Genomic DNA, 225,264 nt, shown 5'->3' with positions numbered 1-225,264 from the left:
AGCTACACTTTTACAAGCATGGTCATCCCCCTTCTCTATCCACCTTATTTTTATTTATTTTACTTTATTTTATTTTTTTCTGCTTTTCTGTGATCTTACAAGGTGTACTTGAATGTTTTCATTTTCCGCATAACATGTTTGATATAATTGAGACTGAACTGCTGTTAATGTAGTTGGAATATAAAGGACTAACTGTATGCAATGTTGAGGTTCAAAATAAAAATAACAAAAAAAAACATTCCCACGTTTTCTATGAGCAGTAAGGCAAAGATTCTCTCATTTAATCTTAATATTCTGATGTCATGAAAGTTTATTTAAAGAGTTGGGTCTCTAATCAGTGTGAGCCATTTAAATCCGAGCCTTTTTATGCCCACTGTTCGAACCTTCCATAACTCTGCTCAAATGAGGAGGCAAGCAGGGGCGTCACGTTGTAAAAACCAAGCGCTGTGTTTTATTAGAAACCGCAAGTTCTAGTCTGTGCCCTGTCTATCAAAGGGAACAGGCCGTCCAGGGCAGTGTATCCGGGTGTAAATCCAGGATCCCGGGCACAGCGGGCCACAGGACCTTAAAATACTCTTCAGTTTGTGGAGAGGGGAGGGAGGAGGCGTAAGTAAACCACAGCCTGCGTTCTGTTTTGGTACCGCAGCTCATCGCCGGCCGTTTTTACCATCCCGGCTGCAAAAACAACACTCGTGAGAAGTCTTCTGCAGATCGTGTTTCATGCCTCCCGTGCAAAGACCCACTCAATGCTTTCCTTGCACCAGTGCTTCTTCAGCTCTCCTGACCCTTCACACAGAACAGTGTTGGCCGGGGTAGGAGGGTTTGGGATGATTGGAGGCGTGAGTACCAGAGGTGATGACAGCCAAGAGTGTGCCGAACTTTAAACTTCTCCATCGACACTCAGCACACCTCAAAGTCTTCATTAGTACTCCATTTAATCTCACTGATGTCTTGGAGAAACAACTGAGAGTGAAAATATGTCATTGGGAGCTCTTCTTTTATTCTAATTCCTTCCTAATTTTCTTTCTCTGTTTATGTTGTAAAATGAACCATAATCAGTAAAAGTTGACCGTAAAGGATTATAATGTTACAAAAGATTTTTTTTTCCACATACACTCTTAAAAATAAAGGTGTTTCACGATGCCATAGAAGAACCTTTTTGTCTAAATGGTTCCATATAGAACCTTTAACATCTGAAGAACCTCTCTGTTTCACAAAAGGTTCTTTGTGGCGACAGAAGGTTCTTCAGATTATAAAAAGGTAAGGAAGAGATTGTCCTTTAAAGAACATTTGACTGAATGGTTCTTATATGGCATCGCTGTGAAGAACCTTTCAAGCACCTTTATCTTTAAGGAACACTCCACTTTTTTTGAAAATAGGCTAATTTTACAACTCCCCTAGAGTTAAACAGTTGAGTTTTACCGTTTTTGAATCCATTCAGCCGATCTCCAGGTCTGGCGGTAGCACTTTTAGCTTAGCACAGATCATTGAATCGGATTAGACCGTTAGCATCTCGCTCAAAAATGACCAAAGAGTTTAGATAAGTTTACTATTTAAAGCTTGACTCTTCTGTAGTTACATCGTGTACTCAGACCGACGGAAAATGAAAAGTTGCGATTTTCTAGGCCGATATGGCTAGGAACTATACTCTCATGCCGGCGTAAAAAAAAAAAGTGCAGTGTTCCTTTAAGAAAAAAAAAAAATGCATCATGGTTTCCACAAAAATATGAAGCAGCACAAATGCTTTCACCATTGATAATAATCAGAAATGTTTCTTGAGCAGTAAATCAGTATATTAGAATGATTTCTGAAGATCATGTGACACTGAAGACTGGAGTAATGATACTGAAAAATCAGCTTTGATCACAGAAATAAATTACATCTTACGATATATTCAGATAGAAATCAGGTATTTTAAATTGAAATAATATTCACAATTTTTACTGTATTTATGATTAAATAAATGCAGCCTTTGTTAGCATAAGAGACGGACCTTAAATTTTTGGTAGTTTACACACTGTGTTAACAGGAAAAATATATACAGTACAAAGTTAACCTAGTGCGATACAGACTGCCAAGACCAAGTAATATGAGACTGGTTTGAGATCAGTGGGTTTATGTGCTCTGTGATTCATCGTCTTGCTACACGACTGCTGTTGCACAAGTTTTGGGGGTAAATCTTGTTGATTTAGGGTCTTTTGGCAAACTCTTCTCCCTGTTCTCCATGACCTTACAACACCTCGCAGTGAGTTTGTGTATGTGAGGGGATTGCCTGGTACCGATGATGACCAGCTCAAAGTAGGGCATGTCTTCCTCCTCAGCAGCCCAGAAATAGCCTGTAACTTCCCTCTGCTAAATTTGAAGGTTGTGCGTCAAAACTGATACACGCAATCGAAAGTGAGTGGACTTTTTTGACACCAGTACAGTCCTGAGTAAACCTCTTTAACCATCGCTACATAATGGTTTAAACACATACACAGGATAATGTGACTTAACTAAATAGTTCAGGTGGAAGAAAAAAAGAGTTTATTTGACTTTAAGGATTGATTGAATGCAGTACATTTGTTTTGTTTCCATACCTGTTGATTGTGTGTTTATTGCAAAAACATCATGTTGTCTGATTTGCTAAGATGCTAAGAGAAATTGGAAGAAGGAAGAAGGCTTAAAAAAATCCACGACTGTAATATTTAACTAAAAAAATCATAGTTTGTCAAGATTTGTTTGTGGTTTGACAAATGTTTGTTTAAAAAAAAAAACACCATTAAAAGCCTGATTAGATAGATAGACAGATAGATAGATAGATAGATAGATAGATAGATAGATAGATAGATAGATAGATAGATAGATAGATAGATAGATAGATAGATAGATAGATAGATAGATAGATAGATAGATAGATAGATAGATAGATAGATAGATAGATAGATAGATAGATAGATAGATAGATAGATAGATATCATTCCACTTCAACTTTCTGTGGCTAATTCAGTCTTATTTTAATATTATTTATGTACAATTATAAATATTTATTCATGAATATTTATAAATATTTATATATGAATTTAGATAGTTTTTTTAATAATTATTTTATATTATTTATTTAATTATTTTTATTATTTCTACTCATTTTCTTAACATTTTTATTCATTTTTGTTTTTTATTTCTATTTTGCTTAAATTTTTTATTTCAGTTATTTTTAGTACTTCAACTTCGAGTAAAAGTTTTTCATATATTATTTGTATTACATTACATCAACTTTAAATTAGTTAAAGAAAAGCATTTTAATAATTAAAAATGACAATACTGGACAAATTCGATTCAAATTCACACTCATTAAACTTCCACTTATTTCAGTTGGTTGACAAGACAACATTTCTAATTTTCATTCTTTCTTTTTTTGTTTCATCTTCATCTAATTTTTATATTTTATTTTATCTAAACTTTATTTAAATGAATTAAAATGATTTTTAATAGTTTCAGTTTTAGTTAACAATAACAACACTGGACCAATTGAATTCAAATTAAATTTTTCAATTCTGAATTTTGCAAAACCCGGTCAGCTCCACACACCTAGGGCCCAAGTTCCAAGAAACTCCTTATTAGGAAAAGGGATAATACACGTAAAGAAACCCCTTAACTTAAGGGCTTTCCAGCTAATAAAGTCTTCTTTCCCTAAGGCCGTGGCACTTTTCTCCTCAAAGAAACCTGCTGGAGGCCACTGGCGGCCCCATCCTTCTCAAGCCGTGGTGCTTTAGCTGCTCGTCACCTCGCCCTGCTGGCAGAGGTCACCCGAGCTCTCCGCCGGCCGCGGGCCCTGCTTGGGTTTGTCTCTACTCGGTAGTGGGTCCAGGCTGGAGGTCTGCAAGAAGAAAGTGATGCAGACTCCCTCCCCAGGCCGCAGCCCGTAACCCGAGCCCTGTTCTAGCCTTCTGCTCCCAGCAGGGCTTCAGCATGGTGCTTTGACGGAGGTGGATGGAGGCGCTTTGGGGGAGATGTGCGGAGACCTGCCACTGTGCGTGGCGCCTGTGTGATGCTCGGGGCTGATCTCGGGTCTGTGCGGCACATGGTTTGGGTCAGCTCCTTCCCACTATCTTAAGCAGCAGCATCCACATCAAAGCATCTTGAGTTGGGTCATCACATGCAGCTTACGGTATGAAGACAGCCATGTCATAGTGTGATCTCTTAGCTGTTTTAAAGCAGGACACTACAAGCAAAAACATGTTTTTTCATGCACTGGTCATTTTTGAGATTTTTGGCTATTTTGTTGTTCCAGACTAGTGGAAAGAAAACATCCAAAACAGAAATTTCATCTTTTTGCATCTCTAGATTAAGGTTTTTCCTCCGCTTCAGCCGCACTTACATACACCGTACGTTATTCCTATCTACCTATCCTACCTATCAGTTTTATTCCTATCTATATTCTGAAGGTATTTACTTGTTTGTTCATTCACACCGATTTTCACATTTTTATTTGTAAAAACATTGTTAAAATGTTAGCATGAATTTCAGCACAGCTCTTCAGTTTTAATGGTTGAAAAGAGAGATGTAAGATTTGAGTAAATAGCTAAACATTTATTATTTGACGAGTGTCATAAGAATAAGATTAAGAATTAATGTGCGCATTGTGATTTTTTTTTTTTACTTTGTTATGCTCTCAACTTTTAAGTAAATTCACTGAACATAGTAAAAATTGTGGCTTTGACAAGTGTGTTTTTGTGGTTAGGACAGTCATTTAGCTGTTAAAAATATTATTTGCAAATAGATTATATGCATTGCGTTAAAGCAAATTATAGTTATTTAACTATTTTTTATTCCTGAAGTTTTTGCTTTTTGAGAAGAAACCAAGAAAAATATAAAATTATTTTATCATTCTGTTATTACATATTCAAATTTTGTCATTCCAAACTCAAATGCTATATTTAATTAAATTTTTCATCACCATATGTTTACTTTTATCCAATTTCCCCTGTTGTTATCCCATTTTTTCCCTCCAGACTTCTCAAATTTCTGTTACTCATGCTGATATGCACTCAAAAGTCCCTCTAAACAAGACTGTCCTCATTATTACAAACCAGCTAAGACCAGCAAACCACGTAAGGCTGGTTTTCTTAAGCATACTCTCAGGCTTCAGTAACTACATCTACACATCAGCGATCATCCCGTTGAATCACTGTACAACATCCATCCATTTTTTCGACTAAATAAACACCACAGCTTTGACAGTGCGGTTGAACTTTGCTCCCCAAGATGGATAATTCAATTTCCTTTTGTTATTGTTTTTATGCTGATACAGTATCCAGTTGCTTCCTTGCCTTGTGTCTCCCAAAAATATTTTCCTTTGACCTCGCTGTAGTTTATAGCCTCCGCCCCTCGTGGTCTATGTCCCAGATTTATGCTGTTGTTCTTACGTGCTTTCTTGTCATTATAAATCGATAATGTTCCACTCTCAAGCTCTCTGCTAGTACTAGTATTACTAGTATTCCTCACTTAGAGCGGTACTTTTGATTTGGTTTTGGAAGGTGTTGTTAGTTTTAATTAAGTTTATTTATACTCAGTCCAGTTTCATTTTAGTTTGATTCAGCGACACTCATGTGTCGGATTTAGCCTCAGATTTATCTGGAATCTCTTGAAACTCTTAAGATTTTGTTCTGGTCATATTTATAATAAAAAACAAAACAAAACAAACAAAAAAAACCCTTAACAAATGAAGCAGGTGATTGTTATTTGTTTGTTTTAATTGTGACATTATTTTTATGACAATTCAACATTTTCAATGCCTTAAGTTGTTTTGTTTTGAACTATTTTATTTATTTATTTTATTTATGTTGTATTTAGTTTTTTTATTGATTTTCATAATTACTGTAATACCAGTTTTACTGCATTACAGTAAGAATAATGACTTGATCAAAGTAAGCATAAATTATTGAAAGTATAGCATATACTATGTATAAATACTTTACAATTTAAAATATTTTTTTATTATTGTTAGAATTGTTTAAGTATTTAAGTATTAATGTATTTTAAGTATATTTAAGTATCATTTTAAGTAATATATTTTTCATTATTATTTATTATTTTTATTATATTACTTTGTATACATTATTCTTGGATTACATTAAGGAGAATTAAAAGGAAATGTATTTAATTGTGTTGAAAATAATGTCACAATGCAAAGAAATTATTTAAATTGAAACATTAAATCTTTCTTTCTTTCTATTTTGCATGTGAAATAAATCCTGAACATGTCCTTGACTGTCACTGTGTGTGTGTGTGTGTGTGTGTGTGTGTGTGTGTGTGTGTGTGTGTGTGTGTGTGTTTTGCTGGCAGCGCTAGGGTGAGAAGGGTGACTGCCGCATTGAGAAAGGTTATAGAGTTGGAGTGTGACCGCATGATGTTTTCTTGCCATGCCACATACCAACCACAGTGTGTGAGACAGTGAGTGTGTGTCTGCTGACTCACAATTTCAGTCATGCTCACTCTCACTAAATTAATAATAATAATAATAATAATTTATTTTATTAAAGGAAAAAAAAATATTATTATTATTTTTTTATTATTTTGCCAACAGCCATATCACCCTGTAGACCAAGACCGGTTGCTCACTGAAGCTAAGCAGGGTTGAGCCTGGTCAGTACCTGGATAGGAGACCTCCTGGGAAAACTAGGTTGCTGCTGGAAGAGGTGTAAGTGAGACCAGCAGGGGGTGCTCACCCTGTGGTCTGCGTGGGTCCTAACGCCCCGGTATAGTGATGGGGACACTATACTGTAAAAAGCACCATCCTTCGGATGAGACGTTAAATCGAGGTCCTGATTCTCTGTGGTCATTAAAAATCCCAGGATGTCCTTCGAAAAAGAGTAGGAGTGTTACCCCAGCATCCTGGCCAAATTTCCCCATTGGTCTCTGACCATCATGGCCTCCTAATCATCCCCTTACACTGATTGGCTTCATCACTCTGTCTCCTCTCCACCAGTAAGCTGGTGTGTGGTGGGCGTTCTGGCGCACTATGGCTGCCGTCGCATCATCCAGGTGGATGCTGCACACTGGTGGTGGTTGAGGAGATTCCCCCCTTGTATGTAAAGCGCTTTGAGTGCCTAGAAAAGCACTATATAAATGTAATGAATTATTATTAAATTCACCACAACAGCACTGAGAACATATTCCCTTGAATCTGGTTGTAGGAATGTTTTGGAAAATGTGTGTTTGGGGGCATCTTTAGAGAGTTTCTCATGTCTTGCATTGTTTTATGCAATGAAATATTGCCAGTAATACTAATCAGAGCGTTCTGTTTGTCATAGTGGCAATGCCTTGATCCACAGTTGTTTATATCATTTGCATATTTGTTGGCAGATGCTTTTACTTCTTTACTTTATATATATGTGAATATGTATATAACAATGTATTATGACCATTATGATTTCTTTTTTATTTTTATTTATTTATATATTTTTATTATTATTATTGTATTTTTGCATTGTGACTTTTTTTTCTTTTTTTCGTTTCTTTTTTTTTTAAGTACATTTCCCCCAAATGCAATTGAAAAAAATATTTTCAGTACTGCAGTGCTTCAGTTGTTGTACATTTGAGTTTGGTTTTTGTTGAGTTTTTCTTAATTTGTAATATATCGTATTTTACTGTCATTATGTGTAAACATTTTACCATTTAAAGAGTTTATTATTATTTTATTATTCGTCTGCATGGAATATGAATATGATATATATGAAAATATAACTATTAATTATTTAGCATTATTTTAATGTGCTAATAATACGCACATTTCCCCAAATGCAGTGAAACTAAATCTTGATATCAACACTGCAATGCATTTGTTTGTTTTCCTTTTGCGTTAAGGTTAAAAAGCATTCTTAATGTTGATTCACATTACTGCTATACTGTACATTACTGTAATTAAAATGACTTTAGAATGACATTAGAATGATTAACACAGTATAACACATACTATCATTACGTATAAATATTTTTACAATTTAAATATTATTATTTTTATTTTTATTATTATTAATGACTATTTGCATGTTTTTTGGCCTATACTTTTAATTTGGCTTTAGATAGCTATTTTTAAAAAGGCTTTTTTTTATGGTTGATTATATAACGTTTTTTGTCTTCTGAAATTCATAAAGGCTATTTATATATAAAACCAAAGAAATCCGTATAGTTTAGGACTGAGTGCATCTGATAGTTTCAGCATGAGTGAAATGCAAGCACCCGTAAACATCCTTTGTCACGGGCCGTTCATCGACAGACAGCTAAGCCTCCGCAGACTCTCCCCCCCGATGGGACTTCCGTCCCGACGTCTAGAGCGGGGCAGAGCGGCACTTAAAGTGTCCAGGAGAAACAGCCGTTTATGTGCTAGATTCATAACGGCTTTAAGCATCAAAGTCTCATCAGAGCGAGTGTGTGAAAGACACACAAACAGCAGCCCGGCTGACATGACTGCACAGATTTATTGGGTATCTCTGGGTGGAAGAGCATGTCGTGGAGAAAAATAGCGTTTATTGAATTAATTATTTTTATCACCAAAGAACCAAATGAGATCCAGACTCGAAACTGGGACAGAGAAAGAGAAATGTCAAGCAAAAAGACTTCGCTAAGACTAAGACCTAAACATCTACCATGTGTTTTTTAGACATTAAACATATATTTATTGAAATACCTGTAAATAAGCTGATAATCATTCACATATTCATATATATTTGACTATATCAGTGTGCCATTATACTATTGGTGCAAAAATGAATTTTATCACATATTATTTTATTGTATTCTTTGATGCCTGAAGAGAAAGTAAACATATGACGGAAGTCTGACGATAGTCGGTCTGATGGTTTGAAAGTGTGTGTGTGTGTGTGTGTGTGTGTGTGGGCTGGTGTGTTGTTGTAGTGTCAGATGAACACTTTGCTCCAGAGTGCTGAGATTTGACAAGGAAAATTTGTCACCTAGGGCTCATGGGAGACAAGACGCTTTATTTCCAAAAGCTAATATTGTGGAAACGCTGTGTGTGTGTGTGTGTGTGTGTGTGTGTGTACTCTATGACACTGCAGTGGGGGTAATATCAGCTGGTGGGTTTGCAGCCAGTGCCCGGGGGACTCAGACTCTGAGTTACATCTTCAGGGAGGGTTGAACATACACACAGACACACAGACACAAACACAGACACAGACACACACACACACACACACACACAGACAGCCTGGTCAGCTATCCTTGTAGGGACTCCCCATAGGCGTAATACTTTTTCTACTGTACAGACCGTATTTTCTATTGCCCTACACCAACCCTACACCTAAACTTAGCCCTCACAGGAAACTTTCTGCATTTTTAGATTTTCAAAAAACAACATGCTGTGTGATTTATTAGCTTGTTTATCCGTGGGGACCGCAGATTAGGTCCCCACCATGACACGAGTCCCCATGAGTCTGTGTGTATTCAGGTTTAAGTCCCCACCTGAATACAAAAACAGATACACCGTCACACACACACACTCCCACACACACTGTCTGTCTGTCATTCTATAGTTCTAGTTATCATTTGATCATTTTATCTCATTCTATCGATTATTATATTGTTCTCTCTTTTTAATTTCTCTTTAATCTCCCTTTTAATTCCATTTCATTCTTTCCTTTTTATTTTTATTAATTTTTTTCCTTTTCTTTCTCTTTTTTTTTATACATTTGCTTCACTTGTTCTTGTAAGGCCCAAGCATTAATGGTGTGAGGACCCTCTTCCACCCTCTTTGACATTTATTCTTTTCTTTTCTTTTCTATTCTTTTCTTTTCTTTTCTTTTCTTTTCTTTTCTTTTCTTTTCTTTTCTTTTCTTTTCTTTTCTTTTCTTTTCTTTTCTTTTCTTTTCTTTTCTTTTTCTTTTCTTGCTGTGCTGTTCAATCATTTTATCTGTGCTGTGGGCTCCTGTAGGAACCCAAGCAGCCATTTAGCAGTGTTCAGATGTCTGCGGCCCTCAGGGAAGCTCTTCCTCCCAGGCATTCTCTTTATTAACTCTCTGCCTCTGTGTGTGTGAGAGACAGTGATCTGGGGGAAAGACATCGGCCCGTCGTGTAACAGTAATTACTCCATTGATATTCCTCTTGCAATAACCCAGCGGTGACTCATTTGCATAAACTCTGCTCACTAGCAGAGAGACGAATGCCCGTAATTTCATTCAGACCCCACTGCACGTCTCTGTCTCTCTGTTCCTCGTCATGTCTCCTAGGAGCAATGTGACAAAACTACAGACACTGACCTGACTGACGCCTGTGCATCACATCTGGCAGGTTACAGCACAGGTACAAAAACAATAACTCTGATGCTCACAAAGCAATGCATCCTGGGAGATGTGAAATCTCCTGGCTTCTGTGTCATATCACTCACACCTGAGGAGCTTAGAAGCAAGCAGGTTTTTTCACTCCTTCAAAGCACTGCGAGCACAAAGGGGCCGTTCTCGCTCGCGTTAGCACGATTGAACCTGTCTGCACCTGATGCAACAGGGAATCGCATGCATAGCTCTGAGGATTAGATGCTCTCGGCTCACATTCGGCCCGCGTGCGCTGGAGGAGAGGTTAGTCTCCCGGGATCATTACAGCCGTGACACAGGCATTTTCTAATCTGGACCCAACGTGAGGCCGGGGTCCCTGAGGCAGCGGAGTGATCGATACACAGACAGAATAATGACAGCTCTGAGAACACTTCAACATGACTAAACGATAGAAAAAGAAAGAACAAAGTGTTTTTGGTTAACAAAGTGTGAGAATATTGGATTTTTATCTACAGTTTTGGTATAGGTGTGAGGAAAATGGGACAAAATTATCAAACAAGTACATCAAGTTTAACTAAATTAGAATGATAAATGTTGACTTAGCAACTATCTGTAATAACTAAATAAACCTTTTCATATTTTATTTTTATTTCAGTTATTTTTTCAGGTATTTTTATGTTTTATTTTTTTATTTGGGATTTTAGCAAGTAGCTATATATAAATATAAATAATGTTTTAAGTTCGTTATATTTATATGCTAATTTGTTTTTAGGTTAAAAAAAAGTGTGTGCATTTATATAATTTTTTTTTCTTGTCTGCAATATTTATATTATGTGTATATATATATATATATATATATATATATATATATATATATATATAGAATTTATAATTTTATAGTTATTTTATTAATTAGTTATTTTAGTACACAAAATTTAAATTAAAATAAAGGTAGAAAAAAAATATTTTTTTTCTTCAGAATGTTTGAAAAAATATGAGTGGTGCTTCCCGCTGAAGTAGCTTTCACAGTATTGGGACGTTGAAGGTTTGCTATGTGGTTGCTAGGAGGTTTGTGTTTGTGAAACACCTATGAGGACTTCACCAAAAATCACCAAATCACAGTTAATTAAAAGACATTGAGCAATAATGATGAAGTTAGTCAAGAGAAAAGATCCTGCAGTATTTCAGTGTCTAATCCATTGACATTCAGACAGTTTTCCTCTTTGGGGTCACTGTATGGAGTGTGTTTTTGTGGGTAATTTCTCTACCGCATTATTTGATTAGGTAAGTGTGCATGAAACTCTTATCAGATTTGAGTGAGCGAGTGCTATCATCCGCATCTGCCGTGGTTAGCGCTTTTCGGCTTTATGATGTCTTTCAACACAGACAATTTACTTCTTCTATGCCAATAATGCCATTACGGTCAGTGGTGCCGTTAGATGCGTGAGATAGAGCCGTGTCATTTCAGCGAGCCCTGGGTAAGAGATCCATCCTTTCATGACAGCACTGCACTTAAACCTTTCATTCATGGAAATGTTTTCCTATGAACGGGAGAGAGCAGAACTGCTTCGAGCTGTTTCCCTCGTTGGCCTGTTTTCGAGCCACAGGCGGTTGGGGATTTGCTTGTGTTGGACTTGCATGAGTTTCCACTTCTTGACGTTACTGTCATACTGTACATGCTGTACATGCTGTATAAGAGTCTGTAAGACTGTAAAGTGTCATTGTGTCTATATGAGGGGTTTTTAGCTTTATTAAAAGCTGTTTTAAAATGTCATATAATGGAAAAGGATTCTTCTTGCTTTACTAAAATAAGAATATGATGTCATATGTACACATAAAGAGAAAATATATCGTATATATATATATATATATATATATATATATATGAACACCAAGGCTGTATTTATTTGATCAAAAATACAGTAAAAACTCAAATATTCTGCAGTTTTATTAAAATTAACATAACAGTTTTCTACGTAACTGTATAGTAAAAGGTAATTTATTTCTGTGATCAAAGCTAATTTTGTTAGCATCATTATTCACGTGTCACATGATCCTTCAGAAATCATATCATTTCATATAATATAAAAAATAATTCAGTAACATTTCTTATTGTTTTTAAATGTTGAAAACAGTTGTGCTGCTTAATATTTTTGATTTTTGTTTAGGATTCTTTGATGATTAGAACCTTCAAAACAACATTTATTTGAAATAGAAATCTTTTGCAACATTATAAATGTTTTTAATGTCACTTTTGATCAATTTAATGCATCCTTGCTTAATAAAATATTAATTTCTTTAAAAAAAATATATAAAAAAATCTGCAACAGTGGTGTGTATATATTTATAGATACACACACACACACACACACACACACAACCGTTTATGTTTTATAGATAGATAGATAGATAGATAGATAGATAGATAGATAGATAGATAGATAGATAGATAGATAGATAGATAGATAGATAGATAGATAGATAGATAGATAGATAGATAGATAGATAGATAGATAGATAGATAGATAGATAGTTATGCTATGATATTAGACATATTTATGTATAGTCCTCTTATGAATATCTAAGTAAGAAGAATAAGCCCTAATTTTGAATGTCATTCTATTTGAGCTCTTCTTATAGTCCTCTTATGAATATCAGTCTAATTTTTCCTTTTCCTTTTTGCTGGTGGTACTTGCGTGAATTTGAGTGGTTATGACAACTGGAGTGAGTCGAGTGAAAAACAGACTCAAAGAGACTGAGTCTTCTCAGGACCGGGCAGCGTTCACATCCACAAATCCTTAACAGATGTGTGTGTGTGTGTGTGTGCCAGGTGAATTTCACCCCTAGATTCACTGAAATAAAGCCTCGCTCTCTCATTACACCTCAACACTTGCATTCGATACAAAGATTTTTACAATTTCTGAAGAAACGTGTTTAAGTGCGAGACTTCCATCCAGTCTTAATCAGATCTGCTACTCATCCTGGTCTAGAAACCTGTTAGAGACATTGGTTCAGGATCCAGAGCTGTAATATAAAGCACGATGGCAGCTGAATTATCGCTCCGTTCTGTTTTGAGAGCATAGAAACAAGAACCTCAGCGCAGTGTGTTCAAAATCACACGCATTTGCCAGAACAGTATATATGGAGAAAATAAGAGTACGAGGCAGACGAGGGGAGTGAGGGAGGCACAGACAGTCATCTTTTATTAGGTCTGTGGGTGTTTAGAGCACAGTGAATAACGCAGTGTGGTTTATGGCCCCGGCCCCGCTGTATGAGAGCCCATATTGTGCACAGAGGCGGCCGGACTGAGATTCCTTTTGGCCCCTGTCGCGTGTTTTCTTTCCCGGCTTTTCATCGCACGGATTATGACCCCACCACAATTATACTCACTTCCAATCTCTGTTCAAAAGAGCCACGGATGGAAACAGTGCTGTGAGTGTGCTCTGCTTTCTGGCTCTCTGTATATATACACACTGAAGAGAAAATAAAAACTGCTGTAGGATTTACTTTGAAGCAATCTTCACTCAGAAATTGCTAGAAAATTTCACAAATAATTAAATAGAAAGCAAGTACACTTTCAGTCACTGGGCTGGTACCTTTTTAAAAATATCTACAAATATGTACATTTTACTGATATGTACCTTTATAAGGTAAATTTTTTCTTTTTTATTTGCAACTTCGAAAAATCTTTTTTTATGGTGTGTTTGACTAAACGTAGTCTTTTTAGTGCACTTTGCTCTTTATACTGAAAAGTGCTTTTTAAAGATCCATATGCAGTGATTTTTGTTTTTATGCTTGTTTTAGCATCCTACAATTTGTAAATGATTCTGATTCACTGTTTGCATGTTGCAATATCCTCATAAGCATAAAAACACACAGTACACACAGCATTGGGCAAAACAGTCGATTAGATTAAACTACCTTTGTCTATAATTTTCTGGCTTTATTTATTTAGTTAGTTAGTTCATTTTTCATTGAGTTCATTGCAATTAGTTGCGTGATTGTGTTCTCCATAAAGGATAAGTGTGATTTTCCCTAGAATTTGGTAAGGATTTGGAATATTTAATTTAATTTAATTTAATTTAATTTAATTTAATTTAATTTAATTTAATTTAATTTAATTTAATTTAATTTAATTTAATTTAATTTAATTTAATTTAATTTAATTTAATTTAATTATTTTATTTTAATGTACTATTTTTTGTAAAAACAAAAATTCCTTTTTCGTCTTTTTCTATGTTTTATTTAAATTACATTCTATTTTTTTTTTTTTTTTTTTTTTTTTTATTGTCATGTATTTTATTTAAATTTTTTAAATTATTTTCCAGTGTTTTTCTTTTTCTTTTTGCCCCCCAGCATTAAGTATCTATATTATAGCAGCATTATTTTCTAGCGTGGCACATCCTCAGGGCGAGGTCCGGTCCAGGGCCACAGGTTCACCGAGGTCTAATAAAACCCATAACCTGCCGGTCATCTCTGATTATCTGCTGGAGATCACTGTCAATAATTAGATAACTAAGACATACCGAGCAAGAGAGTTATTCTCATCATTTCGCTCCCCGTGGGAAATAATGTTTATTACTTCTGCCTGTCTTCCATCTGATTGTTTTGAATGAGAACATGTTCACAAAGAATATTACTACAGTAGAAAATTACAGTTAAAATAATGAAGTTAAAGCTCTTAATTGTTTAAAGGAAAGTTCTGGGTTTTAATCTTTATTGACAGATGCTGTTCATAGAGCTGATCTTGTATTGAACCTTATACTTTTCCTGAATTTGATCAGCCATAATTCACAACAAAATCAAGTTGATGATGTTGGCATGTTTTCTGGGAGTTGTGTCTTGTCTGGTTTTATAACATGTTATTTGAATCCTCTGTCTGAGCTTTCCGCATGATTGGTCAATATGTGAGAAATCTGTCAGATGACTCACGACTATCACTTTTAGCAGTTGACATGATCAAATATGCCAGTGGTCGGCCGTAATATAACTGCATATTTAGCAAGAATTCACAAGTTTAAAATATTTAGCTAGCTTGATAGAGAAGGATCACTCAAATCAGAAAGAATGTGAATGGCGGCAATGGACATGAGCGGGAAGTTATAATAGTTCTCAAGGAATTAGTTTGTTCCTTATAGATACTGAATATTTTGAGCTGAAAGCAGGATTTAAACAACTACTATAACACTTATTCACACGCAATCGCTCTCTCAATAATGCATTCAAACAAATGTAATCTTTCATCTGTATCCGATTTCAATTGAGCAGAAATCTGTAAGAAATGCATCGCTCCGTAGGTAAAATAACTGACGAAAACGAACTGATATTTTCATCACACACACAAAAAAAATGCACTGCAAAAAGCAGCAATTATGCCTTTTAATGCTGACTGTTTAACTATTTAATTAGCTTGTCATATGGTAGGAAGAAAGTTTGCACACTAGTGTTCCAATAGGGAACGTTGAAACAATCTTTAATTTATTTAATTTTTTAATATAGGCCTATGAACAGAGCGGTGTTTCTGATTTCAGTGAGCGAGGAGAGGAGCAGGAGTGGAGTTATGCCCGGAGCGCGGAGGGGAAATTGTTGATGCTCCACTCCGCTCACATAACCTACTCTGCCTGTCACCGCCACACGAATGTGGCATTTTGTTAATGACTGTCCTACCACAGGATTTAACACCGAGTAACAGCTCACAGTTACAAAATACACTGTAACAGTATGTCACGGGCAATTCTAGTTGCATTTTTCATTGAATCATTTCATTTTTCATTATCCTTTGACTATGTTCAGTAGACATTTAGTTTAGTTGGACTGCAGGTTTTTTCCCTTGAATTAAATGCATCTGCTTATATTCTCATTTTTACGTCACTTTGGAGAAAAGTGCTAAATAAATGCAAGATGCTTATAATTTTTTTTAATTTTTTTAAAGTAAGAGGGATCATAAAAATTACACTTTTAGTATTACCTACTTAAGGTATTTCACATAAAAGGGACTTATATATATATATTACACAAGACAAAATAATAAATGAATTTACACAAATGTCATGCTCATGTTTCTGAAGTAGCTTCTAAAGGGCAGTACTAAAAAGGATATTTTTATATTTCAGTTGTTTAAATTCTGCCAGCAGTTTATAATCATAAAAGTATGCAAGTTTGATTTATATTTATATTATTTAATTTATATTATTTATATTTTTATATGCAATTTATAATATTTTAGTTTTGATCACCCCAAATCTTGATTACTTACATTCTTTTTTGTGTAGAAAATCATTTATTGTATCAAACAAATATATATAATATATATATTCATCATAATGCGCGATGTCTCACACCAACGTAATTTTACTGTTTATTTTGTTTTAGTAATTTTTTACATTTTCATTTAATTTTCTTTTTTTTTTTTGAATATATCATATAGTTTTATAAATTTTTCAGCTTTAGCGTTATTTTAGTACAACTGGTAACACTTTGCTATAAGATACCATAAGTTAAAATTAACGTTAGTTAATTGAAATACAACTGTTCATTGTTAGTTCATATTAGCTCAGGTCCATTAACTAATAGTAACAGATGCAATTTTTGAATTTAATAATGCAATGGTAAATGTTGCATTAGTTAACATTAACTAAGATTAATAAATGCTTTAGAATTGTTTTTCAATTTTAGTTCATATTGTGTGTGTGTGTGTGTGTGTGTGAACTTGTTTATGCTAAATTGTAGGGACCAAATGTCCCCACAAGGATAGTAAAACCTGACATTTTTGACATTGTGGGGACCGGCCTGTGAATTTTTTTAAAATTAAAAATAGTAAATGATGTTTATCTGAAAGCGTAACAATGCAAACAGGTTTTCTGTTATGGTAGGTTTAGGTTTAGGGTTACATATATGCATATATATATCAAATCTGCTTGCAAAATGTGAACTATATATTTGCTCAGCTCTGAACAGATCAACATAGATGATATTCTAAACATTAACATCATGATTTTTTTGTAAAGCTGCTTTGAAACAATGTAAATTGTGAAAAGTGCTATGCAAATAAATTTGACAAAAGAAAAGTTCTGCTGTCAGATCCCGTCCGTGCGTGTATGCGGTGTGTAGTTTAAGAGCGAGGTGGTGAGCGTCACCCATGGGCCATGGAAGTCATTCAGACTTGAATCTCTGTGTGTGAAGTGAACTGTGAATGTTGTGGGTGGGGAGCAGGTGAAGGACTGCTGGAGGGAGAGACAGTGGGTGTCAAACACCTGCACCGGCTCAGCCTGAGGCCTGATACTCACACTGCCTGCAGGAGCTGAGCGCTCAGAGCTTTGACGAGTCTTTACCGCTGAGCTGAGGAGAAGAACGACGTCAGGAGCGATCCATGGGTCTGTGCTGTTAGCCATTGTGCTGGAGATTTGCATATGGCTGCTGTTTATGTTTGTGCAGCCGACGCAGTTATGTCTCTGTTATGTTTGCTGTAAATACCAGCTTCATCTCTCTTGAGTTCCTCAGGTATGGAAGCCGTTCCTGCCTCAGAGAAAAAAAATAAAAATAAGATCATTGTTAGTTCATATCTCACAATGTTACTTTATATTTTAATTTATTTATTTACATTTATTTTATATATTTACATAATAGATTATTTCTTTTTTAAACTCTCAAAATGTTACTTTATATCTAATTTAATTTATTTACATTTATTTAAACTTCATCCCCCAATTTTTTTTTTTCAGGTTTTTGAATGCATATCCACCAAATGGATTTTATTTCCCAGTTTAAAACTCATTAAAACCTATATTATTATTATTAATAATATATTTATTATTATTTAATTTATTATTTTTTATTTTATATTTATTTATTTACATGTATTATGTTATTTATTATTTTAAACAATCCCAGAATGTTATTTTATATTTTAATTATTTAATTTTGAACTTTATCTTTTATTTCTTTTTGCTTTTTGCTTTGAAATGGAAACAAGCTTCAATAAAAATACAAAAACTTAAATTGACATAAAAAAATAAACTATAAACATTTTTGTAAATCTTTTTTTTTCATGTTGAGTAAGAAACAGTCTTCTATATTTAAAAGGGAAGAAACTTTCTTTCTTCCTTTTACATTTTTTTTTATTATTATTTTTTCACCATTTTTTAAATTTTTTAAATTTTACATTTTCTGTTTAAATTTAGTTCTGGGTCTTTGCCAGGGTGTTGCTATGCAGTTGTGTTATGGGTGGTTTATCATTGCACTCTTTAAAGTCTTCTTGTTGTTGTGACGTAAACAGTGTCGGTTGGACACACACACACACACACACACACACTGATGTTGTGCTGTGTGAGTAATGAGATCAGCACGAGGAATTCAGCTCAACCTGTTTGCTGATGAACGCTGGCCACATCATAGATCCACTCAAATATGAAGGAAGTCTTGAGAAATTTCTATCAGCAGATAAAATTAGATATTTGCATGTTTCAGCACGCAGCGCATATTTCAAAAACTGTTTTGTTCTTCCTATACTGCTGTTGTTCAGGGTTTGTTCTTTATAGCGTCTGAGTCTTGCCAGGTTACAGTACTTGTGTGGGAGAGAGAGAGTGTTTTATTCGTTTGTCTACCATACGTCATTCAGGCCCACGAGTCTGAGCCTCGTCTATTGTTTCAGAGCCTCCATGTGTTGTTTGCTTTAGTTAAAGGCTGTTGTTATAGAAACTATATTTGTATTTTTTCTGTTTGTGAGCTTTTTTTCTTTTTTTTTCAGAGGAAGTTCTGAAGGCTTCGTAATGTGAAAAAAAAGACGATGTTAAAAAAATTATATATATATATATATATATATATATATATTGAATATCACATTTCTTAGTGTTGTATCACAGTTCAGGTGTTGTAATGTAAAATGCAATTTTTTTTTTTTTTTTTTTTAACAGCTCTTATATCTTCTGTTTTAATTTTAATTTTAGTTAAAGTATTAGTAGTTTTGATGTTTATTTGTTAAAAATATGTTTTTTATTTTTTTATTTAATAAAGCAGGGTAAAGCACCTGCTTACCCTTTAGTTATTTTAGTTATTTTTTTGTACATCAAGTGAATATGTTCATATTTATATTTTATATATTTTTTATATATTTTACATTTCATATTTTATGTTTTATTTATTTATTTTTTTACTTACAGCATTCTCTTTTTTTAATTTTTTTTTAAACAGTTTTATTAATTTTGTGTGTTTTTGTCATTTTCATTACTTTAATTTTTTAATAGGTCTATAGTTTTTATTAAATTTATTTTAGTTTTAAGTATTTTAGTATATCAAGTTTAACTAAATGAAAATGAATAATGTTGCTTTGGCAATTAGATGAAATAAAATATTTTTCATATTTAACACTTATTTGTACACTACTGTGTTTTATGGTTTAGTTTTAGTTTCTGTGAATTATAATAACCCTGTTTTGCGGTTGCTAGGTGTTCTGGGTGGTTGCTAGGTGAACTGCAAAGGTTTGTGTGTGTCGTTCTTCTAGTTCTGTTGGACTGTAGGTGATCTTTTCTCATGGTTTCTATGGTAATCTTCACTTTTACTGTCTGAGCGCCTGCTCTCCAGATCTCTGTTTGTTTAGGAAGTTGAATCACCTCATTCTAAAGGGGCTGGTTTTTAGTAAAGCACCTGCTTACCCTTTACTGCAGGTCACAGCATTCCCTTATGTTTGCTCATGATTATATTTATATTTTTATATTTATATATTTTTTTTGCAGCAGCTGCATTCCCTTATGGAAATTTACCATGGCTTTACTATTTATTTATATTTTTATATTTATACTGTTAATTTATATTTATATTTTTATATTGTTATAATTGTATATATTTTAAATTTCATATTTTATTTTGTTATTTTAAAATAAGCATTCTCTTATGAAAATTCACAATGGCTTTACTATTTATTTATTTACTTGGCTTTACTATGTGTTTATATATAGTTTAGAATTTTATATTCATTGTAGTTCTATATGTAGTTTTTAAATGTTTAGGCTACTATTTTAAATCAATTGTAGTCTGAACTCGAGCTATACATTTTATAAACCACAGTTAAGCATTGTTTTTGTTGGTTTGTTTGTTTTTTCCTTTAATAAGAGCTTTTTTCTGTATCTAATGCAGTCTAATGTTACTGTAGTTCTAGACTAAATGTGAATGTGCATTAATTCGCAAAAAACTGATTTAGTATTCATCAAAATGAATTAAAACAGTGAAATGCAAACTCAGAATATGACGCAAACCTGCAGTAATTAAATATGTTAAATAACACAAATGTATCTAATCCCAGTTTATTAACAATGTCTCTGCTGACCTTTGACGATCCAGTTCAATCATACTAATAAGCAAAAATGACTTTAGAGAAACTAACAATTGTGCTTCATTGTTTTTTATTGCTGAAGAGTGTTGAACCCTCTTCTCCTGCGTTCTACTTTACAGACATGAATTTACTCTTCCTTCAGCCTGAGGTTAATTCATTACACTTTTTGGTGTGAAAGGGCTTTTGCATTTGCTATGATTAGAACTTCTTGTATTAAAAACAATGAAGCCCTGCTCATATTTAAAAGGTAACGCAAAAGTAACGCAAAATTAACGTAACGCATTACATAAAAAGTAGCTAAGTAACGTAATTAGTTACTTTTTTAGGGAGTAATGCAATATTGTAATGCTTTACTTTTAAAAGTAACTTTTCCCAACACTGCATTTTACATAAAAGCATAAATTGACTCTAAAAAACTTGAACTGACACTAAAGGTCTCATAATTTTTCTGTCTGGTTGAAGCCTCTACTGTAATATTCGCAACAAACCACAGAAGTTCTCGGAGCTGGACTTTCCCCCGTTTCTTTCAGTCTGCAGGATTCAGCCTTCATCAGGATCCAGCATCCCACAATGTGCCAGCGCTGCTATGGAAACGTGCCGCTCTGACAATGGCCTGCGCTCCGCTTGGCTCTTTTGTTGTGGAGTCAGAGCCGAGTGTCTGAGTGTCAGCGCACATCCAATATTTACTCTTAAAGCTGAGACAGAGTTGGCTCTCGGCTCTCTGAGCTCCAGTGTTGCAGCCTGAGGACCAAATCAGACAAAACTTCATCAGTGTTCGAAAATATTAGTGCGTTAGTGGGATATATGTCAGTTCATGTGTTTCTTAAAGATGAAGGCGATGATGTTACGTACTTTTAAAATCTTTTAAATAATTTAAACATTAATGTTAAATAATGGTGTAAAGTACATTTTGGCAAATATAATAGACATGAAAAGTTGACTTGAGCTTAAAATGATTTAATAAAAAAAAAAAACAATAGTAAATGATATAGTACAATGACACAAAATACAGTAAAAATAAGAATTTTGTTTTCATAATTTTATATCACAACAAAATTAAATGTATACGCATATAAAATATTTATAATATTTAATATTAGAATTAATATTATTATCATTAAAATTAATATCAATATTTGATTTATATAATTAATATTATTTATTCTATAATAATAGGAATTTTCCATATATATATATATATTCAATTTAATAATATGAATAATTTTGATAATTTTGATAATTATATATAGCCATAATTTTGTCTTGTCTTGTTTTTCCAGTAGAAATATGTAAACATCTTTAAAATAAGAATAAAATAAATAAATAAAAATAATAAAATAAAACTTTCTTTAATAAATATTCATATTTTTTCAAAATTTTGAAAATGTGTATATAGTGTTAATTCATTTTTTATAAGAATAAACATCTAATGTTAATGCATGAATTTCATTGCCTGGGTCAACGGTCAATTATCCAGTCTAGCTATTAGAGATTGTTATTGATTTATGATGTAGATGTTTGTTGACATATATATAAATTGAGATTTTTTTTAAAAAGAGAGAATCAAATGAATGATGAGTTTTAAGGCATCAATAATTAATTAGGCAGATATTTCGCAGGCTTTGGTCGAGTAAACATTCCAGACCTCAGGTCTAATAATCGAAGGATTACCAGTGCTAATTAAAACTCAAACAAACATCCCTTTGCACAGCCAAAGGTCTGTAAAACGGTGGGAAAACACACACTCTGATCCAGCATCACTCTCAGATGTGGCTAAAGCTCCTCTAAGAGGGACTGATGGGGGTCGAAGTGAGGCACTCGAGACTGGCCGTAATCTCTCAGCCGGGTCACCCACAGATTAAGGGCCCTTGTTAAATAGTCTCCAGCGCAGTCCTCCTTTCACATGCTCGAGGACCTCCTCTTCAAATCACCCCATATTACTGTTTGTTTAGTCTCTGTGGGCTGAGCACGAGGGTCAGCTGCAATTTAAAACCGGACTGTGAGCTGATCCAGCCTCAGGCGAAAAGACTCACCCTTCTTTAACGTTTGTGTTTCAGTGCCGTAACCTCATGCTTGCTAAACTGGGGTCTGTTCCAACAGCTAGTGAGCTGCCTACCTAGACAGCATTTTAAAGCATTATAAGTGCCAGGACAGTTCCCCATGGGAGGCACAATTATCCTTCTAAGATATCTTCTTCTTTTTTTTTTCAAAATTCAAAGGCATAATCATATCTATACTTTATGGAGAAGGCCATTGCAGAATGCATGAGCTCAGTGTTATTATAAACATACTTGTAATTCTAATTTATAAAATAGAATTGTATTCTTATAATAATTATAATATATAATTAATATAAACATAGAATATAATTCTCAAAATTATTATACATATGAATATGCATATTAATACACACGTATTAATATTATATATATAAATTATGTAGAATTTTGTGATATTCTCAAAATTGTTTATATATTTTCTATTTATATATACTTCTAATTTCTACTTTTTTTATATTCATATTCATACATCTATTGAAGGGGCCAGATCTATTTCTTTCATATATATATATATATATATATATATATATATATGTACATACAATTTTATTTGTATACTTATCATTCTATTTTTAGATTACATTATATTTATTACATATTCATATAACATTATATTTCTGTTATATACATTATATTTTATATATCTTATACTTAAAATGATCAAGTATCATTATATTATATAATCAATATTAATGCACAATAAAATTATGAATAATGCATTATAGATATGAATATACATATTAATACACACACACACACACACACAAGTATAATATATACATATGTAAAAAATATATATATATTTGTGTACATGTGTGTGTAATAAATTATTTGTAATTTTTATTATATTCTTAAAATTCTATTTGTATAATATTTATTTTATATATAATTCCAATTTATATATATATATATATAATTATATTCTATAATAAAAAAATTGTTAACTTAATTCAAATTTATTCTTGTATCATTAAATATTAGTGCTGTGTTTTTTTCTTTTCCTTTAAGATTTTTTTTCCTTGTAAATGTGTATTTGAGCAACACGTGTTGAAAGAAATATATATTTGTATGCGTAGTGAGACATTTTGATGGTTAACAATACTTTAACTCTGCTGGAGCACTCTGCTTTTGTATAATTCACTAAGTATGTAGTATGTAGAGCTATCACGTAGTTCTGTTTGGGTTGTTATGCTCCCTATGTAGGAGATAAACAGCTAGGCAGCTCACTAGTTCTTGGAACAGAGCCTAAAAGCAAGAGCTCTTTACTTCAAGTAGCTTCCACTTAATTAACTCTCCATCATGATCTCTTCACTTTGATTCTCTCCAGAAGTAGTTCATATGGTGTATACTGGACAACAATGGCCGCACATCTGCTCCGGAGGCCGCGCTGGCCTTTTGACATCTGCGTTAAGCCAGAGATTAAGCAACGCTATAGATCTTGAGGAAAATCTGGCTCGCCACTCATGTGCTTCTACTAGGCTTTATTGGTTTGCACAGATGCCCCTCATGTAAAATAAACTCAGTGTTCTCTGTATCAGCCAATGGGATGCTCCGGGAGGTGGGGGTAGTGGCAATATCCTCCTGTCAATCATGAGCTGGCCTCTTTCTGATTGGTCTGTGTTCAAGCCAAACAGCTGCAGGCCCTAGACAGCAATTAGCAGCTGCGTTACTGCAGCTCTGGGTATATTGTCAGATCGCTCACTTTAGCAGCGAATAGAGTCCCGCTGCGCTGCTAAACAGCGACGTCTGCTTTACATCAGCCAAACCAACATGGAAACAGGCCAGATGAGGAGAGACACTCATTAAACTGCTCCAGAGCTAGGGGAAAGGAGGGTTAGGTCAACGTTACTAAGTTAGTAAGGGAGGAAAAGTATGGAACTTTGTATGTAATTTTTAAAAGTATGTAATAATAATTTTATGTTATTTATTTATTTTTCTGAAAATTTGAGTATGTGTTTGCCCATTCAAACCTGCTGTAGGGTGTTGCTATGCAGTTGCTAAGGTTTTCAGAGTAGGTTTTAGCACATTGATATGGTATTATTTTATTATTTAATTTTTTTTTTTTTTTGCTAGCTTGTCTACCTACAGTAGACAGCATTTTTGGGCATAAATATGCCTGTGATGGCAAATAATACTATCTAGACTATATAAGACCATTATTATTATTATTATTATTATATATTTATTTGATTAATATAACATATACATTTTTACATATATTTTTAATGTTCTTTATTATTATTATTATTAATAATAATATTATTTTGATAAATTCAGAACATTTACCCCAAATTTTATAATTTCTTTGATGCAAAATCATCACTCTATTTGTTTGTTTGTTTGTTTTATGTTGTTATGTTATGTTATGAATATGCCTATGACACCCAATAATGATGTCTAGCTAGGCTACATAAGACGATTCATATTTTTTTAATTAATTTTCCATATTCATTTCATTATTTTAACTCATTAATTTTTTACATTAATGTTTTAACATTCCTTTTCATTATTATTTTGATGCAAATTTAGCACATTTTCCTCATAGTTTATCATTGCTTTGGGACAAAATTATCTTTCTCATTATTTCAACGCTACTTTTTAAGTTCAGTAAGTAACACTTACTACCATGATGTATATTTACAACTGTAGTTTGCAAATGTTTTTTTTTTTTCTTGTATTTTGTACTATATAATTTTTTATTTTTTATTGTATTCTGCTTAATTTTCTACATTATTTTCTTTTATTTTTGTTAGTTTGTTTTGGGGCATGAATATGCCTGTGATACCCAATAATGTTGTCCAGCAGGGTTGCTCAGCACTCAGTAAGAAGCTGAGAGAGAATGGACTCATTCAGGCCTGTAGTCAGATCTGGCTTTGATAATGCGGCCCGATACTGCACAGATGCTGCGGCCAGGGTTTCTTCTACTACCTACACAAAACCTGGACTTCTGAGAGACCATATTTAGACCATGAGCTAAGATCTGTTCTGGTCTGTAAGAAATTATCCTCTAATCAGCTTCTAGGCGCTTCTATTTCCTAATAGACTCTGAAAATGAGCCTTCCAGTAAGGGTTTTAGGAGAACTTATGTCATTGTAGAACTTTTTAAGCATGTGATCTGTAGAAAACCATCTGTTTCAGTGCTTAAAGATCTGAAGAACTTACAAAGTCTCTAAAAGACTGTATAGCTCAACTCAAGAAACTTTTACAGCCACAGATAGCTCTTGGTAAGTTCTTTGCTGAAGCTAAGGTTTTATTTTGAAGTGTAAAGCAAGTGTAGCACAGTGTTTTGTGTGTATGTGTGTGTGTGTGTTGTCTTTTGTATTCATGCTCCATTATTCGCTCATACTCTGTTTGCTGTTGTGGTCGAGCTGAGTAAACTCCAGTCTGAATAGAGCTGCCAAACTCAGGAAAAGCAGCTGTCCAAACACACACACACACTGTGTACCTGCTGTATTCGATTGCTGCCTTTCACACACCTCTCTCTCCTCTTTCTCATCTGATTACATCTCTTCCTATCCTTCATTGCTGTTGCTACTTACAGGGACTTTTGTAGCATTTAATATTGTAATTTCAGACATGATTTCTCCTCATAACAGTTCATAATTTAGCTTTATATGAGCATTACAACTGAACAGGTGATACTTGAAAAAAAAAAATGAAACAAAAATATATATATATAGCCTAACTACTTTTATTATTGGGTATTATTATTGTATTATTGGGTATGCATATTCATGCCCAAAAATGCTGTCCAGATAGGCAAACAAACAAGCAATCGATCAATCAATAAATGAAGATGTTTTCCCTTTAAAGCAATGATAAACGTTGAGTAAAATGTGCCAAATTTGCATCAAATTTATAAAAAATGAATGTTAAAAATGTATGTTAAAATTAATTACTTGTATTCATTTATATTAACTAATTACTTATATTAATAAAATAAAAATAATAATACAAAAAATAATGGTCTTATATAGCCTAGCTAGAGAGTATTATTGGGAATCATAGGCATATTCTTGCCAAAAAATAAACGTTGTCTAGGTAGCCAAATAAAAAATAAAATAAAATAAAATAAAAAATAAATAAAATAAAAATAAAAATAAAATAAAATATTGGCAGTTCATCAGTGCACACTGAGTGTGTGTATACAGTATATTATAAAATAATTTGTGGTCTAAAAAATATGATGCATAATATAAAGTAAGTGATCAAATATGTAATAAATATTCTATATTAATTATTTATATAAAATATATTTTATCATTCATTTTATATTAACATTAATAGTTTTATTAACATTTCTTTCATTATTTTTTTTATAAAAATTCATCATATTTCCCCAAAAATGTATCATTGATTTAATGCATAAACATCTTTCACATTATTTTAACATTATTTTTTAAGTTCAATAAGTAACACATACTACCATGATGTGTATTTATTTATTGCAATTTTTTTTTTTTTTTTGCACTATGAAAAGTTTTTTTTCTTAGCATTAGGCTTAATATTCCCCATCCGAATTAAAATAATGTTTTTATTTTGCATGGACATGGAGATTTTATAATATTCATCCATATTTAATTTTTCATGATTTTTTGAAAGATAATCCTGTCCGCTTCTGTGTTTACGTTTTGATCTTGATCAGGAATTGAGCATGTCTGTGAGCGATTATCATGCTAATATGTTTGGAGCGGTGAGGGATGAGCTTCAGGAGATGTTGTATCGGGGCCGGAGTTTACTCTGGGGCCCTGGACAAACACTCACTCCATTTACTACAGCTGTCTCTCTGCATTTAACTTCAGTCTCATTAGACACAGCTAGTGCCAATTCACACAGCCGAAAGCAGAATAATTAGTCTACATGATTAACAGTGTTATGTTTGGAGCGGTTGTTGTGATATTAAATAAATCTGCCTATTAAAGCTAGTTGTAATTGAATAAAAGAGACAAGAAGCATCATATTCAGAGAGCTTGATCACTTATTATTTATTATGTAACAATATTTGAATACCTCTCTAATGATCTTCCTAGATTGGGATTTAAAAGGAAATTAATATTCAGTAATATTATGGATTTTAACTGCACTGACAGTATCAAATGAGAACAAACTGTGAACTGAATTCTTTGCAACATTGACACTTATTGAACTGAATTTGAATCACCATTAAACTGAATTGAGCTGAATAATAACACTATTGTATTCTGAGCTGTTTTACCACTGAAATTGAATTTGTTTCATAATTAATTTTTTATAGCATTATATTCCTTTTTTATTCATGTCAAGCTGCTTTGAAACAGTCTGTATTATATAAAGTGCTATAGAAATAAATGTACAGTGATTTTCTTGCTCATTATTTTTGTCTTGTTTTTCAGTACAAATATCTACACATTCAAAATTACTTTTCTGAAAAATACATAAAAATTAAGTAACTTTGTTTACAACAAGACAAATAGCCTGGTAGTGGGGTCAGAAAAAGAAACTTGTTTTAAATGTATTTTTCTGACCCCACTTGCAGATATTTGTTTCTTGTTTTAAACATAAACTCGGTTAATTCTGATCATTTTTTCCAGACAACAAGACTTAATGTCTCAAGTCATATTGCTTATAAAGTAAATGTGTCTTGATTTAAAAAGAAAATTTATATTTGTACTGGAAATCAAGACAAAAATACTGAGGAAGAAAAATATTATTTTATTTTATTTTTGATTTATTTGATTATTATTTTTATTTTTTTCAAGTAAACTATTACTGAAGCAAGAGTCCTACTTCCGACACTTGATACGTCTGAGTCCTTTTGCATTTTATAGAGCAGAGTGGATGTGGTTAATACGCTTTGATAGGACCAGAATGCAGTAAAACGTGGTAAATGTGCTGGGTTTGTGTGGACTGCAGGGTATTTTCCATACAGTAACTTCAGAGGAAGGCTCCAGTGTGTAATGACATCTTTAGCTCTTTTGTAGTGCACATGCATCTGTGCTGTATGGATGTGGAAGAGGCGGTTGGAAAAATCAAACACTCACACACACACACACACATACATTGAAGGCCTGCAAGTCCATAATGGCATCAAAGGGCAATGTAACAAGACTGGTTAAAAAGGATATAATTACTTTCAAATGACATACCACTTACAATTGAATACATGTGTCTGCAGAGACTGGCGGATTTTAGGGGATTGCTCAGGTGAATTTATTTATGTATTTATATATTCATAAGTAAGAAACATAACAAATTAGATATTTTTTTCTCCTAGACAGCGGTGAGTATCCTTCACTTATTTGATAAAAAACAAATAAATAAAATTTTATATTATTTTAAAAAATATTATTATTTAAAAAAAAAGAAAATTTAACTATTGTTTCCTTCATTATTTGTATAAACTGTATTTATTAATTTATGTGCTCAGATTTGCCATTCAAAAATATTATTGCATTTTAAATTGCAAAAATTATTAAAACTGTTGCAGTATTATTAAAATATTATTAAATGCATATTTAAATAATAAATTATTACATTTAGATTAAAAAAATATTTTGGAAATTTTGTTTTACATTTTTAAACATATTATTACATTAATTAAAATATTATTATTAAATGTCATTAAGATAATTTCTTTTTTATTATTTATATGAAATTAATTTAATGTGCTTTGCCAAGATACCAAAGTCTGGCAATCAAAAGTCAGAGATGAAATCAATCATTTCTCATCAAATTCTCCAAGGAGCCAATGATCAGAGCTGCTCCACATTAATTTTATGCATTTGTGGAACTGAGACAAAGTTGATGCACAAATTAAAAACATAAACCTCTGAGCAGCGCATCTTTCCTGAATATCATATTTTCCTGTTTATTTTGGCACCTGTATTGAATTGTACGTGATGTCTTCGTATTTCTAAAGCACTTAAAGCAGATCTTAGAGATGATGTTGGGAGTAATCTCTGGTCTTAAGCTCTGTGTCTCAGTCGGCTGGTGTTTGGAGATGTTTGCTGGTTCTCCATAAGCCTGTTCAGACACGGCTGTGCTCCACAACTTTGGTGGCTGCAAACGAGGGATAAATTATTGTTTGTGTTTGTTACATTTCTAGTCTATAGCAAACAAATACACAGAGAAGGATAAATAAACTCCCCCACACACATACAAACACGAGTATCACATTCACACACTGAAGATCACAGATTTGAAAGCTTTTCTAAGCATGATTGACTGAGCATGAAGACTTTCCCTTCTTTAGGCTGTTTTAATGCTATTAAAGAGGGATTAGTTTCAACCACTGCACTGCGTCAATCAAAACCACTGCATTCTCACACACATTTAGACATAAAAGAGACTAAAAAAACATGCATCTTCTTTGTTAACTTCCTATATTATTAGTATATATTAGTATACACACTGCTGTGTGTGTGCACGTTGGATGGGTTAAATGCAGAGCACGAATTCCGAGTATGGGTCACCATACTTGGCTGAATGTCACGTCACTATTAGTCAAGCAAGCCCTTGTAAAAAAAAGAAGTGTGCATAATTGTATTTAATGTGAACTTAGTGTACTTAAAAATCTTAAAAGTTTATTTAAAAAAATTATAACATAGATATACAACATATATATATATATATATAAAACAGACTTTTTTTAAAAAATTTGAATAAAATTAAAACTAAAAGACTATCAAATCACATGAGCCAATATTTTGTTCACAAGAGAACATAGATAGCATAACAAATGTTTAAACTTAGACATTTTACAATTTTATGCATTTCAAATTTGATGCCTGCTACAGGTCTCAAAATAGTTGGTACGGGGGCATGTTTACCATGGTGTAGCATCTCCTCATCTTTTCAAACAGTTTGAAGATGTCTGGGCATTAAGTTTATGAGTTTCTGGAGTTTTGGTTTTGGAATTTCTTGGAATTTGGTTTTTGGAAACATTCTTGCCTGATATAGGTTTCCAGCTGTTGAAGAGTTTGTGGTCGTCTTTGACATATTTTTTGTTTAATGATGCACCAAATGTTCTCTATAGGTGAAAGATCTGGACTTCAGGCAGGCCAATTCAGCACCCGGACTCTTCTACTACGAACCCATGCTGTTGTAATAGCTGCAGTGTGTGTTTTTGCATTGTCCTGCTGAAATATACGTCATCTGGGGGGGAGCATATGTTGCTCTAAAACTTTTATACCTTTCAGCATTCATAGTGCCTTCCAAAACATGCATCGCTCGGGGAGCGAGGAGTCGAGGAATACTTCTTTTAATGATCGTCACAGTGGTACATGGAGCAGGGGTAAAGACAAACAATACCGGACATGGGAGGCAGGGAGAAACAGGCCTTAAGAACACTAGTTAATCAAACGAGGAAGAACAGAAACAGGGGAGGAGTAATGAAACACAGACGGAGACTAATGAACTAATAATGACACCAAATGAGGACAGGAACAGGAAGGCCAAATAAGGGCATGAGGAAACAATAGGGAGGAAAAACACAGGACACATACAATTAACTGACTGAAATAATTTCATTCAGTTTGCACTTAAGTATATTCTTAATTATGTTATTTCCATAATAAATACTCTCGTTCAAAGTATAATTATAAATAAAAATGTAATATATTATATTAAAAACGATCAAATAATATTATAATATAATATTACTATAATAATTATGATATATTATTGTAATAATAGAAGCATTAAAAGTGTACTTGTTCACAAGGATCACTACTATTGCTCATAAACCAGTTGAAACAGTTCATACTCAGAAATTGCTATAGTAAATTTCACACAAAGAAAATTGCAAACATTCAATTAAACGTGACATTTTAAAGTAGAAAAACTGAAATAGTATTTTCTTGTCGAATCTACTTAAGTAATCTTTGTTTTATTTACAACTTTAAAAATCATTTATACAGTGTAATGTATTAAACTACTACTTTTTAAACTTGTGCTTGGGCTTTCTTGACTTTTGACCCCCCTTCGACGCACCTGCACATGTGGGTGACTTTTTAGTTCATAAGATGATTTTCTTCATAAACGTTCCCCTTGATACGAGATGGTCGGCCCGATGCGAGTGTCACGCGTGGCTGTTCTGACAAAGACTCGGGACAAAGCCACCACCGCTGCTGTGGTCCTGTCAACAAAGACAAAGAGAAAGAGACAGGATTAGCTCACAAGCACAATAGAAAAAAGAAGATTGAACTCTTTGGACGTGGTGTTGCTCAAAGGTTGCTCGTTTTGGCTCAGTGAAGTCCTCTCTTTCATTTATTCTCAACATTATATCAGTTTCTTCTTGTAAAATACCTACTGTTTAAAGGTTTGGGGTCTGTACTATTTTTATAATGTTGAAAGAAGTTTCTTCTGCTCACAAAGGCAGCATTTATTTGATCAAAAGTACAGTAAAAACAGTAAAATATCATTACAATTTAAAATATCTATTTACTATTGTAATATATTTTAAAGTTTAATTTTCATCTGCTTCAGTGTCACATGATCCTTCAGAAATCATGCTGATTTTGGACTTTTTTTATTTTTTTAAATGTTGAAAGCAGTTGTGCTGCTTCGTATTTTTGTCGAAACCATGATGCACTTTTATTTTCAGGAATCTTTAATGAATAGAAAGTTCAAAAGAAAAGCATTTAACTCTGCTTGGGAAAGACAATTTAAGATTTTGCATTGATTGTATATCTCACCGGAGGTCAGACAAAAAATGAACCCAAGGCTTTCTGATTAGGTTGGGACATTGTACCATTGCCTATGGAGCTGCCCACATATACAGCGTTTTGGGGATCTTATAGTTACACAGATACACTCAATTTTCAAACGGCTGTTACAGTTGGGAGCAAAGATGTGTATCCTTGGCCTCAGCGATGAGATCCCCTTAGATCCACAGAATAGAGACCTCCTCCACATTTTACTATATTCGGCTCGGAAATGCATTCTGTGCAGGTGAATTGAGGAGGACACTCCCACGTGTACAGGATAGTATTCCTCTTGAGGCCTTCTCGACAGCCATGAAGGACAAACGTTTTCTTTTCTACAGGATATGGAACCCTTTCTTTGATTATCTGGGGACTCCCAAATCCGATAGACTGAGAGTGGGCCTGCTGGACCTTGCATGGGCTAAGGAATTGTCCTAATTTTATACTTTGTAATTGTTCTTGCCAATATTTGCTATTTGTAATATATTTCTCTCTTTTTAGTTATTTATTTTACAAATTTTTACAGATTTTTTAATTATTTAATTATTATTATAAATTATTATTATTTTTTTTCATTTTGGAGGGGATAATTTGTTTGTAATACATACTGGTTTAAGCTTTGTAACAGAAAAAGTTCATAAAAATATTTAAAGAAAAAAAACAAAAGCATTTATTTGAAATAGAAATCTTTTGTAACATTATAAATGTCTTTACTGTCACTTTTGATCAATTTGATGCTTCTTTGCAGAATAAAAGTAGTAATTTCTTTAAAGACAAATATGTCACACATTGATAGAAGAGCTAAAAGAAACGAGTGGAAATGTGCGAGCTCATATTGAGACTTTTCATTGCGAACTTTGGGATTCTGGCAAATTTCAGCATAGTTTGAGATCTAAAAACTGAGGTCTACTCGGATCTTTTTTCAGGAGAAACATCTGAGAAGCAGGAGGTTTCAGCAGAAGTCTTCTTCAATGCTGTCTGGGAGAAACTATAGAGATATTAAAGAGATCTCACCTGTGATTTTCCCTTCCTGTGGGTCCGTCGCTGAATATTGACTCCTCTGTGAAACTCTTTTGTGCGTCTCACCTCATGATACCATCATATCTCGAGGCTTAGTAAAAATCTCTTTCAAAGTCATAATCTGCTGAGGCGTCTGGTATCAGTCACGCATTGATCTGTGCGCCTGTGATATTTATGGATGAACTTTATTGGTGTGGGAGAAGACTGAGCTCTGAGGGAAGATCTGCTTAATGCTTCAGAATTATTGAGATTTGCAGCGAGTCTCACGTCAGGGGGTTTGAGTATTACACCAAGAAATGACTCACTCTTGTGCTTTGCTGTTTCACATTGTACTTCATATGATTTGGACAAGAGGTCCTGTTGTGTGTCATATTCAAATCTGCTTTTTATTTATTTGGTTTAGCACCTATTTGTGATTGATTAGCTTAAATTGATGATCTACCCTACTTAACGCTACTAAAGTTTGGTGTCTGTAAAAACATTTTATGTTTTTGAAAGCAATCGCTTCTGCTCAACAAGGCTGCATTTATTTGATTAAACACAGTAAAAGTGTTACAGTAAAAACAGGAAATATTATTACAATTTAAAAGAACTGTTTTCTATGTGAATATATTTTATTTAAAGTGTAATTTATTCCTTTGATCAAAGCTGTATTTTCATCATCATTACTCCAGTCTTCAGTGTCACATGATCCTTCAGAAATCATAATAATATACTGATTTGCTGCATAAGAAATATTTCTTACAATTATCAATGTTATCAAAAAATATTTTAAAAAAACTGTTGTGCTGCTTCATTACTTTTCTCAGGTTTCTTTGTCAAAAATAAAGTTCAAAAGAACAGCATTTATTAGAAACTGAAATCATTAGTATTGTCATGTTCACATTCTGGTTTGTATATTCTTAATAAAAAATAATAAAAATTGAAATCATTTGTGACATCTATAAATGTCTTAATTGTAACTTTTCATCAATTTAATGCATCCTTGCTGAATAAAATAAATAAATAAATAAATAAATCGGAAAAATCTGTTTTGCATCTAAATTTTAATGTGAATTTATTCAGACATATTTATATTGACATGAAACCACTTTTGCAAATCCTTTCCTTGATTTATATTAAGTTAGCTATTATATTATTGGCAAGGACTGTATTATTGGCTAATATCTTCATCTATGAATCCTTGGTTACATCAGAAAAAAAGCTATTATATATTGAAGAAAATGTGAAAGATTTTTAACATTTTAATTATTTGGCCTAACATGCACAAGGGAATTGTGCACAATAAGACCAGAAACACGTTTTAAGGAAAGCAATAAATGTATGTTTTGTTTCTCCTCATTAGGTTGTTTGCAGCCAAATGCAGCGGCTGTCTGGAGAAGATCGCTCCCACTGAGTTTGTGATGCGCGCACTAGAAAGTGTGTATCATCTAGGCTGCTTCTGCTGCTGCATGTGCGAGCGACAGCTGTGTAAAGGAGACGAGTTCGTCCTGAAGGAGGGACAGCTGCTGTGCAAGAACGACTATGAGAGAGAGAAGGACCTACTACGTTCGGTCAGCCCGGATATGTCTGCCTCCGGTGAGAACAGCGCTGTCCTTTCCTCTTGGCTCAGCTGCTCTCCACAAAATGGTGTTTTTAAAATGCTTGTTTCTGCAGACAAAAGTGAGGATGAAGATCTGGATGTGAAGCCAGAGAAAGGAGCAGGAGGTCAGGGCAAAGGTGGCGATGATGGCAAAGACCCACGGAGACCCAAGAGACCTCGCACCATCCTCACCACCCAGCAGCGGCGTGCCTTCAAGGCCTCCTTTGAGGTGTCGTCCAAACCCTGCAGAAAGGTGAGACCATCTTCAGAAGATTTCTAGAGGGAATACAACCAAATTAAGCCATTTCAACTTATTCAGTGTGCAACCTTGCTTATCTACCTGTAGAGGAACATTAGATACTTCTAATCCAGTATTATACAGCACTCTATGGACTATCTGATACATATTGCATGCATGCAATAGTAGCAAAACTATCAACCATCTGATGCATATTGCATGTAAATATGGCAACAAAAAAACAACAACTAGGGATCATCTGATGTGTATTGCATGTAAAAATGGCAAACGCTTCATTCCGTTGTTCCAATGTCTGGGTATGTGAGGCGATTTTAAACGAAATAATATATTGATGCTCGTGTTATTTCAGGTCAGAGAGACGCTGGCAGCTGAGACCGGTCTGAGTGTTAGAGTCGTCCAGGTGTGGTTCCAGAACCAAAGAGCAAAGGTGAGCTTGTCTTGAGACCTTACCTAAGTCAGGGGATTTATTTCCTGTAGATGCCACGTATGCCCAAATATCATTGTCCTTGCAAAGAACACACACCCTATAACAGAGGTGTAAAGTATTGGAGTAAATATAACTAATTACTGTACTTGAGGATGCCGAGTTCACACTGCACGGTTTTCAAAGTCGCCTGATCGTTGTTGTTTTCACACTGCACGACTATCTGGGGTAGCATTCAGTTGCTGGTGTGTTCACATTGCACGATTCTCTCAGAACTCGTCTTTGATAATTCACACTGCGTGATTGTCACTCGTGTGAACAAGCACCGATTTGCCTCGATTTGTCAGCGATTTCGCAAAACCTGTCAGCGAGTGAAAATCGGAGCTAAAATCATGCAGTGTGAACTCGGCATAACTCCCCCAAACTTGTCAACAAGGCTACTTTACATGAATGCGAGTTCCTTAGCAAGTAGTTGTGAATCACAGGTGTTTTCGATGACTGCAGCTGGTAATGAGGCCAAAACCAGCACATCCAGTGCAAGAAGATTTTTTAATTTCATTTTTTAAATTTTCATTTATTTATTGCTTGCAATTTTGAGGTGTTCACTTTTATTTTGGTTTTAGAAAATAAGCGTGATTGCTCTTCTCACAAATCAGCTCTTTCTTGTTTTTGTTACATGTTCTCTGTGCCTTGTCTTCGGCGTTTATGTCACTTCCTGTCTCCCGTGGTGCTTGTAGTCAGTTTGTATCTTATCTTGTTCAGCTTGTTAGCCTCCTGTAAATATATAGCCCTAGTGTTTCTTTAGTTCTTTGTGAGTTGTTGAATGTAATGGTAATGGTCATTCTGTTCTTTGTTCCTTTTGGTTTTTGACTTATTGTTTGTTCTAGTTTTTCCATGAAATATCTGCACATAGATCCTTGCCTCTGCCTGTTTTCCCCAGCTTCTCCACAACTTTACAGTTTTTGACTGGCATGTCTCTTTGTCTAGTGCATCTCTGAGCCTATATTTAGTATAAGTAAAATACTTAAGTACTGTTAAAATCAGATACTCTAAGACATTTTCTCAAGTTGATTTGGAATTGGTGACTTGTATCTTGTAGTGGAGTCATTTTCACTGTAAGGTATCCGTACTTTTACTCAAGTATGGTTTTCTGTCCTAAAATTAATAAAAAAATAAAATAAATAAATAAATAAAAGGCAGCTATTTATTTTCAAAGACCCAATTTGTACTGTGAAAAATAATATTATAAACATGTGTTTGTTTGTTTAAATGTTTTTATTTATTTATATTATTCAAATTATATATTTATTTTAATAAAATTTACTTATTCGAATCAATCAATTTATTAATTTATTTATTTAAATCTTTTTTTTTTTTTTTTACATTTGCTAATTTTTTTTTTATTGAGTGCAAAGTTATTATTAACTAAAACTGAAGTTATTAAAACATTTAAATTGAAATAAAGCTGAAATAAAATAAAATATAAATATTAGATGAAAAACTAAAACTTATTTCAGGTAGTTGCCAAGGAAACATTTCTGATATTGTTTAGTTTAATTTGAAGATCTAAGGGTGTATTCACACCTGTCTTGTTTGGTTCGACTGAATCGAACTCAAGTTTGTTTCCCCCTTTGGTGCGGATCTTTTGGCAGGTGTGAATACACTTGGGTGCGCACCAAACAACCACACCGAGACCCAGATGAAGAGGTGGTCTCGGTCCGCTTCCAAACAAACTCTGGTACGGTTGAATGGATGAACCAATCTATGGATGACCTTAAGCACACGTGTGGTTTTGTTTACGTTTCTGGTTCACTTGCAAAAAGGGCGGTGTGAAAGCGAACCGCACCAAACAAAAAAAAAAACATTGTATTTGGTTCGGACCAAAGCAAGTGAACTAGCGGACTTTCCTGGTGTGAATACACCCTAAAACTAAAACTGAACTGAAACGAAAATGAAAAAATAAACCTAAATAGTCAAATAAAAAAACTAAAACGACTAAAGCTTATCACAAAATTGCAAAAAATTAAAAATAAAATAATAATAATAATAAAATAAAAATAAAATAATAATAAAATAACAAATTACTCAAATTAAAATGAAAATTTAAAACATACAAATAATAACTAATTCAAAATATAAAAAATTAATAGTAAATTTAAAAAAAATAATAAAATAAAATAACAGTGCCTGAGTGTCCCTGAACCCGGGTTGGTAAACCCCTGGCCTAAACAACTCTTTAATATAGTTATTGCCCATAAAATAATTTATGGTTTAAAAATTGTTTTAATACTTGTCTGTTCCTCTTTTTTCCGGTCAGATGAAGAAATTAGCACGCCGACAACAGCAGCAACAAGAGCAGCAAAACTCTCAGAGACTCGGACAAGGTACTAAACACACACACAGTCTCTCAACATATGCCACTCTTTAGCCGTTTTAACCCTGTTTTCTGTTTCTAATAACTCATCTGACGGTGTGTTTTCTGCAGATGTGATCTCAAGCCGAATGGAGAATCTGATGAACTCTTACACGCCGCTGGCTCCGCCTCCACAGCATCAGTTAGTGTCCATGGAGGCCAGCAGATACAGTACAGACCCGTTCCAGCAGGGCCTGACCCCTCCGCAGATGCCCGGAGATCACATGAATCCATACGGTGAGCTTTCTCTGGAGCAAAACTCACGTCCCGATGCATTTCTCTGCTGTGATATTGACCAGAAGCGGCTGCTAATGCCACGTATGGGCCCAATAAAAATAAATGTGCCATTAAACTGTCTTCACCCTTATGTAACAGTGTCAATTAGTTTTTGAGAAGCCTATAAAATTACACTATAAAATAACCCGCAGCACTCCCGAGAAAGCGAGCGTGGATCTGTGGCCTGCAGACGCACACGATTACATATTGATGAGTGCGCTTTGTCCTGCTGCGAGTTGACGCAAATGAGTAGTTTATATGCTCTTTTATGTAACGCTTTATGGGCAATTACAGCTTTGAAAAGCGGCTGAGAGTCTGCTGGGTACTCATATTTCTATGGGTACGGTAAACTGCGTCCTTGAGGACTGAACAAACTCGTTGTACTAAAAGCTTCAGTTCAGCGAGGACCATATTTGTTTATTAGCTGTGCTTGCTAAAACTTTTTCTGTCACTATTAGAGATCGATTGGTACTGCATTTGCATGGCGAATTCCAATTATATTGTGGCTAAATAGTTGAAAACCAATATCCAGAATCCATTTTTATTATATTTTATTATATTTTTCTCACATGAGAATGAATGTCTGTAAAAAGTTTTTTTAAAACAGGATATTAAATAACTTAATTTGCCTGTAAATTTTCCAAATAGTAGCATTTATTGGTTGACCTGATATTAAGAAACTGAAAAAAGTGAATGTTGGTGAAACATTTTGCTCAAATTAATTATGTCTGTCTCTAATCACTTTCATTATTACACTTTTTATATTATCATAATGCACACTTCCATTCAAAAGTTTGGGGCCATGGTGATTTTATTTGTATTTTTTAAAGAAAGAAAGAAATTAACATGTTCAGTATTAATGATGGTCTTTGGAAGTTACACATTGAGTGTAATTTAATTTTGTAAAGTAAATTTTCTTCAACTTAGTAGTTGATGTACATTTATTATGACGAGTGAACCATTCTTAGTGGTTTTAAATAACTATTGTGTAAAATTTTATATTTTTATTAAGGAATTTATTTAATTGAATTGAATTTTATCACATAAAGATCAAGTTTGGGGTCTGTATGATTTGCTTTTAAAGAAGAGTAAAGACATTTTTAATTTTACAAAAGATTTCTTGTTTTTTTTTTTACTTTATATTTATCAAAAAATCCTTAGAAAAAAAGTTTCATGGAAGCAGCACACATTTCGACATTGAAAAGAAATATCTCCAAAATCAGCATAAAATGAATGCTGCAAAGCTGCTGAAAATTCAGAAATTATATTTTAAAATATATTCAAATAAAAACAACTATTTTAAATGGTAATAATATTTCACAATATTACTGTTTTTACTGTATTTTTGATCAAATAAATGCAGCCTTGCTGAGCAGAAGAGACTTTTTAAAAAATCAAACGTTTGAACAACAATATTTTCTTCAAAAATGCTGTTTCGTGTGACTTTTTCTGTACCTAGACCTCATTTTTATTGTTCTTCTTCAGGAAACGACTCAATTTTCCATGACATTGACAGCGACACGTCTTTGACCAGTCTGAGCGACTGCTTCATGGCCGCGTCAGAAGCCGGATCCCTCCAGACCTGCGTGGGAAACCCCATCGACCGCCTCTACTCCATGCAGAGCTCCTACTTCGCCTCCTGAAACCAAACCCTGAGACTGAACACCCACAAAAACTACCTAGCAGCCAGTCAAACCTCCAGTAAAAGGCCAACTAGAATCCTGAGGCTGTAAGGACAAGAAAACCAAACCAAACGACTCGAGCTACAGATGAAACCAGACCTTGGCTTTGCTGAGGAGGTCTTGAGTCTAACCAGGTTCAGAGATGTGCTGGCCAGGCGTATGTGAAGATGGGATGAGATGGTTTTCATCTAGACTGTGTAGAAAAAAAATCCTAACCAAATATTTCTAGAGGAGCTACAGGACATTTACTGCAGTATATTAAACCAACAAAACAAGTTTAGACCGTAAATAGACAAATGCAATACATGCAAAAAGTTGGAAACACTGCATACGTTACAACAAATGTTGTTGTTGAATATGGATTTCAAAAGAAACTCCTGCCGAAACAGCTGTGTGTTGATAAAGACGACTCACTATTTATTACGTACATGTGCCAGGTAAACCTGCAAAGCTTTATTTAAGACAAATTGTGTTAGAGTAAGGACCATAAACATCTTCATGTAAGTCCCTGGATGAGAGTGTAGTATTACTGTTGATGCTTAAAGATGTATATGTTTATTTCGCTGTGCTATTTATTTGTCGTTTGCATTCTTGGACATTGTAGAGGATGCATTTTTGCTCAAACTTGCTAAATTTACCAAAGTTTGTTGGTACTAAAAATAAAGACATTTTAAAAAATCTTTAACTTTTTAATTTTTCTTTTAAAATATTGTCCATTTTACACACGTATGGTTCATTTTCGCCTGTAGATATGCTTTAATTTTACATTTGAGATATTTGAAATAAACAATGAACAAAGAATAATGACAATTGAAAAAAAAAAGTTGTAGTAAGAGATGTTTGTGTTAAAAAAAAATTCTTTTTATTTTTAAATATTGTTCTTTTTGATTCACTTTGGCCTCTGAGATATTTGAACTAAATTAAAACTGAACAAAAACTAATGTAAATTGAAAATAGTTCCAATAAGAAAGATGTTTGTATAAAAAATATTTTAAGGTTTAATCTTTTCTTTTAAAATATTGTCCATTTCACAAGTATATGGTTCATTTTGGCCTCAAAATATGTTTTAATTTTATATTTCATATATCTGAAATTAAAAATAAACAATTATGTAAATACTAGCTTCAGTAAGATGTGTCTGTATTAAAAAAAAACAACTCTTTTAAATATTGTCCATTTCACACATATAGTTAATTTTGGCCTCAAAACATGCTTTTATTTTACATTTGAGATAATTTGAGAATAATGTCAATTGGAAATTGTTTTATTAAGAGATGTTTGTATATTTTCATAAACCAGTGCATAAACCAGTCTCTGTTATTCCGAACTTCAGCAGGTTTCCATGTCTCATGAGATCCACATTACAAAGAAACTTTAATGAACAACACTGCTGAACTTTGACCCCTGAAAGCCCCCATGAGGACCTTCAGTGCTGTGTTTTTGAACCTTTAAGAGGCTCTCATGCAGAGTGTTTTCAACTCAAGTGCGCATTCCTTTTCCAGTGTTTACAATAACATCAACAAATTTATTATGCACATTATTTCATAATTTCATTATTTATTTTACACGTTCAGAGATATTTGTGTTTTTATTTTTTTCTTAATTTTTTTTAATAATGCCAGATGGAAAAAAACAAAACAAAACAAAAAACCTGTACTGTACTGCAAAGTCAACTATTTATTATCAATATTGATAAATTGACTATTCAACTTTGATTAAGAATGATTTTACACTGTAAAAAAAAAAAGTTAAGCCAACTTAAAATTTTAAGGCAGCCAGCTTCAGCAGATTTTTGAGTTTTCTCAACTTTTTGTTTTAAAGGATTAGTTCACTTTTAAAAAAAACTTTTGCTGATAATTTACTCACCCCCATGTCATCCAAGATGTCCATGTCTTTCTTTCTTCAGTCGAAAAGAAATTAAGGTTTTTGATGAAAACATTTCTCCATATAATGGACTTCAATGGGACCCAAACGGTTCAAGGTCCAAATGACAGTTTCAGTGCAGCTTCAAAGGGCTTTAAACGATACCAGACGATGAATAAGGGTCTTATCTAGCGAAACGATCGGTCATTTCAAAAATAAATAAAAAGGTTTAAGTTTTATAAGCACAAATGCTCTGTGATGCGCGTTCGTGACGTCACGTAATACGCAATTACGTTGAAAAGGTCACGCTTGATGTAGGCGGAAGTACCGAGTCAGTGTTTACAAATGTGCGGAAGGAGGACCATATACACATATTCAAATGTCTTTGTGTCAGTTTATCGTTTAAAATGCCCATTTCGTGTGCGTATCCTGGGTGTTTTAATATTAAAAAGCCTACTGTCTCGGTACTTCCACCTACCTCAACCGTGACCTTTTCAACGTGACGTCACGAACGCGCATCACAGAACAGAGCAAGGCGAGCATTTGTACTTATAAAACTTAAACTTTATTTTTGAAATGACCGATCGTTTCGCTAGATAAGACCCTTATTCATCGTCTGGTATCGTTTAAAGCCCTTTGAAGCTGCACTGAAACTGTCATTTGGACCTTGAACCGTTTGGGTCCCATTGAAGTCCATTATATGGAGAAATGTTTTCATCAAAAACCTTAATTTCTTTTCGACTGCAGAAAGAAAGACATGGACATCTTGGATGACATGGGGGTGAGTAAATTATCAGCAAAAGTTTTTTTAAAAGTGAACTAATCCTTTAAGTTTATACAACAAAAAGTTAAGAATCTCCTACAAATCTATTACAGTTTGGAAGTTGACATATAGTTTTAAAACAGAAAATATCAGTGCTGTTTTCTTAAAACATTACAAACCAAGCAATGTTAGGACAAAAGACTATTAATTTCATTTAAAATACACAAAGTGTAACAATGATTCAATCATTATTCTAGTTTGTAAATCTATCAAAAGCATCTGATCTTGACCTAAAACACAAAAGTTTGCCTTTATTTTATAGCATGAGCCAAATGCTCATAACTCACAAGCTGTTTCCATGGAGTATAATTTTAATATGACAGTGACACACAACTTTGATCTTTTTGCAATATAATTATTGAAAATTATATAAGGTCATATTTACCCTTCACCAAGCCAATATCTTTCTGAGTTTATGTGTCTCAGTGTGATAGGAATAACCCAATTTGTCACGCTTGGTTTAAGGCAAACATGCATGTCATTGACTAACGAACTATCATTTGCAGACTGCTTTAAACAAAGAGTGTACACATTCACGCCGAGCTTTACATGCATTCAGCTGGAAATTACAGTACAAGACAGATGTCAATGTGTTTTCCGCTTCACAGAACACAGCAACACATCTACACAGGTCATACGCAGGCCAGACTGAGATTCATTCATCTCTTGATTTTGACAGTGTTCCAGCATCATATCATACCGTTTTTATCATTGCGTTCTGTTTTTGCACACTAAGTCCAAAATTTTTATATGCGTTTTTTCGTATTCATCATCACCACGCACCGAAACCTGGCCCACTGTGTCAAAATGCTTGCTACGGATGCGAACAATGCTGAAAATCTATCACGATCTGAATTTTTTTATGATGGACAAAAGTTTCAGACGCAGTGTGTAAACGTAATTGACACAAAGTGAGGTCGTATTTATTTTTTAGCGTGCAAACATTTTGGACGAAAATTTCATGCTCAGTGTGCAAAGACCTTTACTCTTTAAATTTAACAGGCTGTTTTTATGTCACAGTTAGATGTCTGTGGTATAAAGAGGAAGATAATTTTCTTTATAGAGAGCATTTGATTGGACTAAACACTTGTGAGTTCTAGATGATGTCATCTATAAAGCAGTCCATTTTTCTGGAAGGTTAAAAGTGTGAAATTTAAATGCGTAAGCCTATGTGTTAAAAGATAACTTTAGAAGGAGCATATAGATGACCTCAAAGCTACAGATATGGACTAAAATATGTTCAATTCTTAAAGATCAGTCTAAAATGATCAAGAACTTTGTTTACGATAACAAAATAAAGGAGTGTCTATTGACACAAAGTGCAAATAGCCCACCTTGTTGGCAGAGGCTATTTGCACAAACTCCGGCCACCAGAAGGTCAACGCCCATTAAACACCAGCTTCAGTGGCATAGGTAGTGAAGCGTGTAGCAATAATTGTTTTAATGCAATTGAACCGAGTTCAAATCCGCCTTTTGCCGAACTCGTTCTTCTCTCTTTTCACATCACATATCACATTGGAAAGGCATTTATTTTCATTAAAAAAAGGAAATGATCGAAAAGTGGAAAATAACGTGCCTCGTGGTTGTTTATCGGTTAGGGTTAGGGTTAGGGTTAGGTGTAAGGAGGGCTATACCAAAGCAGCATCCATTAAATAATTTTCATAAAAATAATCATTTACACTCTATTATTCCATACTGTTTTATAATGTACTACAATACTGAGGTGCAGATCTACCTCTATTTGCACTAAGTAGTATAAACAGCATGTAATTACTATTATTGCAAAGAAAATACTATTTTAAAATAGTAAACAGCATATCGCTACAAATACTGCTTTTATTTTCATTTAGTGTAAATAAGCGCTGCCTTACAATAAACCTAAGCCAGTGGTTTCTAATATCCATATGGCAAGACACTACAGGGAAAGCCATTGTTTTTTCATGTAAACTTTTTGAGATTTATTGAGGGCTATTTTGCTTAGAAAACACATACACATGAATACACTTAGAAAACAAAATACACATTTACGTGTTTATTTTATTATAATTTACTTGCATCTGTAGTTATAAACTATTATAAATATCTTTAAAGACCATTTTCTCGAAATGAGTTTTTTTCCTCCACTTCAGCAGCACATACACCAAAGCTTACAGTTTTATTCCTATCTATATTCTGAAGATTTTTTACTGAGGGGTTTATTCATATATCATTCACACTGATTTGCATAGCATTTTATTCCTATAAACGTGGTAAAATGATTGTTTTTCTTTTTTTTCTGCCTGTTGACAGTTTTCAGATTTATTGAATGATAAAAAGAGATATCAAAACTCCCCTTCTGTAAAAAAAACTGTAATATTTCAACAAAATAAAACAAGAATTTTGAATCTGACTTAATCCGATGTTCAGATGCAAACAGTACAAGACTCACAGAAAACAGCAACAAAATCTGATGTTCAGTGTTCTGTTCTGGAAATGTATGCAAATTAGGGGTTTGCCTCATTTGCATATTGAAACATACCATTTAAGAAAACCTGCAATACAAAAATTGAATGTCTTAAAGTTAGTATGGTGATATACTTTAACACACATCTCTCTTTTTACATTTCCTTGCATTTGTAAATAACACACCTTTACACACAAATACCATCTATTATTTCCTTTCTATATTGTGTATTGTGTTTTTTTTACTTTTCTATGATGTGTCTAGCCTTGTCTTGTCACTGTCAGTCTGTGTTGTAGAAGCTTCTGTCACCAAAACATATTCCTCGTATGTGTAACTATACCTGGCAATAAAGCTCTTTCTGATTCTGATTAGTAAAAATTTGGCCCTCGTCACCTGTGGTGTAAAAGTAAGACACACATGTCAGCATTCAGGCCGTGTGGCGGCATTTGCAAGTGTGGGAAAAACATATTTAGTGTTTCTTTCAGAGTCAGATCAGAGCTCCGGGCTGCAGATGGATGCAAAGACATGCAGCCGTCCATCATGGAGCCGTCGCTGTGGCATGAAACCCCTGAGGGCGACTCTGCTGACGTCACTCCGACACGGCAGCATCTGATTGGCTGAGCAACGCTTGTCAATCCTAAAGCAGCTTACTCAACGAACCCTCTTAGCTGGAATAACTGCCACACCTGCTGAACTATGGGAGGCGTCCGGGTGAGAACATAAATGGCAGCTAAAGGAGAATGAACAAACACAAACTTGATCTTTTGACCTCTGAGTTTTGAAACCGATGCTGAAGGCCCAAAAACACTAGCAAACTCTAACTTTAAACTCACTTACAGAAAAGTCTGTAAAAATAGAGTGTTAATATGAAAGCATTTTCCATATTGATTTTATTTTTTTACTGCAGTTGTTGTGCCAAGACATTTTCCATTTCTTTACAGATTTTGTCTTACAGTGTATTTCGCAATGCACTGCAAAACAAAACAATTTTGTGTTGTTAAACATAGTTAAGATTTACAAAAGCAGTTTTCTATTTGCATACATTTGAAAAAGTTTATTCCTGTATAATGGAAAAGCTGAATATTAGATTACAGTGATGTTTGATGGCATATTTCATGTCCCACGTTGTATTTGCAAATTCAGTGTAGCTCATCACAATTTAGGACAGTGGTCTACTATCCCTCCATCCATCATAACTCTCCATGAGGACGATTATGAGCACGGGTTGAGGAACAGGATGCTGTGCTGTTTCAGAATAAACGGTGGAATAATCTTCCCACCCCTATCCGGAACGCTGGATCCCTGTCAATCTTCAAGCAACAACTGAAAACTCATCTCTTTCGGCAGTACTTGACTTCATCCTAAACTCAAAAAAAAAAAAACTCACTCTTTCCCTCTATCTTTCTCTCCCTCCCTTACTAGCTTGTACTTATTTGAACAATGACTGAGACTTGGTGTTACGAGCACTTCCTCTGTGTGATTGCCTCTTCAAGATGAATCGCTTTTTGTATTCCCCAATTGTAAGTCGCTTTGGATAAAAGCGTCTGCTAAATGACTAAATGTAAATGTAACTGTAGCAACTACCGTTTACAGGCCTCAGGGCTAGTAGCATGCTAATGGTGAGAGTCTCGACCTTTGACCTCCAATAGCCTTTCATCAGGTTAGACCAACGACACCCGCTGCTTTAATCAAAGATGCTCAGGGCTGCCCTTCCCAAGAGACCAGAACACAAAGAGCTGATATTAGTCATACGACTTGACTGTAATACAATGCTTTTTAATTCAAATTAAAACCAGCAATCAAATGTAGTTAATGCTGTAACTTTCTTTCTTTATATATTGCATTACAGTAATGAGAACAATAAATACTAGAAGTTATCAATACAGATGCTATATTGGCATATTATTTTTGGACGATTAACAGTCTCACTCTGTAATTTCAGCACTCTGCTCAATGGACTAGCTTCATGAAGTGTTTGTTTCATTTTATAAAAACATTTCTGATTTTTTGGCCACACGGTACTCGACACGTTTTCCCCCGAAGTTCATCTTTTAATTAAGTTTGGAATGAGAAAGAGAACCAAAGTGTGAAAAGTTAAACCTGGCTGCCCGGGAAATGCTAACAGAGCGACAGCAGAGTCTTTGTATGAGAGAGATTACTGGTTATCTGGAGAGGACAGACAGTATGTTATAGTATCCTCCCTGCACTTTCACCCTCAGCCGCCAGACATGATGTTTCTGCTCATGCAGGCGTATGGTATCTTGTGAACTGATCACCTTTCCTGTGTTTAAAGAGCTTTATTAGGTGCCTTGGGTATTTTTAGGTAATTTTATTAGGTACCTATAGAAGGCCTGAAACATGCTCTACATGAATTATCTTCTTTTATGGTCTGTTTTCTCTTTCAGGTCAACTATTGTCAAGAGAAGAAGAGAATCTTGCAGAACAAGTCAGTAAAAGTGAGTTAAACAGTCAATATGTTCATAGCTAAATTCATAATCTGGTTTAACAGCTCAGATATTTGTCCTGTTACACAGTTTAGTATATAAGTAAATACTTGCATTGAAGCCTTACCCTGACAATATAGAATTCATCAAATTAACACTTGTTTAAAAACTTGCATGTGCATTTACAGAGTCACAATGATGCTAAATAGACACTGATATACTACTGATCAAATGATTGAGGTTGGGCAAAATGCTCATTTGTATCATGCATTTAATTGATGAAAAATACAGTAAAACATGGGAATATATTGTGAAATATTATTACAATTTAAAATAACTGTTTCCAATGTGAATATATATTAAAATGTAATTTATTCCTGTGATCAAACCTGAATTTTCAGCATCATTACTCCAGTCTTCAGTCACATGATCCTTCAGAAATCATTCTATTTGCTGCTCAAGAAACATTTCTAATTATTATCAATGTTGAAAACATTTGTGTTGAAACCATGATACATTTTTTTTCTTTGAATAGAAATGTATATTTCAAATTGATTTGAAATAGAAATATTTTGCAACATTTAAAATATTTTACTGCTACTTTTAATCAATTTAATGCATCCTTGCTGAATACAATTATTATTTGTTTAATTATTAATTGAAATAAATAAATAATGTTGGAATTGAAATATTCTTCTTATTTCTTTCTATCCATATTGATCCTTAATAGTATAATATAATATAAATATTTATATTTTTTTCCGACAACGTAAATCTTTTCACTGTTATTTTTGATCAATTTAATGCAATGTTGGAGAATAAAATAATAATAATAATAATAATTTCTTCCCAAAAAAACTTTGAATGGTACTTCATGTGATAAAAGATGATTGAATTTAATAAATGAAATGAGAAATGCTAATAAAAACATGAACATTTTATACAGTATTCATTCAAAATACACTAACAATATTTGAATATTGGTGATTCAGATTCAGATTTGTTTTATTGACATTGTACTTACATACAATGAAATTATAGACTTGCCAGCGTATCCAGCTGAAGAATAGTTATAAATAAAGAATAATTAAATAAATGCCATATTGCACGTATAGAGAAGTAAAAGTTATCGACTATTCCCATGAATAAAAAATGTGCATCCACTGCTAAAAAGTTGTTGTCCCTCCTTCTAATGAACGAGCCCCCTCATTATCTGAGACGAGATATCAAATGGGCTAATTGATCTGTATTAATCATCATTTGCTGATGTGTTTGGATGTTTGGTATCATCAGTCTGTGGAATGCTGGGAAGGGTTAAAGTGTTAGATGTCGGGACCCGAGGCGCCTCACGCCTTGCCGATGACCCCTGTGCTTTCACCCGGGCCTCAAGCGAGTCGTGCCCTGACGTGGCTCCTAGCGACAGCCACCTTTCCCATGAGCAGAAGAAGCGGCCCGTCAGTGACCTGAGAAACTACTGAGAGTCTGATGTCTTGCTGTGAGTCTGCCATCTCAATATTACTTCTTGAAGCTCACTTTAGGCAGTTATATTCTTTTTGCTTGAGGGTTAGATTCAAAGATAGCTGTTTCCTCGTGGACTTTTAAAAAAAGTTTGATTTGGGAAGTTGCGATTTATGAGCATTTTACCACCCCTGACATAAATACTAGTATCTTAAGACAGTTAGTCTTTTGGAGCGTTTGGTGTATTTCACTACAAATTGCTCTGCCAAGTCCAGTTCCACCCGCTGAGGGTTATTCTTTGAAGAATACATGACGGCTCTTAAATAATAGACTGCTCTTTCATTTTTGTTTGTTTAACATTTGCTGATTTGCTGCTTAGGAAAAAGGACATAATCGTATTATCATCAATGTTGAAAACAGTTGTGCTGCTTCATATTTTTGTGGAAACCAAGATACCATTTATTTTCAGGATTCTTTGATGAATATAAAGATAAAAAAGCAGCAATTATTTGAAATCCTTTATAAATGTCTTTACAGTCAGTTTTGATCAATTAAATACACCCTTGCTAAAAAAAATTGCAATAAATAAAAATAATCATAATTATCATCATCAATAGTGTGTGTGTGTGTGTGTGTGTGTTTCATACAAGCCTCAAACATTTGAATGATATAATTTGTGAAAAAATGCAATTTAATTCCATGTTCACAAACAAAAATGTGAGTATAGAAATAATATAAATAAATATACATATGTGTATCAATAACTAAAAATGTAGTATAATTTATTATATTTACTCAGAATTCACAAAAACATGGAAATACATATATGTATATGTATAAAGAAAATGTGCATATTTATATATGTAAATATATATATATGTTACTGTTATTTAGATGAAACAGGGCATGGCTCTAGCAAGTCCAAGGTCATGTGTTTGATTTCCAGCTGCATGTATGCAATGTAAGTCGCATTAGCTAAGAGCGTCTCCCAAATGCATAAATGTAAATGTACATCTTTATTTGTCCTCATTTCTTTATTTTTGCAGTTAGTTTTTCTCAGTAAGTTACATCTCATCTCCATCAGATGCAGCCACGTGTGAAGTAATCATGTTTCAGCTCAATATCCCACTGAGCAAAGTGTGTAGGCCTACTCTCTGCACACATCGCTGTAGTTTACATAGCTTTAGCGCAGATCTGTAAACTGTGTTGTGAGAGATCTGTCCGATTATTTGCTCACTTGTTATGAAACTGCAGTTGGAAGGACCGACCCTCCGTCCATAAAGCTATAACGGGAGATTACACGCAGAGAGCTTGTTGGGTTTTCCCCCACGAGCTGTTTGCTTTAGCACAATATGGAGCTATCATAACTTTAACAACCTGCTTTATATGTGATTTTTAATTTCTCATATCAGCCAGATCTACAGAACATACAGAGAATAAGAGCGCTGTATATTCCGAGAATAGTTTACACAATGCCCTTAGCCTTAATAGCATGTGAGAGAGTGTTTTAGTATATGTAGGTGAATTAAATAGCACATTACAAATTTAATTAAATGCATACATTATACATAATCTCGATTTTTAGAATAAAGCAAAAACTACGGTGTATTTACTGACATTATGGTCATCTGCTCTCTGCCAAGCAATAATATTAGCAATGCTCGCCACTAATAAGACTTTTATTTAATAGAAATTATGTGAAATCATATTTGATATTATTAAATTACAGAATTCCCATTGCTTGAACTTTGATTCTTAGAAAATTGCACAAAATGTACTACTGAATTTTAATTGAGATTTCTTAACATTTTTAATAGTCTTTAATGAACTTAATAGTCTCTCATGCTCACCAAGGCTGCATTTATGTGATAGAAATACGGTAAAAAATATGAAATATTATTGCAATTAAAAATAACTGTTTTCTATTTTAATATATGTTAAAATATCATTAATTCCTGTGATGCGAAGCTGAATTTTCAGCATCATTACTCCAGTCTTCAGTGTCACATGATCCTTCAGAAATCATTCTAATATGCAAATAAGGGACTTCTTTCAAAAGCTTTAAAAAATCTGAATTATTCCAAACTTTTTACCAGTAGTGCAAATGCAATGCGAGTCACTTAAGCATTTATCAAATGCATAAATATAAAATAGATATTTTTAAATAATATGGTTACTTTAAAATGTGTTTTAGATGAGAATAAATTATTTTTATTTTATTTTATTTTTAATTAGTAATTAAAAATGAAATGAAAATATTATTATTATTATATTTTTTTACATCTCTGGTTGACACAAAAACTGTTTTCAAATCCTAGCCTGAACAATAAATCACTGAATCTCTGTTGGCTTCAGAAAGTCACTCTCTTTCACTGAGATCAAGCCATTAGGATATCATTTTCTCACCCTAATGGCATTTTTTACATTTCATGTGAAAGCTGTGGTGAGCGCAGAGTTTCCCTGAGGGTGTTGAGAGCGATGTTTGCCTAAAACATCAAGTGGAGGTTAAGGTTAGGCTGTGGGCTTAAGGGCAAACTTTGATCAGTTTGACAAAGGCAAGCATCACTATTGCTGTTGCTCATGCATTAAACCTAAATCTTATGCTGCACTGTTTTTCTAAACTATTTTGAATACCAGAACCACATTTAAAGACCAGAAATTACTTGAGGATCTTGAGAATGGACCACCTTAAAACCACCCAGAGCATAGCAACTACAGCATTTTATTGCTGCATTGCGTTTTGCACAAATGACTCACCATTGTGCTTGAAATGACAATAACAGAAAAAACAACTGGCATATTAATGTTTTTCAGCTCAGTTCGTCTGAACAGCTGCATGTCATTAGCACTGAAACCTTCACCTCCGTATTTTGTCATGTAGCATGACTGAGCTAAAATAGAAATTTCTTTGTCAGTTTTCATATGTGGTAATTGCATGTGAGGGCATTTCTACCCATCGTAGAGCTGCAGCATGTGATTTGGACGTAATGTTTGTGGTTACTGGGGATTTTCTTTTCAAGGCTATCATAAAACAAATCATTTCTTCTCCAGGCCAGTGAAAACGGTCAAACGCTCAGTGCTTCTAAAGCATTGAATACACTACATGACTTTTGCCAAGATTTTTGGCCTGATTTACAGTCTGAAGTTGATGCTGATTGCTTAAAGGGTTAGTTCATCCAAAAATGAAAATTCTGTCATTAATTACTTACCCTCATGTCATTCTAAACCAGTAAGACCTTTGTTCAACACAAATTAAGATCTTTTTGATGAAATCCGAGAGCTCTCTGCCCCTCCATAGACAGCGAGGGTACTACGATCAAGGCACAGAAACGTAGTAAGGATGTCGTTAAAATGGTCCATGTGACAACAGTGCAGTGTTGCCAAGTCCTCAGTTTTCCGGCAGAATTGGGCTACTTTAACACTGTTGCTGCTGTTTGTTTTTCATGTCCGCGGTTCAAGCGACCCCAATAGCGTGACCTTCATCCCCTAAAATGCGACTTTTACCAAGGGAACCTCACCAAAAAATGTGTATTTTACGCGATTTTTACCGGGAGACCCCCCTCGAAATGCATGGGCTAGTTTTAGATTGGGCAGGTTTTGTTGTGAAAACCTGGCAACCCTGCATCAGTTGTTCGACCGTAATTTTACAAAGCTGCGAGAATACTTTTTGTGCGCAAAGAAAACAAAACTAACGACTTTATTCAACGATTTCTTCTCTTTGGGGGCAGTCTATTAAATCTGTTCAGCTTGTAAATGTAACCTATTCCAGTCTTTTATTAATCTGAAGTAGCCTGGAATTGTTGGACGTCTTTTGTCTTTCTTACAGTACCTCAGACCTCACAAATTTGATAATTCAATAATATTATATAACCTGTTTGGGAGGTTTTACACTGAATATGTTGCTAAAGCTTGGCCTCTCCATTGTGATTCAAAGGTGCAAGAGTTTGACCGTATGAGGCAATATCAGCGTATATGTGGGTGCTGCACTTGTAGGACTGTAGCTTTATGCAGTAGACTCAGACTTTATTGTTGAGAAACCCCAGATCTGTCTTACATCCGTCCTTTCCTCCTCTTAAACACTTGTGTAAAAGCGGTTTAATGTGTCCGCTGGCAGAGGCCTGGTGTGACCAGCGTACCGCCCGTCTGGATACCCGTCTGATATTCTCACATGTGGTCAGCGTGATTAATGAAAGTGGCTCTATTTTGCTCGCAACATGACCGTTTCCCCCAGTAAAAAGGAAATGTCACCATAACCTTTGATTTGGTGACGTTCCCACAATAACTCACTTTGCATGCAATATCTTTTAAATTTCCTCGAGACATTAACACTGGGCATTTTTACAATGTGTTGTTATGTTGAGATATCACATCTCAGCGCTGCATCTCTGGTTTTTCTCTTTTGAAAGCAAACGAAATCTTAGTTTGCACCATGATAGTCAGTTTTACTCATTGTCAAGGTTCAATTATTACTGTAGGATCCTATCTAGACCACTGAGAATTAACCTTATAAGGGATATTATTGTTAACTACTGTAAAACTGAAACTATAAAGAGACATTTTCATTTCTTGAAATAAAGTTTGGGGTTCTGCAGGCCTGTTTATGTTGGAATGTGATTATTATTTTGCGTTAACCTAGTTTTTATTTTACTTTCCCATAGTGCTGTTTTTACATCTACTTATTATGAGTTGTAAACTTTATTTTTTCAAATAAATACTTGTTGATTCATTTTGCGTTCTCGTTGCCTCCTTCATTTTTCGCGGCTTTGAGACGGCCGTGATAGTTCAAAGAACATTCAAAAGTAACATTCCCATGTTTACAAAATTATAAAATGGAAAGTTTCCTTGATGTTTGTGTAACCAAGCATTAAAAAAAAAATTCAAATTAAAAACTGGACGTTTAGTATTTTTAGAAAACATTCAGAAATAACGTTAAATGCTCACCAAAGCTTTTATTTGATTAAAAATAAAAATCTGAAAAAGACAGTAATATTGTGAAATATTATTACAATTCAAAATAACTGGTTTCTCTTTGGACATATTTTGAAATGTAATTTATTTCTGTGATGAAAAGCTCAATTTTCTGCATTATGACGCCAGTCTTCAGCGTCACATGATCCTTCAGAAATCATTAGTATGCTGATTTACTGCTCAAGAAACATTTCCTATTATTATCAGTGTTGAAAACAGTTGTGCTGCATCATATTTGTGTGGAAACTGTTAATATGTGGATTCTACTTATTTGAAATAGAAATCTTTTGTAACATTATAAATTAAGCGGTTAGCCTTAGTTGTGGCAGGTCACATGAGTGTCAGCTGATCACTTCTACCTGTAGGAATATGATACCTATAACGGCATTCCTATATAAGCACTATTCAGTATTATTCAGCAGCTTTTTCGCTTGCTCAGGAGCAAATTACCCTCCTCCATCCCCAACTCCTCCTTTCGCCACAGTCAGGGCTTGGCTTTCAGATATTACTCGTTGAATCAGACTCATTTTATCTTAAATAATGTGTTACACTTAAATATTATTAAGTACATTAATAATACCTACTTTGTTCAGTTCTATTTAACCTGGGAGGTTATTATTGCTCATTCATGACAGGCTGCATTGATGGACAGGGAGTTTTTCCCAGAACAGAACCATACCACAAAACCAAACTGTATGCTAAGTGTCAATCATTTTGACGATAGTGGTCCTGACAGATCTGTCTTTACTGTCACATTTGATCAGTTTAATGCATCCTTGCTGAATTATTAATTTCTTTCAAATAAAAAAAAAAATCTGCCTTACCAAACTTTCAAATGGTAGCATAGCAGACATAGTATTATGCATTTCCTTATGTTTAATATACAAGTTTTCTTGACCAACTTTTCAGTAAATTCACACTTCCCAGTTCAACTTCCTGTCTGTTTTGGCCAACTCAATTTAAATTAACACTCATGAATTGAAAGGGAGCCTGTTTCTGCTCCTCTGATAGACATGATCCTATTTGTAAAACTAGCTTGGATCACGGCACTGTCTGCATATGTCCGTTTGATTTAACCAGTCTTACTTAGGAACGCCGAGGTCAGGGTGAGAAGCACATCTATCCCAGAATGCTTGGGAACCCCTGTGCGTTTAATTCAGATGTGTGGCTCTGATTTCAGGCGGAGGATTATGTTTGTCTACCCGGATGAACCACACCTCGCTCTCTCATAACATTTAAACACTTTCCTGGCTGGACCCACAGCATCCGACAATCCCATTGTCTGTTCCTGCTCTGTCAGGAGCACAATTATATTTAACGTCATAACCCAAAGACTTGTGGGATAGACGGTTGCTCATGTTTGCCAGTATTGGAAGTATTCCCTGTAGGTTTTGCGTGTTTGTGTAAATCCAATTAAAAACATCTCGACTGTCAGCTTCCCTCACAGCTGCTTATTATTTGTCGTGGAAAAAATGTCCAAGTCTGAATTTTGCAGGCCTGGATTTTATTTTAAGCAGTCATGGTGTCAGAGAGCAAGTCACTTAATTGTTTTGAATGTGCATTTGTAGTAATACTAATGCTTGTAGGAATAGTTCACCCAAAAATGTTCTCATCCTCAGGCTATCCAAGATGAGTTTGTTTCTTCATCAGAACAGTTTTGGTGTAATTTATCATTCCATCAGTTGCTCAGCAGTGGATGCTCTGCAGTGAATGGGTGCCGTCAGAATGAGAGTCCAAACAGCTGATAAAAACATCACAATAATCCACACCACTCCAGTCCATCAGTTAATGTCTTCAGAAGCCAAAACCTGTGTTTGTAAGAAACAAATCCACCATTAAAGTGTTTTCACTTTTGGCCAAAATATGAGCATAATCCAGAATAAAACTTCTTCCAGTGAAAAAGTTAATCTCCTGTTGTCTCTCACATCATAATCCACCCACATATTCATTTAGAGCTGTTTTGGCTTGCAAAATGTGCTTGATCTATGCAGATTTCTCTCCTGATTCAGACCAGACAAATTTTTTACTGGAAGAAGCAATATTATAGATAGAGGACTCATATTTTAGCATCGTTTGAAGTTAAAAATGTTGATTACTTGTGGATTATTGTAATGTTTTAATCAGCTGTTTGGACTCTCATTCTGATGGCACCCATTCACTGCAGAGCATCCATTGGATGTGAAAGTGATGTAATGCTGCATTTCTCCAAATCTATTCCAATGAAGAAACAAACTCATCTACATCTTGAATGGCCTGATGGTGAGAACATTTGCAGCAAATTTTCAATTTTGGGTGAACTATTCCTTTAAGTATATTTTTTCAAAGTAGGAGGTGAACTTCTTTTTCATTGGTGTTTGAGCAGACATTGATGAAAAGCACGAGGGTGGGCCACATCAGAGGCACCAGCAGCTGTGGGGCGACACCAGAGGGTCTCCATGTCCCACCCCCTAAAAGAAGAAAAGCGAGGGGCTGGATGAACCGATTCATGGTTAATCAGAGAGGCATTCAGCGCCTGGATCAAGCAGACGTCTGCCAGAGTCTCGTTCTGAATGAGGGCTGATGTTCCTGCACACGCCCAGATATATAAATATGGACAGTCTCACACAAATGAGTTTTCTCTTTCACAGCTCAGGAGATTAAATTAATATTCATTTAAGTTTCTGCTAATACCTAAAGGTAAATATAAATAGAAATTAGTAGTTATCATATAGTAAGAGTATATAAAATGAAGCTCAAATCACTTGAATGCGTAGAATCAGTAGAATATGATGAGAAATATTAAATAAATTTTGTGATCTCTGACTTTTGACGTTTCTGAGAACATGTAAGATGACTGGGGTCTTATTCCCAGGAGAAAAATCAGAGCAGTGTTATTTTAGTAATACTTACATACTCTTTTATTGTTATTAATATTTTGAGCTTTTATTTGTATATTTTCAGTTCATTTAATGTTAGATTAAGTTTCGGTAATCAGGGGCTTTCGACATTTTTATCATTATTTTTTAACTATTTATATTTAGCTTCAGTTTATTTTAATTTAACTTTTTGCTTTATTTTAATGTTAGTTTAATATTAGTAATTCTCATGTGCTTTTGTCATTATATATATATATATATATATATATATATATATATATATATATATATATATATATATATATATTTAGCTTTAATTTGGTTTTATTTTAGTTTTAGTCATTTTGATTTAGAGATAATACTGGGGTCTTAGGAGAAACATCTGAGAAGTGTTATATTAGAATTAGTATTATTAGTTATTATTTTGAACTATAGTTTTTATTTTATATTTTCAGTTTTTATTTTAATGTTATAGTTTTAGTAATTTTGCGCTTCTGTCATCTTTATTATTTTTTTTTATATTTATTTTATTTATAATTTATTTTTAATTTTAATTTAATACAATTCTAATTTTAATTTATTGAGATTACTGGGGGCTTATTCTCAAGAAACGTCGAAACAATGTTTTAGTATTAGTATAGTATTAGCATTTAGTATAGTTTTAGTATATTTTAGTATTATTTATGTTATTTTTGTGTTCATTAATGTGTTGAATGAGCTTTTTTATATTTGTATATTTTCTGTATAGCTTTCATTTATTTCAGTTTTAGTTTTAGTAATTTTAGGACTTTCACTTAAACTTGTTTTTATTTAAGTTTTTGCAACATTTAAATTCACCTTTTTTAAAATAAATATTTTAAATATATAAATATTTCATCTAATATTTAGATTTTATTTTACTTCAGCTTTATTTCAATTAACAAAGCAACAATCTGAGTCTCAGGCAATTTGCTCTTAGATTACTTTAAATGCTATCCAAGAGAAACAACTGAGATATTTTTGAGATTTACCCTAAATAATGTACATATAATGGGACATTGAGCTCAAAGAACAATATACCAAGTCTTGAACCCGATGCAACTGGTTTTTGAGAAGAGAACTTTTTTTTGTTGTTTAATAATGAATAAGTCATTGGCAGATAATCTGTCTAATCATATGCGGAGGATGTCATTTTCCTCCCTAAATATTTAAGTCCAGCCTCCTCTAATGATTTTTCACAGAAGGGCCGCTGGTGTGTTGGACGTTGATGAATGTGCAGCTTTTGATGTTTGCTGTGCGCTGCCGCTCGTACATCATTGTGCATCAGTCTACAGCTTTACAGTGAAAATCTTTGGCCGTCCAGTGGGACTCGGTGAGGACAGAAACGCATACACACATGTTCAGCTAAAAACACACAAGCCTTTGACTAAACACAGTGCTGAAAAGCATCAGACACCTGACGCTGCTGCGCTCTCGCTGCCATTGAGAGTGCTGCTGTTTTAGGCAGATAGAGACGGTTGCAAAGGGTCAAGAGCAACATTAGACCCACAGTTTACACGTTTATAGCCATAGATGATTCATAGAGTTCATGTGCTTGATTAGTGCTTTCGGCAGCATGATTTGACAGCATGATGTGGGCCGCCTAAACTGTGAAAGAGGAGATGCTCTGAGATGTTTATGTTCTCATGATGCAATATAATGGAGCGACTGGATACTTTCAGGTTTAAGATTTTAGCTTTAAATTTATGTGAGTGTTCAAGGAAAAGTATGTTTTAGATGCTTTTTTCACCTTTTATTTTTTATTTATCTTGTCTCTTGTATCTTGTGCAATTCTCAGGAGAAATACAAATAGAATTGATAAATGTTTGAATTCATAATGAGACCTCTTTGTAAATCTGAACAGTCTTTCCCATGATGCAATCTAATGGAGGGATTGTATGCTTTTAGGTTCAAGATTTTATTAAATTTTTTATTTGTTTATTTTAAACAGTTTTAGTCATTTTTGTGTGCTTTTGACATTTTTATTATTTGTTAAACATATTTCTATTAAGCTTTAATTTTTTATGTCTGGTTAAGTTTTAGTCATTTTAATTACAATTATTTGTGAATATTTTTATATTTATTGTGAATATTTTTATAATTTTCAGTTTTAATTTTAATGTTAGTTTACATTTTAATAATTCTGTTATGTGCTTTTGTCATTTTTATTATTTTTCAAAAATATTTATTTAGCTTCAGTTTATTTTAATTTTTAAAAAATTTTAGTACTTAAAATTCACCATGAAAAAACTTTTGTCACTTAAAATAATATTAACTTTAACTGAAATAAAGTAAACTTATTTTATATTTTAAACTTATTTTATAAAGACACAACTAAAATTATAAAGAAAATAGAAAAATAATAACAATAAAAATGTATAAAAGCTATAATATATCTTCCCTATGTGAAAATAACACTGATGGATAGTAGCTCATATCATTTACTGGAAGAATTTGATGATAAATGTTTGAGTTCACACTGAGACATTATTATTGAGATCTTTTCTGAGACTCACACACAATGGACAAGGTAAGACAAGGTAAACGGAGTAAAATCTGTATTATTAGCTGAGAGGAAACTAGAGGCTTCGGCAGCTGCTGTGAGTCATTAGACATCAGATGAAGCTCATCTGTTCAGATGTGATGATGGCAGATCTTTGTCCTCTTCTCTCTTTCTCGACTGAATCACAATAAGTGGGTCACTGTGTGAATAAACTGCAGCCTGAGGCACGACATCACGCCATAATAACACACCTGCCAACGACACACGCAATCAATGTGCAAAATATCTGCAAACACAAGAAACATGCAACAACAGCCTGCCTCTATCTACACACATATTATACACACACACACACACATGCACGTGTCTAATTGTCTCATCTAGATAGAGAAGTGTGTTCACAAAAAACACACACACACATACACCAACACAAATGGTTCATTTAGTTCAGTCATGGCTCCTCTCGCTGTTCAATAGCGCCATCTTTACTGCAGTCTTGTGTTCCCATTTACCTCTTCATGCACATTATAGAGAAGTGTGTCTTAAATGTTCTTTATGCAAAATATTAATGTATTTTAATTGAATATAAATTCTTAATCTTAATCATACTGAATATTCAAAAACTGCTTTATAATAAACCGTTAGATGGCCTGTAGATATTCACGGCACCATGCAATCTGTTTTTTTAGTCTCCTGTCCTCAGATCCATGAAGAATCATCACGCCTGCAGGAAACGATCAATCTGTAGTCAACTTTAACAGTGACACTCGTCAACAGCACTTGTGTCTTATCATCACATAACATCAGTTTAAAGGACATTTGTTAATGGAGCTTGTCATCAGATGGTCTTTTGCTGAGAGATATGTCTGCTCGTTTGACTGTACTTTATTTAGCACACAGGCAGCAGGCTGATTTTACTCTACAAGTACTCAGAAACAAACTTGCTTTGGGGCGGATCCCATTTAATAAGTTATGGAAGTTATAAAGATTATTGAAATGTTTCACTTAGCCTTCATCATAATAAAAGAAAAAAAGAAATATATAATGTGACTTTTTTGAGTTTAGAGTTTAAAAACACTCTGAAATGCAAAGAGGAAGCTCAAATTTAAGACTTTTATTTGTGTGTGTGTGTGTGTGTGTGTGTGTGTGTGTGTGTTGCATGTTTTGATTCCCAGATTTCCTTATGTGTTATTTCAAAGGTTTAGTGATTTTGCTATTATTATAAAATATTGGGAAATAATTACTATATAGGAATTCCTTAATTTAATTTATTTTATTTTCAATTGTTTTTTTGTTTTTGTTTGTTTGTTTCTTTAAAAACATCCCAAAGGGACAGGAATGTTTCTTTTAAAAAAGCACCTAATTGATTTAATCGCCTTTCTATTGAATTTGTTTTGAGTCAGAGGGTCAAAGGAAGACGGAAGAGATGTGTTTTTAGCCGATTCTTGAAGATGCTGGGATTGAGTTGGGCAGGTCATTCCACCAGGAGGGAACAGTTCATGTAAAAGTCAGTGAAAGTGATGTTGTGCGTCTTTGGGATGAACAAAGCGATGTTCACTTGCAGAACGCAAGCTATAGAGGGCACATAAGTCTGAAGTAATGAATTTAGGTAAAGGGGTGCAGAGCCAGAGGTGGATTTGAAGGCAAACATCAATGTTTGGAATTTATGCGAGCATTTTATTTAATCACCTTTTTATTAACTTTTTTCTTTTCTTTTTCTTTTCATTTTTTTTTTCTGTAAAAACATCCAAAGGCAAATGAAAGGTCCCTTAAAAACTCACTTTACTTTGGTATTGCATATGAACACATAAATATTTACTTTTCACATATATTCATATTCATAGTTCTGGCAGATGCTTTCACATCAGATATTATTGTGTGTTAACTCTGCAACTTTGTAAAGTTAAAATGTGTTTTAACCACTGCAGATATGCTTGAGCGCTGCCAGCGGACTCAGACAGGCTCGGCTAGTTCCTCATAAGCAGGACTTCCTTTCTAGCTGTGAGCTTGATCAGATTCCCCTCAGGAATTCCAGGCATTTTTCTGCGGCGTTCCTGGAGTTCCTCGCGACAGAAGCATGTGGATAGTCCGTGGGCGGCGTGTAAGCGGCTCCACACCACAGACCCCCTCCGCTCCTCCTCAGCCTCACTGTCTCGCTCTCATGCTCATTCCCATCCCGGGTTGCCAGGGCAGCGGCCAGAAATCCCTGCTCTCCTGTAATGAGTCTGTGAGAGCCGGGATCAGCTGGGAACTCGAAGGGCCTTCTTGGGTTCATTTAGGGGGCAAAGGTGAGGCGTAAAACTCGTTTTGGGCTTTAAAGTATTTGATTGTCCTCAAAGTGTCCCATTATTCCGGATTATTTATATTTTTATTTATATTATTTACATAAAATTCTATTTTGGCTTTAAAGTGTTTGATTGTCCTCAACTGTCCCATTAGTATCAGGATTCAGGAGAGAGCATTTTGGCACAGTGATTGAAAAAAACACTCTGTTTGTATTCAATACAATTCAATTCAGTTCAGTTCAGTTCAATAAAATAAAGTTTTTGTAATAATCATTTTGTGCATCAAAAGGATGTTTTAGTTTGTTTACATTGCTCTTTATAAATATATTTTTATTTATTATATATTTCTAGAATTTTAAATATTTATTATTTATATGTATTTTATTTTGATTCATACATGTATATATTTAATATTATTATATTCAAGCTGCATTATTTATTTATTTTATTTTTTGTGTAAGAGCTTAATTGATGTACTCTGATGAACATATTTTAATAATTTAATATTCACACATTAACCATCTCTAACAATTCTGTGGCACCAGAAGGCATGTTATTTTAGTTGACAGAGTTTTTATTAATATTTTGAATTAGTTTTTGTTTTTGTTTTTTCATTTTAATTTTACTTATTAAAAATTAAGAGTGTTTCTTCTATTTCTTTTATATATATATTTATACATACATGCATACATACACTCATACATATTGTTTTTTTGTTGTTGTTCATCATCATCCAGCAGGTGAAAATAAGAAAATCAAAAGGTGAAAATCGCTTAAGGTAAAGTTATGCAAAATGTTACTCACCAAAGTTTATTGCTGAAGCTTATAACTTACAACAGTAGTGATAATAGTCAAATGCATGAAAAATACTAAAATGTGTGACTATTGGCCTCTTTAGGAAGAGCTGATGTGGTGGCTTTCATTTTTTCCACTTCTACACGGACTTTAGTAACTTTCATGAGTTACTTTGTTTGGTTGCTGTTTGACTGACGGTACAATTGAACAGTGAAATCAATATGGGTTCACAGGCCATAGGATGACATTATGGAAAAGCAAGCGTTCTGCCAATGATAACGGGCAGAGCGTCTAACCTGCGTGAGCTTCATTAATTCCCTCAGTTCAGCAGCAGAATATCAATAGCCATCTGAGAGGTGCGGACGCTCTTCAGGGGAAAGATCAGCCAAAAACTTATTAACAACGATTTGTGGAGGAAAAACTGTTGTGAATTCTTATGAAATCGGCCAACCTTTCCCAAATCCGCTCAAAGGCCACGCTGCAATACCGAACTGATTTTTCACTTAAGGCACTTGTGAGTCAAGCCAGCAAAGGTCGGCTCCCAAGGCAGCGCAGAAGAATGAAGACATTAAATGTGCTCTATGTATTGATTGGTTTGTTATTAGTTGGGGAGAGAGCAGAAGAATCAAGGCAGAAAAGTTGTGTGATGAACACCTGAGGTCTAAAGAGCATTCGGCAATAAAAGGAGGATATGGATCCGCGGCAGAAAAACAACTGTTGACTGTTGATACTGAGCTCAACACGGAGGGTTCCAGCTTGAAGTCCTTTAGTAAGACATCCACAGACAAACACTGATACAAGTGCTTTCTGAACAGCTGTGAGGTACTGTACTGTAGATTTACGTTCATTTCTATTGTTGTGGTATCATCTATTTCAAACAGTCTCTGAAAAGAATGGAAAAGCAAAGGGAAAGGTTCTCCGTCTAAGTGGCTGATTTGGCCAGAATAAGCTGCAAGGTGGAAAAGATCATGTTTTGAGGCAGATATGGGACATTTTTTACTGCTAGACCTAAGACTTTTCATTTAAGCAAATTAAATTAGATTAAACTGAGCTTAGGAAAGTACCACTCATATACCTCTATATACCATTTGTTTGCATGCATAATAATTGTACAAGAACTGGATTTATTTATTTATTGTATACTTTAAATTATTAGTATTTTTTTATGATTTTTATTAAGCTTTTTTATTTAGCCTGTTATTGTAGTACATCAAGTTAAACTAATCAAAAATGAGAAATTTGTCTTTGGTGAATAGCTGAAATATAAAGTTTATTTTAAAAAATATTTTTATATTTATCTGTTCGTTTGATGAAGTGACATGTGGCCAAGTATGATGACCCATACACGGAATTTGTTATCATTATATTATAATATAATAAATATTAATTATACATTTATTTTACAATAATATAATAATTATATTACATTAAAATATTATTTATTCCTGTGATGGAAAATACACACACACACACACATCTGTAATTTTTTGGTAAATTTTGTTTGTTAACTTAAACGAAAGATAAGGAGAAGGAATTCAGAAAATCAAATGAAAGATTCCTATGATTCCAGGTGAGCTGGGACTGCTGCTTATGAGAGAATGAGAGACAGAAAGCCTGTGGTTTTGTGGTATCAGCATCCACATGGTTTGCATTTCTCTAAATCCCACCAAGAATCTCCTCAGACAGAACAGGTCGACACGGAAATCCAGATGAAGATACTGCAGGGGACAGAGTCGAATCCAAACTCTTATTAAAACATGCATTATATGCTGCTGGGATAAAGGAAACATTCTTTTGTTTGAGGAAAAGCAATGCAGATTAAAGATAATGATGGAGACAGATTTATGACTGATAACTCAGTCAAGCATGGTTGCTGCGTATGTAAACAAATGAATGTGAGTTGGTCCAAGAGAAAAATGTGTCATTTAAAGTTTTATTTAAAAAAAGTCATTACAGAAAAGACTGAAACATATCCAAACATTCTGCTTGAATCATGATAAGCTAAAGTCTCTTCTCTCTATGTTAGGCTGATGTGACAGCACTGGCCTCCCGACCTCCTCATCCTCCACTAAAGCTTCTGCTTAATTCAATTACACTCCTAACTGCATGGAGAGTCTGGGTAAATATTATCGTAAACTTCTCCACCTTCCTACAGCGACAGACATCGCCATGTTCACATGAAATGCTCCTGTGGTGTTCACCAAATAATGTTCAGTGTTCAGTTCAGATCTCACAAAATTAACCATGCTGAACAACGAACACCTGTCATATACAGTAGGTGGTGGAAATAGAAAAATGCAATTTACAATAAAGTCGTATTTTGTATTAGTTCATGCATTATCTAACATGAACTAAAAATGGACTATATATTTTACAGCATTTATTTGTCAATTATAGTTAATAGAAACGTGTTAGTTCACAGTGATTGAGCTCATGTTAAATGATTTTAATAATGTTTTAGTAAATGTTGAACTTTGCATTAACTTATATGTATATTATATTAATTAATTTTATATATATATATATATAAATAGATTAAATAAATAAATTTAGTATTTTTTATTATATTGCTGCCTATTGCATTAGAAATACACTGAAAAATATTGATACACTGAATTTACTAAAACAATTTAAGGGGTTGCAATCAATTTATTTTAGCTACATTTAAATAAACAAATTTGGTTGATTAACTTTCAACTAAAGTAGTTTATTTAAATGTAGCTAAAATAAATTGTTACCTTTAAAAAATGTGGAATCATTTTTTAATGAATAAATATAAAATATAAATATAAAATAAATATTTAAAAACATTTGGGGGCCTGCTCCTCCAATAGAACTATTCAAATGTCATCATTTATAACTAAATATATATATATTTTTTTTCATTATATTGCTGCCTGTGTTTGTGAGTTTGTAGATTTTTTTTATTATTTTCATTTTTTTATAAAAAAGTATAAATAGGCCTATGTTCGCTTGTAAACACTAGATTTTTTTTATTATTAAATACTTTATTAAATAATGAACCTCTTGACAATTTCTAGCCTTCCAGCAATATATGTATATTTTTTTAGGTTTATGGAACTTTTAATATATTATACAAATTTGTGCATTTTAATAAGGCGATGTTTGTGTGAAGTCATGGTACAGAAATGTTTTGTATGCATATTCAGCAAAGTTTTGATTCAATATTTTTTTTTTTCACCCTGTTCACCTGTGTTTGCTCCCCTTGAATGTTCTTCTGTTCTCAGGAAGATGCAATATGATGTATGTCCTGTTGCTCTGCTGGTCTAATGAAAGGTGAGTTCTTCAGGCCCGAGTCACATTTGCCTCCTCGCGCCGCTGCGCTGGGGGCACAGACAACAATCCCAGGATTCTGTGTGCTTTTGTCCGGATATAAAAGACACAAAGCGGGGGTCAGACGCTGAGCTCTGGAATTTAGATGAAAGACGTGGTCTGCTGCGGCAGGTGGGGATGCTTAGCTTTAATCAAAAGATGATTGCTTTTGTTTGGCTGCTGTTTGACTTTGTGTTTTTCAGTCTTGTGCTTCAGGTCAGACATGGCATGTCTTTTTAGGTGCTCCGTTCTGAGATGTGACTCCAGTTCGACAGGTGAACCCGGGATCAATGTTGCAATTTCAAATTTCATTTCTTTTTCCCATGCACACTGTACAAAATGCTTGTGATTTTTTATTTTAGAAAAAATGCTACAGTAAAAACCTGATCATTTGTTTAATTAATTGTACATTACCCGACCATACTCAGAGAGAGTAGTTAAAAAGAAGCATGTCATTTTAAAGTAAAATATTGTTCAGTAAAACAGAAAAAGAAAAGAGTAAACACATGGAAAATATGAAGTTTTGCAGTGAAAATTATTGTTACTCCAGTCTTCAGTGTCACACGATCCTTCAGAAATCATTCTAATATACTGATTTCACGAGTTCACACTTACATATATTTAGCACGAGTTACGTAATGCGTATTTGGCGAGTATGGTAATACGTAGTTGGCGTGCTGTCCTGGGGAAGGGCTCTGAGCTCGGGAATGGCCCGAACCCAGAGTATCCCCCCGTGGTATGGTGAGAACTTAGTGATATTGGTGGAGAAGGGGTGGTGGAGGGATGCTGATAGACCGTCAAATGAGTGGAGGCATGTCAGCTGTATTTATGTCCGTGAGTTGATTGACTTGATTGCGTACCACTTGTGTTTAATTAGGCTAAGTATCTGACGTGCTCCTCCCGAACTTTGTTAATAAAACATCATTTGCTGCTAAAGAAACATTTCTGATTATCAATGTTAAAAAACAGCTCTGCTGCTTCATATGTTTTTTGTGGAAACTGTTTTATTTTTCAGGATTCTTTGATGAATAGAAAGTTCAAAAGAACAGCATTCATTTGAAACGAAATTTTGTTGTAACATAAATGTCTTTCACTTGAATTTAATGCATCATTGCTGAATAAAAGTATAAAGTCCTTTAAAAAAAATTGCACGAGTGCAGCTTTTGTGCACGCATTATCATACTCGAAATTGAAAGAGAAAATCCAGGCAAGACATATGGTTTTTATCACACCCATGAGATTTTCTGCTTGTAATTGCTAGTGATCATCAAGTGCTTTTAAGGGAAGTGACATTTTCATAATGGACAAAAAGCATATATTGTTTTGTTTTGATCTGTTATATATGCATGCACATATAGTACTTGTATGCCTTGATTTGATTTGGAGTTCACAGGTGAATGCGTGTTTCTTTTCCCATGACCCCCAGATCTTCATCTAAGGGCTCCATATCCCTGACTGAATATCCAGTGAGGCCTCTCTAGATCCCAGCAGATGCTCATGTCTCTAGTCCTCTCGATCCAGGGCTCTCAGGTCCAACAGGCTTAGCTATAGATCTGCTCCAGGTGAACAATACATTCTTTATTGTTACAAAATTTTAAAAAAGCATCTATACAGACAATTCACTGCAGTTTCCAGCTGAAATAAACACTAGTAGCAGTAAAATGGCAACAACTTTTATTCTTTTTCGCACAAATTATTATTATGGGGGCAGATACATACTTATTTCCTTTGCACAATACTATGTTATGACCTCAAAATGCATTTTTCCCATGATTTGTAAACTAATACATTTTGGAGTTTGCATCACAGCTCCATTTCTTTTGGCACTTTTATTTTTAATAGTGCAATATCATTTTGCAGAAAATGTGACCATAGGCACATTTTTCCAATGAGTCTGGGTTGGGATTCCTCTAACTGCCCTTACCGAAGCTTCTGCAGAATGGAGAAAGAAGAAAAGACTTGCCCACAGGTCAGTCTCCTCTTACAATAGCATTTGTGAAGCTCCAACCTGAACTCTGTAAAGCTTTCGCAAAAGTAGTAGATTTCAATCCAAATTCTCTCTGTGCCAAAAGCCTCTGAGTTCCTTCATTTCGGAGCTTCCCGAGTTCCCGACCCCAAGCCCATCTCCACCTTGAGCTCACGTGAGACAAGGGCCCCCGTCTTATCAAACGGGCTTTTGTTTTCCGTGACTTGGCCCGGGTCTCTGTGGATGAGAGATGCAGTTAATACCCAGGGAACTGGCCCTAATCGGCCAGCGCTATTACTGTGGCCAATATCAGAAGGGATGACAGACTTATTGATTCCAGAGCCGCAGGTGGACACAGGTGACTTCCCCCCTCCACGGCCTCGGGTTTGATCTCCGCTCGGCTGGGCAGGAACAGCTCCGTCTCACCTGCGCCGTGGCATGCAGGGTCCATCTCAGACCATTAGCTCCAGAACTGAGCTTAAGCCCTCAATTGGGCCTGATGACTCCTGAGTGTACAGCTGATTGAGACGCTACCACAGTCTGAGGATTGTCTGCTCGACGTGTCTCTACAAAAGATCAAATTCTTCTGTATGTGAGGATTTAAAGGTGCACTCTGCAATTTTGTGCTATTTTTTTTTTTTTTAAGTTACAAAAAAAGCAAAAGAACCGTGTATGTGATTCACTAAACAACATAAAACTTAATCAGTAAAAGTAAAAAACAAATCGGAACCATGCTCAAAAACCATGGCCATCAACAATAATCATCACTTTTGTAATTATGGTATTAAAAAAGGTATAAAAAGATTTTAGTTAAAAAAAAAAAAAGATCTGCTAACTGTAAATTAATTTACAGTGAAAATGTCTTTTAAAGAAAAAAAATTAAAATTGTGAAATTTAGTATTTAGTATGAGAAACATGTAATAGTGAAAATTTAAATTTGATATGTCAAGGGAATACATTATTTTTACAGTACGTTTAATGTTTTATGCTGAAAAAGATACAGTGGAAGCAATGGATTCCATGTTTGCATGAGATTATGGGATAGATGTGATGTCTGGCAACTTATGTTCTTGCTTTTCTCAAAAAATCAATACAAATACGAAAAATCAATTAAAAATCTATCTTCAGTGTGAAGCAGCAGTTAGTAAACAAACATCATGCATCCAGACTGACATCTTTAACAAACCTGACTGACTTTATTTGAGGGAGAGAAGTAAATAATGTGCATTTATAAGTTGTATAATGACTTTTACCCAGTATAATTGACTATTGTCCCATTTCCAACATACAATAGGCCATACTAGTCAAATGTTGGGTCACACATACTCTTTTTTTGGCTTAAACATTAAAATAAAGTCATCCAAATAATATCAAAGCAAAAAGAGTGACCATGAAAATGTAGAACATGTGGAACAAATGCAATCTATCTGAGCTTTTTCTTTGTCTAGATTCCAGGTCTGCTCACTGCAGACATTCATCAACCAACTTTATGAACTTGTACAATATTACTCTCTTCAAAAAGTGTTTTATTTATTTGTTTGTTTGGAAATTCATACATAGGCACAATAATGTCTACAAAACTCATTTCAGACATTTAAGTGAAAGCCTTTAGATCAAAACATCACGAGAAACATGCATTCAGTCAAGTTTCTCCATATAGCTGCGATAGTTTAATGCATCTTGCATCACTTCGCGTTAACCTTTAGTTACAATGTTTTAAGAAATAAAACAAAGAAAATTTATTCAGCAGTTTTCTTTTCAAATATGAAACACGTAGAGCATGCACTAGAAAGTAGATGACAGCTTCGTGAGGCACAGGTGTTTCTGATCAAATCACTGTGCAACAGTGCCATATTAGCACATGAACGCTCCATAAGAGGTGTTAGTGACTGAGTTCTGGTAAGCGAAGCAAACATAAGGATCAGTAGGATCTAGCGTGAGCAGTTTGGGCGAGTGTGCACGCTAAGTGTTGGCAAGGTCTCTCTTGAGCTATGCCATGTTTTGTGCTTCACTCGCTGTCTGTCATAACGGGTGAGATTGCTGGTAGGAATATAATCATACACCATTGTGCTTCCCCGAGATCTATAATGGAAGCCCATTGAGCATTCTGTCAACGCTGGCCCTGATAGTGTGTCCATCAAAACATTGATTCAGTAGGATATGTAATGGCACATTGATTTTCTGCTGAAGGTGAGGAGTGATGGACAGAAGCCCGTTCATTTTTCCCGCATGACTCAATCAAACCTCTGGACAATCATTCTTAGAGTTGAGGGAAGAGATTTTATTGTTTAATGGCTATTGAGCTTCAGAGAAGGTTAAAGTTGGTATAATATTAATCTTTAAAGCAACTTTGACAGTCGAGAGACAGCATCTTTCCCAGAGAAGTTCTTTATTGCTCATCAGGAGGATTAATTGAAACATCAACTTTGTCCTATAGATGTTTCTCCTAAATTTCCGTAGCAGAAATAAAAACACAAGTAAATGGTTAATATACAGTAAAAGTAGTTATAAATTAGTTATATATGTATACAGTATATATATAATTTTAAGTTAACATTTATTTCAATTATCATTATTATATCATATATCATATATATATATATATATATACACACTCACTGGCCACTTTATTAGGTACACCTTGCTAGTACCGGGTTGGACCCCCTTTTGCCTTCAAAACTGCCATTTGAGTAAAGTGAACTCATTGTCATGTTCAAGAAACCAGTCTGAGTATGGCAAGCCGTTTTGACTTTTATTCATTCTCAGGATATGAATTCTTGATATCAACAATTCAGTTTTTACTAGTTAAGATGTTAATTCTTGATATCAGAAATTAGATTTCTACTAGTAACAATGTTAATTCTTGATATCAACAATTCAGTTTTCGCCAGTTAAAATGCTAATTCTTGATATCAAGAATTAAATTGTTGATATCTGTAATTGTATTTTCACTAGTTAAATGTCACCATAGGCTGCCATTCAAAATCAGTTGTTGATATCAAGATTTAATATCTTACTAGTTGAAATTCCAATTTCACATATCAGAAATACAATTCTTACTAGTAAAAATGTCTATTCTTGATATCAACAATTTAATTCTTGAGTGACAATTCAATTGTTGATATCAAGAATTAACATCTTAACTAATAAAAACTGAATTGTTGATATCAAGAACTCATATCCTGAGAATGAATAAAAGTCTAAACGGCTTGCCATAGTCTGAGATGATTTGAGCTTTGTGACATGGTGCATTATTTATTTAAAATGTAAATAATTAAAGCTAAAATAACTATTAAAATAATAAATAAAAACTAATAAATAAAAATAAAAATAATTAAAAATTGCAACAACAACAAAAAAAACCACAAAAAATTTAAGAAATTTGTATATATGGGGTAAAAAGGGTAAAAAAAATAAAATTGACAAGCACGAGGTCTTCATTTGTTCATCTCACTGTTGTCTAAGAGAAAACTTTGCCTTATCATGCAAATGATAGAAGCCATTTCACAAAGCTTATGGCAGTAGTTATATGAACATAGGCTATCTGTTGACATATGTCAAATTAATAAATAGTCACCTTTGTCCTCATTTCAGAAAGATTCAGTATAGTGGAATCAGTAATATTCAGCGCTTCTGATAGCATTATCAGGTGACTCAATCGTTCTATATCTGAAAACTAAATGAGTTCAGATACACTCTGACAGCTGGGAGATTTTATTAGACACGTAGGCTATATTTCACAAGAACTGCAGTGATGTTGAAAGTTAGAATGGACAGAGTTGTTTATATTAGTCTCGCCATATTATATAAAAAACAGTTTAATGGAGCATTAACAAAGCCTTTTTATGTGTAGCAAACTTCATCTGCTGACATATCCAAATATATTTTTAGTTTCAATCACTCCTCAAACTCCTATACTTAGATAGACAGATGAAATGATAGCCAGAAACCCCAGTCTGGCCCAGCTGGAGAATGTGGGTCCTCTGATGTTTGCAGAAGAAGAACGACTGATCAAGCGTTCAGAGACGCGACAAAGACTCTCTTCATCACACAGAACTACTACAACAACAGTCTCTTTGATAGCAGGGATATTTCAAACTGCTATTTCAATTCAAATTAAACAGATTCAATTCAATTGAACTCATCACACATTCAAGGATCTGCTTTCCTTTTACATTTAAAATACAGCTCTATGAAGGTAATTTGATTGATGCCATAAAGATTTGCATGCACAAGTAAGCGTAAATGTGTAAATGTAAGCGTAAATTAAAGTTGCATGCGCAAGAGAAGCTTTGTAAAGGTGTAAAGGTTTTATCAGCAAGAGCTGATAAAATGTAAAAACTGTAAGTCGCTTTGGTAAAAGCGTTTGCTAAATGCATGAATGTAAATGTAATATTATATTGTAATTTTGATGAGAATTAAAGAAGGCTCTAGCCTAATACATGCATAATTGATGGTTCAATTTTTTTTTTTTACAAAAATTTGGTTCAATAATATTTTTTTCTTTAACGTTGTAATTTAAGGAGACTTTACAAAATATTACTAAAATATTTATCTCTAACTTATTCATCATTTATCATGTGTAATACCATCGTGTAACCACTAGATGACTGTTTAGCTCTCTCACATAAACATGGCTGTGTGGCTGGGAACTGTGGATTCCCACATAATTAATTACTTGAATTTGGATATATGTTTAGACATGATTAAATACATATTTATCAAAGTTTTTGCATTAGTCAAATCTGGACACAAAGAAAGCATTTTGCTTCTTCATATAATAGCTTGATCGGTCACATGAAAGTAATCAGAATCAATACTGAAATTTCAATACAATTGAGTGTTAAAAACCATAAACTGAGACATGGTTTGATAAATTCAGATTTAAGTAGCTTTATTGGCATAGCAACAAAAAAAGGTTTTTACAAAGTGTAGCACTCTGATACCATAGTGTAACATAATTGTAATGATAAAGTTCAACATCAGTGCTGTAATCAGATTATTAAATTTCAATGTAAAGCAAAACCAAACCAAATAATTTTAACACCAGCTCGTAATTCAGTATGAACCCATGGTAGTCTAACGACTTATAAAATATCATGTTTTAATTCAGTTGGTATTTATTTATTTTTACTGTATGCTCATTTTTTTGAGCCAGACTGCCTGTTGCTGTAGTTCTGCGTTTATCCTATAGCGCCACCTGCTGGGCTTCTTTTTTAAATACATCAAATTATTAAAACCACAGCAATCTACAAAACCTGAAGAAAATGTCTGAACATGTTAAAAATGATTTAAATAACACCATAAGGCTTGTTGTGGTTGATATCTCAAATATATTTTATTTGATTTTATTATTTAATTTAATTTCTCGCTCCTCATTTGTGTTTATATATTTATTTTAATGCAATTTATTTTAAGTTTTGCCTATTGCAGTTTATTTCTCGCTCCTATTTTGTGTTATTTTCTTTTTTTAGTATTAATTTTGTTATTTTATTTTATCACACTTCTGTGTCACTGTTTTTGTTGTCAATCTGGCACCCAGCGGAAAGTAGGCGTGTTTGTTTACATTTCTTCCTGCGCCACGCGACTGTGCGTGATGACGTTAGCTGTACGTAGCGCTCTGGCTCTCGGAAGAGAGGAGGCAAGTTAGCTTTCAGAAAACCGGACTGAAATGATGCAAAAAACGGTAAGACGGTATTTGTTATTATATCGCGAGTGAGGCAGAAAACTGTACTTATATTTACGCGTCTGCTTCATGAACAACAATGTCTCTGTCGTCTGTTAACATCCATAAAGTCTCTTGATATGCTAGCTAGCAGTATAGCAGGTTAGCCTGGTCTCTGATATACTGAGCTGTGAATTTTGACAGTTAACTAGTTTACAAGATATAAGTTGTTTCCACCGAATATCAATATAGATCTGTTTTTAAGATTTTATTTCCATGTGGAAGATTTTACCGCCGGAAATGATGTTATTGTGGTTTTTGCAGTCTTAGTGCTCATTTGCATCTCACCATATGTCGCCATAGAAACCACAGTTAATAATTATCATAATACATCTAATACAGTTAATACTAATCTCCATAAAGTACAGTTGACCTCCTGCAGTCAGTAAAAAGCTTTCACAATATTTCTGATATTTACTATATAGGGACTGTGTTAGTATTTGTAATAATATGGTACATTTTTGCGGTCGAGCTTATGCAAATTATTATTATTATAATGATTTAATTAATTACCTGATAAGATTCCTTAAAGGCTGATGACCTATTAAATGGAATGAATGATGTGTAGTATGTAATTAAGGTTATTGTTGTTATTTAGCTTCGCAGTTCTGTTTGGATTTGATTATTTTAGGACTTTATAGGATTTTATACTGAACCAGCTTAATAGCAAAACTGTTTTTATTATTATTATTAATTTTTTTTTTGTACAAAAGTAACAAAATGTGCTTAAAATCAAACTTTGAGAACCGCGAACTAAATAAGCTTAATAATTCAATGGAGTATATTTACATAACTTTATTGCATAAACAACAGCAGACGTGTGATTTTCCTACTTAACACGTAGATAACACCGGGATAAATATTTTATAGTAATATTTTCTATTACAAATATTTGACCAGACACTTATTTATTTTGCTATCCTGATGGCACTGTCATTTGCAAACTTTTTAAACTCAGACATTGAAATTTCTTGACATTAATGTGAATCGGATGAGCTAAGCAATGCCATGAACGGAGTATCTATTTACACTAACTCCCCCCACCATCGTGTGATTGGGACTGTCAACATTATAAAAAACGGCTATAAATCATCGCAGGGCTCGCAAAATGTCAAAATCCCTGGTAGCCCTTCGGGCAGGTACTCTTCAGATTTTGGTAGCCCGAAAATTAATTTAACTATATAGTAAATCAGATAGGAGTCTAATCGTCAATCAAAAATATTTTCAGTACACAAATATCAAAAATATGAAGGAATGAATTTGATTTCACTATTTTCAAGGTATCTGCAGATTTATAGAGCTGCACAAGTAAAATGAACACAGTATGAGCGGGGTTGGACAATGTCTATGGTAACATACATGATTTACAGTTCAGATAAAGGTTTTCACAAAAACAAAAATCTTATACAACAGCATTTCAGCCGTAGACCATTTTTACGAAAAGGGATAAATCAAGCATATAAATTATATTGAATTAAAATGAGATTTTTAGAAGGCACATTAACTTCAACTGTATATATTGTTAAGAAACAATATATACAAAAAAAAGAATAGGTTTAAAATACTGGCATGTGGTTCTTAATTTCTTTATTAATTCACTATTTGTAAACTGATGTGTACTGTTCATTTCTTAGAAATACCAATAGCTTTTGTATTAAAGTCGTGACGTATTGTCAAGTATGGTGACCCATACTCGAAATTGGTGCTCTGCGTTTAACCCATCCAAGTGCACACACACAGCAGTGAGTAGTGAACAAATGCACACACACACACACACACACACACACACACCGTGAACACACACCCGGAGCAGTGGGCAGCCATGCTGCGGCGCCCGGGGAGCAATTGGGGGTTCGGTGCCTTGCTCAAGGGCACCTCAGTCGTGGTATTGAGGGTGGAGAGAGCGCTGGACATTCACTCCCCCCACCTACAATTCCTGCCGGCCCGAGACTCGAACCCACAACCTTTAGATTACGAGTCCGACTCTCTAACCATTAGGCCACGACTTCCCTTCCCTTTATTACATTAAAACTAATGTAATAAAAAAAAATGTAATAAAAAAAATCGAGAATCGAATCGAATCAGGACATCTGAATCGATACTAGGGCTGGGTATTGTGACCAATTCTGCGATTCGATTCGATTCTTATTTTTATGGTTTCGATTCGATTCGATTTCGATTCGATATCGATTAGCTATCAATATTTCATTTAAAATGTTAGTTTTGCAGACATGGGATCCATATTTTGATATAAATGCTGGTAACTGAAACTCTCCTACTTAAGTTTATTACTGAAATACACATCTACATTAATAATAGGGTGCACACAGTTGTTTTTTTTAGTGGAGCAATTCGAAAGATGGTGACACCTTCAGGACGAGAGGTGAATATTCATATCCTCTTACGTGAAGCATTTCCCGAATCAATATCGTTGCGTTAAACTGAAGATCGATTAAAATCGGAGAATCGATATTTTTTACCCAGCCCTAATCGATACCCAGCCCTATTTGTAGCAATAGCCAACAATACATTGTATGGGTCAAAATTATACATTTTTCTTTTATGCCAAAAATCATTAGGGTATTAAGTAAAGATCATGTTCCATGAAGATATTTTGTAAATTTCCTACCGTAACTATATCCAAACTTATTTTCTGATTAGTAATATGAATAGCTAAAGACTTAATTTGGACAATTTTAAAGGCGATTTTCCAGATTCCAGATTTTCAAATAGGCCTAGTTGTATTTCAGCCAAATAGTGTCCAAACCTAACAAACCACACATCAATGGAAAGCTTATTTATTCAGCTTTCATATGGTGTATACATTTCAAAATCTGACCCTTATGACTGGTTTTGTGGTTCAGGGTCACATATTAATGTTTGTTATATTACACAGTGATATATTAGAGTTTGAACAGACAGTGAAGCTTATTTATTTTGCTTTCCAATTATGTAATCATTTGCATTTTGTAATTTGCATGTGTAGCATTGGTTTTTGATCTTTTGTACTGTTTAGTATAGATGATTTTGACTAGCACGCTAATCTACCCTGCCTTTTTTTCAGAGTGTTTAGATACTACATAACCATGGAGACTGATGCAAAATCCTTCCACGTGGACTTCCCGGATTTTTCCTGCTCGCTCCTGAAGAAGCTGAACCAGCAGCGGCAGAGAGGGCAGCTGTGTGATCTCATCGTGTCCATCGGCGGCCATCAGTTTCGCGCCCACCGCGCGGTGCTGGCCGCCAGCTCTCCGTACTTTTGCGATCAGGTGCTGCTGAAGAACAGCGCCCGCGTGGTGTTGCCGGACGTCATGCATCCGTGCGTTTTCGAGCAGCTCCTGTTGTCGTGCTACACCGGAGGGCTTTCGGTGCCAAGCGGAGAGGTGGTTTCCTTCTTAACAGCCGCGAGCTTCCTGCAGATGTGGCACGTGGTGGACAAATGCACTGAGCTTCTGGAAGTAGGGAAGAAAAACCGGATCGACCATGGATCGTCTCCAAAATGTGATGGTTATGCCACTGATAATGAGGACTCTGGTCAGACTGCAGGTCAAGGAGAAGATCTAGCCGATCTAGATCCTGCTTTAGGTCCAGGGACGTTAGAAAGCGCCGGTTGTTCGTCTCCAGATGATCCAAGCAGCGAGAATGGCTCGGATGCAACTGAAAACCAGTGCTCTAGACGGGCCTATGTGCCGCCGAGCATAATGGGACACAGAAAGAAGGTGCAGATAAAATCAGAAAGGCAGAGTCGAGATGCTTGCGGCGGCTTGTTTGGCGCCGAACACGCCGTAAACGATTCAGACGAAAACTCTCACAATCCAAACATAGCAGAGGATTGTTTCAGTGAGAAACTGGTGGAGTGCTTGGATCGGGATTGCTCTTATGAAGAGCCGTTAGACTTCTACGGGACCTCCATGGGGGGCTTTTCGCAAGCCTCGGACGAGCTTTCCAACCCACCGTCCAGGGATAAACTTCAGCTCGAAGGAGGTGCTGTTGTTTCTAAAGATGAGACGTCGGTCGACGGTGGCTTAAAGGAGCAGACCTCTCACTCAGGCTTCGCTTCAGTGGTTTACAAGCTCTATCCGTGCCAGTGTGGCAAAAGTTTCACGCACAAAAGCCAGAGGGACCGGCACATGAGCATGCATCTGGGTCTGAGGCCGTTCAGTTGTGCCGTTTGCGGCAAAAGCTTCAAAATGAAGCATCACCTGGTGGGCCACATGAAGATCCACACGGGCATTAAACCCTACGAGTGCAGCCTGTGCTCCAAACGCTTCATGTGGAGAGACAGCTTCAACCGACATACCTCCACGTGCGCAAAGGCCCATCAGACCCGACGGGCCTCCCAGATCTGCTAGTGCTCCCGCAGGAACCTTGTAGGAACGTTTGAGAAACCTCAGCATAGAAGCATCCTTTACCTGAATGCCAAACTTGCCACTGTATACAGCAGGATTATTTTAAACAAGCACCTCAATTTTGAACAGAGGCCTTCTGTTCAGTTCATTTGTTCAGGTGTAAAGTACCGGTCAAAAGTTTGGAATAATTAAATGTTTTTAGAAGAAGTTTCTTATGCTGCTCACCAAGGATGTTTATTTCTCAAAAATACAGTAAAAGCAGTAATATTGTGGAAGATTATTTCATTTAAAAAACTGTTTGAATATGTTTTAAAATGTAATTTATTTCTGTGATTAAATCTGTATTTTCAGCATCATTTCTCCAGTCTTCAGTGTCACATGATCTTCAGAAATCATTCTAATATACTGATTTACTGCTCAAGAAACATTTATTACTATTATCAATGTTGAAAACAGATGTGCTGCTCCATATTTTAGTAAAAACTGTAATATATTACATTAAGAAAGATTTTTTTAAATTGAAATGAATACTTTTATTCAACAAGGATGCATTAAATTGATCAAAAGAGACAGTAAAGATGTTTATAATGTTACAGAAGATTTCTGTTTCAAATAAATGCTTTGAACTTTCCGTTCATTAAAGAATCCGGAAAAAAATGCAATATGGTTTCCACAAAAATTAAAAACAACATTGATAACAACACTTTAATAATTGACAATAATTGGTCAGCCAATCAGTATATTAGAATGATTTCTGAAGATCATGTGACACTGAAGACTGCAGTAATGATGCTGAAAATACAGCTTTGTATCATAAGAACACATTTCTGTTTTTTAAAAATACATTACAATAGAAAACGGTTGTTAAAAATTGTAATGCTATTTCATAATATTACTGTTTTACTGTATTTTTAATTAAATAATGCAGCCTTGGTGAGCAGAAGAGACTTCTTTAAGACAACATTTAAAATCATGAGTTATTTCAAACTTTCGATCTAGTCAACATGAAGTCAAAATAGACTTTTCTTAATAGATGTTGTTGTAGTAAAATGCCGTTTCATGTTGACTTCAATGTTGACTTCATTCTAATGTCTCAGAATGATATCTGAAGGAAAAAATATGACCACATTTGACACAAGAGCCTTGAATGCTGTCATAATATTCAGGTTTAAAAGCTCACTAAGCGCTTTGGAGTTTTAACAAGGTTTATCTTATGTAAATAGAAATATTCCCCGATGCAGCATTATGCTGGATTTCATTTGCTTTAGTTGAGCTGGATTCAGTGTTTGGCATCAACTCTATTGCCGATCTCTGTAGCCAGAGCGTTTCCAATAGGATTTCACAGAGAACGGCGCTTGTTTCAGCTGCTAATCTGTTCTAATCCGTTTTATGCTCTAAAAGTCAACAGATTTATTAGGAGGATTTTGAAAGTGAAATAAAATCTTACATACTGCTGCATTAAAGCATTGCCATTTTCATCTCCTTCTGCAAACAGTGTTCTTGTAGGTGTCAAATGTTTTATAATGTGCCATAATTGTAAAATATTATAAATGTCATCTCTATATGGGCGAATCTTATGAAAAACATGTCCAAGTCATATCACACGCGCGCACAAAATATTTTGCATAAAGATATTGAACCTTATTCAGCACATATATTGTTGTAATTTGTTTGTAATTCTCAGTATTCTAAACGGGGATTCTCATTGTCGTTTTATTACTGTAATACAGTAATAGAGATGAATCCTTTTTATTGTCACATTTGTTTGATATCTTATGATCGTAAAAAGGCTTTATTTTCTTTATGCAAAATATAACTTTATATTGCCATCAATTCGTGTTTTTTTTTTTTTGGGGCTGAAATATGTGACCCTGGACCACAAAACCAGTCATAAGGGTCAAAATTGAGATTTATACATGCATTGATGTATGGTTTGTTAGGATAGAACAATATTTGGCCTGGAATCTGAGGGTGCAAAAAAAAAAACACCTTTAAAGTTGTCCAAATGTAGTTCTTAACAATGCATATTACTAATCAAAAATTTAGTTTTGATATATATACAGTAGGGAATTTACAAAATATCTTCATGGAACATGATCTTCACTTAATATCCTAATGATTTTTGGCATAAAAGAAAAATTGATAATTTTGACCCATGCTATGTATTTTTGGCTATTGCTACAAATATACCCCAGCGACTTAAGACTGGTTTTGTGCTCCAGGGTCACATATGACTATGACATGTTCTTGATATGTTTTTAAAATTCATCTGTATAGTATTGAAGTGGATTTAAGAGAGAAATATCAAAGCACAGCCACCTGTAAATATCAAATACCAGTGAAATGAAACAGAGAACACATCTTTATTGTTTTACTTCACAAAGCCATTTCATGCAAATGTCAAAAGAGCACAAAAAGCAAACTATAAAAAAGTGAAAGGGCTGTAAAACTCTTGTAGAAAAGCAGCTTGGTGTTTACTTGTATTATTTTCTGAATCTAATGTACAGAATGTGCCATGAAAGTAGTCTGTTATTACGGCCTGTTTGTGAATGAACTGATTCAAACCTCGGTTACAACTATACCTCAGATGCTGTGGTATTCAGTAGTTTGAGATGGTGCATGGAATTTAATTAGTGCTTAATTAGAACAAAATGTTAGCTAATTTTATTATAGTTTTAGATCAAATAAATAGGGCTTTTCTTAGAATATTGAATTATTCCTGAAAGTGTTGTAAGCTAGTATAACACTCTAAAGAGCATTTCAAACATGTTGTTTTGGCAGTTGCCAAGTATTGGTAAATTTTAGTATGTAAATATTGTTTGAATTATGTTTTTTATTATGAATGTGCAAATTTCTATATGCCTCAAACAGAACAAACTAGTGACAATCATGTAAGCGGAAACAGAATATGTGTTATCAGTACGGTTAAAAATCATTCTCAAAGTCAATCAGACAGAGAATATTTATGGAAAATTAATTCAGCCATGTATTAAATTATACATCCATTCTTTGTACGTTTTTTTTATTTTATTTTTTCAATAAAAGTTTAAACAATTTAATACATGGTATATGTGTATGTATCTTATAATATAATGGGGTAAAATATATAGAAACTTTTTTTTTTTAATTGTAAACGGTTATATAAAATATAAATATTCTCAAGTGACCAAATTTTCTTAATTGACAGGCACAGCTTTAGGATGTTGGACGGATCACTACCTCAACAGGACTGTCTTGATATCTGGTTATCAGAAACTTTTCTTTCCGGACGGCACCATTTCCCACTTACACTTCTGTTGTGGTTTCTTCTTATAGAAGAACTTTGTGAAACTTTGTGAGATTTGTACAAAAATGTGTTTAGCAATAAATGTTCTATTTGTACTGGAGATCCTGTTTTGTTGCATGAAGAACAATTTATTTTGTGTTTGAGTTGCAATGCAGGGTTTCAGACACTAGGAGGCAGTCTCAACTGACAATTGGTTCAATGCTCACATATTGTAAATTTAAAAACATATTTAATTTAATTTACTTTGATGTTTTATATATACATTATACATATATATACACACACGCGCACACACATATATGTGTGTGTAAGCAAACAACTGAAAGACATAAATATAAATAAATCACATAAATAAAAAAATAGGGGAAAACTTTTGCTTTTATTTTAAAGAGTATCTGGCCTTTTTTTAGATTTGTTAGTATAGTTAAAACTATAATAAGATTTGGTTAAATGTCAGAGTGTTAAGTTACAGAGGAAGACATCCCTGTTGCTCAGATGCACCTGCGCGTCCACTTCAAATTCACATAGACGCGGTGCTTCAGCGCGATTGGCTAGCGCTCCGTGGTGGGCGGGGTTGAGTGGCGGTTTAACGCGTGTGATTGGGCAGTTGACCTGTCCGTTAGATCAAAGGAACCTACCTGACACTTCCTGCCCATGAATGTTTCGCTTGTTTTGGCAGTGAGTGTGATATCTGTACATCTCTCGCAAATGTCTTTACATTTATAAACATATAATATAGCTCTGACGCTCTGGAATAATAACCTGACGTGCTGTATTGGATTAGATGCGCAGTTGAGCTCGTTTATTGGATGACTGGAGGCAAAACATGATTGTTTCTTCTCATTGATCAGTGCGCAGATATAAGGTAGGCGAACCAGATTTTGATTTGATTGATTTTATGGATGGGTCGATGGAGTATTGATTAGGAACAGTCTGTGCACGTCATTCATTAAGAAGGGTTAGTAAAGGTGAAAGGTTAATTTACAGCCCTGCGCGCGCGTGACCGTGTTCCATGTTGCGAGTTGCGCGTATGATCAGGCGTGCGCGCGCACGAGACTCAAAATCCTGAGAGACAGCAGCTCGTTTGGTGTGGCAATTATAATGAAATATTTAGTTTTTTAATATGACATTTTTGATTATTTATAACGTCAGTTAAATAGTAAGTATTTGTATATGGTGTGGTATTATTGGCTTTTATTGTAATATATCTGAAAGTACAATGCCACTGTTTTAACTTTTGATATTTCTTAAGGAGGGTATTTATTTTATGGATTTTTATTGTAAATATTTGTTGCTGTGCTTAATAATAATTATATATATATATATATGTGTGTGTGTGTGTGTGTGTGTGTGTAATGGAAATAAAAAGTAAATAAATATTTTACATGTTTTTATAAGAATGTAGTTAATACATTCTCCAATAATAATAGTAATAATAATAATTATATATACAGTGCCCTCCATAAGTACTGGAACAGTAAAGACAAAATTGCTCTGTTGGCTGTGGAGTCAAGACATTTGCAAATATGATTAAAAGATGAATATGAGACAAAACTACAGAATGTCACATTTTATTATTAGCCGTTTCAACACATACATGCTTTACCAAATAACCAAAGAACAGCACTTTTAGAGTTCATCCCACTCATTGATGTGAGCATAAGTATTGGGACAGTTGAACATAAGGCAGATATAAAAGATTAAAAGCTATTATTTAGTTGCAGATCCCTTGCACACAATCACAGCAGTGAGTCTGTGACCCATAGACATCACCAGACTCTTGGTCTCCTTTGAAATACTTTTCCCAGCCTTTAATGCAGCCAATTCCAATTGTTGCTTGTTTTGGGGAGTTTCTGCCTTTCCTCTCCTCTTCAGCTGGTGAAATTCATGTTCAATCAGATTTAAATCTGGAGATTGACTTGGGCAATCTAAGACTTTCCATTTCTTTGCTCTTATAAATTCCTTGACTGAACTGGCAGGGTGTTTTGGGTCATTGTCCTGATGCAATATGAAGCACTTCCCAATGAATCTGGTGGCATTTTCTTGAATATTGGTAGGCAAGATGGTTTTGTACCCTTCCAAATTCATTCTGCTACTGTCATCATGCATTAAGTCATCAGTAAAGTTGAGAGGGCCTGTTCCAGAGACAGCCATGCATGCCCATGCCATGACACCACCTCCACCATGCTTTACAGATGAGGCTGTATGCTTGGGATCATTGCAGTTCCCTTTTTTTCTCCACACTTTTGCTTTCCCATCACTTAGATAAAGGTTCATCTTTGTCTCATCGGTCCATAAACACAGCTCCAAAACTCTTCTGGCTCACCTTTGTGCTTTTTTGCAAACTCTAATCTTGTCTTTCTATGTTTGGTGCTGGTCAGAGGTTTGCATCTTGCTGTGTAGCATCTGTAATTCTGTGTCAAAGTCTCCTGAGGACAGTAGATTGTCAGAGCATCACCCCAGCTTTCTGGAAGTTGTTGGTGATTTTACAGACACGTCTTTTAGGATTCATTTTCACAGCTTTTATGATTTGTCTGTCATCAACTACTGTTGTTTTCTCAGCTGATCAGGTCGTTGTTGGTGGTTTCCAAACTCTTGATTTCTCCATGCCCTTTGTTTTTGCTAGAGCTCTAATTGACTTCCTCTTTTCTTTTAGCATCCAAATTGCTTGCTTTTCTCTCAAAGTCAGCTCCCTCATCTTCATCCTGGTTTGTGTGTGTCATCATCGAATGCAGGATTCAGAAAACAGAAGTAATGGATATAACTGATACGACATTCCCTGCTTTTAATATCTGAAGAATTAATGCAACAGAACACAGCTGATCACTTAGAAAGACCTGTGAGGCAACTGCTCCAATACTTATGCTCACATCAGATAGAGGGATGAAACTATAAAAGTGCTGAACGTCTTAGCTGGTAAAACATCTATGTGTTGAATCACCCAATGCCAACAGAGCAATTATGTCTTTACTGTTCCTACACTTATGGAGGGCACTGTGTATATATATATATATATAATTAAAATTGATAAAGTACTAACATAATTATTAATTTAAAATAAATAAAAATATTTGTTGTATATTTTATAAGAAATGTAGTTAATATATGATACAATTTCTAAAATAACAATGTCATTTAAAATACAATTATGTAATTTTTACTCTAATCTATCTATTTAGATATTTTGAATTATGAAATTACTATCGTTATAACATATTTCATAATTTACATATTTCTTTTTCTTATTACATTTCTTTTATTATATTAAACACTTCTGATATTGTTGTATGTTCTCAGATATATTATAATGCCTTTGTTTATATGTGACCCTGGAGCACAAAACCAGTCATAAGTATCACAGGTATATTTGTAGCAATATCCAAAAATACATTGCATGGGTCAAAATTATCTTTTTTTTATACCAAAAATCATTTGGATATTAAGTAAAGATCATGTTCCATGAAGATATTTTGTAAATTTCCTACATTTATATGTCAAAACTTATTTTTTGATTAGTAATATGCATTGCTAAGAACTTAATTTGGTCAATTTTAAAGGTGATTTTTCTCAATATTTAGATTTTTTTTGCACCCTCAGATTCCAGATTTTCAAATAGTTGCATCTCAGCCAAATATTGTCCTATCATAACAAATAGCTTTCAATGGAAAGCTTATTTATTCAGCTTTCAGATGATGTATAAATATCAATAATAATAAAAAGAAATTGACCCTTATGACTGGTTTTGTGGTCCAGGGTCACATATGTTAATAGTTGATGCAAATGCCACATGCCTCTTTGAATTAATATATTTTCAAAACGTATTACAAACAGCGTATGTCTGGTTGGTCTGTTCAAGTGTTCCATTGTACAGATTTAGGCCATTTCAGTATCAAAGCATCTTTTTGTTGTTGAAAAAGGCATTGTTTCCTCAGAAGCTGAGATGCAGTGTCTGTTATACTGTTTGCTATGCAGTTCATGCGCTTGCGGTGCAGGCCATGTGAGATGTGTGTAATTGGTCAGGACGAAACTTGGAGTAACTGAGAAGGAATTCAGAAGCCCAGCTCAATCGAGGTGCTCATTCCTGATGGCAGAGAGCCAGAGCATTCCTCAGTTCAGGAACCGGTGTAGTATTCGTGTGTTGTGGTGTCGGCTACTACGCCACATGAATGCAGGTTTAGTTGACCGGGACAAACATGAATAGCCTTGTCATGAGCAGATGTCATGAATCTTAGTGTTTTATCTAGAAAGGTTCATAATAGTAGCTACACCTACAAAGGCAGATTCTGTCAGTATTTACAGACTCTCATGTTGGTCCAAACCTGTTCTTACATTGAACACAAACATATTTTTCAGAAGTATTTTCATAACTGAAACTAGCGGTTAAGATTGAAAAATTAAAAAAAAAAATAACACCATAAAAGTCATCCACATGCCATGTGCACTTCTAAGTGTTATCAAAATCATTGTACAGTATATATTTTGTAAGCTCCTCTGTTTTGTTTGTGTACAAATGCTTGTGAAAGTGAGTCTCATCTGAGTCAGAAGAATCAGTTTTAAACTAATATGTCAAAGGATTTTAATGTGAGAGGACAACAAGAGATGCTTTTTCACTGGAGGAAGTGTTATGGATTATGGACTCATATTTTCACAAGAAGCATCAGTTTGAAGTTAAAAACATCTTAAAGATGGATTTATTTTTGTCTTAAGATGTTAATTGATGGACTGGAGTGGTGTGTATTACTCAAGGATTATTGTGATGTTTTTATCAGCTGTTTGGACTCTCATTCTGACGGCACCCATTCACTGCAGAGGATTTGTTGTGTAATGTAATGTTAAATTTCTCCAAATCTGATGAAGAAACAAACTGATCTACATCTTGTATGGCCTGAGGCGGAGTACAATTTCAGCAAATGTTCATTTTTGGGTGAACTTTTCCTTGAACTGTGGAATGAAAAACAGGTTGACCGTAAAGTTATTAGCAGTTCCAGCATAAAAAACAGGTGGGAAAAGTAGGATGGAAAAGTATGTGTGCAGTTATGTTAGAGCACATATTTGAGCTCTGTGTCAGTCTGTAGAGTTGCAGTCATGCAGTGGGGGGTAAATGAGGGCGTCCCGGACCCCTGCAGCTGTCTGTACTTCTGACATTACACCAGCATTGATCAGGAAACTTCTACCAGCAGGTCATGTTCACAAGACCGTATTTATATCTCTCACACACGCTCATCACGTAGCACCCGCTGTCATTTCTGAACTTTAACATCTGCATTCACTCCAGTGAGCGTCATTGACAGATATACTTTAAAGCCTGTTTGTTTGCGCTGAACTTCCATGGTGCATAATATCCCAAAAATTATGGTAATGTGTTTTTTCCATTTTGTTTACACATTTGAAGATAGCAAGATATTAAAGGCCTCAGTAAGATATTTCTACAGTGGGAGAAAATGATTTGATCCCCTGCTGATTTTGAACGTTTGCCCACTGACAAAGAAATGATCAGTCTATAATTTTAATGGTAGGTTTATTTGAACAGTGAGAGACAGAATCTCCAGACCTTCATCCCATAGAAATTCTGTGGAGGGAGCTGAAGGCTCGAGTTGCCAAACGTCAGCCTCGAAACCTTAATGACTCGGAGATATTTTATTATAAATTGCAATACTATTTCATAACATTACAGATTTTACTGTACTTTTGATTGAATAAATGCAGTCTCTTTGACCATAAGATACTTAAAAACAAATCTTACAGACCTCATAACGTTTGACCCCAAGCATACTTTAAAAGATTTTTGGTCACACTTTGTTTTAAAGTCCAATTCTCGCTATTTACAAACTATTAAGTACGTCTTTTGCTTCAATAAACTCCTAATTTGCTGCTTATTAATAGTTAGTAAGGTAGTAGTTAAGTTTAGGTGTTCAGCAGGATTAGGGATGCTTTATAAGTTCTAATAAATAGCAAATATGTTAACAAAAGGCATGCTAATAAGCACTTAAGTCCATATAATAAAGTGTTACCGATTTCTTTCTCAAAAACATGCATTTTAAAGAATAAGGTAAACTTAAAACTGCACTTGAGTAAACATACATCAGTAAAACAGCTTGGAACTTAAACAGGAAGTGTAAGTGTTTTGTTGATCTTTCCAGTTTGTGCAGTAAGTCCCTAAAAGCCAGTCTGACCATCTTCTGCTTACAGTACAAACCACAAACTGTCTATATAAACAGTGTTATGGCCTCCTTTGATGAGGATATATGACAGTATAACTGTGTTGAAGACTCATGACCGTGTTTGTTATTTTAAACGAACAAACTCAGGCTGTTTCAGTGCTCATAATTATATAGTGCCATAATAATAGGCCTAATGTTATATAATACACCTCCAGTCTGGATGAGCCCAGAAACTACCAGCAACACCTTTAACAGATGCTGTCTAATTAATGCTTTAAAAAAACATAACTTTGACATGCTAATATGAACAATAATTCAGAGATCAGTGATCAAGAACTGCGTTATCTTACAGCTTTCTGTTGAAAGCGTCAAGTTATTGTATTAATGTAGATTAATATCAGTCAGGCAGATCCTAAATGAATGGTGCAAACTGTCTTCTATCTGTTTTCAAATGTATTTCCAGTTAAATTTGTTAATGTATTAATTTATCAATATTTTTATATTATTATATGAATAATCAATTTAACTAAATTATTTTAAAATATTTTTTATATATAATGTAAATGTAATATAATACTTTTTTTTTTTTTTTTTATTAATTTGTGTGTATAATATTGATTGATCAGCCAGGCAGATCTGTTTGTAGTTCAGGTTGTTAATTTAATAAATTAATTATTAACATTTTAATATTGTTATATTAATAGTATACTAGCATGTTAATATGAAATATTTAATAATTTAATTTAATAAATTATTTTTAAATAATATAAATATTCATTTTATATAAATAGTTAAATATAAATGTATAAATAAAAATGAATGTTTAATTCCTTCCTTCCTCCTCCAGTTCTCTGTTCCCTCTAAATATACTGGCTTTGACCGTTTAAAAATGCATATCAGTGGAGCAGTAGGTTTAGCTATTTGCAGCTTGAATTGATATTTGTCTGTTTTATTTTTGCTCTATGACCCGCTGCGCTCCTATTTTTAGGCATTGAGCCATCAGTTCAAAGGGGAGCCCGTATAGATGAAATTCTCACCTCAGAGCCACATAGCATTAAATATACACAGCATCTGTTATTAAAGTGCAGCTCGAAGTGGGTGAAATATTAGAATCTGACCCAATTATTTCTTTCCATGGCTGTATTTGTGTAGCGGCGAGCATGTGTGCGACATTTGAGACGCGACCACCTGCTCAATTCTGGTTATAATAGCAGCCCTGTTGCTGCCTGTCATAAATGTGACTGTTTTATCATGCTATGAGTTATTTTAAATCTGCAATACTGTTATTTATTCTTTGTTTTTGTAAATTGAAAAAAGTGAAAATATTTATGTGGAATTTGACAGAAACCAAATGATCCGATTATAGCAAATGAATCACTGTAACATCAGAACAAAAACTCTCAGCGTTTGTTTTATCTACACTTGAGACATAAAAAGAAATAAAAGACCCAAAACAGTAAAACTAATTTCCGAGGGGTGAGAACCAGAAAGGTGTAAGTGATATTACACCAACTTTACAGGAGATCCAAAACAAATATTTTACCATAGTTTGGTCTGACTTTGTGTACTGATTTCAATTGTTTATAATACAAAATTGTACACTCATGGATGACAGGACTTATGCCAGTAGAAAGAGCTCATTAAGAGCTTTCATTTGATATATTTGATATTATATGTTCTCATCTGGTGGAATGACCTGCCCAACTCAATCCGAGCAGCCAAAAAATGTCACTTACGCCCTTCTGGTTCTCACCCCTCGTTTTATATTTATGTATATACACTAACATTCAAAGTTTTTGAAAGTGTCTTATGCTCACAAAGGCTGCATATTTCTTTTTGTTGTTGTTGTTGTCAAAAATAGAAACAGTACATATAGTAAATATGGTAAAAACTGAAATTTTGTGAAATATTATTACAATTTAAAACTCTCAAATATTGAAAATGTAATTTATTCCAGTGATCAAAGCTGTATTTTCAGCATCATTACTCCAGTCTTCAGTGTCACATGATCCTTCAGAAATCATTCTAATATACTGATTTGCTGCTCAAGAAACATATCTGATTATTATCAATGTTGAAAACGGTTGTGCTGCTTCATATGTTTGTAGAAATCATCAGATTTTTACAATTCTTTGAATAGCATTTATTTGAAATGGAAATATTCTAAAGATTCTTAAGTGTCTTTTCTGTCACTTTTGATTAATTTAATCCGTCCTTGCTAAATTTAAGTAGAAATTTCTTTAAAAAAAACCCAAACAAATCTTATTGACCCCTATACCTTAAATTCATAAATGTATGTATGTGTATAGTTCAGACTGTCTGATTGTATGAATCTATTTTAAAGCTTTTGAAAACTAGATGACATGAGATGTTGATTGAATTCTTTATTATTGTGCAATTAAACCATTAGCCTAAACTTGTCGTTGTTCTTCCTCACCTTCCTCACAGCTTGTTTGGAACATGTCCTGCTCTGTATTTTCATATTACCCCATCAGTCTCTGAAAATAAGGTACAAAAGCTGTTACTCGGATGATCATTTTTCAAAAGCAACACCTTTGCCCCTTATTTAACCCTAAAGGATGCATTTGAGTACCTTAAAGGCACTAAATGGTGCATAGTAGTATCTCTTGACAGCATGCTGCCCCAGTGACAGCTTTTGTACCTTTTTTCTGAGAGAGATGTCTTTCATCCCTCTGTCCTGCCCACTGGGTGTCCGAATCAGCTTGTTCTCATTTTCACCTCACTGCTCTGATGTTTGATCTGGCGTGTTCTGTGACACTGGATCCATTAGAAACGCTGAGTGTGCTCGCGGCTGCAATGATGTCATGCACTGAATCTCAGATCAGCTCTGCGGTGCATCTGAGGACGAGTCCATCGTTACTCCAGACATTTGAGAAGCTCCACTGCTTTAATCTTCACCGCTTCACACCTGGGCCTTAGTTTTGTAACCGGTTATGAGGAACACAGTGCTTATCCTTACCATCTGATGCATGTTACATGTATGGCAGACATAAAGTATGTGCATTCTTAGTATAATGTGTATTAATATTTTGAACTAGTTTATTTACAGATTTGGACATTTTCCATTTTTTGTTTAATTATGTGCTTTTGTAATTTTTAATTTTTTTTTTAAATGCATTTCTATTTAGTTTAATTTTTATATTTCGCTCTTAGTTGTTTTAGCACTTAAACTCATGTATTTCAATTAGTCGCCAAGGCAACATATCTAATTTTTATTATTTATTTCTTTTATTTCTGTTGTAGTAATCTTAACACAAACATTTCAGTTCGCGTTTCTAAAGTTTAATTTTTTTAATTAGTTTTATTTTGTCGCTTAAATTTATTTCAGTTATTTGCTAAGGCTTTTTTATGTCTGTTTTATTAATTTTGGAACTTATAAACCTATTTATTTCACTTAGTTGCCAAGGCAACATTTCTATTATTATTTTTTTAATTATTTTTATTATTTCTGCTTTAGTATCTGTATCATTTAAACATTTATTTATTTAGTTGCTTTCCATAGAAACATTTCTAATTTTCATTTTCTGTTTAAGATTTCTGTCTAATATTTGTATTTTACTTTATTTCAGTTAACAAAACATTTTAATAGCTTTTGTAAGTTTACTAGGTTTTAACTTAACAGTTAACCAGTTAAACTACCATTAATTTACAGTCTGCTTATGCAGTGTTTCATTCTTCTTATTATTCTGCGCTTACATATTTAATACAATGACTTATATACATTTTTCTATTTAAGTAACTGAGAAGTTGGATAATGTACAGTCAGGCAGCCATTGTCACAAAATAAAGCACTTGAGGATGATACGGAACAGCTCTGCTCCATGTCTCGAAGTCTTGATGACTCTGTCAGATTTGATAATGACCTCCTGAGTCCTGACTGCACATTTTCCCCCACATATTCTTTCAGGGAGTCTCCGATAAAACTTTCTCCAAGCATGACAACCAGGGTGAAGTATGCCTGCTGCGCTCAGGGTTCGGTTTCCCCCGGCAGCCGTCAAAGCTCATTCAGAATCTCACAATGCCGGCCCACATTCCAAGTGGTTTGCTGTTGCCATGGCGATGGTCCCTTGGAGCCGAGGATTGTGGGTGGGATGAGGAAAAAAATGCTCTGTTGCCAAGTATGATCCCTGGGATAAAAATTCAAACATCGGTTCTGCTGTAAATATCTCCATTGAGGGTGGACGCCTTATAATAATGTCAAATCCAGTTTTCATATTATCATGTGTCATGCCATCATCCTTCTGGTTTTTAGTGCTCAATATGCCGGTTTGTACTTGGTTATAGTAAATGTTTAGGGATTTTCGAATTAGGTTTTAAGTTTTATATTTATAATTCATTTTACAATATTAAATAGTTCTATTATATACCGTTTAGGTCGAAAGTTTACATACACCTTGCAGAATCTGCTAAATGTTAAGAGGGATCATACAAAATAGTAGGCTACTGTCTTGAATATGATATTTAAAGATGTATAGTCCGCAAGACAAAGTAATAGCTTAATTTATTAAGATTACCACATTCAAAAGTTTATGCTTGATTCTTAATACTGTGTGTTATTACCTGGGTGATCCATGACTGAGATTTGTATATATATTTATATATTAGTTGTTCGATAGCCTTTTGTTTGTCCTGTTGAGCTGGCCACCTATTCTTCAGAAAACTCCCCAGTTCCTGCATATTCTTTGGTTTTTCTGCATCTTTTGCATATATGAACCCTTTTGAAGCACTGACTGTATGATTTTGAGACCCATGTTTTCACACTGCGTGACAGCTCCTATGCAACTACAGTATTACAAAACCTTCAGTAATGCTCAAGAAGGAAACACAATGCATTGGGAAACGGAATGTGTAAATTATCCTTATTTTTGTTTATTTTTTTCATCATTTATTTAGTATTGCCCTTCAGAAGCTACTTTCCCATAAGACAAAATAAGTCAATTTCAAAAAAGTTTTCACCCCCTGGCTCTTAATTTTAATTTTTTAAATAATTTTCTTAGACTGTAATAGATGTAAATTTCTTAAACTGTAATAATTTTCTTAGGCTGTCCATAGAGTTCGACCAAAAATGGTTCTTAAAAGACGGATAAATATTTGGGTTGTCCTGTTTCCAGTTCTCATTAACAAGCTACCTGATGAACTGGTTCTTGTAGAATTACTGTTAGAGTTACTTAAGCCTGTTTTGGGTGATACTAGTTTTTTTTTATTTCCCAAAGTCATTTCTGAGTCATTTAAATGTGCAGTTCCATCAAGTATGTTATCTAAACACTGACCTTGCATCCTTAGCGTGCAGTCTGGATTGAGTCTGTATTGGTATCGGTCATGTTCAGAATCATTTCAATATCGTATGAGTCATAAGAGGCTTTTTATGCATGCTGTTCCAACTTTCAGTAATGGCCAAAATGTCTATACTGCTGAATGTGTGCTTTAGTGTGTGTGAGGACAGATCCTGGAGTGAGCCGTATAATTACAGCACCTCACAGCTGCTTTAATGGACACGAGAGAGGGATGAGGGATAATTAAAGAGATCGAAGGTGACGAAAAAGGGGTGTGATTGAAGACAAAGGGGATAACCAATACACAGCAGAGGGGACGCGTGTCACAGAGTCTGTTATATTGAAATAGAGCTGTTATCAGAACTGCTCTGTAACACCTGACCATGATTCTGATTAAGTGTCCCGTGTGTGTGTGTGTGTGTGTGTGTGTGTGTTTTAACCTTACTTACCTCACTGTGACTGGTCTGATCAAGTCTGAACACTGAATATGTGTCACTGATGAGCATGTGTCTGCATGTATCTGCTTGACACAATAGAGCTGTGAAAGTTCATTTGTTCTTTGCAGTTTAGTTTGAAATAAATCTTTGGACTGGACCGGAAGTTTTTGCTCTGCAGAAAAGCAAATGTTTTTGAATGACCAAAACATACATTCGCTATACTATGCATACTATACTATACCATGCTTTATGGCACTGTACAATAGTATAGTATACTATACTCTATCATAGTATACTATGCTGTACTATACTAAAGTGTATCACCGTATATTATACTATGCTATCACTATTCTATATTATTCAGCGCTAACTATATTAAGATACTATATTATACTATTGTATAGTATATCACTATATACTATAATACACAATACTATAACAAATACTATACTATACTACAGTAGGTGTACTGTATTTGGCTTAAGGATTGAGCAGGTGTTCATGCTCGATTTAAACCCTTCAAGTGAAGTTCATTCTTCAAGCCTGTATTGTGAAAAACAATCGAGGCTCCCACTCATTTGGAGTGGACTAAGTGAAAGCGGGAGATAAACTAATGTGCATCTCCTTGGAAACACTTAATAGCTTTCACACCCGCTCTCAGTCCAGATGGCGTCTCAAATGAGTGATGTCAGACAGACTGTGATCCACTGTAATACTGATGTGTGAGATGGTATTATCACTGACTCATGGGGGATTACAGTGGCTGATATTATAGGAAATGCTTTCAGATTCTAATCAGACAGCTCTGGTGCGAGAGAGGTGGAGGGGGGGGGGGGGGGGTGTTGAATGGGTTACAAATAGGAGCTGAGAGAAATGTGAACCATCTCAAATTCAGCTGAATCGAGAAGACTTTGTGATTCACCCTGATTGTGTGCCGTCCAGGGTCACACTGGAAAAACTGAGATTATTTAAACCTATACCGTTTTCACTCTATAATTTGTAATGAATGTGGTTATTTTAAATGAGAAAAGCATGTAAAGGACCTCTCAAATTCACACATGTATGTAATATTTAAATGTATATAGTAGACAAATATCCTTTTCCATCTTACATGGAAATGAGTTGAATATTGATGTGAATTAAGTGATATAACATTTAATGGATGTTTGAAACAAAGCTCTTCTGATAAGTAGTAGAGTCATTTGTAGTTGTGCGCCGCCATCTTGTGGTATAGCTAAGTGTTGTTTTCAAATTCATATAGTTATAACAGTTCAAGTATATTTTTGTATTTTTATGTATTTTTATGTGTTTTGTAATGGTATTTTTAGTATATTATTTAGTATGCAGCATGAAAGGCACATTACAGCAATCACTGGTATCAAGACAAATTATGATTTTGTTGAAATTAAACTGTGGTGTTTAAATCATTAAATGTTTTAGTTTTTATAATGCTGATCAGTGAACAGATTTGATTATGCATTAAATAGACTACCATTCAAAAACCTGGTTAGTGAGAGTTTTTTTTTTATATAAATACTTTTATTCATAAGATGATTAAATTGATCAAAAGTAAAGACATCAAATAATCCTGAAAAGAAAATGCATCACGGTTTCCCCAAAAATATGAAGCAGCACAACTGTTTTCAATATTGATAATAATGTTTCTTGAGCAGCAAATCAGCATATTAGAATGATTTCTGTAGGATCATGTGACTGAAGACTGGAGTAATGATGCTGAAAATACAGCTTTGCATCACAGGAAAATAATTACAATTTACAATATGTTCTAATAGAAAACTGTTATTTTAAATTGTAATAATATTTTACAATTTTACTGTTATTATAAGTAGGCTACAGTCTTGGTCAGACTTAAAAAAACATTAATAATCGTACCATCCCCTAACTTTTCACTGTTTTTGGCCTCTCCATAAAGGATTTTAAAAGTTATGTTGGGCAGTCAGATCAGTATATTGCTAATGAGCCAAAATGTGTGGATTTCACATTGAAAAACTTCCATAAGCTATTATAAGAAACTCATATGGCCACGAGAGGTCATCACAGCCCCTCTGAGTGCTTTGGCTTCAGTAACGGGTCAAATTAGGCTTTAGTCTTTTTATGCAAGAGGCCATAATATGCACGTTCATAGTGGTTTATATTTAAAATATTAGTCAAGGATTCTTGCATCAAAAACATAATTTGATAGCATAACAAACACAGTGAACTAGATTTTCTTTGAGCGCTTAAACATGTTAATCAGACTGAAGATGTTGATATGTAAATGTGGGTGGTCATATGTTAATGAGCACATAAGCATGATTTCTTTCAAAAGTTTTTAGAGTGTATTTTGCTATAAATTCTCTGGTTGGCCGGACTTTAAACAAACTTGTTTTTGCCTCAGAAAGGAGGCAGTTGATGCTGCATGTGATCCTTCACACTCGCAGCTGTTTTGTTGATGCACGTCGTGTTGTGAAATGTTTGTATGCAAAAAGCATAACAACAGCTCTGTAGCTCAAATAGAGTTATATGAGATCTACTTGATGATAACTCTCACAGTCGGAGCTGAGATTAAAAAGCTTTCATTTACAGCAACATGTCTTGTCATTGTAAATGCAATTTCCCGATTCTCAGACCAAAGCGGGGTCGTATTGTTAATGGATTGTGGCTGTTTCAGATCTCCAGTGTGGAGAACTTTCCCAAAACCCATTAAGTGTTTTGATCACTGTGTGAGTGATCCGAGAGGATTTCCATTGTAATAGTCACATTCTTTCCTATTTGCTGCGCTCTTTCCCGGCCTGCCGGTTCATCGGTCAGTCAGGTATGCTGGGGCTTCCTCTGGCCATCTGGGAAAGAGAGCAAACCGAGTCCCTGTGGAGCTCCTCAGATGTTTAGCATCAGTTTTTCTTGCACACACACACACACACAGACCACCAGGCAAACGATTGAACCCACTTCATCTGTAACTCCCATGAAGCACTGCATTTGACATTGAGTCAGATATTTTATACAATGTATGTATCTTAATATTTTGATGTCTCTCTGTGTCTTCAGGTATGGATGATTTGTCATATGTGAAGTCTGGCTGAGGGCCGCTGTTGCCCAGGCGTCTGCACCCCATTGGCTGATTCTCCAGCATGTACCGTAGAAACGGCCTATCGGATGGCACCAGCATTAGCTCCGCCTCCTCTGAGGTAACTGCTCCTCCTTTCTTAAAAATTCTAATATAATAATATTTAAAAATGAACTGATGAATAATGATTTACTCCTCATTGGGAATGAAATGTACTTATTTCAGCAGTAGGATGGGATTTATTTTCAGTGTTGGAACTGTGATTGATTATAACCGTATGGTTCTTTAGTGAAGGTTATTACAGCTAACTAAAACCATAAACATTTTCATTACTTGAAATATCATAAACACTAACTGAAATAAAATATTTTAAACATTTATTTTATTTCAGGTAGTTGGCAAAGCAGCATTTCTCATTTTCATTTATATGTACTAAAATATCCAAAACTGAAATAAAAACGAAAAGTCATGCATTAGACATTTTCATTATAAAAATCAATAACTAATAAAAATGACAGAAACATTAAAAAATACTAAAACATTAAATACACTAGTAGCTCACTGCTTGAGTACGTGGGGATTTATATATAAATATTTATGTTAACACAATGTGTTAAAATAATTTAACTCAAATAAGTACTGAAGCACGCAAAATTGCATCATTAATGTAATGTACGTCACACAGTAGATGATCTTGGGAGTCAGGAGAAGGAGTTTATCACTCTGAGCATCAACAATGGCTCAAGCACCTGAAACCCTGGTAGGCAGAAATTTCTATATTTTATACATCTATTAATTTAATCTAATATATAATCTATAATCTATTATTATCTATCTCTAACACTAGCGTTCTCTATTCTTTTTTCTATTCTGTCTACTTGTTTTCTTTTTTATTTATTATAAAAAACAGCTTGATAGGAATACTGTGTTAGGCTAACTGGGACTTGTCACAGCACTTACATATTATTGCTCTTTTGTTGGTTTGATTGCGTCTCTTGGTCGTATTTGTAAGTCACTTTAGATAAAAGCATCTACTAAATATAAAAAAAATGTAAAGATAAATAATATACGATACTTAATTTTTAAAAATGTAATGAGACCAGCCTTTCGATAGCTCGTGCCTTCAAACGTGTGAGCGCTGCTTGAAGAGCGTAAGGCGTTTTTATTTACATGTTTTTTCAGCGTTGAGCATTGCAGCCCATCACAGACATGTTTGTTGAGCACGTCAATGCAATGGCCAATCAGAGTCTTTTAAGTCATAATAACGCTAAATAAATTTGTTCAGGAAGAGCTCGTGGGCTGTTTGTTAGTTCCTTTTTCATTGTAGCTATCAAAGTGCAAAGATGATGTAAATAAGAGATTAATTGTGACGTATAGACAGGTTTTTATTTATTTCATTATTATTATTATAACTTTTTTTCATTGTCAGTGAGCTTGCGCTGCGGATGAACTGAACTGATCAGATTAATTGATTATAAAGGAAGAGGTCTTTACTCTGTTTCTCAGTAACCTATTCATAATTTGAATAAAAGCTAAATTTTGCCTCTGGCATCTGCAGACCCTCTCAGCCCTCTCCTCATTTCCACTGCCAGCCCTTTCCTCACCTCTGTTCACCCCTCATTACCCAACTCACCACCAACCCATGACCTGCCACCCTCTCTTATCTACAAACCGACACTCTCCTCCACTTCCAAAAGTACTATGATATCAGATGATAATGCTGTTATTGACATACATGCACTTAGGGGTGTGCGATATGTAGCGTCTGCGATAATATCGTAATTGTTGTTTTAACGATGTGCGATTTGACATTGTCGAGTATTTTGCAAAAACCAAACAAAACACCCCTACAGAGTGCACGCATTCATTACGTGAAGTCTAGACTAGAGCGCGTGTGCATTTAGAGTGTTCTTTCACTGCATGCATGATTCAGTCTATTAAAATGCATTAAAAATTATCACAAAATTCAAGATACGGGGAAAGAAAATGTATGTGTGTGTGTATATATATATATATATATATATATATATATATATATATATATATATATATGTTACAATCACACGAGGAGTGCCGTCTTTTGTTCAAAAGTAAGCATGATTGCCTCAAAAGGTTCTTCAAGCGAAACAATATAAGAACCATTCAGTCAAAGGTTCTTTAAAGAACCATCTCTTGCTTACCTTTTTATAATCTGAAGAACCTTCTTTCACCACAAATAACCTTTTGTGAAACAGAAAATTTCTTCAGATGTTAAAGGTTCTTTATGGAACCATTTAGACAAAAGGGTTCTTCTATGGCATCGTGAAGCACCTTTATTTTTAAGAGTGTAATACCGTGCATCCCTAGTTCAGACGTTTGAGGTTGGTAAGATTTTGTAATATTTTTGAAACAAGTCTCTTAAGCTCACCAAGGCTGCATTTATTTGGTCAAAAATACAGTAAAAATAGTAATGCTGTGAAATATTATTGCGATTTCAAGTAACTGATTTCTATTTTAATATATTTAAAAATGTAATTTATTCCTGTGATCAAAGCTGAATTTTCAGCATCATTACTCCAGTCGTCAGTCACATGATCCTTCAGAAATCATTCTAATATACTGATTTGCTGCTCAATAAACATTTCTGATTATTATCAATGTTGAAAACAGTTGTGTTGCATCATATTTTTGTGGAATTTTTAGTTTTTTTCAGAATTCTTTGGTGAATAGAAAGTTAAATTAAAAGCGTTTATTTGAAACAGGAATGTTTTTCAACCTTTCTAAATGTCTTTGCTGTCACTTTTGATCCATTTAATGCAAAAAATTAATTCCTTTCAAAAAAATCTCATTGACCCCAAATGTTTGAACTGTAGTGTACCATAATGATGAATAATTTACTTAAAATGAGCTTGAAAGGTTCTGTAACTTCGAAGTCTGATAAAATCACTTTTTTTGTAAGGCTCCATGTTTTTGTCATTCGTTGATTGACTGAAAAGATTCTGTAACTTTAAAGTCCGATAAAATCCATGATAGTGTCCAAACCTTGGTTTTCCATTCTGCATTTTTATGGTAATACCACTTTGTAAGGCTCAGCTCTTTTTTTTATTTAATTTTTGGACATTTACACATCCAATGCATAAAAACATAAGACATACGCCCATACGCTCACAGACGTGTCCTCATGCAGATACTGTTATCATCAGATCAAAGATTGTTTCAATCGAGATCCAAGAACGTTTTCATGGTTTTTCCAGCGCTGGCAGTCATCCCGTGAGAAGTATATACCACGACTGCTATCAAAACCTCACTCTAACCCGACAACTTCACTTTTCCATGGAAAGAACTGTGCTGATTTTTTTTTTAATGATCGGTTCAGCTGTGGCTGATGGTCAATACATGAGGGCCACATCAGAATAAATGAGGGATAATATATAGTCATTATCACAAATGAAACCACAATAAGACCAGGAACATTTAGAAGGACAGTAAATGTGGTCAATTTTGATTCTTTATAGTTTATGAATAGTCATTGTTTGTGTCTCTCCCTCTCTTCTCTCGAGTTGTTTTTGCATTTATGGGAATCTGTAATATTTCATGCTTGACATGTTGGTATCTTCATATTGTTTCTTTCTCATATTCAGGGAAGTAACAGCCCCGTGTCTGTGGACGGCCCGAGCGCTGACTACGCGAAGAGCTACGATGCCGTTGTGTTTGATGTGCTCAAAGTCACGCCAGAGGAGTTTGCAGTGAGTAAAACTGTCAGCGGTGAAATTGATGCGTTCTCTGGTGGAAAACTGAGACGTCGTTTGTCTTGTTCTGTAATGATGCAGTCTTATTCGTAGCAGTCCTGGTCATTCGGGACCTTTCCGTTCGGAAACAATAGCTGCGGTCCAAACCGAGCGAGCAGCATCCTGACTGACACGGAGACTCAGAAGCTCTCGATAGTGAGCGGCTCCTCTCACCACATCCCTGTGGAGACAATGAAAGGGAAAATACTTGTGGAACAAAGGCTGTTGAAATGTCTTTAACCACTGTTGTGCTCTATGGAGTTTGTTGCCAAGGGAACATGTTTTAACCAGTCTTAGCTGATCTCCCGGCCTGGGGTGCGTTTCCCAAAAGCAACTATGGTCGCAAGTTCCGTCGTTACAAATTGAGTTCAATGGGACTTACCACCATAGTTAGTTTTGTTTTTTCAGCAGAAGCAGCAGAAATATTATAAAATTATTTTATTATTATTTTATACGCACACACACACACACACACACACACACACAGTACACACACACATGATGTATCCAAAAACTTTTATTTTGGATGTGATTAATTATGATTAATCGTTGCACAGCACTTTATATATATATATATATATATATATATATATATATATATATATATATATATATATATATATATATATATATAATAATTTTTTTTTTTTGTATTTTGTTTTTACTATATATATTATTTTCTTGTATTTCTTTTCCTTATATAACACTTTAAAGTGTGCTCTTTAAAAAAAATCTTGCCTAGTATAATATTTAAATCAACAAAAGATACGCATGATGCTGCCTTAAATAGAAATGGCCATCCCATAATGTTCCTACTTTTCAAAACAATCTTTACATCTGAATTTCCCTAATGACACCTTAAAATGTTGTCTAGGTAGGCAGCTCACTTTGATTTGGAACAGAGCTGATGATATAAGTGAAGTGACATACTGTCAAGTATGGTGACCCATACTCAGAATTCGTGCTCTGCATTTAACCCATCCATCGTGCACACACACACACAGCAGTGAACACACACACACACCGTGAACACACACCCGGAGCAGTGGACAGCCATTTATGCTGCGGCGCCCGGGGAGCAGTTGGGGGTTCGGTGCCTTGCTCAAGGGCACCTCAGTCGTGGTATTGAGGGTGGAGAGAGCGCTGGACATTCACTCCCCCCACCTACAATCCCTGCCGGCCGGGGACTCGAACCTGCAACCTTTGGATTACAGTCCGAATCTCTAACCATTAGGCCATGACTATATGATGCTAAATAACTTCTCAGAATAATTTACCGAATGCTATGGTGATTTAAAATAGGACTGTTTCCTGTGAGTTGGCCTGATTGTGGGATTTGAGAGAGTATATTACCAATAATTCACTTGCATCAAGGGCTTATTTAGACTTCTAAGAAACTTTGAAGAACCCCGTTGAACCGAGTTCCCTCATTGTGGGGATTTTTATGATGAATTGTTTTCATTCATTTTGTCCTTTCCCATAATGTACGTCATAACTCAATGCTGGAAAATGAGCTCATGGCTGTGATTGCTCACGAAAATGTGATTTTATTTTTGTCTGTGTTTCTCAGAGCCAAATTACCCTGATGGACGCCCCTGTGTTTAAGGCCATACAGCCAGAGGTAAGACAGAGGTCACATTTTTTGAGCCAGATACCTTGTAGACAAGTGAAAACACTTCATATCATTACACCATTGCATTATAGCAATTCATTCATTCATTCATTCTGTATGATGATTGGTCACATTTTCAGTCATGCCAGATTTTATTTTATTTTTTCAGTCATGGATCATGATTTGTCACATTTTATAAATTTTAAAATGTAAACTAATTTAAAAAAAATTGTATGTTTATTTATTTATCTTGGTCTCTAAGAATATTATTTATTTGTTTATTTATACAAAACTTTATTTTAGAAGTTGGTATTTATTTATTTATTTTACTTTGTTTATTAGTTTTGGTTTTCTGTCCTGGATGATGATTGGTCACATTTCCAGAAACTCGAAAATACACTGTATTATTGTAATATGTATAACTCCTTTATACTTCATGATCCCACTATTATCCATTTAACATGGAAATTGTAATGCAGACAACGTAAACATTTTATCTGCATGGACACTTGTACTCTTTGAGCAGGATTACCTCTCTGTCCTAAATGAGAGGAGCGTGCCTTTGTTGAAAGGCATTTAATAATATAATTTATGCTACTATCTTGATCCCGGTCGCTAATATCTAACAGCCATTGTTTTGATGGAGGAACAGCGGCCGGTGAAATACACACCCGAGCGCGTGTTTAGACAGGTGGTTGTACCGCAGTGGAAGTGCAGACTTTGCGAATTAAACCCCTTGGCAGAATATTCTAACAGTATGGCAGTTTTTCATTAGAGATGTTTATAAGCTGTTTTGGGAGGAGAATAACATTTCGGTATCAGTTGATTATCTTTGCTGTCGTAAGTGACAGCGAGAAGGAGGTCCAATATTTCCTCAGAGCATGATGTAAAACTGTTGGAAAATATGCCGCTGGCTTAACAAGGGATGAGACCACCTGTGACCCGCTTTCATTAGTTTTACCAGCTCCCCTTTCACTTATGCTCACTTCAGGCTGGTTATGAAGCACTGCTGTACATGCAATGTTTTTGACTGGTTAGTGGTGTCTGAAAAATCCCTATAAAGTCTGCTGTATCATTTGATATGCAAATTTCTAATGCTTCTAAATTATTAACATGATCAAAATTTTGCAAAAAAAATCCTGCTTTTCACAATCTATTACATGCCGTATGTCATCTGATTGATAGTTTATACTTTTAGTATAATTCTACAAACCCCCACCTTGAGCTCAATCTTCATGTGTATTTTTACAGTGAGATCTTTACTGATTTTATAAAGTAGATAAACATAAGAATAGCTTTAATATTGTTAGTAATATTTTCAAGATGATATTTTAGTGCTTACTGGACTGAAGCAACTTAGGTTTACTTGGGTTTACAACTGGTTTAGGTTTAGGTTTAGAAACTAAAGAGCTTTGATCATAAACTACACATTTAAATATCATCTTACTAAGACATTATTGGGAGATAGTGAGTGAAAACTGATATTTCTATGCATTTTATAAAAGTAGTCTGCTATACTGTTATAAAGATTTAATTGATTTACATTACAAGAATCAGAATTTTACCTTATTTTTTTGCAATATGAATATCAGAATTTGCACTAAATTACATATTTTTGCTAATTTTCAGTGCAATGCAATTCAAAACGATGATGATTGAGGGATGAACAAATAAACGCCCCTCAAAAGCCTGATGGATCATTTTTTAACATGATTTTTGTAAAAATAGATCAAATGGTACTTAAAAAATGCATATGCTACCTTTTTTTTTTTTGATTTTTTCTTTTTACTCCTCTTTTTTTTTTTTCAAACCTGATGTGCGTTTGCCAAAAGCATCGTTAGCTAACTACGGTTGCAAGTTCAATGATTCGGTGTTTCCCGAAACCATAGTTGGAATGAACATTCGCAAACAGTGTTGCAAACTTACATGCTCTTACATGCTACAGCTCTCGACCTGCGGTTAGAAGTGTATTTTCTTATATGGGCTTAAATTAATTATGCTGTTGGGCACAATAAGCAAGCTAGCATTCAGCACAATCTATATATTCCATTCTATCTAAATATAAATGCCTTTTAATATATCTGTATTTTTGCATGTCCTCAGTAAGTGTCGTTTATGAAGAGTGCATGCGCACAAATGCCGAAGGGAACCCCAGAGTATGACGTAAGAGGGAACCCATGATGAATTAAACATCAAATAAAGCAAAATGACAGGGAACAAAAATTAGTCATCGGGTGCCATGTTCAATACAGCAGCATCTTCGACATCTCTAATCAGTTAAATAGCAGAAGTTATTACTCCACCACATGCTTGTGAGCTCATTAACAACGGCCCTATATTGTTGAACTAGTGTGGTTCAAACGATGGAGATGCGACCGTCTTCAGGAAGCATTCGTGACTAGCTAGTTACGATGTTGTACAGGAAACGCACCCCTGGATGATGATTGGTCACATTTCCAGTCACACTAAAGTGCACTCTGTTGTCCTACTATTTCTTTTACTCGTGTCCTCCATTTAACATTTAACAATTGCAATGCAGACCATGTAAGCATTTTGTGTGCATGAACATATATATAATTTTTGTACTACTTTTTGATATGTCAAGCTTTACAGGGTTAATTATTGCTTTATTGCATAAATACTGCGTTGCTTTAAGCACTGAGGGAACACACAGAATGATGTGATGCATGAGAAGAACTCGCACATGTGAAGCCGATCACCCTGACCATGCATGTTTAGCACATCCTGTTACACACTCAAACATTTAAGTTAGACAAATAAACATAAGGCCTTCGTTTCAGCCTGTAAAGTTTCAGACGGAAACGAGTATGATGTTTTGTGCTCCTCATCCACAAAAACGCATGCAATCTGAGACAAGGTCTGTGTGTAATTTAGGTATTAACAAATTGTGCAAGTTCTGACGGCTGTTTATCATTCTTTTTTTTGGAACGAGCCTATAAGATGCTGTAATGTCTGCTTCTCTGTATGTGTTTGTGTTTGTACTCACATTTTGAGACTTTCAGTCTTTTGGCTGTTTGAAAGTGTGCAAGTGAAATGTCTTTCCTTACAGCATCGTACAGGCAATATGTGACATTTTCATGTGTATGTATACATCAGATATACAGTATAATAGATGCGAGTCAGCTATAGTTGTGTGGATTTGACTGGACGTGTTTGCTGAGGTCAATCAGCTACATCCGGAGTCCAAACTAAAGAATTGAGGCTGATTACCTCAGCGCTGTGTTTATAGCTAAACATAAACACGCTTCGTCATTTCTCTTTTGAATATTGCCGAGAATTATGATACCTAACAGAGAATTTGTAAACCGAGTCACTCCAGCTTTAATCTGTCTGTCAGCGGGCCACAGATTCAAGCTTTCATTAGTGTCGCTCAGCATCTGTGTGCTTAATGCATTCAGGCTTCAAAGTGAATAGAATGTTCCGGATTATGATGTGTAACTCAGTTTATCAAATTAATAAAATGTGTTGACTGAAATGCAAGTCTATGGGGGAATAATGGCCCAACAATGATTAATTTTTAGTTCCTAACAACCCTGTTGAAAAATCTTAAACCAGTCTAAGTCTGTTTGCTGGTTTTATGCAATATTGGGCATTTTCCAGCTGAGTAGGCCAGTTTTTTTTTTTTTTTTTTTTTTTTTTTTTAGATGAAATTAAATAAAATATAAATATTAGATGAAAACGTTCAATGTTGCCATGGAAACTGACTGAAATAATAGTTGAAGTCCAAGTACTAAAATCTGAAATGGGAAAAAAACACAAAAAGCACATAAAAATTACTAAACCCAAAGTAAAAATAATTTCCATATATGTGTGTGTGTGTGTGTGTGTGTATATTTTATATATACAGTGGTGTGAAAAAGTGCTGGCCCCTTTCCTGATTTTTTTTTTTTTTGCATGTTTGTCACACTTTAATGTTTCAGATCATCAAACAAATTTAAATATTAATCAATGATAACACAAGTAAACACAACATGCAGTTTTTTATTATGAAGGGAAAACAAAATCCAAACCCACATGGCCCTGTGTGAAAAAGTGCTTGCCCCCTAAACCTAATAACTGGTTGGACCACCCTTAGCAGCAACAACTGCAATCAAGCGTTTGTGATAACTTGCAATGAGTCTGTTACAGCGCTGTGGAGGAGGTTTGGCCACTCATCTTGGCAGAATTGTTGTAATTCAGCCACATTGGAGGGTTTTCGAGCATGAACCACCTTTTTAAGGTCATGCCACAGCATCTCAATAGGATTCAGATCAGGACTTTGACTAGGCCACTCCAAAGTCTTCCTTTTGTTTTTCTTCAGCCATTCAGAGGTGGATTTGCTGGTGTGTTTTGGATCATTGTCCTGCTGCAGAACACAAGTTCGCTTCAGCTTGAGGTCACGAACAGATGGCCGGACATTGTCCTTCAGGATTTTTTGGTAGACAGCTGAATTCATGGTTCATTTATCACAGCAAGTCTTCCAGGTCCTGAAGCAGCAAAACAGCCCCAGACCATCACACTACCACCACCATATTTTACTGTTGCTATGATGTTCTTTTTCTGAAATGCTGTGTTACTTTTACGCCAGATGTAATGGGACACACACCTTCCAAAAAGTTCAACTTTTGTCTGGGGGTGGGGGGGGGGTGCAAACACTTTTATTTTCTTGATTTAGTTTTCCCTTCATAAAAAAACCCTTCATTTATAAAGACTACATGTTGTTTACTTGTGTTATCTTTGATTAATATTTAAATTAGTTTGATCTGAAACATTAAAGTGTGACAAACATGCTATAAAATAAAAATTCAAAGGGGCAACACTTTTTCACACCACTGTATATACACACAGTCATGGCCAAAAATATCAGCACCCTTGGTAAATATGATCAAAGAAGGCTGTGAAAATTAATATGCATTGTTAATCCTTTTGATCTTTTATTTTTTTTTAAATCACAAAAATCTAACCTTTCATTGGATAATAAGATTTTAAAGTGGGGGGAAATATCATTATGAAATAAATGTTTTTCTCTAATAAACATTGGCCACAATTAACGGCACTCTTTTATTCAATACTTTTTGAAACCTCCATTTGCCAGTTTAACAGCTCTAAATGTTCTCCTATAATGCCTGATGAGGTTAGAGAACACCTGACAAGAGATCAGAGACCAATCCTTCATCCAGAATCACTTTTGTGGCCAGTGGTTTAGACATTAATGGCTGTGTGTTGAGTTATTTTGAGGGGACAGCAAATTTACACTGTTATACAAGCTGTACACTCACTACTTTACATTGTAGCAAAGTGTCATTTCTTCAGTGTTGTCACATGAAAAGATATAATAAAATATTTACAAAAATGTGAGGGGTGTACTCACTTCTGTGAGATACTGTATATATGTGTGTATATGTATTTCAGTTTTTATAAGCATTTCTTACTCTGTGTAAGTTGTAGTTTTTAGCATGTGTGTTTGGCTCAGTGTCATTTCTTAGGATTACTGATAAACTATACTGTTGTGATTTGTATTTATCTATTTTAATTTTAGTTAAATAATAGTTTTATGTCTGTATAGCTTTTATTAATTTTATTTTATTTAGTTTTATTTAATTTGAGTTATTTTAATACTTCAACAAACTAGATGGAAATTTTATATATATATAAATATAATTTATTAATGTGTGTGTAATTTTTTTTTTTACTAAATTTTTAAACCTGTCAGTATCATTGAGATTCATTGTGTTTTGAAATATTTTTAATAACGTTTTATTTTTATATTTCAGATCTTTAATAATTTGCTATCTTAAAAATAATTATTTAAATCTTTTTTTAAAAAGGTTAAAGTTAAACTAAATGAAACTGAGAAATGTTGCGTTGGCAACTAGCTATATATTAAATTTGCCATTTCAGTTAACTTTTATTATTATTATTTCAAGTAACGGAATTTTTTTTACGGTTTTAGTTAACTTTAATAGCCCAGGAACCTATTTAACTAATATTTTACTATAAAAGTGTGAACACATAAATGTGAAAACTCTCTTTATACAAAAAAAATCACTAGATTTGTCCTTTTTTCCATTCTTAATTCTACGAGAACCCCTCTTGATTACTGTATTTTTGTGAGTTTTTAGCTGTGATTAGAGTTCATTAATCTGTTTAATGGAAACTAGATTAAGAAAGCACTGGGAAAACACCCGAACAGCAGTTTTGGCAGGAAGGAGGAGTTACGTAAAGCGAAGGCCCTTTCTGTCATGTCTGAAACCACTGGATGCATGTGATCCACCGTTGCTGTGAATCATAACCACTTTTCCATGTTTTTCTAGAGTCTGTTGTGGTGGGTTAGTTAGTATCACATTATTAATTTTCGTTATGATACTTGATGTTATCGTGATAGTTTTGACTATGGTCCTGAATTCAGTAAAAACCGCGGGGTTCGCCACTTGAAATGGCCCATAATTCCTTTCCTGACACTTTTACGCTGTCCCTCGGAGCAGCATGACCTCTGGCCCTCCCCAAAGCAGATTCCCGCTGATCTAAAGGAAAAGAGGTAACCACCTCCAGCTTGGTCTGCTTTTGCCATCTTTGCCTCCTCGTTTACTCGTGTAAAGTCTTGGCTGAAGCGTATAATCTGTAGGTGTTTGTGGCCTGACTCTAAATGAACTTTCACTGATAATTCTCCTGCTATACAGGAAGTTGACGTAAGGTCTGACCGTCTCGCAGCCTCTGACTGTCGCCTATTTCCATGCGAGATAATGAATTTGCCTTAGTAAATTAGCCATTAGTGATAGAAATTGTAGTCTGTTCTGCTGAAAATCACGACCTGCCAGTATAGTGATGGCAACAGCCTTAAACAAAATTTAGTTTTTTTTTTTTATTTGACTTCTGAACTTTTATTATAAAATTTGATGAAATTAATTAGCATTTTATTAATTTTTTTGTAATAAATAATAAAATTACACGTTCTCCTATAAGTAAATAAAAATCTATATTTTCCAAAAAGAGAAACATTTTACTTATTTTACATATATTCTTTTTTTTCAAAATATATTTATATATTTTATATATATATATATATATATATATATATATATATATATATATATATATATATATATATATATATATATATATAATATTATTATTATTATTATTATTATTATTAATTTTTTTTTTTTTTTTTTGAAAAAAAGTTAGGCGTATTTTAAAACCATTTGAAGATATATTTTTTGCATTTGATATTTTTTTGTGACCAGAATTGTATTTAATTTAATAATTGTAATTAATTTAACAAAATTTAATTTGCGCTAATTAATTCATTATCTTTATTAATTATATTAATTAGAAATTTTTCCAGACAGAATGACTGTCATTATTACAGCAATGAGAACAAAATTTTATTAAAATATAAAATATAAGTAATTACAGTGATGAATATTTATAATTATGTTTTAATGATGAAATAAAATATATACAATAATACAATATAGAATTATAATACTGTAATTAATGTGAATATATGATCATGAAAATTGGGTGTATTATGTGTTATATAATTAAATTAAATAAATTATATACATTTTCATCACTTTAAAAATTCTATAATTTTTTATTTTCTTTTAAATGATATAGCATATTTTATTTGATAAGTTTTATGCAAATGATCTAATTATTATATAAACAAATGCATTTATATTATTTTTATATCTGGAATTTTATTGCATTCATGTGTTTGATAAATCTGATTAAGTAATAAACTATGTATAGGACAATAAATGAGATGTTTAAGTCCGGTTAATAGCAGGGTTTGACTTTGTTTGTTGGATCACAAAAATGATTTCATTGTAGAACTGGATTATGGCTGCTTGGGCCTCGTCTTGTGAGCCATAAATGCCACTGAAATGTTAAAAAACCACAGCTTCTCGACCGCGGTGATGTGAGGAGCAGGTGTTGGGACAGGAGAGACTGTAGTGTGGCCTTTCAGAATACCCACAGTGCCGTGCGTCCACTTTAGTGCCCGGCATTCTGGGAATGATAGTTAAAAACGTGACCTTTGACCTCTCACATATTTTCTTTTTAATTGGTTGGGTGTTTTTCAAGTGTTCGCCTCGAGCTCTTATGCCCACCTGCAGAGCCCAGGACTCCTTCACTTCATCAAACTCTTGTGTTTGGTTTCTTTCTCTTCATCACAGACTTACATGTCTTTTATCTGGATAAACCCCCCAAGCAGTTATGAAAAGTTTTATTGGAGTTTTAGGAAATTGCATGAAGATTTTATTAATGTAACATTTTCAGCATAACCTCAGTATGAGAGGTTCTGGTTTAATTGTGCATATTTCATATTACACACGTGTTTCTCGTTAGACAGCTTATGTTCGGCTCGAAATGTTTATTTCTTTCATTCAGCGCAGACTAAAATCTTTTCATCGCATCTTGTATGGAGCATCTTTTGTTTGTATCTTATTGTAAAATCTGATTGGAAGTCATTGGAATACAGTCATGAAAAGCAGACCTGTGGCTCCACATGAAATTATTAATCCAAATCTACACTTTAGCTAATTAACTATACCATCTTACTTAAATAATTGCTTTTTGATTATTAATGTGATGATAATAAGGACAAAAATGACATGCTATGTGTGGGTGTATAATTCTCTAATTTACATATTTTGTTTTTATTTTTCTATTTTCTAATTTGTTGACTTATTTTCTTTACTTTTTTAATTCTTCTTTAATCATTTTCTTATTTTGTAATTTATTTACTTTTTTTCTCATCTTTTTAAATGCATTTACTTAATTTATGTTCTTATTTTTGTATTTATTTTCTTAACTTATTTCCTCAATATTTGTTTGTTTGTTCATTCATTTTCTTGTCAGGGAACACACCACATTAAATTTTAGGGCTGTGAGGGATGGAAATACTTTGCTTAACAAGTATTGTTGTGTACGTAATGTCGAATGAATTACTTCTTCCCAAAAATGCAATTTCTTTAAATGGATTTACAAAAATAAGTGGCCATTATCATGAGCTTCGACCCTGACTAAAGACTATGAGGACCTGTGAGAGACATCTGGAAAACGGCAGATCATCGTTCTGTCTAATTGTCTCTTTTGCAGTGTCAGTAATCATTTGTGACGGTGTATAAATAGAGGATAATTGCGAACACATTAGTTTAGCTGAACTAAGGGGTAAGCTGCAAATGAAGTAAACTCATAAAACATCTGTCACATCCAGTTCACTCGGGGGGGTTTGAGTGTTGAAAAAATAATCCAGACAATCTGCATAATTATAGATTGACTGAGGAAACTCGGGATCTTACACAAAGCTGGAAGAACATGAAATCATCACTTAAACAGGGTTCGATTTACACTTAAATAACGGGGCTCCACAGTGAGATAATTCTGCTTCCACTCAAAGGCACCGTATATGCTAGAGCTTCCTATTGCTAACAGTCATTTTAAAAAGAACAAAAACAGGAGGTTTAAAAAAATAAGTGTAATTTTTACTGTAAAATTTTGCAAAAACGCTACTGAAAAAAAAAAAGTGAATAGGTTAACAGTAAGTTCCCGTACTATATACTGGGAAAAACTGTAAAAGATCTTACAGTAAAAGATTTGACAGTAAAATGCTGTTAATTGTACAGTTTTTAGAAGTAAAAAATAATTTACAGTCAAAAACTGTAAACTGATATTCCCAGAATTTCCTGCATGAAACTCCACATTTGAAAGTATTTTGTTTAAATAATCATGTTTTTTAATAGTTTTATGCACATTTGGGCTTTGTTGCATCTTCTGTTGTTTAATGAAAGTCTATTGCATTAAGTATCAGGTGTGTTACCATGATGGTGTTTTGTGTTTGCGTGAATGATTCTGTGCATCTTCTATATATTAGTATATACTTCTGCTTGTGGCGAAGCTTTGATTCTTCACGTGGCTTTCTCTTTTACCACCTGCATTATTATGGTGGTCGTCAGAATGTTAAAGGTACAAAACAAATTTAAATAGTTGTTGAATTTACTGGTTTACATTAAAGTTTGAAAATGACAGATTTATACTTTTCTGTAAATGTGTTTAGTTTTTCTGTATTTATTTACAAAATTAGGTAACACTTTAGAATAAGGTTCCATTTATTAACATTCGTTAATGTATTAACTAACATGAACAAACAACGAACAATGCATTTATTACACTATTTATTCATCTTTGTTAATGTTAGTTAATGAAAATACAGTTGTTCATTGTTTACTCATGTTAGTTCACATTAACTAATGTTAACAAACACAACTTGTGAATTTAATAATGCATCAGTAAATGCTGAAATTGACATTAAGATTAATAAATGCTGTATTGTTCATTCTTAGTTCATGTTTACTTTTGTTAACTAATGTTAATAAATGGAACCTTATTGTAAAGTGTTACCCAAAATTATTCTGGCAACCACAGCTGCCAAAAATATTTAATTTTTACAGTGAACTTCAAATCTTAACAATGGAATTAAGTCCTAATTGACTGTATTTGCGGTCTTAATTGTGATCGTTTATATCTGTTGTGTTGTAGGAGCTTGCTAGCTGTGGCTGGAACAGAAAGGAGAAACACATTTTGGCTCCTAATGTTGTTGCCTTCACACGGAGGTTTAACCAGGTAAGATGATTGGCTTTTCTTTTTTGTTTTGAATTGTTAAATATTAATTTAAAATGATAATTAAATTGATAAATTTTTATTGTATTGTACTCATTTATTTAATTGCACTCATTTTTATTATTTGTATTTATTTTGCATTATTTACATTTAATTTATTCTACTATTGTCACTAGTGGTGCACAAAGAATAGAACATTTTTCTGACTCCAACCATCACAAATGTAAAAAATATCTATTATATTATATTAATCTTCCAATCTAGTATTGCATATGCTTCAAAATCAAATTGTGTGTTTGTATAGATGTATAACTGGTTAGCCCTATTAAGTAATTAAAGCAAATCAATTGTAATCGTGACCCAGTATCAGACTGAAGCAGATAATTTAATTAACACTGATCTTGACTGATACTGATATGATGGAGGTATTGTTCGTCCCTAGTTGTCATCCCAGTGAAATGCCACACTTATTCATTTATATATTCATTTAGTTTTCCAGATGTGACGTGGATATAAAGTGTGTTTTTGGCTGGGATGTAGCTGATATAGTGCCAGCAGACGGCACACTGTGCCACAAAACCATTATCAACCTGATGGCCCACAGCTTTAGGACTTAATAGGTGCTGGAAATACTGTTAACAGTTCTCCCACGGGCAGATATCCAGCCTGGTGCTCCTTTCCTCCTCGAGCTTGAACTTTTCCACCTCTTTCTCCTGTTTAAGGAAAATTAGGGATGTGTGTTTGGCCAAGCGTTGCTGTGCTGTTACATTTAGACAACATTCATCATGTTATCTTGTATGTTGTTGACATAAGGCACGTACTGTTTTTACAAATTTTCACTGTAACAAATCATTTACCAACCCGACCAACAGCGAAATCACTTTTGCTAGAAAATTTGCTTAAGATTTACTCACCCTCGGGTCATTCAAGATGTAGATGACTTTGTTTCTTCATTTGGAGAGATGTAGCATTGCATCACTTGCTCACCAATGAATATGTGGGTGGATTTTGATGCGAGACAACAGGAGATGGATTTTTTCACTGGTTGAAGGATTATGGACTCGTATTTTGGTCAGAAGTGTTGGTTTGGAGTTAAAAACATCACAGATCTTTTGGCTTCATAAGACATTAATTGATGGACTGGAGTGGTGAGGATTATTGTGATGTTTTTATCAGCTGTTTGGACTCTCATTCTGACGGCACCCATTCACTGCAGAGCATAGAATAGAATGCATAGAATGCTACATTTCTCCAAATCTGATGAAGAAACAAACTCATCTACATCTTGGATAGCCTGAGAGTGAGGACATTTTCAACAAATTGTTAATTCTAAATAATTATTTGTTTTAAATCATTGTTTTGAAATGTATCATGTAAATGAACGCACTATGATATATAGTTTTTTCATATAACATGAGGCGACAAGTGAGCTTCACCCCTGTTTTGTTACAGTATTTCTGGCAGTGAGCTTTTTTGTGTATGCAATTGTATGGAGCTGTTTTTTTATGTTTTGTTCTCCAAAAACAGTCTCCAAGTTCCCCAGCCTTTAGCTCCAGTAGTAAAACTCAACTCTCACGCCTCGTAGGAAAGATTTGTGAATCCGTTTTGTTCATGGAATGAATTTTGACATTTTAAAATGTTGTTTGTTATTCAAACTTGGTGATACTGTTGGACTAGAACACTTAAGAAACCATTAATTATAAAACCAGAAGGAAGTTTGGTTTTCAAAATAATTTAGAAGCATTTGGCCGTAAATTAATCTTAACTAAATTTGTGGTTTCAATGAACCGCTTCCAGTTCTGCTTATTTATGAAGTTTCAGCCTCTTTAAATCCAAAATGTATTAGAAATAACTGGTGTGTCCCAATTTTTCATATTCACGATTTTGTGAAAGTGCTATAAAAGTGCAAAGTAGACAGTAGATGACAGTAGATTACATTTATGGCACATGTTTAATGAGACGATTTGTTCTAGTTATTTAGCCAGGAGTGTGTGGGAATTACGTAAAAGCATCAAGTTCCCGACTGCACAGTTTCCGTCTGAAGCGGTCGTAGCGTGTGGAACTCACCTCAAAGTCAGTCTCACAGAATTCCTTCTATCTTGGCTGTCGACGGCGTTGGTTTTATGACATCATTAAGCTGAACAAGATGAGCTGGATTCCAGACCTTCGGAAAGATGGAGCGGCTTTGAGACACATTTCTTGGCCACCCAAGAGTGCGTCTCGCTTTAAACAATGCTTGTCTTTTGATGTACTGTTACTACCCCAAGCCCTATAGTTCTTGTAAAGACTAGAGAGTGTGCAGTTTTAGCGGTAAGTCAAGTATCACCATTACTGTTGCTCATGTTAGGTATTGATTTAAACCGATCCCTAACTCTGTTACACATTGGCTTGTCACTTAATCTGCATCATTAGTGTCATCAGGGTGATGAGTTTTGCGTGCTGAAGCAAGGCTGCACAATTAATAGAAATAAAACTGAAATTGTGATTTGGCTTAATATGAGTTATTAAATCACAAAGGCTATGATTTAATTACAGTAAATAAATATATGCACTGTATGTTTCGGAGTGATGCACATGGTTATTTACATGCAAGCAGCTCATGATTTATTGATGTATTCATGATTTTATTATTATTTTTCATCTTAAATATAATTATTTTGTATTTTACAGAGAAATATAACAAAACATTATTTATATATTATTTAAAATATATTTTTTATTTTTTTATTTTTTTGAAAAGTTGCAACAACTCGTTGTTGTTGTTGTTGTTATTATATCTATACTAATGTATAATTACATGATTTTGGCCAATTTGGATCGCAAAGTAACACAGCAAACCTGAGATTTTCTTTTTTTCCAAATCATTATATTATATTATATTAATTATATTATATTATTTTAATATAATTTTTTTTTTTTTTGAAAAGTTACAACAACTTGTTGTTGTTGTTGTTATTATTATTATATCTATACTAATGTATAATTACATGATTTTGGCCAATTTAGATCGCAAACTAACACCGCAAACCTGAGATTTTCTTTTTTTCCAAATCATTATATTATATTATACTATATATATTATATAAATTATATTATATTATTTTAATATAATATTTTTTATATTTTAATATTTTTATTTTACAGTGAAATATCACAATAGTCATTTTAATTTTTTATTTTTAATTTTTTTTTTTTTATTACTATTATTATTCATATTGTGTCCATCCATACTGATGTATAATCACACAATTTTGGCCCTTGCCCTGCAGACAAGCACACTTGTTTTAATGCCATTTTAAATCACAATCACATTTTATGTTATTTAATGTAAAAATGTTAAATCAAAGTATTATATTATATTATAGTAATATTTATTTAGTTTTTTAGTTTTTAATTTTATTTTATAGTACCAATAGCAACAACAACCATTATTATTATTATTATTATTATTATTATTATTTAATTTTGGCCAAATTGTGCAGCCCTGCAAACTGTTTATTTTTTAAGTCATCTTTTAAATTTCAGTCACATTTTTAACAGAAAAGCCCTGCAGCCCTACTCAAGAACCCTACTAAATATCTAATCGTGTTTGTCCATTTAATAAATCAGCTCTATATTTTTAGTGAAATCAGGTGAGCAGGAACTGTACATGGAAACATTGTGCTCCATCGTCATAGCAACTGAGCAGAAACTTCGCCCCTCAAAACATTGTAGCGCTCTTTGCCAGTTCATAATTTATGGAGCGGGAACAGAAGCTTTCAGAGCCGTTTTGAAGGCATTATAGGTAGGAATGAACCAGATGAGCTCACCCTCTTTCATGAAGGGGGTCGCAGCTCTACGCTTTGGTAAAACCCACTTTACAGCCACTTTGGAAAAAGACCCATCATCTCTGAGCCAAGAAATGTAAGTGCTGCGCCCCGTTTCTCCACAGGTTTCTATACCAACCAGAGATCTTATAATGTGTAAATGATTTGATAATGAGCTATAGGCTATGACATCACTGCACATGGTCTAGCTAGCGAAGCGGTGTTCGTATATTTTAAGCTAACACAGCTGCCGCGCTATGATATGCCTGTCCTGTTCCCTGGAAAACTTGACTTTTTGGCCTACATTTTGGAAGCTCATTTTCTTTAGATCATAACTCCGTGACTATGACTCGAGCGTTGCGTGTTTATCTTAATAAAGATGACACCGAAGTGTCTGTTAAATTTTATAAAACGAAGGAGTAGTTGTTTGGAAATTTTGTCAGGATGTGCGCAATGTTTTCTCAGGATAACCAGTGCAATTTATTCTTTTTAAAATGATTAATTAATGAGGGGATGACATTAAATAAGCCAATGAATGCATTTTTTGGCTCACACTATGAGAGGGGGGGGGGGCAATATTGGCAATATTTACTAATATTGCCACATTGGGATTCAGATATCTTTGGAATTGAACCTTAGGGTCTTAAAAATTAAGAAAAATTCACTTTACAAGTCGAACATATATGTGTGTTGGAAGTGTGTATACACATCCATCCTATAATGATCAAAATCCACCCAGTGTTTTTTTTTTTTTTTTTAAATCCCCTTTCTCAAATCAGGCTGTTCTGAGGTCCCTGTCAGAATGACGTAGTTCTGTACAGACCGCTCCCATGATAGTTGATTGACAAGACCGTCTTACCTTAGACCCGCCCTGAGTGAGAGCTGTCCGCCTCTGGTGCAGATGTCTCCAATTAAGCGATTGAAGTGTTTAGTTGTTGGATGTAATAATGAATATAGTAGTAGAGCCGCTGAAGACACAGAGGATTAACGTTACTTAAATTTTTTATTTTTTTTTGTTAAAAACTGTTTGTTTTATTTTGTGGAACAGTAGTACAAAACAAAAACCATCTGTACAAATTTAAAACCCAACCCATCCCACCCCTTGGTAGATTTAAAAAAGTTAAATAAATAACATAATAATAATAATAATAATAATAATAAACACATATTAATATTAATAGATGAATAACAATAAAATAATTTTGACAAAGATTTTAGAAAAGAAGACACAACATTAAAAGCTGAATGACATGAATTAACAGTTTTCACGTTAGATCCATGTATATGAGAAGTAGAGAGTTCGATTGAGATAATGTCCAACAAATACACCGTCCAGGTTCATCTGTCCATTGTGTCAGGATTCCAACGCTTGACCAGCAATGTTTTTGCTGCTGTGAGAGCAGCTAACAGTAAAGATCTTTGTTGGACGGACAAGGTGAAGTCCCAAAAGTCATTAATGAAAAAATGGTGCGGAGTCAAACATATCTCAGTACCCAACAAATATGATAGGTCCAGAACTTGAGTCCAAAAAGGTGAGAGAGAGGGGAACTCCCCCCAAAAATGCAAAAATGTGCCTAAAACATCTTGGGAACAGAGATTACACTTAGGAGAAGATGACAGATTCATATTAAAACGTTTCATAGGAGTCAAGTAAACCCTATGCAGCAATTTCCAATGAATCATTTGGTGATTAGGGTTTTTAGAAGACAATTTAAACAGACCCCATACCTGATCGGAAAATAAAACATGCACATCCTCATTAAGATCCTTAGCCCAAACAGTAGTAATAGATAAAGGTTTGTATGAATGCTCAAGAAGAAAGAGATAGATGACTGAAGCAGAGGAGGGAGATTCCTCAGAAGGAAGGATTAGTTTGTGTAAAGAGTGAACAGGCAGTTGAGAGTCAAGGCACCCCATACACCCGAAGGGCCGATCTAATGCGCAAATACATAAAAAAGGAGGTGCCTGGCAGATTATATTGAGTTTTAAGATGCTGGAAAAATTTTAAACCACTATCATCATACATATCTCAGAGTGTTTACTTTATTATGAGTCCATTGCGGACAATGAAATGGAGTACTGCCTGACAAAAGGTTATTATTGTGGAAAATAGGCGAATGCTATGCCATTTTGTAACTAGTTGTGAACATCTTTCAACATCCCTCCATGTGGAGAGGAAATGGGTTACAATGGGACCAAACCGAGATTTACGCTGCCTAAGCGGAACACCCGAATAAACAAGATGCATCACTTTATACGGATGAACAATAGATTCCTCAATTGCTCTCCAACACACAGAAGCGACAGGATCAAACCAAACTGCTAAAGAGCGGAGGGAAAAGGCTTGAGCATACAGTCTAAAATTAGGGAAGGAAAGACCTCCATGTAATCTACATTGTTGTAAGGTTATCAGTTTAAAACACATGCATCTAGTTTATTCCAGTAGCCAACCGGTGGAGCGAGAGAAATCATGGAAGAAAAGAAATGAATACGTGGGAGAACATTTATTTTAATCACCGATATACGGGCCCCATAGTCACATATTGACTATTTATTATTTCTATTTGTTTTTTTTTTTAAAAGATAGAAAGAAAAGATAGATAAGGAATACAACTAAAACAAATAAAATATCATAATCGATACTGTATGCACAATGAACTATGTACATTAGTTAAAGTGAACAGTGAAAGACACAGTCACCTAACCATTTAGAGCAGTGCTTCTCAAAGTCCGGACTCCGGTCCGGATCCGGACCCGGAGGGAATTCAATCCGGACCCGCTTCTATTTCATATTTCAAGAACACTAATTATATTTCCTACTTTGATAAACGCACGTTAAACTTGTAAATCATTTGTTTATTTATTCTTATTTTTTTATGTCTTTTTGGAGAAGGTCCGAAATTGCAGGCGAGATATTGAAACTTTTCCTTCATGACATTTGTTGTCATCATGACATCCAGTGAGCGTATGACGTTTGACATAATCGGGCGACATTTCACCGCTAATATTTTTATTTTTTTGTTTTGTTTTGCTATCACTTATATTATGGCAATTTGTCTTATAGCAGTGCCCAGTGTATACATTTATTTGAGGCGGCTTGTCATCAAAACTGACCGCTACAAATAGATTTTACAAAAGGCTTATACTTCGTTGAATAAACTGAGCACTGCGCGTTTCAAAAAATAAAATGCTGCGCGGGTGTTTTTATATGACTGTATCTTTTAAAAGAACCGTCCGTTTTCTTCAGAAAAGCTTTGATGCCAATTTTCATTTGGTCTTTCCTGTAATGGCTGATAAAGTAGCGCTTATTTGATTACAGTCGTTACCGGGGAAACAGCTATATATCACGCTCCAACAGCGCCTCCTGCTGGCAGAGAATCAACTTGCATTTGCTAGTCTGCGGGAAACACTGTCTGTCAGCAAACATAAACAAAAAAGCATGCTTCAGAACTGTTTTGAGAAGGTGCTTAAGTTTTGAGCCATGTATTATTACTATGAATTAGGCTACTACTACTCTTACTATCTTGTGCCCTGCAATAACCATTTACGCAAACTCTCTTTTGATATAAAGGGAAAAAAAGAGAAAATCGGCCCAAACAAATCAGCATCATGTATCGGCCATAGGCTGCCCTGATTTCTAAATATTGGCCAGAGAAAAAACATTATAGGTCGACTTCTACTGCTGACACTTAAATTAATTGTTTTGCCACTTTTGCACTTGTTATTAAAGTATTTTGAATGCAAAGGGAACCTTTTTTTTTTTTTAAATGAGTGTTTATTTGTTATATGTTATGTATGTTTATTAAAAACACGTTTTGTAATAACCAATTGTTCCGGACCTTTGACACTGATGAAAATTCAGATTTGGACCTTTGAATGTAGACTTTGAGAACCCCTGATTTAGAGCATCTCTTCTCTGACTAGACAGCAAATGTCTAGCTGAAGCTCACTGAGAGTTGGTGCATGCGTTTTTCCATTTTTTCATGTTCCCCATCCTTTCCTATCAAAATGCATGCTACAGATGCAGATGCGAAAACGCAGAAAATCTAACCTGATACAATTTTTTTTGACGGACAAAAGTTTAGGAGGCAGTTTGCAAACGTGATTGACACAACGTGAGGTCAAACTTTTTTAACGTGTGAAAATTTCGGACTCCGTGTGCAGTGACCTTTAGTTTAAACCTTCATATACTCACTTGGTTTAATGTGTGCTTTTAAGAATGAAAGTCAGGGGCCAAATTTACGGTTAAACTATGTGCCCTTTTTCTCCATCATGTTGTGGAAGCTTTGACTTCCTGAGGGTCGATGGAAAAGACATCATTTGCTTGGACGGTTCAGTCCATATATTCTTAGTTTACAGCTATATTTACTGTTCCTCAGGGAGTTTTGCACCCGTTTTTGTTGGTTGTGAACAAATCAACTGGTTTTAGTATATATTTTTTTTCCGCTGAAGCAGCAAAAGGCCAGAGAAAGACTTGTTTAAGACTTGAAAGTGGGCTTTTAAAACTTAATCTTAGATGTCTCTGCAGTTTTTTTTTATTGTGTCTTAGGAGATTTGTCACGTTGCAGTCAGCACACATTTTAGTGTAGGATTTTCAAAAATGTTCCAAAAACAGGATTTACAACAGTTTTCACTCATAAATTGCTAGTAAATTTCACCAATAAATGCAAATAAATTGACATTGAATTAAACAAGACAATTTTAAGTAGGAAGTATTTTGTTGTAAAAGCGTATTCCGATAATCTTTTTCATTTACAACTTGCACTATTTTTTATAGTTTACCTGCAATGACTCACGTTCCTGCTTTGTACAACAGTGCCAATTTCTTTCAAACTATTTTCAGACATTAAGTAGTTTCTTGAGTTTGATTCCCCTTGCGTGAAATATAATCGATGCTGCTTTTGAGGAAATTGTTGAGATTTGTTACCTGACTCCCGTATGCTTCAATAGTTCCCTGAGGCTGAAATCTTAAACTATTTACTACGGTCCGAATCACTCAGGCTTCATCTGCTTTCGAATTTTGTAATTTTCTTTTTTTGTATTTGGCATCCGCTTGCGTTGGAGTCTCTGCCAAGTGAAGTCTGTGCTCTCTGCGTTCTGTGTTTGCCGTACAATTATAATCAGAGCGGAGTGTCTCATTTTTCAGTCATTACATAACAACACTTTTCCTCCATCTCATTTCCAGCATTTCTGTTTTTGTCTAACAGAAATGTTTTTTCCACAAGATATGATTTGACTCCAGTTGAGTTTCCCTTTAGTGAAAAAAGTCATGAGTTTCAACCGCAGATGAAAACTTGACTTATTGCTGTCCTTTGACGTGACCTCAACTGTCCTCTGCTTTTCTCTTTCATTTTTTTTGAGTCTGCTTCTTATATTCTGGTTTTGATCATTCATTTATTTATAAATAAATATATATATGTATGTGTATGTATATATATATATATAAATATATATATATATATAAACATATTTATTTATTTGCCAATTATTTGGAAAGATCCCCTTTCCATCATAACATGCATGCTGTCCAAAACACCCTGAAAGTGCTGAAAACCTCTCTGAAGTCCAGCATTTTAATGCACATTGGCATCATAGTGATAACTTCTGTACAATCCAACACCACAAACATTTTATCATATGACATGCTCATTGTTTTCAGCTGTATTTATTAAAAACGAGTCATCTTTTGCACAAGTTTTGAAACGTTTCTCATCTCTTCAGGTGAGCTTCTGGTTGGTGCGGGAAATCCTGACCGCTCAAACCCTGAAGATCCGTGCCGAGATCCTGAGCCACTTCGTCAAGATTGCAAAGGTACATTAGTGAACAGCTGTTTACGCAATCATAATCTTTTTGCATCGATAAGAGACATAAAAATTGCTAATCCACCATCATTCTGTACATACAGTATGATGGTGGTCATAATAAACGTCACAATGTCAATGATACCGGTTTATTCACAAGAATATGCTTTGAATCTCTTCAGTCATTTGTGCAGCAACTACATTTCCCATCATGCAGTGCGACCTTAGAATTTGTCCATAACTAGGAGTCTTTGAAAACAGCATTTCTGTCTATGATGCCTTAAAATGCTGATGTAGGCAGATCACCATGATTTGGAAGAGATCTGAAAGGCAATCAGAGCTTTTAAAGCGAGTCTGGTTTAGATATACTGTAGAAATGTTACACTAATGATGTTGAATCGCTCCAGCTATATCGTGCTAGAATAAAGCTGGATGTGTGTTAGTCTGTCCAACTTTGACGGTTCACCTCATTAGTGTGCACTAGAGAGGGATCTGCTTTGAAATAAGGTCAATTGGCACACTAAACGATTAACAAAGCATTATTTAGTTTTATTATATATTAGCATGCATCGGTTTTCCATCAAATTTCCATTTCTTTACACAAAGAGCTTAATGAAGTCAAGCCAGAGCTGAAATTTACAATATATAGAATGTTTATAATGAACAATTTTTTGATTAGTGCTATTCATTTTTATTTATCACATCTTTAGTCATGTTATAGAAACGCTCCATCAGGGCTAATGAATGAGTCACTTTTATACGCCTCTCTGACTGATTTAGATCCTAGAACGTCTGGAAATAGTTCCACAGACATTACCTGCAACTATTTAGGTGCACTTTGAATCATTTTCCTGATTTTTAAACTGAAACAATTGCACTAAATGTTAGTATATATTCATATTAAAGATGATTTTCTCAATGCTAGAGTAATTTCTTCTACCACAGTTTAAATGAATAGTTTCAGGCCATCCGAGATGGTGATGATGATTTCTTCATGGGAACAGATTTGGAGAAATGTAGCATTACATAACTTGCTCAGCAATGAATCCTCTGCAGTGAATGGGTGCCGTCAGAATGAGAGTCCAAACAGCTGATAAAAACATCACAATAATCCACACCACTCCAGTCCAGCAATTAACATCTTGAGAAGCCAGTTTCTAATCCATCATTATGCATCAATACTGCTTTCTCCGGTGAAAAAGTCATCTGGTCTGAATCAGGAGAGAAATCTGCACAGATCAAACAACGTTTACAAGCCAAAATAGTTCTAAACAAATACAGTATGTTGGTGGATTCTGATGTGAGAAGACAACAGGAGATGGACTTTTTCGCCGGAGAAAGTGTTATTATGGATTATGGACCTGTATTTTGGCCAGAAGTGATGGTTTGAAGTTAAAACCGTCTTAATGATGTTTTTTTCAAACATGCAGCTTTTCACTTGACAAGACATTAATTGATATCACAGTTTAATATGCAGATACTAAAACATTGTTGTTATTTTTGGGAACGTGCAAGCGGCACAGAAATTGCACGCTTCACTTTTAATGCCGTTTAACACACAGTATGAAGAGTTTTGTTTTGTTTTTCATCTTAAACTTGATAATTACTCTGACAAATGTTTGCGCACCCTTCATCTGGATGAGAAGAGCCCTTCGCTGTACCGTCTTCATCTCAGTAAACTCATCAAAACTAGCCACGTCAGTGAAGCGGCTGGAATATCATCCTTCAGAAATCTCATGACTAAATCTCAGAGGAACACTTTCTGACAGAACAAAAGCTGAAAAAAACCCTCAGATTGTAATCATCATGAGTCGATCCGGGCGTGCCAAATTTGCTGAAGCGAGCACAAAGCAGTTTTCCATCATTCTAGAGTTTGTTGGGTCTTCATTGTGGGAGTAATGATGAAAGCAGGTCCGTATCTTACTGAAGGTCACTGTCTTTTAGTGGACGCCGTCCAATCGGAGAGCAGTAAAGGGAGTTTTGAGTGTGGGCGGTAGCTGTGACATCATCTAACCTAACAAACAGACAGTAGTACATGTCTGCTTCATTAAAAGTGCATTTTTACAAATTGCAAACCAAACCTTTCATTACATACATTTAATAGCAAAACATGATCATATGCAACCAGTAAAGTGGAAGTGATTGCCATATAAATGTTCTTTTTCATTGCAAACAATTATTTTCTTCTGTATTTTTGTCTTAAATTATCTAAACATTCTTAAGTCAAGATAAAATTACTCACTACAAAATGACAACGGGTCACCTTTATGACAAGTCAAATCTCCGTTGTTTCTATAGCGGTTTATACCATTCAGAATGTTTCACCGCAGTCTCACAGTTATGACAAGTAACTTTACATTTGAAACCATAAAAAAAGTCTGTCAAGGGAGTAACTTTGATAGAGTTTTCAAGAAACAAATTCATCAAAATGAAGTGACTTTTTGAGTAAAACCAGAAAAAAATATCTCCCAATGGGGTTAGCAAAGTAAAGTGGTTTTCCCTTTTAATTAAGTAAATTTTCCTGACCTTACTGGCAGTTCTTTTTCTCTCTTAAATTAAGCATAAACAAAAAAATATTTAATATGTCTCATTGATTGACTGTGAGTTCATGCACCTCAGTTTTTGCCAAAATTATCCACAAATAATGCTTTTTCACTCACACATTGAACTAACTGACAAAATATTAAAACCAAGATTTGATGATAATGCAGTGTAATGAGACATTTACAAGCTATTTTTATCATTTTTAAACCAGGAACACTAAATTAGGTAAAGGATTTTCAGCACAGCACGAGGGTTACTGAAAATACTTTTACTTCTCAAGTAAATGTTTCTTTAAGTGATTTATGATGTTTTAGGAATGTTTAGATATTTGTTCTGGAAAACCAGATGAAATACTGAGCAATAAATCTTTATTTTTTCAGTGTTGACTCTCTCCTGTGCTTTAAACACACTTTTGTTTAATTGCTTTCTATGTCTGCAGAAACTTCTAGAGCTGAATAACCTTCATTCTATGGTGTCGGTGGTGTCAACATTGCAGAGTGCTCCCATCTTTAGACTGAGCAAGACCTGGGCGGTAAGAAACACGCTCAACATTTACTGTACACACATTTGTCAGGCTGTCTGAATGAAACAAACCTGCACCCTAAGGGACACTGTTTTCTTATTTACTTTATTTAAGAAACGGTTCACAGTTCACTTTCGGCTCACTTCTCCCCACAGTATAGCTAAATAAAGCCAGACTCATCCCAGACCTCAAACTAGGGGTGGGCGATATGGGAAAAATATCATATCACGATTTTTTATAGAAATATCACGATTCACGATTTTTATCCCGATTCTTTGTTAGTTTTACTATTTTGGTTTTACAAGTTGTCTGAGCATTACAGCCAAACTAGAAAGACAAAGATGCATGGCAGATATTTAGGCCAAAGTGGGCGAAGATAAAAAATCTGTCATTATTTTATTTTTCTTATTAAAAAATAAGAACAAAGATACACATTACAAATACACATAATATACAAATAAAACAAACAGTGCTTTATTTCCAGGTACAATAGGTGTATTTAGCAGAGCATTCAATGAAATTGAATGAACAAATATAAAAATAAAACACTAGATAGACTGATTCCTAAAGCAACTGTATTAAAGTTTTTCAGTCAAGAATAGTGAGTGATTTTTCTCTTTGTGTTTTGTTGTTTTGTTAAGGTTAAATGAATAGTTCCCCCACGAATTAATATTCTGTCATCTGTCTGTCAATTCTGTCATAATGTTTTATTTTTATATCATCATTTACTCAAAAGTTGTTTTAAACCGGAATGAGTTTCTTTCTTCTGCTGAACATAAATGCCATTTTGAAGAAGGTGGAAAACCAAACAGTTGCTGGTCCTCAGTGACTTCCATAGGATTTTTCTTTCCTACTATCAAAGTCAATGTAGACCAGCAACTGTTTGGTTTTCCACTGAGTAAATAATGACAGAAATTCAATTTTAGGGTGAACTATCCCTTTAATGACAGTCGACAGCATGTTTAGTGTCCTGTCCCTTTAAGAGCTGCACGCATCTAATATACAGTACAGGCACGCATCCGTTTCTCTCTTAACTATTTACTTTCATTTTAGAGATAACCAACTCAGTCTGTATGTAAACCTTGTGTGTTTTGACAGTATTAGCTCAAAAGATAAGTTAGTTGAGTAATCAGGCGCTGTTAGACAGGCGTTTTAGTGCGCGTGCTTCAGGTGTATGCGCTCAGAACAAGCGCACGTCAGACCAGCGCGCGAATTAAACATTTAACCAGCAAGGCTTGTATGCAAATAATGTACTTTTGCGATCGCGAATAAGTGCAGTGTCCTGTCTGAGTAACTCTACTGCTGTATGTCGTGTTGTACAGTATATAGAGACGGAGACCAGAACTGTATTTGACAATGTGCGCGGTAGCGCGATACTACGATATTTCTTCAAAAGCAGATCGTGGAGACATTTTTATCGTCCACGATCAAAAATCGTCATATCGCACACCCCTACCTCAAACCTTTGGCTGTTTAATCACAATGTCTGTATTATACAAATGTGTTGCTCATACATCACAATAATTACGTTTTCCACACTTTGCTCACTTAGTCCTGTAATTATTTTCCCCTGCTCACTTTGAAACTGATGGTTTTTAACACAAGCGTCTGTCGTTTAAAATGGAAAGTTGCTCTTTAAGATCTAACTTAGAAACGTGGAATCCAAACATAACACTTTTCTCATCCTACTGTATACTGAATGGCTTTCAATAAGTGTAGATTGCAGAAAACATTAGTCATAACTAGTGATGATCCCAAATGAAAATTTTTGGATGAAATCAAAGTTATGTAGAAACTGGGATGAAAACCGAAAGCAAAAAATGGTCCTTTGAAGGTAGCAACTGTTTGAAATGCAATATACTTCAGAATTTCTGATGTTTTTGAAAGTCTCTTATTCTCACCAAGGCTGCATTTGTTTGGTAAAAAATACAGTAAAATCAGTAATATTATGAAATATTATTACAATTACATTTATGCATTTAGCAGACACTTTTATCCAAAGCGACTTACATTGCATTCAAGTTACAGTATTTTTTTTTTTTACATTTTTATCAGCTCTTGCTTTCCCTGGGAAAATGCATCCTTGCTGAATAAAAGTTTATTTAAAAAATGACTGTACATTTGAACAATAGTGTAAACTACATCAGTTTGGTACAAACGCTCCGTAACGTATCACACAAAAGAAGGATGAACTGAGACAATTTCACTGTATTTGGCAAAATTTCCTTAAATATGTTTTTGTTTTGCAAGACCATTTGCATTTCTTGGATTTGTATCCACTTGCATCATATTAAAACATAACAGGGATTGTTAGACTGTCGTTCTTGCACAGTATTGCGTTAAATCATGTGGGTCAAAGTCGAGACGTCCCATTTTGGTCTCTGCATCAAATTAAATTGACAAAAGTGATTTTATACTCACAGAAAGCACATTAAATGCAAATGATGTCTACTTTAATATTTAATTTAATTTACTTTTAATCCAAATATTTGTGAATTAATGTTCATCTTCATTCAGCGTAAGATATATATTTACGTGAAAATGAAACGGCATACTTATTCAATATACCTGTACTTATTCAAATGTATAAAAGAGAAGTGGTCATATTAAATGTAATTATATTTTAAATGATTTAAAGATTTAAAATGACAGTAAATTAGTTTTGGGGGCTTTTGACCCATGTATTGAATATGAAGTCATGTATTATGTTGCAGTTTCCAAAAAGTTGGGCCAGCTGGCTAGTAAAAACTTGCCAAAACCAGTTTATTTCTCACTTTTTGTGCTTAGCGAGTCTCCATTTTGGAAATTTAATCGCTTGATAATGAGCAGTTTAGTGACGGATGTCTGATCATGCTGTTCTTTCTGCCACTATCGATCAGGATGATCATGACAGCAGCAGGGCAACATTGAACTTTTCACTCCAGCATAGAACCGGAAAACATTGAAAATGATTTTTTTCATTCTTTTTCTTTTTGTTTTTTGCCACTGCTTCTAGTAGAAGTCAAGAATTGACTGATTGCTGGGTCACGCCAGCGACATCAGGTGCTTTTGTTTGAGTCTGGAAGCATACAGGAGCTTTTGAGGTTGAGGACTGAATGTCTGGGTGTGTGTTTTTTGGCGTTTGCCGTTGGATCCTCTTACACTTCATGTCTGAGGCCAGATGACCGCTTCCCCTAACAATTAACAGATGTTTGAAATATGGAAAGAAATGATGCTCTTAGGATGTGTTCGTCATTAAAATAGCAGATGAATAATTTCCTGCACTTTCATTCAATGAACAGTATGACCTTTGAAGAATTAGAAATGTATTTGCCATTTGATTTTGGTCACCGCTCAACGGCTGTGTTTCAAAACCTGTTGATTGGCCTCGCTGACTGCTGCCTATACCGCCTTCAAAAGCAGCGTCCCAATTGAACTGAAATTAAAAGCTTTTTAAGTGTCCTACAGGACTGTGCGCCATTCAGAACCGAATTTAGAATGCGTTTTAAATTCCAGTTCCGTTTTTGATTTTGAATTTGAGCTAACACAGAATTCAAAATTCGCATTTGAATTTAAGGAAGTGCAATTAAAATCAATTTAAAATAAAATAAAATTATAATTTGTTTTTACTATAAAAGCAAAAAACCTGAACAGAAAGGATGTGGTGGGTGTACGCTACCATTAAATAGTTTAGTGTCAGTAAGATTTTTAAATGTTTTTTTATTATTTATTTAATTAATAATACAGTAAAACCAGTAACATTCTGAAATATTACACTTCAAAATCATTGTTTTATATGTAAATATATTTTACAATCTAATTTATTCCTGTGATGCAAAGCTGAATTTTCAGCAGCCGTTACTCCAGTACATTAATAATAAATACATAATAAATAAAGAATGATTATTGAAGTAAAAACAAATACCATTTCAGTCTTTCTACTTTCATATTTCGCTTTAATTCAATGCGTTATTTGTAATTATTTGTGAATATTACTAGCGATTTTATTTTTTCATTTCATTACATAGTATATTTATAATCATGTACAGTAAATATAATTATAGTGTACTTATAATCAACATTTCTCTCACTCCATCTGCCTTTAATTTTTTTATATTTTTTGTTTTATGATTACTTGTATGATGTGATATTTTACTGAAGTTTTCTAGTTATTATGGAAGCTTGTTTCTGCAACTGGATAAAACAAATAAAAAAAAGGTAATTGTGACTTTTTATCTCACAGTTCAGTTTTTTTTTTTTCATTCACAATTTGAGCTTTTAATTTTTTTGAATTGCAAGAAATAAATCCGAATTCTGAGTTTATATCTTGTAATTCTGACTTTTTTCTCATATAAAAAATTGCAACTTGGCTTCTATATGTTATTGCCTTCAAATTTAGCCAAAAGATAGGTAACGTTACACTGCCTGTGGATTTGAAACTACCCTTTTGGACCAATTTGGATCCATTGGTCTGATCCATAATGCATCTTTAACGCAATGACTCTTCAAAATGCAGTGTTTTGTGCTGTTTCGTTAATGATTTTTAGCTGCAGGTTTAGTTCAGTGATACTTACCTCTGTGTTGGCTGCAGATGATGCCAAGATCAACTCTGCTGGCAGGTTTATGGCCCTGTGCGTCCACCCTTAGAAGAGCACCAGGGACACTTTGTCCTTTAAAAGCTGTTCTGCAGCCGTCGAGAAGGTCTGTGGCGCCGGAGGTTTGGCGTTGGTCGAGGTGACGTGGGTGGGAGGGATTCGTTTATGTACGGCTTAATAAATATGAACGTATCTGATTTATGTATAATATGCAAGGGATTGCACATAAACTATGATGTCAAGGGAACAACAACAAAAAATGAATTCCTCACTATAGGTGTGATGCAACAGGTTTCCAAGGAAAAGCAATTAATCTGTCCACATTTACAGGGAAATTCCACTCAAAAATGAAAATGATCATTTACTCACCCTCATTCCTCGGTTTGGTTAATACCTCATGTACAGTGGCCCTAAAGTAAATTAGGAGACTAGAACAAACAATCAACATGTATATTTCAGCAATTAAGGACAGAATCTCACTTTACATCTGGATTTATCACATGACATTTATTAAGTGCACTACTGTTCAAATGTTTGGGATCAGTTTTTTTTCCTCCCAAAAGAAATTAATACTTTTATTCAGCGATGATGCATTAAATTGATCAAATATGACGTTAAGGTAATTTAGAATGTTTGTTTGAACTTTCTATTCATCATAGAATCTTGAAAAATAAAATGTATTGCTGTTTCCACAATGTTTCTTGAGCAGTAAATCAGTATATTAGAATGATTTCTAAAGGATCATGTGACACTGAAGACTGCAGTAATGATGCTGAAAATACAGCTTTGATCACAGAAATAAATTACATTTTACAATTAGGGCTGTCGCGATTCGTCGATTTTTAAAAATGGCGCATTTCACGGACGAGAATCCATAATTACATAAAAACAACACATTATTAGACTATTTTCCATGGCTGCATGATATATTAAACCCATTTAAAAATCATAATTAAGCATAATTGTGAATTCACAAATGCTATGATTTAATTAAATAATTATATGTGATGCAGTTCTAACACAGTATATGTGCTTTAATTATTTCCATGCGCGTAGATTACACACGTTCGTTCACAGTAGTAACACAGAAACTGTTATCATTTACATGAGGAGCGTCTCAAACTCCATCTCTGCATGCTGTTGTGAGTTTGGGTTTATTATAACCTTCATCTGGGAACATAGCATCAGATTTGTAAGGTAAATCATTTATAAATCTACACAAACACAGGAGAATACATCACGATTTCAAAATAAAAGCTCAAACCTCACTCTGAGTTTACATGTTTTGATGTCCACATTCATTTAATTACAGCGGCTATAGCATTTCTGTCCTAAAGAAATGGCCAAATATGAAAGATTAAGTGGATATTTGGATTAAATGGTGCTTGGTCCATATTTTATATATTATTTGGTTTATTATTGTTATTAATATTATTATTATTATTAGTTTTCAATTTTTATTTATGTTCAGTTTTTGTTATAATTTAGATTTTATTGTCATTTATAAAGTCATACAGTTTTATTTCAGTGAACAAAAATGTTTTTTAATAGTTCTAGTTAACAATAATAGCCTTGATTGACAGCCCTGCTTTAGCTTTTTAGCTCAGTATCGTGTCTGGTTTGGACTCAGTATTATGATTAGTGATTTGAACACTAACGGCTCGTATTAAACTGGCTTGTAACTCGTCACACACCATAGCCGCTTTTCCACTGTCGGGCCAGAAGCTCCGCTGCGCTTCACTAAAACCCGCCCTTTACACACCTCTCTGGAACAACGTCATGCAACCCCATCACTTCACCAACAAAGAGAAATTATCAGAAAACTGATCAGAAGTCAACTAGCTCCATCACAAAACGAACATGATAAAAGCGGCCGTTTGTTTGCATGTTTTGTTAAAGATTTAAATCCAAAAGCAGCGTTGTTTTACAATAGCCTATTAAGCGATAAATTGATCATAATGAATTAATTTATAAGGATTGAAAATTAGTCACACAGAAATAGCGATGTGAACTGCTTTTTCACAAAAGAAAGAGGACAAATACTTATTCAGTCGAGTCTGTTTCTGTTTATTTGTAGTCATAGTATAGCCTATACATCACATTTAGAAAGAATTATAATTTCTATATTTTTCCATCAAAAATACGACCTGAGTACCAGAGGGAGCTCCCAAACAAAAAACATTATGTTTTATGACATATTCGGAGCTAAAGTCTCGAGACGAGACTTATGACAGATAAAATGTTAGGCCTACTAAATAAATACACAATTGTAATAGAGAATGAGAAGCTGATGTCTGATTTCTTCAAGCGGTCGTACTTACCATGTTTACTATGGTAACGTTAATGGCTAGCATGCATAGTTTTTGCATTGCTTATAAATATTTCTGCCTTGTAAGGTGATCATAATCCACATCGGATCAAGTTATTTCAAGCACTCACTGCTGTCTGTGAGTTTTGAGCTGTTAACTGTATGAAATGATCTGCGGCACTGACACTCTCCAGACACGGAGAAACTCCGTCTTTGTTCATAACCACACCTCTAGCCCCAGCTGGCCTGCTTTGGTGCAAGGTTTTCGTCGGGCCAAAAAACCCCGGCCGTTGGCCCCGAGGAAGCATTGACGAGGTACGATCAAGCCCCGGAAGTGACAGTGGAAACGCGGCTGGCCCTGGCACGCACTAGCATGCCAGCTTTTGGCCCGACAGTGCAAACACGGCTCATGTGTGCTACATGAATGATACCTCAACCATCCACAATGCTGAATGGTGAATTTTGGCAAGCATTACTGGAGAAAACAGGAAAGTATTACATGGTTAGCTAACACACTTTACAGCCCATCTGCAAGTATGAGCTGGATGTGATTTGTCTGTACTGTATTGAAAGCAGCCCATGTCTAATTAGTCTTGAGGGACCAGTAGCGCTTGTTTTATCCCCTAGTTACCAGCAACCGATGCGTCTTTCCTTACACCTGCTCTCTCAGCCAGAGACCTCCGGATGCTTTTGCCAGGTCCTGCACACATTTTCCTGCTCTGTCACTCCATTATGGTGCTTTATAGGACTTTATAGTGGCTTTGTTGCAAAACGGTCATTTCAATCCCTACTGTTGTTTAAAAAAGCAGAAGAAAGATTATCCAGTGTTCTCCGGCAGGATTAGCCTGTCGTTCGAGAGCTTTTCAACAGCTGGCACTGAGAAAATGGATTTGAAACGCAGATTGAGCAAATACTGGCTGATATTCGATGTTAGGCATGCTGAAACCACCTGAAACATGGTATATCCGCTTTCAACACCCTAAAGCCCAGAACTACCACTAGCACGACTGTTTTCCAAAACCGTGATTTAAATGAGCACTGACTTTTACCAGAAACTCTGTTAGCTGCATTACAGGCTTCATTGATGAGGAAGGTTAGAGTTCTGTGGACATTAGTTTTATTTATTAATTTTTGCATGCAAGAAAATCTCACTCGCAGATAAATATGGTCCCATGGTTGTACTTGATTCGTCTTGGGTTTTGATCAATGTATGCTTCATCCCATAAGCTCTAGTGGTTTCCTGGCGGACAGGTTGACGATCTGCAAAGTTGTTTTTTTTTTGGTAGAGCAACATGATGTGCAATACTTGTGTGTAGTGTTGCATCACAGACTACACAAATGCCAAGACGGTGCACTCATATTACTTTGAATGGGAGAAAGTGCAACACGCAATATGACGGAATAAGTCTCGCTTTCTAAATTATTTGGCCACCGAGTGAACAGACTTCCCTCAAAAAGGACTTGGTTGCAGGACTTGGATGCTTCGTATTTAGTGCTGCCATGTACTGCAGTGTAAGAAAATACCAAATTCTCTAAAAGTGACAAAACGGCGATTAAACTCTGCAGCGTGACAGGTTTCTTTTAATTTCTCCAGTGATTTTATTTTATTTTTTTCATTAAAATGTTTGATTATTTGAAGTTTTGCTCTTATGGAAGCCTGTTTCTGACAGGAAAACAAACAAACAAATATTTTTTATCTCACAATTCTGTCTTTTTTCATGATATTATATTTTTATAACTGATGTAAACTGAGAATTCCGAGATGAGAAGTAGATTTGTAAGATATAATTTCACAATTGCAAGAAAAAAGTCAGAATTGAGATAAAGTAGCATTTTTTTTTTGTGACAGAATTCCGAAAATTGTGAAGGGAAAAAAATCCAAATTGTGAGATTAAAAAGTTTTTTTCTTTCTTGCATGCTTGCTTTCATTTGTTTGTTTAAACATTTTCCAAAACTTTCAAACAAGTTTTTTTGAAGCCTATATTCAAAGATTGTATTTTTTGTTTAAATTCCAGTGAATTTCTTAATTTCTTTCTTTTAATTCTATCGTGTTAGATTCATATTCAAATTGCAATTTTGCATCCAGTTTGCCATAATTCAAATTCAGGAACTAAACTGTAATTTAAAAAGCTTTCTCAATTCAGTTCTGAATGGAAACATATGCAAAGAGAAACAAACGGATGATTTAAGAGCAACGTCATCGTGATGATGTCAGCCTTCATTCTGCACTGCTCTCTCTCATCTGGACACATCTGAGAGAATGCGGTTTGTTTGTGGACAACGGCTCAGCATTCAGCTCCATAGTTTGACACACAACTCCAGGCTGTTGTCCTGAACTGCTCCCTGAGCAGCTGGACTCTGTCAGGCAGATGTCAGGTGGTCAGACTTCCCCATACTGACCGTCCACTCATATACAACCAACCAAAGGCCACGTAAACACTGCAGCCAAATCCGGTTGTCAGTTCACCTTTTAGTGCTTAATCCTGTTCTCTACACACAGTTCAGTAATTTACGGGACTGACAGCCACATTCTACAACCGAAGAAAAATTCATTTAGCGGCAACTGCATTTACAGAAATGCTATGCAGTGTGTACAGAGCCGAACTGAACAAGTAGTTGTTAATGTCTTTTCTGTATGTGCAGTGTAAGAAATCACAGGGTACATTTGGACTCATTAGTGTTGCCAAATCTTGCTAGAACATATAAAGAACAAACCCATAATAATCTCAAATCCAAACACATTATTTTGGAAATAAGCCGCATTACCAGAAATCCTACTTTATTAACTCCATAATTTGGTTTGCTTTTTGAGCTGAGCCCAAACAACAACTCCAAAGACACTTAATAAGCATCACTTATAATAAGTGGACATGACAACATTTCAATAGTGCGCTCTATGCAGTAGCTCTTCAAACATAAACAAAATGCGATGGTTCTGACGGTGGTTTAGTTAAAATCTCAAAACATAACGAGACTTTGATTTCTGTAATAATACATTGGTTAAAAATAGCGGGTGCTAAATGCGTCAGAGTTATATTCAAGTTTTGAGAGTTCTGTTAAATTCACACTTGAAACAATAGTATAGGGAATTCACTACCGCGTTTAAATGCGGTTGGAACTTACGAGTGTGTACTGTGCATGGTCTCAACATCATGGTCAGATTTAAAAATTCAAATCTTTTAAATTCCACTTCCCATCATTCTAATTTCAATTTCGAATCCAGTCCTGCATGTTGTAACCAGATCAATTCAAATTCAGGAATTGTACTGGAACAAATTCTTCAGCTCTGAATTTTGGTTTCCGAGCAGAAAGCTACTCTTGTATCTCATCTTAAATTTGGAGCGATGTTTTTTTGGACCTGAAAGCGCTTTGGCTTTTTAATTGACAGACAGTCAAAGCTCGATTTCAGAAGCCTGGTTTGTTGTATTTAGACGTTACACTGGCTGTTAATCCATCTGACAGTGTTTCCATTGATCGTCTCTCTGGCGTGTCCGCTTTCATGTGTGATGGTGGAATAAAGGCCTTTCTGCCAGGATTCCTCATGTCAGTTCTTCCCTGCGTTGAACGTTAATGATTGCGGTGGGAACAGGCATCTGTGAGGCATGTAATGACACAAACCATTTGTTGTAGTCCATTAAATAAAAACGCATGCAAATTTTTATAAGTCATTCTCAATTGCTTTTAATATCCCGATTTTTGGACACTGTCGAAGAAAGTGGCTAAATCTCACGAAACCTGTCAAAAAATGTTCCAGTCATATTTCAGCCTGAAAACACATGAAAAAGAAAATTGCAGAAGAAAGATGGACATTTTTTAAAGTTTATCGTTCAGAGATTAGACCATCTCTGAATGTGCTGTGAATTTAACGCACATTTGGGAATGCTTTATGCGCTACGTTTACTTTATTTACACATTCGTATTATTTCCAACAATTTTATGAGCAGAAGTTTATAGTATTTAGACTTGTGTACAGATCCTTGCAACATGGGGCCATGCATTATCATGCTGCAACATGAGGTGATGGTCGTGGATGAATGGCACAACAATGGGCATCAGGATCTCGTCGCGGTATCTCTGTGCATTCAAAATGCCATCAATAAAATGCACCTGTGTTCATTGTCCATAACATACGCCTGCCCATACCATAACCCCACCGCCACCATGGACCACTCGATCCACAACGTTGACATCAGCAAACCGCTCACCCACACGACGCCATACACGCTGTCTGCCATCTGCCCTGTACAGTGAAATCAGGATTCATCCGTGAAGAGAACACCTCTCCAAAGTGCGAGACGCCATCAAATGTGAGCATTTGCCCACTCAAGTCGGTTACGACGACGAGCTGCAGTCAGGTCGAAACCCCGATGAGGACGACGAGCCTGCAGATGAGCATCCCTGAGACGGTTTCTGACAGTTTGTGCAGAAATTCTTTGGTTATGCAAACCGCTTGTTTCAGCAGCTGTCCGGGTGGCTCGTCTCAGACGATCTTGGAGGTGAAGATGCTGGATGTGGAGGTCTGGGCTGGTGTGGTTACACGTGGTCTGCGGTTGTGAGGTCGGTTGGATGTACTGCCAAATTCTCTGAAACGCCTTTGGAGACAGCTTATGGTAGAGAAATGAACATTCAATTCACAGTAGGGGTGGGCGATATGGAAAAAATATCATATCATGATTTTTTTTAGAAATATCACGATTTTATCACGATTTTATCACGATTCTTTGTCATGTTGGTTTTACTATTTTAGTTTTACAAGTTGTCTGAGCATTACAGCCAAACTAGAAAGACAAAGCCTTTCAAGGTAGCAAAAAAAAAGACATGGTAGATATTTAGGCCGATTCACGATTTTATCACTCCGTTTTATCGCCATCTTTAGATTGTAGAGCAACCATTCTTTTTTTCAGATCCTCAGAGAATTCTTTGCCATGAGGTGCCATGTTGAACTTCCAGTGACCAGTATGAGAGAGTGAGAGCGATAACACCAAATTTAACACACCTGCTCCCCATTCACACCTGAGACCTTAAGACACTAATGAGTCACATGATACCGGGGAGAGAAAATGGCTAATTGGGCCCAAATTGGACATTTTCACTTAGGGGTGTACTCACTTTTGTGGTCAGCGGTTTAGACATTAATGGCTGTGTGTTGAGTTTTTTTTTTTTAGTTACATTTACACTGTTATACAAGCTGTACACTCACTACTTTACATTGTAGCAAAGAGTCATTTCTTCAGTGTTGTCACGTGAAAAGATATAATAAAATATTTATAAAAATATTCTCACTTCTGTAAGATACTGTATATATATCTATTTGATATTTATGTCTGTCTTATGGTCAGTTTGTAAAATTTTCCTGGATGATGTGGCATTTTCAGATCATAAAGCAGTCACGTGTGAGATCGCTTTCAGTCACGAAATAAGTAATTCATCTGTTTCATCCTGCCATGTTCGTAAAGTTGACTCTACTTCTGCTGAACGTTTTGAACATCTGTGCATCAGGGCTCCTTCTACGACAACTTTGGAGAATTCCCCTACTCACCTGGATGTGGAGTTGCTGTTGAATTTATTCAATTACTCATCCTCTTCCATTTTATATTCTGTTGCCCCTGTAAGAATTAGAACTAATAAGCCTACATCTGAGCCCTGGCTTAATGAGGTCACTCGGGACTTTTGACAGGCTTGCAGAAAAGCTGAGTGCAAGTGGAAGAGGGATAAATTGCAGGTGTCATATGAGATTTATAAGGAGTCTCTCTCCGCTTATCAGGGCAAAAAGGAAATATTTTTCTGACTTTATTAACAATCATCATAAGCTTGGTGTTTTATTTCGTACCATAAATTCTGTGATTAACCCAGGGGTCAGTACTTTTACTGATGAGTAATTTAATACTTTAAATTACTTTAATTTTTATAGATAAGATCATGTTAATTAGGTCTGAAATTCTTAACTGCAATAGTGACTTTCTTGTTCCTGCTGTGTGCTCTGCTGCACTTGCTCAGTTCGAGCCTGTATCTCTTGCAACATTGATTGAGATTGTAGGTTGGATGAAACCTACTAACGGTCCATTGTATATTTTTTTATTTTTCCACTTTAAGACGCTATTCAACATTATTAGCCCTAGTATTTTGTCTATTATTAATGGTAGCCTTGTTTCTGGTGTGGTGCCATTATCGCTGAAACATCGTTGAATGCTGTTTTGCAGCCTCTTTCTTTTTTAAAAAAAGCCAAATTTGGATAAAACTGTGTTGTACAATTTTAGACCTATTTTAAAACTTCCTTTTTTGTCTAAGATCTTAGAGAAGATTGTTCTAACTCAATTGCAGAGCTTTTCGGATTAGAATGCTGTTTATGAGGTTTTTCAACAAGGTTTTAAGGCCTACCATAGTACCAAGTCTGCACTGTTAAGAGTACTAAATGATATATTATTATCAAGGGATTCAGGGCACTCTGTGGGTCTTATGCTTTTAGACCTTAGTACAGCATTCGACACAATAGACCATGGGATTCTTATTTCCCGTCTTGAAGAGGTGGTTGGCATTTAGGGTTCTGCTCTCGATTAGTTTGGATCGTTCTTATAGGAATAGGAGTTTTTCTGTCAGCATTGGTCAAACTTTTTCATCCTCTGTACCACTGACATGCGGGGTTCCTCAAGGGTCTATTCTCGGCCCTATTTTATTCTCGTTATATATCTTACCTTTAGGGTCGATTTTTTTTTGTAAATATTGAATTACTTTCCATTTTTATGCTGATGACACACAAATTTATATGCCCTTTAAGAACAATGATGGAAATGCCCTTGATTCTCTTATGAAATGTTTAATTGAAGTTAAGACCTGGTTGTTGTCAAAAAAAAATTTTTTTTTATTTTAATTTGTTATTCCAAAATCCAAATCAGAAATTAAATCATTTGTCATCGTCTCTGTTCTTTTGGTTTATGGTTATGTGTGTTCAAATCATTTGTGTCTCTTTTTCCTGTATGTTCGCAGTTCATGTAAGCATATCTGACGATTCCAAGCAGTGAGGCCTGTGTGTGTGTGTGTGTGTGTGTGTGTGTGTGTGTGTACACCCGTGTTTCCTATAGGTCCTGACCGCTTCCTCTTCCATTGTAATCCATCCATATTCTCAATGGAAATCATACGCCATCCCTTCTCCACCTCACGCAGATTCATCCATCACATTTTCCATCTCAATCAAATCTGCTCACCAAAAATGTGACACATGACACAATGTCTTCCGAAACTTCTTATCTCGCTGCCAACTATAAAACCAAGATGCTGTCTATCCCGATTTCATATCCCATTCCTCATATACCATTCCATATTCCACTTAATCGGCTCACTCTAAGTTTCCTTGCTGGGTGAGTTGAGTTACTGTATGTCTTTATAGCTTTGGTCCTCAGCTTTCTTTAGCTTTGCTATCTGATGTCCATTTAGCTTAGTCTGAAATCCCATCATAAAAATGTTCCTATGCAGCCACCAAAAGGATATTTGTCGGCTTGCATGTTGGGAAAGGGTCATGTCATTGTGGAGTGATATACAGTATTAGCAGGCTGTCTGCACTGTCTGAACATGAATTGAAGGAAATTTCCTCTTGTGCAGTAGTTTTTTCCACCAATCCCCCTGTGCGCCTTTTACATTATATCCATGTAATTGACATTTCCACCTACCAAGTGAAGACTTTTTGTATTACAGTACTTGCACACTTAGTGGTATTTGGACAATCATACCTATTACTATTTCTCATACAGTACTAAAGGTTAGTGATTAGAACAAAGCTATTTATGGTTTCTTCTGAAAATGTTAAGGTGCATTCCTGCAGCTGGAACAGTAAAATCATAGCATTAGAAATGCCAAGGTCATGGGTTCGATTCCTAGAGAATGCATGAAGTGATAAAATGTCAACTTTGAATGCAGTTTAAGTCAATTTAGATAAAAGTATCCGCTAAATGAATAAGTCTAAAAGTAATTGTCTAGTTGGATGTAAAATTTAAAATAATTGTGTTTCTCTGATCAACCCTAACCATTTCATTTGCATGTATCAATCATTATCGGTACAATTAAATTACAATAAAATTCAGACACTTAAAAGTATTGTTTTAGAAGATACTTTTTGTACACTTTTTCATGTATGTAAACTAGCTAAATAAATAAATAAAATCAATAAATAAATAAACAGCCAAACAGTAAGATTTATTTATTTGTTATTTAGCAAGAATGCATTAAATTGATCAAAAGTGACAATATATAGACATTCATAATGTCACAAAAGATTTCTATTTCAAATAAATGCTGTTCTTTTTATGAATTCCTGATATGATTTCCTGAAATCCTGATGTTTCCACAAAAACATGAAGCAGCGCAACTGTTTTCAGCATTAATAATAATCAGAAATGTTTCTTGAGCAGCAAATCAGTATATTAGAATGATTTCTGAAGAATCATGTGACACTGAAGACTGGAGTAATGATGCTGAAAATTCAGCTTTGATCACAGGAATAAATTACCTTTTAAAATATATTCAAATAGATATCAGGTATTTTGAATTGCAAAAATATTTCACAATTTTTGCTGTATTTTTGACTAAATAAATGCAGCCTTGCTGAGCATAGGAGACTTCTTTCAAAAACAACTTTTGAACAGTATTGTATACTTAATTAATTCTGAGACCTTTTGCCAATAACGTATGTGTTAGCATTTTTTTTTTTTTTTTTTTTTTTTTTTTTTTTTTTTTTGTAGAGCTGTTGTCTGAATTGAGTTCCTTGATTTGCGTGTTGATGTTTCCTTGTCAACGTCTTGAGCTCAAGTGCTCCACAGCTCTGTGATTTGCCTGCAGTTTTCTGCAGTAGTCAGTGGAATTTCAAATGTGTCTATTTCTTCCCATCATGAGGTATTTACCACTGCAAATGTACAAGCCTTTAGCATTTTCCCCCAGAGCCTCGTAAACCAATGAGATTGCGGCTTCCATGAGCTCATGGCGTGACCTCATGGCCGGAGTCATTATTAATGAGGCACATGTATGGAGGCGCGAGTGTCTCCTGAGTTTTGCATCATATACTTGCTTTGGCTTTGGAGTTTTTGGTTGTATTTTGTAAGAAGCTGGGTGGGCAAAGGTTCAGTATAAACTATTAAACCTATTGGGAAAAGCAAGCCCAAATGTTTAGATGTTTTGCAATTGTTCCGTTTGGTTTTCAATTCTTCTCTGATCCGCAGGTTGTTCATTCACTCGAGACGGGCTGCTAGAAGCCATTTGTTTGCATTTGCTCTGTGTGTTGAGAAGGTCCCTCTTTATGAACCACCAGCTGTGCTTATTCAGGGTCCCACATTCGATTTTTAAGCCTCTTGAAATGCTGTTTTAACCATTTGTTCTCATTAAGGGTCATGCATATTCATGAAATGTTTCAACGCAAAGTGTTTTGGAAAGATTTTACGAATTTTGCTTACATCGATTTTGTTAGGGGTCAAATTGACCTCCATTGGTTTCCAAGCAATTTGCCAAAAATCAAGGCTTTGAAAAACAGCAGAGTCTGGTAAAAATCAAAAAACCTTTTATTGTAGCTTGCCAAACATAAAATATGAATTGCATGAGAGCTTGTGAAACTTTAAACTCAGTTCACTTGAAACTGAAGACTTGTCAGATGAAGAATTCAATGTTTCTTCATCTGTTTGAGTTTCACTGTCAGAAAGAAATCTGTGAAAGGATGTTTTTGGTTGATGGTTTGTTGGATCTTAGTCACTTGTCTGTTGTAGCTCTGAAAAGTGTGAGAAACCCATTTTACCCTCATAAGGGTTTGAGAACTAGACATAAGAAGGCAAGTACAAATAACAATAAATTCTACTAAGTACAAATAATGTTGGATATTAATTAAACTTAGTTGTGGTTATTTTCACTTCGGTGTACAAATAGTCACAAAGTATTTGATAAAAAAAATAACTTTTTTATTATTATTTTGTCTGTGCAGTTGATTTTTAACATAAAAATATATTATATTATAATATATATGTCTTTTTTTATGTCTGACAACCTGCAGTAGAGTTCTTGTTTGTTTGTTTGTTTGTTTGTTTGTTTACATGATTCTTTCATGTGTTTCAGTGTTGATTTCTGGTGAATTACATGTAAACCACAACACAAGTATCCAGATTTTTATCAAAAAGAGAGGGTTAAATCTTCTGTAACCTGCAGTCCTCAGCCACTCATTCCCATTTAATGAATGTAAATGGGCATCAAGCTAAAAAATAAGTCCATATGAGACTTGAGACCTATGTTGAGCCATCAGATGTTCAGATCTGGCTTTTGATCTATGCTTGGAAAGAAAAATGTGTCGGATTTACTTTTTAAATATTTTCACTCAGATATTGCTATTAAATTTCACAGATAATTAAACTGAAATGGCAAGTAACAGAATTACACATGTAAGTTTCAAGTAAAACTGTCAAATGCTTTTGGTTTATAACTTACTATACACTGTAATTCAAAAATGCATATAATGGATTCTGCAGACTTCATGTTTTCTGTGCTGATTTTTGGGTAAAAAAAATGGTGTGCAGAATTGATTTAAACATGGTCAAATGTTTTAAATGGAGCGCTGCACTCTTATTTATAGCTGAGAACAATCATGTTAGTCATATTTAAGAAACATGAAAATGGAGAAGGATTGGTGTTGAATTATTGTTTATAGTAGCTTCTGATCAGTGCCGCAACTTTCCTGCTTTCCTTCAGCTGATCAGTCGGAAGGACAAGGCAACGTTTGAGAAGCTGGACTATCTGACCTCCAAAGATGAGAACTGTGCCAGGATGAGAGAGTACATCCGCTCCCTCAAGATGGTGCCCTGCATCCCTTACCTGGGTGAGTCCTCATCTGTCTGCTCTCTCCAAACGTGCTTTACTTCACCTTCCAGTGGTGTAAATGAACCGGAAGAATGATCTTTTTAACATTTGACTGACCGAGGGATCAGGGTTTGTCTGGTTACTGCCGTCCTGTTTGCCCCTGCTGGTAGATTCTGTAAATACATCATATGGAAATCTTTCTGCAATGTCAGCTGTTCAAAAGTAGCATGTACTCAGATGAATTTGCTTGTCATGCAACATTTACAGTACTACCGTTTAAAATTTGGGGTTGGTACGAATTTTATGTTTTATAAAGAAGTCTCTTCTGCTCACCAAGGCTGCATTTATTTGATCAAAACACTTTAAAAACAGTAATATTGTGAAATAATATTACAGTTTAAAATAACCATTTATTTTAATAAATAATTTATTCCTGTAATGCAGAGCTGAATTTTCAGCATCATTACTCCAGTCTTCAGTGTCACATGATCCTCAGAAATCATTCTAATATACTGATTTGATGCTCAAGAAACATGATTATTATTATCAATGTGCTGTTTCGTATTTTTGTGAAAAACATATTTCTTTGGATAGAAAGTTCAAAAAACAACATTTACTTGCAATATAAATGTATTTGTGATTATGAAGAATGTTTTTTTGTTTAGTTTTTTACTGCATTCAGGATGCTTTCAATTTAATGCATCCTTGCTGAATACAAGTATTAATTTCTTTGAAAAAAAATTTGAACGGCAGTGCATATATTGATATTATTTAACTGTATTATGGTACGTTTTATTAGTACCTGATTCTTTTTTAGAGATTCATAAAAGCTTGAAAAAGACGACTTATGTCTATATTTATACGTGTAATGTATCTCATTTGGACATTTGAACATATTGAGACATTGAGTCATCGTTTCATAAATACATTTCATTCATGAACAGATGTGTGTCTAGCTAAATCATTCATGAAAACATTCTGATGTAAAATGTCACGTTCAATTCAACGCCGCAGTTTACGTAAGAATATAGAAATTGTTCATGTTTCGTGGGGATAAATGTTTGTACTTAATTGTATTGTTTCATTAAATGTGTGGAAATCTACAAGCTCTGTTTTCTCAGCGTTTAGATTTCTGATTTAATCCTTGAGCTCTTGTTTTAAAGAATATCATGGCAATTTTGGTAATTTCACAAAGTTTCTAAAACATAATGATAGCATGCATAATGCATGCTTTTTCAATATGATATCTTCCTTGGAACAAGTACTCTCAGCGTTTAAATATGAAACATGCATTTCAGATTAGTTTTTTATTTTTATTTTAGGCATTTGTCAGTGTTTTCCCATGTTCTCTCACTCTAATGCACATTGAACCCCATTGTTTGTGCTCTGAACTCTGTCAGAGAGATCACAGACGTATGGTTCTCATTACTTCACAGATTCTCAGTTAGTCTAGAGACTCAACAATAAATTGATTCCAAACCCCTCTGTGCTGTTACAAGGATATCAGTGATCAGGGGAAGCTATGGAAACTATTTCTCATATTCCTCAGCACTTACCCATTTACAGCTGCTGTTCTGATTTAACTCAAATTGGGTGAAGATGGAGGGATACACGTATTAAAAGCTCATATCAGGTAGTCTGTGTTTGATTTATATACATGTTACAAGCGCTGTTTCTTTAGGTTTGTCTAAGTATTTCTTGGACAGAATGTACTCATGTTCTTGCCGTTCTTGGACATGTAGTTGGTAGATTTATGCACCAAAATCATTAACTAAACAAAGTATTATCCTGGGGCGATTCTACGATTTTCATTTTAGGGGGCTCAGCCCCCAATGAGGGTATAACAATAAAAATTATTAAATAATTACCGAATTGGATAACATTTGAGTACTGAATAAGCCAAATACAAGTGTTTCTGTTAACACACACACACCTGTTTACTGTAGAAACACAACATTTTACTGTTTGCATTTCTAGTACAAACCTCTTTCTTTAGCTCAAGTATACAAACCTCTTATGCTCAAGTACTGTCTGTCACTGTCTTTAATCATTTCTGTGCATGACTGTATGGTAGTTAATGCCACGTGCCCAGTAATATGTTTTATATTGAAAGTTAAATTTTCAAATGAAAATAGCAACATGATCGTTTTATAACTTATGTGTTCATATGTGTTAAGGACACAGCTGTGGTGTAACGAGGGGTGAACGCAGCGAAAACTTTACAGTAGATGGGAAACCGATTGCTCCCCCGTGACATTTTGTAAACTGTTTTTATGACAAAGAACTGCACAGATGCAGATATTATAACAATCTATCAATAAACACACACCTGGTCCTCTGTTTCTCGCTCTGTGCACTGAAAGACGGGGAGGAGACGAAGTCTGCCGCTTCATATGAAATTTAAAGGGGACTCATGAAATTTGTGTACAGTTTATGGAGCTAATCGCAAAATTTTTAGGAGAGCCGAGGAGAAATTTAAGGTAAAGCCCCCTAAAAATGGCCTAATGAAGCCCATGGTATTATCCACCTTGCATCTTATTCTGGCCAAAAAAATTTCACTATTTTAATAAGAGATTGTTTGTCTGACATGTAAGCGACAAACCACTGTTTTAGTTTTTATCTGCCATTTGGTCTGAAATACAGTAATAATTGGCTGGCCAATAAAAGTGTTGAGAAACAACATTTCTTCCTTCCTGTGTGCATTATGTCTGTGGGCTCTGACATTGTTATTTTGGACTAAAAAGTGGTGCTGTTTTTTAATTATTTGTTCATTTAGTGAAGGTGGAAGAACACAGTTCTTACATTTATGGTTTTAGCAGGTGCTTTTATCAGAAGTGACTTCCAAAAGAGGAACAAAATCAATTTGTCACTGAGCCAATAATATTCGGAATATGCAAGGATATTTTGACAACTAGATTAGGAAGCAAACTAGATATTAATCAGCACATCATCGTTTTTCGAAAATTGGAAATCGATTGACAGCCCTACTAAAAAGCCTAAAAGAATGCACCATGAAACAAGGGGTGTTTAATATGAGAACTGACTGACCCCAGCACAATCTTATGCTTTATACATAAACTTACTAATACCTTCATGTGTTGATGTGACCCAGCACATGGTATTCGGAGTATGTAATTGTCCTAGTGCCCTTGAAATGCCCTGTCGTGCTGAACAGTCAGCGTGTTGTTCTCTCTTTTACATCTGCTTTTTTTGTCCATTACTTGCAGTCATGTGAATCTGCTTACAGTAAACATGGACAGAATTCCACAGAAGCTCTCATTATCTGTTGCACACTTCTCTTAAAAGCTCTTTAGTAAGTTCATCCCAAAATGAAAATGTGTTTGAAATTTGTAGATGTAGTATGTTTCTTCATTGGAACAAAGTTAGCATTCCATAACTTGCTCACCAATGGATCCTCTGCAGTGAATGGGTGCCGTCAGAATGAGAGTCCAAACAGTCCCAAATTTGTACTGTTTTCACATCTAAATGGTGATGTGCATATTTATCTTCTGATTGAGATGAGGCAATGTTTTCACTGAAGAAAAATATTATTGATAGAGGAAGTAGCGGTATGTAGTTAAAAATGTCTTTGATGCATTTGTACACTTTTCACTTCTCAAGACATTACTGGACTGGAGTGGTGTGTATTATTGTGATGTTTTTATCAGCTGTTTGGACTCTCATTCTGACGGCACCCATTCACTGCAGAGGATTCGTTGGTGAGCAAGTGATGTAATGCTACTTTCTGCCAAATCTGATGACGAAACAAACTCATCTACATTCTGGAAGGCCTGAGGGTGAGTAAATTTTAAGCAAATGTTCATTTTTGGGTGAACATAGAAAATATGTTCCTGATCTTGATTCAACAATCATGTTATTCTAAGGACTTTCCCCTCTGATCACCTGTACTTTTTACAATTCAGTTCATATCTGATTAATAAAATAAATCCCAGCATTCTATTTTGCCTCAACAATATCAATTGCTTTACATTACAGAAATAAAATGGCTTGCAAATGCCAATTTAATAATTTCATACTTGACTGTAATGTATTTTCCAGTCATTTACAAGCCTTTCCTCATTTAAAAAACGAATGTTAATGACAACGTTTTCATTTGTAATGATTGAAGTTTGAGCAGCAAAGGTTTGGGTCTGTTCTCTTGGGCTCTCTTGAGTCTCCCGTAGGGCCCTTTAGAGCCTTTAGTTGCTTGTACAAGTGAAAACATTGAGGTTTGAACTCAGTCTGTTGTGTTTATGATGTATTGTAGTCTATAGGGCAAGACTTGTATGTTTTTTGCAGCTGAACTCAAAAGGTCTTACTCCGTAGTAGCTGTACATAATTTATTGGAAAATTCTGTAAGTACAAAACACAACCATACTTTGCATTATAAAAACACTCACTCACAGTTTCTATATACAAATGGTTTCAAAACAGCACTCAGTCTAAAGGACCAGAGTGAAATCATTCATGGGCATATGAATGCAGAGCACAATGTTGCACTAAAACAATACTATACAAGACATACATTAGCGTTTGTGATTTGTGCAGAGGCTTTGCTTTTGTGGTTTAAAGGTGTTCATTGAACCAAGTCATGCCTTTTAAATTACAAATGAGTGAGAAAATAGATGCATACACAATGACTAGATTTACCTCTGACTGTCAACAGAAATGTATTTTTTTTGCATGAGAAATCCTATGTAGTCCACTTCAAGGCACAATGTACTGTACCAATTCACATCTCCTAAGCTAAATTCATCTAGTAAAGAGGTGCATAGACTATGACTAGCCTATATTTACCTCTAAATTATGACAGAAGTTTAATTTTTGCATCAGAAATACGGTTTAAGATGTCCAAAATCCTGGGCACAATTGTACTGTAGCGTACCCTGTATTTGGAAGTCAATGCTAGAAACCGATCAAATGAGAATCTATATGTTCAAATGCCTCCATTAGTACGTCACAGGTCATGTTTTATAGCACTAATGTAAACTCAAAATTACAGTTCTTCAAGGTTAGACTTCTTACAGTAAGAATAAGTTGACCGGATGCCTGTTAAGATCAGGTCGCATAAACATACAGACCATTTTAAGCACTCTTGTAAGGATGCACACAAAGCTGTTCAGCTTCCAAATCATGTGGAACCTGAGTTGCCAGGTTTGTCTGACTGAAGTTTTTCTAGTATTTTCACTTGGTCTTCAGTGTCCACATTGCCTGGACACCATTGGGAGGAATCCCAAGAAGACATGAGTTGTGTCTCCTTCATGAAATGATTGCACTTTCTGGATTTGCATATCTATGACTGCATATTATGAATTTGTAACAAAGTAAACAATCAATAATTAACAAAAAAAAAAAAACATTAACATTGCACTTTTTACAGCTTTTGGGGGGGGGGGGGGTTGAGTTATGACGCATCAGACTTGCGTTTTCCTTCACGTGACGTTCTAATGGAAAGTGTTTGGATTCGGTCGGATCATCATAGTGACCTTCTTCAAGGAATACGATCCTCCGCGGAACTCGGCCCAGTAAACTCCATCCTGGTAGCGGCTGCGGTAATGGCCACCGCGGTACCACACGCCGTTCAGGTTGGAGTGGGCGCAGGCGTTGTACCACCAGCCACCCTTCTGATAGTGGGCACAGTTTCCTGTATGAGAGGAAATGAGGTATTTGAGCAAGTGAACTCTGGTTGCATTCCAAATGGCACACTATACACTTGTGCACTATGTATTTATGCACTGTGTGCTCAACTGTGTAGTGTATGAATTTTGATTCATGTGCGTTTTTCTCAAGATAATCATTACAAATGAACACCTTCATGAATTTTGAAGCCTACAATAAATAAAATCGCAAAAATTAAATAGCTAAACGTGGACTATAAACAAACTACACCATGGTCACATGACTTCAACATCACCACCACCATAGCTTCCGACTACACTTCCAATCTTTATTTAAAATTGGAAAGTTTGAGATGCAATAGTTTTCTAGATTGTGACTATAAACTAAGCAAGGCTTTGAGAATGATTAGTGAGTGATGTTTAATATCCCTGGCAAACAACCACATTTTCAGACACAAAAAGCTTAAAAAACACTAGTGGGGTGTTACTGATCAGATACTATTATAGTTTTTATTAAAAATTTCAATCAGTTTTTATTTGATATTTTCCATTTTTCATTTGAAAATTTTAGTATGTTTTAGTTGTATTATTTTTTATTTGTGTTTGTGTGTGTGTGTGTGTGTGTGTGTGTGTATACAGGTGCATCTCAGAAAATTAGAATATGGTGAAAAAGTTATTTCAGAAAGTGAAACTTTCATATATTTTAGATTCATTACATGTAAAGTAAAACACTTCAAAAGTTTTTTAGTTTTAATTTTGATGATTAGAGCTCACAGCTCATGAAAGTCAAAATCCAGTATCTCAAAATATTAGAATATTTCCTAAGATCAATCAAAAGAAGGATTTGCAAAACAGAAACGTTCAAGTTCTTTAAAGTATGTTCATTTATGCACTCAATACTTGGTCGGGGGTCCTTTAGCACAAACTCCAGCATCAGTGAGGAATGGCATGGAAGCGATCAGCCTGTGGCTCTGCTGAGGCACTATTGAGCCTTCAGCTCATCTGTATTGTTGGATCGACTGTTTCTCATCTTTCTCTTGAAAATATCCCATAGATTCCATACGGGGTTCAGGTCAGGCATGTTGGCTGGCCAATCAAGCACAGTAATATCATGGTCAGCAAAGCACTTGGAAATGGTTTTGGTAGTGTGGGCAGGTGCTAAAGTCCTGCTGGAAAAGGAAATCAGCATCTCCATAAAGCTTGTCAGCAGATGGAAGCATAAAGTGCTCCAAAATCTCCTGGTAGACGGCTGCATTGACTCTGGACTTGATAAAACACAATGGACCAACACCAGCAGACGTCATGGCAGCCCAAATCATCACTGACTTCAGAAACTTCACACTGGACTTCAAGCAGCTTGGATTCTGTGCCTCTCTAGTCTTCCTCCTGACTCCAGACATTGATTTCCAAATGAAAAGCAAAATTGACTTTTATCTGAAAAGAGGACTTTGGAGCACTGAGCAACAGTCCAGTTCTTTTTCTCCTTAGCCCAGGTAAGACGCTTCTGACGTTGTCTCTGGTTCAGAAGTGGCTTGGTAGCTCTTTTCCTGAAGACGTCTGAGCGTGGTGACTCTTGATGCACTGACTCCAGCTTCAGTCCACTCCTTTTGAAGCACTCCCAAGTGTTTGAATCAGCTTTGCTTGACAGTATTCTCAAGCTTGCAGTCATCCCTGTTGCTTGTGCACCTTTTCCTACCCAAATTCTTCCTTCCAGTCAACTTTGCATTTAATATGCTTTGATACAGCACCCCTTGAACAGCCACCCCTTTCAGTAATGACCCTCTGTGACTTACCCTCTTTGTGGAGGGTGTCATTGATTGTCTTCTGAATCATTGCCAAGTCAGCAGTGTTCCCCATTATTGTGGTTTCAAAGAACAAGAGATACCCTGAATTTATACTGTAGAGATGGTCATTAATTGAAACTCAAATGTAAATATTCTAATATTTTGAGATACTGATTTTTGACTTTCATGAGCTGTAAGCTCTAATCATCAAAATTAAAACAAAAAAAACTTTTGAAGTGTTTTACTTTACATGTAATGAATCAGGAATATATGAAACTTTCACTTTTTGAAATAAGGTACAAGAAAAAATTTACTTTTCCACCATATTAAAATTTTCTGAGATGCACCTGTGTGTTAACAAATAATTTAAATGTTAACAAATAATATATATATATATATATATATATATATATATAGTTTTATTAAAAAAAATTTGTTAACATTTATTTTATTTCAAGTAATGATTATTTAATAGTTTTAATTTTATTTTCAATTGAACTACACAGTAAAAATAAATAGTTATTTTTAAGTTTACTCAATTTAATTGTTAAGTTGTACTACATCTTGGCTGTATGAGTTGACTGTACTCAACGTTTTAAAGTAGCACAAACTTTTTTTTAAGTTGAAACAACTTTTCATATATTATTTTTAATACAGTGTATAATAATCCTTTTACTGATGTATTTTATGTTGTAAAATAAAACGTGAAAATATCTTGTTAACCACAGACCTTATTTAACCAAAACCCTTTAAAAAAATACTTTGATTTTGGGATGATGGACCCGGAAGTTCAATAATACAAGCTTGTTTCTGTATTTTAGTAACCTGCAAATTTTAAAGCACTTATTGGACAGTGAACCTGTGTAAAGCAGTTGGTTGTGATGGGGACGTGTCCCCCGCAATATTCAGAGTAGTGCTGGTTTGATACCTGTGTACGCGTCGTGATCTCTGTCCAGGGTGGTGAACTGTTTCCCGTTGTGCCAGGTGAGCGAATCCCCGGCATTTCCATGGTAGCGGCCCACCCGCAGCCTGTAGAAATCCGCCTCCGTCTCCAAACGGAAACTGGCGTATTCTGCAAACGTCTTCCTGCCAGACCAGTCCTCCAGCGTCACCAGCAGCTTATAGTTGCCCTGGTTGGTCAGCCAGTAGATGTTCTCCAAACCAAGCCAGTATTCACCATCGATGTTCCCAAATCCTTGCTAAGATAGAAAAGACAAAAAAGAGGTTGTTACTCAAACAGTTCCAGCTCAAAACAATACAAAAAATATATACGTTATACAATTCTTTAACCCTCTCATGCATGATGTCCACTGCAGTCAATGGTTATCAAAGCTTTAATGTTACCTCCTTAATCATAATTCTATATCACTGTTGTCTTGTTTTTGTATATATTTATGAAAGATGAGATATATTTACTTGCAACACAAATTCATAATTTTTGTTTCTGTTAAATCATAATAGCTGAAGAAAGTGATGCATTAAGTACCACAGAAATATTAGCTATTTTCTGTTACAATGCAGAGATGTGTAGCTCTCTCAAAATACATTATTTTGGGGAAATATGGGTGTGTGTAATTGTTATATTTGATATGATTTTGTTTTTATATGTAATATTTTATTATTATATATTTTTTAAATATATAAATACATATGTACAGTGAAATGCACTGACAATTTATTTTGTGGCGTATCATTTTTATTCATAAATGTTCACGCTCATTCTTGTTTATACGCATTTTGTCAGATCTTGAATCCTGCCAGATGATGAACTCCAGCGATATTGCACGCATGTGTTTGTATTTAGCCGTCTCAGCATTAGGAGTCGTTATTCATTCGGAGGAAGCAGGTCTGACCGCAGTATCTAAAACACCTGAGAACATACTGCATGTAACTAGCTGATGGTGGACAGAAATTACACATTATGTCACAGACAAGCCAGCTGAACACCTAGTATAGCGTGAGGAAACAGGAACAGAACTTACTAATGCATGTGATAAATCACCAGCTAAGACTTTCACTCCAGATGGCTGTTGTGTTACTCATTGTTTAAAGAAATAGTTCAGACAATACAATTCTGTCATTATTTCCTCGCACCCACAAGTCGTTTCAAACCTGAATGCGGTTAGTTTTTCCATGCAACACAATGAAGTCATTTTAAAGAATCTTTATGCAACATTCAATTTTGCATTCAAATCCAAAAGTGACATGTTGAGATCATTTATGCCAAAGGAATTTTATCCTTTTCACAGATGTTCATTATGAACTGCATAGAAACCATTCCTCAAAAAATTGAACCTTTCATGGAATAAAAAAAAAAAAGTTTCATGAATGCATCTTCACTCACTATTAGTTTTAGAAACGTTTTGATCAGCAATATTAGTAACACTTTAAGCTTTTATGTGTAATGCATTAAAACAAATTTATATCAGTTATTTATTTAATGGAATTTATATGTAATGCATTTTAAAATGATGTCATTTTAGTGCTTTTACACATTCAAAATGTCATTAGGACATTTCTCTTCACATTGGCTCTTCTGGTCCTGATTTCAGTTCTGGGCATTGATGACATCAACAGTGTTTCCGTCAGACAGTGTTTTTGTGGAAAAGCCCTGGCCCTTGTTTGAAAACCTTACCCATCTTGCATAACCGAATTCCTTTGACGTTTGAAAGCGATGTTCTGGATGATTTCAAAAGTCACAAAAAGCCACAGTTTGCTGTGAGACTGAACGGTTAAGACATTTTGTCATGGAAGTCTCTGAATGCACGCATGCCAGGGTTTCAGAACAATGTGTCTCTCATTACTTTAACTAACTGTGACTAAGGGAAGTTCTAGGGGAGTTCCTGCTGTTATCCAATGATTGATATCTGAAGCATTGCATACAGTTTTATCAGTGCTAAGTGATGACGTATGTATGCATGACCTCATTATAATAGCATCGTCTTCATTGGCATCATTCCCTCATAGACTTACACTAAGGGTTTTGGCGATAAACTTAGCTCACGAGACAAGACTATACATAATATTGGGTTCACAAGAATAAGACGAGATGATATTTTACACTATTTTTAAGGAATCTCAAACAGCAAAACAGTGCAGGTGCATTTGGAAATGTTTCGACTGATCATCTTGTTATGAATGACACTTCAGTTCTACAGTTCTTCGTTCAAATCTGAAGATGCATTTAGTAAAGTGTATTGCTCGGAGATGCACAACAGTTTGTTTGGAGCTATTTAGATAATATTGATGTTTATTGAACTTGTTTATTGAACGATTTGATAAAATCACATCACACATTTTCAATATTCAAGAAATAGCCATGTTTTAATATTATCACACCCCTGTTTATTACACTGTAAAAAAGTTGTTTTGAAGTTGTAAAAAAGATTATTACAGTATATTTTACAAAAAATACTATTTCAGTTCATCAGCTTTAAAATTGTTACTTTCCATCGTGAAATTTACGATCAATTTCTGAGTGAAAATTGTTTCTATACCATTTATTTTCATCGTTTGGTTGTCGTTAATACTAAGGGATATGTTGACATTTTGTATGGAAATCAACAAAATGTTAAAATTGAATCAACACTGAACTGAATTGAGCTGAATCGTGATACTGTCGTGTTCTGTAGAGCTTCTTTATAGTTGAACTACAGTAAATTTGCTTCATAAGAACTTTTGCAAACTTTGCACTTAACTTTAATTGAGTCAACATTGAACTATAAGCTGAGCTGAATAACTGCACCTATTGTTTTTAGTGCTGCTTTACAGCTGAAGTTTGTTCATAATTGAAGAACTTTGCAATAGTGTTATTTTCCAGTCTAATCATGTGAAACTGCTTTGAAGCAATCTGTATCATATAAAGCATTATATAAATAAATGTGACTGGAGCTTAATTTGTACTGAACCCAGTATATTTGTTTAAAAACATGTTATGCAACTTTACACATTATTAAGGTTATACTGCATGTTATTTCACCTCAAAATCTGAACATAAACTTCTTTCTGACCTTATACGTCTCCCAGTTTCGGAAGAAGTTGACCGATCCGTCCAAGCGTCGCTGTATGACGGTCCAGCCACCGGGGTCGTGTCTCTGGTCACACCAGACCTGCATCAGTTTGTTGGTGTTTTCCGGCTTCACCAGATACATGCCGCTGTTGGCGTGGCCTTCTTCTAGAGCCTGCAAACAGTCTTTGAACGGCCCTGTTTTGGAAAGCAACCACATGCAATATTTAAGTCATGGTTTTCTCTACAGCATCTCTGAATTTAATGTCAAAATCAAATCAGATGTGGTTTATAGCTGCTTTAGGTTATATATGGCCATCACTAGCCGTGGATCCAGCTGTTTTTGTGGATAGCTGATTAGGTTTGCTTTTCTAAGAGAACAGAATTGCGAAAGAGAGTCACTTATTGATGAGCAATGCCTGGCCAGGACCTCCGAGAGCTTGTTTTCTTTTGTCTGTTTCTGTCTGTTGAGTTTGATGCGTCCCAACTGTGTTGTGATCATTGGATTGTGGTGTTTCTTAGGTGTAAAAATGTCAAACATATTGAATGCATGATCCTGTTTGTCATGCAATTTTTGTCCTCACTGACCTCATACGGATATGCCATGCACTTATGCAACCATTGTAGCTGAGATGATGTTTTCTCATCTGGACTTTCCAGCAGCACATTTGAGGCAATGTTGTTTTCATTATGACTGCATGTTCTCCACACCTTTTTGGGCAACATACAAACTGCCCTGCTGAGAGATGGAAAATCATCTATAAAATGAACACGCTGGCTCTGCTACTGACTGAACCCATCCTGCCTCCAGCATCCCTGTAAAGGAGACTAATGAGTTTGCAAACAAGCTTCAGTCTCAGAGCCAAATCACACCTCTGTTCTCAGACGGGATCCTTCAGGTCATTGTTTCCATATTGTCTGGCCTCTTTGGGGTCTTTCTCCCAAGGTCGGAATGTTAAAGACAGTTTTTTTGTTTCCATTTGAAAGCTAATGAATTTGGTGGAAGATGCTTGGATGAGGGCAGCTGTTGAAGTAAGATTGCAGCATTTGGTACCTCTTAGAAACAGACACCAATTGCATTCAGATTTAAACAAAAGAGGCTTGTTTTGTTTGCCATGGATACATTGCAGGAGATCTGATGGAGAGTGAGCTGCATTGCCAAGATGATTTATACATTTTTATACATAAATGTATTGAACTGGATTAAATGAATAGTTCATCCAAAAATGTGCTAATAAATGTATTCACCCTCAATCCATCCAAGATGTAAATTAGTTTGTTTCTTCATCAGATTTGCAGAGATCCATCACTTGCTCAGCAATGCATTCTCTGCAGTGAATGGGTGCCGTCAGAATGAAAGTGATAAAAACATCACAATCCACACCACTCCAGTCCAACAGTTAACTTGTGAAGCCAAAAGCTGTGTGTTAGTAAGAAACAAATTCATCATTAAGACATTTTAACTTTAACCTGTCGTTTCTTGTTAAAATATGAGTCCATAATCCATAATAACGCTTCCTCCAGTGAAAAAGTCCATTCCCTGTTGCCTTTCACACCACCCACATATTTGTTTTGAACTGCTTTAGCTTGTAAACGGTGCTTGATCTGTGCATATTTCTCTACTGATTCAGACAAGTTTATTTTTTCACTGGAGAAAGCATTGTAGATAGAGGATTCATATTTTAGCTGGAAGCGACGATTTGAAGTTATAAACATCTTAATAATGGATTTGTTTCTTACTAACACAGAGCTTTTTGCTACGCAAGACGTTAACTGATGGACTGGAGTGGTGTGGATTATTGTGATGTTTTTATCAGCTGTTTAGACTCTCATTCTGACGGCACCCATTCACTGTATCCATTTAATGTAATACTACATTTCCCCAAATCTGTTCCCATGAAGAAACAATCTCATCTTGGATGGAATGAGGGTGAGTAAATTTTCTGCAAATTTCCATTTTTGGGTGAACTTTCTTTTAAGTGCGAGCATGCAAATTGTACGTCGTCAATAGAAAGTCAGGTCAAATTGATATCATACCAATTATGAACCGTATCTTACTCTAATAAAGTTACCAGATTATAGCGAGGCGTTCATCCATAGGTCAACCACTTTCAGAGAACATTGATTGAAGTTCTGTCTCAGATTATCCTTCACCTTTTGTCACGCTTGTTGATTCTCCCTCAAATGGTAATAGAAAAATACAATGGAATCTCTTCAGACGAATTTGATTCGTCACAGTTTTTGTTCTCATTAGTCTCGGACTTTTCTGTGACTGCTGTTTTTGACATTTCGATTCAGATTAGTAGATTTCTTGCTGTCTGCTGCTGAACAATCAAACATTAGATCTCCAAGGGGTACGACTGGAATCAATCTGCTTGTGACCAGATCATTTTCCAGACTATTAATGAGCAAGAGCCTTCACATCTCATGTGTAAGAGCTACTCACAGTCTGCTCTGAAATTAGTGATCTCTTTCTGAAAGCACCTTCTGTATTCTGTGTAAGTTTTTAGACAATTGGTCATCAGCCCTTTTCTGCTCTATTTTATGCATAAGAACATTTATTTAGAGCAAGTTGTCATGCAAAACCTAATTTTCACTGGTGTTCACGTTAAATGCATTGCATAAACAGGACATATAATTTCCAAAATATTGTAATAAAACAAGCTTTTAAGATTTCTTTTTTATATATTGTGCACCACAATTGAGCTTCAGACCAGTTTTGATCCACAAAAATTATTTGCATTGGAAGTTTTTTCATCCTCAAATATTTTCATATGCTGTATTGGATAAAAGCATCTGATAAATGACAAATGTTGTACATTTATGCATTTAGCTGCTGCTTTTATCCAAAGCGAACAAAGGCAATTTGTAATATTTTGCGTATCATTATATGAAATTTATGTTTGCAAGTGTAAATGGCATAAGACACTGCCAACTCTGTTGCATATGGAAACTTAGACTAAATGTGCTGTGCATATGATGAAGTAGTAAGTTGTGTTACTGGTGCAGTGTGGGATGTTTATTAGTACTGTGCTGACACATTACATGTTGTTAAGCGAGCGTGAATTTGTTAAAACAAAGCATATTAGTAAGCTGCAAGTTTTTTTTGTTGTGGGCAAAAATCTTGCTAATAACTTCCAGAGGTGTGATTTAATGGCATGTTATAAAGACAACAGGGCAACTAGATGGATTTACAGAGGACTGCAGTTGATATAGAATAGAAGCTTACTTCTGCCATGGGCTAAAAATATATTTACAAAAGTAATTGTGACCTTTTATCTCACAATTCTGAGTTTATATCTCATAATTGTTTTTGTTTGTTTTCTTTTCGCCATGGAATAAAAAAAAATTTTAAAGAGAAAGATAATTGTAACTTTTTAATAACTGCAAAATTTATCTCACAATTCCAACTTCTCAGAATTACAAGTTTATTTCTCACAGTTCTAGGTTTGTATCTCGCAATTCTGACTTTTTTCTCAGAATTGTGAGATAAAAAGTCACAATCACCTTTTTTTTATCCCATGTTGGAAATATGCTTCCATAATTTACCATGCGTGTGTGTTTTGGTGATATTATGAGGGAGATTTCAGGAAAGTGTGAACTGATACATAATAACAACCATGTACCGTCATCCTGTCATTTACCTTCCTACACTGCATTTCATTTATACAGCCATATTTGAAGCCAACAATCCTCAGTTACCACAAAGAAATTGCCGTATTGCAGAATAGTAAACGACACTTAAACAGACCCCTTCTGTCAAACCACTGATTTCTCTGCTGAATGGTGTCTGGAATCCCCCATTTAAGGACTTTAAAGTGCTTCATGTCTTTGAGGGTTTTCCCAAGATTAATGTGCACTCTTAGTTCGGAAGATGTGTTGCCAAATTATTGTGTTGTAATGGGACGGAGGCCAAGCTCCGAGTGATCAGCAGCAGGGAAATCCACGTGTTGCTTGCTTGTGTGGCTGAACTTTTAGGCTGTTTTCTTTGGAGGCGCTGATGTAACCAAACCACTTAGGCGTATCCATACTTATTTATCATACTCAGTGTGCAAAAGACAATTAACCTTGTAAATCTGCTGAAATGCGCAAGAAAAGGAAGATCGCTGGCTGCGTAATGTTTAGATGTTTCTCATTACTCACCCTGATCCTGTTGCATATACATAATGTTTTGCAGAAGCGTGCGTTGTGGAGACTTGCGTCATGATTTTGTAAGGAAATGTTTTCTTGAACATTTTTGGTAATTTAGGCATGCAGTGCTTGTTTCTTTAAGTACTTAACTATATGCTTTAACATACACTATCCTTTCAATATTTAGAAATGGATGAGGTGGAGTTTTGTACAGCCTTCTAGGAGACCAGTTAAGACCAGCAAACCATCTTAGACTGGGTTAAGATTACTTATTTATTTTAGCATTTAGCTTTCTGGATTAATTTTTTTGTGTTTTTTTTTAAATGTTTTTATAGTTTGTTGTAACTTAACAATGCAGAGCCATCACAAAATTGAGGATTTATGCTAATATTATTATAAATACGACTCTTTTTGAACTTTTGGAGGGTGCTTTAAATGATAAAACAATACCATTTTTTGGTAGCGTTTTTGACATTACAATTGGTGCAAATCAATGTGTATCTTCATGCATCCGTATATAAACCAGTCAATGATTACGCTGATTTAGAGAGATGGTTCATCCAAAAAAATGAATATTCTGTCATCGTTTCAAAGATATTTTGAAAAACAGTTTTTGTCCATATAATGAAAGCCAGCGGACCCAAAACAACATTCAACCTCATTGACTGGCATTTTATGGACAAAAAAAAAAAAATGTTCCACATAAGAAAGAAAGTCATATGGGTTTGGTTTAGTACATGGTATTAAAAGTATAGTTGACTGAAAAAAACTCACCCTTATGTTACTCCAAACCCATAAAACTTTGGTTAATCTTCAAAACACAGAGATAATCACTTTATATGATGAACAGTTTTTCATTTAATCTTATTTAGGCACGCATGTTTAAGTTTCCATATGTGATGTGCTCTGCATATGTGTGTTTATATAAAAGCTTAAAGTAAATCTGTTCATCATATGAAACAATCGTATCATCACAAGTCTTGGATTACACCACACTGATTTGTTTTATGATGCCTGGGGTGTCTGGGCTTTCTATTGAGATGAAGAAAAGCTATTAGGTTTCATAAACCCCTGTGCATCCTTAGGGACTTTTTTTTCATCATTATGCCTGTGCTAATGCAAAAATAGCAAATTGTGTATTTTTACTGCAGTTTTAATATTTCACCCTTAAATATTAATAAATAAATATTAAGGAGAAAAATATGCCCACTGAAACCCATAATGTTTTTTTTTTAAAATAAATCTGGCATTGCACAAAAATAATGCATCAAATAATGCAAATCAAAATTAATGTTATTTTCTAACCAGTGGCATGTCCATGACTATAATCATTAAAAAAATGCTTAGCATTAGTGCTGTCACACATTATGCATTTTGTTTGCATAATGTGTGTGTTCTGTGTATATTTATTATGTATAGATAAATACACACACATGAATGTATATATTTTGAAAATATTTACATGTATTTGCATGTCTATATTTATATTCATATAATTTATATTACAAATAAATATATTTAATACATAAACATAAAACATTTTTCTGAAATATATACATGTGTGTATATTGTGTAAACAAAAACCTTTATTTTGGATGCAATGTAATTGTGATTAATCGTTTGACAGCACTACTTAGCATTAAGTATATGGATTTTTTTTTCAATTAACTGTGGCATTATATAAATAAACTGGCATTTAGAGGGTTAAAACCCTGGAATTGAATGAAGTTTTGGTAGTTATGTTCAGGACTGATGTTGGTAAAAATATACTAGTGAAAGTGAAAAAAAAAAAAAAAAGAAAAAAAAAAAAAAAAATATATATATATATATTATTATTATTATTATTATTATTATTATTATTATATTTTTTTTTTTTTTTTTTTTTTTATAACATGGACATTTTTGTCCTCTAAGGACTTTTTTCAAATTGATGCACAACGGTTAAAAATATCTTAATATCTCTGATGTTTCGAAGATGGGTTTTGAACAACATGAGGGTGAGTGGTGTTGAAGAGACTCACCTGAGGGCTTATCTGTTGAGAAGCTGTGTGTTTCAGGGGCCACTGTCGGTAAAGTCGGTGGCATTGCTTTGACGTTTTGGTCGCTCTGGATTTCATTGGTGATCTGGCTGTTGTGGCGGGTGTAGGTCGGCGGGTGGAAAGGCCTGGCGGGGGAATGGTGGACCGGAGGCGGAGGTGGTTGGCGATGTTGTGGAGGCGGAGGTGTCTGTGGGAGGATTGCAGGCGGCTGGTAAGGTCGAGTTTGTCGTACAACACCGCCTCCACCTCCTCCACCACCACCAATACCAAGACCAGCACCACCTCCACCAATACCAACAAAGCCTCCTCTCCTGCATTGCTCTTCTAGCTGCACTATAAGCGCGCTCTGATTGCTGGCAAGCGATGCGAGGTGCTGGTATTTGTGCTCCAGATCCCGATAGCGTGCGGTTAACTGCTGCATCTCTGACGTGTGATTCAGCACGCGTTTCTCCAGCTGAGAAACCTCCAGCGCATTGTCTCTCTTGCGGATGATCTCGTGCAGCAGCTGCATGTAGAGCTGCGTGACCCGGGCGTTCATGTTGCGCGACTCCTTGCGAAGCAGCTTGACCTCGTTGACTACGCCGCCGTCCACCTCCACCAGCTGCTGCAGCGTCTCGATCTGCCGCCGCTGCTTGTGCAGCTCTCCGTTCAGCAGCTCCAGCTCCTGCTTGTTCACACGGTTCTCCAGCAGGGCTTCCGGCTCTTTAGAGTTCACGCAGATGGCGCCCGTGGTCTTGCGCTGGGGCACGATGAAGGTGTAGGAGCATTTGTCAGGGTCTGAGGCGCTGGGAGGGTCGGCGGAGCGCTTGGGACGACTGGCATATATGAACTCGTTTTCGAGAACGTCATCTCGGCTTTCAAACTCCTCGGCGAACCCAAGCGAACCAGAGTCAGGTCTGGACAGGGTGATGGTCAGCAGGGCCAGAAGAAAGCGCTTCAAAGTGAGGACGTTCATGGCTCTCTGAGATGTGTCTTTGTGCTGGAACATATAAGAGGTTTTGTACTCAGTAGAAATATTTATTTTGAGAAAAATGTATCCGTTTCCACCAAAAATATGAAGCAGCTCAACTGCTTTGACCATTTATAATAAGAAAAGTTTCTCGAGCTGCAAATCAGCATATTAGAACGATTTTTGGAAGATCATGTGAAACTGAAGACTGGAGTAATTATGCTGAAAATTCAGCTTTGCATCATCACAGAAATAAATTGCATTTCAATATATATTCAAATAGAAAGCAGTTATTTTAAATCACAATATTTAACTTTTTACTGTATTTTAGATCAAATAAATGCATTTTTGGGGAGCATAAATAAAATGTTATAGAAATATAAATTGATATGACATTTAACCGGGATACAAAATATTTAATTAAATACAAAAGACCAGTATTTATTGGAAATATAAATGTTTTGCAACATTTTAAATGTCTTAATTGCTATTTTTGTTATCTTTGCTTAATAAAAGCATTTAACAAAATCTTACTGACCACAAATTTTTGAACTGTAGTGTAAAAAATGAAATTTTTTTATGCATTTGGTGCAATTTTAGGGTCAACTGGGCTTCCCATGCAATCTTAAAGCAGTCGCCTGATCCAGATGCAATGCAACAGGCAGTGATGCATGTCTGACACGTGTTCATACTGTAGAATGACTTAATTAAAAAGCACTAAGGAACTAAGAGTTCCTTTTGTTAGTCCATTTATTGAATGAAATGTAAATTGATGTGAAAGCCATTAGCTAATGAAACGCATATTAACTTGTTAAAAACCTCGGAAGGTCTTTAGTGATTTTCCAGAGAGCCAATCTGTTTTGCCCAGGTAAAGCATCTGTATGTGGTGATTTATCAGATACTTTTATCCAAGGTGCATTACTCTACACCATTAGAATTACCCAATTCTAATTGCTTTTGGCCTGTGCCTTGCAGGATTTGATGCTAAAACCCTTCCAATACCTGTCTAGATCTTAAACCACTAGGCCCCACAGTGGTTTTGCTGTATAGGCAAGTTTTGCTATATACGTAAATGTTTCTGGATGTTTTTGTTTATTTCTGCTTATTGTGTCGTTGATAAGAAGGGAGAAATATGGATGGTGGATGATGTGGCCCTGTGTTTCCTGCACGGTTGTGAGCTACTGAATCTCCAGGACCACAACAAAACAACTCATATTTTAGTTGTGTTTGTATGCTCAGCATACTCTGATTCACAGACAAATGACTCATATGAACCAGTTCTTTTAATGAATTGTTCAAAAAGACCAAGAGTTATTGGTTTAAATCGGTTTGATGAAGCTTTTGCTGACACAAACTGTGAATGCAGTGATCAAATCGATCATGTAAGTTTGGTTCATTTAGTAAATGATTCATCAGCCTGATTCAAAACCAGTAACTGGTTAATATGTGAGTCTTTTTATTTGATTCATTAAAAGAATCTTTTAACGAGTCATTTGCGTGTGAATAAGATTACACTAGCTGTGGTCATTTATTGTGGCGCCGGAGACCAAATGTCATTGTCTTATCTGAAAATGCAGTTCAGCCACAGGTACCTTACAAGAGAAGCTCAAATATATATTTATTCACATGCTTACAGATTGTGCTACATAAATGCATGTTTATGGATGTTTTGTGTCAGATTTTGTTTTTGTAATCTCAGTCGTTGAATGGCTGAGTCATAGATTTACACCCCAGCACAGGAATGCTGTAATCACGGAAGGGAAAATCGATCACACGCAGGGGCCTGGTGTGGTGTGTTGTGTGAACAGACCGTCTCCCATAGCAATAGACTCAGCGCTCCATGTTTCTCATTGTGTTCATTAGTAAGGAAGAGCTCCTTCCCACTCGTTTCAGGGATTGTTTCCGAAGTAAACATTGGACAGAGAGCTAGTACTGCCGCAGGGAGGTGATATAGTTGAGACAGTATAGTTTAACACTTTTTGCTACTTTTATTTAATGCTATTTTTTTATTAACTTCATTTTAATGTCTCAATCATGTGTCTTGTGGTTTGGACTGGATGTACAAACAAACATTCATAGCCTTGAGTCAGCAAAGGAAAATATATTCCAATCAAGCAGAACATCAACACGATTGAACAAGAGCCTCAGCAAGGATCCGTAACCTCATGCTACAAACATTCTTGATGAATCATATATTCTTTAAAAATTACATAACTGTGTTAAACTTTTATTAGAGAGGTTTTTGTTGTGCATTTGTCTTGGCATTGATTTAGGAAACATGTTCACTGTCTGTTGGGTATTAGGATTTTTCCAACACTGTATTACAGTTCTTCACTGTATTCACAGTTGTTGTTGTATAACTTTTAACACATTAAAAATATCTATTTATGCATTGTTTAACTCTTTGCATCACGTAAAAATGACCATATTTATGATTCCAACTAGGAAAAAAAACATCAAAGTGACCAAAACATCAACTTACATATTAATGCACATTTTAGACTTTTACAATAATGCATATTTTACACATTGCACTTTTTGCTCTCTTTTTTTCTTCAGTTTTGCGATATAGACGGTGTTTTGGTGTCATGACCAAAAAAGCAGCACATGCATCTGTTTTGCTGTATTGAGCCCTGCCAGAATTACTTCCATAGTGTCATGCATTACGTCATTGTTCAGAATTCAAAATCTGATTTGGATTTCATGGATTTAAAATCAGATTACAATTTGAACCCGGTTGTGATGATGTCATAAGTGGACTGCCTGCTTGAGCCGCTGATGTCATTGGGGTCTCCGCTTCTCTCCGGCTCTGATTTCTCTGGCTTTCTTGGATCATCTTCAGTATGCATTAACTGTAACTTTCTTTTTCTGTCCTGTGAGTGCTGGTATTCGCTTAGGAAATGCAAATATAGTCTTTACTTTTAGACCGAAAGTGTGTCTTTTGGGCACAGATCCAGCTCTGTGATGATGTGGGATGAATTAGTTAGGAATTACTCAGTTTGATGCTCTACAACACTCTTAAAAACAAAGATTTCAAAAGGGGGGTTTTGCAGTGATGCCATAGAACCTTTTCCCACTATGAAGAACCTTTTATGGCATGGAAATGTTCTATGGAGATAGAAGGTTCTTCATGGGACCGTCACTGCCAATAAAGAACCTTTTGATTTTAAGAGTAAATGGCAAATGTGTACTAAAAACAATAGATTTTTGAACCAGTAGTTCATCATTTGCATTCATTGTTCTCTGAGAAGAACTTTCCCTGTAGATGCAACAAATGCTAAAAATATTTTGGACTGATTTTATCGGGTGATTTAACATATAAGTGAATGTCATAAGCTCTAATTGAAGGTAAATGTTCCGTCCTGACCTCAAGTCCTCCAGTACTTGAATGCATGATGTGAAGTTCAGGCAGTAATTGTTTCTGTGGAAAGTGTGATTGCATCTGCATGCTAGAGGATCATTACAACGTCAGCATGCTGAACATTTCTCACTTACACTTTTATTTGTACCAGGTACAGCATATTTTGATGAGAGTTTTGTGCATCTTTCTGCATTTGTTTACATTTAATATTTATGCATTTGGAAAATGCTTTTATCCAAAGCAACTTATTTGCATTCAAGGTAGACATTTCATCACTTCATGCATTCCCTGGGAATTGAATGACTTGGTGTACAGTTTTTCTAAAACCTTAAAAAAATTCTATGTAATGAATCTAATATTTTCTTTGTTTTGTTTAATCAAAATTAAAAAATGTAGTTGCTTGCAATTTGAGCGTCTGCTAAATGAATAAATGTAATTGCTCTTTAAATCTCAGGGTTTTCCTAATTATGGAAAACCTGGAATCGGGCTTTTTTGTCTGGCAAGTCCATGTCTGGCAAAGAAATGGAAATGAATAAAATATCACGCAAAGTCATGTTCATTTCTGCAAATTCTGTAAATAAAATATGTTTTGAAATGTTTTCATTGCATGATTTGTTAAATCACAGTATAAGGTGAAAGCCAGAGAACATGATTAATTTGACATTTGTAATCAAACAAACAGCTCCTACCAGGATAGTGTGCTGATGTTCCCGGCTCTTTCTATCTTTCGCTTTGCTTTATCCTTTTAATCTCTCTCCAGGCAGGTTGGATGTTGTCGTCCCTGAAGTGAAAGTCATCACACATCCACCACTGTCCTTTCTGCCCTTATTCTGTCCCTCTTTCTTGTTGTCCGTCCCTTGGCGTGTCTGCTGTCATAGGATGATGGGTGACAGTCTCATTTTGTGTCCTGGTGAAAAATGTTCTTTAAGTGTGGTTTAAGTTCACTCGGCGTGCCCCAGCATGTGTCTGCATGTCCTGCTGGAGTCTCTGTCCAAATGATCCTGCGGCTGCTTGCTGTTAAATGTTCACTTTGAGTGACACATTGATTTAGAGAGAGAGAGACGTCCTTAACTTCCACTGAACACAGGGAACACTCTGCTGTGTCTCCCCCCCTCTCTCTCTCTAGTTTGTGGTAATGGTGTTGTTCTTGTTTGGCTCCGCCCCTTCCCCGCCCCCTGGCACAGAAACAATGGTCATCACTATTGATACACTCTTAAAAATTTATTGGCATTGATGGTTCCGTAAAGGACCTTTAACATCCATGAAACTTTTCCAGTAGACAAAAAGTTCTTTCCATTGAAAAGAATTCTTAAGATTGATAAAATGTTCTTACACTAGGAAAAAATGGCTCTTCTGTGGCTTTGATGGGGGGGAAAAAAACCTTTTGGAACCTTTATTTTTGGTTTTCATCTATTCAAATTTGATTCCACCCTACAGTCTGTAAAGAGGCACCTTTAAAACATAAATCATATTTTTAATGGTGTCTGTTAAGGCACATTGTTCGTACTTGCTCATACTTTTTTGCTCACTGAAAAAGTGACTTCATTTTTCTTGTAACTAGATAAAATGGTATCGATAATTATCGAAGGTACTCCTTCATGGATAACAGATAAATTTATTAAAAAAAAGTTTGATACAGCGCACGATATAGGCACGTGCTACGAGTAACGCAGACAGCACACACAAACACGAACATGAGTGCTGTTCCTGGCTGTGATGAGGAGATTGTGAATTAAAAAAAAAATAGACAAATTAAAAACATTTGCATGCAAAAATGGTACAGTCGAATATTAGGTGTGCGTCAGGAGGCGTCATCAGTGGCGCGCGAGATGCAGTGATGTAAATGACATTGTTGCATTTTAATGTTTTGTTAGTCTAAAGGTCACTGCACACTGCCTCAGAAACTTTCGTCCGTCAAAAAAAGTTTGGATCGGTTCGATTTTCTGCATTTTCGCATACGTAGCATGCATTTTGATAGGAAAGGATGGGGAATACGAAAAAACGGAAAAACGCATGCAAAAATTTCTGACTCAGTGTGCAATGACCTTAAAGTCGGCATGAAACGGAAGTTGCGATTGTCTTTTCTTCTCTACTGTGACGTATATCCAAGTGAAACAGCATCTGAAATGAGAGGGCGGGAATTGATTTCGTCCTTCGGGAATTGATTGGATCGTTGGAAGTTGGGGCGTTACTAACAAAATGGAGGCAGATCTGAAATGCCAGTTTGCAGTTAGTGGGATTTCTCGCCACTGGATTCACTGCCGACACCCAAGCATGAATAAATTATTTATTTATTACGGGTGACGACGACGATCAATGGCACAAAACATGCCTAAACAGCGTTAGACTGCCTGAATTGCATTGCATCCCATCAGGTTAAGTCATTTTCATGAAATAAATTAGTTTGCGGTAGGGGTGTGCTCAAAATATCGATTCTTAGATACATACCGATATAATAAAAAAAGATACAGTATCGATATTCTAGCCCTTAGTATCGATACTCCGCCCAGCCATTAGGGGGCGCAGCGGCGCCCGCGAGTTTCAAAAAACTCATGGAAAATGTTAAAGCAAGATGTGATTTCATAGTGAAATATGTTATGGCAGTACATGGTGTCACAAAAAAGAATTATAAGAAGATTTAATAAGAAGTTAAGAATAATAAGAAGAAGATGTTGTGCTTGTGTGAGCTCAGACTGTACCCTTGGAAAGTTAAATGTTGACTTGTGGTAATTTCCAGATTAATACAATTTGTGTACAATTAATCAGAGCACTTAAAGTTGCAAATATTTAAGCAAAATGCACTTTGTTATAATGCACTTTGTCTTCAATAAATTGAAGAAAAATGCAGAGTTCTGTTTGTTGAGTAAATGTGTTCAGCATTAACTAATTGGCTCTGGCCCATGTATTTTTATTGAATCGTATCGAATCGTGTCACATTGTATCAAATCGTATCGAGACAGCTCTGTATCGAGGTACGTATCGAATCGTGACCTGTGTATCGAGGTATGTATCGTATCGCCAGGTTCTCCAAGGTATACAGCCCTAGTTTGCGGTGTCCTAAGAGTAATGTTGTCCTAATATCTTTTCAGTGTTTAAGGGTAACGTACTCCCTCATGACTGGTGTCAGAGCTATAAAGTGAAGCATCAGCTTCAGCTTTCCCCCTGTCGTTTCCCCACATCACTAGCTCCGCCCTTGCACCATCACTAGCCCCGCCCTTGCACCATCACTAGCTCCGCCCTTGCACCATCACTCGCTCCGCCCTTGCACCATCACTAGCTCCGCCCTTGCACCATCACTAGCTCCGCCCTTGCACCATCACTCGCTCCGCCCTTGCACCATCACTAGCCCCGCCCTTGCACCATCACTCGCTCCGCCCTTGCACCATCACTAGCCCCGCCCTTGCACCATCACTAGCCCCGCCCTTGCACCATCACTAGCTCCGCCCTTGCACCATCAATAGCCCTGCCCTTGCACCATCACTAGCCCCGCCCTTGCACCATCACTCGCTCCGCCCTTGCACCATCACTCGTGACCAGAAGAGTAGAGGAGTCGTTTTGGGGGGGAGGGGAGGTTAACATTTTTGATTAAAGATTACAAGGGCACATGAATTTAAAAAAAAATTATAATGAAGGGCATGGATACATTATTTATAATTAACACTACAGTATTCCATCAAAAAATAAGAATTGTCAATTTTGATTTCATGCTGACTTTAAGTCCACGAGACGCACCGCTGCTGCGTTTTCATTCAAAATATTAGAGAAATATAGTAGCTCAATGCTTAGAAGGCCTTGATTAGGTTCAAACCGAAACCAAGCCATTCACACAGAACGCATATTAAGCACATTTTTTTAGATGAACAAATACGACTGCTGCACTTGCCTGTCATTTGTGCTTTATTTGGTTATATGAATTAATAACCTGAAGTGAACTGACTTGAGAAGTTTCGATGGCTTTTTTTTCATCTTATATCCATATGATACATAATATAGCAGTGTTTAAGCTTTTCTGTTTTTCCATAAGCGCCACCTACTGTCAGAGTGAAATTTTTTTTAGCCTGTTTGCTGTTTTTTTCTTTACACGAATTATATATATATATATATATATATATATATATATATATATATATATATATATATATATATATAACACAAATAATAACTTATTAGGCTGAAATATGATGTTTGTCACTTTGTAAAACTTTGCTTTTGTCAAAACTTATGATTTGAACTGTAAAGTTGTTTAAATAATTGCTTTTATGGTCATTTTACAGTAAAATGTAGTACAGAGAGTAAGATGTAATCTCTGCAGCTGACTAAAGGTCTTTGTTGGATTTCTATTTGATGCATGTGGTTGTAAATTTTCTGATTATTAGTTGCTGATCCCCAATAGATGTTTTTGTTCATGAATACAAGATTTCTCATCATGTTTTGGCTGCATATTTAGTTTTGTACGTTTAGCTGATCTTTATGCTTGTAGAGTCCAGTATGTAAAACTTGTAAAACAGGCTGTGAAGGTTTATGGTTCAGACATGATCTCACCCCCTCCTGTCTGACAGATAGCCTGATCATGGGACACAGACAGGTGAGCCAAATAAAAGAGGATAATGTAGAGAGGTGATGTACCCTGCTGAACTCGAAAAGCTCTTCCAGGAGGAGTGTGTTGATGTGTCTCAAAGCAATGTCTGTGGTGGCTTGTGATGCGGTCTTCATTATGTCCATCTTAATGCCAAATCTTGTGACCGGCGGCGTCTGCATCAGCACATTGTTCCTCGCTGCTTGGGATTCCTGGGAAGTGATCAGCAGGAATGCCCGCTTTGCTCAAATGTTCATGTGGCTGCAGTCGCGTTGCAACAAAAGAGCAGCTGCTGTCATCATTTTGCATTTCAACACCATTAAGGTATTCATGCTTTCTTTTTTTTTTTGCTTTGATTTGATTTAAAGAGTATGATTATTTCGATGCAATCGATTATTTAACAAATCATTTCTGATGTTGATCATGTTTCTAATGCATTATACTCTTTAAAGTTATAACCAAAGATAGGTGATTATTTTAATTATTAATATATTTATTAAATATAATTAGTTCTAACTCAGATTACATTAAGTTATATTATAAAGCATTATAAATGCATTAAAAATTATATTATTTTATGAAGATTTTATTATTATTATTATTATAACAATTACTTATATTGAACAATTAATTATGATTAATACTAATAATAATAATGATATAATATTAATATTATTAAATATAATATAAATAATAATATTATCATTATTATTAGTATTATTTCTAATACAATTTTATCATAGGCAGTTAATAAATTAAGAACACTCCTTTATTGGTAAAATCACATTAATATATACTTTAATATATATAGGCATTATAGAGAGTATTACTGAATACTCTTTGGATGTGCCGTATTAATGGCATGTTCACAGTGTCTGCAATGAGTTTATGAGCTGATTTGAATAGGAAGACCTGGGATTTGGACTCATATGGTTTGAGCTGATGGTCTGAATTTTGGGGTGAAGTGTGTCCAACTGTTTCAACGACCCCTGCGGAGAAAAAAAAAGACAGCCAATACAGACACATGCCCACACACATTCACACGCTCTTTCTGCTCACCTGTCAGAACAAAGACCTCTTTCTGTAACAAAGAGGCCATTCAGCTAAGTATCTGAACTCTTGTGTTTACCATCTATTCATTATATTTTATTACTGTTTCTCATAAATAAAGCAGCATAAAGACATGGACCAGCAAGAACCTACATAGAAAACAACCTAGAAACTTCATAGAAACTCCCTGGCTGATTTCGCACAGGTCACATTTTGTTCCGAGTTTTGTTTTACAGGAATTGGTCGTCATTCTGATTCTCATTCTGGCTTTGTTCCTAACAAGATTACTGAAGGAAAGGCTGATGGGTGTTTCTGTTCCCGCTGACTCACTCATTTGTCCAGCCGTATGGTCTCTCGCACACTTTCATGTGTCAGTCACCCTAACAATAGCATTTTAAGCCTCAAAAAGGGAAATCGCAGTCCGCCTGGTCCTCAGGGAAAACTTGACACAACAGTCTGTGATGAAGGAGACGGTACATGGTATTTTTCAGTATGAAAAGATTTATGTTGAAATTCCACGATTGAGCAGATCTCCTGGGAGTCACTTGCCATTTGAACCAGCTTTGCAGCATGTTCTTGCTTTATTCGGTGTAAATCTGTTGGTGAAAACAGCAGCGCATTGCATGTCCACAGTAAATCTGCCTCATGCTGTTTTGGGCCGCACAAAAGCACTGAGTGACTATTAAAGAAATGATTCACCTAAAAATTTGATGAAAGTGTACTCACCCTCAGGCCATCCAAGGTGTAGATGAGTTTGTTTCTTCATCAGATTTGGAGAAATTTAGCATTGCATCTTCTCACCAGTGAATCCTCTGCAGTGAATGGGTGCCGTCAGAATGAGAGTCCAAACAGCTGATTAAAACATTACAATAATCCACAAGTAATCCACACCACTCCAGTCCATCAATGAATGTCTTGTGAAGTGAAAAGCTGCAACTTTGTAAGAAACTAATCCATCATAAGATGTTTTTAACATCAAACCCTTGCTTCTGGCCAAATTTTGAGTCCATAATCAATAAAAACACTTCCTCCAGTGCAAAAGTCCATCTCATGTTGTCCTCTCACATCAAAATCCAGCCACATATTTGTTTACTACTCTTTTGGCTTGTAAATGGTGCTCAATCTGTGCATATTTATCTCCTTATTCAGACCAGATTTTAACCGGAGAAAGCATTGTGGATAGCACTCATATTTTAGCCAGAAGCAACAGTTAAAATGTCTTGATGGATTTGTTGCTTACAAACACGCAGCTTTTGGCTTCACAAGACATTAATTGATGGACTGGACTGGAGTGGTGCAGATTACTTGTGGATTATTGTGATTTTTTTTTTTTTTGTTAGCTGTTTGGACTCTCATTCTGACGGCACCCATTCACTGCAGAACATCCATTGCTGAGCAAGTGATGGAATGCTACATTTCCCCAAATCGGATGAAGAAGCAATGTCATCTATATCTTGGATAGACTGAAAGTAAATTTTCAGCAAATGTTTATTTTTAGGTGAACTTTTACTTCAATTTCTGTGGGAACCAATGGGAAAGATTGACGTCAGCGTGTTTTAGATGTCTAGTGTAGAGCAGACAGGATTTTGTGGTAGTGAGTTTATGTATTGAATTTGGAAAATTAGGAGTTTTTAAATGGTTAAATTGAGCAAAAATATTGACAGTTCTCAAGTTTCTGGAAGTGATGTGATGTGTACTGGGACTTCAACCCACAACCTTCTCTGTACAAGTCTCTAACCATTAGGCCACAACTGGGATATTTAAAATGGGATATAAAATGAACAGGTGATCTGATCCTTCTTGGATTGCTAAAAAGAACAGTTGTTTCCGAGGCAGAGCGAGTTAGAGGCCTTTGTTGAATGACAATGAAGAACATTTTTTTGCACTGTTGAAGCATTCACCGTAAGACGGGAACATGTAGGCCTATTGAGAAAGTAAATATTTGATTTTGTATGCAAAGGAACAAGCAGTGTTGTCTTTGCCAAAGCACTGCATTGGATACATTTTCCTGTTTTCTGTTCCTGTCGGTAATAAATAAGGTTCAAGTCAAAGGCAGAAGCTCAGGACGTGCTTGTAGCGCAGGCGGTGATGCGAAGCTTCAAGTGTTGGATTGCGCAGCTTTTCCTTCGATGTTCTGCCGATGGGATCATAATTTGGCAGCAGATGCTGTTTTTAGCCTCAGCTGTAAAACGGGATGAGGTAAGAGCTTAGATTTACAGTTAATCTAAAAACATTTAGGAAATCACACTGAGAAACGGACATTGTCATAAAGCAGCGTTATTTTCTTTTTCCTTTTAATGTTGTGAGCCAGTGTTTGGAGTCTGTTTCAGAGAAGTGTCGTTTAGCCTCTAACCTATGGGATGTGTGGCTAATATTGGTGGTCCACCTGAGACCACAGGGGTAAAAGGAAAGCTGGTTAATGTCCTCTTGAAAAGTCTAACCTCATCTCATCATTATTTTGAATTATCCAACATGTGTGCCTGTATCACCCGGTGTTATTTTAGTATCAATTATATGCTGTTTTTTTTTTTAAAGGGGCCATATGATGCGCTTTCAAGTTTTCCTTTCTCTTTGGAGTGTTACAAGCTGTTTGTGCATAGATAAGATCCCTGAAGTTGCAAAGACTAAAGTCTCAAAACCAAAGAGATATTCTTTATAAAAGTTAAGACACGCCCATTTGCAAGGACAGTCTGGCGCTTCTGATTCACAGCCTGTTAGTATGTTTTCTTATTTAAAGAATTTGCCACTGACTATTCAGACGCGAGTTTTGAGCAGTGTAGAGTAGCTCTTGTTGTTTGTCGTTTCTCCGATCACAAATGCAGGCATGTTAATGTTTACACAGCGCGATGCAACACGACATGTAAAAAGACCGTATAAGTCATTATAATCAGTAATTATGTCCCCACTGGATGCAACAAATGCCTCGTTTATAATGGGTTTTATTGTTTTTGTGTCGTCGCGCTGGGACACGGCATCACAATACGGTAAGGGGCGTAACATTTCAGTTTCACGCTTGAGGTATTCGGCCAATCACAACGCACTGGATAGCTGGCCAATCCATTTTTAGTCATCCAACAAGTTTATAGTGTAAGTGACCCCATAAACCATTATTTGTGATGTCCTTCTTCTTTATAAACTGAAGCACAGAAAAGGGAAGACGTCTGTCATCAGGACACTTTAGAGGAATGTTAGACCTGAAAGGAAACTCGCCAGGACCTTTATTTTTACTGGGCGACCCTTTCCCTGTAACCTCTTATCAAAGACACTTGTAAAACAGCAGTGTGTACACATCCTAATGAGCTGCTTTCTGTGTCCTCCTCCTCTTTCTCCCAATCTTTTCATGTTGAAGTTCAGTCTCAAAACACTGCTATGTTAGTTGTGGCCTTCAACTGGTTATTTCATATAGAAACTCTAAATTAGCACAGTTCGGCTTTGTATGGATGAAGTGGTTGACCAAAATGTACCAGTAATTTCTATTTTGTCCTTTTTGTCCATTTATTGCTGCATTTTCCACCAAATTGTGGACTTATAATGAAAGTTTTTTTATATACCAGTCAAGAGTGAGATCTTGAGAGGTCAGTCTTTAATTACAGAATTTCTCTGCTTACAAACATCCAAGAAAATCAGAAAAGATCCTGTGTGTCCAGTGGAACATTGTAATTAAATAAAAAAATTATAATAATTAGACAATTATCCCATTGAGGACAAACATGCTGTGTTCATTTATCTTTTCCCAAGTTTTAACATCACAATTGTTGATGTTTTAAATTAGTTTTTATTTTAGATTTTTATTTAGATTTAATTTTAGGAATTTTGTTTTGTGTGTGTGTGTGTTTTTTTTAACATGTCTGTATAATTTAGTGTTTAGTTTTTGTTATTTTAGTACTTTAACAAAGTAAACAAATGAGAAATATTGCCTTGGCAACTCGATGATATAAAATCCATTTTATTTCAGTTTGTTTATTTATTGTTTCCAAGTAATGTTTTAGGGTATTTCATAGTTTCATGGAATTATTTAATGGTTCTCTGATGTTGATTAATGGTCACATGACATACAACTGAACAGACTCGATATTTAATCTTGAATCATTTATTTATCTGTTCAGTTACATATCACGTGACCATTAATCAACATCAGAGAACCATGAAAATGCATTGAAATATTAGGCCTACCTTAAAATCTTGCATACTTCAAGTAAACATTTTACATCTAAGAGGTTCGGCTGACAAAAAAGTTTGGGAAGCCCTGATCTAAACAGCAAGCGATTGTCTTGACTGGAGATCGTAATGAACATTTCTAATGTTTAACGTACATTAAATCTACAGCGTGATCCAAGAACATAAAGCAACATGCATAAACATACTGTCTGCACATTAGACATGGCATATGTATTCTTCCTCAGCAATTAAACGGCCAGCGCTGTGTTTATGTTTTGACTGTGAGCTTGGCTACTATTTCACCCAGATGTATTTAGCTTGTTTTATAGTGAACACTCAAGCGTGTTGGGGATTGTTTTATGAGTAGGGTCTCCTCTGGTTTCTGAGGACCATCCTCCCTAAATCCCCTCCATGTGCTGAGACCATCATACTCGCTTTATTTTTATTGCCACTCAACCAGAGTCCCAGTCGTCTAATGGTGCTCGTGGTGCGAAAAGCGCAGTGAAACCCTCACCAAGTAGACTTAGAGACTGGCTGGTTGTTTCACACCAACAATCAGATCTCCGTCTTCTATCCAGTGTGAAATTCAAAGTTTAACCACCTGAAATTACCTTTGGCTCTTTATTTAGCGAGCGCTACTGTGCCTGCTTGTTTTTTAATGGCAAGAAAACCATCCAAGTGTGATGTCAGCTCATTAGCCGAGCATGAGCCCCAACAAACCTGTTATTATATCCATCTTCGTCAAACACCGCTGTCCTTCGTGCTGGAAACATTGGAGAGATCAAACCGTGTCCATTACGCCTTCAAATGGGAATAAAATTGCCCTCGGATCATTTGGCTCCACATGCCAGGCTAATATGTTGCATGTGGGTTTTCTAGGTTAATTTGTTTTTCGTATCTTTCAAGACGCAGCTGACGGGAGGAAAACCTGCAACTGATCACAAGCACTTGGGCACAAATGGTTGTGCAGAGTCAACATTTGTGCCGTTGACCGTTTCAGAGCAGTTTTGCTCCCTCGACCCTCGTAACACACACTCAAACAATCACTTGACAGCTCAAACATCTCACACCCCTGTGGAGTCATAACACTCAGTCAGTCTGCTGTAACTTGTCATCATGCTAATCAACACCGCTACACTGTTACGCTCAAACGCACACACACCTGTACCGATAGATGCTCTGACCAAAGGGACTTTGTTTTGTTGAGGAATAAAGCTTTGATTAGACTACACACAGTTCCAGATTGACTGTGAAGTCTTTGACTGACTGCTATTGTGCTAGTGATGAAATCGTGACATCATGCTTGGATGGTTTTCACACCATTAACAAACAAGCAGGCACGGTAGCGCTCGCTAAGTAAAGAGCCAAAGGTAATTTCAGGTTGTTATAAGACAGGGATCGGATTGTTGGTCTTTAAAGACCTTTAAAGTGTTTTAAAGCGTCTAAGAGGATTGAATTTCAGTACAGACATTGCAAAATGTTAAAAGTTGTTTTCCATGTGGAAAGAACTTTGTCTGCTCGTCTGTCGTTGTCATTTCTAATCCAAGGCATATGAGAATACAAGCGTCAGAGACTTTTCTGGATTTTACTCATTCATGTGCATTTGAAATCACTCAAACATTCCTTATTGTTTCATAGCAAATGATATGCACAATTTAGAGAAAAATGAATTTTGTTGTTTTTATAGTCAAATTTTAAACAGCACAGATTGCCATAGAACAGGTAATTGCGACTTTTTATTCATGCAATTCAAACTTTTTTCACAACTCTTGACTTTGTCTCACGATTCTGACTTATTTCTTGTATTTTTTCTCACAATTGAGGGAAAAAAATTCAGGCTTGTTTCCACATCAGAATAAAAAAACTACTTTTTTTAATCTCTCAATTCTTTTTCCCTCACAGTCATGACTCACAATAATCTCACAATTTTGACTTTTTCTTCAGAATTTCAAGAAAAAGTGAGACTTTTGAGATACAAATTCAAAACTGAAAGACAAAAAAGTCAGAATTGCAAACTCTTGATTTGTGGGGGGAAAAAGTGTCAGAATTGCAAGATCTTATGTCAGATTTGCCTGAAAAATCTCAGGATTGCAAGGAAAAAATCTGAATTTCAAAATATAAACTTAGGGTCAGTTTTACTAACAGCTTGCGCCAGTGTAAACCATCTTTTGCCGTTAAAATTATACTGTCAAGTTTTACTAAAGACGCGGAGTGAAGAATTAGCGCTGAAAAGGCACGGACACAGATATGTTTGAAAAGATTTCAGACTGTTTTTTTCCCTGCTCTGTTGTTTAGACTACAAAAAAACTAAATGTATTTGAATCTAGTACGCCAAATTGAATCCTCTTGTTTTCTGCCAGCGTCTTGTGGTACACCGGCTAATCAATAGTATAAATGCATTGTATGTGAGTAGTTTAGCTTGTGTTTGCTGTTGCTCTGGGTGAATCTTTTAGTTTTTCTGATTGTCATGATGAATTAAGTGTGATGAGCTGCATTCTTACGGGCCCAAAGCTGCCGGCCACAAATCCCAACAGCTGTCAGCTGATCTTACGCAATTCCCACCACAGTCCCGCGAGTCCTCCTTCCCTCCAGACCCACCGCTATAAAGTCACATCTACCTTATCCGCGTGTGGGACGTCCAGCTGGAAGCACTGAGCGCTGATCTGTGTATGGTTATAAAAATCAAGCACAAATGTACAACAATTAGAAGCCGATCTTTTGGAACGGCCTGGAGAGCTGAGTTTACGTGGCCTGTCATTAACACGATTTGTTCCCAGCGGAGGAATGACTGCATGCAACGTTATACGGATTAACGTTAATGAAGGTTGTATGTTGTGAACATGATGATGTTTCGTTACGGTGTTGTGGTTGTATTTAGACTAAATAGTTTTGGGATGATTGTGCTTGCAGCTGCGTGGCTAAACTGTAAGATTTCTGAGGATTACGCCAGCTTTTGCAATGCATAAAGTAGTTGTGGTGTTTTTAGTGTTTTTAATGCAAGTTCTTTAGTTACGGTATTAGTGATGACAGTTTTATAATCAGCTCCTTTTATCGTCCCAGTAATTCATTTTTAAGGATTTTTAAAGTTCTTTCTCAAGAGTTTGACTTCCTTTAGTGTCTTTAGAGGATTTGGAGGTTTTTTTGGTGATTGACAGGTGCTTCTGGTGACCTCTATGACACTCACTGGGTTTCAGCGAGTGATTGAATAGAGATTTCATTTTCAGTTTTTCCGTTAATTCCGTCTAATTTAGTCAGCGTGAGCATTTAAATTAGCAGAAACATTAAGCAATTAACCTTGAAATTCCTTCACCTAGTTTGGTGTTGCCAGTCAAAAATGAGCAGGCTTTAAAAATTGCTTGTCAATGTCAATGTCTCAGTGCTCTATTATTAAAAAAAAAATCTATCAGTGCATTAAGACAAAATACTCTTACTTTCAAGATGCAATCGATGAAAACAGGTCTTAAAGGGGGAGGTACAATGCTGTTTCATGCATTCAGAGTTGTTTAGACCGTTAAAGAGTTGGATTCTCATGCTAAGCATGGACAAAGTTCCAAAAAAACTATTTGGAACTGAGTATTTTTGTGGCAAAAATCTTTCTTCCGGGTTTGTACAAGTTTTTTTCAATCATGGCTATTGCTGACGTAAACGAGGGTGGAACTCCTTATATGGCCATTTCACGCCTCCAGGAGCTCGGCTTTTTTCGGAGAGAATCGTAAAGCTGTATCTCTCTTTTATAAATATGATAAAACTAAAGACTTTTTGGAAATATGAAGGATGCAGTACGTCTCTATAATTACCCAAGATTAGCATGTCTGCTTAATATCTTAACACTTTATTTTGATGGGTCCACAACATACAACATACTGACTATGAGAAACTTTGCAAGTATATGTTAACTTATTCTACTAACCCTACCCCTACCCTACTGAGAGTTAGTAGACATGTAAGTGCAAATTTAATAATAATTAGTTGACATGTAGTTGACATGTAGTTACAAAGTTACTTCTAGTTAGTAGAATGCCTAAAGTGGACTATCGAAATAAAGTGTAACCGCAGTATTTCCTGCATGCTTGGGGATGGATTGGCAGTAGTATGTTGCAAGTTGAGTAATTTAACCGACTGAAATCTAAGTTGCTCTTGACTGCAGATCTTCCTCTGTGCTGCAGCTCTCAAACTTCCTTCTCTATTCTTCTTATTAATATTCATATATGAAGCATGCAAGCATTAATAATGTCAGAATGTTCATATTTGGCTGAATATCCCTTTAAAGATGTGAAATGGACCGTGTTTTGGACCGCACACACACGTGACTCTGTCCATTGTCTGTTTTACTCATCACCTTCTGTTCTCTCTTGCTCTTTTTCTTATTTTCTTTTTCTCGTCAATCAGTTTTCTTCTGACAGCTGACCATTGTGTCAGGTAAATGTTGGGGTCTGGAATGGACGTTTGGCTCTTGGATCAGAGCTGGTGTCCGTTTATCTGCAGCAGGGGAGCCGTGTCCAGTCCTGGACCAGCACCTTTATTGGACTGATTTATGATTATAGGACAGGGGCTTGCCAAGCCACTCTGCCCCTGCTTGGAAAGTTTGTTTATTTGTTATGTTTTAGTGGTGATGTAAAAACCAGCGGCAGCGTAATGAGCTACTTCAGAGGTCACTCAGATAGCTTAGTGTGGAGCCACATTGAGAAACCGCCTCGTAGTCTTGATATGGTGTGGTTTTGAGTGACGCTTTCTAGATGTAGCCACATGAGAAGGTCATTATCTGTGAGTAAGATCACTGTGTCTTAAAGGAACAGAGGTCAAAGGGAAGAAATTCAGTAAGATAACTGAGATAAACATCCTCCGTATAAACACAGATAACTGATCAAAACTTGATTTTCTGGATTGGTGATTTCTGTCAAAACTCTGGCATTGCAGTTAAAACAATTAAAAAAAAAAAGCCTTTTTTGTGAAATGTTTTAAAGGACAGTTTACACAATACTTTACTTCAATTTTGCTACCATAAAATGACACAAAAAAACAGTAATTGGTGGCTGCTTCATAAGTTCTGTGATAATGTTTTTGAAAGAAATCTTTTTAGCTCACCAAGGCCTCATTTATTTGATCTAAAATATAGTAAAATTGTGAAATATTATTATTACCATTTACAATAAGTGTCTTCTATGTGAATATATTGTAAGATGTAATTTACTCCTTTGATCAAATCTGTATTTCAGCAACATTACTCCAGTCTTCAGTGTCACATGATCTTCAGAAATCATTCTAATATGTTGATTTGCTGCTCAAGAAACATTTCTGATTATTATCAATGTTGAAAGCAATTGTTTTCTGCTTAGTATTTTTGTGATGCATTATTTTCAGGACAACTTCAAAATAACGGCATTTATTTGAAATAGAAATCCAAAGAAATCTTTTGAATGGTAGTGTATATATTGTAATCTGTTGAAAACTTCTCCCCAGCCACGGATCACCAAACCTTTCACACCAAAGGGTTTAATGCTAAATCTTTCTCTCTTCCATCAGAAACCAGTAAAAACACTCTGAACTGCCTAGCAACCACATAGCAACATTCTTAGAACACTCTGAACACCTTAGCAATTAGTCTATAATCCATTCATTAAAAAAGGTGTGTTTTGGATGCTTGAGTCATGAATTAAACACTTATGTCATCGTATAGACTGTCTGAGAACCTCTACGATGTTTATTTGTCAAGTTCATAGTGAAAAATAACTTAACAAGAACAATATGGTTCATCTCAATCCATTTGGTCCAAGAAATGTGTTTTGTGACTCATCTTTTTGAGTGTTTACATGGAGATTTGTAGCCTCAAAACAAACCACTACATCATATCCTCTGCAGTCCAATGTCTCTTCATCGCTCTCTCTCTCTCTGTCCTCATCGATGTGAGACTGAGCTGATAATTGCTCATGAAGATAATGCGTTCTGAAAGGAGCTCATGCTTTAAAACCATCCATAAAATTGGCTCACTTAAGATAATTGAACGGAGAATAACATGATGTCCTTTCTGTCCGCTTTTGCTTAGATTGCAGTGGAGCGTTTGTCCGATTCACTGCAGGTCCTTCCCAAAATCCACAAGCACAGTTGGTGTTTATGTGCATTTCTGAAGCAACTGAATGCAGGACTTCTTCTTATGTGCTGTAGTCTCCTCTAAAGCTGTGTGTTTCATTGTTTTACTGTCCCTTCCCATTTACAAATTGTTCCTTTTTTTGTGGTGGTGCCCTCAATAGAACTTAGTATGTTATTTATCCCTAAATGGTGTGTCTTAATACCTTAATGTAATAATATGTGCCCTTGATTGGTAGATGAGGTACAAAGGTATACACTACTACATTTGGATTTATTTTCATACTATATTCACTCAGAAATTGCTAGTAGATTTCACTAATAATTACAAAGAAACAGCAAGTAACATGTTGAATTAAACATGAAATTTTGACGTAGGACTGAATAGTGTTTTCTTGTAAAACTTCAGTAATTTGTTTTATTTACAACTTCACAAGCTTTTTTGTCAGCTGAACCTCTTTGACATGAAATATTTATTTAAAATGTTTTCATGTCCAAAATTCTATATTTCTGTCAAATTTGAACATATTTCAGTAATAGATTAGTATTTTAACGACACATTAGCTCTAATAACTGTTAATGGTAGTAATGCAGGTAAATAAAAAAATTAAAATATTTATATTTAATATAAAGTATTTATTTTTATATATTTTATTTTAAAGTTATTTATTTTAATTTGACATTTGTATGATTTATATAATTAATCAATTTAGTTTAGGAAACCCTGCCCTATATATTTCACATTTTTTTCAATCAGAGCAGTATTTATCTGGTACAGTATAATGAGGATTGTTATATAAATGATTTACTAATAGTGTTACTATTTTTAGTTAGTGACACTGGTTTGTGTGTATGAGCTACATGTGCTAATGTTCATGTTTTAAGATGCTTCAGTGCTTATGAATTATCAAAACTGCCTTTTCTATCAGTGTATTTCAGTGTTAGATTGCTTCATGCATGTGGTAAGGACTGCTAGTTTTTGCTGTTGATTAATTTTTAAACACATAATTACGATTAACAATTTAAACATTTCATTAGTTTGTCACATGCATGCATGATTAAGCATAAGAAATTGTCCCAAGTATATTATGAGGCTCAGAACACAGATGAACAATCCAGAGAGAGCCTGCATTGCAAGCCAGACTTGAAGTACTTAATTTTTCAAAGATAGTAACTTGTGCAGACATGTAGCTATAAAACACATCAGACAAAAGGCCGTTTCTCACAGCTGAGAAACAGCACTGGATGAACAAAACCAGAGCTCGTTGCATGTGCAAAGACCTGATTTGTGTTGGACGATCAGCCTTGGAAGCAAATCACAACTTGGTGAACTTTGCTTCTGCACGTTTTCACAGTCTCTTTGGGGACACGTCTCCGATTGTGTAATAATAAGAACACATGATGCAGAGCTGTGCTGTCCAAGGTGAATGTTGCAATAGAAGGAAGGAACGATGATGTGCTGTTCGATCCGTCAGGTTTTCACCATGTGCTTTGAGACTCTGTTATGTAAGATGCCACACTGCTGCCTTTTAAGGGCACCAGAGAGCTTTACCCTGATCCTGTTTAGTCTGAACATCTCATCAGTGAGTCCTTCATCAGGTTTTTCCTGGAAAAACAAAAGATGACCTTAAACTAAACACACAGACCTTGCAAAAGACGAGCTGTAAACTTCAGTTCAATGTTTGTAGTTGCTTGTGCAACATGTCTACCTTCCCACAACCTTCATCTGATGCTGTCAAACTGAGTTTCCGTCTTTATATTTAGCTCAAGCGTTCGGGTGAATCTCACGAAACATGCTGATAACACTGAAATAAAAAGGAAATAAGAAATGATGTGTTGCAAGATTTTCATGACTTTGGGCTTGGATACAGACAGACTTTGGTAATACAATGGCAGAGATGCTGATTGTCATCTTGAGTGCTGATGTAATCGTGTGAATGAAGCCATAGAGTGACTCAGATTGTGTCAAGGCTGGTCGTCCAGTAGTGTGTGTGTGACGAACTGGATGTGTGGAGATGTTGTGTTCACAACCGATCTACTTCAGTTATGTTTCTGATGTTTTATTGCTATATTTGGATAAAGGCGAAGCAGATGTTTCAGTTAGGTCCATATATATTTGGATACAGGCACACTACTTTTATTATTTTAGCTGCTGACCAAAACACATTCAAGTTAGTTATCAAGATTGGAGGAAAGTTTAAGGAATTACAGCTCTTTAATATGTACCCCCCCCCCCACCCCCCTTCGAAGGGAACATAAGTAATAGGACAGTTGACTCAAAAGCTGTTTCATGGACAGGCGTGGGCTATTCTTTTGATATTTCTACATCAATTAGTAGGGATGTAACGATACACGTGTATCGAACAGTTCACGGGCAGTTCCAAATGGAAGTGATCATCCCAATCCCCTTGGAGCGGGGACTTTGGAGTGAGCAGGGCACGTGCGTGTCATTATGTAGTCGTTTGGAATGCACTTGGTGAAGGGAGGTTAATTTCCTCATCTTCAGCTGGGATGTTCCCGATATCTCATAATTATGACATTAGTTAAAAATTAGATGAAAAGCTAATTATGAGATATGAGTCACAGTTACCTGATATAACAGTGAAATTAAAGATAAAAAAGTCATAGCATAAAAATCTAAATTATTAGATACATAGTCCTAATTATGCAATAATTAACTGAAATGAAGAGATTAAAAAGTCATAATTGTGACAAAATAAAGTATGATATCAAAATTTGTAATTATGAGATAAGAAGTCATAACTATGAGTTGAACAGTCAAAATTATATAGTAATAATACAAAATTGGGATTTTGATTTTTCTTATGACTATAATTATCTTCCATGCAAATAGATGGTGGATGATTCATACTGTCAGACTACTTTTACTGTACTTTTTTGGAGCTTGGCAATCCAGCGCTTCCCATTTTGTGTTCCACACTAGAAAGAAAGTCAAATACAGATTTGGAGCAACACGAAGGGTCTTTACACTTTTTTTGGTTTCATGAAGAGATCTATGTCCAGTGCGTACTGAAGTGTGTAAGTAGAGTACTGCAGTGTACTTTAGTAGTATGCCATCATCACAAACACACCCTGATGTTAAAGATACACATGGGAAATGTTAATTACCCAAGCGTGACTGCCTCGGATCTTCACATGAGCGATTCTTTTGCTCTTTGACCAACTTGCTGTAATCAAATAGAAGATTAGAAAAGATCTGATTGTGAATGCCGTGCAGATGTGTAATTTCTGTCTCGCCTCTAAATCAAGATGCATTCTGGGATAAATTAAGGGCAATAGTGTCCACTTGTTCCTGCAGTACATGCCTGGTTCTTGTTAGTCAGTACGTATAATGTGCATCACAGCTTGACTGAGGTGATAAGCTGTAACTGTGCATGGAGGTGCTTTATTTCTTTATTAGACTTACAATAATTTATCGCAAGTTAACAGTTTTCCTGCTGTATTATCATATGTCTCTACAGATATCAGCATGTGATAGTGCTCTACTGACATACAGTGTTGTGTTTCTGTTCTAGATTTGTGTCTCCTGTATCGCTTTCTGCACATAAAATAAAATAATTTCACCTTATTCATTTTTTCAAAAATTATTTAAATGAATGTATTTACTAATTAAAATTTTATATTTTTTTCAAAACATTACACACATTGACAAGATAAAATTTGTATAATATATTATTTAAAATATGAATTAATTTAAATAATTTCAAAGAAATTATTTATTTTTTAATTAAGAAAACAGTTAGTTAGTTAGTTTATAGCCATTAAATAAGTTAGACAATGTACAGTCAGTTGATCAGTATAACAAAATAAACCTTTTCATGGTGATACATCATCCTGGATCATTATATTATTACTATCAAATGTCCATATCAGTAAATCCATAAATAACATGAATACTTATAGTCCATTTCTCACACATAGGGATCTACCTGCTGGACATGATTTACATCGACTCGGCCTATCCTGCGTCTGACAGCATCATTGAGACTGAGCAGAGAACCAATCAGATGAACAACATCCTGCGGGTGATCTCTGACCTCCAGATGTCCTGCACATACGGTCAGTTCATTAGCTCTCAGTCAGTTCGAAGGATATTTAGTCGTGAAATCTGTAGGGAGATTTCAGATCCACGTGTTTATATACACGCACACGTCTGACCCTCGACATCCTCCTCACAGATCACCTCGTGACCCTCCCGCATGTGCAGAAGTACTTGATGTCTGTTCGCTACATCGAGGAGCTTCAGAAGTTCGTGGAAGATGACAATTTCAAGTAAGTAGCTCTCAATGGTAAAATGCAAAGGGACTATATTTACAGCAGAGCTCCTGCTTCAAACGGCATGATGACTTTAGCAGGATGCGTGGCACCGGCAGCGGCCCAAAGCGAGGGCAACCCATTGACTGGATGATTTAGGATTTGGCAAACAGGAAATAGCAGATGATTGCATTTGTGTTTTTCTGGTTGCGACATGACAGCCGATACCCCTAGGCATTTGACACTGGGAATTGACGGGTCGCTGCTTTTATAGGCAAGCAACAGCGTGATTTGATTTTTTGGGTGGTCGGCACAGTGAGAAGCAAAGTCATCACATAAATGTGGTGAAACTGTAACTGCCTTTAGACGTTTTGATTGTGCCGTTAAATAGTGTTTTACACAAATGTAATGTGTTTTTATTAAAATCACTGGGTGTTCTGTGAGTTTGAGCAAAATTGCTTAAGCTCAGCAGGGTTTAGGCCGAATGAGTCCAAACACATGGTGGAACCAACAGTGAGATGAGAAATAAATCCTTATACGCAGTTGTTCCAAATCATATAATTTGCTCTTTAAGTGGTGAAACGTAAAGCGTGTATTATTTGCACAACAGCATCCAGCAATTCTTTGCCAGAATTTTTGTTTAAATTGCAGTACTTGTATTATTTTTTAGCAAAATGTTATGTTGTTTTTTAATTCTGTTATTGGTTATTATCATACATTGGGCAGAACCTGTCTGAGTCAGAATAACCATAATGCCCTGGTTTAAAGGTAGTTGCAACTTTTTCACAATTCAGACCTTTTCTCCTCACATTCAGAATTTATATCTCACCATTTGGAAGAAGTGGAAGAAAAGTCTGAACAAGAAATAGAATTATGAGATGTTAACTTAGAATTCTGAGACAAAAAAAAATTAGAATTCCGAGATGCAAACTTAGAATTCTGAAAAAGAATGTCAGAATTCTGTGATAAGCAGCCAGAGACTCACCGCGCCTTCAAAATAATCCAAACGAGGTGCATAGACCAAAAATGTTTCCCAAAAAGTATGAGCTTGAAGATCCGCACACTCTCAAACATGGATTTTGTTGTTAACTCCAACAGACAACCATTGTTATCCAATTTGATGTAGATCATCCATTGCTAAATGTACACACATTGTGGTCATTTTTTCATTTATTTTTATTTATTATTATAATTTCTTTCTTTCTTTCTTTTTTTTTTATTTAAAAAAAAAAAATATTTTTTATTTTATATTTTGATATTGTTATTTTATTTTATAAATATTTAAATTTTTTTTGGATCAGTGTGTGGTCTGATTGATCATGTGATCTCTTAAATATCATGTGATTTCTCAAATTAAGATGGTTCCTAGCTCTATTGTCAGCTTGACATTGAAAAATGTGACCGAAACGTTTGCCTTGTTTTTATTCAGTAAATTGCTCTAAATGTTATCATCTCGATTGTGATTCTTTTTTATTTTTGAGAGTGTGTGGAGAATTCTGTTATATAAACTTAAAATTCTGTGGGGAAAAGTCATAATTCCGAGATGCAAATTTAGAATTCAGATTAAAAATAAATCAGAGTTCTGAGATGCAAATTTAGAATAGAATTCTAAGGAAAAAAAGTCATAATTCCGAGATGCAAACTTAGAATTCTAAGAAGACAGTTAGAATAACGAGATGTAAACTTAGAATTCTGAAAAAAGTCAGAATTGTAACATTTAAACTCAGAATTCAGAGAAAAATTAAATTGTGAGATTTAAACTCAGAATTGCAAGACAAAAGTATAAATTCTGAGTTTATATCTTGCAACTCTGATTTGTTTATTTTTTCTGTGCAAAAAGCCACAATTACCTTTTTTATAAATTTTTTCCTCTTTTAATATCCCATGGTGGAAACAAGCCTTCTATAGACCAGGGTTAGAGGGATATTTCAAACAAACAAAAAGAAAAGGCTTTTTTGCTTCTGCAAACATCAAAAAAGATCATTTGAAAAATGCATGTGCTTTTTTGTGGCCATTCAAGAATATTTCAATCTTTTTGCTGTGCATTGAAAGTCAATGCAGTCTGAAACAACGAAAAAACAACTGAAACATTCTTCAAAATGTCGTCTTTTGTGTTCTGCAGAAGAAATGAAGTCAAACAGGTTTGGAACGACATGAGGTTGAGTTAATGATGACTGAATTTTCATTTTTTGTTGAACTGTCTCTTTAAGTAGAGGGGTGACCAGCATTTTTAGCAGTACGTAATCAGCAGTGACCCATACTAGATCTTCAAGCAGAAGCTGTTAGGAATGCAGCAGATCTCTTTTTGCTTTAATGTGAACTCAAGTTCTCTTCTCCACCTCATACTATCATAAACAGCTGCGAAGTGAATTAGCAATTCATCAGAGCGAGTTAAAAGAGCCTGTGATTATGCTAGATTTAAATGTTTATTCCGCCGGATGAGTGATTTTCTGTGGGACTCTCATCTCAATGCTGTGAAGAGCCTGTTATTACTGGCACACACTGTATCAGAAGTACATTAGCAATATTGATGTCTCAACGCGGGAGAGGAAACGTAATAATGAGCCCAATATCCTGATATCACCCCTGCTGAAAAGCGTTCATCTGTTGAAGCAATCATATTAGCACAAAGTTATGAAATATTATCTTGTGTTTATAAAATGTAAATAGCCTTCATCGACTGGTAAGAAGTCAGCTTTAACAGAGATTTGAAACAATAACATCATGTTTCACAGCTCTTTTCGTACCTGTCTAAGAAGCCAGTGTTTTTGCTCTGTTTCCTGTGGCCGTTCATCCGTGACGACTCAGACGTAAACACATCTCAGCATCAGTCTTTCATTCAGCTCGTCTGAAATGATTGTTTTCTTGACTTTCACTCACTTCGCTGAATTTGGAGCGAATCCTGTGCTGACGACGGACGATCAGTAAATGTCTTTTTAATCAGAGTCCTTCAGTCTCAAGTATGCAGTCCCAGGGAATACATCCTTCTCACGTGTCTTATACACAGGTTTGGAGAAACACAGATTTAAGATGGTGATACGTAACTAAAATACAAAAAAAAAAAGATGTCATTTTAACTTGCCCTACTAACATTTTATATTAACTTATATTTTTCATTTAAAGTTAGATTTAGAACATATCTTTAGAAAAAATACATTTAGATTTTTATACAGGTTTATATTTAAATAATTTTTGTATTTTTACATATTTTAAAAAAAATTATTCTATAATTTATGAAAATATATTATTGTAATATATTTTAAACAAGGTGATATTTTTTATTAAGTTATGTTAACATATTTTTTAAATATATTTTATTCAAGTTAAAATTGTTCATTTAAAGTTAGGTTGTACGTATTTATGATCAAATTGTAAAAATACAAATATGTATAATATTTTTGTCAATAATAAAATATTTTGCTTTTTATTTATTTTGTGCAAGTTTTATATTTATCATTTAAAATGAGGATATTTTGCATATTTAAAAAAATATGCATTTTATATTATGCATGTTTACATTTTCATTTAAAGTTAGATTTTTATGTATTTATGACAAATATATCATTTTTATACATATTTGTCATTTATTTTTGTGTTTATTTTGAAATACAATTTAATATTTTTTCATTTAAATTTAGGATTTTACACATTTTACATATTTTGAAAATATCTGTGTTAAGTTTATTTTTGGCATATACAGTTAAGTTTTATTTAATAAGAAAATGGTAATGTAAATGATGTTGCTGTAAGCGATGCTGCATGCAGTGTGAAATAGTACAGATTTTTCTGTCATTTTCAACCTGTTTTAACTTCCGTCTCAAGCCATTCTTGTAACTTCAGCAAAAAATCATTCAGTAAGATAACGTTACCTTTATGACTTAATAAATACGAACAACTGGCCACAACAATGTTACAATAGAATGCATTGGAGAAATCCAAACATTTGATGTCTAATTGTGTGCTGTTTGATGTTTAGGCATTAAACAACATGTACACCACACATGCAGCTGTATACTGTAAAAGTCACATTAAAAAGCCTGCAATAACCAGATTGCAGTTACATTTGGTAAAAATGTCAGAGCTTTTGTTGTGGACCGAGTCAGAGTTCAGACAGGAGTTCATTGTGTCATTTGTCATAGCTCTTTTTCCATCTTTGTTTATACAGAGGGACTCTGAGCGTCTGTCATGGTGTTATTTGCGGTTTGCCGTATCTCAAACCTCCAGGGTGTTTTTTGCACAGCTCTGTTTTATAGCGGGTGAGATGGGATCAGCTCCAAATCTCGAAGATCGGTGGCGGCTCTCATGTGGTCTCCATGGTGACGTTTCATTTGTGACCCCGTCACGACCTTGCATGGCCCCAAACGCACTGAAACCGTAGGGTGTGCTATTGAAGTTCATCCAGGACTTATATCATGCTGCTGGCTTTATCCTACCCGACAAACCCCAGCCTCCCTCTTCATCACCGGTGGCTGTCTCACTTTCTGATCCGCGGCCAGTATTCTGGATGGGTTGCGAACATGAAAGACATGGGCGGCTGGAGGACTTTTGCATTGCAGGTCCGCAGGTCTGGAAACACTACACATGCAGCAGAGTGGAAAATGAACTTCACCCACCAGACACAGAGACTGCTGAAGGAGCAGTTCCAAATGATTTAGAAATGTATATACATATACATTTTTTCCAAGCTTGTTTCCACCATGAAACAAAAAAATTAAAAAGGTCATTGCAACTTTCTTACTAATAATTCAGATTTTTGTGCACAATTGCAAGTTCATATAAATTGGAATCTTTTTCTCTGAATTCCAGGTTTACATTTAGCGATTTTGACTTTCCTCTGAATTCTGAGATTACATCTCACAGTTTTGACATGTTTTCTTGGAATTCTGAGTTTACATTTATTTTTTTCCCCAGAATTCTGAGTTTACGTCTCGCAGTTTTGACTGACTTTTTTTCCTCAGAGTTCAGAATTTTCATACAATTGACTTTTTCCTCTGAATTCTAAAGAATTCTCCGAATGTTTTTTAATATCTCACAAGCTTATGGCTTATATCTCACAATTCAGCAGTTTTTTTTGTTCCATATTGCAAGAAAAAACTCAGAATTGCTAGAAAAAAAGTCAGAATTGTGAGATAAAAAGTCGCCTTTTAAAAAACAGTTTATTTTTTATTCTATGACAAAAATTGACAACTTTTTTAAATTAGATGCGCTGTTAGTTTGTTGTAGTGCAACTCTGTAGTACTCAGAAATTTACACCAAGCTTGTTGCAGTGCATTCTGGGATTGGTTTGTCTGTGGATGCACGTGGTGGTGCTGCTTTATAATGTGTCTAGGCCACGTCATTTTGCTGCCTACCGTTTGAAAACAGCCATTGCATCTGGAGCTTGTCTTTGAGACCTTAAGATGTAGTCTTGTTATGGTTTGGAATAGTTTGACATTGTCTGGTTTCTGAACTCTCAACCTCTGTTAAGTCACTTTCAGTTTTCTTGACTGAGAAATGCTGTTATGTACAAATTAGCAGTGAATGATTGATTGCTGTCATTAGTGTTTCTCCAGGGATTTCTCCACACCCACCGGTTATCTGACTCTGACTATTTCGCCTTCCTTAAAAACAGTGTGATATCCTGAAGGAATCTGCTATTTTCTTTCACAAACCCCTGAACGCTGTTTCAGGTTGTTGAGTTGCTTTTTTTGGCAGTTTCATTTTGTTCTTTGGCTATCAGTACATGCAATCTGTCTTGTGTTATTTAGTGAGCACTTTTTCTTCAGTGTGCCCGTGGTGTTAAATGTTGTTTCTGCAAATGTGTTCAATGATTTGAAAATATTGAGTTATTTGATTATTGCAGACACTGAGTCATTGATCATTTGTTCAATCATAAATGTCAAAAAATGTCCATTAGCTGCTTTTAAGACTAAGGCGTTTAAGTAAACTGACTGTACCACATCTAATTTGTTCGTTAATAAGAAGATAATGTGGAACATTAAATAAAGATGACTGTAAATAGATCCCTGATGTGAGATTTATTTATTTTCTTATAAACAAAAACAGATACAATATTGGTATCTGTAACAAAAAAATCTGTAACTTGTTTATTACTTTGCATTTTTGTACATTTTGTTACTTTTGTTGTTGCTGCTGTAACTTTTGATATGTTGGGGTGGGAAAATAGTTTTTATATTTTCATTATATTTTTTATTAATTTTCATATTGCAGTTTAAGTTTTAGTCATTTTGTTGTGTGTTTTTGTCTTTTTTATTTCCTATAGTTTTTAGTCATTTTATTTCATTTTTAGTTTCAACTAATTCAGTGCATCTGGTTAAACTAAATGAAGATAAGGAATGTTGCTTTGGCAGCTAGCTGACATAAAATAAGATCAAGGTTTATTTTATCTAACTTTTATCAAAGTAACTTTTTGTTAAAGTTAAGCAAATTATTTTATGGTTCTAGCTTTATTTTCGTTAAATACAATAACACTGGTTTGCGCACAGCGTCATGCAAAAATCGGTGTTTAGTAAAAATTCAGCCCATAATGGTCAAAAATAGTTGAGACCGACAAGTAGTTGACAACGTACGTATTTTATATTTATGTATTTGGCTTTTAGCACATTTATCCAAAGCAATTTTATTCAAAGTTTTTTCTTTCTTCCTTCCTTTTCTTTTTTTAATTCATTCATTCCCTGGGAATCAAACCCATGGCCTTGGCGTTGTTGTTGTTTAAGATACAGAAACTTGGCCGCATGATGTTTATTTTGAGCGCTTCTTTCCAAAGCTCACGGTGCATTGTGCCAAAACACCATTAAAGGCTGTTTTTGCATATTCTGCGCATTCTGAATGTCAAATCATAGTTGATGGTGGGGAAATAAGAGATTGCAGTTCAGTTTATTGGATTGTTAACAATCAGTCCCTTCTGGTCCCCTATAAAAATGTGAAATGTTATCGGCCCAACAGATCCCGTTTGAGTTTCTCAGTGTCTCTTCTAGGTCATGCACACGACTAGAAAAGCCAAATGCAAGCATGAAGAGCGTTACATCACCTCTGAGGCCTGTAAGCGCTTTTATAGGAAATCAATTTCGAGTGTTTAAGGAGGCACTGTTGGTTGAGGCCAAAATGATGTGATGATTTCACTAACATGTCTTATTTTGGGTTTATGCCAAATCCGATTGAACTAAATTCATCCTCAAAGCCTGTGCATTCAGTCTAACATTAGTTGTGTTTTAATTATTAAATGTACCACCCTGAAACTTCATGGAACTTGGAGTGTTTTTTTGTGAAACGTTTGCTTGTCTTTCCATTACAGACTGTCTCTGAAAATTGAACCGGGGAACAGCTCGCCACGCATGGCCACATCCAAAGAAGATCTTGCCGGTAAGACGGCCTAAATGTCACTATTTCACTTCTTATTTATATACATTTAGTTGCCAAAGGGAGTTTTGTCATAAATATTTTTAATTAAATTTTTTATTTTTTTTGGGCATGATTGTTCAAAAGCTTTTTAAATGTTTTTGAAAGAAATCTAGTTTTTGCATTTATTTGATCAAAAGCACAGTAATGGTGAAATCATTCTAAAATGCTGATTTGCTGCTCAAGAAACCTTTCTGATTATCATCAGTGTTGAAAACGGTTGTGCTGCATCATATGTTTGTGAAAACTGATACATTTATTATTTTCAAGATTCTTTGATGAATAGAAAGTTCAAAAGAACATTATTTAAAAAAATATTTTGTAACATTATACATGTCCTCACTGTCACTTTTGATCAATTTAATGCATCCTTGCTGAATAAAAGTATTCATTTCTTTCAAAAAAAAAATCTTACTGACCCCAAACGTTTGACAAGTAGTAACTTACAGAAGACATTGTAGTCATTTTCCCCCAGCATCCATTATGTTGTCTCATCTGAATGAGGTCACTGGCTCCTGGTGGTAGAGTTAATGAAGGGCTCTGAGGGGCCGAGGGGCCCTGTCCTCTTTGACTCATTGAAAGGGCAAAGGGAACTGAATGTGGACTGAGAAAACAAACAGCACATAAATGGCTCTCTATGGAGCCTTCATAATCTCAGCATTGCAAATCTACATCACACCACCACATGCAGGCATCGCTCATTGAGCCCAGAACACAGTGATGAACCGTAGTCATTGAGCAATGCTTTGAACAGCTGACCTCCTCAAGCTCCATCTCGAGGGATCTGCTATTTTACAGTTTTAAAACTGGACAATTTCTGATCTATTCAGTGTAATTTTATAAAATTGTTATAAAATTAACCAGTGCTTTAATTTTTTACTTTTTGTTTGATCATCACATTTCCTACAAACCAATGCCAATAGCTGAGTTTTGTTCCAGCTCATAAATCACCAGGTGCTGTTTCTTCTGCTCACCAAGGCTGCATTTATTTGATCAAAAATACAGTAAAAACAGTAATATTGTGAAATATTATTACCATCTGAAAAAACTGTTTTCTATTGTAATATATTTAAAAATGTAATTTATTCCTGTAATCAAAGCTGTATTTTCAGCATCATTACTCCAGTCTTCAGTGTCACATGATCCTTCAGAAATCATTCTAATCTGCTGATAGTTTTTATGGAAACCGTGATACATTTTTTTTTCAGGATTCTTTTGATGAATAGAAAGTTCAAAAGAACTGCATTTATTTGAAGTACAAACCTTTGTAACATTATATAAATGCTTTTACTGTCACTTTTGATTAATTTAATGTGTCCTTGCTGAATAAACGCATTAATTTTTCATCTTTCCAACCCCAAACTTTTGAATGGTAGTGTGTGAGAGCTCTGAGGAGGCGATGGTTTTATCGCATCTCTGATTTGAAATAATAAATTACTGATGGAGTTGATAAGTTTGATTCATTTTCATGAATCAGCTCATCTGTTATGAATCATGGAATTGGTGTTTTAAATCTATTCACTCACAATTGTTAGTGAAAAAAGAAAATAATAGTCTGTAACTAATATAAAATATATTTATTTACCTATATATGCTATTGTTATATTGGTGCATGCAAATTCAAGTGATTAAATATTATTAAATATATTTGGCATCATCAAAAGGCCTACAAAAATTCAGGATTTCTACACTATATTTATTTCTTTTTATCAGTCATTTTTTGGGTAGAAATGCCTTCAATATATGCTGATGGGCATTGTGGGATATATTTCATCAGAGATTGAATAATCACATATCATGTAATGTTATGCGAAGGGATTTAATTTACCATGAATTCACTACAGTTAGTAATCAGTTTGTACCTGATTTTTTTACTAGCCCAAATTTCCATGTGTGTTTTGGCCCACAGCTCACATGAGCACATTTGTGCTGAAAAGTCGATTAGCTTAATGGACTAGATCATCACATAATCATTAACTCCTCTAATTGTGGTACATTTGGTTTATTCACTGCCAAAAACAGTTATGAGATTATTGTATGGCACATATAGGCCCGGTTTCACAGACAGGGTTTAGATTAAGACAGGACTAGGCCATAGTTCAATTAGGACATTTAAGTCATTTTTATAAACATGCTTTGAGAAAAACATTACTGGCGTGCATCTTGAGACAAAACAAAGGCACTGATATGTTTTAAGTGCAAGTTTATTTCAGTCGAAACAGCTCAGACTTGCATTTTAGTCTAGGACTAGGTTTAAGCCTTGTCTGTGAAACCGGGTGATAAATGTAAATTGAAATGGTCTGAGAGACTTTCACTGTCTTTTGTGAATGTTAGCCATGTAATGAGCATATAGGTGTGGATTTCTAGTCCTCTTTGAACTGTTCAGAGTCGTAGATTGTAAATGCTGTATGTTACATGCTTGTGTTGTAAAACGCTGCCTGCTGTTGCCTGTGAGGTCTAGTCACACGACATGCTGAGCCGACAGCGGTTTTCCAGTAGAAATGGAAGTTCACTGTGAGTATTGTTTGTAAGCATTTTTCCTGAGCTGTGTAACCAAATCTATAGGTTTCCATGTTCCTAAAAGTTGTTTGTGGGGTTTCCAAGGCAGCCTCTCGTGCTATTTAATAACATGTCTATTCTCATTCCAAGGCCAGAAGTGAATATTTAGACCATTTGTAGTCAGAGAGGCTTTGATTGTTAAATAAAGACGTCAACATTTTTCCCCTATGAAGCATCATGCCTGAGTATCACCACCAGATGATCTGACCGAGTGTAATGTAACACAGCGCTCTGGGATACTGTGACCATTTGGCTTTTGATGTGTCATTCTTTCCTTTTCATTTTATTCTTGAATGCCAGTGTGTGACTTGAAGAAATGTTTGGTGTATGTATATATGTAATTGAATGAGATGCCTGTGGCCACATCTCAGCTGCACGGTTACATCACAGCAAGGACTGGGCGGACGAGGTCTTTCCTAGAGTCCCGGGGTGACTGGCTGTTATATAACCCCATAGATGTATTTGTGAAGACGTCCAGCCAAGGAAATGAGATCTTGTCACGAACTCAGGCCAGAAAACAGCGCAAAACATCACCCAGACACACCTACTCTCTCTCTTTATTAGGACTATTTTCCACATTCAAGAATCATAGTAAAGTCATCGAAAGTATGAAATAACACAAACTGAAGTGTGATGAAGTGAGCAAGGAACGTTCAACCGATTAAAACACATTTACAAGTTGTCTAGATTCCAGCTCTGCTTATTCTGTGTCTTCCTGGGATGTTTTTGAACTGTATTGAATTGTGAATGTACATATTCATTAGATTAGATTATTGATTGGCCAAAGAAATTCACAAATTATATATACGCATGGACATACAGATGGATGGATGGATGGATGAATGGAAAAATAGAATGATGGGTGAATGGAATGATGGATAGATAGAAAGGATGGATGGATGGATGGATGGATGGATGGATGGATTATAGAATGATAGACAGACAGAACAATAGAACGATGGATGGATAATGCAATTAGATGAATAGAACAATAGAACGATGGCAGAATGGATGGATGATAGAATGATAGATGGATAGAATGATGGGTGGATGGATGATAGAATGATAAACAGAACAATAGAAGGATGGATGGATGGATGATATACAATAAAAGAATAGAACCATAGAATGATGGATGGATGATAGAACCATAGATGAATAGAATTATAGAACGGTGGATGGATGGATGATAGACAGACAGACAGACAGATATTGAAAAGAGAGAAGCTGTAAATGTGTTTAGATGGGGAGGTCCAGGCAGTGTGTGCACATACCTGTCGCTCTGTCAGACACATATGCACCATATTTCTCAAATGCATCACTGTGAAACTATTATTAGCTGAAAGCAGCTGGTTACATTGATGTGGTAACTGCAGCTCTTAATCAATCGGACCCGAGACCAGCTCTGCACGTTGTGTTTCCCTGACTATCATCATTACGTTTTGTGTACACACTTAAGTTTCTGTCAGTTTTATTCAGCAAAGACATATCAAACTGATCAAAAGTGACAGTAAAAACTTCTATTTCAAATAAAAGCTGTTCTTTTGAACTTTCTATTCATCAAATAATCCTGAAAAAAGTATCATAGTTTCCACTAAAGTATAAAGCTTCAAAAATGGTTTTCTGCCGATTAGAATGATTTCTGAAGGATCATGTGACACTGAAGACTGGAGTAATGATGCTGAAAATACAGCTCTGCATTACAGGAATAAATTACCTTTTTAAATGCATTACAATAGAATTCAGTTATTTTGAATGGTAATAATATTTCAGAATATTGCTGCTTTTACTGTATTTTTGATCAAATAAATGCATCCTCGGTGAGCAGAAGAGTTATACGGGGCTCTAAAGTCACCTAATTCTCTCATTTAGTAGCAAAAACAAAAGAAACACATGCTGCTACGTGACTTATATTTTACAGACATATAAATATATTGTGGAAACTTCATTTCCTGTAGAGCTACTTTGCAACGATTTGTATCGTAAAAAGCGCTATACAAATAAACTTGAACGTGAACTTGAACAGTCAATATTTCTGACCCTCACACAGGAACATATGTGGCTAAACACATGGATCAGCGTGTACAGACAGGGCCAGATTGATCACTAGCATGTACTGCTGAACTCAAAGCATGCGTCGGACATCTAATTTACTTTTATTAGGGAAGAAAAGAGAGATTTGGAGTCAGCAGATACATATGCATATGAAATTCGGCTCTGTAGCTAATTCTGTCCATTGTCCTTGTCAAATAATGAATTAAATAAAAAATAATAATAATAAGATAAAACCAGACAAAAACCTCCTTCTCATAACAACTTTTAAAAAAATTTAGTGCTAAACGTTTGAGTAACTTGAATACTTAAATGCTGACTGTTAAAGCATGATAAAGTATGTTAAATGCTTTTGGAAAAATCCAGTACAAAAACAAGACAGATTTTCCTTTCAAAGTGAAAGGTCAAATGAGAGGTCAAATGTAATTGCCTCCGATGTCAGCAGTGCTTCAAATATTAGGTGTTTAATAATTAGGTGATTAGTAAAGGGACATAATGAATGAAAATGTGCGTCTTGCCAGTAGAACCTGCATAATATCTCTGCAAACCAGCCAGTAATTGCAGTTATGAGCTCTGGAAGTGATGCAGTCGCTCTGTAGTTTCCCTGAGTGCCGCCAGCTTTCCCTCTGGTGCTTAAAAATCGTTCTTTGTGCTACATTTTATTTCAAAGCAGCAAATTATGAATGATAGATGAAATCAGGACATGATTTAGGTTGGATTTGATCCTGGGAGTCCCAGAACAGCACCACAGCTCAATGTCTGGAGCATGTTTTCTACTCTTCCTGCAAGGAATTGCGGTATACGGAGTTAGTTTTTCTTGTGGTCGATCGATGTATCGCCAATATTTGTCTTTTTGTTTGTTTGTTTCTTATTAGTTTCTTTTTGTTTGATCGTGTCATGAGTAAATCTGTCGTTTATTTGACAGATACTTTCTATCAAGTTAAAAAAATTCAATTGATACATTTTCAAATATTTTAGTAAATATTGTGTATTTACTGGAAAAATATAGTAAAAATATATAATTGCTGTGTTTATGCTTATAGGCTGATATACAGTATATATATGCATGCATGCATACCACATACTGTACATGCATACATGCGTACATGCATACGTGTGTGTGTGTGTGTGTGTGTGTGTGTGTGTGTGTGTGTAATAAAACAAGTTGAGACAAATCATTTTATCAATTATTTTATTTTTGCAATTAGAAAGTTTTAATAAAATTTTTAGTTTATAGTCTCTTATTTTTAATTACTATATAAATCATGTTGCTCTCAAAGTATGTTTATTGCATAAAAGACACAAAAGTAACTCCATACCTCAGATAATATGTTTACATTTAATCGCTGTTACTACTTAAAGGTCCATGTTCTAATTCCATGACGTTCCAGAAACACCTGCGTCGAATCAAATCTCTCCCCATCATGCCGTTTTCATCGTCAGATAGAATATTCACCCCGAATGTGACGTTCAGTTCATGAGCTGGTAGTCAGACTCATTAATGAAGCTTTTAACAAGAACCAGGTGAAGATCATTTCCTAAACATCCCACTGTGGCATTCGGGTATTTACATACGAGAAACACGGTGTAAAGCCGTCGTCTGACCCAGACTGGAAGAGAGCGATCACGGTTTAAGGCTCCAGTCGCTCCATTAAATGTGTCTTCTGGTGTGTAAGTGTCTCAGCATGCTGTCCTGCATTGTTTCCATTTTCCCATGATGCCTGAAGGTGTTTTTGTCCACTCTGGAAAACTCGGTTAAGAGCCGTTGAGTCTGAGACTCTCTGATCGCCTGTTTTGATGGGTTCATGTGATGAGATAATGAAGTTTAGAGGGATAGTTCACCCAAACATGTACTCACCCTAATGTGCCTCCAAACTATGACTTTCTCTCTTATGTCTTATGTCATGCATTGCAAATGATTGTTTCTAAACTGTTTTCCAAAAGAAAACTATTACATTTGTTTTCGGTCATTGCAATAAAACTGAAAAAAAAAAAGAAATATTCAATGAAAAAAAGAAAAGCTACTTCAAAATATGAGTAAATATTATAATAGTATATAAATAGTGCTAAAACAACCCTGGTTGCATGTAAATGTAAAATGGAAATAAAAAAAATAAATGAAAGCTAAATAGAAATATATAAAAAAAAATTATAATAATAAAAATTACAAAAGCACAAAATTTCTAAAACTTCAAATAAATGAAAATAAACATATTGAAAAAAGGTTAATTGAAAGCATGAATAAATACTCTAACAATATAATAAAATGTAATGCAAAAATATAATATGAAAATAGCACTGGTTGTATGTAAATGTAAAATGTAAATAAATAAAAAATAAATGAATATTACAAAATGAAAAAAAGGAAACCATAAAATTACTAAAAGTAAAACAATTAAAATTAAAATATAAAAATAAAAAGCTAATTTAAATATTAATAAATAAATTCTATAATAATAACAATAAAATATACTAAAAATAATATCAAAATAATACTGGTCACATATAACCGTAAAACGGAAAAAAAATAAAAAAATAATGAAAGCTAAATATTAATAAAATAAAACTAATAAAAAGGACAAAATTACTACAGCTAAAATTAAAGCTGAACATGTCAAATATAAATAAATACTATAATAGCATATAAATAATACTAAAACACTGGTGTCATATAAATGTGGAACTGAAATGATCAAATAAATTAAATGAAAGCTAAATAGAAATAAAAATATATATATTTTAAAAAGTACACTAATATTAAAATATAAACTGAAAATATAAAAATAAAAGCAAATTCTAAATATTAATAAATAATATAATAATCTATAAACAATACTAAAATACTGGTTCACTAATGCCTCTAAAGAGCTACTTTTCATCGAGCAGTAGAAGAAAAGCACGCGAGCGAGGCCTTAGAAAGCATGTGAAGCTCCATCACTGACGGGAAGATGTGGATGCTGTTTCTCTGGGGATCCTTTCTGTTTTCCTCTCTCAGGTCTGAATAATCATCGCTGCGTTGAATCGGTCTCCCTCAAGAAGACTAGAGAATGTTAACATTTGTGTTGCGGCTGTGATTGCTAAACCAGAGGCTCCGCTGACAGAGCCTCCACGTGTTTTCTTTCATTATGTTTCATCGAGTGTGACGCTGAGAAACATCAGGCATGTTCAGAGCAAAACTCATTCTGCTTTTCTCTCTTTGTCCCTTTCGTCCAGGTCCGTCTGAGTTGTCTTTATCGGTCAGGTATAATCGACGGCCCACCTGTCCGGATGCCACCGTGGGGGTTCATATTCCCACCCCGCCGCCCTCACGCCACAGGAAGAGCCACAGCCTTGGAAACGCGTCTGTTTTGTCTCTTCATACATATAAACACACTTATATACTGTATTTAGATCAGGAAGTTTGTGGTCAGTATGATTTTTTTAAAGAAATTAATACCTTTATTAAGTAAGGATGCATTAAATTGATCAAAAGTTAAGCCATTTGTTACAAAAGATTTCTATTTTTAAATAAACGCTGTTTTCTTAACTCGATATTCATCAAATCATATTGAATCATCTCTCAGTATTAAAATAAATAAATATAATGTATTTAAAGTCATGCACTTAGAAGTACAGAGGCCCAGTTTTCTGGAATATTTAAAAGCATAAATGTGAAGCTTTATTATTATTATTATTGCACTTGCATGAATTATTCTATAAAATCTTGATTTTTTTTTTTTTTTTTTAAATAGCTGGGACTATTTTACTACCGATGTTATTTTAGTATCGCTGATATACTATATATATTTTTTTTTATTAGATTAGTTTTTAATCCTTATATTTTCCATTTTAATTTTGACCTTTTAGTAATTTAGTTGTTTTTATAATTTTTTTGTAGTTTTGATTTTAAAAATGTTATAATTATATATATAACCTCTATAGTTTTTAGCCCCCATAGGCCTCTATATAAACCTCTGTAGATGCCCCCCCCCCCCCCATTTTAGTTAGTTTTAGTAGTTATTTTAGTAAATCAAGTTAAGCTAAATTGACAAATGTTACCTTGGCAACTACTTGACATTAACAAAAAAGTTTCATATATTTATATTTTATTTAATTCCACTTAACATTTATTTATTTTAAGTAACAAAGTTGATAATACTCAGAAATGTAAATCATGTGACGCTGAAGACTGGAGTAATGATGCTGCAAATTCAGCTTTGATCACATTCACAGCAAAAAATTACATTTTAACATATGTTCAAATAGAAAACAGTGGTTTTAAATTGTAATAATAATTGACAATATTATTATTTTTACTGCATTTTTAAACAAACAAATGCAGCCTTGGTAAGCAGAAGAGACGTCTTTCAAAAACATGAAAATTAAAATCTTACCAACCCCAAACTTGAACGTTAGTGTAATCTTCAGCACTTTTTCGTTTAGTTTGTCAAACGTACTTCTCCCTGGAAAGTTTCAGTGTTACCCAGTCTCATGCCTCGTGATGGTTTTCTGACTGTCTCTCACAGTATGATGTGGCATTTCGGTGTGGTGGAGAGTAAAAGTGCCACGTTCCCCATAGAGAAACCACGTCACCTGCTGGACGACAGCTTCCTGGAGTCCCAGAGTCCAGCGAGGAACAACCCACACAGCTCATCCGTGTCCAACGGCATCTCTATAGGTACCAGCACAAGCCTGCACATTGTATTTAAGGAATGTGCCTGGTTTAATGCATCTTAAGCATTTGTGAGGTCATGTTAATTACAGCAGAAAAACATTTTGAATCAGAATGAATTTGCAACATATATGCATGTAAAGTCAGTAATATAAATATAAAGAGGATTCAGTAAAACCCTCCTTGAAATTTCATCTGTAAATGATCTAAATACTCATATTTGAGGTGGGACTACTGTACTAGTTTGGATGATCTGGTTGTCTATTTCTGATGTAATTCTTGAGAATTGATTTATGATATCATTGCATGCATTGTGCAAAAGGTACAGAACACCATTGTATCGCCATGGCAACAGAGTTGAAAGACTAAATATAACTTTACAAAGAGAAAATCAGTAAGAGAATCTACCTCACAGATCCCATGCAAACTCATGCAAGTCTGGTGGCTTTAGTACTTCTCAATGCCTGACACAGTGTACTTCCATAGTATAAGTGCATTATTGCATCTGCAGGAAGTCAAGATGATGTGATATTAACATTATTCCACAGCTAATTTTGTATTGTACCCAGAATATATTTCTGCATGCTGATTGGTCAGTAAAATGTGTGTCACTTCACAGCTCCTATGTAGACTGTTAAAATATCCTTATATATGTCTATGGTGATATTAGAGTTTTGTAGTGGTTGTGAGGTTTGTGTGGTGTGTGTTTTCTCAGGCAGCAGTCAGAGTTCGTTCTGTGAGGATCTCTCTCCGGGGGTCCAGAGGTGAGTGTCTGTCTGTTTTGTTGTGTTTTTGTGTAACTAATGTCCCATTAGTCAACGTTAATTAATGCATTAACTAACTTGAATGAGCATTACATTATTAAAGTACTTATTAAGACTTAATAACGTTAGTTAATGAAAATACAGCTGTTCATTGTGGCCCATTAAATGATAGTAGATTTAACTTTAGATTTTTAATAATGTATTAGTAAATACTGACATTAGCATTAACTAAGATATACATGCTTTAAAGTATTTTGATTATTCACTCGTTTGTTCATGTTAACTAAATTGAATTGTACTGTAAAGCGTTACTGTATAATCTTCATAAGATGAACTGCCATGCAACTCTTTCATACTGTAAGTTAAAACTGAGATATCCAAAATGAATGACTTTTATTTCATTTTTCCTGGCTCAACACTACTGATTGTTTTTGTTGTTCATTTATCGTTTCCAGTTATAAATGTATATAAATGTTTAACATCTATATATGTCCATTCCACAGGAAAGCGCATTGATATACATACAAATAGCAAAACACAACTACTGAAACAAAATTGGTCTAATATACATTTTAAAATAAATATTTTATTCAGTTTACATTCAATTCTGTCAGAGCGAGTCCGTGTATCTTCTCCAAACATATTTAGGCCTGAATTTAAGATTTATGTATTTGAATTGCATATGAATTTTCATCTGTTTCCATTCAAGTTTGAACATAATTAAACAAAGGAATGTGATGCATATTTGTCAGCCATACATTAGTTCTGCACAAACAAACTGAAAGTTTTAAATGCACAATAACCAGGTTTATATATTTATCATCAATAAATCCAATTTGTTTCATTTAAATTTAACTGTGAACACAATTAACAGATGTGTTTGAAACCAGAAAACTGACTTTTTTCTTGTAATTCTGAGATAAAAAGTAGAATTGTGAGATATAAACTAGCAATTGCAAGAAACGAAAGTCATAAATGTGAGACGAAATGTTACAGTTACCTTTTTATCTTTTATTCCATGGGTAAAAAAACAGAATTGCAAAATGTAAACTCTTCAGAATCACAAGATATAAACTAGGAATCGTGAGAATAAAGTCCAAAATCATAGTTTATATTTTGCAATTCTGTGTTTGTATCTGGCAATTCTGGGTTTTTTTCTCAGAACTGTAAAAAAAAAAAAAAAAATTATTATTATTACAAGATGTAAACTCAGAATTCAGAGTCAGAAATTTGAGATAAAAAGCTGCAATTAACTTTTTTATTGTTATTCTATGGCAGAAATGAGCTTTCATAGATTTATACTAATATTTATGCTAATTCTAAGCTATTTGAACACATGTATTTTGAAATGATTATTTAAATATAATCAAATAGATGCATATTGTTAATAATAATCTAAGCAATTTTTTTTTTTGCATTACTCCCACCTGTTCATGTATGACTGGCAAATATCACATAGTTCATTAGTTTGTTTATGTTAAAACTGTGTAATCAATTTAGACCATTTACCGTTTAGAGATCTGTAGTGTCAGTGTGGGTTGAACTCATTGTGGCGACTGTGCAAACAGGGGCCGCATGTACGCGACTCTGGGCCCTAACTGGAGGGTTCCTCTCCGCAGCTCCCCCAGAGGCTGCAGCCATGCCCACAGGTACAAACCCCTGCCTGGGTCAAAGGTCACCTCCTCCATTCCTCTGGGGCATCGGGTTCACCTGTCTTGGCATGCAGCGTCTCCTCTTTAACATTCCAGTTTCCCTCTCTTTTCTGGTTTAGTCAGAAGACATGTCATGCCTGTCATCAGTTCTCTCTTTATCCAGCTGTCAGATTGTCATCATCTCAGGATGGTTATAGAACTGTATTTATCCACCTTATTTTTCAACGCGGAAGTTAGGCGTATTCTGTGACTTCCGGTTAATTAGCCTCTGTAGGGAAATAACGAGAAGAATAACAACGTGCAGTAAACGGTAAAGCTGTTTGCTCTACCAACCAGTGTTCATAGTTAAGATAATACATTAAAATAACATGGTAAGACACACCAGTTTGCAATATCAAGCAGCAAAACGAGCTGTTTTGTACAGCTAAAAAATAGCTGGATGCGAATGACACCGGAAGCCAGACATATTCAATTTACAAATGGCTGCGACCGCTCTTACGGGAAAAATAAGGTGGATAGTAGAGAAAAGCTCTGGTCCAAAACCTAACCTGTGGACTCGTGGTCCACTGTCCTGTCCTGTCTACCTCGACAGCTTCCTTCTGATGCTGCATCCTAACTAGTGGGACACTACATGTGCAGCACTCAAATAGAGCTCCTCACATTTACATTCAGTCATTTAGCAGAAGGGGTTTCAAACTGAGGTCTGCTGCAAAGTATAATGAAAAACAGCATAAAATGTAAAAATAATGAAATTATTCAAAAATAACATTAAAGAAACTATTTAAATAAATAGTAAACAAATAATACAAAAATTAATTAGAATGAAAATAATTAAACTAACAAGTTTATTTAAATAAATAATAAAAAAAAAAAATAAACAACTTAGGTGAAAATAAATAAAAAATAGATTAAAATATATAAATGAATTAGATTAAATAATAATAATTAGGTTAAAATAAAGAAATAATAAATAGTCGATTACATGAGTGAATTAGATGAATTTGTAAATTAGAATAAAGTTCAAAAAATAAAAATGTAAAAAAAAATATACATTTAAATAAATAAATAATGCCTCTAAACAGTACAGTGATATAGTGAATAGAAAGAAAAGTATTATATTGTTATAGGATCTAACTATTTTGCCCCAAAAAATATACATTTATAATATAAATGTTTCACTTTATAATTTTGGTCTATATAACTGCCTTAAATTTTAGACAGATCATATTTGGTAGTCTGTGGCATCTGAAAGATTGAAAAACCTTGTATTATCAGACGCTTTCATTCAAAGCAAAGCCAAGTTTCTAGAAAGAAATGCAAGTGTGATGCAAGTGAGGAGACTCGAATCAATAGAGTGCTACAGTGATTGTATAAAATAGTTGATTTTGTAGTCATTCATAATACATAAAACCAATATATTTGCATACACTGTACAATATATCCAGATATATGAAAATATATCAGTTTGAGAGTGTAGGGAGATGGGTAGTGCAATGGTATTTTAAATTAAATTTTAAACATGTTCAAATCAAATATTGCGTAAAGTTTTCCATTTTTTGTGTTAAATTAATTTAAAACAGAATAGAATCTTTTAGAAAGCTGCATATTTATGCTGTTTACCTTTTGAAACCATCTTTACATTGAGAATGTGGGTATGAAAAGCTCACTAGGTTTTGAAACAGAGCCGATATGTTGTGAGTGGGGTGTTTGGCGGGTGAAGGGGAACCTTTCTGTCCTGCATCAGCGCTCTCTTTCCTCTCTCACACTCACCTCACCTCAGCCTGAGCTCTCCAGCAGCTCCATGACATCCTCACTTCAGATGTGAGCTGGAACGGCTGCAGCAGTACACACACACACACACATGGGTTGGTGGTTGTTGTGAAGGTGTTGGGCTGATGTGATTCCCTCTGTTCAGTCCGTCAGTAGCAGAGTCCTGTCTGGCTCATGGAGAGTCAGGTGGAGTCACGATGGAGGGGCCGCTGAAGAGGAAAACCCTGCTGAAGGAGGGCAGGAAACCCAAGGTGAACAAGAAGGGAACAAAAATTAGTTTAAAAAACTATGGTTAAATATTTTTCAGCATTTTCCAATATTCAGTATATAAACATATTTATGAATTTGCTATGAAATGGTGCATACATTACATTTACGCCTCCAGAAACTGTACTTATGGCCAAAGATGGCAGCATGCAGATCTCGTATTTTTAAGGGGTTAATGCAACTGCCCTCAACATCCCATATGTCATATGTTATATATTATATATTTATTACACTACCACCACCAGCCTGAACCGTTGAGACAAGGCAGGATGGATCCATGCTTTCATGTTCTTTACGCCAAATGCTGACCCTACCATCTGAATGTTGCAGCAGAAATCGAGACTCATCAGACCAGGCAACGTTTTTCCAATCTTCTATTGTCCAATTTTGGTGAGCCTGTGTGAATTGTAGCCTCTGTTTCCTGTTCTTAGCTGACAGGAGCGGCACCCGGTGTGGTCTTCTGCTGCTTATTTTATTTTTATATCCCGAAAAATGGCCAAAAATATATATTTGTTCAAATATGGGGTTTAAAAATAAATGTTGGCCATATATTCCAGTCCAAGAAAATGCATTCACATATGTCACATTTGAAGAAATATTTATTTACAATATATTTTGCAAGAAAAGTCCGTCTGAGATTTTTTTTGTTTTAAATGAGCATTTTATCATGCTCCTTTGTTTAGGTTCAGTAATTTCAGTTTAATGGTAATAAATGTGTTATTAAAATGCCTAATTTTTAAAAAATGCCCAATGTATAGGGCCAAATTTTAGCTTTAATTTTATTTGACAATATTTTAGAAAACCTTCACACTGGTCAGCAGGTGTCACTGTGACTTTGACCGAACGAATATTTGACTCAAGCACTCCATCTAGTGACCAACATGTACAAAAACTAAACATCAAAAAAGTCTGTTTCTTCATTCATCAGTGTTTTTAAAAATACAGTAAAATCCCAAAAGTTATGCCTACATTTACATGAATGTGTGTGCCAGTTACTTACATTGCATTGCATTGATCAGTTCATGCCTTCACTAGGATGGTATTGGTGTCATGTTTTCTTCCGTGAGCTACAGGAATTTAGAAATCACATATATTCACAGAGTATTGCCCAGCTCTGTTTAGTTCATATCAATCTGAGTTGAGTTTGCATCATTATTCATATTTTTTGTTGGTTTGTTTTTTATTCAGCTCGCCTCGTGGACGCGGTATTGGATCGCACTTTGTGGTTCCACTCTCTTATTCTACGGATCCAAAGCTCTGCGAGCCACAGAACGGAAACATGTTAGTGATGCTAAGAATCTCACAGCAATTGCATTTTTTATCAATTTAAATAAATAATACATTTTTATTATAATTCTTAATAATGCATTTTATTTATTTTGTGAAAAGTGAAGAAAAAAGTATCATTTGATATGAAAATAAAATTGTATGCAATCTTACTCTGTGTAACCCAGTACAAGTCTTCACCGTGTAAGAAAGTGTGTGTTCTGGGCTGGATGGTGGTGCTGCCGGATGATCCGGCTCAACCCAACATCTTCCAGCTCAACGATCCTGACAAAGGTAAATCTGATTCACTGAGGGACTCCTTTAGTGCTTTTATAATGACAGTCTTCACAAAAGGACTCATTTAGTCATTGTTAAATGTATTACAGTGAATGATATGTTTTTTTTTTTGTATGCATAACTCAAGCAGAATGTCTGTGTTTCTCAGGGAATGTTTACAAGTTTCAGACTAGCGATCGCTTCACTGCGATCATGTGGCACAAACACCTGGAGGAGGCATGTCGGAGAAGACGACCTCAGGTATCAACAACCACTGAATTAGGACTGGATGGCATGAACAAAACCTTTTTTTACAAATACAGTACAATATCAGAAAAAAAGGCACAGAAGCTGTCACTGGAACAGTACCTAGGCAGTCGTGGCCTAATGGATAGATAGTTGAACTTGTAACCCGAAGGTCGTGGGTTCGAGTCTCAGGGCAGGGATTGTAGGTGGGGGGGGGGGGGGGGGGGGGGGAGTGAATAACCAACACACTCTCCACCCTCAATACCACGACTGAGGTGAGACCCTTGAGCAAGGCACCGAACCCCCAACTGCTCCCCGGGCGCCGCAGCATTGTATAGTGAACAGCATATGTTCACTACTGAGTGTACACTTGGATGGGTTAAATGCACAGCACAAATTCTGAGTATGGGTCACCATACTTGGCCACACACCACTTCCCTTTTTCCCTTTTAAATACTAGTATGTGTATTTTAGATACAAATATGCATCTTTTAGGGGTAAATAATGTACAAATGTTTACCTTTTGAAAGGGTACCATCCTAGTGACAGCTTTTGTACCTTTTTTTCTGAAAGTTATTTTTGTTGGGGGATCAAATGAATGAAATTAATATGTACATTATGGAAATTATTCATATGGATTAATATGGAAATTAATTGTATTTTTAAAAAATATATTTTAATGTGATGTTTATATTTGTATATATTGTGTATGATTTATTTATTTTCTGTAAATTTATATGCATATGTGAATGTACACTATATAAGTACACTATTGATCAAAAGTCTTACTGGAGTCAGTATGATTTTTTATTTTATTCTTTTCATCAAAAAATCCCGAAGAAACATGTATCACAGTTTCTACAGAAATATTAAGCAGCACAACTATTTTCAACATTCATAACTTTTGTATGGTAGTGTATTTATATTATTAATTGATATGTATTTAATATTATTTAAAAAAATGGTTTTGAAAATTCAGATTTAATGAGTTCAATAGTTATGTAGCAAGTTGTCATATCGTTCAGCTGCTGTGAACAGATAAACTATAATTGCATAACGCTGTGATTGCTCTTTTCACTCTAGATCCCAGCGAATCTCATGTCGTTTGAGTAAACAGACTTGTGTATCTCTTGCCTGAAGACATTTATAAGGTTCCCAAGGCCTACAGAGATGGAGAAGAATGTGTTTGGTTCAGCAAAAGGATGAAAAAGAGCAAAAATCCTTCATTATTGACGAGTCCACTGAGTCAAAGGACTCGCTCTGATCCACTCGCCCTCCATGAGCCGCCGGACACATCTAACATCAAGATGTCTGTTACAGAGCCGGACGTGGAGGTTTGCGCACTAGTATGTAGTACTGGAGGAAGGGAGGTGAATTTGGCCGTTCCAGCTCCATCGTGTCTTTTCTGTGGAGTCTTTTGGATCTCAAGGTGTTTGTGTGGCTTCAGTGAAGTACATTATGGGAATTAAATGAAACAGACGTTCGAGATGGGCATTTTTGTGGTGATATAAGAGAAAACATGTCGCCTGTAGCCGAAGAATAAAAAGCCAAACTAACAGGCATTTGCTCCTAGAAAGAGCCATAACAAACAAACCACAGCCGGATCAGGAAAACAGATGAAAAAAGACCTAAAGCAGCTCATGATACTCACTGGTTAAGAGCGGTTTAGTTGCAGACTAATCACATCTCCTTCCAGCAGTGATTTCTATTTCTGGTTAATGTTATGATGTGATGCTGGTTGAAGGAGGTTTGTGAGTGTGACTTGTTTACATCAGAGATGCTGAATCCACTTTCTGTTTTAGTCGTTTTATACTCATGAAAGCTTGTTTTGGGCTTTAAGTATTAACTAATTATTACGCCTTTCCTGTCAAATGAAGGTTTTGCTCACAACTTAAAGCAGCTAAAATATGTTGTATAAAAACAAGAAGTTTGTATTTGTTGCATCCGATAGGGTTCCATGTACATTAACTGGAGAATACAATTTTAAAAACACGTCACACAATCACTAGACAAGAGTTTATTTTCCATTTAGCCCATCTCACAAAAGCATTTTTTGATGTACACCATCTAGAAATCCTAAACATTCGTGCAAACTTACTGGGCAACTCTCACAAAACCTGTCAAAACATTGTCCACGTCATATCTTACCCTAAAAGTGAACAGAAAGAAATAAGCAATAATATTTTGCTTAAAGAAAGTTAAGCCTATTTTTAAGGTATTTATAGGCTTAAAGGTATTTAAAGCCCATTTTGTATTTTGACATCATTTTCATGACAATTAAGCACATTTATCCCTCAAGTTCGTATTACTGTAATACAAACAAAAACACATACTTTAAATTTTAAATATTTACACTTCATGGTCATATTTATTGTACTGCCTTTATAATGTTTATAGTTTTTTTTTTTTTTATTATTGCACTTTTTTATATTTTAATACAATTAAACTGTGCTTAAAATGTACTTGAAAAAGTCACAAGCTTTAAAAAAAAAAATAGAAAAATAAGAACAGACTGAATTTTCTTTATGTAAAACATAATTCCTTCTATTTATCTTTTGATTTTTGGTGTGAAATGTGATCTGGATATGTTTTGTGAGTTTTATCCTGCTGTCACAAGCATCAACAGAGCAGCTGAACAAGTATTGATTTAGAAGAGATATCTATTCTTTTATGTCTGTTTTGATCAGTTTAGCTGTAGATGTGAAACATCTGACCACAGCGAACAATGCTGGTTTAGTGGTTAGTTGAGATGAGATGCTCATTCAGATTGAGTGCACTGTAGTTTTCTGTCATTTCTTTCTCATTAGTTCTGTGCTGGACTGATGGTTGTACTGATATTTGGCGATAATGTGTGTGTTTTAAGCACGTTTGTCTCTGAATGAAGTTTAACTCTTATAGAGCTGTGCTGCGTCTGTCACTGAAGGAGAACGACTGTCAGTCTGTAAAACTGAACACACAATCCACACACAACATCACATCCATTCAGATAAACACCAAGCAGAACTAGAGGAATCATTCACTCCAGTTACATTTCTGTCATTATTTGCCCCCTCTCATGTTGTTTGAACCAGTTTGATGATTTATTTTCAAAGGTACGCGAAATGCAACATTTGAGAGTATCGTCATGCAACTTTTTCCATAATATGTTAAACCCCCCCCCCCCCCCCCCCAAAAAAAACAAGTTTAAAAACAATAAAAAAAATTCCAAATCATGACTCCAGAATACAGTTTTGCATAGACTTGTACTATTGCTGTCAAACGATTAATCACGATTAATCGCATCAAAAATTTAAGTTTTTATGTGTGTAGGCCTATTATATATAAACACGAATACATGCATTTATATATTTTGAAAATATTTACGTCTATATTTACATTCATATAATTTATATTATATATAAATGTTTAATATATAAACACAACATATATATCTGAAATATATACATGCATGTTTGTGCATTTATATATACATAATAAATATACACAGTATATTATGTAAACAAAAACATTTTAGATGCAATCAATCATGATTAATGAAAATATAAAAAAATACAGGTTTGAAACAACATGAGGGTGAGTAAATAATGATAAAATGTTCATTTTGGGATGAACGGTCTCTTTAACATGAATTGTCAGGTTTCTCCTCGGAGTATAATAATATGTGAACTGACTCCTGATAGCGATCACTACTGTAGTTCTGTGTTGAGAGTATTATTTATCTTGCATATGTTTTGCCTTTCTGTATATGAATTCAGCTTGTTTTTTGTTGAAGAGAAGCTTTTTCTTTCATACGAGGATGTCAGAGCGAAACACACATGTACAGCTGCACTGCATGTATGTTATGTTTGTTTCTGCTAGAACTGTGAATGAACTCTTGTTGTGTTGACATGTAAATATGTTGCTAAATTATTTCTTGTTTGCCATTGTGGTACATTGCGGTTTATCAGCTAAAAGGCTGATTCTTCTGTACAAACATTAAATGCCAGTGAATACATTATTCTCTTGGTGTATGATGTTTTCACATTTCATTAGATTTTTAGGAAGATAGGATATTATATTATTTTATTTTATCCGAGGACATTATCAGTAGGATGAGGATGGGAAGGATTACAGATTCTGGTCCGGAGAAGACTGATGGTATGTCTCTTGTGTCTGTGTGTGAGATTTTAGCTCAATTTAAATATATTTAACCTTATTTAATCGTATTTTTCTGTCACTCTTTCATGCAACCTGTATTCTCTCTTCCAGCTTCTCTTGTGATTTGCTCTGGACATGAAGCTCAGGTAAGTATTAGTTTTGTGTAACCTGGTTAATGACCAGGTATTTATCATCATCATTATTATTATTATTAATATTATTAAGGTTTTCAGAAACCAGTAGTCAAAATGCTTTATGCTGGCGAGAATTACTTTTCAAGAATTACTAAAGGCTATTGATAATGTAAGAAATCATCACTTTACAATTTGGTGACGTGTAGCCTACTTAATTTCATCCACTTAAGGAATTATTTAACAAAATGCCATACTACACGCGATAATGCGATACATTCTACTATGATGCATTTACACTTTATGCATTTTGCGTGCAGAAAGACATTTTGTGCACAAAATTCTAAACATTTAAGGGTTCCAGAAAACACTTTCCAAAAGTGACTAAATGCACCCAACATGTCACATTATATGCCTTGGATTAAAGACTTACCCTTTTAAATATGCAAAATGCCTTGAATTTAATGCAAGTCACTTTGAGTGAAAAGGTTTGGCATGTGCATAGATGAAACCTATAACATCTCCTAAACAAACATCTTTATATATGTAGATCAAATAGCATTCATGTTTCAATTGCAATTTGAATCACGATGTACTGCCAACTGGACAGTGGGTGTGCTACAGACTTTGGGGGCTCGTCCGGGATCTAGCGCCACATACTGGTACGCAGATCCAATCCAAGTGAACCACAGAACAGCCGAGTGACGGGTTGTCAGCGCAAGGACCATGAAGGGCAGCTCAACGGCATCAGGAGAACCAAGGCACGGCAGTGAAGAAGTTTCCTGGCTGAGGAGAAGCAGTGCAGCGTGGTGCGAGCCAAGTGTGAACCTATCAACAGCGAGATCTTCAACAAAATGACCTCTGGCGAGAGAAAAGCAACAGTTTGTGAAATCAAGAAAAGACTTCATCAACTCACCCATGATGAACTGATCAGCCTGGTGGAACATCTTGTGCTGACTGCAGACACAGGAAAAGGCAGGTTGGACGTGACTGACGAGGAGTGCTGCTTTGAGTACATTGTTGATTACATGACCAGTGAATCTCTTCTTGAATTAGAGGATGGAGGTTTCTCTGAATTGTTAATGTTGAAAGACAATGTTGATGCAATAATCCAGTAACGTAATGTAAAAACTGTTTTGAATGACACTGAGTTACTTCCACCACGACAACCTTTGACACAACTTACACTTACCACTGACACACAAACACAACAGATGGAATATCATCAGATGGTAGACTGTTATGAAGAATTAGGTAGAAAATTAGCATAATACAAGGTCAATGCTAATCCAAATAAATCAGATTATCCCAAAATTTGCAGTAGTTTACCTGTGAGTGTAGCTGGGCAGCCCAATGGTGGGAAAGGGGAAAGTATGATCTCCCTCCATGATCTTCAGCTTCTCCCGTTCCAGCACAGAGAATTCAAAATTCAAGGGGGACAGATTGGTGACAGTACCTCTGATATAAACTACACAAGCCTAACTAAGCAAATAAACGAGGGAGCAGCAGCAAACCGCAGTGAAAATGACATCATCAGAGGAGTCTTGAGAGTCATTAAACCAGGAAACTTTAAGGACATGTTAGTGAACAAGGATGGACTAACAATCCCAGAGTTTCCTTCAGTCACATCTGAATGAGAGAAGTAGCTCAGAGCTCTTTCAGGAGTTAATGTGTGGCAAACAGAATGACAATGAGCCTCCCCAACAATTTCTGTATAGACTGATTGGACTGAAACAAAAACTCATATTTCTGTCTAAACAGGCTGCTACAGACCTGGAATATGATGAACAAACAATTCAAAATGTGTTTCTGAGAACGATTTATCAGGGCATGGGCGCAAAGTACAACCAATTTCGCACAGAACTTAAACCCCTGCTTATGAACAGGCTGGTGACAGATGAAGCACTCCTCCGCCAAGTAACCCAGATAGCCAGTGATGAGAGTGAAAGACAAAGTTGGCTGGGACACGCTTCACGCCCAAGAGTTCCAAATGCCCTCAGTGCCCAGTGTGAGTCCAGCCGAGGTAAGGAAGTAGGTTGCCACAGACAAAGTGATCAAACTGAGACAATTCGTCGGTTAAGTGCACAGACTGAAGCTCTGACAAAGACCGTTGAATCACTTGCAAAGGCAAAGACAACTGAAAGTCAGTGCAAAGTTACCGATTCGCAGCTGCAGCAAAAGCAAAGGAGACGGGTATGACAAAAATGTAGTAGCAAAGATGTTACCTCTTGTAGTCATTATTTCGTATGTGGTGGGGAAGGACATTGTGCGGTGGGTTGTCTAAGGAGAGATAGGATGTTGAGAAACGACACACGGCCACTGATGGGGGGCGAGCAGTGACCGAACAACCTCAGCCCCAAATCAGTGTTAATTTTGGCAGGCATTTTTGATTTAGTCTTAGTCTTTATCTTGAGACGAAAAAGCTTAATAGTCTTAGTCATATTTTAGTCATTTGAGTCTTTCATAGTTTTAGTCTAGTTTTAGTCGACGAAAAGTCATTGCATTTTTGTCAACTTTTAGTCATTACTTTTAGTCAAACTGCAGTTACCAACATTTATTTTGGTAGCTATTTTATATGTAGTATTCAAACAAAAATAGTCATCAATTCTTCTTTCTTTAGACCAAATCAATTAAGCTTAGTTATGAGAAACTTGAATCAAGGATTGAATTTGGAAAAACTGGTATTTTTCAGATACAGTAGGTTTACTTAACAAGTATACATTTATTTAACATCTTTTGTTGGTTAACATTTATGACAGATAATTAGGAATGCTGTCCATTTAAGACGGAAGGTATGCATGTAATAGCCTACTGACATACATTCAGTTTTCACCCACCTGTTTAAGCTCATTTAAACCATAACTGACTGTATTTCCGTGAGATACTCTACATGAGAGACATGTGGACTGCTGTGTGTGTATTTGAGCGCTGAGAACTGATCGCGTGCTGTATGAGAACTGAAGAAGTGGAGCGTGCGTGCAGGAGAGAGAGCACTTCTATCAGCGCGTTTCCGCCTATCGCACCTTCACTAACTTTAAGTTAATCGACAATGAATTGTGACTCCCAGGAAAAACGGGACGTCTAGTCACCCACTCCCTAACCCTTCGGGTGCTGAGGCCATTGTTTCAGATCGCTAGTTCGCGTTTTGGTAGACTATCCGTCTACTGCGGCTGCCATACTGAGACCAGATATGCAAACACACCTTATCCAATGACAGAGACGCACATTTTGAAAGACAAGACAATTAACTTAGCCTGTAGGATGTATTTTGATTGTCCGGTAGTCCTCAAATAACATTTTAGTCCCGTCTCGTCTTGTTAACGAAGATGTGGCATAAATTTCATCATAGTTTTTATCATCAGATATTAGTTTTAGCTCGTCAACGTCTCGTCTTAGTCACAGAAAAAAGGTTCATTGACGAATATTTTTCGTCGTCGTCAACGAAATTAACACTGCCCCAAATGATTGAGGAAGTACCTGGGTCAGGAAGATTAGCAGGCCCCCCTACCCATGGTTATGCCCAAGACAACGTCCCTGCGACTGAGTAGCCCAGCTCATTGGAAAGAAAGCTGTTCTTAAGTGTCATATTAACGGTTTCTCAGTAAGTGCTCTATTAGAAACAGGGGCACAAGTTAGTATAATTGATCACAATTGGAAAAGTAGATACCAGATCAAGACCTTCGACCCCTGTCTGAGATAGTTGGCGGGGGTGACTTAAGTGTCTCAGCTGTTAATGGGGATCCTCTCCCTTTCGAGGGATGGATGGATCTGACAGTGAACCTGCCGGGAAATGATGATCCAAATTTAACAATGAAAGTACCTTTTCTCATAGGTAAAATGTCATTAGAGAGGCCATTACTGGGGTTTAATGTCATTGAAGATCTAATACGAGGGAAGATGGACACAGAACGGGGCTTACGAGCATTTGCAGAACTCCTGAAGATGGCTCTGGATATTAGAGATGAACAGGCCAATTCAATGGTGAGCTTCATTCAGGGACATTCCCTCATGAGCCATGAGGTTGTTGTTACAGTTGGCCCAAAAGATGTAATTGTACCACCTGGCCTCTGGGGAGGATCCAACCTATCGTTCAAGTCATCCAACAAGACATGGAGAGTGGCGTTGATATACCTATGAGGCAGACGGAAGGGGCAGTCCCTCAAGAAGGGAAAGAAAAAACCAGGGCAGGCAATCTGTGGCACCCGCCTGTTGACATAAGCCATCTAGAAGAAGAATAGCAGAAACTAGTCAGAGAAATGCTCTATGAAGAGTCAAATGCCTTTGCACAGGGAGATGATGATATTGGGTGTATTCCAAGCTTACAGATGTCGATCAGCTTGAAGGACAACATCCCCGTTCAACGAGCATATGCTTCCATCCCAAAACCCCTGTACAAAAAGGTGAAAGAATACATCCAGGACTTGCTGGCTCAGGGGTGGGTGGTCAAGTCAATGTCTCCTTATGCAGCCCCTGTGGTGTGTGTTCGAAAGAAAGATGGCACCCTGAGACTGTGTATCAACTACAGGTTGTTGAATCAAAAGACAGTTCCAGATAAGCACCCACTTCCCCAGATCCAGGATCACATTGACAGCCTGGGGGGCTACCGGTGGTTTTCAATCCTAGACCAGGGGAAAGCCTACCATCAGGGATTCATGGCCGAAGGGTCCCGACACCTGACCGCATTCACAACCCCCTGGGGATTATATGAATGGGTACGCATACCTTTTGGACTTGCCAATGCACCAGCGGCCTTCCAGAGGAGTATGGAGGAGATGCTCGACTCACTTAGAGATGAACTGTGCATTCCTTACCTTGATGACATACTCTGCTATGGTGAGACATTTAACAACCATGTCCAGGGATTGAGGAGGGTTCTCAGAGCACTGCAGAAATATGGAGTAAAGTTGAGGGCAGCGAAATGTGAACTCTTCAAGAAAGAGGTCAGATATGTGGGAAGATTGGTTTCAGGAGATGGTGTCTGCATTGACCCGAGTGACCTGGAGGCAGTGAAGAATATACTGAATAACCCCAGTCCCTCGGACTGGGGTTCCATGCAAGATCTCACCTCGTGGAGTTTCAATGATCCTGAGAACGCTGAGGAATCTTTTTTTGAGGATTATTTTCCATAGAAAATCTGTGGAGGGAGCTGAAGGCTCGAGTTACCAAACGTCAGCCTCGAAACCTTAATGACTCGGAGAGGATCTGCAAAGAGGAGTGGGACAAAAATTAAAAATTAAAGTTTTTATGTGTGTAGGCCTATTATATATAAACACGAATACATGCATTTATATATTTTGAAAATATTTACATGTCTATATTTACATTCATATAATTTATATTATATATAAATGTTTAATATATAAACACAACATATATATCTGAAATATATACATGCATGTTTGTGTATTTATATATACATAATAAATATACACAGTATATTATGTAAACAAAAACATTTTAGATGCGATCAATCATGATTAATGAAAATATAAAAAATACAGGTTTGAAACAACATGAGGGTGAGTAAATAATGATAAAATATTCATTTTGGGATGAACCGTCTCTTTAACATGAATTGTCAGGTTTCTCCTCGGAGTATAATAATATGTGAACTGACTCCAGATAGCGATCACTACTGTAGTTCTGTGTTGAGAGTATTATTTATCTAGCATCTGTTTTGCCTTTCTGTATATGAATTCAGCTTGTTTTTTGTTGAAGAGAAGCTTTTTCTTTCACACGAGGATGTCAGAGCAAAACACACATGTACAGCTGCACTGCATGTATGTTATGTTTGTTTCTGCTAGAACTGTGAATGAACTCTTGTTGTGTTGACATGTAAATATTGCTAAATTATTTCTTGTTTGCCATTGTGGTACATTGCGGTTTATCAGCTAAAAGGCTGATTCTTCTGTACAAACATTAAATGCCAGTGAATACATGATTGTCTTGGTGTATTTCACATTTCATTAGATTTTTAGGAAGATAGGATATTATATTATTTTATTTTATCGGAGGACATTATCAGTAGTTCAGGAGGATGAGGATGGGAAGGATTACAGATTCTGGTCCGGAGAAGACTGATGGTATGTCTCTTGTGTCTGTGTGTGAGATTTTAGCTCAATTTAAATATATTTAACCTTATTTAATCTTATTTTTCTGTCAATCTTTCATGCAACCTGTATTCTCTCTTCCAGCTTCTATTGTGATTTGCTCTGGACATGAAGCTCAGGTAAGTATTAGTTTTGTGTAACCTGGTTAATGACCAGGTATTTATCATCATTATTATTATTAATATTATTAAGGTTTTCAGAAACCAGTAGTCAAAACGCTTTATGCTGGCGAGAATTACTTTTCAAGAATTACTAAAGGCTATTGATGATGTAAGAAATCATCACTTTACAACGTGGTGACGTGTAGCCTACCTAATTTCATCCACTTAAGGAGTTATTTAACAAAATGCCATACTACACGCAATAATGCGATACATTCTACTATGATGCATTTACACTTTATGCATTTTGCGTGCAGAAAGACATTTTGTGCACAAAATTCTAAACATTTAAGGGTTGCAGAAAACACTTTCCAAAAGTGACAAAATGCACCCAACATGTCACATTATATGCCTTGGATTAAAGACTTACCCTTTTAAATATGCAAAATGCCTTGAATTTAATGCAAGTCACTTTGAGTGAAAAGGTTTGGCATGTGCATAGATGAAACCTATAACATCTCCTAAACAAACATCTTTATATATGTAGATCAAATAGCATTCATGTTTCAATTGCAATTTGAATCACGATGTACTGCCAACTGGACAGTGGGTGTGCTACAGACTTTGGGGGCTCGTCCGGGATCTAGCGCCACATACTGGTACGCAGATCCAATCCAAGTGAACCACAGAACAGCCGAGTGACGGGTTGTCAGCGCAAGGACCATGAAGGGCAGCTCAACGGCATCAGGAGAACCAAGGCACGGCAGTGAAGAAGTTTCCTGGCTGAGGAGAAGCAGTGCAGCGTGGTGCGAGCCAAGTGTGAACCTATCAACAGCGAGATCTTCAACAAAATGACCTCTGGCGAGAGAAAAGCAACAGTTTGTGAAATCAAGAAAAGACTTCATCAACTCACCCATGATGAACTGATCAGCCTGGTGGAACATCTTGTGCTGACTGCAGACACAGGAAAAGGCAGGTTGGACGTGACTGACGAGGAGTGCTGCTTTGAGTACATTGTTGATTACATGACCAGTGAATCTCTTCTTGAGTTAGAGGATGGAGGTTTCTCTGAATTGTTAATGTTGAAAGACAATGTTGATGCAATAATCCAGTAACGTAATGTAAAAACTGTTTTGAATGACACTGAGTTACTTCCACCACGACAACCTTTGACACAACTTACACTTACCACTGACACACAAACACAACAGATGGAATATCATCAGATGGTAGACTGTTATGAAGAATTAGGTAGAAAATTAGCACAATACAAGCTCAATGCTAATCCAAATAAATCAGATTATCCCAAAATTTGCAATAGTTTATCTGTGAGTGTAGCTGGGCAGCCCAATGGTGGGAAAGGGGAAAGTATGATCTCCCTCCATGATCTTCAGCTTCTCCCGTTCCAGCACAGAGAATTCAAAATTCAAGGGGGACAGATTGGTGACAGTACCTCTGATATAAACTACACAAGCCTAACTAAGCAAATAAACGAGGGACTAGCAGCAAACCACAGTGAAAATGACATCATCAGAGGGGTCTTGAGAGTCATTAAGCCAGGAAACTTTAAGGACATGTTAGTGAACAAGGATGGACTAACAATCCCAGAGTTTCCTTCAGTCACATCTGAATGAGAGAAGTAGCTCAGAGCTCTTTCAGGAGTTAATGTGTGGCAAACAGAATGACAATGAGCCTCCCCAACAATTTCTGTATAGACTGATTGGACTGAAACAAAAACTCATCTTTCTGTCTAAACAGGCTGCTACAGACCTGGAATATGATGAACAAACAATTCAAAATGTGTTTCTGAGAACGATTTATCAGGGCATGGGCGCAAAGTGCAACCAGTTTCGCACAGAACTTAAACCCCTGCTTATGAACAGGCTGGTGACAGATGAAGCACTCCTCCGCCAAGTAACCCAGATAGCCAGTGATGAGAGTGAAAGACAAAGTTGGCTGGGACACGCTTCACGCCCAAGAGTTCCAAATGCCCTCAGTGCCCAGTGTGAGTCCAGCCGAGGTAAGGAAGTAGGTTGCCACAGACAAAGTGATCAAACTGAGACAATTCATCGGTTAAGTGCACAGATTGAAGCTCTGACAAAGACCGTTGAATCACTTGCAAAGGCAAAGACAACTGAAAGTCAGTGCAAAGTTACCGATTCCCAGCTGCAGCAAAAGCGAAGGAGACGGGTATGCCCAAAATGTAGTAGCAAAGATGCTACCTCTTGTAGTCATTGTTTCGTATGTGGCTATTATCTCATATCATTTTGACTTCTTACAACATAATTAGAACGTTCTATGCCATAATTTACTCTGATAATTTATGTAAATTTCTACTTTCTATCGCATTACTTTTTTTTTTACTTTTTATCCCATCATGGCTCAATGTCATAATTTCTACTTTTTATCTCAAAATGTAAAGTTTTTATCTCATCACAACTGTCATAGTTTTGATTTTATGTAATAATTATCTCGTTTTACTTTTTATGTCGTCATTTCTACTTTTATCTCATAATTATGATATAGTGTCATAATTTAATCGTTTTATCTCGTAATATTTATTTTTTATGACATCATGACTCAATGTGTTTTTTGTTTTTTTCACGTCATAATTACGGATTTTTTCTCATATTTATTTTTTTACATTTATGTCTTAATTTTTACGTTTTATCTATCATTTCTACATTTTATCTAATAATTATACCTTGGTATCTCATAATGTCAACTTTTTTGTCATATAGATCTAGTTACAACCAAGTAAAACCAGGTTTTCTCTTTTCATCAGGCAGGGTTTGGCAACTGTTCATCAGGTGATGCAACATCAAACCTTCTCTGACCCATGAGTCACTGAACATACCTGTGTACTCCCATGCTTGCTAGGACAGATGAACTCTTCCCACGCTCGTTAAAAGCACACAATTGTTTTGTTTCGCATATAAGCCAGCGGAATACAAATATATTACATCTTAAACTAGGTTTTTAAAGCATTTTCATTATTTCGAGCATTATTATTTTGTAATTTAATCAGAGACCGTGAGAACTAATAATTGACCTGTATTTAGAGGTCGATTGTGAGATGTTTCAGTCCATTTATTGCAGTTGTCATTGAGACAGACAGAAGCAGCAGCGCCAGTAGAGAGCACACACCTGAGCTCAGGTGCAGCATCTCTATCCTATTCAAGATAAGACACCTGTGCTTTTGAGTACTGCTAGAATGAAGCGCAGCTATGACTGATCTAAAGCAGAGTATTTGGTTTAACTATGTATCTATGATTGAGGCGACTGCAGCTGATAGCGTTTATGGTGAGACAAGAAGCATGTTTTCCTCCAGGCGGCGCTCAGAGCCTCAAAAGCCGATTACTGTATTCCACAATTGTTTCCAACTCACTTTTGTGCTGGTTCTGCCTCAGGCTAAACCAAAATATATCCATGAGACATCAGATGTTATGATACACAAATGTGTTCAGCTTTAAACACCAAGCTTAATACTTGTTTGCATTATTATTTATATATAATTACTGTTATAGCCTAACTCACATTTTTTATAAAGTTTTTTTTTTTTTTTTTTTTTTTTTTTTTTTTTTAATCAACCCCCGGCTCTTCCGAAAACATGGTACGTTCCAGTGATGGCTCATAGTCATATGATCTTCCAGACAACATAAATACTGTCTAAAAAAATATTTTCTACATCTCGACACCGATTACAGTAATGGCAACATTGGTTGGAGGTCCATCCGCGGTGAAGCAAGCCACAGCCGAGGTGCAGAAGATCTGCGATGAGGTGAGACTGGAATGATAAAGAAAAATTAATAACACAGGATAACTACGTTCAATGATTTAAAGTCCTGATGCATGACAAAAGTACAACAATTGCATGCACTAGAGATAGCAAGCATATAAATAAATGGTATTTATGCAAGGTCAAAAAGTCAAGTAAAAAATAAATTAACAAATGGTTATACATAACTTGAAGGAATGATGTTGAGTAAGTTTTCGGGTGTTTTGCAAAACAGGCTTTTTCAGTCTAGGTCAAAGGGGAAAAAAACTAGAAATTGTGTTTTAAGATTTCATTGTGATATATTTTAATGACAAACACGTTTGCATTAAATATGAAATCTGTGTCTTTTGATTCAGGTCAAACATCATGCAGAAGAGAAGGCAGGGAAGAAGTTTGCCGCTTTCATTGCCAAATCTTTCACCACTCAGGTCGTGGCCGGAACCAACTTCTTTATCAAGGTAAACTTTGAAGACCAGGATCACTCAAAAATGAAACTTTGCTAAAAATGTGCTCACCCTCAGGCCAAGCTGTAGATGAGTTTGTTTCTACATCAGATTTGGAGAAATGTAGCATTGCATCACTTGCTGATAAAATGACAGCTGATAAAAACATCACAATAATCCACACCATCGGTTAACATTTTATGAAGCCAAAAGCTGTGCGTTTGTATCATTAAGGCGTTTTTAACTTCAAGCCATTGCTTCTAGCCAAAATACAGTTGATAATCCATAATAACATGGAAAAAGTCTGTGGTTTTGTTTCTTACAAAGTAAACATGCAGCTTTTGTCTTCATAAATTGTTAACTGATGGACTGGAGTGGTGTGGATTATCCGCTGTTTGGACGGTCATGTTACAACTTGCATATTTCCATCAATATCTACTTTCTAACAGTTAAAAGCATGTGTAAACTGAGTGTTCTCATGCTCCATATCTCCCTCTCCAGGTGAATGTAGGAGGCGATGAATTCGTTCATCTGAGAGTTCACAAGTCGCTTCCTCACAGTGGAGAAAAACTCCAGCTGCACAGCATCCAGACGTCGAAAACACAACAGGATCTTATTGAATACTTCTAATACATGCACACACATAATAAAATGCCATACTGTATACAAAAGATATATGTGATATATTCAGATAATGCTGTTACAAAAGCTTTAATCAATATCCATCAGTGATCTCCAGTCCAGTGCCTACTGTATGTAGAGGAGCTTTATAAGACCAACACATCTTTTTTACTTTTGACAAACATTTTATTGTGGTGAAATAATTGCACATGGATATGAATCAGAATTCCAAATCTGTTAAAAAAAAAAAAAAAATGGAACTTCTAAAATAAAGGGAAATAAATTTCATATTTCAAATGGCAAGTCTTTGTTTTATTTACACCCTCTAAAAGAATGCTCAAATATTTCATACAAATATTTTTGTGTCGTCTTGATGTCCTTGAAAAAAAGGGGATAGTGCATTTTAACACACGAAACGAGAAGATTTACACAGTCAGATGAATCAAAAGCCTTTCAGCTTGAATGAGCTGAGAAAAAGAAAGAAAGAAAGAAAACACCTTCAGGCAAAACATGAAGCACAGGACGTTCTTGTTCTTTTTCATTATTACAGCCAAGAAAATATTGATTCTCCACCAATTTTCAACATTTTCCATCAGCTCACACCAGTGTAATTATAGCTTCAGAGAGATACTGTTATAGTTTTAATGCATTTTTATTTTTAGATTTTTCATATTAATTTGAAAGATTTTATCATTTTTGTCTTTATTTCAGTTTTAGTTATTTTAATACAAAAAATAAGGTTTGTATACAGTACACAGATATGTTTATTTTATTGCATTTCTTTTTCATTTTTTATGGCTTTAGTTTTTCTAATTTTAGATTTAGTTTTGGTTAACTAAAATAATCTTTTTTTAAACTCCATCTGCAGAACTACACGAGCAAAGAAAAGTGATGCATCGTTATTTTAAAACAAATTCATGGGATGAATTTAATAAAAAACACTAAATTTTAAGATATAATATGGGTATAATGTTTTTAGAAATTATATAAGACAGTTATGATTTTGCTTTTTATTTGGTCACTAAATTATTGCTTTAGTATTTTATGAAACTGTATTGTTATTCTGAAATTCTAGAAATACTAAATAAAAAAATAATAAACAATAAAAACTAATAATTGTAAAAAGTTTTACTGGTATAGTGTATATACGACTAGGAGACAAAGGAAAAAAACAGGATTATGTTTCAGACTGAGGAGGATTTGAGTAAGTCATGTCAATTGTTTTCCACCACAAAACCACAAATCATGTATCTTTCTCATCTTCAGTCAACTTCACCATTGCGTTACATGCCAACTTGCTATATAAAGCTCTCTTTGATCACAGTGGTCTCGTGATGATCTGACTCAAGTTTAGTGAGGATCAGATGAGAAGTGTAGGATGAGTTTAAGTCTGCATTTGACAAAATCTGAGAAACTCATTTGTAATTATATATTTAATACATCTTTATTTGAGTTTGAGTGAGAACATTGCATGGCAAGAATTTGCATTCAGCTACAGAAACCATGAAATGCTTATGAAGCATACAGGAGACAGGAACATTATCACGGGAGACATCATATGTCTAAATGAAGCATGATTCATCACAAGAAGCATTACTGCACTGTACTCTAGTCACATGCCACACTAAACCACATCTGCATCTGTGAAAACCTGTTTTACCAGCATTACTTTAGTAAAAACACACTCACAGCTATATATAATACTTTACGTTTATTTAGATTTATTTATATTATTACTTCAAGTTAAACTAAATAAAAATGAGGAACTACATAAAAATGAACAATCTGGCAACTATTAAATTAAATAACTATTTAATTAAATAAATATATTTTATTTTATTTCAGCTAATGTTCATTTCAAGAAAAATAAATTCTTAATGGTTTTAGTTTTATCTTTAGTTAACCCCTTTTTTAACCCAATTTTAGAATGTTTTTGACTGTTTTATGTTTTTTTAATCCTTTTATTAAGCATTTCATTATTTATGCTGTAAGCAACTAAAATGTAATGAGGTCAAATGACAACATATAGATTGGCAGACATTCAGATGAAAATGATTAATGTTGTTTTATTTCAAATAAATAGATTGCAATAACATCACATTTCAGAGTTAGAAATAAAACTATAAATGACTACTTAGAAAAGACGTATCATATTTGTTAAGGAATCAGGCCGTGATACTTGCATGCAGAGTTTGCTTTACTTTAGGTCTAAACTAAAGCTTAAAAAACTCTCAGATATTTGCATTATAGTTGCTTTATAGTTGTTTTACCAACATACCAGATGGTAAAAATATAGCATGCAGCTAGAAACCATGAAATGCTTATTAAGCATTTAAAAATGCAAGTTGATGTCCTCATATAAGCAAATAAATTACATTAGTTTTTCCCATTCTGATACTTTTTGTACAGTGTAACTAATCAAGTGAAGGAATGAAGTTTGACCACAGCATATCTGTGAAGGTCTGCAGTACCATTTTATACCAATAACTATAAAAACATTGAAAAGTTACAGAGGGTTGAAAAAGTCCTGAAGAGCAGGAATGACCCCTACAGGAGAACTGA

At 35.1% G+C, this 225,264-nt stretch overlaps 5 protein-coding genes across 6 annotated transcripts in view; 4 read left to right on the top strand and 1 right to left on the bottom strand.

Annotated features, from left to right (window-relative positions):
* The window catches only part of LOC306869834 (LIM/homeobox protein LMX-1.2-like), a 50,062-nt gene extending 9,385 nt beyond the window's left edge, over positions 1-40,677 (top strand). Inside the window, exons 3-8 of the mRNA XM_079416760.1 lie at positions 34,704-34,936; positions 35,015-35,193; positions 35,549-35,626; positions 37,941-38,007; positions 38,109-38,273; positions 39,798-40,677. Of these exons, the coding sequence (XP_079272886.1) occupies positions 34,704-34,936; positions 35,015-35,193; positions 35,549-35,626; positions 37,941-38,007; positions 38,109-38,273; positions 39,798-39,955 (880 nt within the window). The 3' untranslated portion in view covers positions 39,956-40,677. The remainder of the gene's footprint in view (positions 1-34,703; positions 34,937-35,014; positions 35,194-35,548; positions 35,627-37,940; positions 38,008-38,108; positions 38,274-39,797) is intronic.
* A 32,681-nt stretch (positions 40,678-73,358) lies between these two features.
* Positions 73,359-80,224, top strand: LOC306870078 (zinc finger and BTB domain-containing protein 43-like). The gene is made up of 2 exons (XM_079417124.1): positions 73,359-73,434; positions 76,538-80,224. The coding sequence occupies exon 2, from the start codon at positions 76,560-76,562 to the stop codon at positions 77,823-77,825; it is 1,266 nt and encodes a 421-aa protein (XP_079273250.1). The 5' UTR covers positions 73,359-73,434; positions 76,538-76,559; the 3' UTR covers positions 77,826-80,224.
* Positions 80,225-81,724: 1,500 nt separating this feature from the next.
* Positions 81,725-210,549, top strand: LOC306870355 (ras-specific guanine nucleotide-releasing factor RalGPS1-like). 2 transcript variants are annotated; one of them, XM_079417583.1, is made up of 20 exons: positions 81,725-81,973; positions 96,049-96,188; positions 99,688-99,792; positions 101,405-101,455; positions 111,992-112,075; positions 121,600-121,689; positions 124,663-124,755; positions 142,342-142,468; positions 184,148-184,285; positions 184,405-184,498; positions 191,775-191,842; positions 199,703-199,829; positions 200,995-201,146; positions 201,856-201,904; positions 203,473-203,553; positions 205,472-205,577; positions 206,782-206,874; positions 207,048-207,153; positions 207,305-207,396; positions 208,465-210,534. In XM_079417583.1, the coding sequence occupies exons 2-20, from the start codon at positions 96,132-96,134 to the stop codon at positions 208,492-208,494; spliced, it is 1,743 nt and encodes a 580-aa protein (XP_079273709.1). In that variant the 5' UTR covers positions 81,725-81,973; positions 96,049-96,131; the 3' UTR covers positions 208,495-210,534. The 2 variants fall into 2 exon arrangements, with proteins under 2 accessions (XP_079273709.1, XP_079273708.1); XM_079417582.1 differs by lacking the exon at positions 203,473-203,553 and having other exon boundaries at positions 208,465-210,549.
* LOC306869564 (angiopoietin-related protein 2-like) lies at positions 146,777-165,444 on the bottom strand. Its single transcript, XM_079416322.1, has 5 exons — positions 165,027-165,444; positions 160,010-161,006; positions 153,862-154,055; positions 150,780-151,050; positions 146,777-148,093 (listed from the first exon to the last, which is right to left on the bottom strand). The coding sequence occupies exons 2-5, from the start codon at positions 160,980-160,982 to the stop codon at positions 147,894-147,896; spliced, it is 1,638 nt and encodes a 545-aa protein (XP_079272448.1). The 5' UTR covers positions 160,983-161,006; positions 165,027-165,444; the 3' UTR covers positions 146,777-147,893.
* A 10,921-nt stretch (positions 210,550-221,470) lies between the features above and the next one.
* On the top strand, positions 221,471-223,005 carry LOC306869890 (cystatin-B-like). The gene is made up of 3 exons (XM_079416818.1): positions 221,471-221,641; positions 221,995-222,096; positions 222,583-223,005. The coding sequence occupies exons 1-3, from the start codon at positions 221,570-221,572 to the stop codon at positions 222,709-222,711; spliced, it is 303 nt and encodes a 100-aa protein (XP_079272944.1). The 5' UTR covers positions 221,471-221,569; the 3' UTR covers positions 222,712-223,005.
* The last annotated feature ends 2,259 nt before the right edge of the window (positions 223,006-225,264 follow it).

This window comes from Barbus barbus, assembly GCF_936440315.1.
Source record: "Barbus barbus genome assembly, chromosome: 5".
Lineage (NCBI taxonomy): Eukaryota > Metazoa > Chordata > Actinopteri > Cypriniformes > Cyprinidae > Barbus > Barbus barbus.
The sequence above is the reverse complement of the archived record's forward strand: the minus strand, read 5'-3'. Positions and strand labels throughout refer to the sequence as shown.

Excerpts from the sequence above, each read along its gene's own strand:
- LOC306870078 (XM_079417124.1), top strand. The coding sequence starts at position 76,560 with ATGGAGACTGATGCAAAATCCTTCCACGTGGACTTCCCGGATTTTTCC.
- LOC306870355 (XM_079417583.1), top strand. The coding sequence starts at position 96,132 with ATGTACCGTAGAAACGGCCTATCGGATGGCACCAGCATTAGCTCCGCC. Across the intron at positions 184,286-184,404 it reads CCAGATGTCCTGCACATACG|ATCACCTCGTGACCCTCCCG; the intron begins GTCAGTTCATTA and ends TCCTCCTCACAG. Across the intron at positions 207,154-207,304 it reads GCTCAACGATCCTGACAAAG|GGAATGTTTACAAGTTTCAG; the intron begins GTAAATCTGATT and ends TGTGTTTCTCAG.
- LOC306869564 (XM_079416322.1), bottom strand. The coding sequence starts at position 160,982 with ATGAACGTCCTCACTTTGAAGCGCTTTCTTCTGGCCCTGCTGACCATC. Across the intron at positions 154,056-160,009 it reads CTCAACAGATAAGCCCTCAG|GGCCGTTCAAAGACTGTTTG; the intron begins GTGAGTCTCTTC and ends TTTCCAAAACAG. Across the intron at positions 148,094-150,779 it reads AGATCACGACGCGTACACAG|GAAACTGTGCCCACTATCAG; the intron begins GTATCAAACCAG and ends CCTCTCATACAG.
- LOC306869890 (XM_079416818.1), top strand. The coding sequence starts at position 221,570 with ATGGCAACATTGGTTGGAGGTCCATCCGCGGTGAAGCAAGCCACAGCC. Across the intron at positions 221,642-221,994 it reads TGCAGAAGATCTGCGATGAG|GTCAAACATCATGCAGAAGA; the intron begins GTGAGACTGGAA and ends CTTTTGATTCAG. Across the intron at positions 222,097-222,582 it reads GAACCAACTTCTTTATCAAG|GTGAATGTAGGAGGCGATGA; the intron begins GTAAACTTTGAA and ends CTCCCTCTCCAG.